At 41.1% G+C, this 229339-nt stretch overlaps 6 protein-coding genes across 17 annotated transcripts in view; 2 read left to right on the top strand and 4 right to left on the bottom strand.

The window, feature by feature from the left end:
• RCL1 (RNA terminal phosphate cyclase like 1) overlaps positions 1–7776 on the bottom strand; it is a 56347-nt gene extending 48571 nt beyond the window's left edge. The window contains exon 1 of the mRNA XM_027105808.1: positions 7476–7776. Coding sequence (XP_026961609.1) covers positions 7476–7611 — 136 coding nt within the window. The 5' untranslated portion in view covers positions 7612–7776. The remainder of the gene's footprint in view (positions 1–7475) is intronic.
• A 16459-nt stretch (positions 7777–24235) lies between these two features.
• Positions 24236–65530, top strand: AK3 (adenylate kinase 3). 5 transcript variants are annotated; one of them, XM_027105813.1, is made up of 5 exons: positions 24236–24387; positions 50916–51035; positions 52220–52392; positions 53034–53152; positions 62570–65530. In XM_027105813.1, exons 2-5 carry the CDS (start codon positions 50975–50977, stop codon positions 62688–62690), a joined length of 474 nt encoding a protein of 157 aa, XP_026961614.1. In that variant the 5' UTR covers positions 24236–24387; positions 50916–50974; the 3' UTR covers positions 62691–65530. The 5 variants fall into 5 exon arrangements, with proteins under 5 accessions (XP_026961614.1, XP_026961611.1, XP_026961613.1 ...); XM_027105810.1 differs by lacking the exon at positions 24236–24387 and adding an exon at positions 37970–38280; XM_027105812.1 differs by lacking the exon at positions 24236–24387 and adding an exon at positions 39246–39322.
• A 2970-nt stretch (positions 65531–68500) lies between these two features.
• Positions 68501–93135, bottom strand: CDC37L1 (cell division cycle 37 like 1, HSP90 cochaperone). Of its 3 annotated transcripts, none has more exons than XM_027105806.1 (7): positions 92829–93135; positions 87235–87516; positions 84236–84329; positions 77258–77373; positions 76773–76895; positions 72873–73037; positions 68501–69099 (listed from the first exon to the last, which is right to left on the bottom strand). In XM_027105806.1, exons 1-7 carry the CDS (start codon positions 92958–92960, stop codon positions 68998–69000), a joined length of 1014 nt encoding a protein of 337 aa, XP_026961607.1. In that variant the 5' UTR covers positions 92961–93135; the 3' UTR covers positions 68501–68997. The 3 variants fall into 3 exon arrangements, with proteins under 3 accessions (XP_026961607.1, XP_026961608.1, XP_026961606.1); XM_027105805.1 differs by having other exon boundaries at positions 68993–69099; positions 72616–73037; positions 92829–93056; XM_027105807.1 differs by lacking the exon at positions 72873–73037 and having other exon boundaries at positions 92829–93053.
• A 53-nt stretch (positions 93136–93188) lies between these two features.
• Positions 93189–154556, top strand: SPATA6L (spermatogenesis associated 6 like). 6 transcript variants are annotated; one of them, XM_027105804.1, is made up of 14 exons: positions 94511–94564; positions 103352–103396; positions 107570–107707; positions 111386–111434; positions 115526–115567; positions 124928–125052; positions 133070–133147; positions 135590–135829; positions 137902–138004; positions 140729–140763; positions 141508–141704; positions 147682–147775; positions 148872–148974; positions 152633–154556. In XM_027105804.1, exons 2-13 carry the CDS (start codon positions 103358–103360, stop codon positions 148959–148961), a joined length of 1230 nt encoding a protein of 409 aa, XP_026961605.1. In that variant the 5' UTR covers positions 94511–94564; positions 103352–103357; the 3' UTR covers positions 148962–148974; positions 152633–154556. The 6 variants fall into 6 exon arrangements, with proteins under 6 accessions (XP_026961603.1, XP_026961604.1, XP_026961605.1 ...); XM_027105802.1 differs by lacking the exons at positions 103352–103396; positions 115526–115567 and adding an exon at positions 93189–93727 and having other exon boundaries at positions 94510–94564; XM_027105800.1 differs by lacking the exon at positions 115526–115567.
• PLPP6 (phospholipid phosphatase 6) lies at positions 103679–107441 on the bottom strand. The gene has a single exon (XM_027105809.1). It carries the CDS (start codon positions 107240–107242, stop codon positions 106367–106369), a length of 876 nt encoding a protein of 291 aa, XP_026961610.1. The 5' UTR covers positions 107243–107441; the 3' UTR covers positions 103679–106366.
• Positions 154557–159220: 4664 nt separating the features above from the next.
• On the bottom strand, positions 159221–221873 carry SLC1A1 (solute carrier family 1 member 1). The gene is made up of 12 exons (XM_027105793.1): positions 221426–221873; positions 197095–197235; positions 181012–181104; positions 179227–179341; positions 177523–177565; positions 176001–176099; positions 173177–173361; positions 171948–172055; positions 169963–170085; positions 169380–169574; positions 163591–163725; positions 159221–161469 (listed from the first exon to the last, which is right to left on the bottom strand). Exons 1-12 carry the CDS (start codon positions 221514–221516, stop codon positions 161223–161225), a joined length of 1575 nt encoding a protein of 524 aa, XP_026961594.1. The 5' UTR covers positions 221517–221873; the 3' UTR covers positions 159221–161222.
• Between the last annotated feature and the right edge of the window lie 7466 nt (positions 221874–229339).

Raw genomic sequence — 229339 nt, 5'->3', positions numbered from 1 at the left:
TTTTTGTGGTACGCGGGCCTCTCACTGTTGTGGCCTCTCCCATTGTGGAGCACAGGCTCCAGACGCGCAGGCTCAGCGGCCATGGCTCACGGGCCCAGCCGCTCCACGGCATGTGGGATCTTCCCGGACCGGGGCACGAACCCATGTCCCCTGCATCGGCAGGTGGACTCTCAACCACTGCGCCACCAGGGAAGCCCTCAAAGAGGAAGTCTTAAAGGCAAGAAAAAACACACTGAACTGAATGAAAATTAAAACATGACATATTAAAATTTGTGGGAGACGGCTAAACCAGTCTTGAGAGGGAAGTTTATTGCACTAAATGCCTACATTAGAAAAGAGAAAAGGTTTCCAATAATCTGTCTCACTCAACTTAGAAAAAGTACAAAATAAATCCAAAGGAAGTGAAGGAAATAATAAAAATAGCAGAAACAGATGAAATTGAAAACAGAAAAATAGAGAAAAATCAGTGAAACAGATGGCTCTTTAAAAAGATAAATAACATGACAAACCTCTAGCAAGACTGAAAAAAAAAAAAGACACAAATCAACATGAGGAAACAGGGAATATCACTACAGATCCTGCAGACATCAAAAGGATAATAAGGGAGTACTATGAACTCTACATATATAAAACAATTTAGATGAAATGAACCACTTCTCCAAAAAACACAAACTACCACAACTCATCAAATGAAATGGATAATTTAAATAGCCCTATCACCATTCAGGAAATTGAAAGCATATTTTTTAAAACTCCCCAAAAAGATATCTCTAGGCCTTTATAGTTTCATTGGAGAATTCTACCAAATGTTTAAAGCACTAAAATCAATTCTACACAATCTCTTTTAGAAGACCGAAAGGAAACTGTTTCCAATTCATTTGAAGCTAGTATTATTATAGTTTAAAATACCAAAACCAGACAAAGACAGTACAAAACAGAAAACTACAAATCAGTATAACTTATGAATATATACCCAAAAATCTTTAACAAAATGTTAGCAAATAAAATCCAGCAATATAGAAAAAGAATTACACACCATGAACAAGTGGGGTTTATTCCAGGAATGCAAGGCTGCTTCAATATTTGAAAATCAATCCATGCAATATACCATATTAACAGACTAAAGAAGAACAATCACATGATCACATCAATTGGCGCAGAAAAAGCATTTGACAAAATACAACACTCATTCACATACACACACACACACACACACACACAAATCTTAGAAAAATAGGAATAGAAGAGAATTTCAACTTGATAAAAAAAATCGAAAAAAATATACAGCTAACATTATACTTTGTGGCAAAACAGTGGACACTTTCTCCTTAGGATAGGGAACAAGGTAAGGAAGCTTGCCCTCATTACATTTATTTAACATAGTCCTAGAAGTCCTACCCACTGCAATAAGGGGGAAATAAAAGGCATAAAGTTCAGAAAAGAAGAAATAAAACTGTTCCTATTTGCAGATGACATGACTGTTTACATAAAAAAATCCCAAAGAATCTAACAACAACAACAGCAAAAACACACACTTAGAACTTTTAAGTAGGGGACTTCCCTGGTGGCACAGTGGTTGAGAATCTGCTTGCCAATGCAGGGGACACAGGTTTGATCCCTGGTCCAGGAAGATCCCACATGCCATGGAGCAACTAAGCCCGTGTGCCACAACTACTGAGCCCATGCGCTACAACTACTGAAGCCTGCGCTCCTAGAGCCCACGCTCCACAACAAGAGAAGCCACCACAATGAGAAGCCCGCACACTGCAACAAAGAGTATCCCCTGCTCGCCACAACTACAGAAAGCCTGCACGCAGCAACAAAGACCCAATGCAGCCCCCCAAAAAATGAACTTGTAAGTAAATTCAGCAAGGTTGCAGGACACAAGACAAACATCCAAAAAAAATGAATTGTATTTCTATATACTACCAATAAACACATGGAGACCAAAATTTAAAATTAGATACCCTTTACAATTGCTCAAAAAAGTGAGACATTTAGGTGTAAATGAACAAAACATGTACAGGACTTATATGCTAAAAACTACACAATGCTGATGAAAGAAAACAAAGATCTAAATAAATGGAGAGATATACTATGTTTATGAATTGGAAGACTCAAATACAGTAAAGATGGTAACTCTCCCTAAGTTATCATATAGGTTTAACACAGCTCCTGTCAAATCCTAACAAGATTTTTTTGTATAGATGAAGACAAGATTATTCTAAACTTTATATGAAAAGGCAAAGGAACTAGAATAGCTAAAACAATCATGAAAAATAAGAATAAAGTTGGAGGGATCAGCCTACCCAAATTCAAAATTTATTATATACATATAGTAATCAAGACAGTTGTGGTACTGACAAAGGGATAGACATATAGATCAGTGGAACAGAACAGAGAATCCAGAAAGAGACCCACACAGTATGCCCAACTGGTTTTTTACAAAGGTGCAAAAGTGATTAAATGGAAGAAAGATAGCCATTTCCACAAAGGGTGCTAGAGCAGTTGGACATCCATAGGCAAAAGGTGCATCCTTGTGGTATAACAAGAAATGTATTTGGTCTTTGTTCCTGGCACAGAGCTCCTAAAACCCCTGAAAGCTCCAGAGCCACAGGAGTCTCTTTTAAGTTATTCATACACAGAGGCCCTTTTGAGCACACCTGACTTTATGCTATGAGTTGACTTAGGGTGGAGCCCCTAGACAGCCTCAGGATGGGGCCAATCACCAGAAAAACCAAATGATTAGAGGATTAGAACTTTCAGTCCTACTCACTGACTTCTGCGGGGGTGGGGGGGGTGTCAAGGTGTGCCTAGAGATTAAGCCCTATAAAAACTCTTGAACAAGGAGAGAACTTCCAGATTGGTTAAAAAAAAAAAAAATCCACATTCTGGGAGAGTAACAAAACCCCGTTCCACAATAACAGAAGCTCCTATTTCAGGACTCTTCTGGACCTGGCCCTATGTACCTCTTCATCTGGCTGTTCATCTGTATCTTTTATAATATCCTTTATTGTAAACTGGTAAATGTAAGTAAATGTTTCCCTGAGCTTCATGAGACATAATTTTAGCAAAATATCAGATCCCAGGAGGCGGTCTGGGAAACCAGAGGTATGAGTGACCTGGACTTACGACTGGGACTTGTGACTGGCACCTGAGGGGGTGGAGGGCAGTCTTGTGGGATTGAGCCCTTAACCTGTGGGATTTGATGCTATCACCACCGAGACAGTGTCAGAATTGAGTTAAATTTGTAGGACACCAGTGAACATCCACTGAGAATTGGAGAATTACTTGGTGTGGTGAGAAAACCCCACACATCTGGTGTCAGAAGTATTGAAAGTAGAGGATAAAAATAGTTTTCCCTTACAATCCTCCTTTTAGAAGATCCAATTTATGAACAGCCAGACTTATCCCCAAAACAATATATCAGTTTGCCAAAAGATATTTTACCTTTAAGGATCTCTATGTGGTATGTTTCCTCGGTATATTTTAAAGGATTCTTTTCATTAAAATTCCACTTACCCCTCCTTTTTCAGAATCTCATCTGCTTAAGACCAAATAACTCCTCTCTCCAGTTTCACAGCGAGGCTTAGTCATGTGACCTACTCAGGGACTTGGGTAGCAGCAGTCCCGTGTCCTAACTGCTAAACCAGGGCTCTTGCCCAAGTCCATCATTTCTGTATTCCCACTTTAAAAAATTATCATTCTTGTGGAATTCTTTCCATATGTACTTCACCTTATCCAGAAAATGTTAACTCAACTGAACCCTGCAAGATACAGCCCTCATGAAACCCAGAAACAGAAGCACTTTGGACAGCTGCTTTATAATCTGAGGAACACTCAAGTCCACCAAGCAGTCAAATGGGAGAACAGGCCTTCCAGGCTGGAGCTGGCTGCCGTCTGTTTCCGGCTCTGTCACTGACTGGATATTCAACTTCACCAGCTATCTTACTTAACGATGTCTTGCCTTTTTTTACCTTCAGTAAAACAGCAACAAAAAAAATTTTATTTCGTCCTCACTGATGGAAAGAGTCTAATGATATAATCCTTCATGTTCCTCAAGAGTGAAGTAAAAATTACACATGTGGCTGCATAATTAATAAAAACCATTCCAGGATCATCTTTCTTTGGGATTCAAATTCTTCTCATTCTTTACAATTCCTCTTTCAAAGTAAGCAGTTTTATTTAAGAGATTAACAAATCTGTCAGAAGTCACAGAGTCTGATCTGTGTCTCATCCCCTTCTGAATCTTTATGCAGTTTTCTTAGTATCTCATGCTGCTATTCCCAACCATTAGGGATACAAGGAAAAGAAAAAGGTTAATAATTAAGTCTAGTAGACCAGGGTTTTTCAACATCAGCACTGATATTTTGGACAGAATACTTCTTTGTGTGGGGAGCTGTCCAGTGCACTGTAGGATGTTTAGTGGCATCCCTGGGCTCCACCCACTAGGTGCCAGGAGCAGCCTCCCAGTTGTGACAACCAAAAATGTCTCCAAACACTGCCAAATATCCCCTGGGGAACAAAACTGCCCCTGGTTAAGAACCACTACATTATACATATAACACACAAATATCTGGAAGCCATCACCTAAAAGGAAACCTTTAGACTGAAAAGAAAACAGAAAAGACATAATTCTCTCTAAATATTTGAAAAGTTTCCATATAGAAGCAGGAAAAGATTTCAAATATCAGAGAATAGAACTATACCAGTGGACAGAAGTTACATAATAATAAAATCAGCTCACATCTATTCTTCCTACACGCTAGGCACTGTTGAGTACACTTTCAAATATTATTTAATCGTCACAATAACCCTCTGAAGTCAGTAGTATTGGCCCCACTTTACAGATGAAAAAACTGAGGCTCAGGAGGTCCAACAGCTAATAGCAAAAGCAGAACCCCATCTCAAACTGAGATCTAACTGAGCTCAAGCTCTTAACTCCCAAGCTACTATGACCATAACAAATGAAGATTTTACCTCCACATAATAAAGAAAATGAAGAACTTTTTGACTTAAAAGCTGTTTCTTTCACCAACAATGATTCCTGCAGCCACCATCTCAATCCTATCCGTTCAGATCAGAAAATCCACAGACCTTTCCTTCATAACCTCAGGGGAAGCCTCTGCTCTAACTCTGCTGAGCCCCTTTACCACTTCCTACTTCAAAGTACTCAGGCTACTCTCTCAGCTCTTCCTTAGAAAGCTCCTCGAGAGTGCGGCAACTAGCTTCTCGCATTTACAACTCTACAAAGCCTTGCACATACTGGGGCTCAATAAACCTTTTCTGAATGACTGTTCCAGAGGTACCACCCCCACCCTCCAAAGCTCACACCAGAGGGGATATTTAAGCAAGCACCTTCAGGAGATATAATTCTTGCACTTGAGCTGAAGATTTTATTGCAAATGCTGAGTTTTTTCCAACTCTCAGAATCTGAGTCAGGAAGAGTCAGAAAGGAATATGACAGATAAGACAGTCCGTTGGCTACATGTCCAATCAAGCTACCACAGACTCGTTTGACTATGATCACATATCATGTGTCAGGGGCTACATGTATTTATGTATATGTGTGCATGTATATACACTTATACTTACACTTGGGTATGTATACAAAGACATATATATGTCTATGAACGCCTGTATATACGTACACCTCAGTTCCCTCTTTAGAAATTAAGCAAATATCTATAGTGTTCCTGAGGCCTTGAATCCAGCCAAGGAAGTCTAAATTAGGAGTCTCTTTTTTCCCCCAGTATATTAATAAGGTAAGGCAAATAAGGCTATACACAGTATTCCTCATAAAATACCAGCACATGTGCCAACCAGTACTACCTTCCCCAGGTACCAGAGTCTGGTATCTTTTCAGGAAAATGCCAAGTGGCCAAGCCCCGTTCATGTGTGTGGCAGTGAAGAGATGCTCATGAACAGTGCACGGGGGAGAAAGGGAAACATCACTAAATTGTATCTTATGGGCACTATATTTCCATTAGAAATTGCAGGTCTCCAGGATAAAGTACTTCTATTTCTCTTTTTTAAAAAAAGCTATTCCCAGTGTTCCACAGAAGTAGAAGCCTGTCTTCTTACCACAACCAGCTAGTGGTGAGTTCTCTAGGCTAATTTAGGGGTGAAGGGGAGAGTTGGCTGGGAAGGCCAGAGAGTAGAGCAGTCAAGCAATTGCTTTGCCCAAGGGCCAGACTCAAAATAAAGGCAAGGAATGTTGAGAGGAAGAGCACCTGGCATAAACCATGCTAGGGGTCCCTCAACTTCTTCAGTGTTTTTGAGCAGTACAGTGAGGGCAGTAACAATCATGCACCAACACAAGCCTTTGTTACTGTCACCTGTTTCCTCTCCATGGTACAGAGGTTCATCTGATTCTTTCCTTCCTAATCTTCTATCTCCATCAATGACATGGCATTTTCCGCTTATGTGCAACCAATCACCATTCAAGAGAAGCAGAAATGTAACCATCCAGAAGGTGCATTCAGACTGATGATGAAATAGGCTGGCCACCTTGTACAGGAGCCAGTGCAAAATTAAACACATCAACAGGGCCCAGAAAGCTTTGAGGACCAACCACAAACCCTCTCCTCCTTCAATTTGCAGATAGGTGTTTCCTTTTTTTTGTTGAACTGATTTTCCCAATTTGGGATAACCAGACAGAAGCTTTTAAATATATGAGTCATTTCAGGGGGCCAGTTGAAACTCGGAGACAATTCAACTTCATATAGGTTTAAATGGGGCCTTATTTTTCATCTATCCACCTTCGCAGGGCAAAAAGAGAGCTTGGAAGCCTATAGTTTAGCACTTGTCACCAATCCTTTACTAAAGTCCAGGCAATTAGGCCCATGATTGTTAAAATTTTATCTCAAAGCTCCTGTCCTGCACAAATCAATCACAGCCACTGCTGAAAAAAAAACACATAATTTTAAAAGATTCTTTAATCCACACCCAAGGAGATGTGTGGGGGCTGCCGAGAACTCATGACGACAGGGACAGCCGGTGGTGTCCAAGGGGGCAGCTGCTTCTGAGACCTGTTTTGGGACGGGACAAAACGAACCAGTGGTACTTTTCTCTCCAAATTTCTTTCCATCTTTACATCTGCCGATTCACCACATTTCGGTCCAACAAACTGTTTTTCTCCATTGCGAGGTTTACAGCGAGAGCAAGAGGGACTCAAGACAAGCGAGGGGGCGATGTCTGGGATATGTTGCAACACGTAAGGCTGAAAAACGTGTAGCTGTTTACTACCAGCTCCCGGGAGACGCCGAGCGCCGAGCGCATAAGAGCTCAGCCCCTGGTGCGCGGCCCCGCCTCCCACACAGCCTCCTGCGCGTTCGTTCGGGTGTGGGGGCGACACGCAATGAGCCCTCCCCAACGCCGCCCCGGAGGCTCCTTGTGCGCCGGCCCCCAGGGCATCAGCTAGGTCTCCCTTCGCGCCCCACGCCCACGCTGCGCGCTGCCCGCCTCGGAGTTACCTCGGAGGCCGGGGTTGTCGTCTCTGGCCCGAATCTTTCGGATTTTGACAGGGCGCCCGCTCAGAGTAGACAGGACCAGACGCTGGCGCAAGAAGTTGCAGCCCGCGTAGCTGAGGGAGTGCGCCTGGGTCGCCATGTGCACGCCCTCTGCAACGGCGCGGGCGGCCGGGGCGAGGCGACTTTGGACGGGCGCGGGTATCGCGACGACGGCGGCGACGGCGACAGCGGCAGTGGCGGCCCGGGCTCCCTCCCGCAGCCCCGCAGCCCCAGGCGCGTCCACGTGGTTTGGAACAGGAAGGGAGAGAGACGATACACCGGGTCAGAGGGGAGTGGGGCGGAGCCGGTGACCGCCTCTCCGCCTCCCGGCCCGGCTGGGGGCGGACCCCGCACCGGGCCACTCCGCTATTGGCTGGTGCAGGATCAGGGCGGTGCCCGGGGCGCACCGCTATAGGCCTACACTGGGGCTAGGCGGTGCCTGGGCCACGCTACCATTGGCCTGCGCTGGAGCTGGGCGGTGCCCGGACCCCGGCAACAGCGCTTGGCTGGAGGAGCGCGGGACGGGGGAGCGGCCTGGGAGCGGAGGCGATGGAGCACGCCTTCCCCACCAGTTTCCGCGGGGTCTTTCCCCGCGTGGGGGCAAGGGGAGGCGGTGGACTGGGTTTGAGTCTCTCCTACATGCCCGGTACTTAGCCACACTACTTACGGCAACCTCTGGGATGTGTATGCTATTAGCTCCCCCGCCTTTTTCTTAATAGAAGAGAAAACAGGATTGGCGCGCTTTACCCTGTTTCAGACACCGTGCTGAGCGCGCAGCCGGCCCTATGCCCTCGCGCCCGCTGTAATCCTGAGAGGTAGTGCCATTCCCGCCCTACACTTGGGGAAAGACTCGAGGAACATTGCAAGGCTGGCAGTGGCAGCATGCACAGGAACCAAAGTCTCCCGACACCAGGCCATTACTTATGAGACACCAAGCTTTGCCCTTTTCACATCAGTGGCTTCCCTTTACAGCCACAGTGCTTTTTGCCAAGTCAGGTCCTCCCATTTTGCATGCCTCAAAATGGATAGTTGTAATAAATTACACACACACACACACACACACACACAGGTCTTCCCTCTTTCCCATCCTCTTCTAATCTTGCACACCAAAAGCTTCCCAAAGATTGGATTATGTCACTCCTCTGCTCAACAACCTTCAAAGATAACGCAGTTATCTATAAAATGATTACAAACTTGGGAGTCCAATACCATAATACGGTTGGTTTGTAGCGATTCTTGGACAATGTCGCCAGATTATGAGTTCCAGAACACATGGGGGAAGAGGGGGTTCTGGAAGGGGTCAGAGCTTGAGTAAGATTAAAGAAGGTGGCTAGCGTTACGTGGGTAAGACTCAGTTATGAGGAACCACTGGAAGGTCTGAACTCCTATAGGGTGACAGGTTATTAGCGGTGTATGCTGAGTTTAACAGAATCAGCCCTGAAGTTCATTGAGGGAGGTGGGTAATCCATGCACATTATTGCCATTTCTTGAGACTTCTTTTAGGAAGTTGACAGTATTGAAAACTCCAGGACCTCTGAGGGCCTCCCTTGAATCCTGCTGTGGAGGATGCCAAAGCAAGGAAAAGAACCATCACACCAGGAGTGTATGTTTTGTATATCATCTCATCTTAATTACTCAACAACCTTAAAAAACAACTAATATCTTCTGTAGCAACCCCTGTCTGTGCCCTGTTCATATCCCTTCAGCTCTTACTATTTTCAGTGCAAACGTGCTTAATTATCCTCCAACAGCACCTAGATCTCTTTGTCTGAGGGTTTTTCCCACCTGTATGGAACTCAGCAGGGCAAAGGTGCTGGGGAATTAATGCCCCGCCCCCCTTCCCCCAGAGTCCTCAACCAATGGCTGATGGGAGTTGATGTATAAATATCCCAGCGCCCTTAAACTTTGAGTGAGATAGCTCTGAGACATAGATTCTACAGCGTTTCCCCAGGGACCTTCAGAGATTTTAATCTTCAGTTGCCTACAGCAGGGGTCCCCAACGCCGGTAGCGGTCCGAGACCCATTACTAACAGGGCCGCACAGCAGGAGGTGAGCGGCAGGCGAGCAAGCAAAGCTTCATCTGCCGCTCCGCGTCGCTCGCATTACCGCCTGCACCATCCCGCCCCCACCATCCCCCGTGGAAAAATTGTCTTCCACGAAACCGGTCCCTGGTGCCAAAAATGTTGGTGAGCGCTGGCCTACAGGGGTTACTTGCTTAAGTACCTTTTACTGGCTTCCTTCCCTTCCCCGTATCCTTCCTAGCTCCCTTCTGATATTTCGTGGGATTAATTCTCAAATAAACTACTTTCACTCAAATTATTGCCTCAGGGTCTTCTTCTGGGCACCTCCAATATAAGTTCTGATTTTTAATATTTGAGAACTGAGGTTTAGAGAGAATAAATGACTTGTTTAAAGTGACATCACTAATAAATGGCAGAACCAGAATAAAAACTTTGTCTGCCTCTCTGTCACTGTCTGTCTGTCTCTGTCATCTCATATCTTTGGAACCCTGAACCTCTAATAAGAAGTCTGGCTACCATGAAGCTGCCATGCCAGAGAGACCACAAAGATTTAGTGCCAGCTGTTCCAGCTGACAGCATCAGCTGCCAGACATGGGAGTGAGGAAGCCTTCAGATGATTCCAGTCCCCAGCCAGCCTCTGACAAGTCTTTGGAGTCACCCTAGCTGACACCATATGGAGCATAGATAAGCTATCCTCACTGAGGCCTGCCCAAATTGAGCTAAATAAATGATTGTTACTATTTTAAGCTATGGGTTCAGGGGTAGTTTGTTACACAGTAATAGATAATGAAACTACATATCCCCGAATCCCCTTCCCTGCATAATTCTGGGTTAGCAAACCACAAGAAACATCTTGCATGAGATTTCAAAGGCAAACGTGAAGTCACAGCCACATTTTTTATGTTTGAAAGGTCACTGCAGGGTACCAGGCTCTCTTGCAGCTCACATAGCTACCTTGTTGGCATGGAGCAGCAGCCAGGCCCAAAGCTCCTCCAGCTTCCACCTGATCCTACTTAGCAACTCCGCTTCCTGGGCCAGCTGTGTATCTACCTCCATGACAAAGGACACCATCTTCTGCTGGTCACTCCCATCACTGGAGTCAGAGGCTTGGAGTCAGTGAGAGACTGATGCAAGTTCCAGCTCATCCTGCTGACTTTGGGCTCTATCACCAGGCGCAAAGACAACAGCCTCATACAGACTGTGAAACCAGCCCTCACAATAGCATAACGTCAGATCCCTACAATAAACCTCTAGTGAGTGGTTCTGCTTTTCTTTCTTTCTTTTTTTTTTTTTTGCGGTACACGGGCCTCTCACTGTTGTAGCCTCTCCCGTTGTGGAGGACAGGGTCCGGACACGCAGGCTCAGCGGCCATGGCTCACGGTCCCAGCCGCTCTGCGGCATGTGGGATCTTCCCAGATCGGGGAATGAATCCACGTCCCCTGCATCGGCAGGCGGACTCTCAACCACTGCACCACCAGGGAAGCCCGGTTCTGCTTTTCTATTTGAACCCTGACTAGTGCACAAGCCATTACTGAAAGCCTACTGAAATTAAGGCTTTATGCTAAACGCTTTACACACATGATCTCATTTGGTCCTCACACCAACTACTTCAAAAGTTGGGTTGTAAGTACATAGGGGTTTATAATACAGTTCTCTCTACTTTTGTTTATTTTCAAAATCATCCATTACAATTTTTTAAATCTGCTCATAGATTTTTCTTTCACACTAAATGATAAATGACATATACCTTGCTTTGTAATCACTTCCACAAATACTTGCACTTTAATAATGATAAAATCGTGCTTGGCTCAGTAGTGGATTTGGGGGCCAGGGTAGAAACAGATTCTTCCCAGTCCATAAAGAAAGTTACTCAACATCACACTTCTACCCACTCTGCTATCTCATCATCTCCTTTATTCAAATGATAATGGTTCAGTGGGCTTTTTCTCACCTCAGCCTGGAACTAATGCTTACACCACTCCAATTTTAGGATGAATGTTTGTGTCCTGTGCTCCTCCTTTGAGCTCCCACAATAACTATTCACAAGTACATTTCTGCATATATATCGTCCTTTTTTAAATTAATTAATTATTTATTTATTTTTGGCTGCATTGGGTCTTTGTTGCTGCACATGGACTTTCTCTAGTTGCGGCGAGCTGGGGCTACTCTGTTGCATTGTGCAGGCTTCTCATTGTGCTGGCTTCTCTTGTTGCACAGCACGGGCTCGATGCACAGGCTTCAGTAGTTGTGGCACGCGGGCTTCAATAGCTGTGGCTTGCAGGCTCTAGAGCGCAGGCTCAGTAGTTGTGGCACACGGGCTTAGCTGCTCTGCGGCATGTGGGATCTTCCCAGACCAGGACTTGAACCCGTGTCACCTGCATTGGCAGGCAGATTCTTAACCACTGTGCCACCAGGGAAGCCCCCATATATATCCCCTTATAACCTCTTGAAACCTGTTTATGTGGCAGCCTACCTAACAATACTTTGTGATCCAGTGAGTGTGAGGACTATGTCCTATCACTTAAAGCAGAAATCGTCTTATCATTGTATGCCCAGTGCTTAGCACTTAGTAGGTGTTTAATAAGTGTGACTATAATTAATTCTAGTTTAGTAAGTGTGACTATAATTAAAACACACATGGCTAGCCTAAATCAATAAACTCAAACTGTCTAAAACAATGGTTCTCAAACTTTATCATGCATCAAAACTGCCTGGAGGGCTTGTTAAAACACATATTGCTAGGCCTCATCCCCAGAGTTTCTTCAGTACATCTGGGGTAGGGCCTGAGATTTTACATTTCTAACAACTTCCCAGGTGATGTTGATGCTTCCGGCCTAAGGATCACACTTTGAGAAGATTTAAAGAAAAGGGGGGGTGGAATTCCCTGGTGGTCCAGTGGTTAGGACTCCACGCTTACACTGCAGGGGGTACAGGTTCGATTCCCTGGTTGGGAACTAAGATCCCACAAGCCATGCAGCCAAAAAAAAAAGACGGCCAAAAAAAAAAGACATACGCTTACATACACAGAATGGGAGTCCCAGAAGGAGAGCAGAGAGAGACAGGGACAGAAAGAATATGTGGGCAAAACTTCCGAAGTTTGATGAAATGCATAAATCTACACATCCAAATAGTTAAAGTCACTACTTTAGAAGTTGAAGTTTTATTAGAAGTGGAGCCTCCAGACGAGAACCCAGTCCTGGCTGACACCTTGATGAGAACTTTGTGAGGCTGTGAAGCACAGAACCCAACTAAATCATGCCTGAACTCCTGACCCACAGGAACTGTGAGATAATTAGTATGCATTCAAGCCACTGAGTTTGTGGTAATTTGTTACACAGCTATGTAAAATTACTACACTGGGGCTTCCCTGGTGGTGCAGTGGTTGAGAATCTGCCTGCTAATGCAGGGGACACGGGTTCAAGCCCTGGTCTGGGAAGATCCCACATGCCGTGGAGCAACTAGGCCTGTGAGCCACAACTACTGAGCCTGCGCGTCTGGAGCCTGTGCTCCGCAACAAGAGAGGCCGTGATAGTGAGAGGCCCCTGCACCGCGATGAAGAGTGGCCCCCGCTTGCCACAACTAGAGAAAGCCCTCGCACAGAAATGAAGACCCAACACAGCAAAAATAAATTAATTAATAAACTCCTACCCCCAACATCTTAAAAAAATAAATAAATAAAAGGTGAGCAGGTGGACCTAGAGACCCCCAGGCCCCTGTCCATCTCCAGAGTCCTACGACTTTAAAAAAAAAAAAATTACTATACTGGTTTTCAAACCCAGGTCTGTCTGGCTTCCAAAGTCTGTGTTCTCTCTCCTATACCTGATTAAACGTCTTGTGAAAGGTGTTAACCGAGGAGTTGATGGAGGTGATAGACTTTCCAAGTTTCAAGAAACACAAGTCATATGGTCCAGCCTCTCTATGACAAACAGATGCCCCTCTCCCAAGGGAACATCAAAGAACACTGGTCCCAAACCTTTTCAGCACCAGGGACTGGTTTCGTGGAAGACAATTTTTCCACGGACTGGGGGTGGAGGGTGGTTTTGGAATGATTCGAGTGCATTACATTTATTGTGCACTTTATTTCTATTATTATTACATTGTAATATATAATGAAATAATTATACAACTCACCATAATGCAGAATCAGTGGGAGCCCTGAGCTTGTTTTCACCTGCCACTTACTGATAGTGTTTTGATATGAGTCTGCAAGCAACTGATTTATTATACTCTCTGTGCAGTCAAACCTCTCTGCTAATGATAATCTGTATTTGCAGCCACTCCCCAGCACTAGCATCACAGCCTCAGCTCCACCTCAGATCATCAGGCATTATATTCTCATAAGGAGCATGCAACCTAGATCCCTCGCAAGCGCAGTTCACAGTAGGGTTCGCGCTCCTATGAGAATCTAATGCGGCCGCTGATCTGACAGGAGGCGGAGCTCAGGTGATAATGCGAGTGATGGGGAGTGGCTGTAAATACAGGTGAAGCTGCGCTCGCTCACCCGCCGCTCACCTCCTGCTGTGCGGTCCGGGTTCCTAACAGGCCACGGACCAGACCAGTCCGTGGCCCAGGGGTTGGGGACCCCTGTCTAAGAAGGTTGGGACATTGAACTATAAGACAACACCCTGAGTCCCATTTATATTTAGATGATGACTAGGGACAACCATAACTAACACTTTTAAAGATGCTTATAATTCTCAGAGACACCCTGATTGTGATATTTAACCTCTGTTTTTCTATAATTGTTAAGAGTTAAAACACTGATAAAAGTTGAAAAAGTTTCTGTGCTTGTTTCAGAGCCTTTGGGAGAGGAGCAGGGTGGGGGACCTCAGTCTTGTTTCACAATCATAAACTCTCTTCATTGACTGTGAGAGTGAAAGAGAAGTGGACGATCGGCAGGTGATAAACAATCACAGCAGAATTTTTAAGGCACCAGCTGCCAATCCTTTTTTTGTGTGTTTGTTTTTGTTTTTGTTTTCTGGCCACATCACGTGGCATGTGGGATCTTAGTTCCCCAACTAGGGATCAAACCCATGCCCCCTGCAGCAGAAGCACGGAGTCTTAACCACTGGACTGCCAGAGAAGTCCCACAAGTTGCCAATCTTGAAGCCATCATATCATAATTATTAAATATTAGGATTTATAACTATGAAACTTCAAATGTTAATTGACGCCTAATACACAAATGTGGCATTGTTACATAAATGATACATTCCTGATTTTCTAGGCCTGTCTTAAGTTCCTATATTTTATTCACTATCTCCATCAAATAACACTCATCACTCAACAAATCACATGTTCCAATATTTGATTCAGAACCATCTAGAAGACATCTTTCACTGTCTTAAAAATGCTTAACGGGCTTCCCTGGTGGCGCAGTGGTTGAGAGTCCGTCTGCCGATGCAGGGGACACGGGTTCGTGCCCCGGTCTGGGAAGATCCCACATGCCGCGGAGCGGCTGTGCCCGTGAGCCATAGCCGCTGAGCCTGCGCGTCCGGAGCCTGTGCTCCGCAACGGGAGAGGCCACAACAGTGAGAGGCCCACGTACCACAAAAAAAAAAAAAGTGCTTAACCATAAAAAGGAGTGTATTGATTCATTAAAAGTTAAAGGGTATCCAAATGTCCATTAACTGATGAATGAATAAACAAAATAGAGTATATCCATCGTGGAATATTATTCAGCCATAAAAAGGAATGAAGCACTAATACATGCTACACCATGGATGAACCTTGAAAACATTATGCCAAGTGAAAGAAGCTATACACATACACACACACACATTTTGTGTAATTCCATTTAAATTAAGTGTCCAAAACAGGCAAATCTATAGAGACAGAAAGTACATTAGATGGAGACAAACATGGTCATTAGAAAATCCAGACTCATGTTCTACCAGTTTGGCAAACCCACTATGAATAAGCCACCTCTTTCCCAGCAGCATCAGCAAATGTGGAGTAGAGCATTCACTGGCCCTGCTTGGATCACATACTCATTTCTGAACTGACCACGGTTGTCTGGAGGAGTATGGTGCTCTGATTGGCCAAATCTGAGTCACATTCTCATCTCCTTTGTACAAAAAGTAGTATCAGTGTCTCTCAAACTACAAGAATGGAGCAAGAGAGAGGAGTGGCTCCCCTAAGGAAAATTAAAGTTCTGTTATCACAAGAGGTAACAGATGATAGATAGGCAAAAACAATACATGACAACTTCACCAAACCCACGCAAAGCCCAAGAGTCTCATTACCTAGAATCTCTTCATGACTTTGTGGAGTTAAAACTTCACAATATGTGGATATTTTCCCAACTCAATTCAATTCCATAAAAATTTATCTAACACCTACTAGAGTACCAAGGTTGGCCATGCCAAGAAATGTAAAAGGATACAGGATAAAGGTCTAAGAATGTAGAGATGAGAAAGACTCAAACCCTGTTTCCAGGATATTCACAGCCTAATCTAGTGATTCTTGACTTTATTGTACAAAAAATTCACCTGAGGCTCTTATTAAAAATGCATACTCCTGGGCCACAATCTAAGATTTTCTGATTTGTTAGGTGTGGGATTGGCTCTAGAAATACGTCTTTAAAAATTCCCAGGTGCTCATGCTGCATGGGGTCCAGGAACTACTACTCTTTGAGATTCCCTGATATGATGGAGAAGAAAGACATGCAAAAAGGAAAATACAAGGCATCTGAGAGTAGCTATACGACCAATATGAATGTCTGAGCGGTACAGAGGAAGTAGTGCCCTTGTTTAGCTTATATCACACATTTTGCACAAGACGGGGTTTTCAATAAAGGAAACTATAGAATTATATCCAGCCTACTGTGAACGTTTCTGATAATGACGAGCCTGGGGATATCTGAGAGATGAGAAGCTAAGAGCTGGCTTCATTCGTTACTTGTAACAATTCTGTATATTTGCTCTCCTGTAATCCCACTGAGCATTTTTAGTGATATTGCAAATGAATTTACCCTTCAGAATTTATCCTACCCTTCAGTACTTTCTTAACTGAAAATCTTCATCCTTATATGTTCCTTTCAAATTGTTTCAACATATAATTTCACCTTTAAAACTAATTTACTATTATCTACTACTAGGGTTCCATTTAGATTGACTCTTCTGATCATAAGTAAGAAGGCACTTTAACCTCGTGAGTAAAAGGTAGGTACCGTCCTTCAATATATTGAAAACCAACTCTGTAGTCTTTTTTATATTAGGAGAGTTTCTGAGATTATAGTTTTATCACTTTAGGATGTTACAGACCTGTAAAATTAAAAGGAAAAAGGAGACCAATTGTGGTCATTTAAAAATGTCCACAAATTCTCAGATACTCCCTTCAATAGGTAGATCCTAATTAACCTTCCTTTTAGTGTGATTGGACTCAGTGACTCACTGACTCACTTCTAGTGAGTAAAATATGGTAGAAGTGACAGTTTGACTTCTAAGACTAGGTCATAAAAGGCACTGCAGCCTTCTGCCTGTTCTTTCTCTTGGATTTCCCGCTGTGAGTGAAGCTAGTTGCCATGCCATTAGGTCACTCCAGCAACCCTGTAGACAGACCATGTGACAAGGAACTGAGGCCTCCAGTCAACAACCATGTGAGTGAACCATACTGAAAGAGGAACATCCAGGCTCAGTCAACCCTTCAGATGACTGCAGCCCCAGCCAATATCTTGACTACTGCCTTGTGACAGATACTGACCCAGAATCACCCAGCTACACGGCTCTCAGATTCCTAACACTCAGAAACCATATGAGATAATAAAGTTTAAACCTGCAAAGTTTTGGAATAATTTGTTATGCAGTAATAGGTAGCTAATACACTGACAAAAAAAGATGCCACCCTTTTATTTTAAAGTAAAGGACATTAAAAAAAAACTACCATCTATTATAACCATCATTTTATAAAATACATGATTAAAATCTTTTAACGTTTTAATGTGTACAATTTTAACATACCAGAGAAAGAACCCTCATGTACTTATCTACCTAATTCAACAATTATTAATTCACAACCAATCTTATTTCATCTAGACCCACATCTATCCATCCATATCAATCTTAAATTATTTCTAAGGAAATTCCAGACAACATAACGTTTCATCTGTAAATATTTCTAAAAGATCCATATCTCTGGAAGATAAGTACCCCCTTTTAAACATAACCAGAGCTTCCCTGGTGGCACAGTGGTTAAGAATCTGCCTGCCAAAGCAGGGGACATGGGTTCGAGCCCTGGTCCAGGAAGATCCCACATGCCATGGAGCAACTAAGCCCGTGTGCCACAACTACTGAACCTGTGCTCTAGAGCCCGTGAATCACAACTATGGAAGCCCGCGTGCCTAGAGCCCATGCTCCGCAACAAGAGAAGCCATTGCAATGAGAAGCCCGCACATTGCAACGAAGAGTAGCCCCCGTTCGCCACAACTAGAGAAAGCCTGCACACAGCAACAAAGACCCAACATAGGCAAAAATAAAATAAATAAATAAATCTACTTAAAAAAACCATAAACAAATACCTTTACAACACCTAAAAGGATAATTTCTTAATATTGTCAAATATCCAGTCACTATTCAAAGGTTTTAAAATTTGTTTAGTTTGTTTGAATCAGTATCAATTGCTTGGTTTCATAGGTCTCTTAATTTAATGGCTCCTCATCTCTCTCTCTCTCTCTCTCTCTCTCTCTCTCCCCTCTTCCTTGCAATTTCTTTGCTGAAGGAACTATTTTGATTGTCTTTCATGTAGAGTTTCCCACAGTCTGGATTTTGTCGATTGCAGCCCTAAGATGTCAGTTGACATGTTCCTCTGTTCACAGTATATATAATTATATATAAATTGATTTTTTTTATCTCAAGTGGGTTTCCTCAGGCTCAGTTTTCTCACTATTGACATTTTGGGCCAAATATTTCTTCACTGTGGGTAGCTGTCTTATGTGGTGTAGAATGTTTAGCAGCAATCCTGGCCTCTAACCACTGGACACCAGTAGCACTCCCTCTCCCAATTGTGACAACCAAAAGCAACCGCCAGATGTTGCTAAATATCTCCTAGGAGTAACTGATATTGGACGACTCAGAAGATTCAGGTTCAAATTTGGAGGGGGCTACGGAACAGCAGGCATACTTTACAGGTAGGATGTGCACTTCTGTCATAAGGCATGTAACGTCTAGATGTCTCTTCTTTTTGCCTGCTGGCAGCCATTGATGAGCACTGCCTACTTACATTAATTCATTAGAGGTTGCAAAATGGTAATATTCAAGTTCAATTATTTATTTTTCATTTATTATCTCAAATATTTCCATAAAGAGAAACTTACTCTCATCCACTATTTGGTTACCTGAGGTGCAGTTCATAGAGGAAAGGTAAGATGTGTGTTTGTTCCTTTTCATTTATCTACCAATTTTCAAAATAATGAGCTCTTCAAAGGAGTCCACTGGGGATTTGGGGGTGTGTGAGCCTTTAGGAGCTCATTAAGTTAAACATATTTGATGTGTTTCAATCCATTGCAGTTAATATTCTTAATAATGTTCAAATTATCCCCTCTCTCCAAGATGTGACTCTTGAACTTGGTTGCTGAGGATCTTTGCATTATTCAAGTGTATCCTGATAACTTCCTTGCTTTCTTGGATGAGATGATGTTCCAGCCTCAACTTGTATATTTTCTGTCTCTAATCTGGAATCAACCATTTCCCCAAGAAACTCTGACTTCTTTTAGTGGGAATCAGAGACCATAATCTGGGCACTCTTTGCTACTTTGTCCTTGTTTCTAGGCTTTTTCAGTAGGCAAAGCAGAGAAACACCTTTTCTTTTTTAAGATAAAATATACTGTGAATTCATAGTGGCACTTCCCATTCAAATTCAGGATTCAACGTATTTAAGTTAACTTCATTGTTCTTACATTTGTATCTCTTTGCTCCCACTGCAAAAAAAACTTGGTTCCCAAGGACCCCAACATAATTACTCATTTGCTTTATCCCACAAAACACTAAACTAGTCTCAGAACAACAATACTAACACCAACAATACAGTTACAGAAAAGAGTTTACAATATTTTTTTGTCCCCAGAGTATACTCCAGGAGGGATGTATAGTGAATTTACTGTGTTTTAAAAGTCTTGAATAGTTCTGTTCTGTGTAGTTGTGCCATCTACTCAATATAGATTTAGGCTTATTTGTTTCATTTTGCTTCCAAGTTTTAGGGATTTAAAAAAAATTTTTAACTTTGTTTCACAATTATATAAAATTTACAAAACATTGTATATATAGAAAAATGTAGCTACTATCTCCATCCTTTCTACCCTGTCCCTTCCCTCCCCCCTATAAAAGACTGATTTTTTAAAAGTTTTTAGTTAATCCTTATTTTGTAAAATATAATTTTATTCCCTCTCCCTTCAGCTTTCTTAGATAAGCAGTACCGTATCACACGGAATTTTCTTCATGTCGGTTTTCAACTGACAAATATATGTTAGAAATCACTCCACAGCAATACATAGAGTTATTTCTCATTTCTCTTTACAACTTCCTTTGTGTGGATGGGCCATTTTATTAAACAATCCACAACAGTTTCCAGGGTTTTGTTATTGCAACACTGCAGCAATTAATAGCTCGTTTGCACTGTTCCTCAATGTCATTATTTCCAGACCATTCTCTTTCCCAGTCCCTCACCTCTGGACCATTCTTCAGTCTAATAATCAGGAGGACTCTGAATTTGACATGCACTAGTCTCTACTCACTTCCCCTGCCCGCTCCTCCCCACTGCCACCTTCCCAAGCTGGTAGCTGCAGGATTGGAAGCCCTCCCATAGTAAAACCCATAAAAGGCACTTTTGCTGCAACAATCCTCTAGGAGATCAAAACCACACAGAGTAGAAGAGCTAGTAGTTAGGTCTGGGACTAGAATAATAAAAAAAGGACAAACCCCTGAATTTTGCCTTCAGGCAGAAGTACTGGAACAATGGGCTTATTGCATAATTCCAGCCCATTGATTTTGGGGACCAAAGCTGTCTAAAACCAGAGAAGGGAAACCAGCTGTAGGGAATTCCAAGAAACATCAATATGTGCGTACTTCTTGGAGGGAGATCTCCAGTGAGTTCTGGGTACATTTAGTAACTTCTGTATTTACGTATGTTTGGTGTGTAAAGGCAAGTGCTCACCCCAAAGATATTCATTCAGAAGTAGATATAGTGAGTCTTTATTTTTTAGTTAAAAAAATGTTTCCTACTTTTTTCCTGATTTATAAAATACTATACATTATCAAAAAAAACGGGAAAACATGAAAAAATATACATAAGTAGAGATTAAATCGTATGTGACAGGTACTCATACAATAAAATCTTTCCACATTCAAGAGACAACAGCATACCTATTAATGGTCATGTTTTATGTAACAAAATTATGGCACAAAATTATTTGTGTCCTTAAACACAGGATTCATAATTTTCAAGTTTTAACTCTCTCCTTTCTGCTAGAATTAAATAATTTATTGTAATTCCTTAATTAATAAACCCGATGACTACTTCATGGCTGACTAAACTGTCAAAGAAGTTTCCCAGTTTGGCTGTTTTCAATGGCCCATAAGAAATACTTATAGTCATTTCAAACTCAACATATCTAAAAACTGAACTCTTCCAGTCAAATCTGAGGTTTTTTTCCAGTCATGGAAAAAAACTTCTTTTTTTTTCCTTTTTTTTAAAAAAAATTAATTAATTTTTGGCTGCGTTGGGTCTTCATTGCTGCACGTGGGCTTTCTCTAGTTGCGGTGAACAGGGGCTACTCTTCGTTGCTGTGCACGGGCTTCTCATTGCGATAGCTTCTCTTGTTGCGGAGCATGGGCTCTAGGTGCACAGGCTTCAGTAGTTGTGGCACGTGGGCTCAGTAGTTGTGGCTCGCGGGCTCTAGAGTGCAGGCTCAGTAGTTGTGGTGTACGGGCTTAGTTGCTCCTCAGCGTGTGGGATCTTCCCAGATTAGAGTTTGAACCCCTGTCCCCTGCATTGGCAGGCAGATTCTTAACCACTGTGCCACCAGGGAAGTCCCATCCTTTTTCTTTTTAAGAGATGAAGTAATGTTATTCTTCTGGTTCACCAGACTTACAGCATCAATGCCTTTCTCTTTTCTTCCCTACATATTCACAAAGATAGAAATTCTCCCTTTATCTCATCGCAAGAAGAAAAAGATTTCCTTTATTCTTTTCTTCTTTTTTAAATTGTATCTTTATTAGAAGATGGGTGTTAGCCAAACCTATTTTAGTTATAATTTCACAACATATGTAAATAAAACTATCATGCTATACACCTTAAACTTGTACAGTGATGTGTGTCAATTATTTCTCAATAAAACTGGGGGAAAAAAGAACTCTCCTTTAAATTGTCTAGAACTCTATCTTGACACCACACTAGGCCTCATCAACGGGAAAATGTTAGTAAGAGGATTCAAGTTAATGTCCATCCAGCTGCCTCCATTATTCCCCCAACACGTCCTTATGTTTTATTGGTCCTTTTTCTGAACTGTGTGATAGTTCCTCATTGTTTATTGACTAAAATCTAAACTATTTGACCTAATGTCATTCATTTTAAAACTATTCACTCTGTGCCAGGCATTGTGCTAGGCAGAAAGGATACAAGGATGCATTTAACAGACAAGATTCCCTGCCCCCTGGTGCTGCATCTAGTGGGGGAGACAGACAATAAACTGCATGACAAGATAAGCATGCAACTTGTGACGGATGCTCTGAAGGAAATGACCAGGGTGCCCAAGAATCACAGGGAGGGTCTACTGATTGGGGGCAGGGGGTTGCTGAAAGAGGAAGTGGGGAGACCAACAAAGAGGCTCCTCCCATGGTCTGGGCAGCAGATGACAATGGTTTGGATTATTGTGGTGGCAGTGGAGAGAGAGGGAAGTGGTCATAGTAGAGATTAAGAAGTAGAAATGATAGGACTTGCTAACAGATTTGATATGAAAGGGAAGGTCTGAATCAAAGATCATGTCTAGCTCTCTGGTTTAAACAATTTGGCAGATGGGAGTACCAGTTCTGAGATGAGGAATATGAAAGAAGAGTGGATTGGGGGATTAAAATAAGGAGTTCCATGTTGCAGCGACTCAACCATCTAAGAAGATGGAGGAACCAGCCCTAGGATCACAATAGTAACAGCCACCGGGCAACAGGCTCCTGTGACCCCATCCCTTAAACCCAGCTCTCCCAGACAGAACCCAATCCTCTGGGCAGCCAGTGGCTGATCCTTATCCCAGCTGGGGACCCAGCCCAGGGTAGCTTTGACAGAGTGGTGAGCTTCTCTTCTACAGCCTCCAGGGCAGGAAGGTGCTTCCCCTGCAGCACCTGCTCCTAACCCTCCCCTGGCTTAAGGGAAGATTTCTCCAAAAGCTCCCACATGCAGCAGGGCCACCCTCTCTAGACTGCTGCGCAACAGAAGGGGAGCTCCTCCCTCCCAACCTTCCAAGGGTAGGATCCCTTCCAGGAGGAAGCATTGCTCTCCACAATTCCCTGTTGATCAGGAGGAAGGTTAGCTTCCTCTCTCTGATCTGGAGGATGTGCTCTCCCTGCTATGAGCAGAGAGCGCCAACGTCAGCCCCTCACGGGTCCACGGCCGTCCTGAGGCTGAGTCCTGGCATCGCTGGCCAGTGTGGATGGGGCCTCCAGCTGGCTGGCCTCCTGCCCTCCTCCAGGCAGCCCTCCCTGGACAACATGAGCCAGATCTGCCTCCCTTGATGCATCACTTGTTGTGTTGTGTGGCCCCTGGAACCTGCCCCCAGCTGCTTACTCTCAACTCAGCCACCAGGGCAAGGCCCTGGACTTCCTGGAGAGAAAGGTTACTGGTAGTGCTGTTGCGTTTACCACTCAGGCTGCCCAGAATCTGTAAAACATGTTCCCTGACACCCAGGGCTCACTCTGGCCAGAGACCATCGGTGCTGTCCACAGCTGGGGCAGACGTGGCTCTCCTGCTTCCAGGGGACAGCTCCCTTGGGCCCAGACATGCCCTTCCTCCCGGTTTGGGGGAGGGGACACTGGACAAAGACAAGAACATCTGCCACCTGACACTCTCCTTCTTGGTGGTCTCCAACCTCCCGGCCACTGGCCCCATCCAAAGGTGGCTGTGGGCCTACCCCTCATCATGAGGACAACCAAACCCACGTGGGGGACCTGGGAGGATGCTCCCGCCTGCTGCTGTGACCAGGAGCCGGCCAGGAAGTCCCAACTTGCTTAGCTCCCCACCTAATGAGTTTTGAGCTTGACAGTTCAAGGAGTACAAAGAAAGAGAAAGGGAAACTGTATCTTCTCTCATTCCTTTTAAGCACTTCCATCTAGTTTATGCTGGGTCACTCAGAACTTGAAAGTTCTTCCCACCGTGTCGAAACTACTGTGATGCCTTTAAATTGTGCCTTCCCAATAAGACTGAGACTGCGCTGAGGGCAGGGGTTTTGCTTCTCTGTCTTTGCGTCTATCACTGTGTCTACTGCTCCCCCCAGCTTTGCAGAGCGCTGGGAAGCCCCTCCCCAGCCATCCTCCCCGCGGAGGGCCTCGTGCAGAAGCCCCTACCCCGCCCCCCTCCCTGCCGAGGGCTTCTGGTGGAAAGCTCCGTGCTGGGAGGAAAACAGCTCAGCCTCTAGCTCTGGCCCTGCCTGATAGTCTTCCCAGGGCCTCACACCAGCCCTATCACTTCTGTGCACGTGGATGCCCCTGGGGGTCGAGAGGGGAGGCTGGAAAGGAGAGCAAGAGTGGGCTATGGGGCCCCTGGCTTCTAGACTGTGAGGCTCACTTCCAACACCTCGGGAGAATCAAGTATTCAGCCCAGGAGGAAGACTCAGGCTTTCAGACGTTGCATTGCAAGGGAAACGACTTTGAAAGGTTAGTCACATAGGCATTTGACAGTCTGTAAAGGAAACGTGGATGACTAACAGAATTACAGGATGGCTCCACCCTCTTACTGAAATGGCTTATTCTTTTGAATGCTTTGGGTAATTTCACAACACTTAGCGCTCGCTGGGAGCAGCTTTCCATCAGGAGGATGGAATAGGGGTAATTAGAATATCCTTCCCTTCTCTTTCATTACCTGCTCAGCTTTCTGTGACCAGCCTCTTTCCACTTGTTTTTCTTGTCTAAGTCTTCATGCCTTCAGAAAGCAATTTATTCATGCAAGTGGGACAATGGTAGACAAACTGGGTAGGAAAAAATAAATTAAATTACTCAGCAGTTTAGTCTTGAATTCCTGTAAAACAAAATTTCCCCGGCGTAAAAGCATGTATGTCGTCACAGCGCCATCTGCTGGTATCTGGAATCGCAGTAGCCGAATATTCGCTTTTTATTTGTGTTGCCTTGACCAGTGCTACCCATTTCACTCATTCATTCGCAGCACATTCATTGTGTGCCTACTTTGTGCCAGGCACTATGCTAGATGCTGGAAGTACAAGAAAGCATGGCCGCTGTTTCGTCTAGTGTGGTCAGGATCCTGGCACAAGTCAGAATCTTCTCAGGAAATTTCTAAATGCAGACTTCTGGGCTCTACCCTGTGAAGATTTTGAGTTGGTGGGACCAAGATAGGTCCCAGGAACCTGAATTTTCAACAAACTTCCCAGGTGATTCTGAAGCAGGGGGTCCACGAATTATATATATAATGATGGAGAAGCAGACAGTGGAATCTAATATTGAACTGTAGCCTGGTAAATGCCACATACTATGGCAGGGTCTACTGGAGGCACAGAGAAAAGATGTCTAATCAGGGATGAGATTGGAGAAGCCTTCCCAAAAGGTAAGACTCTAGATACACAGGAGTTGATGAGGTGAAGAAGGGGAGCAGAGGATCCAGGCAGAGGGTGCAGCATATGCAAAGGCAAAAGGTCATGAAACTTCGTGGGACTGCAGGTAGTGTGGGAAGCTGGTTTGAAGTGTGGCAGAGTGTCAGAAAATGAAAGGCCTGGAATACTAGGCTAACTTTATCCTAAAAGCTCCAGGGAATACAGAAACTTTTTTTTTTTTTTTTTTTTTTGAGGTACGCGGGCCTCTCACTGTCATGGCCTCTCCCATTGCGGAGCATAGGCTCCGGACACGCAGGCTCAGCGGCCGTGGCTCACGGGCCCAGCCGCTCCACGGCATGTTGGACCTTCCCGGACTGGGGCACGAACCCATGTCCCCTGCATCGGCAGGCAGACTCTCAACCACTGCGCCACCAGGGAAGCCCTACAGAAACTTTTTAAGCAGGAGAATGACCTAGCCAGATCTGCATTTTGCAAAAATCCCTCTGGCAGCAAACTCAGGGTGCAGGACTAAAAGCAGGGCGTCCCTTGGGAAAGAAATGGCAGGACTGTGAGTGGAAGCAATGGCAGAGGATGAAGAGGAGGGAGCAGATGGGGAGGAGTTAAGAAGGTACAGACAGTAGAACCTAAAGGCTGACACACGGGGCAGGCAGCAGGTGAGAGGGGTCCAAGGGTTCTGGTCTGGGTGACCAGATGTCATTTCCCAAGACAAGACACACAAAAGGAGGAACAGGGTTGGGGAGGGGCAGGGAAGAGTAGGAGAGACACAAAAGGGAGAGAGGAAATGGACAGTGTCCCTTTCTAATATAATTGTCATTGCCCTCCTCCGCCGTTTACTGTGTGATCTTAATTCTTCCTTAACCCCACTATGCCTTGGTTGTTTCGTCTGTAAAATACAGATCGTATTAGTATCTACCTCATAGGGTTGTTGTGAGGATTAAATGAGTTAATACATGCAAGGTACTTAACAAAAGTGCCCAACACTTAATAAGACTCAGTAGATGTTAGCTATCGTTTTATTACTTTTTATATATTATTCATAATAATGTTTATTGCCAGATTACTAATTGTGGTAACATTGGGTCATTGCTCCCAATGCTTCATTCCCTCCATATTTTAGAATTTTACATCCACGTCCTTTGCTAAAGGACTTTGCACTAGGCTAGAGTACATACCCCTGTTTGGCATCCATGACTTGCTCTGGCCAGTGCAGTATTAGTGACACTGTGACACAAGCAGAGGCTTTAAAGGTGCTTGTGAGGTTTGGCTTGCTCTTTTGTGCTTATGTCATTCACCAACCATGACCTTGTTAGCCACTGGGCCTGGAATGATGAAGACCAGGGAGCAGCCTCAACCCAGAGGGGGCCAAGCCAACCTGTAGACTTGTGAGCAAGAAAACAAATGTTTCTGGTTGTGTGTCACTAAGATATGAGTGTTGTTGTTACACAGCATTATGGTAACAATTGCAAACTAATACACTGATGTGGGAAAACATTCTCTGGCCAAACTTTTACACTGTTTCAGAGACTTTTGTGTCTCTACGCTAGGTTCCTCGCAAGCAGAGGCTGCCTAGGCATCCTAGATCTCTGACAATATACCAGGCCTTTTCAGCCTTTGTCAAGAGTAATCATTTTAGAGGCTTCCCAAGTGGTAGCCACCGAGGGGTTACTTTGGGTGTTTTCATGTCCACAGAAGAGAGGCACTGAGCCGGAAAAGTGGCAGGTGCCCAACCCACTTCTGCTTATACCCTTCCTTCCCCTTGACCAAGCTCAACTCATGGCCCTGACCACAGAATAACCCAACAAAGCTAAATTTAACTGTATGTTTGAAACCTGGGGGTGAGCTCATCTTGACCTCCAACTCTCCTAAGAGCAGCACTGTTCCCAAAGCCATTCTCTGCATAGGTTGGCTACTAGAGTGGGTCTTCTTTCCCTTTGTCAGGAGCTCTTGTATTTGACAATCCATTTGCCCACATGCCATGCAGCAACTAAGCCCGTGCGCCACAACTACTGAGCCTGTGCTCTAGAGCCCGCGAGCCACAACTACTGAAGCCTGTGTGCCTAGAGCCTGTGCTCCACAACAAGAGAAGCCACCACAATGAGAAGCCCGCAAACCACAACGAAGAGTAGCCCCTGCTTGCCACGACTATAGAAAGCCCGCACAGAGCAACGAAGACCCGACACAGCCAAAAATAAAAAAATAAATGAAATAAATTAATTAAAAAAAAAAGAATAAAAAAAAAAACTCCATTTCTCAGCTGTATTTGTCAATCCTCCTTTACTCTAGACAGCAGAGTGGGAAGGGCACTGGGTCAGGAGTTGAAAGACTAGCTCTGCCTGTCTGACATTGAATATTCACTTAAAATGGCTGACTCTCAGTTTTCCATCTGTAAAATGGGGATAATAGAACCAGCCTCTAATTATCACCTAGTTATAAGGACCAAATGAGAAAGTGCTCACAAAACTGTAAAATGAAATATAAGTGATAAGTCCTATCACTAGGAACTTCATTACTGGGGGGTTGGAACAGGAGGAATAATTCAGGAATGGCGCCTCCTTCTGTGTGTCTCAGGAACTGCAACACATGACTGAGGGGCAGCCTTCATCCAGAGTAGGGATTTGGAGCCGCAGGCATTACAGGTTTCCCCTATCTCAGGTTCCCATCATCAGCTGCTTTACAACTTTCCTCCTGGTTTCTTTGTCACCCTCTCCCATCCCTCAATTTGGCTTAGTCTGGGCACAGGATCTTCAGAGCAGCTTAGAATTCTCCGCCACCATATCCAAACCCCAATCTCACTGTGCCCTGAGGCATCACAGTTCTGCTGCTTAGACTAACTTGAATAACTAACTTTTAAAAAGTTATGTTTTAATAAATCTGTTTTATAATAAATATATTTTAGGTGATAGTATCTTAATGTGCTATCTTAAAAGACGTTTGTTTTTAATAGCAATCTTTAAAACCTTGAGTCGAAAATGGGGGTGGTAGGGAATAAAGAGAAAGAGACTTACAATTTCAAATCACAAGCTTTGCCTAAAGAGATAATTTGGAGACAGAGCCTTTGTTTACATAATGATAAAACGTGCCCACATCACTAAGATCCTAAGTAAGAGCCTCACCACCACTCTGGGACAGGCGTGATCTCCATTTTACCGTTGAGAGTGAGGCGCAGAAAGGTCAAGTACTTGCCAAAGTTTACAGAGTTAATGAGTGACTGAGGCAGGACTAGGACCCAGCTCTTCTACTTTGCACTTCATTCTTTGTCACTTCATTCTGTTGTAGAGAGTATTTGATGAGGCAGATATTGCAAATGCTCACTGAAGAGATAGTGATATTTAAAAGAATTGCCTGCAGATTTAAATTTTCCTTTGCTTTATTCTTCTTCTTCTTCTTTATTTTTTTCACAGTACTCATTACTATCCTCTTTCCCTTCCATATACGGGAAGGAAAACTTGAGTATAGAGGTTTTGCTGCGTTCACTGCTGCTACATTCCTAGAACATCAGTAAATGCTAATTGGATTAAAATTAATCTAATTCATGAATAACAAAAGCGTGATGTCATCAATTATACTTCAATAAAGTTTTAAAAAGCTGAAGAAAATCCACTGTCTTTTTTTAAAAATAAATTTATTTATTTATTTATTTTTGGCTGCGTTGGGTCTTTGTTGCTGTGTGCAGGCTTTCTCTGTTTCTCTAGCTGCGGCAAGTGGGGGCTACTCTTGGTTGCAGTGTGTAGGCTTCTCATTGCAGTGGCTTCTCTTGTTGCTGAGCATGGGCTGTAGCCGCGCGGGCTTCAGTAGTTGCGGTTCACAGGCTGTAGAGCACAGGCTCAGTAGTTGTGGCTCATGGGCTTAGTTGCTTCATGGCATGTGGGATCTTCCTGGATCAGGGCTCGAACCCGTGTCCCCTGCATCGGCAGGAGGATTCTTAACCACTGTGCCACCAGGGAAGCCCTGTCTTTTTTTTTTTTTTTTTTTTAAGGTAATATATTAGATGGGATTTGTTGGGTTTTTTTTTTAAGGTGATTTTTTGGGGGTAAAAATTATATATGCTCATTAAAATTTTTTTCAAATGAAACAGAAAAGTAAAAAAAATCAACATGTCACATCTGTTATGATGGCATGCACACACAGAAAAGAGGCCATGTGATGATGCAGTGAGAAAGTGGCCATCTGCAGCCCAGGAAGAGAGCTCTCACCAGACACCAATCCTAATGACACCTAGATCTTGGAATTCCAGCCTTCAGAGCTGTAAGAAAATAAATATTTAAGCCGTTCAGTCTATGGTATTTTGTTACGGCACCCCGGAAGATTAATGCTGGAAGTATGTTTACATTTCTCTTGAGTAAATGCCTAGGAGAGAGACTGCTTGGTTTTTTTGGTAGGTGTGCATTTAACTTTACAAGAAACTGCCAAACTTTTCCAGAGTGGTTGTACCATTTTGTATTCACATCAGCAATGTATGAGAGTTGTAGTTATCCCAAATCCTCTTCAATATTTGGTGTGACCTGGTTTTTAAAATTTTAGCTGTTCTGGTGGTATACACTCGTATCTCATTATGGTTTTATTTTACATTTTCCTGATGACCAGTGATATTAAGCATCTTTTCATATGCCTGTTTTTCAATCATATAGCTTCTTTGATGAAGTATTTGTTCAAATTTTTTGCCCATTTTGTTATCAGGTTGTGTGTTTTGTTATCATTGAGTTGTAAGAGGTCTTTACATATCTTAGATACAAGCCTTTTATTAGATATATATTTTGCAAAGATTTTCTCCTAGTGTACGTTTTTCCTTTACATTCTCTAAACATTGTTTTTCAAAGAGCATAAGTTTTTAATTTTGGTTAAACTCCAGTTTATAATGTTTTTCTTTTATGGTTCATTCTTTTTCTGTCCTATCTAAGAAATCTTTGCCTAAACAAAAGTCACAAAGATTTTCTTTTAGGTTTCTTGTAGAAGTTTTATCATTTTAAACTTTTACATGGAGGTCTATGATCCATTCTGAGTTAATTATGGCATATGGCATGAGGTAAGAATTGAGTTTATGTTTTTCCACGTGGATATCCTATTATTCCAGCAACACTGTTAAAAAGACTATCTTGGGTCTTCCCTGGTGGCGCAGCGGTTGAGAGTCCACCTGCCGATGCAGGGGACACGGGTTCGTGCCCTGGTCTGGGAGGATCCCACGTGCCGCAAAAAAAAAAAAAAAAAAAGACTATCTTTTTCTCCTTTGTCAAAAATGAATTGACCCTATGTATGAGTCTATTTCTGGACTCTATTCTGTTCCATTGATCCATATACCTATCTTTACATCAACACCACACTGTCTTAAATACTGCAGCCTTATAGTAAGTCTTGAAATCAGGTAAAGTTCTCCATTTTTGTTCTTTCTCAAAATTGTATTGGCTAATCTAGGTTCCTTTTATTTCTACAAATTTTAAAATCAGCTTGTTAATTTTTATTTAAAAAACAAACCTGCTGAGATTGTGATTGAGACTATGTTGTATCTATAGATGATTTGGAGAGAACTGAGATTGTAACCAAACAGTGTTTTTTTTGTTTTTATTGGGGGTTTTTTTGCGGTACGCGGGCCTCTCACTGTTGTGGTCTCTCCCGTTGCGGAGCACAGGCTCCGGACGCGCAGGCTCAGCGGCCATGGCTCACGGGCCCAGCCCCTCCGCGGCATGTGGGATCTTCCCGGACCAGGGAACGAACCCGTGTCCCCTGCATTGGCAGGCAGACTCTCAACCACTGCGCCACCAGGGAAGCCCCAAACCGAGTGTTTTGATGCATATACATAGTATGTCTTTCCATTTATTTAGATCTTCTATAATTTTTCTCCGAAATGAGTAGTTTTCAATATTCAGTTCTTGTATTCAATTTCTTAGATTTACCCCCAAATATTTTTTGATGTTATTACAAATGGCATCTTAAAAACTTTTTATTTGCAATTGTGTGTTTCTAGTGTGTAGAGATACCAATGTTGCTTTGTATTTGACTTTGAATCCAGAACACATTAGTTCTAGTAGCTTTTTTTGTAGATTCCTTATGACTTTTTATATACATGCTCATTTGTGAATAAGACAGTTTTATTTCTTCTTCTTCAATCTTCCTTGCTTTAGTGCACTGTCTAGGAGCTCCAGAACACTGTTAAAGAGACACGATGACAGCAGATATCTTGGACTTGTTCCCCACATTTGGGAGAATACATTCACCATTAACTGTGATGTTAGCTTATGTTTTTTATAAATGCCCTTTATCAGATTGAGATGGTTCCCATCTATTCCTAGTTTTCTGAGTTTTTAATCATAAATGGGTGTTGAACTTTATAAAATGATTTTTTGCCTCTATTGAGATAATCATATGGTTTTTCTTTTTAATTTGATAATATGGTGAATTATATTGATTGATTTTTTTAATGGCTATTGAGGTATATTTCACACATCATACAATTCACTCATTTAAAGTGTACACTTCAGTGGTTTTTAATATATTCACAAAGGTGTGCAATCATCACTACACTCCATTTTAGAACATTTTCATACCTCAAAAAGAAACTGTACCTTTTAGTTATTACCACCCTATCTTCCTTGTTCCCCATATTCCCCAGCCCCAAACACTACTAATCTACTTTCTGTCTCTATAGATTTCCCTACTCTGGACTTACATATAAATGGAACTATATAATATATGGCTTCTTTCACTTAGCATAGTGTTTTCAAGATTCATCCATGTTATAGCATGTATCAGTACTTTATTCCTTTTTATGGCCAAATAAAAAGTTTCATTGTATGAATATGTTACATTTCATTTATCCATTCATCCATCGATGAACATGTGAAATGTTTCCACCTTTTGGCTATTATGAACAATGCTGCTATGAACATTCATGTACAAGTTTTTGTGTGGTGGACATATGTTTTCCATTTTCTTGAATGTGTACCTAGGAGTGAAATTGGGTTATATGATAACTCTATGTTTAATTGTTTGAGAATTATCAGGCTGTTTTCCAAAGTGACTGAATCATTTTACATTTCCAACAGCAGTGCATGAAAACTCAGATTTCTCCATATTTTCACCCACACTTGTTGTTATCTGACTTTTAAATGTTAACCTCCTCCTTTCTTTCCAATTTTTCTCTTTCCTTCTGTCCTTCCCTTATTTCCCTACTTCCTCTCTTCCCTTGGACAAATCTGCACAATTTATAATATTATTGGGACTAAAGTATTTCCACCAAGAAACCCATTCCTCTGTGCTTTTAACCCCTAAAAGCCTCTTCACTTAAAATCACCATTGACCTCTACACCCACATTTCTACTACATTTATCTTTGAATTTCTAATTCTAGTGGCCAAGCCTCCATCTGAATGCACTGCACTTCATCAATACTTCTAAGGACCTCAGAGTTTGAGAAGAACCTTAAAAGTTTCCTAGTCTAATTTATTTTGTTTAATGAAGAAAAGGGTGGAGGGAAGACTGAATGAAAAGAAGGTGGGGAAGAAGAGGAGGGAAGCAGAGCAAGGAGAAGAGAAGCAGCACCTAGCATATGCCTGGCATTTTACGTACACGACCCTATTTAAATTTCACAACGACCCCATAGGATTAATATCACCCTCCCCCTATTTCATAAATGAGGCAACTGAAGCTAAGAGAGGTTAATTATTTTGCTCAAGGTGCCTCAGCTTGTGAGAGTCAAATTTAGCTGTGTGCAGCTCCAAATCCTGTGACCCAGAAAACTCTTGAATTTCAAGGAGGAGGACTACCCTCAGGGGCATATGATTACCCTATCCCTGGGTCCTGGGACAGAAATGCCCTGGATGGACCACAACTTCAGAACCGACGAGGCATGATTAGGGGAATAACACAGTGTCTCCTCTCTGGAGGGAAGTCAGTGCTCTGATAGGAGTAGTTTTGTCCTAAAGGACAAGCAATGCCTCAGGCTAGGACAAAACGGTGAGGAAGTATGTTCTATGGCCAAGTTACAGTATTTGTCGCCTGGCAGGAACGACAAAGTGAGCTATGTGAGATGGTATGGAAAATTCCAAGATAAAACTTCAGAACATGCGTTACCTCAGTAGCAAAGGAAGCAACTTAGATTTCTGCAAGGTATTCAAAGAGCAGTAGCAATTTATAAAAATAGACAGAACCAAGTCATTACACAGCCATGTTCGTTTGTTTCATTTTGCCTTTAACTTTTAAGGCTTGCTTTTGGAAACATTAAAAAAAATTAAGTCTTGCTACATACTTAACAAAGTCACTCGTATAAACCAAAGTACAATCAGAGAAGTCTGATCTCCATCTGCCCCATTCCTTCTGCCCCACTTCTTCCTTCCCCTAGAGGTAATCAGTTTTTGTTTGTTTAAATAAAACGAAAATTTTAATTTGTTTTATTTTATTTTTAAGTTTTTTCTCTATTTTTCTAAAACAGAAAGATATATTCATATCTTCTTCCCCCCTCTGGTTAAGTGGTAGTACATAACTTTCAGCTTTGCCTCCTTGCCTTTTTTTCACTGGCAATCATGCCATAGCACTCTACAGAGATATTTCTCATTTGCTTTTACAGCTGCGTAGTATTCCAATATGTGAGTGGATCCTCATTTATTTGACCATTCTGATGGACTTTGGGATTGTTTCCACTCTTTTGCTATTACAAATAGTGTTCATTGAACAACCCTATGTATATATCTTTTTGTATTTTTGCTAGTGTATCTTTAGGTTAGATTCTTAGAAATGGAATTTCTGGATTGACAAGTGCACGTATATGAAATTTTGCTAGATATTGCCAAATTTCTCTCTCCATGGATTGTACCATTTTTGTATTCCCACTAGCAAAATGTGAATGCCTGTTTCCTCACTACCTTGTCAACACATTACGTTGTCAAACTTAGATTTTTGCCAATCTAATAGTTGAGAAATAGTATCTCTCTATAGTTTTAATTTGCATTTCCTTTGTCATAAGTATGATTTAACATCTTTTCATATGGCTCTTTCAAGGGCTGTTAAATAGAGCCCTTTATTTTCATTTCTTTGTGCCTCTTCTTTTCTCTTCCCCTACTTTTGTCTAGATCTTCTCTTTCTTTTTTCTCTAATACCCTTGTTCTGGACAGTTTGAATTCTACTCCCAGAATTCCTTCTCAGAGAAAGCATTTTCTATATTTCACCTAACATTTTTTGAAATTACTAATTCAGTTGTTGAATAGCTATGGGATTCTTGGCAAAACTATCCTCTGATATTTTCATCTACGCATTGTAAATGAAAAATAATCTTTTTTTTTTTTACGCTTAGAAATAATTTTAGTCAGTTCTCAGTCCTATCAGCAGAATCTGACTCATTTAATCACTCCCTCCTTCTTGAAATACATTCCATCGACTTCCAAGATACTGCACTCACCTGTTTTCTTCCTAATTAACTTGCCTCTCCTCTCAGGCTCCTTCAGTGTTTCCTCCTCATCCCAAAATTTTGGCGAACCCCAGAACTCAGATTTCAGACCTCTTCTCCTCTCGTCTAAACTCACTCCCTAAGTGACTTTGTACTAGCTCATGAATTTAAATATATCAACAACTCCCAGATTTTACATCTCCAGCCTGGACCTCTACTATGTAGTCAAAATTTGTACATCTAACTGTTTCCTTATCAATTCCTGTGGATGTCCCAAAGGCATCTCCAACTTAACTTACCCCAAACAACACTGATATTCTCCCCAAACCTGTTTCTCCTACAGTTTTTCCAATCTCAGGTAATGACAGTTCTATTTTTCTAGTAGCTCAAGGAGAAATTCTTTCTCCACTCTCTAATCCACCTACCCCTGGTGGTGGATTAGAGAGTCCTGTGGCTACAACTGGCAGCTCAGCTGGAATGGCTGGACCGACTCAGATCGCTGGCCCTCTCTCCACATGGTCTTCTCTCAGACTTCTTTGGATCTGGCCTCTTCAGGAGTTCTAGAGGGCAAGCCCCAACATACAAGCATTTTTAAAGCTCTTTTTGACTCACACTTTCTGTTGTATTAATGTATTATTTGAGCTCAGTGTCTTTACCACTGGGGCAAGTTCAAGGGTGAAGAACCAGCCCATACAAATGTGTGTGCATGGCCAAATGACTGTGCCAAGCCCAGCTGCCAGCAGATTTCTCAGTTTGGCAGTTACTTATTCATTCCTCATTCATAATCCACAAACTTTAGCAAAGTTGCAGTTAGTTGGCATTTTGTGGGGCCTGGTGATGTGACCACAACACTCAGCTTTTCCTCCCCAGTGATGGGATGATTCCTCAGCTATTTTGTTGGTTTTCTTTCTAAGCCAAATATCCCCAGGATTTTCTTTCAGGTTTCTTTTGCAGCTAAACCCTCAAATGTTCCGAGCTTTGGAGATTAGAAGGACTCTCTATGTACCTAGTTCTCTAGTGTTTTGTAACTTGTACTTGTCCAGACCTTTTCATTCTTTTGTTAGTTCTGTTTCTTAAGTTCTCTGATCCTTTCATTTATGTTCTTTTTCTTTACTTAATCCCTTCCTCTGCTTTCCTTGGGTTATTCTGATGTCTTTTTTCTAACTATATGAGTTGAATGCTTAATTCATTTATTTTCATTCTTTCTTTCTTAGTAATAAATACGTATGAGCTACTTAATTTCTTTCCAAGTACAGCACTGTCTACCTATTAAATCCCCCCATCCACTCACCCAGCTCAGATTCACTGGGGAGCAAGATTTCCCTTACCACCTCACTCTGAAATAATTTCTATCTTTTAAATTGAAAGCAGTTTTGGGCCACTTATTCGACAACTTCTGAGGAGGATGGAACTGTGTTTATTTTCACAGAGCCTTCTCTCTGCCTTAGCATAGTGTCCTTCCACAAAGAAACGATAATAATAGTGGATGACTTTAATGTAATATTGAACACTTACCCTGTAGCTGGCATTACACACATTATTTTAACGACTCCATACTAATCTTCCATGCCCATTTTACAGAGGAAATAGGTAGGAAATTTTTGTTTTGTGTCTCTATTCCTGGAACATGACAAACATTCCACGTTAGGGCCTTTTCCCCTTGACTTTGTCCCTCTCCCTCCACCTTCCCATTCAGTGCTAAGAGCAAATGCCATTTCTTCAAAGCTTTACTGACCACCCAATCTAAGACACCCTCCCTCTACACATTGTATTTTTTTTTAAAAAATATCTTTAGGGTTTCCCTGGTGGCGCAGTGGTTGAGAGTCTGCCTGCTGATGCAGGGGACACGGGTTCGTGCCCCGGTCCGGGAAGATCCCACGTGCCGCGGAGCGGCTGCGCCTGTGAGCCATGGCCGCTGGGCCTGCGCGTCTGGAGCCTGTGCTCCGCAACGGGAGAGGCCACAACAGTGAGAGGCCCGCGTACCGCAAAAAAAAAAAACAAAAACAACTTTATTGGGGTATAATTGCTTTACAATGGTGTGTTAGTTTCTGCTTTATAACAAAGTGAATCAGTTATACATATACATATGTTCCCATATCTCTTCCCTCTTGCGTCTCCCTCCCTCCCACCCTCCCTATCCCACCCCTCCAGGCGGTCACAAAGCACCGAGCCAATATCCCTGTGCCATGCAGCTGCTTCCCACTAGCTATCTACCTTACGTTTGGTAGTGTATATATGTCCATGCCTCTCTCTCGCCCTGTCACAGCTCACCCTTCCCCCTCCCCATATCCTCAAGTCCGTTCTCCAGTAGGTCTGTGTCTTTATTCCTGTCTTACCCCTAGGTTCTTCATGACATTTTTTTCCTTAAATTCCATATATATACACATTGTATTTTATTTTGTTCATAGTACTATCTCAAATTACCTTGCTCATTTATCTGTTTCCTTGTTATGACCTGCTTCCACCACTAGACTTTCAAATCCAAGGAGCAGGAATTTTACTGAATAAATATTTATGGCATCAATGCAAACAGTGGAGCCTGAGGAGGAGCCAGTACTTTTAGGCTCGGCTGCGTAAAAGCAACAGTTCCTTTTGAATCCGAAAGTGTGATCCTGGGAAGTAAGAGACACCCCTCAACAGACCTGTGACTTACAGCACCTCACTCATTTTCAACTGGGATTCCTCTTCTGTGAAATGAGGAGGAAGGCCCTTTTGGTTCATTGCCACCCACTGGGACTCTACCTAGACAAACGTACCTTAACGGCCTGCGTGAGAATGCAAGGGAGCAGGAAAAGTCGCTCAGCAGCAGAGGAGGAGAGGAGAAGGGAGGGGAGGGAACTGCGGGCTTGGGAGGAGGAGAGGGGGACCTCTGACGACCCAGGGAGCCGAGGGGCACGGGTGGTGGCGAGGGGGCAGCAAGTGGGAGCCAAGCGGAGTACGGCGCTGGGGTTGGGAGAGGCCCCGGGCGGGCGCTGTCGATCCCCTGGGACTGGGCAGGACGGGGCGGGGCACTGACAGGTGCGAGGTGTGGATCTGAGGGAAGTGGGGGGCATTCAGAGGTCACGGAGGAGGGCCCCCAGAGGCGGAGGAAAGCAAAGGGTATGCGGGGGGAGCTGGCGGGTGGGGAGGAGGCGCGGAGGGCCGCGGGCTGCGTGGGGCGGCCGAGTCGCTCGCAAGGGTCGCTGCTGGAGTGCCGAGGGGGCGCGGCTTGCGCGGGCCGGGCGGGATCAGGCGCGGGGGATGGGGGGTGGGGGTTCCTGGGTCGCCAGGGGCGGGCGCGGCAGCCCGACGGGGCTTGGGTGGGGCTGGCCTGGAGGCTGTCGCCTCACTTCCGGGAGCGCCTGGGCGTGGAGGCCGTAGCTTTCTTGCAGCGCTGCCAGCCGGCCCCGGCCTGCGGAGCGGGTGAGCGCACAGCCAGGCCGAAGCCCCACTTCCGCGCGGCCCCGGCCTCTCTCGGCGGCCATGGGGGCGTCTGCGCGGCTAGTGCGCGCAGCTATCATGGGAGCGCCGGGCTCCGGCAAGGGCACCGTGTCCTCGCGCATCACCAAACACTTCGAGCTGAAGCACCTCTCCAGCGGGGACCTGCTCCGAGACAATATGCTTCGGGGCACAGGTGGGAGCCCGGGCGGGAGGGGTGGCTGTGCGCTGTCGTCCCGGTGGGGATTTGTGGGCGGAGGGACCGGGGCTCGGGAAGTGGGTCCCAGGAATGCGGGTCCAGGGGTGCGGGCGCAGCATCTCCCAATTGCCGCCCGGGGGGTGGGGGTGGGGAAGTCCTCGAGCTGCTGAGATACTGTTCCCCGAAACCTCTGGCCTCTGTGGATAGCTTCAGGTGGTTTATTGAGGGAAGGCACTAGGAAGTTAGGACACATTCGAAGCTCAAAGATTAAAGAAAACCACATGGCTTTGAGAGGTATGTCCAGCCCCAGTCGCAGCTGCTCCTAAGGGTCCATGATCTGTGTGTGGCTTATTCTCTGCCAGCCCTTGCGCTTGGAGAACTGTTAGCGCTCTCTTTCTTTTCTTTTTTGTTTTATAAATTTATTTATTTATTTTTGGCTCTGTTGGGTCTTCGTTGCTGCGCACTGGTTTTCTCTAGTTGTGGCGAGCTGGACTACTCTTTGTTGCGGTGCTCGGGCTCCTCATTGCAGTGGCTTCTCTTGTGGAGCACCGGCTCTAGGTGAGCGAGCTTCAGTAGTTGCAGCGTGTGGGCTCAGTAGTTGTGGCGAGTGGGCTCTAGAGCGCAGGCTCAGTAGTTGTGGCGCACAGGCTTAGTTGCTCTGCGGGATGTGGGGTCTTCCCGGACCAGGGCTTGAACCCCTGTCCCCTGCATTGGCAGGTGGATTCTTAACCACAGCGCCACCAGGGAAGCCCAGCGCTTTCTTTTTTAACTTTTTGTTTGTTTGTTAAACGCTATGGAATTTTCTGGTTTTGACCTTTCCCCCATAATCTGAAGGCCAATATTATTTACCCTCCTTGCTGTCGCAAAATTGGCTTAGATCTTTAGACAGGAAAGCTGTTCTTGTGCATGGTTATCTGAAAGATTGTTTTGTTTCTCATGCCAAAAAAATTCTTGCAACTCAGCACGAAATCGAGTCACAATGGATGGATTTTATGTAAATTATATCTTAAGAAAGCTGTTTTCCAAAAGTAACAGCAAGGTGAGTTTTTTTTTTCTCTCTCTCAAAAGTGTTAACCTTTACTTTCCAAAACAAAGTCATTTTGGAGCTCCTTTTAAAAATTAGGACTAACCCCTTGCACAAGGTAAAAAAGGATTGGAAACAGTATGGAAGTACATAATATTAAAAGTAAAACTCTCTCTCATTCCCTGCCTCAGTCTCATTCTTCAGAGGGGAGCAGTGTCTCGTGCTTGCTTTTAGAAATCTGTATTTGTGTATAAGCACATACAGGGTATATGTATATCCCATGTTTTATGCAATATGTAATCCTACTAAATATGTGTTCTGCACCAGTGTGTTTTCACTATATCTAGGATATTTTTCCACACGAAAACACAGAAATCCATTTCATTATTTAACATTTGTATAAGTATCTATTTGCTGGATCTGCCATGGTTTATTTAACCGATCCCCTATTGATGGGTTATATAGGTTATTTCTAGGTGGGTTTTTTTTGTTTGTTTCAGAATACTGACATTCAAATGAAAAAACTGTTTTTAGCTTGTCTTGGAGAGTTCTTTGGTTTATCACCTAATCTGGTGAATTACTACTTTTATTTTTCTCCTAACATTGATCTTTAAAAAAATCATAAAGTATTAAACTTCAGAAGGTTAAACTGTTTGGCTCACTTCGTAGTATTCTTGATGCAACAGATTGCATTAGGTAACAATAAACAACCCCCGGTACTGCACCAGCTTGGGGCAAGGTTATTCAAAGTGGGAAGGAGTAAAGAATACTTAAGCGATTCTCTGAAAAATAACTCAGCAGTGAGGCATAATTGCATGTTAGAGAACACCTTCAGTGAAGAGTTAAAGATATGTTAACTTGGGAAAACACAAAACATTGAAAAAAATTAAATTTAAAGCAAATTAAGTAAACTTTTATTTTAAATTAAGAAACAACCCTCTTTGTTTATCCTTAACATCCCATGACAAGCCCGCCATCCTCTTCCTGACTCCACAACATGAAAGGAGAGGCTAGAGGGAGGGAGGAGAGGATCACTGGGAAAGATGTGCAGCCTGTTTTAGATGCCTGCTCTTTCTGGAGTCTCTACAGGCAATTCTTTAACAAAGAAAACAGAAAATGGAGTTGAGGGAGGTGTCATGAGATTGTTATTACAGATGTTCTGCACCTCAGGACTAAGAATATATTCTCAAAAAATATATGTGAATGGATTGGATATTTCCCCCAGGATCATAGCCAAAGGAGACGTGTAACCTTTTATTTAAAAAATACTGCTTAATGTTTTTTGATACCAAGAGTAAAGTATATTTACTATAAAGGAAGGAAAACAATTCATGGGAGTATAAAAAAGAAAATTGAAGTCCTGTATAGTTCTACCACCCAGAGACAATTATAATTAACCCTTTGGTGCTTTTTCTTTTTTTTCTTTCTCCTTATTGTTTCTTTTTTTTTGTTTTTTTAAATGTATATTTATTTATGTTATTTATTATTTTTGTCTGTGTTGGGTCTTAGTTGCGGCACACCGGATCTTCGTTGAGGCATGCAGGATCTTTCGTTGCAGCACAGGCTCTTCCTTGTGGTGCGCGGACTTCTGTCTAGTTGTGGCGTGCGGGTTTTCTCTTCTCTAGTTGCGGTGCGCAGGCTCTAGGGCACGCGAGCTCAGTAGTTGTGGTGTGCAGGCTTAGTTGCCCCGTGGCATGTGGTATCTTATTTCCCTGACCGGGATTGAACCGGTATCCCCTGCATTGGAAGGCAGATTTACCATTGGACCACCAGGGAAGTCCCTCTCTTTTTTTCTCTGTTGCATTTGTATGTCTTTGCAGACTTGTTGTAGTCTAAATAATTGCTTAGATACCTTTTTTCACACTTATGTGAGCATGTTCACACATCACTAAGCAGTCTTTTAGTTTCATCAAGATTGCACAATTGTTAATTGAAACATTTTCCTATTATTATACACTTATGTGGTTAACCATTCTTTGTTATAATTAATACTGTTATGACTATCCTTGTACACGAACATTTGGCAGCATCTCTACTTATTTGCTTCAAATAAATTCCCTAGTGATGAATTTCTATAAATACAGTACCATCAGATATGCTAAGGAAGGATGGTGCCAATTTACTTTCCAACCACCATTTCATGATGATGCTGTATTATATAACCCATGGCTGTATTTTATAGCCAAAGTTTAAAATCATCCCAGCAGATGCGATAAAGACACTGGAAATATGTGGGAACCTGTTGACTGTAGCAAACCTGGAGTAACTGTAGACCACCACTGAACCCTGCAGTCAGGAAACTTGAGCCTGCCCCTTTGTCATTAGTCCAGCCCTCTCATTTAGAGATGAGGAAACCGAGTTCAGGAGAGGTTAAAGAACTTGCTCAATAATAAAATCCAGTCACTGGGAGACAAAAGTGGACACCCAGGTCTCCTTGTATGCCAATTAAATTACTCTCTCCATTATGCAACATTTCCAAAATTGAGGTTCATGAGATAATTTTAGGTAGACAAAAACATTTCTCAAAAATTTTTCTCAAAAATTAAATGCAAATAAAAAATAAAATTTTTTATTTCAAAGTGTATTTGAAAAATGATAACTAGCACACCAACCCTTTAATTTTGTGAACATTATAGCTTATTAAATTAAAAAGCTGGACTTCCCTGGTGGCCCAGTGGTTAAGAATCTGCCTGCCAATGCAGGGAACACAGGTTCGATATCGCTGGTCTGGGAAGATCCCACATGCTGTGGAGCACCTAAGCCTGTGTGCCACAGTACTGAGCTTGCACTCAAGAGCCCGCGAGCCACAACTACTGAGCCCATGTGGTTCAACTACTGAAGCCCACGTGCCTAGAGCCCGCGCTCCGCAACAAGAGAAGCCACCGCAATGAGAAGCCCATACACCGCAACAAAGAGTGGCCCCCACTTGCAGCAACTAGAGGAAGCCTGCACACAGCAATGAAAACCCAATGCAGCCAATAAATAAATAAATAATTTTTTAAAAAAATTAAAAAGCTGAGTCACTTTAAAGAAAATTATACAGTAAATAATAGTTCAGCTATGGCAGAAATTGTAAGGTTGCCATGTGATTGCCCAAAGTTTGAGAAACTGCACTGCAGCTTAGTGCTTCTCAAAGAATCCTGGACTAGATGGCTACCCCTTTTGGATCTCATTTGTTCTCATTTGTAAGTTGGGGAAGTTGAACTCAGTAGGTAATCCTCAAAGCCTCTGTCAGCTCCCAAGTTTCTGTATGTCTAACAAAACTTCTATTATGTACACACAGGCAGCATAGATGTGCCTAATTAGAATGATATTGACAGAGCAAATTATTTTTGTAATGGCAAAAATTTTGATTTGTGTTGAAAATAGGCAATACATTTACATGGTTTTGAATTCCAAAAAATTTAAAAGGACATTTAGTGAAAAGATCCTTTCAGAGCTATTTCATGCACATACAACCCAGAGTTTACCTATTCTTCCCTCTGTTCTTTTTTTCTTTTTTACACAAGTGATAGTAAACTGTAAGTACAGTTTTCTACCTTTAACAATATTGCTTTCTGTGAGGATTGCTCCATTTCTTTTTTTCTAACAAGGTAAGTTAGGCCTTTCTAAAATTCCATGGCTAGAATCCAGGATAGGGACTTCCCTGGTTAAGTGGGTAAGAATCAGCCTGCCAGTGCAGGGGACATGGGTTCAAGCCCTGGTCCAGGAAGATCCCACATGCCGCGGAGCAACTAAGCCTGTGTGCCGCAACTACTGAGCTTGTGCTCTAGAGCCCACGAGCCACAACTACTGAAGCCCACGAGCCTAGAGCCCATGCTCTGCAACAGGAGAAGCCACCGCAATGAGAAACTCACACACTGCAACAAAGAGTAGCCCCTGCTCGCCACAACTAGAGAAAGTCCATGCGCAGCAGCAGAGACCCAATGCAGCCAAAAATAAATAAATATTTATTTATTTATTTATTGGGGGAAAAAAAAAGAATCCAGGATAATCCAGGCAGCTCATCTCTCTAGCTATCCATTCATTCATCCATCCATGGATTTGTCAAGCACCCAATGTGTGCTGGGTACTGGAGATACAGAGACAAATATATTTCACTGCAGGTGCTCACAGTTGGAACATGGGCAGGCCGATGGCCATAAGTCTACTCAGGCTGCCATAACAGAATAGCACAGACTGGGTGACTTAAAACAATAGAAATTTATTTTCTCATAGTTCTGGAGGCTAGAAGTCCAAGATCAAAGTGACAGCAGGATTGGTTTCTGGTGTAGCCTTTCTTCTGGCTTGCAAATGGCCACCTTCTCACTGGGTCCTCATGTGGTCTTTCCTCTTCCTCTTCTTGTAAGGACACCAGTCATATTAAATTAAAGTTCCCCTTTATGACCTCATTTAACCTTAATTACCTCCTTAAAGGCCCCATTTCTAAATACAGCCACATTGGGGGGTCAGGGCTTCAACATACGGATTTTAAGGGACACAATGCAGTCCATACCAACATGTAAACAGGTGGTTTCAGCAGTGTGATAAGTGCTGAAACAGCGATAAGCCTGTGACATTATGGAAGTCCAGAGGAGGAACTTTTGTTTGCCTCGGAGGTTGAGGGACACCTCATCATGAAGGACCCTTTAAGATGTATCTTGAAAGGTGAGTGAGAGCTTATCAGGCAACAGAGAGGAGAAAGAGGCGTGTGCAAAGACTAGGAGGACCCAGAGTATGTGGAGCTCCTTGCTGGGGCCATAGTTTGATGGTTGGGTAGAAATGGTGGGGAGGTAGGTGGGGGAGAGATAAGATGAGGCCAGACCCACTTGGACTTCTATACAGTTCTTGAGTTGACATTCTATCCTGAAGCACAGTGGGAAGGGGAGGAACATAGACCTGGAATGGGAATTCTTTCTAGGTGCTTCACTGAGGAGGAGTCAGATTGAGTGATGGTTGGAGGGAGGACCAGAGTCAAGGGATGTTTTGATTTTCAGTATAATTCTTGTGAAATATCCTATGCATGAAAGTATTATAATTTCTTTGATGGTTAGAAGAAGAATAAAATGAACACCCATTTACCCACCATCAGACAGAAAACCAGTACTTTTGGGGTCCCCATATGTGCCTACCCATCACATTTCCTTCCTGCCCCCCCAGAGGTAACCACTATGTTGACTCAGTCTTTATTATTTGAGAAAGTTTTTTTTTTTTTTTTAAGCCCGTGATTGGGTGTAAAGCTATCATTTGACTCATTCCTGTTGTTTTCCTAGTTTTATTTCAACATGTTTTTAAAGTAAAGTTTTATGTACATTATAATATAACAATGCTAAAAAGCACTTGTTTTTTTTTTTTTTTTTTTTGCGGTACGCGGGCCTCACCGCCGCGGCCCCTCCCGCTGCGGAGCGCAGGCCCAGCGGCCATGGCTCATGGGCCCAGCTGCTCCGCAGCACGTGGGATCCTCCGGGACCAGGGCACGAACCCACACCCCCTGCATCGGCAGGCGGACTCCCAACCACCGCGCCACCAGGGAAGCGCTGACAGCACTTTTGGCAGGAACTAGATTAATTCTCTGTAGCCCTTTCTCTTGGCATATATAAAAGAGAACTGTATTTACAGGTTGGTCAGGCCCTCTTTTGTACTTCATAGCTGCTCAAACAATACGTTGTTTCCAGTTAGTTCGGACATGAGGTGTGGTTGGTTTGAGTAGTCTTATAAGAATGACCAGATGTTAAAAGGAGATATAGAATTAAAAATGGTTTTTTTGTATTAATGTATCTGTGTTTTAGAATTTCTGATTATTATCCTTAAAATCAAAAGCTGGTTTTAACCCTTCCTATTCCCTTTTAAGCTTCCTTTTCTGTTTTTATTTGTGAATAACTTTATAGAAAATCAGTGTATTTTGAATGATTTACTTTTAAACTAGCTTTTTGTGTTTTGTAGGTGTGGAAGCTCCCGAATTTGTTAACTTTTTGAATAAAAAAGGAAATGTTTTTTTTTTAATGTGGAGTCTATTTAGATACAACATTAAATTATAGGCAATCAAGGGAATAAAAATTTACTAAATGTCCAAAGAATATGCTAGACAAAAGTCCTTGCGTAATTTTAAGAGGGAGTAAAAACTTGAAATGTAATAAACAAACTGCTTAGACTATGACGTAGAGAGTTGAATCATTTTTATTTTTCTTTTAAATGGAAGCATTACAGGCTTCAGATTTTGATAACTATTGTGTTTAGTGATATAGAAAGTTATTAGTGATATGAAAATGATTATTAGACTATGCATGGGACTATCTACTAATAAAACAAAATATTTGGAGGTTTTTATATCATCAGTTTTTTTTTTTTTTTTTTGTGGTACGCGGGCTTCTCACTGTTGTGGCCTCTCCCGTTGCAGAGCACAGCCTCCGGATGCGCAGGCCCAGAGGCCATGGCTCATGGGCCCAGCCGCTCCGCGGCATGCGGGATCCTTCTGGACCGGGGCATGAACTCGCATCCCCTGCATTAGCAGGCGGACTCTCAACCACTGTGCCACCAGTGAAGCCCTATATTATCAGTTTTGATGATAATTATTCCTGAGTAGTGTTGGTTTTATGAATGGCTTTTTTTGTTTTGTTTTGTTTTGCTTACCAGGTAATTTTCATCTTTAATTTTTTTTTTTGGCTGTGTTGGGTCTTCATTGCTGTGTGCGGGCTTTCTCTAGTTGTGGCAAATGGGGGCTACTCTTTGTTGCGGTGCGTGGGCTTCTCATTGCAGTGGCTTGTCCAGTTGCAGAGCATGGGCTCTAGGTGTGCGGGCTTCAGTAGTTGCAGCATGCAAGCTCAGTAGTTGTGGCATGCGGGCCCTAGAGCATGCAGGCTTCAGTAGTTGTGGTGTGTGGGCTTAGTTGCTCCACGGCATGTGGGATCTTTCCGGACCAGGGTTTGAACTTGTGTCCCTTGCATTGGCAGGCGGATTCTTAACCACTGTGCCACCAGGGAAGTCCTACTTTTTCTAAAAAAACATCTTTATTGAGATATAATTCACATTACATAAAATTAACCCTCTTAAACTATGAATCAGTGTTTTTTTTCAATTACATTCAGAGTTGTGCAACCATCAGCACAATCAATTTTAAAACATTTTTATCACCCCAGAAAGACACCCTATTCCCATTAGTAGTCACTCTCCATTTTCCCCCAATGCTCCCAGCCCTGGACAACCACTGATCTTCCTTCTGTCTCTCTAGATTTGCCTACTCTGAGCATTTCATATAAATAGTGTGATGTAATACGTGGTTTTTTGTGTCTGGCTTTTTCCACTTATCATATTTTCAAAGTTCATACACTTTGGGACTTCCCAGGTGGTGCAGAATCCACCTGCCAATGCACACGGGTTCGAGCCCTGGTCCAGGAAGATCCCACATGCTGCGGAGCAACAAAGCCCATGTGCCACAACTACTGAGCCTGTGTGCCACAACTACTGAGCCCGCGTGCCACAACTACTTGAGCCCGCGTGCCTAGAGCCTGTGCTCCACAACAAAGAGAAGCCACAGCAATGAGAAGCCCACGCACCGCAATGAAGATTAGTCCCCGCTCGCCACTACTGGAGAAAGCCCGCGCACAGCAACAAAGACTCAACGCAGCAAAAAAAAAAAAAAAAGTTCATACACTTTGCAACATGTATCAGTACTTCACTTCTTTTTATGGCTAAACAATATAATTTTGTATGGATATTCCACATTTTATTTACCCACTTGTCATTTGATGAAGATTTGAGTTGTTTTCGCTTTTTGGCTATTGTGAATAACGTTGCTGTGAACATTAACATACAAGTTTTCGTGTGAACTTACATTTTTATTTCTCTTGGAAAAATATACCTGAGTTGAATTGCTGCGTCATGTAGTAACTCTGTTTAAACCTTTGAAAAACTGCCACACTGTTTTCCAAATTGTCTATACCATTTATAATCCCACAAGCAATATATGAGGGTTTCAATTTCTCAACATTCTTGCCAACATTTGTCTTTTTTGTTGTTGTTGTTATGTCTTTTTGATTATAGCCATCCTGGTGAGTGTGAAGTGATATCTCATTGTGGTTTCCATTTGTTATTTCCCTAATGACTAATGATGTTGAGCATCTTTCCATGTGCTTATTGGCCATTCATATATCTGTTTTTTTGTATTCAGATCCTTTGCCCGTTTAAAAAAATGGATTTCCTTTTTAAATGCTGAGTCATAAGAATTCTTTAGATAGTCTAGATAAAAGTTCCTTATTAGGTATATGATTTACAGGAATGTTCTCACATTCAGTGGATTGGATTTTCACTTTGGTGATGGTGTTCTTTGAAGCATGAAAGTTTTAAATTTTAATGAAGTCCATTTAAGAGTTTTGTAGTTTTAGCTCTTACATTTAGGTCTGTGATATACATATTGAGTTAATTTTTTAATATGGTGTTAGGTAGAGGCCCACCTAACCTAACCTGTTCTTTTGTGTATGGATATTCTGTTTTCCCAGCACCACTTGTTGAGAAGACCATTTCTTCCCCCACTGAATTGGCTTGGTATCCTTGTTGAAAATCAATTGACCGTAAATGTGAGGGGTTATTTCTTGGCTCTCATTTCTGTTCCATGTGTTCACACAAAAACTTATATATGAATATTCATAGCAACATTATGTCTATCCTTATGCCAGTACAAACAGTCTTTTGAAATCCTAAGTGTATGTCCTCCAACTTGGTTCTTCTTTTTCAAGATTGTTTTCAGCTATTCTGGATACCTTGCATTTCCATATGAATTTTACAGTCATTTTGTCAGTTTCTACAAAGACACCAGCTGGAATTTTGATAGGATTGCATTGAATCTGTAGATCATTTTCAAAGAGTCTTGCCATCTTAATATTAACTTTTCTAATCCACGAATATAAGCTATCTTTCCATTTAGTTAGGTCTTCTTTAATCTCTTTCAACAATGTTGTGGTTTTCAGATTACCAGTTTTGTGCTTTTTTAAAAGAGTATATTGCTAAGTTTTTTATTCTTTTTGATACAATTGTAAATGGAATTTTCTTAATTTCATTTTCATATTGTTCATTTTTGTATACTTTTGATCTTGTACCTTGAAACTTTGCTGAACTCATTTATTAGTTCTAATAGTTTTTTAGTAGATTCCTTAGGATTTTCTAAATACAAGATCATGTCACCTGGAAATAGAGATAATTTTACTTCTTCCTTTCTGGATGCCTTTTGTTCTTTTTCTGGACTCATTGCCCTGGCTACAGTCTCTGGTACAGCGTTGAAATGGCAAGAACAGATCATCTTTTCTTAAGGCTATTCTTATACTTAATATAAAATTAGGTACTTTATTAGTTAATCCCATCATCTCAATCCATTTGTTGCCATTAGTTGAGGGCTTGTCCTGAAGAGTGAGAGGGGAGGGGAGGGACCAATACTCTTTTTAGGGACTCAGCCCTGGAGAATTACGATTTTCCTCAATACTGAGTTTGAGCTCTATGTTCCCCAGAGCAGTGGTCAAAACCCTGACAACAGAGAGGTGCACACATTAAGTATGTGGACCTTTCCAAGAGGGTATTTTAGAGAGTCCTGGGCGCTCTCAGAACCCAGGGCCTCTTCCAGATGCCGTTTATAAACCCAAGCAGTACACCTGTCAAATGGCAGCCAATTTCCATGTAGTTAATGTGCTTAGTTAGAAATCTAAAGTTTCATGAATTTGACAATTTAGGATATGTTCTGAAGTCAGTATGTCAGTCCATACCAAAAATTATGAAAACAGTCATAAACTTAAAAAAAAAATTTTATTGGATTATGGTTGCTTCACAACGTTGTGTTAGTTTCTGCTATACAGCAAAGTGAATCAGTTATATGTATACATATATCTCCTCTTTTTTAGATTTCCTTCCCATTTAGGTCACCACAGAGCTCTGAGTAGAGTTCCCTGTGCTATACAGTAGGTTCTCATTAGTTATCTATTTTATACATAGTAGTGTATATATGTCAATCCCAATCTCCCAATTCATCCCACCCCCCTCCCCCCTTGGTATCCATGAAAACAGTCATAAACTTTGACTGTTTAATCTCTGAATCCTGAGAATTTATCCATCAGAAATAACTCAGAAGCACCCCCCCAAAAAAAGAAAAAAAAAGTGTTAAGATCTTTAAAAGCGGAAGTGGTAGGGAAAAATCAAGACTAATTTAAAAATTTAAATGTCTAACAGTATATATTGCCATGATAGAGTATTTTTTAATTTTTTTTTTTTAGAGTTCTTTTTTTTTTGATGACTTTTTTTTTCGCTGCGTTGGGTCTTCATTGCTGCACGTGGGCTTTCTCTAGTTGTGGCGAACAGGGGCTACTCTTCGTTGCTGTGCTCATGCTTCTCATTGTGGTGGCTTCTGTTGTTGCGGAGCATGGGCTCTAGGTTGTGCAGGTTTCAGTAGTTGCGGCACGCAGGCTTCAGTAGTTGTGGCTCGCGGGCTCTAGTGTGCAGGCTCAGTAGTTGTGGCGCACGAGCTTAGTTGCTCCGCGGCATGTGGGATCTTCCCGGACCAGGGCTCGAACCCGTCTCCCTTGCATTGGCAGGCGGATTCTTAACCACTGTGCCACCAGGGAAGTCCAAAAGAGTATATTTTTATCAAACATAGATATATACTGATGGAGTATTAGTTACCAAAAATGACTAAATGACTATATAAAATCACTGAAAAATATTTACAAAATGATGCTAAGTGAAAAAAGAGCACAAAACTATAAGTACACAGGTTTGTTTGTTTTTTTTTTCTTTGTTGGTAAGCGGGCCTCTCACTGTTGTGGCCTCTCCCGTTGCGGAGCACAGGCTCCAGACGCGCAGGCTCAGCGGCCATGGCTCACGGGCCCAACCGCTCTGTGGCATGTGGGATCTTCCCGGACCGGAGCACGAACCCGTGTCCCCTGCATCGGCAGGCGGACTCTCAACCACTGCACCACCAGGGAAGCCCAGTACACAGGTTGTTACAGTGGCATGAAAAATTCTGAATGTGTGTAAATAGTTTGGTAAGAGATGATGAGGAAATGAAAATACTGTTGTGTAAGAATGACATACAATTATACGTAATATATAAAAGTTGTTCATAAATTCTTTGCATGTATTTCATTAATAAAAATATAACATGATCACAGTGCTGATCTGGTCAAAAACTGAATTGTGACAGCAGCATCTCTTAGAGGATTAGAAAAATCTCTATAGTAACATGATTGCCGGCACTTAAACTGAGCCACTTAAAAATAATGACTACTTCAGTTTCTTATTTAAAAAGAAAATAATTTCAGTTAGTATATATATTTTTTACCCATAGAAAATTTAGAAAAACACAGAAAAGTGAAAATATGTTAAAAAAAAGAAAAGATAACAATTCTGTCACAGAGATGACTACTGCTAACATATTGGTTTATAGCTTTCCATTATTTTTATGTAATAGAGATTTTGAAATAGGCGTAGATTATTTTGTAATCTCTGTTTTTATCACAAAAGTTGATGATGCACATTTTCAAATGAGTGTGTTATCCAGGGGGCATCTTTAGGTAACCAATTTCCTAGAGGACTAGAATGGGGTAGAATAGATGCACTTGCTGACTTTTCTTTTTTCCCGCCTCTGCTATAGAAATTGGTGTGTTAGCCAAGACTTTCATTGACCAAGGGAAGCTCATCCCAGACGATGTCATGACTCGGTTGGTCCTTCATGAGCTGAAAAATCTCACCCAATGTAGCTGGCTATTGGATGGTAAGTGGAATATTGAGAATATTTCAACTGCCCAAAAGGATGCGTGCAGACAGGAGAGTGAGGATTTCATGCACTACAGACATGGATGGTGGGCAGGGGGCCTGAGTGCTGCCACTCCCCACCCTGGGGCCTTGGGGGCCAGTCATCTTCTCTGGCCTGCTTTTTTTAAATGCAAAGAGGGAAGTGGACTGCATGATTTCTAAGCTCCTTCAGATATGACTTTTTGTTCCTTCCCCGCTTTTTGAGAATATTTAGGATAAGGGAGGATCACAAAAGGAAGAAGGAAGACTGGAGAGTAACTTAAAATCAGCTGTAAACATTCCCCAGCCAGAGGTGTGGCGGGATCCTTGAGGATATGTTGATTTTTAGTTTCTAGAGAGAGGTGTTTATTATAAGGAATTCGCTTACACAGTTATGGAGGTGGACAAGTCCTAAGATCTTCAAAGCAAGTCAGGAACCTGGAGACCCAGGAGAGCCGGTGGTGTCATGGTGTAGTTCCAGTCTGAAGGCAGATGAGACCCAGGAAGAGGTGATGTTTGAGTTTGAGTTCAAAGGCAGGAAAAAGCCATGTCCCAATTGCAAGGCAGTCAGGCAGGAGGAATTCCCCTTAATCTTCTGGTGAGGCCAGCAACTTTATTCTATCCAGGCATATCTACATTAGGGATAACAATCTGCTTTACTCAGTCAACTGATTTAAGTGTTAATCTCACCCCAAAAGACACCCTCACAGACACACCCAAAATACTGTTTGACCAAATATCTGAGCAACCTGTGGTCTGGACAAGTTGACACATAAAATTAACTATCACGGCTGCCCTACAACTACAACAAGGTTGTCATCAGCCTTCCTGGTGTTATTGCTTTTGTTCAGATTGCTCAATATTAACTAATTTTCTTCCTTCTCCCCTTTCTCCCCATGGCTCTTTCTTCCTTTGTTCATTTTTTTTTTTTTTTTTTTTTTTGCGGTACGCGGGCCTCTCACTGTTGTGGCCTCTCCCATTGTGGAGCACAGGCTCCGGACGCGCAGGCTCAGCGGCCATGGCTCACGGGCCTAGCCACTCCACGGCATGTGGGATCTTCTAGACCGGGGCACGAACCCGTGTCCCCTGCATCAGCAGGCAGACTCTTAACCACTGCACCACCAGGGAAGCCCCCTTTGTTCATTTTTAATTTACTTTGTAAAGGTTTTCCAAGGACACTTCCACAGGCAGAAGCCCTGGATAGAGCTTATCAGATAGACACAGTGATTAATCTGAACGTGCCCTTTGAGGTCATCAAGCAACGCCTCACTGCTCGCTGGATCCATCCAGGCAGTGGCCGTGTCTACAACATGGAATTCAACCCTCCCAAAACCATGGTGAGTATTAAGGGGGGAACTGACTTGGCCTTACGCATAGCCAACTGTCTCCAGTCCTCTTGCACTCACAGGTGACCTTGGATACCTTTGGATGACCAGAACTCCTGAGGGCATGTTCTCAGGTTACTTGGTATAGTCAACTGGTCTAGTCCAGTCAGCTTGGTAGTAAAGGCATCCCCAGGAGCAATGGGGGTTTGTTATTCCTTCAAAAGCATGTATTGATTTCCTACTCTGTGTCAGGGAGTGTGTTAGAAATTGGGGCAGTAGGGATTAATGACACCTTGGGTTATTTAGGGCTTGCAGTTGAGATTCCCAGTCTGTAGCTGAATCTTTTTGTATATATATGTTTTTAATGTAATATATATAATAATATATAACATTAATATATAATATAAAATTATCTAGAGGCTGCTTAGAAAACCTTTTGCTCTAAAGAGAAGGTGATTGACACTGTGGAAATGATCGTGGGTCTCATGGCTCTGTGTCGCAATGACCTGGATTTGGATTTGATTCCATTTATTTAAAAACACATTTTTGTTTGCTGCTTGCATAGATGTCTGTTTAAAAATCAGTTAACTACCTATAAAAATATCCTTCAAAAATATGATATTTGATGCCAGCATCTTCTAACTCCCATTTAGGGCATTGATGATCTGACTGGGGAGCCTCTCATTCAGCGTGAGGATGATAGACCAGAGACGGTTGTCAAGAGACTGAAGGCTTACGAAGCCCAAACAGAGCCCGTCCTGGAATACTACCGGTGAGTTGGTCACTTTTCACAACTTCTCTTGTATGATGAATCACTAAATCATTTTCTGATTATCCATGCTTTATAGCCAAAATGCTAAAATACCAGAAGATCCAACTCAAATTGGCTTAAATAATAAAGGAAATGTTAAAATGTTGTATACTTTGATAAATTGTCTATCAAAACAAAAGCTTAAGCTTAAAAGAAAGTTTTTTGCTTTCATTTGCTTTCATTGTAATAGCTGTGGAAATCAATAAAATAGACTCTTAGCAAAAAAGTAAATAAAATAAAAAAAATAAAGGAAATGTATTTGCTGTGTAACAGAGAAGTCCAGAAGGTAGTTTGGGCTTCATTTGCCCCTAGGTTTGATCAGAATTTTGCTCTTCTCTCTGTTTTGTATTGGCTCTGTCTTTAGGCTTCCTGCATAGTTATACATGGTTGCCAGGAACAGCCACAGCATTCTCTTTATGAAAGGCTGAGGGGTCGCCTTCCCCCCAGTGAACAAAAGCCTTAGATTGAACCAACTGGAACAGCCACTGTGGTCAGGGAATGCTTTGTATTCTAGGCCTAGGTTACTGCCCATTCCTGAACCAGTTACTGGGATGGGAGAGATTACACTCATTGGTCCACACCCAGAGCAGGGAGTGGGTCAGTCTCACCCAAACTCTGTTATCTAGTGGAGGGCAGGGCTGGAATGAATGCTGGGGAGGCAAACCTAATGGTGCCCACTCCCTGTGACAATAGAGGACACTACAGCACAGAAGACTCTCAAAGGACATAAACCTCAGATCATTTATTTGCCAAACAGTCTTTAGAAGTTTATATTCAAACATAGTTTTGTTAACTCTTAAGGGAAGTCATATCCCACCACAAATATGGGAACTCTACTGAATTAATAATTGACTCAGGCTAAGAAATAATTCCGTTTCTTTACTCAGCCTTCCCCTCTCCTAACAGAGGGTTGATTACATTCACTTTCCTTTCATTCATTCACTTACTGAAAAATGACTCAGCATTAGGACATGACAGTGCTGTGGTTAGAGCACAGACTCTGGAGCCAGAGTGCCTAAGTTCAAATCCCAGCTCACCATTTATTAACTTGACCTTAACCTCTTGTTTAACCTCTGCTTTCTCCACTGTAAAAGGGGGATGAGACTAAAGGGTTGAAAGATGGAGTTAATATGTGTAACTCTTAGAATTGTGTCTGACACACATTAAGCACTATATGATTATTAGCTATTATTATTGTTGTTGTAATGGGGTAACTATGCAGTGAATTCTGAAGCAGTAGTCTCCAAATTATTTTAATAGTTATTTCTGGAGAGTGAAATTACAAGGGAGTAGCTGTTACTATAATTTTGTGATTGATTATATAAAGAGCCTGGCTCTGCAGATTACCAGCTGTGTGGCCCTGGGCAAGGTGTTTCAACTTCTGTGCCACAAATTCTTCATTTGTAAAATCAGAGCAGTATTAAATAGTACCCACTTCTTAGGGTTGTTAAGGGAGTGAAGTGAGAGAGCCCCTGTGAAGACTTACAGCAGTCCTGGCACTGTTAAATCACTCAGTGGTAATGATTATAATTTACTCGGTTGACACTGTGCTAGCTAGGCCCCTGGTCCACACAGATAATTAGACCCAGTCCCTGCCAGCCCCAAAGAAACTCACCTTCTTTATGAGGCAAAGTGCTGGGTAAACAATATTCATCATACAATGTGATACGTGCTTATGTGAATCAGAGACCTAATTCACCCTAGCTTAAGCAAAAGGGAAATTTATTGGTCATGTAACTAAAGGGTCCAAAGGTAGATAGTTTGGGTCCAGGTGTTCAAACAGTGTCATCAGGCCTTAGTCACTCCACTTCCTTATGTTGGCTTCAATCTCAGGTGGGCTCTCCCTGTGTGAGGCCCTCAACGTTCCAGCTTACCTCCTACCAGTTTACCCCAGCAGAAAAGAGAGCCTCTTTGCCTGCAAAAGTCCTGGAGTTAGCACTAAGTAGCTCTGATCATGTCCATACTTGAGTCTGGGAAGTAGGGACAGTACCATCTGAATCTCACAGACTGAGTTTGGTGAAAAGGCTGTTTCCCTAAAAGGCATTTGTTATTCGTTCAAAAGTAACCAGAAGAAGGGAGGACACATTGTTGCTGAGCAGATAACAACACTGTGAGGCTATTAACAGAGGTAATAACAGAATGCAGTGGAAATACAGTGGCTGTAGGGATTAGTTCTGTAAAATGTGGGGAGGGAATTTGGGGAAGACTGTAGAGATGAAGCGTATGGCCCGGGTCCCTATCTCAGGAGGTAACCTAGTCTTTCTCGGCTTCTGGCTTTTGCTACCTCTTGCCATCAATCAAAGCATTTCCGTCTAAGCTCCTGCACATAAAACTAGGACTAGACTTAACCAACAATTAAAAGTGGTATTTGCAGCAGCCTTAGAGTCTGCATTGTTATTTTAAAATACCGACAGTTGTATTGTTGCTCTTAAAACTTCTCAGCTGTGGGACATCTGATAGTGTAATTAAGTCTGCGTTTACAAGCGATATGATGCTTTTACTTTTTAGAGGAACAATAGCTGAAGCTGGCTCCATTTTATTACGTAGAAATTAAGGTGACACATATTCGTCCAAGGTACACAGCTTTAGGACTGAATAGGTGCCTATAGTTGTTCCTTCAGTAATTAACCCACTTCTGACATTGGCTTGACTTTAAGGTGGCTCTTCAAGAGGCTTACAACAGTTAAGAAGCTTGTTCTCTTGAAAGTTTTACAAGATGTCTGTGCATTTAGAAGCAGGAGGGCTTTAGCAGATGTTTCTTACCAAGAAAATAGTGGGAATTATTTAACTTAGTCTTAACTGGCAAATCTTATGAGGTATCCAGAAAGGAATGCTTTTGTTCCCAGTGAAACATCTTAAAATCTAGTGAAGGGCTTCCCTGGTGGCACGGTGGTTGGGAGTCCGCCTGCCAATGCGGGGGGCGCGGGTTCGTGCCCTGGTCCGGGAGGATACCACGTGCCGCGGAGTGGCTGGGCCTGTGAGCCATGGCCGCTGGGCCTGCGCGTCCAGGGCCTGTGCTCCACAGCAGGAGAGGCCGCAGCGGTGAGAGGCCCGCGTACCGCCAAAAAAAAGAAAAAAAAAAAAAATCTAGTGAAAAGGTTGCAGAAGTATGACAGATCCTGTTTTTAGAAAGTAATAAACCAGAGTTCTTCATTTGCTCTTCTGCAGCCTTTAAGCCAGTGTGTATATGAGTATCTGGAGGAGGACAGTAAATAAGAGGAATGCCAGAATCTCTGGCAGGAATCTGTTTTGAAAAGCAGCCCCTGGATTCTGATACTTCTCACCACTGAACCCTCAGGAAACTGGAGTGAATAGACTTTGGATGCTGGCATGGTAACAAGCCAGAGAAATCTGCCTGGGGAGAAATGGAGAAACCCAATAGGAAACAATAAAAACAACGTTTTAAAATTCCCTTTTCCCTAAAATGCAGAAGGAGAGCATAGAGAAAAAATAAACCAAGTGAAAGAAGGAAGGATAATCAAGTATTAGAAAGCTGTCATGCAAAGGGGTAAGAAGACAGAGAAAGCCAAGGATGTTCTGGTGTTTGGCAGGACCTGTGTTTGGAAACCTACTACCATTTTGATGATTTGGGTTATTGCTTTACATCCCTAACACATAGTTTTATCAGTAAAATAAGGAAACTTGAGCTTTAAAGAGGATTAAGTGAATTATTAGCACTTAGCACATGCTCAAAAAATGATAGGTGCATCTTAAAAGTGACCGTTTGTGTTAGCCAGAGCGCACAACTGAAACCAAAATCTAGGTTTTCCAACACCCAGCCAAGTGCCTTTCTCTTTTGATCACACAGACCTATACTTATTGACACCCTTAAATCTACACTATCATCTTTTAAGAATCATTTTGAAAAGCTCATTAGGAAAACTCAGACCTGTGGGGGTTTTTTCTTTCATTTTTTAAAAAGTGAAGTATAATTGACTTACAATATTATATTAGTTTCAGATGTACAACATAGTGCTTCAATATTTTTTTTATTAGAAAATGATCACAATAAGTCTAGTTACTGTCACCATACAGTTATTACAATATTATTGACTATATTCCCTATGATGTATATCACATCCCCATGACATTTATTTTATAACCAGAAGTTTCTACCTCTTAATATCCCACACCTATTTCCCTTATTCCCCTGTATCCCTCCCCTCTGGCAACCAGCAATTTATTTTCTGTATGTGGGTCTGTTTTTCTTTTGTTACGTTTGTTCATTTGTTTTGTTTTTTAGATTCTACAAGTGAAATCATACAGTATTTATATTTCTCTGACTTACTTCACTTAGCTTAATACCCTCTAGGTGCATCTATGTTTTTGCAAATGGCAAGATTTCATTCTTTTTTATGGCTGAATAATATTCCATTTTATATACATACTACATCTTCTTTATGCATTCTCCCAACACTTAGGTTGTTTCCATATCTTAGGTATTATAAATAATGCTACAATGAACATGGAGGTGCATATAGCTTTTTGAGTTAGTGTTTTTGTTTTCTTTGGATAAATGCCCAAAAGTAGAATTGCTGGATCATATTGTAGTTCTATTTTTAATTTTCTGAGGAACCTCCATACTGTTTTTCACAGTGGCTGAGCCAATTTCCATTTCCATCAACAGTGCATGATGGTTCCCTTTTATCCACATCCTCACCAACACTTGTTATTTGTTGTTTTTTTGATAAAAGCCATTTTGATAGGTGCGAGATGATATCTCATTTTGCTTTTGATTTGCATTTCCCTGATGATTAGTGATGATGAACATCTTTTCATGTGTCTGTTGGCCATCTGTATGTCTTCTTTGGAAAAATGTCTGTTCAGGTCCTCTGCCCATTTTTTTAATCAGATTGTTTATTTTTTTGATGTTGAGTTGTGTAAGTTCTTTGTATATTTTGGAATTAACCCCTTATCAGATAAATTATTTCCAAATATCTTCTCCCATTCAGTAGGCTGCCTTTTCGTTTTGTCGATAGTTTCCTTGGCTGTGCAAACCCTTTTTAGTTTGATGTAGCCCCATTTGTTTATTTTTGCTTTTGCTTCCCTTGCCTGAGGAGACAGATCCAAAAAAATATATTGCTAAAACTGATTTCAAAGAGCATACTCCCTCTGTTTTCTTCTAGGAGTTTTATGGCTTCAGGTCTTACATTTAAGTCTTTAATCCTTCTTGATTTTGTGTAAATGGTGTGAGAGAGTAATCCAGTTTGATTCTTTTCCATGTAGCTGTCCAGCTTTTCCAACACCATTTACTGAAGAGGCTGCCTTCTCCCCATTGTATATTCTTGCCTGCTTTGTCATAGATTAATTGACCATACAAGTGCAGGTTTATTTCTGGGCTGTTTATTCAGTTCAATTGATTTATATATATGGTTTTGTGCTAGTATCATACCGTTTTGATTACTGTAGCTTTGTATTATAGTCTGAAGTCAGGGAGCATGATGCCTCCAGCTCTGTTCTTCCTCAAGATTGTTTCAGCTATTCAGGGTCTTTTGTGTAACCATGCAAATTTTAGAACTATTTGTTCTAGTGCTATGAAAAATGACGTTGGTATTTTGATAGGGATTACACTGAATCTGTATATTGCCTTGTGTAGTATGGTCATTTTAACAATATTGTTCCAATCCATGAACATGGTATATTTTTCTATTTTTTTGGGGTCTTCTTCAGTGCCTTATAGTTTTCTGAGTACAGATCTTTTACCTCCTTGGTTAGATTTATTCCCAGGGTTTTTTGTTTTTGTTTTAATGCAATTGTTAGTGGGATTTTCTTAATTTCTCTGATAGTTTATCAGTGTATAAAAATGCAGCAGAATTCTATAAAAAGAGGGAGAGGACTCAAATCAATAAAATTAGAAATGAAAAAGGAGAAGTTACAACAGACACCGCAGAAATACAGAGCATCATAAGAGACTATTACAAGCAACTCGATGCCAATAAAATGGACAACCTGGAAGAAATGGACAAATTCTTAGAAAGGTATAACTTTTCAAGACTGAACCAGGAAGAAATAGAAAATATGAACAGACCAATCACAAGTAATGAAATTGAAACTGTGATTAAAAATCTTCCAACAAACAAAAGTCCAGGACCAGATGGCTTCACAGGTGAATTCTATCAAACATTTAGAGAAGAGCTAACACCCATCCTTCTCAAAATCTTCCAAAAAATTGCAGAGGAAGGAACACTCCCAAACTCATTCTATGAGGCCACCATCACCCTGATACCAATATCAGACAAAGATACTATAAAAATAGCAAGTTACAGACCAATATCACTGATGAATATAGATGCAAAAATCCTCAACAAAATACTAGCAAACAGAATCCAACAACACATGAAAAGGATCATACACCATGATCAAGTGGGATTTATCCCAGGGATGCAAGGATTCTTCAATATACACAAATCAATCAGTGTGATACACCATATTAACAAATTGAAGAATAAAAACCATATGATCATCTCAATAGATGCAGAAAGAGCTTTTGACAAAATTCAACACTCATTTATGATAAAAACTCTCCAGAAAGTGGGGATAGAGGAAACCTACCTCAACATAATAAAGGCCATATATGACAAACCTGCAGCAAACATCATTCTCAATGGTGAAAAACTGGAAGCATTTCCACTAAGATCAGGAACAAGCCAAGGATGTCCACTCTCACCACTATTATTCAACATAGTTTTGGAAGTCCTAGCCACGGCAATCAGAGAAGAAAAAGAAATAAAAGGAATACAAATTGGAAAAGAAGAAGTAGAACTATCACTGTTTGCAGATGACATGATACTATACATAGAGAATCCTAAAGATGCCACCAGAAAACTACCAGAGCTAATCAATGACTCTGGTAAAGTTGCAGGATACAAAATTATTGCACAGAAATATCTTGCATTCCTATACACTAACAACGAAAGATCAGAAAGAGAAATTAAGGAAACAGTCCCATTCACCACTGCAACAAAAAGAATAAAATACCTAGGAATAAACCTACCTAAGGAGGTAAAAGACCTGTACTCAGAAAACTATAAGACACTGATGAAAGAAATCAAAGATGACACAAACAGATGGAGAGATATACCATGTTCTTGGATTGGAAGAATCAATATTGTGAAAATGACCATACTACCCAAAGCAATCTACAGATTCAATGCAATCCCTATCAAATTACCAGTGGCATTTTTTACAGAACTAGAACAAAAAAATCTTAAAATTTGTATGGAGACACAAAAGATCCTGAATAGCCAAAGCAGTCTTGAGGGAAAAAAACAGAGCTGGAGGAATCAGAGTCCCTGACTTCAGACTATCTACAAAGCTACAGTAATCAAGACAATATGGTACTGGCACAAAAACAGAAATATAGATCAATGGAAGAGGATAGAAAGCCCAGAGAAAAACCCACGCACCTGTGGTCAACTAATGTATGACAGAGGAGGCAAAGATATACAATGGAGAAAAGACAGTCTCTTCAGTAATTGGTGCTGGGAAAACTGGACAGCTACATATAAAAGAATGAAATTAGAACACTCCCTAACACCATACACAAAAACAAACTCAAAATGGATTAGGGACCTAAATGTAAGACCGGACACTATAAAACTCTTAGAGGAAAACATAGGAAGAACACTCTTTGACATAAATCACAGCAAGATCTTTTTTTAATTCACCTCCGAAAGTAATGGAAATAAAAACAAAAATAAACAAATGGGACCTAATGAAACTTAAAAGCTTTTGCAAAGCAAAGGAAACTACAAACAAGACAAAAAGACAACCCTCAGAATGGGAGAAAATATTTGCAAACAAATCAATGGACAAAGGATTAATCTCCAAAATATATAAACAGCTCATGCAGCTCAATATTAAAAAAAACAAACAACCCAATCAAAAAATGGGCAGAGACCTAAATAGACATTTCTCCAAAGAAGAGATACAGATAGCCAAGAAGCACATGAAAAGCTGCTCAACATCACTAATTATTAGAGACATGCAAATCTAAACTACAGTGAGGTATCACCTCACACCAGTTAGAATGGGCATCATCAGAAAATCTACAAACAACTAATGCTGGAGAGGGTGTGGAGAAAAGGGAACCCTCTTGCACTGTTGGTAGGAATGTAAATTGATACAGCCACTATGGAGAACAGTATGGAGGTTCTTTAAAAAACTAAAAACAGAATTACCATATGACCCAGCAATCCCACTACTGGGCATATACCCAGAGAAAACCATAATTCAAAAGACACATGCACCCCAATGTTCATTGCAGCACTGTTTACAATAGCCAGGTCATAGAAGCAACCTCAATGCTCATCGACAGACGAATGGATAAAGAAGATGTGATACATATATACAATGGAATATTACTCAGCCATAAAAAGGAATGAAATTGGGTCATTTGTAGAGACACGGATGGATCTAGAGACTGTCATACAGAGTGAAGTAAGTCAGAAAGAGAAAAACAAATATCGTATATTAATGCATATATATGGAACCTAGAAAAATGGTACAGATGAACCAGTTTGCAGGGCAGAAATAGAGACACAGATGTAGAGAACAAACGTATGGACACCAAGGGGGGAAAGTGGTGGGGGTGGGGGTGGGATGAATTGGGAGATTGGGATTGACATGTATACACTAATACATATAAAATAGATAACTAATAACCTGCTGTATAAAAGAATAAAGTAAAATTTAAATATTAAAAAAATGCAACAATTCTATATATTAATTTTGTATCCTACAACTTTACTGAATTCATTTATTAGCTCTAACAGTTTTTTGGTGGTATCTTTAGGATTTTCTATATATAGAATCACATCATCTGCAAAATGAGTTTTAGTTCTTTCCAATTTGGATTCCTTTCCCCCCCCCCCCGCCCTTGTCTGATTGCTGTGGCTAGGACTTCCAATACTATGTTAAATAAAAACGGTGAGAGTGGGCATCCTTGTTTTGTTTCTGATCTTAGAGGAAATGCTTTCAGCTTTTCACCATTGAGTATGATGTTGGCTGTAGGTTTGTCATATATGGCCTTAATTACATTGAGGTATGTTCCCTCCATACCCATTTTGTTGAGAGTTTTTATCATAAATGGGTGTTTAATTTTGTCCAAAGCTATTCTGTATCTATTGAGACAATCGTATGATTTTTATTCTTCAATTTGTTAATGTGGTGTATCACGTTGATTTGTAGGTATTGAACCAGACTTGCATCCTGGGATAAATCCCACTTCATCATGGCATATGATCCTTACTGTTGAATTTGGTTTGTTAATACTTTGTTGAGGATTTTTGCATCTGTGTTCATCAGTGATATTGGCCCGTGATTTTGTTTTTTTATGCTGTCAGACCTGTCTTTTTTTTGTTTGTTTTTCATCCTTAGGAAAAAAGGGGTGTTGGAAACATTCTCCGGAACAGAAACCAACAAGATCTGGCCATGTGTATATGCTTTCCTACAAACAAAAGTTCCACAAATAAACCAGAATGCATCAGTTACTCCTTGAGGAAAAGTGCATATAACTAGTAAGATGAGCAGAAGATCCTTGTCTGTGCATTTAGAAGTTCATTGTCCTAAGACTCTGGCATGTATAAATTCTTTGAAAATTGTGTTTTATTTCTTTTGATTTTATTCTGGAAATTAAGGATGTGCCAAATGAGTCAGATGTGAAGATTCATCTTTTGAAATGTCTATTGTGTTTTATCCAGTTATCTTCTATGGATGCACAATTAAAAAACATCAGAGATGTCTCAACTTTTGAAAATTACTGAGCATAATTAAAAGAGCAGTTGGTAATAATCTAAGTTTTGTTCAGAAGAGGAGTGGTTGATAAAGTTTCCTTATTTTTCTTGAAAAGTAAAAAAAAAAAATTCCATGTCACTTGTGCAAAGTGTCTTATCAGAGGCTTTTGTGTAGACTGATGCTAAAAAAGAGATCTCTAGCACTGTGGTACAGTTTTGTGGGACACTGTGTCTACAGAATTCCAGAAAAAAAGCAACGGGATTTACAGATTAGTTGCAGAATGCAAATTCACTGCTGCCTTTTATTGACCTAAAACAAACAGACTGCCAGATATTTCTCCAGCAACATCGAGGTCAGCAGATAATTGCATTTTGGGGTCTGCAACCATGGTGAGCCATGTGCAAGTCCTCCTCACAGCAAGGGAAGGAGAATGCTTTTATAGAGGGAAAAGGAAGCTGGGAGGGCTATAGTAAACAGAGTCCGTGGCTTTTCATTGGCTGAGTCCTTGCCAGGAAAGGAGAGTGTGTCTTCTTCTGTTGGGCTCTACTATCTTCACAAGTCATGAGAGCTCCCCCTTCTGGTCTCCTGACTCTAATTGAGGTGTCTATTATTTTTTTATACTTTACACTAGCAAACTTATAGTAGCCATATATGCTATATTTTGTTGTTAAACATACTTTCAGTTTACTCCAGATTTTCGATTTGCTATAAAAGTATCAATTAGCATATAGGAAAATATATTTTTCTATGACTTATTTTCTTTTGAAAATAGTTGTGTACTGAGGGATATGATTTGTTAGAAATTGACAGCATAAGTTCTTGCAAAAGCACCAAAGTTGAATTTTCAATAGAATATGTAATTAAACTCTTATGTTTTCAGGTGTTACTCAGGTTAAGAAATGTGTATTTAGGATCTACTTGCCAGTTTCTCTTTTTGATCCAAATGTATGATCTGCCTTGATGAGTAACAAAGAGAAAGAAAGAAAAGAGACAGACAGAAAGAAAGAAGCATAAGAGAAAACCCATGGCACTACGTAAAATAAGCATACTTTTTCATTAGGAAATCAATCATGTTTGCCTGGGGAAAATTCCCTTGACATAAATAACAATCATGATTAGTAAAGGTGTAGCAATTAAAAGGATTTACATGACATGTTAAAAAAAAAAACAGGAAACTGATTGATTTTGCTTGGAAGAGTTCTTTATTCCTAATCAAAGAAGTTGACAGCTACTAGTGTTAACTGCTATCCTACCTTAATGGGGAAGAATTCTGCCGGTGAATGTAATCTGAGCAGCCATTTTAAAACAAAAATGATTTGATTCCTTAGTGGGGCAACGGGATGCGTGCTTACACGGTGGCCTCTTAGGAAGAGCAGGGCAATGAGAGGTGAAGGAGAAATCCGACAATATCTTCAATCTCTTACTTGGTGCTAGATGAAATGAAACAAGTCATCGTATAAACAATTATTAACTGCCTTTGAAAATTTGGCCCGTTTTATGCTAGGCACTGAAAATACAAATGCCAGCAAGCGATTCTTACATATCTTGTGGGGAAAAAAAACTTACTTTTCTTAGATTTTTAAAAATTCAATATTGATCTTTCAAAAGTGTACCAAGGCTTTAAAGTATTATGGTAAACATTTCATCCTTCACGAAACTTCCTTTAATGCCTTATTTGAATGTTAATATTATGTGCATTCTAAAAATGTTGGGAACTACTAAACTTATGAATTATCAAACATACATTAATATCAGTGTATTAGAATTAAATGAAAGTTTAGAACTGTGGATATTACATTGTCTTTGGTAATTCACAGGGCCCACTCTATCTCACCTTCCCTTCTGCTGCCCTGATGTCTCATTTGCTTCTGAATTAGTGTCTGCTTTCTAAATAATAATTGTCTTAAAACAGTACTATTTTAGATACATAGGCTGGTTTCATTTTACACTTTATCTCCTGCCATAATACTGCAGCCATACTGGCCTTCTTGACACCTTCAGGAGATTTAGAAATCAAAAAGAGGGATAGAAGAACATAGCTATGAAAATTAAGACCCTTCTTCCTGTGATCATTCCCTCCCCACTCCCAAAACAACCCAAAGTTTTGCACATACATCCATTACTTTGGGAGACGCCCACACTATTAAAAAAAGAATTTGTTTTCTGCTATAATAACTATCATTATGATTTATGTGTCACATGAAAATATGTCTGGAGTTGAATGCCATTGCCAGAAGCTATTATGCCTTAGTTAAAACTAATAAGACTTCAACCCATTACCTTATTTTCTAGAGTACCACAAGTTATTTTGGTACACATTTCATAAGCAGAATGTGCTGTGGGAAATGCAAAGTGGCGGTTAGTACCATCCAGAAATCTTATTTAATTCCATTTGAAATAGTTCAGATTTCTAAACCCTACCCCACAGCTGCTTCCCCTCCAGCTATTTACAATGGTATTTGAGCAAAATATTTTGGACATTCATACTTTGTGACAAAACTTACCTATGTTAACAATAAATCATGGTAATTACAGACCTCAGATTATATTAAATTTCTGTAATACTGTAACCAACAACAATAAATTTGTATTTTAAAACATGTTTATAAGTTGTCTTTTCATTAACAGAAGAAAATATTCCAAGACACCGGTAAACTGCAGAAACAGCCTTCCTATCTTTGCAATTCAAGATTCTGATTTTAGAAGTTATAAAAATTTTAAACACAGAATAGTCTAGCTGTGTTTAAAGCTTCTGGTGAAAGCCCATATGTTTTGCAGAGTCCACACCCAGCTCTAGCTTTTTTTTTTTTCTTTAGCTCACTAATGATCACGTTTTTCCATATAGCATTGAGTAAAAAGTTAAACTGTCGTGCAGGTCAAATTGCACGACGAAATGTAAATCAGTCTGGTGGTGTCATATTTTACCAAAGGACTCTTAAGTGTTTGAATAGTAAATAGCATGACAAATCATGCCATTTAAAGAAACAAGTGAAATATGTGAGAATCTTTAAAAATCATTTTCATACTTAGAAAACATCAAACCTTAAATCTAATTCTTCAAGCCTTATGAGAATGGTTTCAACTTCATTATTAGATGGTAAGCAATTCATAATCAACTTTTATTCATCTTTGTATCCTCCCCCCCAGTTAGCTTACATAGTAAGCAAGCAAATAAATACTTACTGGATGAGTCAGCTTCTTAGAAGACCTGTGAAATAGTACGTACATGTCCATTACAGATGGGAAATGAATGCATAGACTTTCAAAATGCATATGATATAGCAGCAATGAAATGAAAAGCCTGGCCCTCAGCTGAGACAAGTACGTTTCTGTCCCAATCAATTTAAGAACTGAAATACATGACTGACTTTGAGAACAGTAAACTGACATCTTTTTATTTTTCTCTGAAACTATGCCAAGATTAACTTCAGGATCACTTTGCCTAAACCCACAATGTCTTCATCCTGTAAGAGAATCTACTTAACTAAACTATATCCATGTTCTTTGGGCATCATCTAATTAGTTCACTTTTAAAAGGGTAATAGGAATGCCAGGCGGACAGAAGTCCCGATTTTCCTAGAGAGAAGTTACAGGAAATTGTGAGCTTTTAGGCAATATTTGAAAGAGCCCACTAATGGTACAATTGGATGAGAATGTTACTCGTCTTTCTCTCCTAGAGAATAATCTTAAATCAGTATTATTTCCACCACCATTAATAAAATGACACTGAGTTAACAGGGAATAGTGAAAACTATTTTTTAAAAATCTTAAAAAAATCTTTTATTGGAAGATTAATTTTATCAAATGAAATAATCTCTGATGGACACTTTGATGTCAAAGGTGTTTCACTTATTTGTTTGGACTTTCCATGGTTTGTATAGTTTGGAGAAAATTGTCTAACGTGAAATATAAATTATTCCTTTGCTTAGTATACTCTTATTATTTAAGAAACAGAAGACATTTCTCCTAATAGGAGTTAGTTCTTAGTAGTAAAGCAAAATAAAGAAAAATAAAAAGGATATCAATTTATTGTTCTGAGTACTATAGTACTGCTAAATTGTAAGTTATTGCAAATTATGGCATCAGTCAGTAGTTCCCAAAATAAATCCAATCACTTTCACACTGATACAACACTTCCCTTTGAAAGTAAAAGAATACACATAGCCAAATTTTAAATAGTTCTTCTGTTTTAGAAAACAAAAGCCAAAAAATCCTTCCGGAATAGTTTACTCGGTTGATAATTTCTCTCCTTCCAGTCTTCAGTTTTTAATACCTCTAACCTAAGGCAAAATGAAATTCAAAACAATTTTAAAGCTTACAGGCAAATCCTGGGGAAAAGTGAGAAGAATGAAAAGTAATGGTTCAAGTTACATTTCTGTGAAACTGGGGATTTTATTCCTATGTTCATTCTCCATTTGATAGGAAAAAGCAAGAGCTTGCTCCAAAACAGAAAACAACAACAAAAAAACTTCTATAACTAGGTCATTGGTTAAAAAAAATTCAGGCTGATGAATACTACCATATAAATTAGTCAAACATTTTATTATAGAGTATGTATTTATATCAAAAGCACAAAAACAGCTTTATTCTTAAAACCAGGAAGATTGTGATGTTACATACGTAGATTCAATAATTCCAGTCCATTTCTATGGGTACTAAGTGCCTTATCACCTCAGATTAGTTAAAACAAGGTGCAAATGAGGCCAAGATAACAGGTCTGATCACCATGTGGGTCCCTTGGCGTTACCTGGCTTCTCAAATTGAGACGCGTAGTCCAAATCCCATTTAGTCATCTTCTAAATGTTTGCTACTAGTCTCAATGGGACTGAGCCAAAGACTACATTGGTTTCAAATCAAAGCTCATGTTCCTATAAGTCAGAAGGTTAATCCTCAAATAATAAGGACAGAATAATTAACATTGTCATCTCATTCCAAATAAAATGAATAATCAAATATCCTGGCATATTTAAAGTGAATTATATAGGAAGTAGTAAAGCTCAGAAGCATTCCATGGTAACTGAGCTAAAGAGAGGAATGACAAATGTAGTAAAAGCCATCATTACCAGTAAGGATCACCAAATTCTTAGAAATATGTAGTTAGCTCCAAAAGATTTCTCTTGCCTTTTTAAAAAAGTCTTTGGGCCATATCAGAGTAAAACAAACAATAAGCACAATTTTAAAAATCAGATTATTTTTCCCTATTTGTTCTTACAGGCCATTAGTATTCTTTTAAAACTTGCTCCCTGAGAGATCCCAGACTATGTCAAATAAAGAAATTAAGAGTGAGATTGAAGTTCCTCTCAGTAAAAAAAAAAAAAAAAAATCTGTATTAGCTTTATCACTTTTTATATCACTATATAACCCTAATATTAAAATGTCAACAGGGTAAAATCAACTACTAAGGAATATAGTTCTGAGAATACTTGGGGATAAATTTAGTATCTATATAAAATTGATATTATAGTCAAGGATTTAACTGATGGTGCCGAAAAAACAAATGTAATATTATTTTAAGGAGAAATATTTTGTTTTAATTTGTACCACCCCACTTACTTAGTAAAGTAGATTATCAACTACTGATTTATTGCTTTTAATATGATGAAACACCAGATTTGACAGCTAAATTAGCAATAGGATACAAGTACATTTTTATCTTTAATCATTTTTGTAGAGTAGGACATGTACATATCCATATAAAAAGACTGTAGCAGATGCCTCCTAGAATCAACCAGTTCTTGTAAACATTGCATTTGTGCAGATTTTCATACTTTGATTCCAAAATTGAGAACAATAAGATTAAAGGCAAATTTAGTAGCTAAAAAAACCAAAATAATGTCCAGTTTGACTTCTTGCAACATGTGGTACCACTCCTCTCTTCAGAAAAAAAAAAAACAAAAAAACCTAGCAGCACATGAAAAAAATTTTACAAAACGTTTCAGTACTCTTTGTTTTCCCTCCCATCAAAAACCGAACAAAAATAAAGTGCAGCACCCATAAAAGTGTCAAGAAAATAGCCAAGTTCTTCCTTTCTTGTAACAAAATAGCACTTGGCTTCAGCAGTCTTAACCAAATTATACAGTGTCCATCATTTTGGGTTCATCATCATCTTTATGTACCACTGAGTTTAAACTGCAGAGAGCTGTATTGATAGAATACTGAAGATAATCTGGATTCTGAAAAGAAAAAAGAATGAATGAATGATAATCAGTTTTATGCCAGTATATGCAGTTGCATATTCAGTTTTGCATTCTCTATTTCTCTGCAGTATAGCAGAACAGGAAAAAAGATGGACTTTGAAGTCAGACTTGGGTTGAAACCCAAGAAGATAAAGAAAAAAATTAAATAGATTATTACCACTTAATCCAAAGAGATGTGATAAAGAGAGAATGATGTATGTGAAAAATAGAAATGTAATAAACACTACCTTTTTCCTCTGTTTAACAAAACTCTATAATTTTAATTATTTAATCATATAAGACTATATCTTCCATATGATTATATGTACATAGCTACTGATAATTTAAAAGATAAACATGGCTTTAAGCCAGCAATGTATTATATGTATTACGAAGATTACTAATTATAACAGTAAATACTAAAATTACAAAAGCACTTGAATAAGGAAAAAATATATTTACTAACTAAATATTATAGCTATCTTCAGAGTCTATTTTGGTTTCTCAAAGGTTAAAACAAACCCAAGTGAGAAATTGTTAATCTTTTGAAAGGTACTTAGACTCGTATTTAAAAAGTTGAAAACAAAAGAACAGTTTAATTTAGGTTTTGTTTATTTTTTAAACAGCAGAACTCAAAAACATTCTAATTTGTTCATTTCTAAAACTAGGAACAGAAAACTTTATTCAATAAATGCAAAAATAAACCCACTATTATTACAGCATCATGAACAGAGACCTAAGCCCTTAAGACCTAGGACTTTAGGAAATTCTTCCCCAAGAATTCAGTTTTATCAGTTGTTCTGAATATCTGCTCATACTTAGAGTTTTATTATGTATCACCTACTTTCATCTGTTTATCTTATTTAATAAACATCAATGAGGAAAACAGTCCACACAGGGCATAGATATCTTAAACCTCCCCATACCAAAGGGAGGCAGGGTTTTCAAAAGGTCTCCTTAATAAAGTACAATACTTTGTGATTCTTTTATTGTAAAAATCAAAAAGTAAGCCAGAAGTTAGTTGGATTATTCTCAATCAGGTTTTTATGAAGGAAGTGGCACAAATAACTGACTGAGGTCTGGAACACTAAAATAACTTTGGACCTCAGTTCTAACCCTGCCTCTTCCACTTAGTATAATGCCATCCTCAAAGAGAAAATAATTCATCAAAATTTAATAACATTAAAAGCTAGTATACAGGATAAGCCTAAGGTAACTGTTACTTATATCTCTGTCCAAGAGGCCTTGGTTTAGTTCTCTCAAAGCTAATGATAATGGTATTTGGCTTATTTCACGAGACTGCTGTCAATTAAAAAAAGATTAAAAGCTAAAGTGTTATCCAAATTTAAGTTTTATAAAAAATTATTAATAATCTTGTTACATTATCCCATTCTCCAAAGAAACAGAGTGCTAAGATCTTTTCTGACCATCCAGGCCCAATTCCAAAGGCCTTCAGAACAGAGCTTACAATTACTCTCTATTAGGACTAGGCTCCAGATTTTCATGGAGAATTTTGAGTATTAGAACTGGCTAAAGAGATTCTCTAGAATTCATCTACCCACCTCCTTAAGAACTGAAGACATCATCATGAGGAGACTTAAAAAAACAAAAAGCAATCAATATACCTAACCTAATGTACACTTAAATTCCACTGATTACCCTATATTCTCATCTAATAACATACTCAAAACATTTCTTGTCCCAGAGACCAGTTCCTCCCAAGAGCACACAACTGAGTGTCTTGTCCTATTTCTAGCATATGATTCAACAATATTCTATGATGTAGGTCAGTGGTCCCCAACCTTTTTGGCACCAGGGACCGGTTTTGTGGAAGACAATTTTTCTACTGGCCCGGGGTAGGGGTGGGGGGATGGTTCAGGCGGTAATACAAGCAACGGGGAGCAGCAGATGAAGCTTCGCTTGCCCGCCGCTCACCTCCTGCTGTGCGGCCCGGTTCCTAACAGGCCACGGACCGGTACCAGTCAACGGCCCGGGAGTTGAGGACCCCTGATGTAGGAGAATGAATGAGCAATGGAGTAGAACAGAAATCCAGGATTAGCATATTAGCTCCATCACTTACTGTATTGACTTCAGGTAGATTACTTAACCTCCAGGAGGTTCAGTTTATTCATCCATAAAATGAATGAAAATGTGTCACAGCATTTTTGAGAAGATTAAATGAGACACCATGTAAAAGTGTTTTGCAATTTATAAACTGATATAATAAAAATGGGATGTTATTGTTATGGTTAAGCTCTTCTTCCAAATCTCTCAGTTGACAACTTAGTCCCTCAGGTTGTCTCTCATCTTATCCTATCTATCATCTTATCCTTCTCTCAAATAACAGTGTTTCTGTGGATCTAGCTGAAATCTTATCTTTTCCCTCTTACGTTTAGAATCAACAACATCCTTCAAAAGTCTTTTCCTCTGCATTCATTATGTAACACCTTAGTTTTAGGAGGTTTATATGTTGAACTTACAGAGACTTAGTCATAAAATTCCTTTGGAAAGACTGCGTCCCTATGGGCTATTTCTCACAGAACTGAAGAGAAAATTTTCATTTTATTTAAACAGCATTAAGAGGTAATGTGTAGGATAAATTGAGAGAGAATATTGCTTACATGTCTAACTAAGGGTTAACATTACTAATTATTTAAAAATCGGACCTTAATTATTTCTATCCTTGAAAATAATATTTTTGGCTGAGTTGAATGTGATCAATTGCTTTCCTTAAATTGTCCCTTTGGCCTACAATACATATAACCAGAATAGTGAAATTATAGATACATAAGGTCAAGATATTGAAAATCTCAATTTCTACCACTCTGAGCACAGGCTCCGGACACGTAGGCTCAGCGGCCATGGCTCACGGGCCCAGCCGCTCCACGGCATGTGGGATCTTCCCGAACCGGGGCACAAACCGGCGGACTCTCAGCCACTGCACCACCAGGGAAGCCCCACACTGCCTTTTGAGTGAGACTTCCCTTTCACTGTGTAGGCAACAGGCTAAACTGGCTAAAGCTGTTCCTAAAATCTTAGGGCCTGAAAATGAGAAATGAGAGATGACTGGTTCAATTTAAATGCTACTAGAACCAAAATGGGCAGTAACTTTTAATAACTTAAAACAGTAATCCTAAGTAGAATCAGGCAGACCTGTGGTCCAACCTCCTCTTTGACATAAATTCTTTCACACTAGTGACATGGTTTTAGCTTATTGTAATAGCAGATTTCCAAGGGGCTCAAAGAGTTGGCCAATATTACCATAAAGAACAGCTTAGCATAAGTTACATTAATTTGTAGTAAAATGTTACATCTGGTAGGCAACACCAACATTCAAAAGGATAATACTACTAAACTCATGCAACAGATCATCTTGGTTGCTACTTGGACATATGCTTTGAAGCTAATTCATCTCAATAAATCTTAACAGTATAGTTCTACTTAGAATGGAGATGTTCCTCAGGAGCCATCTTGAGAAGTTTATGATTGAGATGATCAATCGGTAACACTTGCCCTTAAGAATGCTTAGGTGGTCCTCATCCCTTCTGTATTTAAAGGAGTGGAATTTGGTATCTCTCTAAATACCTAAGAGATGAACAAGATTTAATGCTAAAACATGGCATGAGATGAAACTCAGAGTTATCTTTTGAGGCAAGAATATTTAAAATGACCACACATATATAATGTATAAGAAGAAAGAGAAGTTCAAAAGAACAAAAATTATGTAAACTAATACATTTATAAAATAAATATTTACTTTTCCAACTTACCTGTGGTAAGGATTCTAATAAACCTATAGATCCAACACCAGAATGGGGAACATTATTCTGAACTGTCATAGGTTGGAAACTTGGTGATTGAGAATAAAGTCTTACTCTTGACTTGAAAGCTTCAAGTTCATTTTTGAATGCTTCAAAATAACCTTCTTCCTCTGCCTAGAAAACACAAAAAATAAAGACTGTGTTTTTCAAGACTTCCAGACCAGAGTAAACTCTAGCAAGCATATATTAGGCCTGAAGTGGAAGAAGTAAAGATGAGGTGAATAGTTTCAACGTAGAAACCACCAAGATCTCTGTCAGATTTCTGAAAACTGCCTGTTTCATATGAATATTAAAGATTGGTTTGTTCCATTTCCCTCTGCTTCAGCAAAATAAAACAAACTAATAAGAAACAACCCGTCTTTACACATACACACTAATAAAATGAAAGAAGGTAGGCTTCCCCTGTATTTCTCTTGATTTATCTATATTCTTGACAGGATCCAAAATAGTCCTCATTTAACCTCTCATTTTCTCCTCTCCTCTTCCCACTGCCAAGCAACAGCCAAGGGATATTCTTTAAACCTTCTAATTCTCTACCAATTAATGAGGGAACACTATTATTGTTATTAGTAATTCTCTGACCCTAAAATCCCTATTTGTAAAAGCCATGAAAGCCAATTAAACTCAACATTCAACTTCGTTATGAAAATACCTTAGTGTTTTAGTTAAGGAAGTACCTTCTTTTCAAGATTATGGAAAGAAAAAAGTACGATGAGTTATGTTGAGGGAAGGGAATTCTCTCCCAAGGTGTATATAATATAAAGCAAAATTCTTAACGCAAAACATCCTTTTGGCAGTAGCCTCCAATTATAAACGTTTCCTTTGCAGATTAAAAAATGACACAGAGCACATCCTACACAATAGATCACAGAATTTAAGTTCAAGTGGTGGAAGAGATTTTGTCGAAGTCTCATTCCTGAACATCAATGGGCCCATTCGTCTGCAGTGCGATTTTTTTCTTTAATGTAGTTTACGTTGTGTAACTGGATTAAAACCTATGGATTAGTTACTAGCATCAATATCTATACAAATAATGCAGACAATGTTCTGTGCTGCCATTCTGTCTTTTTAAGAATTTAGGAATCATTTCTTTAATTATAGCATTTCACTTTAGTCAATATATGGTACTCGTGTGGACACATGCAATGTTAGCCTTCATATCCAAAAGTAGTCCTTCTGAAATGGTTATGTAGCAAACCATTAAAGGAATCAAGTGACACAACTGCTGACCTTACTTCATGCCTAAGGCCTAGGGATTTAGATCTAGAGAGACTTGATTGATTTTTGTTTTATTAAGCAACCTATGGGTCACTTGCTCAGTTTCTCTATGTTAATTTTCTCGTTTGTAAAAAAGAAATAAAAATCCTTATAAAATGTTATGAGGATTTAATGAGTTAATCCATGTAAAGTGCCTAGAATAATACCTGGCACAAAGCAAGCACCTCATGAAAGTTATTCCTTAATTTAAAAGAAATTATTAAGAGCACAATGTTAAGATCTAAGACTGCATAGCTGTTCAGTTCTATTTTGTCAAAGTAAATTTCAAGGATACATATAGTTTGACTATGTTCCGTTATCTTACTAAGCACTAGTTCAAACATATCCATTAATGTAAGATGAAAAAAGAAAGTATGATTTTTTTTTTTTTTAATGCCTATGTGTCAAGTGAAAATTTAGAATAGTCATCAGAAGCCTAACTAAAATACCAACTCAATCGTTTACTCATTAAGGGCTTCCCTGGTAGTGTAGTGGTTAAGAATCTGCCAGCCAATGCAAGGGACACGGGTTCGAGCCCTGGTCTGGGAAGATCCCACATGCCGTGGAGCAACTAAGCCTGGGTGCCACAACTACTGAGCCTGCGTGCTGCAGTTACTGAAGCCTGTGCACCTAGAGCCTGTACTCTGCAACAAGAGAAGCCACCGCAATGAGAAGCCCGCGCACCACAACGAAGAGTAGCCCCTGCTCACTGCGACTAGAGAAAGCCCGCGCACAGCGACAAAGACCCAACACAGCCAAAAATAAATAAATAAATAAGTTTATTTTTTTAAAAAATTGTTTACTCATTAAAACTACCGTCTTGGGAAAATTTTGTATTTTAACAGTAGAAGTAGAAGGTAGGACTGCTGCCATACTACTTTTTTTTATTTTAAAAACACAATGTTTTTCTCTATAAAAGGAAATATGTTGACTGTAGTATATGAAAAAGAAAATGGAAATCACTTATACTTCTACGACGCAGGTATAATCAAAATTAAACTTTCGGTATATTTCCTTCTAACTTCTAACTGTGTATGCTAAAATGTATCATATATGCAAAAAAGAGCATGTAAAATATTTACGTACAATTTATTGGGCAAAAATCCCACTATGTACCCACAAAAATTAGGAAATAGATCATTACTAGTATCTTAGAGATGAGTTTCAAAGAGCATTCCATCTCTCTCTGAGGTTACCATTATTGTAACTTGTCCTAATCACTCCTTTGCCTCTTCAGTTTTACTGCTTAAAATTTATGTATCATCAAAAATATATTTAGTTCTGCTTGTTTTTGAACTTTATAAAAAATATAAAATTAAAAAAATGATACCAGATATATCATTCTAAGACTTGGTTTTTTTTTGCTTTCTTGTCTTTTTATCCATGCCAATGCTGATTAGTATATTACCAAATGAATATACCACAATTTATTCATTCTACTGTTAACAGACATTTGGGTTGTTCCCAGACTTTTTGCTATTATGAACAATTCTATTAAGCACATACATGAGTGTCTCTAGGGCAGCAGTTCTCAAACTTTATAGTCAAAGGACTCCCTCATACTCTTGAAAATTATTGAGGAACCTAAAGAGTTCCTGTTTATGCGGGCTATATCTATCAATACTTATGTGTTAGAAATTAAAACTGAGGAATTAAATATATATTAACTGAAATATAATAACAAACTCATTACATGTTAACATTTATAACATACTTTTTTTAAAAAAAACTATTTTCAAAACAAACAATTTAGTGAGAAGTCTGGCTTAACAGAAGATAGCTGTATTCACACATCTGCTTCTGTATCAATCTATGCTGTACACTGATGAGAGAATGAGAGTGAAAATGGCAAATAACATCTTAGTATTATTATGAAAATAGTTTTGACTCAGGACTAATGGAAAGGGTCTTGAAAACCCTCAAGTGTCCCTGGACCACATGTTGAGACATTTTTCTCTAGGGTATATACCTTGGAGAATTTCTCGCTGTAAGCACTTGTCTTGTTCAACTTTACAAGGAAATTTTCCAAAGAGGTTATACCAATTTATACTCCTAGAGTCAGTGCATGTGAATTCTTATTGCTCTACTTCTTGTACAACTTTTAAATTATAGTAATAATTTAAATTAGTAAATTTAGTGAGTGTGAAATGTTATTTAATCTTTCTAGACATACCTATTTTTCTTTAATATAGCTGACTTCATCCTGTATATATAAACATGTATCACTTCTTTTGACTTTATAGCAAAGCATTTTCTCAGGTTAAAAACTTTTCATAAATATAATTTTGATGGCTGCATAATATTCTGTGTACTACAGATTTTTTTTAACCATTCCTCTAATTTTCCTGAATACATACATTCATGTGAATGGCTCTCAATTTCACATACATGCTGTATAGTGTAGCTTCTTATATAGCTCCTTTAAATCTATATTAGCATGAAAACAACAATATAATTTTTCTTTTCCTTATAAAATCTACAGAATTTAGCCTGTGGCATCCTGGTTGGATGGCTTCCATTGATGTGTATGGACAAAAGAGGTCTCAGCTAAAACCTAGCCTTCCCATTTAACAATACCAAATAGCTACTTACTTTGGCTTTCTGGAAAAATAAGCGAAAACATCCTCTTGGATCCACATTACAGTTTTTGGCCATTTCCATAATAAACTGCATTACAACTGCTTGATGTGCTATTTGTTCCATCAGAGCCCCTTTCTGAAAGTAACAGATTAAAATTATAAGAAATATATTTAATATTGTGATTACTATTTGGATTTTTAAAATATGATTTTTAAATAGGTTAAAAAAGAAAAAGGTTTATAGTATCAATACATGGGAACAAGAGAGGTGAGGGGGCAGGCAGGCAGGGAAAGCACATTGGAAACAAGTTTCCCTATGCTAACTGAAATAACTAAAAAAAATTCCAACAGTAAGCTCAAGTAGATGTGAAAACAAAACAAAATTATAATTTCATTTAATGACCTTCCTACTTTCATTTAAAGTAACGGAAAAAACAAAAGAAAAAAGTAAATCAGAATTCCACTAATGTTCCCAGAAATTCAAGTTTCACATGATACCTGTTCAGCTTCTAGATGAAAACACCATAAAATAAGATATTTAGCAGTTTCTTCACATACAAGGTATGGATGGTCAGACAAAAATCTCTGACTATCATCCCATCGACTTAACATACCTGTAAAAAAAAGAATTAAACTATGAATGTCAAATACTTTCCTCTTGTAAGCAAAGAAATGGTATTTTAAAATGATTCTCTTTAAAGACAACTCACATTACCATAGCAGTATGTTATGGTAAAAGAGCAAATGAAGAGCAATAAGAAAGCAATACCCAGCATATTGGAAATAGCTTTCAAAATTCATAGCAAACTTTATTTCAAATAATGTCAGGCTAAAGTAGGGTGATTGGTTTAAAGCCGTAAGTTCTACATCTGGGGAATGCCCGAAGTCCCAGGCAAATAGAGACTCCTGGTCATTCTAGGCTAAAGTAAGTACAGATAATTTCAGGAGATTCAATATTATTTATTCAGAGAATACAAATTTTTCTGTTAGAAAGATGCATAAGAAAGCAAAACCTCAAGAAACTACACTGAGCAAACAAAGACTTAATAAAAGATTCAGAAAAACTACATTTCTTCTAATTTATTAAAATATGTCTAAGATAATGTGGTAAAATGTCAACAGCATGGGAAACCAATCCAGTAAGTGTTATAATAGTAAATATACTCTAACCATTTTAGTGATGTTAACCATTTAGTCATGATGACTGTTTATACATAGAAAACAAAATCTTTTTAAAATTAGTTAAGCATATTTGAAAATAGCTGCCATTTTGCTTCAGAATACCAAACCAGTCCAAATACTACTAAAGGTGTACTGTCATCTTTACCCAAATTAGTTAAGAAATTTGGTCAAAAAGTTGATACCACCCAAGTAATTAACAGAACCAGCAAAGTGTTGAGCTTTATTTAGACTCGTCCAAGAAAGTTACTGAGTCATCATGGAAATTTTATAAGGCTATCTCAATAGTCTGGCAATAAATCTTTCCTCTAGACACAAAATGAACTTCTGAAGTTCCACATCAGAACACAAGTAAAAACAAAACTGAGGACAAATGTCTTTCTGAGAAATACACAGCAACACATGGAAATTAAATAAAAATAATGATTTTTTTTCCTCATTTAAAAAATTGGAAAAAAGCATTTTAGCATTTTCTCATAAAGAGTTTTACAAGCTTTAGAGAGTTATTTCCCCAACACTTTGGATACAGTGACTAGGTCATTTTAAATTTTGAGAAACAATGATTATTTAAGTTACTTTAAACTACTTCTCAAATTATATAAAGAATCTAATTAATAATTTCTGTGGTCAGAGCTAAAGAAAGCATAATTCTATTTCTTATACCTGAAGCCATAAAATAAATCCTATAAAGCAATTTTGCCTTAGCTTTGTTAAACTTCTGAAGAGGGAATATTTTTAACTCTATCAACCATTCAGAGAGATCACTGCTTCTCCGTTTACTTCTCCATGGGCAGCATTGTGACTTACTCAGGCACCAAATTCCTACCCATTCTGGTTTCTTTTGCAGGAAAGATATATACGAAAGGGTTAGTGACACTTGTAGGGGCCGTGAAGAAGGGTGTCACTAAACGTTAAAGGTTTTAAACTACTTAATAACTGAGACAAAATTAACACTTGAGGATGACCATAGCTTTTCTTTATCTGAAAAATAATTGTCAATACTTGATTTCAAAAATGCATACTAAATTATTATGAAATTGAGAAGTTACATTACAGGTAGTCCATTAAGACCTCTGTGGGAAGAGTGTGGAATTTTATGAACAAAATATATCAAGAGAATCAATGGCTTAGTGGAACAGAACATACCAGAAAGTACACATATTACTTTGGAATTTATAAAGAAACTTAAAATCAAATGGAGAGTAACACAATCTAACATGATGACTCTAGGACTAAACTGCCTAGGTTCAAGTATTGGCCTTACCACACCTTGGGCAAGTTCTATTATACCTCTATGCCTACGTTTCCCCATGTGTAAAAGAGGGCTAAAAACAGCAAATAACTCATAGGATTTTTGTGAGGACTAAAGGAGTTAATACATATAAAGCACTTAAAACAGTACCTGACAGAAAGTAAACACCTGATAAATACTAGGTATTATTAACACAATATGAACAATTCATTCATTCATTCATTCATCCATCAAATATTAAGCTAATCCTTTTTTTTTTTTTTTTTTTGCGGTACACGGGCCTCTCACTGTTGTGGCCTCTCCTGTTGCGGAGCACAGGCTCCAGACGCGCAGGCTCAGTGGCCATGGCTCACGTGCCTAGCTGCTCCACAGCATGTGGGATCTTCCCGGACCGGGGCACAAACCCGTGTCCCCTGCATCGGCAGGCAGACTCTCAACCACTGCGCCACCAGGGAAGCCCTAAGCTAATCTTTTGGTTAAGGATAATCTAGTCATTTAAACTAGCCAACCAACTTCTCTGAATGCTTGAAAAACCTTACTTTGACAAATTAAAATATTTTAATTATGTATCTTCACCCATATATATTTTTCTGGTGAATGTCTAAATCCCAATCCACCCTTTAGCTCTCAATATTCCATCTGATTCCTAAAATGGTCCCCAAATACACTTCATTATTTATTTCCCTTTCCTTTTTTCATTATACTGATAGAATGATAAGATTTCAATCCTTTGAATTATACTAAGTATCTTAATTTGTCAATATACCAAAAACCTCCCAACTAGGTTGTGAACTTCTTAATGAATGATATATGACCTATTTTTCAATATATCCTGAGCTCCAGATCTCCTGTATTCCCAATCACCTACCACCAGACAGCTACTTCTACCTACATGCCTGCACATAAACTCATCTTATTTGAAAATGAACCCATTCTTCTCTCCCTGCCCATCTACATTGCTTCCTAGGTTCCATGTCACCCAATCAGGTATTTCAGAGATTCTTCTGACATTTCCATTCCTCCCACATCAAACTTATCACTAAGTCCTGTGGTTATGCTATTGCAATCTGTTAATATGGTGAATCACATTAATGAGTCTTCTAATGTTAAGCCATCCTTGAATTCTTAGGATAAACTCTTTAAAAATATTTTTTTCAGATTATAAAAATAAAGTATATTCATTGTGAAGAATTCGAAAAATCCAGAAAATAAAAACCACCTGCAATGCTTACAAGAGGTAATCAATGTTAACATTCTGATGTATTTTTCCCTCTGGCTTATTTTTTAATGACTTTTAGAGAAACAAAATTAGAATCATATCATACATATTAATTTCCTACTCATTTCACTTCACATTCTAAGAGTACTTTTATTAAATGTTTTTCAAAAATAGGATACTGATGTGTTTTTGAAAAGCAATATGTAAGTGATTACATTGAAGAGACTGAATATCCACCTACAGCACAACTGATTCTAACATAGTATCTATGCAAATATTTACAGCTTTTAACAAAATCTCCAGTGGCAACATCCCACACAGATTCAAAAAAATGCTGAATCACAGCTAACTTTGGTTGGAAGTGAACAGATGATGTGCCATGAAAAACTGTGTTAGATCACCAAAAATCAGCTCTGATCATCATAAAGACAGTGATGTCAAAGATGCATATGACTTTGAAGAAAACTGTTCTGTGAAGTTTAAAAGAAAACAGACTTTATTTCTAAACTGGTATTTTATATTTATAAAACATGAATTAACTAAATTAATAAGTAAACATAAATATGGGGGAAAAAATCAGTACTTCACAATATTCCATGACATGGTTGTACCATTAATCATTAGATGGTAAATTCCATCTAATTACAAGGGGTAATAAAAGCAATATAAGAAAGACAGTCAAAAAATATCAAAAGATACCATAAGGGAAACTTAGGAGGAAGTCTGAAGAATATACATACGCATGAGACCACAAAGTAGTACAGTGTCAAGCCTTTGCAGCCCTTCACAACCTCCCATGTTCTAGGCCCATGTCTTCCAAGAGTCTGGAATGCAAACCAAGTTTGGAAAGCCTCCAGCAAGAAGCTCTAATCACAGCTGCTATTCCAAATGCGTTTACTTCAAAGGATTATATGAATGTAGTCATTATTCTGACAAATGCCTTTTTTTCCTCTATTACAACAAGCACACAACTCCAGAAACATCTGCTTCCACCCAGGTGGGACAATTATTAAACTTTCACTGTCTTGCCTCAGGTCTCTCCATCAACTCTGTGCCATAATTTAGTCCGCAGAGACTTTGACTATCTCATCATCCCACATGACTGCAAACTGGTCTACTGCACTCTGATGGAACTTGGTGAGCAAGAAGGAGCAGGTATCCCATTTGTCTCGGTATGATACAAACAAACATGCCAGAAAGTGGGAAATAAAAACACAGGAAAATTTTGGGAGCCTACTTACTACCTTAGTAACATTTCTGGGGATCCAATGGGCTGTGGCAAGTAGGATATCTTGCCCAAAGCGAAAAGTCAAGTGTATTTCCACTAAGAAACAGGCACAATGTGAATCTGGGAATGGCTGTCAGGTCTGGTTGGCTTTGAAGACAGTAAGGCTCTGGTTAGTATTAAAGGATGAGACATGGAAGCCCACTCATGCAATGGCAAAACAACTGTTTATTAGTCACATATTTCCACAGCCATCTGATTGATTGTACAATATTTTATAAACTAAGGAGTCATGGTGGTATATTTGAGATTATGCAGAGATTCAACAGCATGGGATCTCTTCATCAAGGGTATTCCAGGTTAGCCACTGAATACCTAATTTACCAGTAGCAGAAACCAGTGCTGAAACCTCAATATTGAAGAGGCCAGCCAACCATCAAGCTGGAAGGACCAGCCAACCATCAAGTAATAGGTTGATAATCTTGGTCCCGTTTCATTTTGGAGGGACCAGTGGTTCCTCACTTGAACAAGACCATTTGAGATCTGGTATTGCCCTCCCTCTTTGCCATGCTTCTACCAGTAATGCATCTGTGGTCTTACTAAATGAGTTGTTCCCCATACCACATTATTTCTTGACCCCAAAACTCAATTTACAGCAAAAGAAATGAAGACAACAGGCTCACGAAATTCACTGGTCTTATGAACATTACTACACAGAAGCAGTAGGTTTTATAGGATAGTGAAATGTTTTATTGAAGACCCACATAATTATAGTGCCAGGTGGGTTACTACACCTAGTGAGGTAGGGATATTTTCCCAAATAAAATTCTTTCTGACCACAGCACTCAGTTTATAGAAAAAGTGAGGGAACTATTTTACATGCACTAGGTTTCCCATGGCTCCAAAGCAACTGGCCTACAGAATGCGAGCTGTGTGAAAGCACCTTGAGGGATGCTATTCTACCAGATGCATCATGCTCTGAAAGAGTAATCAGTACATGGTACTCCTTTTCCTACAGAACGCGCAGGCCTGGGAAATAAGGGCTGTAGGTGGGAGCTGCAACTCACATTATCACAACTAAGATGCATTTACAAAATTTTTGCTTTTTATTCTTATAATTCAGGGGTCTGCTTATTTAAAGATTTTAACATCTACCCAAGGGATGACTGTATATCCATTTTTTCTATTATAAATAATACTGGAATGATAATATTTGCAAAAATAAACTTCGCTTACTTCTTCAGACACTATTCTTGAATTAAACAGAATACGTAACTTATTTCACTTTTTAAAAATAAAAAGTATGAGGGCTTCCCTGGTGGTGCAGTGGTTAAGAATCTGCCTGCCAATGCAGGGGACACAGGTTCATGCCCTAGTCCGGGAAGATCCCACATGCCATGGAGCAACTAAGCCCGTGTACCACAACTACTGAACCTGTGCTCTAGAGCCCGCGAGCCACAACTACTGAAGACCGTGCGCCTAGAGCCCATGCTCCTCAACAAGAGAAGCCACTGCAACGAGAAGCCCACACACCGCAACGAAGAGTAGCCCCCGCTCGCCACAACTAGAGAAAGCCCGCACGCAGCAACGAAGACCCAACATAGCCAAAAATAAATAAATTTATTTAAAAATAAAAAGTATGAGAAAAATGAATAAATTTTATGAATAAACTTTATGAAATAATTCTATGAATAAACTGCAAAAAAAGGAAAAAAATCTAAAGTAGTATCCGTTATACTGACATAAGGATGAATGAAATTCTAAATACTTTGGGAGAGAAACACCAATAGGAAAAAGGTCTCAAAATGTCATTTAAATAGCTTATTAACATACTCCAAATAAAAACTATGTTTACTAAATTGACACATATATACTTCCCAGTAGCATTTTCACTCCAGCAGTATTGTCACCGCTTATAATTCTTAGAACATAGCATACTGTTTCCCGACTCTGCCTTTGGACATGCTGTTGCCTTGCCTCCCTTATCTACATGGAGAACTCTTACACGTTCCTTATAATCTAACTCAGACGTTTCTCCTCTGGGAAGCTTTCACTAAAATCAACCCCCATCCCACTGCTTTTCCCCAACAGAGAAAACTATTTTTCAGTTCTTTGTATATGTATTTCTATTACTTACTATTTATTATAAATTATATTCTATTACTTATTATTTATCTGAATAACAGTTGAAGGATCTACATAAATTGTATAGCATCATATCCAAAACCTGAAAAAAATGAATGCTAATCTTACAACCATAAAATAATCAGATACAAAGGAAGCAAAGATGAAAAAAGACAAAAGCAAAGACTAGTTGGGAAATAATCTAGGTGGTAAAAAGACCATGTTTTAGAGGGTAGGATTATATAATAATAGATTGAATTTTGCTTTTCTTCACAATTCAGTTTACTCTGTCACTCTATTTTTTTACGACCAAAAAAAAGTCTAAAACAAGAGCTATACAACTGTGCCAGAAGCAGCTATGCAACTGGAGTTTGTCACTCGTCTTCTTTTTGGTCCCCATTTTATAAATCCACCTTTTGTACACATATTTATGATACCAAACATTACAAAAGAAGGAAACTCAAGTAGTAGACTTACCAAAATGTCTGATTTTCTGCTCATGTTTCTGCATAAATGATTTTGATTTATCTTCATCTTCTGTTTCTTTTCTTTTATCCTGATTAATAAAACTCTAAGGAAAAAATTTTGAAGTTAAAATCAGATTTTATATTCTAATTGGATTTTCTTTCTCACTTATTGAATGCCTAGCAATCCTTCGCATACACACTATAAAAAGGTGATGTAGTAAACTCATATTACATCATTAAATTCATCTGTAAAACTCTGTTAAAAATTAAAATTTTCTTGGGCTTCCCTGGTGGCGCAGTGGTTGAGAGTCCGCCTGCCAATGCAGGGGACACGGGTTCGTGCCCCGGTCTGGGAAGATCCCACATGCCGCGAAGCGGCTGGGCCCGTGAGCCATGGCCGCTGAGCCTGCGCATCTGGAGCCTGTGCTCCGCAGCGGGAGAGGCCACAACAGTGAGAGGCCCACGTACCGCAAAAAAAAAAAAAAAAAAAAAAAAAAAAAATTAAAATTTTCCTGTAATGAAGTTTCATTAGTCTTATTTAAAGTGATATATATGTAGAAAATTATACAATTATTTTAGAAATCAACAGAGAAAAACAAATGAATTAACTCTTCTGTAAAACTGAATTTCCCTATCAAAGGCAGGTATAGAAAGATCCTTTACATGCATAATTTATGTTTTGCATTATTCATTTCCATCAAATATTTGCAGCTCTACTGTCATCTTTGGAGTTCTTGCTGGAAACAAACTCAGAAATTCAAAGCATATAGAGTATAGTTACAACAAAATTTTTGATAAGACATAAACCTAAAACAGACCTTTGCTGTAAACTTTTTTTAGGAGAGGCTAAACAGTTCGATTCTGAAATCAAGTACAAATTTCTATTAAGGAAGTGCTTCTTTTCAGTTAAATAAGTCATAAAACAGACGAAGATGAAGTTTTTATCTGGCCAGAAAAACTGGCAGAACAATTTCTCAGAACATTATGTGATCACGTTTAAACCTTGAGATCATCACTGCCAAAAATGAAAATTGAAAACTAGCTCTCTGACAGTTTACAATCAGGAAACACACAAGTTTACATATTTCAAAATAAAAGCATTTTTTTCTTTATATATTCTCCATCTAGACCAGCACTGTCCAATAGAAATATAATCCAAGCCAGAAATGTAATTTAAAGTTTCCTATCAGCCACACTAAAAAGCAAAAGAAACAGATGAAATTAATAACATATCTATTTAACCCAACATATCCAACATATTATCATTTCAACATGTAAGCAACACAAAAAAATTATTAATGGAATATTTTACTTTTTTTGATACTAAGCCATCGGAATCTGGCGTGTATTTTACACTTACAGCACATCTCAATTCGGACTAGCCACATTTCAAGTGCTCAATGGCACATGTGGCTAGTGGCTATCAAGTTGGACAGCGCAGACCTAGACCAGTCCTCTCAAGTCTCAAGCTCCCAGACAAAATCAATGTACGATTTTGAGCAAATGACTGGAACATAAAGAGAGTCCTAATTAATTTGTGGTATAAATGTAAGCTATGTTAGAATCCAACTTTAAAAAAAAACAATTAAAAGAAGAGACAAAAATATTTTCTTTGTGACCACTGTGTTAACAGAAGAGACATTAACTTTATAAACAAAGAAACATTGTTTTGACAATTCCCTCTGGAATAAAAAAACTATTTTAAATAGTTTTGGGGTATAAATGCAAACCAGAAATAAAGTAATACTTAAGATGACACATCCCTTAGAACAACATATACAGAGACAGCGAGTCATTCAGTGAAAGAATTATTCTGTTGAGGGGAAAGAAAAATATATAAATTAGTACAATCACAGAAAAAGTCTAGAAAGATATGACTCATTGTTAACAGTGGTCATCTCTGGGAAATGGAAATGAAGGAAGCCTTTCAATTCTACTTTACAGGTTTACGTTTTTGTTTTTTACAAGAAGCATGTTGTACTCTTACAATTTATCTCCATTAAAGAAAGAAGTACTGATAGGGCTAGTGGTACTAGACATTTACCTGTGTGTATTACTTATTGCTGTAGCAGGACCAGAGCTAGTCCAGGGGAAGGAAATTAAAGGTGCTTCGGGGGGAGTGCTGAGAGTGGATGCCAGAGCAGAAACAAGTAGTGTTCCACACTACGTGTAGAGAATAATGACGGTTAAAGATAAACTGAATGCGGACTTAGACAAGAATAAGCAGTCCATACCTAAGTCTTGAGAGTTAAGTTTAGTACAAATAGAAAGAGTACTACTTTAGACATTAGATGAAAATGACTTTATTTCATTGCCCACTTCTTTTTCAGATACAAAAGTCAAAGAATAAGGCCTATATACGTAATCCAGTGAGAAACAGAAGACCGCTCTTAATAAACTAACTTGGCAAAAGTATTTTACTACTCCTTTCAGCAATAATGCTTGTAACACTAAGACCAGATTACTGTCTGAGGTTTACTAAATACATACTGGTAAATAACAGTGAGAGACTTTGTTTTATTTGATAAAACCAGTAACTATACATTAGTGTTACAAAATTGAAAGCAAGCTGATAAGCATAGCAACATCAGAAAGCACTGGTAACATCTGAACTTTACCACATACCAGACCCCATGCTATCTACTTTTAAGATGTTACCTTATTTAGTTTTCATACCCACTCTTTATAGTTGATGAAACTGAGCCTTAGAGAAGTGACTTGCCCAAGGTCAAAAGCCAGCCTGTGAAAAGTTGAGATTTGAGGCAGTCTGACTCCAGAACCCATGCTTATATTCAGTGTGCTATGCTGTAGCCATATAATTGGATTAAGGACTACCCACATTAGACACTACTGGGGATAACACATTTCTGTAACAATCACTTTTCCTAAACTGTCAACACTGAATACTGTTTATAAGATTCTGTTGCTTTGTTAACAGATATGCACAACTGGTTTGTACAAACACTTCAGTCTTTCCTTCTTTCATTATGGTCCAATAAAAGAGAGTACCTTATTAAAAACATCCTTGCTAATGGCATCCATGTTCCACAGACACATTCTCTCTCTTTGTACTAGAGCCTCTTCTTTCTGCCGCCATTCTTCTTCCCGTTGCCTCAGTTCTGATACTGCTGTTTGTGCTTTGGCATGTTCCTGATCCAAGGACTCAGAGTTATGCAGTGCTAAGCTACCAAGTTTCTGCTGAGCTTCAGCGAGATTCCATTTGCACGCCACAGAGCTCTTCACAAACTCTTTCTGCTTTTGGCAAGCCATTTCAATTCCATGGCTATATATCTGTATTAAAAAACAAAACAAAACAGTATTTTTAAGAAATGAAGAAGGCAACAGAACAGGTATGTTTATGTAGCACAGTTCAAATTTCTATTAGTCACGGATTTCTGTACAATGTTTTTGGTACACAGGTATCCAGCCTTCTGTGTTTGCAGTTAAGAGTTTTATATTATAGACCTTGTTTCATCAACTAGACTCTAAGCTTCGTTGTTAATTTGTGCCTCTCCCCTGACAACTAACAGCAACAAAAAGCCTGGCAACTAGCACAGTGTCCTGCATACAGCGGGACCTCAACAAACATTTGATTTATAGTCTTCATAATCCTGAAACAGAATAATGAGAACAAAAGCTTAAATCTAGTTCATCATCTTATCACTCAACATGGTGAAAAGCAGACCTCTATAGAGCTTTGCTTTGCAAGTTCTTCACTCAAAGAACCTTTTATTTAGAAGTAATCACTTCTTGGTTTCTATTTTCTCTCTGTTATCCCAATCCTTGGTAATCTGAGTTGTTATTATTGGAAATTTCTATTTAAAACTGACTACATCAGATAGATAACCTTTAACTTAATCCTAATCAAAACAGACAAAGTTGTTTAAAAAAAAAAGTCACTGGTACACCCTGGTGACTCTGTTTTTTTTTTTTAACATCTTTACTGAAGTATAATTGCTTTACAATGGTGTGTTAGTTTCTGCTTTATAACAAAGTGAATCAGTTATACATATACATATGTCCCCACATCTCTTCCCTCTTGCGTCTCCCTCCCTCCCACCCCTCTAGGTGGTCACAAAGCACTGAGCTGATCTCCCTGTGCTATGCAGCTGCTTCCCACTAGCTATCTATTTTACGTTTGGTAGTGTATATATGTCCATGCCACTCTCTCACTTTGTCCCAGCTTACCCTTCCCCCTTCCCGTATCCTCAAGTCCATTCTCTAGTAGGTCTGTGTCTTTATTCCCATCTTGCCCCTAGGTTCTTCATGACCATTTTTTTTTTTTAAGATTCCATATATATGTGTTAGCATATGGTATTTGTTTTTCTCTTTCTGACTTACTTCACTCTGTATGACAGATTCTAGGTCCATCTACCTCACTACAAATAACTCAATTTCATTTCTTTTTATGGCTGAGTAATATTCCATTGTATATATGTGCCACATCTTCTTTATCCATTCATCTGCTGATGGACACTTAGGTTGCTTCCATGTCCTGGCTATTGTAAATAAAGCTGCAATGAACATTTTGGTACATGACTCTTTTTGAATTATGGTTTTCTCAGGGTATACGCCCAGTAGTGGGATTGCTGGGTCGTATGGTAGTTCTATTTTTAGTTTTTTAAGGAACCTCCATACTGTTCTCCGTAGTGGCTGTATCAATTTACATTCCCACCAACAGTGCAAGAGGGTTCCTTTTTCTCCACACCCTCTCCAGCATTTACTGTTTGTAGATTTTTTGATGATGGCCATTCTGACAGTGTGAGGTGATACCTCATTGTAGTTTTGATTTGCATTTCTCTAATGATTAGTGATGTTGAGCATTCTTTCATGTGTTTGTTGGCAAACTGTATGTCTTCTTTGGAGAAATGTCTATTTAGGTCTTCTGTCCATTTTTGGATTGGGTTGTTTTCTTTTTGATATTGAGCTACATGAGCGGCTTGTAAATTTTGGAGATTAATCCTTTGTCAGTTGCTTCATTTGCAAATATTTTCTCCCATTCTGAGGGTTGTCTTTTCGTCTTGTTTATGGTTTCCTTTGCTGTGCAAAAGCTTCTAAGTTTTGTTAGGTGGTGACTCTGTTCTACTAAGAATCAACAGTAATTAGTTTTAACATTTATTTTTAAAAATTTTTTAAATAAACTTATTTTATTTATTTATTTTTGGCTGCACTGGGTCTTCGTTGCTGCGTGCAGTCTTTCTCTAGTTGCGGCAAGCGGGGGCTACTCTTCGTTGTGGTGCGCGGGCTTCTCATCACGGTGGCTCCTCTTATTGTAGAGCATGGGTTCTGGGTACACAGGATTCAGTAGTTGTGGCACACGGGCTTAGGTGCTCCGCGGCATGTGGGATCTTCCCAGACCAGGGATCGAACCTGTGTCCCCTGCACTGGCAGGTGGATTCTTAACCACTGTGCCACCAGGGAAGCCCACTTTTAACGTTTGTTGAACCACCACGTGTAAAGCATCGTGACGGATGTTTAATTCCTTATATTCCTCAGTTCTATCAAACAAAAGCTAAAGGCACATTCTTTATGATTTCTTAGCCAAAATGTAGATCAATTTCAAACTAGGTATTCAGAATAATTTTACTCCAATCTATTCCCTTATCTGCATCACTATTCAAGCCCTTGTAATTTCACACTTTAATTATATAAATATACTCTTTCTCATTTCAAGCCATTCTCTACTCTTCTAGACTTGGAGTGATTTCTCCAAGAAACAAATATGATAATTTTACTGATTCTTAGAGTCTTGGGATAAAGCGCAAACTCTGTGGCATGGCATGGTCCCTCATGATCTCACTTCCTATTATCTCTCTAGACTCAGTCCTAGTCACTCTTCTACTTGTTTGCTTATTGTTTACATCCCCTTCCCACCCCTCCACCCCATTCAATGTGACAACTCCCCCATCCCTAAACCTCCTATCTCCATCCCAGATTCCAGCATTTTGTCCCTTCCCTCTTACCCTGTCCCTCTCCACCCAAGTTATGCATATTTCTACAGTGGTGTTTTCACACAATACTGTGCTTATTTGTTTAACTATCAGCTTCTTGAGGGGCTAGAATGCAATAAATCTTAGATGAATAAACGACTCGACTTCTTGGAATAGACTAGTGGTGGTTAGGAATTCTAAGACAAGTAGCATGCAAGGCTTCTTTTTTAGCTAAGTCTTCAGGCAAACTTAGATTTCTATTGGAGGGAATGTGGACACTTGCTATTCAGATGTTTTACTTGTTTAGCAGGTTTGGAGCCCAGATACCACTTGGTCCTAACCAACCAAGTAAGGTATTTATTTTTACTTTTTGCTACCTTAGAATAGGGTTAAGAATAACTGCAGACTAGCTATGCTTAAAAAGGGACTAGGAAGAGGAGAAAAATGAAGCTATATAATTTATTTTGTAAGAAAAGACAAAGAAATACTAAGAAAGGTAAGGACAAATGGAAATATCTTGCATTGTCAAATTATGCGGGAGCAAATTCTCAAATCACCTCTCAAATCAAACACAGAATCTTATTTCTAAATTCTAAAAATGATTTATGTTTATATCCTTCTGCACAGACTACACAGACTATGTTTGGGCATTTGAGTAAACTATCCAACATGTATTGAGATGATTGATTATATTTTAATAAACAAAGATTTGAAAAAAGAACTGTTAGCATTAAGGTCTACTAATGTAACTTTACATAAAAAAAATTCCCAAACAGGATCTCTAAGTTCCAAACTGCATTTAACTGGATCTCAGAACTATATATCACACATGACATTAATATAGCTAGTTTCCCTATATTTGGTAAAATTACACCAAGGCTGTTTTTATAAAGATTATAAAATGTTTATAAACTGAATTAAATATTTTATTCTTTCCAAATATTCCAAAAGAAAAACTTAAGTTCTAAAACTTAAATCCAGCAAGACAAGTAAGTAGGTTTGTTATAAACACATGAACTAATTTAGGATTAGAAATCATTTTGCAAATCTTAGTACCATTCAAAGTTAGTTTCAGACATAAAATTTTACATTACATCACAGGATGGGCAGTACAGTAGGTGGGAAAAAACACTGTACTAGGTGTCAGAAGTGGATTCTAGTTTTAATTCTGCCACTGCCTAGCTACATGGCCTCAGGGAAATCACTTTTAATGTAGGATTTAAGCCTAATCATTTCTAAAATTCCTTTCAGCTAAATAAGCTTATAAATTAATATAAGCTATTTTTAAAATTCAGTTTCTCTTAGGTTACTCTTTAGATTCAACCACAATGCAGTGAAATTCTTGAGACCTTTCTATCCTCTCTATACTCCTTCAAAACTGACAATGGCAGCTGCTGTTCATTCTTTTTCTATCTCTGTAACACATTCATTATGTGCTTATATAACACATTTTGTATATAAAGATGACACCAGTGATCCATAATTAGTGGGTGACTACCAACCTATCAACTCTCATTCTGTCCTCCTAAAAAAATGTCTTGTACTTTCCCAGTGACTGGCTGGCCGAAGTACAGTCTGTGGTTATGAAACAGCATTTTTCTCTGTGCAGCCAACCAACCCTGTGAGCTGGGCATAGGATCGATGACCCTACACTTATTGGCAAACAATTTAAATCACTCATTTTCATTAACAGCTAACAAGATGAGTCTAGAGAAAAACAGTTTTAATTCAGTTAAGCCCTGGGGGATCCCATTTTGCAAGAAGCCTAGAAGGCAAATACCTATAATCCATTTCATTGAACCTATTAGTGTTTAGTCCGTGATCCTGAAATATACTTCGAAAACACTCAGGTTAGGAGAAAAACCGGGACAAGGTGATATGAGTACCTAAGCACTCCCTAAGATAGGACCAAGAAAATCCTAAGTGGCAGTATATCACATTTGGATAAGTTTCAGAGGAAAGAAGGCTGGGCTGAAAACCAGAAGTAGCGGCAGGAATCTGAGGAAGAAGTCTGAAGGAAAAGGCAAACGTGTGCCTATATATTTTTACTGAAGAATCGTGTGAAGCAAAACTAAAATCAGAAACGTAAGGGGAAAATGGCCACGCGAATGGGCGAGATTTACGCCAGCATCAATAGCAAGGTTTACAGAATTTGCTCAGATGTCAAAAGTCAGTGAAATAAACTGGATCTCAAATCTTTATGTCAGGAGCTCAGTGAATTATTGAAACACAACCATTCACTGTTCCCATCAACTGTGCACAAATATTAGTGCCTTCAAAAGAATAAAGTGCTCGGATTAGAGCAGGCACAAGAGGACAAAGGGTCAATGTTATAGAGTGAGCTGTCCCAAATCTGGGTACCGTCAGAAGACGGGTGGAGGGGAGAAACTTCTTCCAAGGGTGAGGAATTAGCCAAGGTGAAAAGGTGTGCGTGGAGGTGAAGGTTGGGGCTATATGGCCAGACCCTCTTCGAAGACCTCAGTAGATGCTACAAAGTGATGGGATGGCTTCAGGCTCCCGACGCCCGAGGTTGGGGGTCGGGAGTCGGGGGCGGGAGAAGGGGGAGGTGGGGGCTCAGAACAGGGCACAGAAGAGGGTCGCAGAGACAGAGGGCTCTGGGGGCCTGGTGACGGCTCCTCTCCATCCCCCCGCAGAACACGGGCCCCGTCTCACCTGGGTGCCGCCTCCGGGCAGCTGCGGGTAGCGAGGAGAACCGGGGGACACGTCCAAGTCACTCTCTTCCTCAGCCTCACCTTCTGCCCGAGGGAGGCTCCAAGGTCCTGGCGGCGGCCACGGCTGCTCCATGTCCGGCTACCCCCGGCCCTACAATCCCCACTGCCAACAGACTTCCCGTGAGCGGAACCTACTGCGCGGAGCCAGCCGCCCCAGCCGGGGGGGCCGTTACCCAGAATCCCTCTGCCGGCGGCGACGCCGACGCACGCCCGGCGCCAGCCTGTGCCGCGCCACCGGCGGACGGCGGAAAAAGACGTACTCCACTTGTTACGTCACTTCCGAATAGGAAGGCGTAGGTCGAGGGAGGTGCGTCCCGGAGTTTGGGAGGCGGGTGTGGGTCTGGAATGGTTTCTTGTTTAAAACTACTTTTTCTGAAGCCTTTCAGTGCTGCCAGTTTACCCTCCAGGCGCTGAGGGTCATGTATTAAATACTTGTCTGGAGTTTCCTACGCAGTAAACGGTGGGTCCTAGGGGCCGGGAGGTGTTCGGACCAAGTGTTGTCGTCCACTGCGTATTGTGTAAAAACTGCAGTTCATTCCTGTACTCGTTACTGATATGTAAACCAGTTTCTGAAGCGGGGGTGAGGGTGGCGGCAGTTGAAGTGGAGAGAAATTTTAAAAACAGAGACAACTTTTCTCTCGTTCTGAGTTACGAGCAACGAGGATTCTGCGAAACTTGGCTGGGAAGAAGAGTATGCCAAAGATAGAGTACTGGAAGGAGCAGGACTTTAAAAAACACAGTACCATATAAACAATGGAATATTACCCAGCCATAAAAAGAAACGAAATTGGGTCATTTGTTGAGACGTGGATGGATCTAGAGACTGTCATACAGAGTGAAGTAAGTCAGAAAGAGAAAAACAAATATCGTATATTAACGCGTATATGTGGAACCTAGAAAAATGGTACAGATGAACCGGTTTGCAGGGCAGAAATTGAGACACAGATGTAGAGAACAAACATATGGACACCAGGGGGGGAAAGTGGTGGTGGGGGGCTGTGGTAGTGTGATGAATTGGGCGTTTGGGATTGACATGTATACAATGATGTGTATAAAATGGATGACTAATAAGAACCTGCTGTGTAAAATAAATAAAGTTCAAAAATTATAAAAAAAATACAGTACCACTAATAGCGGATGTGTAGGAAGGGCTTCAGTGTATTTCTACGTATCTCGTTTAAATCGTAAAGATTTGTGCTCTCATTATCCCGTTTTTTGAGAAGAAGAAATAGACCCCATTATGCCTAAGGTCACACATTTTAAGGGGAAGAGGTAGGATCAGCCCAGGGCGTATGACTTCAAAACGTGCACGTTTAACAATCAGGCATTGCTGCCCTACTCATAATTAGAGACCCAAATAAAAATAACGAGACGCCGTTTTTTCAATCTTTTGAAGTTTGTCGATACCGAGTGTAGGCAAGATGTGAGGAGATGCTGTTAGAATGTCATTTGGGTAATCTTTCGGGTGGGGTAACCTGACAGTATCAGAGGTTTAAGTGCTTTGATTCGGCAATTTAACTACCAGGAAATTATCCAACAGTTATTTTTGCACCAATAACTAGTGATTTATCCGCAAAGGTGTTTATTGCAGCTTTTTTCTTTTTTCTTTTTTTTGTGGCAAGGAACAAAAAGCAGAAAGTATATATAACTGTGCTGATATAGAAATATCTCCAAAATGTGAGTAAAAAAAGGCAACTTACTTTCTTATATGTATATTTATATAGCTATACGTATCTGTTGAGAGACAGTAATCCAGTTTGTGTAAAAACAGTTCTGTGTGTGTGTGTGTACATGTGATAGAAAATTCCTGGAAAGTAAACAAGAATTATTAATGATTACTCCTAGTGGGTAAGGCTGGGGAGGAAAGTTTCTGAGCATCTTTACTTTCTTTTTTTTTTTTTAATTGCCGTACCCCGCAGCATGTGGGATCTTAGTTCCCAGACCAGGGATCGAACACATGCCCCTTGTATTGGAAGTGGGGAGTCATAACCACCGGACTGCCAAGGAAATCACTGAGCATCTTTACTTTCTACTCTTAGTTTTCCTGTATTATGCTGTTCCAGTATTTTCCAGTGACTATACGTTATACCTTAGTAACTAATTACAAATAAAAGTTGAGGAGCACTGTGCCTGAACCTTTTGAGTTTAAGAGTGAAAGCCATAGGAGAAAACATTACAGCAGCTAAAGCAGGAAGGGAGAGGAGCCAAAAACAGCTTTATTCACTTGTGGCTTTTTACTACTTGAAGAACATTTCTCAGAAACTTCCAGTGACTTCCCCTTATATATTATTGGCCAGAACTGGCTTAAATAAATTGATTCATTCCCTGGACCTAAATGCGTTGCCACCCGCACAAAACCGGGATTCCATTGGCAAGGAAGAAGAGCTTATGGCTCTTAGGGAGGCAATCACATTGTCTTCCATAACTGTTTAAGTTCTTCCATAACTGTGCCATCTAGTGCCAGCCTAACTCCTGAGTGTCATTTCTTAACTTCCTCTACCCCCTGCCCAGTTTTCTCTTAGTATGCTCGTTGGCCTCCTTTCAGTTCCTCAAACATATCGATTTCTTTCCTGACTCATGGCCCTTTACATTTGTTGCTCCTTTTGCCTGGGTGTCTTTTCTCTTTGTTCTTTAAAAGTCTTGTTAGTGGTCATGCTTTTCTTTTTAGGTCTTAGATCAACTGTCATACCCTTAAAGAGGCTGACCTGACCACTGGGTCTAAATTAGGTTCTTCTTCCCTCTAACGTGTAACTTTCTATCTCACCCCCCTGGATATTTCCTCCCTAGCATTTATCATACTGTTATTATCTATGTTCACCTATTTATTTTATATCTTACTTCACTAGAATGTAAGGTCCACAAGGGCATAGATTGTTTCTTGTTCACTCTTATGCCTTCATGGTCCAGAACGGTACCTAGCACATAGTAGGTACTCAATAATATGTGTTGAATTGATGAATAGGGAACAAATGAATGGAAACAAGGATAAAAGGAAAGGTGTAGGATTACACACAGACAGAAGAGGGTAAAACGGGAATGGGAAGAGTTATATTTTGGTAGGAGAAGAAAGGGTGGATATAATGACATCAGAAGTAGCCTCATCTTAGCCATGGCCGACTTTGGGGCCTGAATCCTGTGCCCAAGTACAGTGGACACTTTTTACAAGTCTTGGAACTAAGTCATACTCTTTTCTGCTTTCTTATATCGGATAATATAATTCCTTGGAAATTGCTTTGGGTCATAGTTATCCTACTACTCCCATGGACATAGAACTAGCCAGCTGAAATGCAAAGGAGCAAATTAATTTTTCCTGAAGAGAAATTACTTTAAAATGGAAGGATATGCACTGTGTACGTAGTCCAGAATGCCCAAGGGCAGTCCTTGTGGAAGGTTTTGTGTGGTATCATTAAGTAAGTATTGAGCCTACAAAAGCCAGTCAGTCAAAGCAGAAGCCAAAGAGTAACATGAGTTTGACTCATGACCTCTAATATAGTTTGTGAAATAGATTTCATGTGTGGGTCCAGATCCCAAATGACTTCAAGATTGTTAAAAGCTGTTCAACTGCAAGTTAATTCCTTCCCTGGAAGCATTCCTGATACTTGGGGAAAATTCTCAAGAAGTATGTATGCTTAAAGAAATAAGCAAATTGCCAGCTCCTGTTTTGGATATTCATGCAGAGACCACAGTTATTATAATACACTGCTGCTTTTTTGAATTACTTGTAAAGTATTACACACCACAATAATTTTCTTCTGTTATCTGAATTTGAGTTGAATAGATCCACCATATTTTTTCTTTAAATGTACGTAAGACTTTTTTTTTTTTTTTTTTTTGGCTGCATTGGGTCTTTGTTGCTGTGTGCGGGCTTTCTCTAGTTGCAGCGAGCAGGGTCTACTCTTCGTTGCAGTGGGCGGGCTTCTCATTGCGGTGGCTTCTCTTGTTGTGGAGCACGGCACACTGGCTTCAGTAGTTGTGGCTTGCGGGCTCTAGAGCTCAGGCTCAGTAGTTGTGGCACATGGGCTTAGTTGCCCGTAGCATGTGGGATCTTCCCGGACCAGGGATTGAACCCATGTCCCCTGCATTGGCAGGTGGATTCTTAACCACTGCGCCACCAGGGAAGTCCCAAACGTATGTAGGACTTCTGTCAAAGAAATTCATAGTGATGCCACCAAGAATCCTCTTGATGGGCTATCTTAAGACAGAATGAGGTTTACATAAGGATATGATTACTTTTCTTATTTAAGTATGTGTTAAAGATTTTAAAATTGTTATTATAAATATTTTTAAATACACAAAAGTATATTATTATAGTAAACTCCATATGTCCATCACCCAGATCAACAATTATCAAGATTTTGCTACATTTCCTTTATCTATTTCTTTTATTAATTTGCTGGAGTATTTGGAAACAAAATCTTAGGCGTTAGATCATTTCTGCTACATACTTCAATATGCATCTCTAAACAATGTTGATATTTGTCTTCCATAAACACAGGGACATTATCATACCTATCAAAATTAATTAATTTTGATTAATTAATTAATTGCTTGGTGTTATCTAATACCCAAACCATAATCAAATTTCCCTAAGAGTGTTAAATATTCTGTTTAAGTTGGTTTGTCTGAATCAGGGTTCAAACAAAGTCCACATATTATATTTGGTTGTCAGGGCTTGTATCTTTTAATCTAGAACATTTCTCCTCCCCCCCTTCCTTTTTTTTTTTTTTTTTTTTTTTTTAATTTGCAGGGTTTGACTTGTTGCAGGCTAACTGGGTTAGTTGTCCTATAGAATGTTTCACATTCTAGATATGTCTGTTTGCTGTCTTGTGGTGTCATCAACATGTTTCTCTATCCTCTAGGAAGTGAAATTAGCTCTAGAACAACACTGTTCAATAGATGTTTCTGTGATGATGGAAATATTCTACTTGCACTATCCAGTACAGTAGCCACTAGCCATTGTGGCTATTGAGCACTTTACAGGTGACTCGTGTGAGTGAGGAAATGAATTTTAAATTTTATTTAGTTTTAGTTAATTTAAATTTAAATAGCCATATGTGGCTACCTTACTAGATCATGCAGCTCTAGTGGCTCAGGTTAAACTTCAACTTTCTTGGCAAAAGTGCTTCATAGGTGCTTCCTATGAATCACATATGAAGAAGACATGTGATGTCACCTATAGTGATGTTAAGATTGATCAGTGGGTTCATATGGTGACACCCTGATCCCTCTAATATGGAGTTCCCCCAAAGGATATGATTTTAACATTAAGATTTAAAAAAAATATAAACTTCATCTTTATGCAGTTTTTGAGAACCAAGGAAAGAGCCCAAAATAGCTCATTGAGCTCTTTTATACATTTATAGTAAAAGTCAGAAAGGTAAACTTTTTTCATTAGACTCTAAGGAAACTATACTGTTAAAGAACATTTCAGAGAAAGACTTTGAAGAAGGCCAAACATAAAACACAATTAGTTCCTGAGTCTTGAGGCTGGGTCTACACTTAAAAAAAAAAAATCAGTAATCTGCCATTGCTTTAGGGCTGAAATAATCCAGATTGTTTCAGGTACTTGAGGTTCCCCTGCACCGAGGCATTTCTCCCAAATCCTAATGAACAACTCGCTTTGGAAACTCAGTTTGCTGGTGTTATTCACATTTGCTAATGAATAATTCACTGGCACAAAAGATTGTAGGGCCTAACAAATGAGTCTGAGTCCAGACATAAAATAATGGCCTAGAACAGGACTTTGAAGATCTTTCTCACTTATTATTGAATCCAGCTGCCATTGGAGAGACAGCTGGCTCTAATAAGTGGGCATGAATGTGATGGAGAGAAGAGCCCCCCTTTCCATATCTGCTCATTGTCAGGTAACATGGGTGGCCCTTCTTTTTGCTATAGCAGGGAACTGAGGGCAGGACAGTGGTTCCAAAACCTGATTTGACTAACTCTACCCCTTCCAGACTCCAATGAAAACTACAGGCTCTCTTCCCAGAAAAATGCACATATGCACATGCATGAAAGGTTTCCTATCATCTCAGGGCCTTTAGGATCCCTGACACATCCAGGGGTCACAGCATAAGACACCCTGCACTGGAAGCAAAAGTATCAGACACACTTGCGTGGATATTCTCACAGTATGCGGTATACAGGATGGAGCCCCAATGCTGAAGAAGCCAGTTCCTGGTCCTTCCTATCCTCCCAGATTTATCCTTTCTATTATTTTATATTTTCTACTTGTTTTAATTCATTTTCGTTTTTAGACCAAATAATGCAAATACTTTGCAAAACTATTTTAAAAGTATCTAAGGCTATTCAATGAAAAGTAAGTTTTCTCTCTGTGTCTCTACTCCAGGTCCTTTCCCCAGAGGCATCCACCATTAGCAGTTTCTAGTTTCTTCTTTCAGAAATATTCTAAGCATATATGTCTATATCATATTCTCTGTCTCTTCCAAATGGCAGCACAGTTTACACATTTTTGTTCCATGCTTTTTTTTTCTTAGCTCTATATTTTAGAGAGTTTTTACTGCTGGGACTTAGAGCTCTGCTTTATTCTTTTCCCATGCTGCATACTATTCCATCTTGAGGCTTAACCATAATTGATTTAATCTGACCATACTTAATGAACATTTAGATGGTTTCCAGTATTTTTTTAAACTACAAATATTGCTGCAGCATATGTTTTTTGTACTTGTGAAAGTATACCCATATATACCTATTCCTAGCAGTGGAATTCCTGAGTAAAATGAAAAATTTTGATAGATATTAACAAATTGCTCTCCAGAGAAGTTACATGTGATAAACAGAATAATGACCCCCAAAGATATCCATGCCCTAGTACCTGGAACCTGGGGACATGTTACCTTTCATGGCAAAGAGAAATTAACTTGAAGATGGAATTAAGGTTTCTAATCAGCTGACCTTAAAATAGGGAAATTATCCTGGATTATCTGGTGGACTCTATATGGTTACAAAGGTCCTTAAAAGAACCAGAGAGATGGTAGCATGAAAAGGAGTTGGTTCAATGTTGCTGGCTTTGAAGATGAAGGAAGGGAGCTATGAGTCAAGGAATGAAGGCAGACCCCTAGAAGCTGGAAAAGCAAGGAAATGGAAAAGATAAGGAATGCAGCCCTCACATTTTGCTTTTAAAGATCTCTGTTGGATTTCTGATCCACAAAATCAAAAATTATACATTTGTCTTGTTTTAAGCCATTAAGTTTGTGGTAATTTGTTATAGTAGCCATAGAAAATTAATACACTTTATGTATTTACACTCCTACCAACAATGTATGAATGTATTTTCCCACATCCCTGCCATTAGTGATGCCTTTTTTTAATATATTGTCCTCCCCTCATATGAATACTCCTTCCAATGTTATTTGAAAATAAATGTTTACAATTTAGTGTCCTGTATTTTTTTAGATAAAAGGAAAATCTCAGCTATAATTATCTGTAATATTTTGTTCTTTTCTCATTATAATTAACTCTTTTGGAAAATCCCCATCTGGGACATGTGCCATTTTCTTGGCAGTGGCCAGGATGTGAGCAGTATGCGTGACTGATGTGTCATTTCTGCAATGCTGTTGTCACTGCTGATCAGCTTACACTGCAGAAATACTCTGGGACTAAGAGTTGTTTAATGAGATTTGTTTTCTGCCACCTACACAGGTACCTACACAGGTAATAAAGCCAGTGTCTGTAAGTGGTGATAGTCCAATGGCTTTCCTTGACCTCCAGTGGAGGTGGCAGCCTCAATCTTTGCAAGATGGGCCAGAGGCATTGTATATGTAGCAACTTCCGCATCTCCCTGGCAGCTGAGTGCCTCAGGTGACTGGGGTGGGGGAAATTAACAGAGTGTAAATATTTCCTATCAACTCAGTTAATACACCCATGCCCGACTAGCAGAAGTAGCTTCTGCCTGGTCCTTTCTCATTTTGCATATTTAGTTTGCACTGTAGTGGTGGGACCTCCCCTTACCCATGTACATACATTAAACCCTATAGCCTGGCTTGACCATCTCTGAAATTAACATCTATTCAGGATAATTATTGAGCATCTACTCTGCTAGGTATTTAGGACACAAACTCTTAGCCATGCAGAGCTTACAGTTTATAGAGACAGATAGTAATCAACAATCGCAGGAGCAAATGTAAAACTGCTATTGTCACAGTTGCTAAAAAGAGGATATATATGTGTGTGTGTGTGTGTGTGTGTGTAAATAAATAGTAGTGAGATTCTACCTTGTCTGGGAAAGTATAAGAGAGGCTTGGGTGGGATATGTAAATCTGTATACATTTGCTAATCCATACCTACATTGGATGACACCCTAGGTAAAGGATATAGAGGGAGGAAAAGAAAGAACTAGAAACACTGCTTAGCCAGGGAGAGGAGGAAGAATGGCCAGAGAGTTGAAGGGAAACCAGAAAAGGGCTGTGCCCTAGGAGCCAAGCAAGGAGATTCCAGTTATATCAAGGAGAGTTAAGCAAGGAGAGTCCAGTTAAGGCTAGGAAGAGCATAGAATGGGACACTGTGTCTCGGAATCAGTAGGTTGTCTATGTTGCAATGGCAGAGACATGGTAGGGCACACCTGGATTCAAGTGTGGCTCCTTCCCTTTAGATGTGTGGCATTGGACAAAAGACTGTCTGGCTTCAGATTCTGCACCTGTAAATAAGAATAATAATATCTCCCTGAAAGAGTTACTGTGGGGATGAAGTTAATTAGCATATGCAATATCCCTACCATTTTGTAGGTTCTCAATAAAGATTGATTCCTCCCTTCCATTATGTCTGACCACTTATTTATGTTTTGGTTGTCACTATCCTTGATGTCTTAGCATTGGTGTTGATGACGTACTTGTAAGGGTCAAGGCAGGTCCTGTCCCTGTATATAAATGCATTAGTAAGGGTGCCAGCAAGTTGTTGTGAGCTGACAAGTCAGTGCTCTGGTTAGGGAGCCAAGCACCCACTGGTGTGCCTCTTGCTATGCTGACAGACAGATCATCGAGGATTGGATAAGGACATAGTACATCTTCCTTCATCACACTGAGTTTTTCCCTTTCAGGGAAAGGCACTCCAGTTACCAAAATTAATACCTAATTCTTGTCTCAGGACATCTTTCTGCACTCACATTTCTGCAACTGCATAAATCTCCAATGCAAAATATTAGTAATAAATGACTAATTCCAATAAAATTTGTTTTGTTTAGAGACAGCATTGGCCCTCCCAGATTTTTCTGATTGGCTAGAAGCGGCCACTCCCTCCTTTATTCCTTCATTTTTGTCTGTTAAATACAGTGAATGGGAAAAAATGCAATTTCTTCTATTGGTTAAGAACTCTTGCCCTGCCTGCTACCTCTGACGGTTTTTACTGTGTAACCCTGGCTTTGGCAACTATGGTAACTACACATTGGGAGATAATGTAATTCATTGCTTCCCTTAAGTTAACTAAACCCCAGTAAAGAGACTGAAAAATATTTCTATTGGGACTAAAACAGGATACGTAACTTTTAAACCTCTTTAGGAATTGTCCTTGTTTTGTTTTGTTTTGTTTTGTTTTGTGGTACGTGGGCCTCTCACTGTTGTGGCCTCTCCCGCTGCCGCGCAGGCTCAGGGGCCATGGCTCATGGGCCCAGCCGCTCTGCAGCATGTGGGATCCTCCTGGACCGGGGCACGAACCCGCATCCCCTGCATCGGCAGGCGGGCTCTCAACCACTGCGCCACCAGGGAAGCCCTGTCCTTGTATTTTTAATTAGCACACGTTTCATTTCTTATTGACAGTGGGCATGTTTTCTGAACCAAACATGAGGACGTAACATTTCATAAGCATGATTTTTATAAGCATGAGAATACCTTTAGGGACATACTACTATTTTAATTGTAATTGTTACAGAATTTCCAGGGCTTGGGGGTCGTATAGATACTAAAAATGGGCAGGGCTTAAATCGTAACGGAGCTATGATCACATTCGACTTTTAGAATTGACACTGTAAAATAAACATTTTAACATAGTGATTGGGGCCCTAAAGAGAGTGGATGGAAAGCCTGGTGGAAAGGAAGCTAGGGCTCTTAGCATCTCGTGATCCGGCCACCAGGGCATATACACTAGGACATTCTCTCCCGTTAGTGCACAGTCTGGAAGCCAGTGTCGTTCCAAGTGGAGCACAGGAGGCTCACACTCTGGCGGCGCCGGGGGCCTCGCAAGCGTTCCTTGGTGGAAGGTTGCGTGTTTGGAGTGTCCATAGCAACGCGACGCTTCAGCCTTCTGGAAGCCTTGGCTCCAGCTCGCGCAGTATGAGACCCGTACCGGTGGGAGGGACCTGGGTTGGTGGGAGAGTTGATGGGAGTTCAGTGGGGTGGGGAGCTGGGGAAACTACTGGGAACATTTACTCCAAGGATTGAGTTAAACTAAGAAAAATCGGTCCAAGGCTCAGCGCAAAAGGATCTTTTCATTCCAGTCCTTTCGCCCATGTAGGGAACTATGCCTTTGGAGGTGGTGGTGGAACTGCATATCCGGGCGGTAAGAGAGATCGACGAACCTCTCCTCTTTGGCCCAAATCAGACTCTTTCCCCAGGGTTCTAAAATGGTTCTGGGTCGTTTTCACCACCCCTCGCCCCACACACATCATTAATCCTACCTGTGTCCCTAAGATTCTCCACATCGGTCTTTTCTTACTTTCTAACCTTTAGTTCAATTCAACCTCTTCCCACCCCTCCCGCCCCGCCCCCCGCGCCGTCCCGCCCCCAAGCCTGTTTCTTGGCTTTATCTGGAATTTTTCTGTTCTTTTAAAATAACCTTGCATTAAGTCCAAGAAGGATTTTATTTTCTTTTCCGGGATACAGATTTGTGAAGATTAAAAAGCCCCTTTAAATAACCAGGGAAGATTTTAATTTCAGAAAGCCAGGTCACTTCCCTGATAATTTGCCACCTCTATAAACCAATCAAGTATTTTCTAAGATACTTCCCCTACAGATGGCTCTGGCTTGCTAATTCCAAAAGGGATCAATCAACAGCTGTTTAATAATTATCCACTGAATCCTGCTTATGTGAGGTGCTGTGGCAGAGTGACTCCATTGTTCCTGTTTGGGGTCACTTATTCCTTATTTCAGCTTCCATTTTCCAACCCTTCCATGTGTAGTTGGTGACAGACTGTCAGGCAGCTTTGCCTGAAAGCTATAAGGAGCTTCTCTACTGGCCAGGTTTATAAGCAGAACACCAACAGTTTACGGCTGTGGAAAATCTGGTTAGCCTCCATACAAGTGACAGATGCTGTGATTTCATCCTAAGTGCAGCTCTGAAACAAAGATGGAAATCTCCTGGATTTGACCGATTTTGCTGACAGCAAATAGTACCAGACTATATCATTTGTGCTATATCAACTGTGACCTCTCACAATTGTGCAGTAAGATGAAGGAATTCTTGAGACGTTGAGTGATAAATCTGTCTTCCTACTCATTAAGGCAAAAATTAAACAAGTTTTCATCTCACTTCATTCAACATTACTGGTTAATTTTATTTTGATTTTTAAATGGTATTCTTCAGTGTACAGTTAATTAACAGTGGAATCAGGTTTTTTTACTCTACAGTACTTACGATGCTTCAAAAAAATCAGGTGAACTGATCTGTGCTTTAAAAGCCAGCAAACTCAGGCCCCAGCAACCAAGATAGGGAATTCCAGAAAAATAACCAGAAAGGAGGTGAGCCTAATTTTGATCTCCCAGTATTCAGACTTGTAGATGCTGCAAGAGGAAAAACTGCTTCCAAATATCTGGCCTGAATATTGCTGCAATTAAAATAAAGGATCTCTTTAAGTCTAAACAATAAAAGAAACCACTTAGAGTGTCATAGTTTGGCTGATTCAGGAAGTGAAGATGTAGTCTGTGTTCAGGATGTTGTGGAAATGCAAATAATTTTGCTTCATTTTGAAAAGTAGCTATTCCTTTTTCAGTGTTCCTCTCACGCTCAAAGTTCACACTTCTACCCAATCAGAGCCTACCTGTCACAGCCATTCTCTGGATTCTTATGTACATCTCTATATGACAGATCAAATGCCATAATTCTTTCTATTTATAAATGTCAAAATAATTGGTTGTTAAGATTATCTAAAGACACCAGTTCCATAGGTAATTTAAAGGTTCATATTTTCAGGCAGAGCAGCATTTAAAGCACACACCCTCTTCCATCTTTCCTGATCAAAGAATAATGAGCAGAGTCCACCCTGCATTTGGAGGTTTTTGGTCTTGTGATTCGGGGAGGCACCATCGATAAACTGCTTTAATTGTGAGGGTCAATATAAATGGAAATTAGGAGTTATACTTTGTGCCTGGTATAGCAGTAGGCTCCACTTGATGAATTTCAAGTTAAATACTGTTACCTAAAGTGTGCTGTATACAGGGAAATGGAATTCCATATGAAAAATATAATATACAGGGTCATCCTTGTGGTATATATTTGAAAGCTTATGCTGTTGCATTGCAAAGAATCAAGTTATTTTTCCATTTTATTACCTCATTAAAGAAGCATTATTCTTTATTCAGTAGAGATGGTAGGCAGCAGGGCCCATCTTCTTCCATGTTGGTCCACTGACAAAGTATGTAGTGAGCCTACCCCCAGACTCTCAGTTCCTTTGATCTCCTCAGCAGCTTCGCTTTTCTGTCCTCTGTCATGCCATGCTATTTGCTGTCAACAGAATTAAGCATGAGGCCATAGTCCCATCTTTCCTTTTCTATGGGCACTGTCCATATGCCCGCCTTTAAGTGTTTCTTCTTCAGGTAAGTTCTTGGTTTGTTCTCTGAATGCAGAAAAACAATTAGTGGGAAATAAATATCTTTTTAAAGATCTTTTGAGGAGGTAGAGGAAAAGGAGAGAAAGATATGTACTATAATCTCTCTTCTCACTACCTGATGCGCAAAGATATAAGAGACAAAACTAAGAAAGCATACCAAGAAAATTAGGATTAAGAATAAATCTTCCCAACTGTGGTAACAGATCTTCAGAGGATAAATTAGAATAACCTATGTCTTAGACTCTTAAAGTACTGTTTAAAATCTACCTCAGGAAAAGAACTAGGATTAGTATGTGGCTCATCTGCCTGTATATTTACAGAATGAAGGTGATTTGTTTTTTCAAAGTTCAGTTTACAAGTGATATGTTGACTTACAGGATTACACAAAACAAAATTTTCTGATGTCAACTTTTAAAAAGCAGCATTATAATCACCTCAACTTGGTTTCTTTGCAGTTGTTCTGGAGATATAAAAAGTTGTTGAATAGGTATATAATGGGGGGGGTTGCTTTCTATAATATGGCTGTCATCAGTAATGGTCAGCACTGTGCTCTAGCCTAGCAACCCGTCAAGATTGTAGGACACCTGAAATCCCAAAAGGAAGCCTGAAATCCTTAGGGGGGCAAGCAGGATGGCTGCTGGTTTATGTCAGCATCGTCACGTGTAGAAACTTTCAGATCTGGTGCCATAACAAATGAGATGGTGTCATGGTTGGTTCCACAGTACAAAGAGGACTGGAGCATTGTGCGGTGAAAGCCAGCAATAGTCCACGATGCTGTACTGCATGTAGCCCAGAAAAAAGCCAAAAGCCACGTCGGTGACATTGTGCCGCCCCAGCATGACCCTGGAGAGGCCCAAGATGAAGGCCCACAGTACCACGAGCACCCTCAGTGGAATGGCCAGCACTAGGTGGTTCAGGATGAACCGTGAGACCAGGGCGGCCCTGGTGGCATGGCCCGAAGGGAAGGAGTACTTGTCCACCGAAAGGGTGAAAAACATGTCCATCTGGTTGTGGGCCGGGCGGCGCCTGCGGACCAGCCCCTTGATCAGGGCCACCAGCAGCAGGTCCAACAGCAGGGAGAAGAGCAGGTTCATCAGCACCTCTCGCCCGGCCCAGCTGTCGCTCCTGGACAGGCAGTAGAGGGTGCCCAGCAGCCAGGGGATGCCGTGTCCCGAGATCTCCAGCAATTTCATAAGGGGCCGCACGCTGCCCCAGGATGAGCTCTCCCCCGCACACACCCCCAGCTTCTTAGACAGCCACAGGTCGATGGCCAGCAGGGAGCGCAGGGCGATGCCCAGGAAGGACGGGTTCAGGTCCATGCGGTCCTCCTCGGGCAGCGGGGACGGGAGCGCCGGCGAGGAGCCCGCCCCGGCCAGGGGGAACGAGCCGCGGCGGTGCACTGGGCTCTCGGACGCGCGGAGTCGGGCGCAGATGGGGTCGGTGCCCGGCGCGCGGCTGCTGAGCAGGGACTGGAACTCGAACCTGCCGCCGCCGCCGCCGCCATGGGCCGGGCTGCCGCTGCTGCTCGGGGCGCAGGCGGCCAGCGGGCGTCCCTCGGCGTTCCTCCGGGGGCTCGGCATCGCGGCGGGCGGCCCGGACCGCAGGACCCGGCCAGCCTAAGAAGAAGCTTCCCGGCCCTGCAGCCTCTTCCGCTTCCGCACTGCCATCCTGGAGGGGCGGGGGGAGGAGCCAGCGAGAGGACGATTGTGACACCTGGCGGAGACTTGGGAGGAAATTGAATTTCCAGTTTGAGCGAGGAGAGGAGAGGGGAGGGTAGTGCTATGGGAGAGAGGTGAGGGTTACGGTGGTGGGGGAAATTTGATATTGTTTGTGGGAGGTTAGGGGAAATAGACCCTTTACAAAGCAAAACGCAAACCCTGTTCTCTATTTTTTTCTTTGTTTTTAAGATTTCTTGCCCAGGGGTGTGCCTTCCTGGCAAGCAAGATGTGTTCCTTGGGGTTTACCTCCTGAATCAGTACCTGGAGACACACTGCTTTCCTTCCGTGTTCCCTATTATGATTCAGCGGAGCATGAGGTTTGAAAAGGTGATCTTGACTTTCTCATTGCTAAATAGAGAAATTCAAATTCTGTTGTCTGAGGATCATTTAGTGGTTCTTATAAAGAACACAGCTTTTATAAAGTTATTTTGTAAATTTTCTTTAAAAAAGAAATTACATGAAGGCACTTCAGCACAGTGCAGAATCATAGTTGGAGGACTTGCTTTTGCATCCCAGATCTGAGCCAAGTTCTGTCAAATTAGTGCTAAGTACCCTGGTAGATGTTTTCTATTTTTGGAACTCCCATGGCATTTTCTAACTGGAACAGAGAGCATTTTCTGAATGTTCTTGGAAGTGTTAGAGGCAGCTGTGTACATTCTGACAGAGATTATCAATAAACTAGCAGACCTTAGAAAGAAACTTTTTTAGACTCAGAAAAATACCCCAGACTAACCAAATTAGTTAAATCCTGTATCTGAAATCCTGTAACAAAACAAGAAGGCTTTTTAGATTTACTGAGTTTCCTTAGGTCATATCTGGTTTATTTAGCTGCAGTGATAAAAGCTAGATTCCATTCCAGTGAATGTGATCATAATATAAGTAGCCAAAACATTACCAACCCTCTTCCCACTTTCATATTTAATGGAACATTAATTTCATTACTATCCAATCACTGACAATCTCTTGAAGTTTTTGTTTTGGAATTTAGAGATTGAATCAGTTTTAACCTTGATAAGCCTATGATTTTTGTCCCAAAAAATATCACTGAGGTGGTTCTATTGGGGAGAGGATGAGAATTGGAAGGCTTCAGGGTAGGGCCTGTCACTTTTAAAGGTCTGGATGGTGGTGCCCTGAAAATGACCTGTCTATTTCAAACAGAGTAGCAGAGGAGATGAGGATTGATTTCTGAAAGGGCTAGGGCTGTGTGTAATATTTTTATAAATCACAGCCCATTAATTAATTTTTTACATCTTTATTGGAGTATAATTGCTTTATAGCGTTGTGTTAGTTTCTGCTGTATAACAAAGTGAATCAGCTATATGTATACATATATCCCCAGACGCCCTCCCTCCTGAGCCTCCCTCCCACCCTCCCTATCCCACCCCTCTAGGTGGTCACAAAGCACTTGATCTCCCTGTGCTTTGCAGGTGCTTCCCACTAGCTATCTATTTTACATTTGGTAGTGTATATATGTCCATGCCACTCTCTCACTTCGTCCCAGCTTCCCCTTCCCCAGCCCCCACCGTGTCCTTAAGTCCATTCTCTATGTCTGTGTCTTTATTCCTGTCCTGCCACTAGGTTCATCAGTACCCTTTTTTTTTTATGTTTCCCTTGTTTTATTTTTACCTCAATTAATGCACTTTATAGATGTGATAAAATATAAGTATTATGTAAGGAGTGGGGTGAGAACAAACTATAGCCACACAATTCTTAAAACATAGAAACACACATACAATAGGGCAACAACACCAAAAAATTCTCATCTGTTAAGTCAGTTATAATGTGCCTTATTACTTAATATTGATCATTACTTCCTTTGTGTATCATTAAATACACATTTATGGCATCATTTCCAAAGGCTTTGATCCCTTTCCAAATACATTTTAATCCAACCTCCATTGCTATTTGGTTTCTTTTCTTTTTTTTTTTTTTTAACATCTTTATTGGAATATAATTGTTTTACAATGTTGTGTTAGTTTCTGCTATATAACAAAGTGAATCAGCTATATGTATACATATATCCCCATATCCCCTCCCTCTTGCGTCTCCCTCCCACCCTCCCTATCCCACCCCTCTAGGTGGTCACAAAGTACCGAGCTGATCTCCCTGTACTATGTGGCTGCTTCCCACTAACTATCTATTTTACATTTGGTAGTGTACATATGTCCATGCTACTCTCTCATTTCGTCCCAGCTTACCCTTCCCCCTCCCCGTGTCCTCAAGTCCATTCTCTACATCTGCATCTTTATTCCTCTCCTGCCCCTAGATTCATCAGAACCATTTTTATTTTTTTTTTAGATCCCATATATATGCATTAGCATACGGTATTTTTCTCTTTCTGAGCCAGCCTGTTAATTTAAATAGTCTTCCAAACTGGTTGGATAAGAGAGGAATAAATGGATATTACCTTGGAACATACAGTCCGAATCCAAAGGAACCTAGTTCTAACCATTTCAATGTTGGTCATGGTTAAAAAGTGGGTGGTGAAAATCCAGTCTATTTTTTTCCCCCAAGAATTTCCTTATTAGTTTTATCAATTGTAAATTTGCTTTTCTAGAAGACTTTAAAAATCTTTTTATAAGAAGCCCAAGGATGTAAAATTGTAGAAGCTGTAAATCAATCTGTAAATGACCTTGGAGGTCACCTAGTCCAAGCTCCCTGACTTGCAGAAGAGGAGAATGAGTGTCAGAGTCACACTCTAGATGTCACAAAGCTGTGTATTTGAGATTACTAGATATCACAGACCATTTTTCATTTTATAAAGTGCAATTAAATAAATGCTTTATTTTAAATTTTGAAAAGTTGCCTTCTTGTGTGAGCTGTTTGAGTTCATATTCAAGCTTTCTACCAGTTGGCTCTAGCTTTCTTGTATCTTTTCCATTCTCTAGCTGCAAATACTTGCAGGGAGTAGCGAAAACACTTTCTCCTCCTTGGACCTTCTGTATAATTCAGAATTCAATGTTCTAAAGCATTCAGATAAACAAGAAATTACTCATAAAGAGTGTATGAGCCATTGTGTTTGAGCAGTTCATGTTGATCATTTATTCCCCACGATCATCCTTGAGAAAATTCTTAGACATGGATGAAGAGAAGGGATGAGCTAATATTACTGGAATAATTTTGGGAAAATCCCCAGCTCACTCACATTTGCTTGTTAAATCCAAGTCAGTAAGACAGAAATGGATTACAGGGGACAGCCTCCACTTTTGTGGTTAAAGCAGACCTGGTTTTGGATCAAGAGCAGATTTTAATCATGCTAAGGTTAAACACCGTTTAAATCAGAAATTTAATGCCTGAAAACAAACTCTGCTGAAAACTTGTGTTTCTTACAGGGTTCTAGAGTTCAGGGAGAGGGTCATGTTATGCCTTTACCTCAGTCCCCTAGGCCCTTTTATCTCAAGGACAAAATAAACATATTTGGCTGTGGGTAGACAGGTATCACAGTGTTTTTCTTGTGCTTCATGATACACCTAAAACTTATGAGGCTCTCTCTCTTGTTATTTTTGGATTCTGTGGGAGTCTAGCTATGAGTACTTAGCTTTTCTTTTGTGTTGCACATAGAATTTTTATTTATGTTCCTTTTTAGCACGACCAATGGCTTGGGAAGAGAAGTCATTTATTCAGTTAACATGTAATAAGTATCTGTTGTATTCAGGATGTTTTTCTAGGTACTCAAACAAGACTCTTTCAGGTAGATGCCAGATGTGCTTTTAGCAACAAACTGTGGGGCTAGGTCAAGTAGATGACGTTTTGAACATGTGGTAGATTCAGCTAACTTAAATTTTCCTTGTACTTGGTGTTGTGTTACTTCTCATTCATTTATTCTATAGTCATTTGTTGAACTTTTAACCACATACCTGTTAAAGTTACTCCTGTTGAATCTTAAAATATTATATGGCTAGATTTGACATGTGTTAATTATTTGGAAGAATATGATCTAGATTTTCTATAAGTATATATTAATAAAACTTTGAAGATTTATTTTCCCCATTTTTTTTCCTGCAGGTATTTGAAAATGCAATAGATCCTGGAGCTGTAGCAGACATTTTAGAAAGTAGGTACTCCCCCCTTCACCCCCAACAAAAGAGAGAGAGACTATTGTGTATATGTAATTCACAGATATAAAATTCTATTTTCTAAGTTGTGATACTTCCACATTTACCCCATATTTATGTTCAAGATAGCCTGTGTAAAATTTAAATCATGTCATTGATTCAATTACAAACCCTTTTCTAGATATGTATGGCATTTACTGGATGGTATGATTCTGTTTGTTTTATTACAATTAAATGGTTTTTGTATCTTAACAGAGTTGTTTAACCATCACCATAATCAATTTTAGAACATTTTCATCACCATGGAAAGAAACCCTATACCCATTCTTCCTCATCCCTTCCAGCCCTAGGAAACTACTGACTAATCTTTCTGCCTCTATAGATTTGCGTATTCTGGATATTTCATGTATATGGAATTATATAATATGTGGTCATTTATAACTGGATTCTTTCATTTGTTTCATAATGTTTCAAATGTTTCAAATAAACATTTCATAATGTTTTCAAAATTCTTCCTTGCTATAGAATGTGTCAAGATTTCACTTCTTTTTATGTCCAAATAATGTCCCATTTTATGGATAAACCACATTTTGTTTATCCATTCATCAGATGATGGACATCTGGATTATTTTTGCTTTGGTGCTATGATGAATAATGCTGCTATAAATATTTGTGTACAAGTTTTTTTTGTAAACATGTTTTTATTTCTGTTGGGTGTATACCTTGGAGTGGACTTGCTGGGTCATATGGTAACTCAGTTTAATTTTTTGAGGAATTTCCAGATTATACCAAAGGAGTTGTATCATTTTACATTCCTCCAGCAATATATGAGATTTGATTTCTCCACATCCTGGCCAACACTTGTTATTATTTATCCTTTTGATTGGTAGCCATCCTTGTGGATCTGAAGTGGTACCTCGTGGGTTTGATTTGCATTTCCCTGATAGCTAATGATGTTGAGCATTTTTTCATGTGCTTATTGGCCATTTGTATATCTTATTTGGAGAAGTGTCTGTTCGGATCCTCTCCCTATATTATAATTGGGTTTTTATTATTGAGTTGTAAGTTCTTTATATATTATAGATATAACTTTCATATCAGATGTATGATTGACAAATACTTTCTCCCATTCTTTGGACTATCTTTTTGCTTTCTTAATGGTGTTCTCTGAAACACAAACGTTTTTAATTTTGATGAATTATATTTTATCTATTTTTCTTTTGTTACTTCTGCCTTTGATGTCATAACTAAGAAACCATTGTGTAATTCAAGTCAAAGATTTATGTCTATATTTTCTTCTAAGAGTTTTATCATTTTAGCTCTTACATTTAGGTCTATAATACATATTGAGTTGATTTTTGTAAATGGCATGAGCTAAGGGTCCAATTTCATTCTTTTGCATCTGGATATCCAGTTGTCTCAGCACCATTGTTACTAAGAGTAGTTTTCCCCCATTGAACGGTCATGGCACTCTTGTTGAAAATCAATTGACTGTAAATGTGAGGTGTTTTTTTGGGGGTGGGTGGGGGGGTCTCAATTCTATTCCATTGATTCATAAATCTATCATTATTACAGTGCCACACTATTTTGATTATTGTAGCTTCATAGAAAGTTTTAAAATCAGGAAGTGTGAGTCCTCCAACTTAGTTCTTCTTTTTCAAGCCTGTTTTTGTATTTGGGTTCCCTTAGTTTGCCATACGAATTTTAGGATCAGCTTGTCTGTTTCTGCAAAGAAGCCAGCTAGGATGTTGATAGGCAATGATAGATTGCATTGAACCTGTAGATCAGTTTGGAGAATATTGCCATCTAAACAATATTAAGTCTTCCAATTCATGACATGACACGTGGTGAGAATTAATTGAGTGTAAGGAATTTAGAGACTGAGATAGCTTAAGCGCTTTACATTACCATTGGGGTGATGGTTGGAAAAGATATAGTCCTTCTTCCTGTTTGGAAAACCCAAAATTATGGGGTGTCTTGGCTTTTAAGTTTCTTGGCATTTAAAATTCTGTCCTCATGTATTAATGTTTTTCATAAATCTACAAAGGGAGAATTTTTTTATTTTTTTATATATATTTTTTATTGTATATATTTTTTTCAGCTTTATTTGAGGATATAATTGACATACAACATTGTGTAAGTTTAAGGTAACAGCATGTTGATTTGATACTCAGATATTTTGCAAAATGATTATTACAGTAGTGTTACCTTACACCTCTAGCACGTTACATAATTACCATTTCTTTTTTGTGGTGAGAACATTTAAAATCTACTCTCTTAGTAACTTTCAACTACAGTATTAACTATAATCACCATTATTGTCAATATTAAAATGTTTTTCTAATATGTTGTGGAAATTATCTTTACTGATTTTTTGTTATACCATTTGTATTTTAAATTACTTTTAATATTTAAATTTTATTCTTGGCCTTATAGACATTGAACATGGGCTCGCTATTATTTTTCTTTTTTTTTGCGGTACGCGGGCCTCTCACTGTTGTGACCTCTCCCATTGTGGAGCACAGGCTCCGAACGCGCAAGCTCAGCGGCCATGGCTCACGGGCCCAGCCGCTCTGCAGCACGTGGGATCCTCCCGGACCAGGGCACGAAGCCGTGTCCCCTGCATCTGCAGGCGGACTCTCAACCACTGCGCCACCAGGGAAGCCCTCACTATTTTTTTTTTAACATCTTTATTGGAGTATAATTGCTTTACAATGGTGTGTTAGTTTCTGCTTTATAACAAAATGAATCAGCTATACCTATAAATATATCCCCATATCCCCTCCCTCTTGTGTCTCCCTCCCACCCTCCCTATCCCACCCCTCTAGGTGGTCACAAAGCACCGAGCTGCTCTCCCTGTGCTATGTGGCTGCTTCCCACTAGCTATCTATTTTACATTTGGTAGTATATATAAGTCCATGCCACTCTCTCACTTCGTCTCAGCTTACCCTTCCCCCTCCCCATGTCCTCAAGTCCATTCTCTACGTCTGCATCTTTATTCCTGTCCTGCCTCTAGGTTCTTCAGAACATTTTTATTTTTATTTTTTTTAGATTCCATATATATGTGTTAGCATGAGGTATTTGTTTTTCTGACTTACTTCACTCTGTATGGCAGACTCTAGGTCCATTCACCTCACTACAAATACCTCAATTTCATTTCTTTTTATGGCTGAGTAATATTCCATTGTATATATGTGCCACATCTTCTTTATCCATTCTTCTGTCGATGGACACTTAGGTTGCTTCCATGTCCTGGCTATTGTAAATAGAGCTGCAGTGAACATTGTGGTACATGACTCTTGTTGAATTATGGTTTTCCCAGGGTATATGCCCAGTAGTGGGATTGCTGGGTCATATGGTAGTTCTATTTTTAGTTTTTTAAGGAACCTCCATACTGTTCTCCATAGTGGCTGTATCAATTTACATTCCCACCAACAGTGCAAGAGGGTTCCCGTTTCTCCACACCCTCTCCATCATTTGTTGTTTGTAGATTTTTTGATGATGCCCATTCTAACTGGTGTGAGGTGATACCTCATTGTAGTTTTGATTTGCATTTCTCTAATGATTAGTGATGTTGAGCATTCTTTCATGTGTTTGTTGGCAATCTGTATATCTTCTTTGGGCTCACTATTTCTAAATATATTTTGAACTCAGGAAATATAAAAAAATGTTTTATGTCTAATTTATATAGTCATATAGCATACTGTTTTAAGCAAGATAAGCTTTTATAGGTTGATGGATAACAGTTGTATTTTGAATTTTTTAAATGAACAGTAGTGTATTGTTATTTCCGTGATTTATGAATACATCTTTAAGAGAGAAAGTATCATATTTTGTCAATATTTTTCAGGAGACAAAATGCTGTGTTTTTTGTTTGTTTGTTTGTTTTAAATGCTATGTTTATAACTCAGTTATTCTCACCCCATGCCCCCAATTTACTGGGTCTAGAAATACCTGAATCATTGTTGGTATGCCACTTACTATCAGTAGTAGTAATGTAAATGGGGTGTTATGTCAGTTTTAAACTTAGTAATTAATGAAAAACTCTGACAGTATTCTAAAGTATTAATATCTCATTTTTCCTTTTTAGCCTTTCTAACCAGGTTTGAGTTAATACAGCTAGTGCCTCCAGGTAATGTGCCAATAAATGAATTTCTAAATTAGTTTAATTTAATTTTAAAAGGATTTTGGCATGACAAAATGGGGACTGGCATTTAAAAGCTGTGCTTTATATAACACATGCTTTTTACCCCCACCAGTCTGTTGAATTTTGCCCACTTTCAGAAGAGTAACTTTATGGGTTTGAAAAAGCAGTAAGCATAGCTTAAACAGGTTCTTTGACTTTCCATTTTTTCATAATTTTATCTAATAATCATCAAATAATTTTTTCAGTCCTGGCTCAGCTTCTTTCAAGTGTTTGCTTTTGGCTGTGTCGTAATTTGTAGAGTGAGTGAGTGCGAGTGTGTGTTTGTGTGTGTGTGAAACCCAAAGCCATCTTCTCTGTTGATGCTAGAACAGGGTTGGCAAACGACAGCCCCCAGGCCAAATCCAACCTGCAGTCTGTTTTTGTATGGCCTGTGAGTTAAGAATGGCTTCTACATTTTTAAGAATTAAGATTTACTTCATATACTATAAAATTCACCATTTTCAAGTGTACAATTCAATTGTTTTTAGTATGTTCACAAGATTGTGTGACCATCACCCTGTCTGATTTTAGAATTTTTATTACCCTCAAAAGAAACCCTGTACTCATTAGCAGTCACTCCTCATTCCCTCCTCCTTCCAACCCCTGGCCACCACTAATCTACTTACTATCTCTAATTGATTTGCTCATTCTGGACATTTCATGTAAATGGAATCACAATTTGTGCCCTTTTATGTCTGGCTTCTTTCACTTAGCAAAATGTTTTCAAAGTTCATCCTTGTTGAAGCATATATCAGTATTTCCTTCCTTTTTATGACTAAATAATGTTCTTTTATATGAATATGCCGAATTTTGTTTATCCATTCATCAGTTGATAGACATTAGAGTTGTTTCCCCTTCTGGATATTATGAGTAACACTTCTGTGAACATTCATGTACAAGTTGTGTGAATATGTGTTTTCTGTTCTCTTGGGTATGTATTTGGGTATATACCTAGGAATGGAATCGCTGGGTCACATAGTAACTCCATGTTTAACTTTTTTTTTTTTTTTTTTGCGGTACACGGGCCTCTCACTGTTGTGGCCTCTCCCGTTGTGGAGCACAGGCTCCGGATGCGCAGGCCCAGCGGCCATGGCTCACGGGCCCAGCCGCTCCGCAGCATGTGGGATCTTCCCGGACCGGGGCACGAACCTGTGTCCCCTGCATCAGCAGACGGACTCTCAACCACTGTGCCACCAGGGAAGCCCTCCATGTTTAACTTTTTTTTTTTTTTTTCATGTTTGACTTTTTAAGGAACTGCCAAACTGTCTTTGGCTTTTACATTTTTAAATGGTTGGAAAGAAATTTTTTTAAAGGAGAATATTTATTGATACATGAAAATTATATGAAATTCAAATTTCATCGTCTGTGATGTTTTATCAATGCTCATTCATAGAAGTATTGTTTATGGCTGCTTTTGTGCTGGAATGAGAGTTCAGTAGTTGTGACTATATGGCTTGAAAAGCCTAAAATATTTATTCTCTGGCCCTTGCAGGAAAAGTTTGAGACCTCTGTGCTGGAATCATGGGACTTTAGGAGGAAACTGTTCTGTGATGACTTTGTTTTGTGTTATGCAAGAGACCTGAGCTAGTGAGAGCAAGTAGGAACTGCCACCTGGTGACACCACTTCTCAGAGTTTCTCAATGTGGCTGATATTCTGGTGATTTTAGAGTCTGCGTGTATGTGTGTGTGTGCATGTGTGTGTGTGTGTGTGTGTGTGTGAGAGAGAGAGAGAGAGAAAGAGAGAGAGAGAGAGAGAGGATACCTAAAACTCAGAAACATTTCTAATACTCTTCTCATCTTTGCTAACATAAGCTTTGCCCTTTCCCTTCCCAGCTTCACAGTTTTAACTTGTAAAAACCATCCCCAAATGCTGAGGAAACCTTTATTTATATTTTGGTGAACATGTTTCTTGCTATTTCTCTGTGGTTAGAAGAACACATGGGTATGGAATTTTTACATAAATAATGTCACATACATTTTCTTCTCTTACTAACTTACCCAATTATATGTTACTGTTATACTGTAATTTTTAAAAACATATCGAAAAGCATTATTTTTGGTATCATGAAGAATTTCATGAATTTACTTATGTGTTTTTATAGGTCTGTAAAAAGTCTGTAAATAATATTTGGGGTTTTACTTTTTCACTCTACATTGTTACCTGTAGGTAACTTATTTGTCATTTTCAATAGGTATGTATTTTCCATAGTGTTATTACCAATCTTAAATTGATATTGTTGCTCATTAGGATTTCTTTGTCTTTCATATATTTATAACAATTATTTTTTTCTCTTGATATATTTGTAAAGAATACAATTGCTAGATTGAACCATATCTTATAACCTGAGAGTAAACTGATCCCCAGCAAGTTTCCATTATTTCTACTGCATTCAGCACTGTATAGAGTGCCTGTTCCCCATATCCTAGCTAATGCTGGATGCTATCATTTGGATTTTTTGTGCTTATAAAGTGTGTAATAATTCTTTAAAATATATTTCACCATATTTTCCAGTCCCTTCTTTTTAGATATGATTTGTGACAACCTTAACATTTTAAATTTACTTCAGAAATTTTCCATTTTCCCATATTATAATTTGTTTTCTTTCTTTCCTTCTGTATAGTATGACTGTCAGTGTCCTTTGATTACTTGTAGAGTGATGTCTGCATATTAACATTGCATTTTGGTATAAATTCCTGGTATTTTCACCAAAGTTTTAAATCAATTATGCTTAACACATATGTATTTCCCCTGTTTTGTTGCATTATTTTGATATTTTATTGTGTGAAACTTTCTTTTTCTTAAGAAAGCATAGGAGAAGGAAGGTGAGTCTGGCAGATGCCTCAGCTAAAGCAGAGGTGGCTGTGGAGGCTTTTATGAGGATCATGGCCCTGCATACTGTGGCTGCTCTGCAGCAGGTCAAGAACCCCAATGGAGTGGAGTGGACCCAGGAGTCTATAGTTCTTTCTTCTGCTGCTTGGTTTGTTGGCAGAGGCATGTCCTGAAAACAGATAAGAACCCCACTCTCGGTGGGTCTAGGGATGGACACACTTGTTGTTGTCAGTGCTTTCTTAGGTAGGCAGAACAGAGGGAAGATCAGAGATGCCTCCTACCTGCTTTTCAGAAATTCTCTCTCACTGAATGTTTTTTAGCCTAAAAGTAACAGGCTAAAATCAGGGCATTGAGTTTTCTTCCATAAGTTTTTTTTTTTTTTTTTTTTGCGGTACGTGGGCCTCTCACTGTTGTGGCCTCTCCCGTTGCGGAGCACAGGCTCCGGACACGCAGGCTCAGTGGCCATGGCTCACGGGCCCAGCCGCTACACTGCATGTGGGATCCTCCCGGACTGGGGCACGAACCCATGTCCCCTGCATCGGCAGGCGGACTCTTAACCATTGCGCCACCAGGGAAGCCCCATTCCATAAGTTTTTTATTTGACCCAATTTTACGTTCAAATGTATGTCACTGTTAACTGGCAAGTTATATTTTAGTATGCTAACAAAATAGAAGCAGGACCATTTTGATCTTATTTAATTTTTCGTGAGTTAAAAAGATTATCCAATATCTATAATAAATATTCTCATTGTAAAAATTGTAAATAACAAAATAATACAAAACAAAAAGTAAAAATTCACATTCATCAACAACCTCTGACAATAATTACAATTAACAATTTGTTGTATATCTTTCTTAGGCCTTTTATAATGCATTTATTATGTATAATGCATTTAGTATATTCAACCAATTCTAAAATATATAGACATATACACAAACACACACTCACATATATATACATAAATATTAAATATGTCTAATATTTAGTATATGTATATTTAATGTATATATGTATATATATAGGTTGAATGTATATTTCCTGCAACTTTTTAAAATTTGGTATATTTTTGACTGCCAGTTTTTTTTTTTACTTGACTGGAAATCCATCTGTGAGAAGGTTGCAAGAATGGTTCAAAATTGTGATGACTGGAGAATATTGAAGCTGGGTGCATGCTTACAGGTTATAACTCAGAAGTTAATCAGATACAAAGTGGGGGCTTTATTGTACTTGTCTTCCTTTTGTCTACAATCCTTCAGTTTCAGATTGTAATTTTAGTGGAATTAAACTTGAATTGCTTGATATAGTTAATTTTGTTTAGCTTCAGATGCATTACAGATTGATCCATTAATTTGTCCAACATATGTTTATTGAAGGTGTACTTAGAAAATGCCCTACACTGTGCCATTTCCTGGTGGTATGCCAGTGGCATCAGGTACAGAGTGGTGATGGTGAGCCGCCTTGATCTGCTGGTTCTTGATACTAGCTAATTAAGTAAAAATGATTTGCTTAAAGTCTCAAGTGGACTGTGCTGTGGGGTCCCATGGGCCACATTTAGGTTCTCAGGGAACAATTCTTCTTTGGCCGAATTGTTACCTTTTCATTTTGTTGTAGATATTACTGTATTTGATATTGTTTCATAGCACTTTCAAACACACTTACTATAATCAAAAGACATATTATGACCATTAAGTTTGTGATACAGGTACCTCAGATTTGCATACAACTTTACTTCTAAAGAATGAAGAGATCCAATGATTTGGCTTAGAAGTAATAAAGACTCCTCTGGGTCTTCAGTTTACAAAGATGGGAAAAAGCAAATAGACACAGGAGGGCAGCATAATTCTGTTTGACAGTGAGCTTGGTGCTTTTTTTTTTTATTGACCTCTTACACAGAAACTTCTACTTTGGGATAAGTCATGTATATTCAGTCCAGCTGTAAAATGCTCAGTCCAGCTGTAAAATGCTCTGTTTTAGTGGGCACCCATTCCGTGAATCAGAGCTTGATTTTTTTTTTAATTAATTTATTTTTGGCTGCGTTGGGTCTTCGTTGCTGCTTGCAGGCGTTCTTTAGTTGCGGTGAGTGGGGGCTACTCTTTGTTGTGGTGCACGGGCTTCTCATTGCGGTAGCTTCTCTTCTTGCAGAGCACGGGCTCTAGGCACGCGGGCTCAGTAATTGTGGCTCACGGGCTTAGTTGCTCCGCAGCATATGGAATCTTCCCGGACCAGGGCTCGAACCTGTGTCCCCTGCATTGGCAGGTGGATTCTTAATGACTGCACTACCAGGGAAGCCCCAGAGCTTGATTTTATACTTCATAGTGATGTTTACTAGGCATCAAGCAAGGAAAGAACTCCTGCCTCAGATGATCTGGTTTTGAATTCCTGCTTTGCCATTTGGCATCATGACAAGTGTCTTCAACTCTCAGAGCCTCATTTATCTGTAAAGAAGGAATCAAGTGAGACTACATATGGGGAAGCAAGCTGTCAATTCTGATATGCTCTCTAAATATTAGATATTTCTAGAAGCAGTATCGTTATTAAAATTATTATTTCTCTTAAAGTCTCATTTGTTTCCTTTTTCAGGGAGAAGTTTTTCACTAATGGCATTGACGATGTCCCTGTCTGTGCCGTTAGCCTATTAAGAACACCAAGCTCTTTCAGGCATTTTACTTGGCTTATGAGACTTGCTCAGCCTGTGCACATGTTTATTTATTATTTATAACCTAGGCTTTTGCTGTAACATCCCCTTGGTGTGCTGACATTTTCACACTGGGTGGTATTTTGGATCTTTAGAAAATGACCAAACCAGAGAGATAGAATTGAGAAGCTTCACAACCTTCTGTTTCTCTAAGCCTATTTCAGTTTCTTTTTTATTCCAGTGATTCCAGATCTTTTTTATTCCAGTGATACAGCAGATAACTCACTTCCAATTCTCGGACCTCTCATTTTTATCGTAATTCTTGCTAAATGTAGGAATAGTAAGTAATAGCTATCATTTTGGATGCAGTGACAAGAACTAGCCAAAAAACATATGAAAGGAAAAAGGAAAAGCCCACTGTGTAGAGCATCATACCAGGTGTTTGTTCCCAATAGGAACATATGATCAAAAACACACGATGTTTGTGCAGACCAGCGTAGTGTGGGGAGCACTGCTGAGCTGGTATCACAGATCATTGAATGTATGATGCTAATTAAGTTAAGAATCTCAAGGTGAGATTATCCTGGATTTAGAGTGAGCCCTAAATCCAGTACCTTTTTTTAAATATATGTATACATTTATTTATTTAATTTTTTGCTGTGTTGGTTCTTTGTTGCTGCATGCGGGCTTTCTTTAGTTGCGGCAAGCTAGGGCTACTGTTCGTTACGGTGCGCGGGTTTCTCATTGAGGTGTTTTCTCTTGTTGTGGAGCACAGGCTCTAGGCGGGCTTCAGTAGTTGCAGCATGCGGGCTCAGTAGTTGTGGCTTGCAGGCTGTAGAGCGCAGGCTCAGTAGTTGTGGCACACAGGCTTAGTTGCTCTGTGGCATGTGGGATCTTCCCGGACCAGGGATTGAACCTACGTCCCCTGCATTGACAGGCAGATTCTTAACCACTGCGCCACCAGGGAGGTCCAAAGACGGACAAATCTTTAAGGTAGAGATGACCTCGGTGTGTTTGAGGGACAGCAAGAAGGGCAGGAGGGATGCTATGGAATGACCAAGGAGGAGAGTGATAATAAAGGAAGTAGGAGAGGTGATTAGAGGCCTGACTATACAGAGTCTTAAAGGCTAGGATAAGATGCTTAGATTTTATTCTAATATGATGGCAAGCCTATTGGAAGGTTTAACCACGTGAAAGTCACAATCTGATGTAACCTCACAGTGTGTAGGGAATAGATTTGAGTTCAGGAAGAATGGAAGCAGGGAGACCAGCTAGGAGGTCATGGCAGCAGTCCAGGAGAGAGGAGGGTGGGGGCTTGGACCATGATGGTAACTGTAATAATAGAGAGAAGGGAACAAAATTTAGATTTATTTTGGAGATATAGTCAACAGAACTTGCTAATGGATTGATGTAAGGAGTGAGAGTGGAATCAAGGATAAATCCTAGATTTTTGGTTTGAGTAACTAGTACTGGTTCCTCTGATGGGAAGGTAGAGGAGAGCTGATTTGTGGAAAAAAGTCAAGAGTTCTATTTTGGACCTGTTATTTTGGAGATACTATAAGACACTTAAGGTGAAACTTGAATAGAATTTCAGCAGGATGGGGAGGAAGAAAGGATGTTTTGTAAGAAATAGCATAAGCTGAGGAAGTGCAGAGCAGACGAGGGAAAGACACATCATCAGTCCTTTGTGGCTGGAGCATGTCTGAGAAGGGAAGAAGAGAAAGAAATATGATGAAAAATGTAGAACACATTCTTTTTGCACTTTGATCCTTGTTAGAATCCAAACATTCATATTAAATGGAATAAGTAGGAAGAAATTAATCCATCATATTATTTGATGTAAGGTCAGTTATTTTCTACAGTTGATGCACCAAAATATACCCTCATCAGAATTCTTCAGACAAATAAAATAGGAGTCACAAAACAGTAAAGTTGAGACAGGCTGGGACCTGGGACCCTTTGCTACAATGCCTGCACCTGGACACATCTATCCTCCAGCAACGAAATACAAAGAAACTATATGGGACTAAAAATAACTGCGTGCATGGGCAGTTGGGGCAAATTCTGGACAAAAGATACAAAGAGACCAAAAAACCCACCTGCCACTTCTGAAGAGACTGGAGCAAAAACAGGGTGTCGGGGAGCAAATGCAGGGTCCTGAGCATGCCGCCTGCACTCAATACACCCCACTGGAGGGGTGGGCAAAACACCTAAGCCACCCTCTGGCCTGATCCCTGGACACACCCCTACCCTCACCCCCTTATAAGGAACCAGCTCGTCTGGCGTCTGGGACCGAGCACGCAAGGGAAACATTTGTTTTTGCTCCCACCTGAGGTCGCAGGGACCCCAATAAAGCCTTGCCTGAGTTTCTTATCTGGCCTCTAGTCAATTGCTATTGATTAGGGAAGGCCAGGAACCCTGGTCAGTATCAAAGCTACCTCACTGACTACAGTTAATTTTTTGGTGGTGCTCTGTACAGGGGCCACTCTTGGTCCAAACCACTTGTATAGCACCTGTTTTGTAGAAGGCACCTTCTCCATCATTTAGCTCAGTGATTCTTTTTTTTTTTTTTTTTTTTTTTTTACGGTACACGGGCCTCTCACTGTTGTGGCCTCTCCCGCTGCGGAGCACAGGCTCCGGACGCGCAGGCTCAGCGGCCATGGCTCACGGGCCCAGCCGCTCCGCGGCATGTGGGATCTTCCCGGACCGGGGCACGAACCCGTGTCCCCTGCATCGGCAGGTGGACTCTCAACCACTGCGCCACCAGGGAAGCCCTAGCTCAGTGATTCTTAATCATATTACACCCAAGATGATCTTTTGGTAATGAGTATTTCATACTATCTCTTTTACCATACTGAAATAATATTCACAGTTAATATAACCAATTATATAGGTCACTGCAAAAAATATATAGTATTCCAGCCATAATATAAAGGAGAAATACAAAGGAAAATGATTTAAAATAAAATGACATATATACTAATATGTAGATGTTGAGCAAAATGTAATATTTGGATGTGATATGATTTTCAAAATGCCAAAAGGGTCTTGGTAAATATCCAAACAAAGCAAAGTACAGTTGTTCCTTAATTTACCTGGTACCTGTATTCCTGAAAATTCAGTGTATTTTTAAGTTGTACAAAAAAATGCTTTGTGTTTATATGTAACAGTTAGATTCCAGGCTCAGATAACTATAAAAAGTTTTCTTGCCTGAAAGAATGTCTGGTAGGGTGTTAAAAAGTCGTGCAGGAGTGTCTTGAGCATTGCAGGATACCTTGAACTTTGGTTCCTGCCTGTGAAATTTCTCCACAAATTTCCAAAATGTCCCTGGGTTTGTTACCAGTACTGCTGAGAACCACAGCTCTGGCTGTTCTCTGAGCCATTGGGATGCTGACATTCCTACATCACAGAACACATGGAACCCTAGTCTACACTGTAACCTTTGAGTGAACAGGGCATTGTCTGCCTGTTCTATCCCTAGGACCTGACCCACGGTATGTCCTTACAAAACATTTGTCTCCTTAGAAAACATTTGTCAATGTTGGATGGAAAGAGATGGAAGGAAAGATTTTCCCTTTTGTTCTGTTTTGTGGAGCAACCCTTTAGGTAGTCTTTTTCTCTGCAGTGACTTGGGAAGGCTTTAAAAAATTATGCATGAGACAAAAAGTAGTAGAAGTCGTTGCCTCTTGAATAACAGGTGCTGTGATCAAAATGTCTATTTTTATCTGAGTGCCATCTCTGCCATCACTTGTCTAAGCTGTTATTTTGTTGAACTCAGGGTTGTAGATACATCATTTTCAGAACATAAATCTGCTTATGCCTTTTTTCCTTTGTTTCTAGCGTGGGAAGAGTTGGCCTATTATGAAGAAAACACGAGGGACTTTCTCTTCCCTGTACCCAGGCTGACACCTTCGTACCCTGGGCTGTGTAGGGAGGTGCTCATGAAGACAGTTGAAGGTTTTCCGGTAAGTGATCTGTGCCCAGCTGGGCTTCTGTTGGGAGAGGAATTCTCGAGACCTGAACATTTTATTCCTGACAGAACCAGTTTGTGGGCAGATCACTTCATCTTGGTTAGTGCCCCTGATGTTCTCTTCAGCAGCCCTGATTAGATGCCCCACTCAAAATAATAAATGATACTGATTCCCACTATTGATTTGAGATGTGGGAGTCTTTTTTTTTTTCATTAAATACATTCATTTTGGCTTTCTTCCCACATCGAAATACTCAAAGTAACTGACATTACTGTGGATTGCCCTGGTTCCTGTAGGAGTACCATATTTTAGCACCATTTATAAGAATACAGATCAAGGCATTTTTCATTATATAAAAGGTCTTAAGTACAAAAAAATTATTTTAAAGTTCAAAATTAAGCTCAACCACCCCTGGTTACTGGGGAAAAGATTGCCGAGACTGTGGTTATCTCCAACCCCGTATCCTTTCCTTGGATTACCCATGTTTTGGCGAGTTCACCCCTGTGCCACAACTACACCCAAGAAATCAACAAGAATGAGATAAAGCTGTGGTCAGTGTTCTCCCTCACTATTAATGAGCATTCAAAATATGGAAATATACAGATGGCCATAAAGGCCTGGGAACAGAGATATACGTAATAAATGGCTTGTTGATATGACTTTTCACTACAATTGTCTATTATCTCCAGGCTTAACGACCACTCTGTATAGTTCAATTATACTTACTAACCCATTCCACCATTCCCAGTAATAAATTTCAATTTACCATGAAAAAAAAAAGCAAATGGCACAGCTCACCTTCACCCTCCCAAATGTGGCCAGGTCTCAGGCTGTGGGACCTCACACACTTAAAGACGTCACTTTGTGACTGCAGGCCAGTGAGCAGGCACATTCATACACACGCATACATCCCTTCTGGTCATGGCCAAGCCTACCTTGCTCCTACTGCTACTGCTACCAAGGGTGGGAGCAGCCAAACCAGTTTAGTTTTGTGCTTCTCATGGCTCCAAGTTATTAACTGGATCACACAGGTATTAATCATCAGCTGCCCATGTCTTTTTGTTTTTGGCCTCTCACTGTTGTGGCCTCTCCCATTGCGGAGCACAGGCTCCGGACGCGCAGGCTCAGTGGCCATGGCTCACGGGCCCAGCCGCTCTGCGGCATGTGGGATCTTTCCGGACCGGGGCACAAACCCGTGTCCCCTGCATCGGCAGGCGGACTCTCAACCACTGTGCCACCAGGGAAGCCCCTGCCCATGTCTTAATTCACTGCCTAACTCAGCACTGGCTCCCTGATCTCTCCAGCCACTCAGAAGAGATCACCAAGGTTTTCCGAAAGAGTTAAGCATTACATAGTCTTCTTCTGTTAAATAGGGAACTTAAACTTTAGAAAAAGGAATTTGCAGAATCCACGCACCGAAGTCTTCCACTGGTTCAGATTTTTATCCTTGTATAACGTAAGCCATGGAGGTCTGTCAGGCATGAGATGTGGGAGTCTTATCTAACCATTCTAAGTCACTGCCATATTCACACCATCACATAGTTATAAAAACATTGCTTCTTTCACCTCTTTTAATTTAAAATTTTTTTATTGAAATATAGTTGATTTACAATGTTGTGTTTCTGGTGTATAGCAAAGTGATTCAGTTATATATATAATATATATATAATTATTCAGTTTTATATATATTATATATAATATGTTATTATTTATATATATTATATATAATAATGTGTTATTATTTATATATATATATTTTCAGATTCTTTTCCATTATGGTTTATTACAGGATTTTTTTTGAATTAATTAATTTTATTTATTATCTGCTCGGTTGGGTCTTTGCTGCCACGCATAGGCTTTCTCTACTTGTGGCGAGCGGGGCCACTCTTCATGGCGGTGTGTGTGCTTCTCATTGCGGTGGCTTCTCTTGTTGCAGAGCATGGGCTCTAGGCACACAGGCTTCGGTAGTTGTGGCACGTGGGCTCAGTAGTTGTGGCTCGCGGGCTCTAGAACACAGGCTCAGTAGTTGTGGCACATGGGCTTAGTTGCTCTGTGGCATGTGGGATCTTCCCGGACCAGGGCTCGAACCCGTGTCCCCTGCATTGGCAGGTGGTCTTAACCACTGTGCCACCAGGGAAGTCCCTATTACAGGATATTGAATATAGTTCCCTGTTCTATATATAGTAGGACCTTGTTGTTTATCTATTCTATATGTAGCAGTTTGTATCTGCTAATCTCAAACTCCTAATTTATCCCTCCCCCACCCCCTTTCCCCTCTGGTAACCATAAATTTGTTTTCTGTGTCTGTTTTTTCATCTCCTCTTAATGCAGACTAACTGAAAGATTTAATATCAGTTTATTTAATCATAGCTATTGTTTTAGTAATAATAATAGTAAAATAGAGTAGTGATATTAATAATGCTACCTCTCATTTATTTTGTGCTTGGGTTTTTTCATGTGATATCTTATTTTCCTCATAACAGTCTTTAAGTCAGCCAAGGCAGATATTATGGTCTCTACTTAATGGAGGGGAAACTGTCAGAGGTTCACAGACTGATATTATTGAAGGATCTTAAAAGATACAGCAGTTATTTAGTTGATTATCTAACTGTTTGGGGGGCATTATCTGAACCCAAATTCAAAATATTCATTTTTTTTGTTGTTGGGTTTTTTTTTTGTTTTTTTGTTTTTTGCGGTACGCGGGCCTCTCACTGTTGTGGCCTCTCCCATTGCGGAGCACAGGCTCCGGACGCGCAGGCTCAGCGGCCATGGCGCACGGGCCCAGCCGCTCCGCGGCATGTGGGATCTTCCCGGACCGGGGCATGAACCCGTGTCCCATGCATCGGCAGGCGGACTCTCAACCATTGCGCCACCAGGGAAGCCCCAAAATATTCATTTTGATGTTATCTGGGATGATTTTTAACACTGCGGAAACTCTGACAATTTTCTTTACTTTTATGTCACTTGGATGACCTCTGTTTTAAGGGCCACATCCTTGTGAATTATAAAAAGCATACTTAATACTCAACTTTTCTGTTACTGCCCCATGAATCACCATTATTAAAATTTAATAAAGTGTTATTGTCTCCATTTTGTTGAGAGTACTGTGTAGAATACATAACATGCAGGACCCCTGTTTCTAGGATGTTTATGATGACAGGACTTCTAGTTCTAATACTTCAAACAGCAAGCATTCATCAAAAGTTCTCCTAATCTGAATTCCTAATGAGCATAACTTTAAGTCCTCCAATAATCTTTGAAGGTTTGGTGAATATAACTGACATCATTTTTTTTTCTCAGAGATGTTCTTTGTGTATCACTTATACCCATGGTACTTGTGAGATGCTCGTCTTTATTATGTTGAGTTATTGGGATTTTCCTCTTCAGAAGCAAAAAGGGATAAAAACTAGTGAGAATTAGGTGGGAGATACTCTTTATATTAACTTTGGTTTGCCCAAGTTTTCTATTAAATAAAATCTATCTACATACACTGGGCTGGTATCCAGCTAAGTATCAAGACAAGAAGAAACACACTTTCTCATATTTTCCCAAATGTTATCTTTGTTTAACTTTATGGGCATAAGTAGGGAGAAGAACCTACAGAAGTTGTGTTTGTAGTTATTCATAAATGCAGGTAATCATAAGTGAAAGAGCTTTAAAACTGCAGGGAAACATCTTCATGCATTAGAGGTAAAGTATCAATTCTTACAATGAAGTTAATGAAAGTATATTTTAAACAATTTGTAAAAAGATACAGGAGCTCAATTTCTCTATGTTCTATAAAGCAAAATAAAACCAATTGCTGAAGCTTTACTAATAGCTGACATTCATTGCATGCTCGCTAGATGCCAGGCACTGTGCTGAGCTCCTTACATGGATGATCTTGTTCAATCCTCCTTAACCCTGCAAGGTGGCTACTGTTATTTTTCTCATCTTAGGCATGGGGAAGCTGGCATGGAGAATTTATCAAAGGTACTCAGAGTCACAGACCTGGTGAGCAATGGAGCAGGGATTCTCATGCTGGCCTGTCGGGCTTCGAAGTTTGCACTCGGTCACTGCATGATGCTAATTCTCTCATGTTTATTTCAGCCCAGGGTCCAATTTCTTTTCATTAATGTTGTAGGATATGAGAATAAATGACATATGCGTGTCAGGCAAATCATTCACTTCATTTATTTTCTCTTCTTAGTTCATTAAGAATTAGATTTATTTCCTCCAATAAAATGTGACTTTTTCTTTGTACTTCCATATTTTATTTCATTTCACTTGTTATGCTAACAGCCTTTTTTGCCTCCTTTTCCTGCTGAGGTCAAGAATTCTGAGGAGGGGAATATAATCTGTTTTTTTGTTAGGTAAAGGCTGAATTTGTAAATTAAGTGGCAACAATATTTTTTTAATTATTAATTTTTAGTTAATAATTTCCATTTTTCTTTAGTGCAGTGATTCTAGGAAAATCCTACTGTTAAATACATTTATTGACCTAACCATCATCACCACCATCCCGTTGCTGAGGGGATTGCACAAGATAGAGCCTGTAAATTTCAGCTGTAAACTGTTATGCTAAAATCAGTACTTCTATGAAAAATACCTTCCTCCGTATTGTCTGGAAGTCACTGCCAGGAGTGGAGGTCAAATAGGTGAACAAGATGGTGTTACAGGCTGTGGATTCCTTACTGGTAGGGGACCCTCCTCCTCTTCTCTAGGCAAAGTGGAGCTGCATGTATAGCGGTTACATGTGGACTCAGGTGGTCTGGGTTCAAGCCCAGTTTTGTCACTGAATGACTGTGTGATTTTGGGTAAATTACTTAATCTCCATGTAGCTTAGTTTCTTCATCTGTAAAATGGGACTGGTAATAGTTCTTCCCTTATAGGGTTATTAGGAGAGTTAAATGAGGTAATGTATGCATAGTCTTTAGCATAATATCTGGTATATAGTTAAGTGCACAATAATGTGAGCTGTTATATTTTATTAAACTGTCATTCAAGGGTTAATACTACTTCTCCATGAGGCATTAAGAAGACTACACCAGTCTGTGGCTTAAGAGATAACTTGTTCAGGCTCAGGCAGCTGGGCCGCTGGGGACCTGGGGCTTCGCGCACCCATGAGGTTTTGGATTTCCACCAGTGGTGCTGTGGACCCCGAAATTCCCCTTCCCCCACCCTCTTCTTCATGTGGGCAGTCTTGATAACTGGAGGTGAGGCTGTGCCGGCCATGTTATTGTGCATTCTTTATGGAACACCACCTCCCTGCCGCCCCCCACCCCGCCCCAATTATTCAACTCTGTGCAGCAACTGGGCTCTTGTGTTTATAAGCCCAGAAATCTTGAGTCACCAGTCCGGGCCTAACACTGTTATGGGCGTACTGTGCATTCTAGAGGCAAAAAAAAAAAAAAAAAAAAAGAGGAGGGGGAGCTGAGGAGGTAGGTTGTGCCTGTGAGGACCTGTTCTGTAGACAAGATGAATGTACAGGACTGAATGTGCATCGGAATGAATGAATGCACAGGAATCGCGCTGACTAGTTCACCCATGAAGCCCCCTGAGAGGTAGCATGAGGTAATGGAAAGAGGATGGTTTTTGCTGTCCAACAGTTTCAACTCTTGGCTCTACTAATCCCCAGCTGTGTGACATTGGACAGACTAACCTCTTCAAGCCTGTTCCCTCACATTTAAAGTGGGATATAATTGTCTACTACACAGGTTGTATGAGGATTAAATGAGATCGCACATGTGAAAGCCTCTAGGAGCACGGTACCTGTCTAAACATGCAGTGCATGTTGGTTCCTTTTCCCTCTGGGGCTTCGGCCGATGCAAATTCTTCCTGCAGGTACTTGGAGTATGTTATATAAGTGAAATGAGCTGTTAGCAACTGGAGGGAGAAGTCACTATGGGTGTGCCTGGAGGGGAGAGGGTTAGGCCAGGCTTCAAGAGACAGGTAGGATTTGGATGGGCAACAAGAAGGAAGGTAAAGTGCCCCCAGAACAAAGGGGTACCTGGCCAGGCGGTGTTCTCTGGGGGAGAGGAGAGCAAAGGGTCATGTTCAGAGGGGCTGCAGGTGACTGGATGGGGTCAATTGGAGACAGTGTAATTCAGCTCCAAGTCCTATCCCTGTTTTGACATTTACAAGACATGTGACCTTGGGAAAATTGCTTAATATCTCTTTCTACCTCAGTTTTTTTTAAAGAAAAATAATTGTATTTTTTAAATATACAGTAAAATTGACTTTTTTTGATACACAGTTCTATGAATTTAACACATGTATAGATTTGTGAAACCACCATCATAATCAGGATACAGAACAGTTCCATCACTCCCCAAATCTGCCTCATGCTGTCTCTTTATAGACACATCCTCTGCCATAATCCACTAATCTGTTCTCCGTCATTAAAACTTTGTTTCCTCTTGAGAATGTCACATAAATGGAATCACATAGTCTGTAACGACTCAAGACTGGCTTCTTTCACGTAGAACAATGTTTTTAAGATTCATCCATGTAGTTGTGTGTATCAGTAACTTGTTCCTTGTTATTACTGAGTAGATTCCATTATATAGATATACCATAGTTTATTCACCTATGAAGAACATTAGAGTTGTTTCAGGTTTTTGTCCAGTTCTCAGTTTTATCATTTATAAAGTGGGTTGACGTTAATAACTGTGCTTTCCTTATAGCACTATGAGAATTAAGTAGGATAGGGTATATGTATGTGTATGTATATATATATGTGTATGTATGTATATATATATATGTATGTATCACCATGTTTTAGATAGGATGGTACCCAGCAGAAAAAGAAGTATTGATCAATGAAACAAAATGAAGAGTTTGGAAATGAGTATAAATATTTTGTATGAGATATAAAGCATGTTTTCAAAGCAGGTAGGTAGGGAAGGAGAACTTCTATCCATCCCTCCCCCTAGGTAATCTCATTCAGTTCCATGGTCCAGTGTTTTAAATAGAGTAGCTAACTGCGGGGACACAAGTTGCAATGCCTGGATTCAATTACCAGCTCTGCCAGTACTAGCTGGACAAGTTCCTTAAATTCTTTGTACCTTAGCTCACACATCTACAAAGTGGAGATACTACTGGGACCAACCTCACAGGGTTGTTGTGAGGGTTAGATGAGTTAATATATGCAAAGCCCTTTGGTTGGGCTCTGGCACATAATATGTAGTATTATATGTGTTTAGCTATTCTTATTATGTATGTATTTTATTTTCAGCTTTGTTGGTGTATAATTGACAAAACTTGTATATATTTAAGGTATACACCTTTATTTTTGTATATATATTGTAAAATAATTGCCACAATCAAGCTAATTTTTTTTTTTTTTTGGCCGTGCTGTGTGTCTTGTGGGATCTTAGTTCCCTGACCAGGGATGGAACCTGGGCCCTGACAGTGAAAGTGCCAAGTCCTAACCACTGGACTGCCAAGGAATTCCCACAATCAAGCTAATTAACATATCCATCATTTAACATTGTAAACTGTTGTTTCTTTTCTTTTTTGTGGTGAAAATACTTAACATCCACCCATTTAGAAGATTTCAAATATAAAATATAGTATTGTTAACTGTTGTCACATTGATGTACATTTCACTTCTAGAATATGTTCATCTTGCCTAACTGAAACTTTGTATCCTCTAACATCTCCCCATTTCCCCCATCCTCCAGCTCCTGGCAACCAGCTTTCTATTAGCTGTTTCTATGAGTTTGTTTCAGATTGCACATATAAGTGAGACATGCAGTATTTGCCTTTCTGTGTCTGGTTTATTTCACTTCATATAGGGTCCTCTGGTTTCTTCTATGTTGTCACAAATGGCAGGATCTTCTTCTTTTGAAAGGCTGAATAATATTTCACTGTATATATATTCGTTATGTATGTATTTTAGATAATGTGTGTAGATTATGCCAACTACAGAAAAGAGCATTTAGGTTCTCGGATGATTTCAAGTTAGGATAGGATGAGCAAAGACCCTCTTTCCATTTTATTTGTTTCTTTTATGCTGTTTTATTTTCAGGGCATTGCTCCCAAAATAGAGTTTTCTACGAGGACAGCCATCAGAGAACGTGTGTTTCTGCATAGACACAGATTTCTTGTAAGTATAATCGAGAATCCAGTGATAGAAATGTTAGAAATTTTCTCCACAAATTTAAAGAATTTCAGCCTAAACTCGGTTTACCAAGTTTAGATGCAACTGGACAAACAGAAACCTGCAAACTTATTACTAGGTTTGAATTTCCATAGTTAAACTGTTTGTTCAGCCTGTCACATTAGAGTGAGTATGTTTGGCATGTATTCATCATGGCATAATTGGTGGAACAGAATGATCCAGAAGCTACGATCACAAGCTTGATGTGTTGTTTAGTTAGCTTTTGCTGTTGTTGTTCCATGACTTTTACTCTTGATTTTATCAACAGTAGTGTTTCCTTCTTTCCTGTGCTGAGGCTGAAGCTCAGAGTTGTATTTGTGGGCCACCTTTGGTAACAGTGAGGGTCTTGGGGCATCCATGAGCACTACCTTCATTTTACTCTCTTGTTCAGCCCTAATTTCCCCTTCACCCTGATTTCTTTCTGTTTTTGTTTTACCTTATTGTCCATAATTTTGCAACCGTGTCAAATCGTTTCTAAAATGATATAGAGAGTTAATGAATATGGTTTGTAGACCTCACCTGGAGTCCTAGAAAATGCCTTGAAAATGTGGGCTTTGGGTTAAGAGGTACTGAATGAGAAGGGTCACTAATCTGTGCAAGTCCATCGGTCCCCTGGGCACCATAACTCATAAATGGGAAGCCAGTGGTTAATTTTCAGGAAGGCAATAGCTGCTTTTTAGTCTCTCCTTATTTACCCACTGTTTTCTCCAATCTGTTTAAGTGTGCACAGTGATCTTTCAGTTTATTATTCTTTTTCTTCTACTCCACCATTTTAATCTTGTTTTAATCTCCTAATATAGGTCTTCCTATATTAACTTTTTTAAGTGTTAACTTTTAAAAATAATAGCTTTCATTGTTTTCCTATAACAAAAGTATCCCAGTTATTTTATACAATTAGAAAATACAGATAAGAAAAAGGACAAAATAAAAATAACCTGTTATTCTTACTATCTAGAGATGAGCATGACTACTTTTTTGAATATATTCTTCTGTACACACACACACATACACATATTGTTTTAATTTTAGAAGATTAGGACCATACTACAATAATATGATATTATTTCATATCATATTTTCACTTTGAATGTCATGAACGTGTTCTCATGTCCTTAAGTATGCTTAAGCCAGGCAATTTTTCATGGCTTCATACCATGCCATTGTACAGAAGTACCATAATTTTTGGCAATTCATTTTTCTGTTGTTGGGTACTAAGCTGATATATTAGTCAGGGTCCAGTCTGGAAAACAAACCATACCTGTTACTTTAACAGAAAGATTTAATGTAAAAAAAAAAAAGAGGGCTAAACGAGGGTTGGAGGACTGAAAGGAAAAGGGGAACAGTGAAGTGATGGAGATAGTAACTACAGGAAGCAGCTTCCACCTCTAGCGTTGGGGGACCAAAGGGAAGAGGTTGGATCATCAACAACATAGAAATTGGAGGAAGAAACCCCATAGAAAGGGCACCCAGACATGTGGGGAGGGGCTGCTCTCCTGGGTGTTTCCTCATGATTTCAGAGGGGAGACTCTGATGAGCTGGGACTCAGATCTCTAAGGAGGGACACTGCTCATTGCTGCTGTCCCAGGAGCTTGGAGGAAGGATCCTGTGGGGCTAGACTCAAATCTCTGAGCAAGGGGCTCTCTGGCCACCTGGTGCTGTGAGGCTAGTTTTGGATTATGATAGTAAAAAACTATAAACTGGAGCCATTTGCTGCTGTCAAGGTGAAGAATGGTTGCTGGGGTGATGCTGACAAGAACAGAACGCAAAACTGGAAGTCCCCAGTCCCTTCCTCCTCCTCCTCTAGTCTTACGGTCTCCCTCTAGCGCCCTCTAGTGGTGGAGCCTAACAAAACAGCTGGAAAAACCGAAGGGGGTTTGCAGAGTGCCAGGTCCAGTATCATAAAGCTGAGTGTAGAAAGGTGGGTTTGGAGCTGAAAGGAAAGTGCTTACTCACCAATATAGTTGGTTTCTAATTTTTGAAGTGTTCTAAGAATTTCTGTAGCTATACATATAGCCATAATTATTTCCTTATAATAAATTCCTTGAAGTGAAATTGCTGGACCCAAGTTTATGCCAAATTCTCTCTCTCTCTCTCTCTCTCACTATATTTCTACATCTGTCAATCTTCTGTCTATGGTGGGGGGGGGGGGGGGGTATCTGATACTTTCCAACTTTCTCATAATGCAAATAAATCTCACTGCTAATAGTTGAAATATACTAGTGATACTAACCTGACCTGAAGAAAAATTTTAAAATGCCCTTCCTTAAGTTCATGTTTTATAAATCTGAGATGTTCAGTCTTCTACCTTAGTTAAAGTTCAATTAAACACAGTTATATTCTGATTGAGTTTTCTTCTTTAAAAATATTGTTTCTTTTTTGGGTTTTCAGGAAGAAAGATGTGAGTCACGAAGGCCTTTATCCACATCAAATGGACCAAAATTCCCCTTAAGTAGTATAAAGATGAAACCAAGGGAGAGTAATCTCGACAGACTGCCCCAAGGCATGCAGTCCCGGCCGCCCTCTCCATATTTCACCAGGCGTTTCTTTCAGGACCAGCCAGCTCAACTGAATCTTGGAGATAGTTTCAAAATACCTGGAGAAAGCAAACCTCCATTTGTAGTAAGACATGTGAGCCTAAAATTATTTTTCACAGTCCTTTGGAATGGTGAGGGTGTGAATGAGGGTGGAATAAAGGAAGGTTGGACCATGAAAACAAATGAGTAAGTAAATAAATAGAGGAAACTCCAGTTGAATGACAGCTATGATTAAATTATGTTCACTTCCTAGAGTCATTGTCAGGAAAGATGTCTTATGCAGAAGACTTGCTTAGTAAATGTCTGCCATCCCTATTTTTAATTTCTGAAAATTATTAATAGAGAGTGTTATCTACATATGATAACCTGCCACTGTCCAGAAAAATCAATGAACTGTCAGTGGTAGAAGATGCATATCAAAGGCTGGCATATACTCTGTACCAATCTGAAACCAAAGCCTCATCTGTTTTAAGAAAACTGGTTTGAGTTTTCTTAGTGAGGTCGTTGCTTAATGGCCACACTTTTAAGAGCAGGAAACATATGTCTGCAGGAAGATGCAATGATGTGCCACAGTCAAAGCCCTTAATTAAAGTTATTTTAGATTTAGCCCTCAGGAAATAGTAGGCAAATTCAATCACACTTGTTCTCATAGTCTCAAGATTTTTTGACTACTATAAAAGTAAAGGAAAATGTGGAAGAGTTCAAGACAAAAATTGCCCACAGGTTCACCAGAATAATAAAATCATTGTTTAATTTGATACATTTTCTTTTGCCTTTTTTTGGTATTCATAATGCCTTATTTTTTCCCACAAAGTTGTAATTATACTGTATATACAGATTTGTTTCTTGATATTTACAGTTAATATTACATTAAAAACACTTCCAGTATTAGTTCATATTTTTCATGAATACCATTCCACATTCTAGTTCATGACTTATTCTTCAGAATGTTAACTATTGATATTATTGTCAAGTTGATAATTTGACTTGATGATGTTTGTGCATTAGACACAAGAAATGAAGCATGGTAAATCTCAAAGGCAAGGTGCTTTTGAGATGACTGGATATAGAGTTGGTTTGTAGGTAGAACAGAGACGTTGTTTGGCTAGAAAGTACAGGATAGCTGTTTTCTTCATGGTGACCTGGGTAAAAATGTCTGGCAAAATCCAGCAATCACTCTTTAAACGTGGCTTCATACAAATATTGCTGAATTGAGTTTACTGAGTCTGATTTATATCATTTGACATAAATTTTTATAAAATACAACTTTAGTGTATGCCATTATGGGCTAAATAAACTTAAAATCTTGGAAGGTTTCTTAGGGAATTAAAACTTGCTTGATACTTTTATTTAACAAATTCTTATACAGTCTTTACTAATGTGCCAAGCTCTTTCCTAAGTGCTTTTTTATTTAGCCAGATTTCCTGATATCTGAAGTTTAAGTAGCAGCATTAAAATGTAGAGGACCTGATGTTGTCAAGATTGTAAATTCTAATCAAAGTATTTCTTGAAGTAGATTGAAGAGTAATATTATAACATGCTTTCTTGAAATTTAAAAAAAAAAAAACAGAAATAAACAATGTTACAAAGAAACTGCAGCAACTCTATGTCGTACATATTCTGGAAGAGTCTCTATTTCAAGTATTTTGGCATGTTGTCCAGTGTAGGAAAATACGGTTACCTTAAGTAAAATAATACAGTCACCACTATTCTTTTTTTTCAAGAATATAGACACTCAGACTGGAAGGGGATGTGGAAGGCTGAAATGTCGCCTTGTGAAAATCCCTTGTCTTCAGGGAGGACCACACCTAGGCCAGTACTGCTCAGACTGTTTAGGAACATGAAACTCTGTCTGGTTCTAAAAGAATGTGAAGTAAATGTCACTTGCTGTTTTCTGGGCTGGAGCCTTACCAGTGGTTAGAATATGAGTTGTGCCTAGTGCTAGGCCATGTCTTCGTGTTCTAACCTCAGTGAAGGTAGGGACAGACAGGTTTCCCTATTGGGTATAACATTTTATATACTTGGAGACTGTGATTTAATCTGTTCCCAACCTCTTTTCTCACCTGCATGACTGTGACTGAGGGGGAGAAAGGCATTACAGGTAATGAGGAGAGGGTAATACAAGCTACAGTGGGTTCAAGTCTCATTCCTTTCCTTTCCTTTCAGGTGGACAGTGCAAAGCCCTTTGGTGAGAACAGTTCAGAGCATCATTCCCAGAAGTCTAGAAGAAAATCTGACTTTTCAAACTTTCCATTTCCAGTGAGAAGAGGTACTTGAGTTTCTTGTTATTCCTATACAGTTTCCCCATGGGAACGAATGCATTCTACCTACCTCTAAGTCTTCTTCATTCTGAGGAATCACATGTTTCTTTGGAAATTCAGGGCCTAATTCTCAGGTGCCCTCCCACTGTGGAGTTTCCAGGGAGGGAGTTCCCATGAGCAGAGTCAGCTGAGAAGCTGTTTCAGAGTTCCCCTAGCTGTTGAAGGAGACTGCTCTGAGTAGTGTGACCACTGAGCGTGCTCTAGCTGTGGTTGTTCCCTGGCTGGGCTGGAAAAGCAGGGAGCATCTTGTCCTGGTGGAATCTTCTTGCTAAGGCACCACTGATAGCTAACATACAGGACTCTCCGTTTCTCTGGATAGGAAGCAGCAGGGGATTGTTGGAGATCAGGAGATGCAACACTTACTTTACAAGATTCCATGTCAGCAAAGGAGGAGAGGCAATTTGTCTGAAGCAGTGAGGTTAAGGCAGGGGATCTCAAATGTTTAGATTTCAGTACCCTTTTGCATTAAGTATTATTGAAGACCCCAATGAACTTTGTGTATGCAGATGATATCTATCAATATTTAGTGTTAGAAATTAAAACTGAGAAATTTGTAAAATACAAGAATATACAAGCACACATTCCATTAACCATCAGAGTGGTGACATCATGACATATCATGTAGCTTTTGGAAAACTCCATTATACAGTTGTGAGAGAAAGAGAGTGAAAAAGAGATTAATATTAATAGGAGAACAGTTTTGATCTTGCAGAGCTCCTGAAAGGTCTTAGAGACCCATGGGGAGGCCCCTGGATCACACACTGAGAGGCACTGGGTTAAGGCCTCCCTGGGAGGCCTTTACTTTATGATTGAAATACATGAACCATGTCAATACTGAAGGTCAGGGCAGTGAATTTCAACCATTCCTGAATTAATAAAAATTCTTAGGCTAGAAAGGGATGGTGGTGGCCCATTCTCTTGACTCTTGGTGAGACTGGACCTGTACCATCCCTGACAACAGGGTTTCCTATGTTAGGCTGAAAGGTTTATACTTTTAAGGGGCTGCACATTCTCTTGTGGTAACTCAAACCAGTGTCCTTGAATCACTGTGACTGTTCTACAGCAGCAAACCAAGGACAGAAGACAGGGTTTGAAGCAGAAAGTGCTTCATCACCTCTGACATTTAAGTCCTTTGGATTGAAAATCACCCATGTAGCCCATAAAAGCAGCACTGTCTTCCCCATTACTGTGAAATCAAACAACAGGAAATGTCCTTTCCCAGGGAGGACAGTTGGGCTTAATGCTAGCTCAATTACAGCGGGACTCATATATCACATTGGTCTCAGCCTTTGTCTTTCTTAATCCTGGCAGGTGGAGAACTAAGGTTCCAGAGAGGTTACAGAGTGTGTACAGGTCACACACCAAGTTTTTGGCATACTTACATTTAGAGAAGAAGTTCAGACCTCGGGGCTCAGATCCTTGGAATCCCTGTAGCTTCCAAGCCAGACTTTTCCTTAGGCCACCTGTCAGCTCATTCATTCAGGCCTAAGGTAGAATAAAGCAGTGCTTCTCAAACTTCAGTGTGCATTTGAATCACCTGGGGATCTTGTTAAAGTGCAGATTCTGATTCCCTAAGGCTGGGGTGGGGCCTGGAATCCCTCTTTTCTAACAAGCTTCCAGGTGATACCGATGCAGCTGGTCCATGGACTACACTTTGAGAAGCTAGGAAACAAGGGCAAACTCCCCGTGAAAGGGAGTGTTCAAAAATCAGTAGCAAGGGGGTTCCTAGGCAACAGGGCAGATTTATGGTTATAGCTGAAAAGGGGCTTAGCATTACCAATTCCCTGCTCAGCTGGGAGTTGGGTGGAAGAGAGCTTCTAGGACAAGATGCCCACACACCTATGTGCATGCCCAGAGGATATGACAATTAGCATGCTTTAAAAAAATCCCTTTTTATATCTTCCTTCTTTTTGCCAGTGGCATTGGGGAATCAGCAGACCCCTGTCACTGCCTAAGCCCCAGTCATGCTGGGGGAAGCCACGGTGGCCTTAGCATAGTCTTGCAAATACTCATTTCAAAAGCATTTTTTTTTCAACCTGGAAAAATCCCATTTATTCTTGGTTTTATCTGTGTGTATTACGTCTAGTAATTCTTACCATTCTCTGGCATTAGGTCTATTTACTTATTATGATTACTTGGGTAATCATAATGATTTACACTTTTGCTGTGTTGTTTTTCCAAGCTCTTATGTATTCATTTTTGTATCTACCTTGGACAAGTACACTCAGGAGTTTCTGCATAAGTAGGATTTTATGTAAACCAAATATAAAGGGAATGCCAGAAGAGGCAGAGGGTATGAATTTTACATTGAGCCAAATGGCTTTCTTTTAGGCCCTGGGCACCTGGGCAAATAAGAGTTTTCCAGGCTGCCCAAGGGCTACTGAAGTTATTGCTTCACTTTAGACTCCCATTTACTCTTCCTGTATCCATACATGCTGTCATTAATATAACCTCATTGTTGACCTCAAGAGGACAGTAAAACTAATAGATAAATTGCTGTGACTTCAGGAAGACTTAAAGGTGATGGTATAATTTACAAGGGAGCATTTAAGTTCTCTGATAATTCATTCATTGTGTAATATTTTTGTACTGCTGTGGAATAAGTGTAACAGCAGCTTTAGGGGTAACTGGTAATAATGAGTCATTGAAACACCTGTTCCTCTTTCTTCTAGCTTCTTCTCTTGACAGCCTTGCAGCTAACGTAAAGGTAATTTTAGAAGTAGCATTTGTAAACTGATTTATTTCCAGCTGTCTAATGTCAATTATTGTGCTTCCTCCCATGAGTGGTGGAAAGTATATTTCTAGCTAATGCTGCTTATGGAATTCCTGTAGTTTAACTTGAGTTGCTTTGCTTTAGTTGGTTTATTCCCCTCACATAAACTCTTTTCATTTGTAGGATGAATCACCAGTGAGGGTGTATGTAGGCCCAATATCTACTCTATCAGTAGGGATTTTCATTACTTTTTCTCTAGTCGAGTACCTTTTTATATGCGATGGTAAATCAGTTGTTCTTAAAGTTTGATTGGTTTATTCAGGTGAAGGTGCAGACTTCCATGTTACAACATGAGAATGGATATATGCAAAGAAAATGGAGTACACTGAGCTTCCTTTGCCATAGCAGTTAAATATTTCGTCTAAAAAATTATGTCTTTCCCGAACCCAATAATCTCCAATCCTCACAAACCAAAGCTCAGAGCATGAGTTGATTTTGGCTTGTGAATATATGCCAAATGTACAGAATTTTGGTTATCTTTCCTTGCCCTTGACTGCTGAGCGTTTTGTCTCTAGTCTTCTCTATTCCCACCCCTCTTTTATTTGCAGGAGATCCCTGCGGCAGGTATTCTATCATCTTGCCCCCAGTTCTCTTCCCTGTCCCACCCGGCCCCCAGCTCTAAATTAAGCAAACCAAAGCAAAAACTACAACTAACGATTAATGCACATTGTCACTCAGGTTATCAAAGAGCCAGATGAACGGATTGTTTTAAGGAATGAATCACCATTATCGTTAGATTTAAGTAAGTTTGAAAAGCCCTCGGCCAGTTACAGTCATCAAGGGGATGCCGATGTCCACTGGGAAACTTCATTTGCCACCTCCCAACACTCCAGAACTCCCAGCCCTCTTCTGGATCAGCCCCTTCTCCGAGAAAGGTCAGCAGCAAGCACCCATCTCTTTGCTAGAAGAGTGCCTTGTGGTCTGGCAGGAGTAAAGTCAGGTCACTTCATCAGTTTGCTTCCTTAGGAATATTCAGCTGGGGACACCTTGATATGAAAAATTATTATTCCTTGAAAAATAATCCCAAAAGTAAGAATTGAGACTTTTCTCTTACCCTGGAAAGCATATCTCAGAATGCTTGTTGAAAATGGGACAGACAGCTAACTTGGCATAGGTACTATTTATCTATCCATTATTATTTGTCATAAATTTTAGAACTCAAGCTTTTGGTTTCACCAGTATAAAAGAACTCACTATCGAAAGTTTAGAAATTATAGAAAAATGAAAAGGAGTGAAAAAAAAAATCACCTATAGTCCTGCCACCCAAAGACAAGCATGATTAATATGTGGGTGTATTTTCTTTCTCTTTTTCTAGACATGGTTTGTTGGCTTGTTTATATTATTGTCACACACACACACACACAAACCCACAATTGCCTATGTCTGGAGGGCAGGCCAGAGATTGAGAGCAGGAAACTTTATTTTCCAAACTGCACTCCCAGCTGATGTGACTAACCATCCGGTTTGCCCCAGACTGTCCTGATTTTAACCCTGACAATCCTGCATTCTGGGAAACTTCTTGGTCCCAGGCAAACCAGGACAGTTGGTCACAACTCCAGTGAAGTAGCACAAAAGATAATAGTTTTAAGATAGTTGTTTTGAATGAAAGATAGGCCAGTCTTGGGCTTCCCTGGTGGTGCAGTGGTTGAGAGTCCGCCTGCCGATGCAGGGGACACAGGTTCGTGCCCCGGTCCGGGAAGATCCCACATGCCGCGGAGTGGCTGGGCCCGTGAGCCATGGCCGCTGAGCCTGCGCGTCTGGAGCCTGTGCTCCGCAATGGGAGAGGCCACAACAGTAAGAGGCCCACATACTGAAAAAAAAAAAAAAAAAAAAAGATAGGCCGGCCTGCTTTTCCCTGCATTGTTAGTGATGAGAATAAGAAATCTCCACATAAAAATAATACAGTTGCTAACAAAGAGACTTGTAGTAAATATCCCAGAACAAAAGTGGCACTGAAATTTTAGTAGGAATTATAAGAAAGTGACAATGCATTCTTAGACATTTTTCAGAAATGATAGAATACCTTTATATTAAAATGGACTTGAGGAAACCAAGTAAAATATTTTGATAAAATCTACTAAGTAATGGTGAGTCCTTGATTAGTTACTGTATTGGAAGAAAATAACACAACATAGATTTTTAAAAATTGGCCTTGGCTCCCAGAGACAGGTGGTGAGAGACACATTTACACCCGTCTCTGGGCCTGGTCTCCCTTCTCTTCTGGCTTCTTCTCTTTCTACCAGCCTGCAGCTTAACAGGTGGACAGAGCAGGTAGGGGGTTACCCCAGATGTAAAGACTTAGAATTTATTTTAAACAGAGAAGGGGAGGAACCTTCAACTGGTGGTAGTCAGGACACTTGAGCTCTGCTCAACCTGTCTCCAAGTGCTGTGTGATCTCACACAAGTACTCAGCCTTTTAGACCTTAGTTTCCTCATCTGTAAAAGGGGTTTAGTGATCAAAGATCCATCCTCTTGCAGCCCAAAGTGCTTCTTTGCAGCCAGAACTGGAAGAAGCTCATGGATTTTGCCCATGTGCCTTGTTTTCGTACATCACCCAAACTCCTTATAATCAGCATAGCAAGCTTTTCTGAGGGACTGAATTGAGCATCCATTTATTGATAACCTATTATGTGCAGTGTATGTGATCGTGACACATCCTGGCTTCCCAGTGGCTCACACACTAGACGGGGTGGCAGGCATACCCCCATGTCACTAAATTTGAGATGGATTATGATGTGCACTTAACAGAAGTATAATCGAAATGTAGGGGAAAGGCAGAGCAAGAGGAGGTTAATTCCATTAGGAAGGAGATCTAGGAAGGCCTCGTTTCTTTTTAAATAACTTTGTTAGATGGTTTATGCATTCATTCAACCAGTCTTTCCTGAGTATCTTTATGCAGCAGGACAGTAATTCTCAACTCTGGCTCACTGAAGAATTGCCTCATATTGAGTCAGAATCCTTGAGATTAGTACTGGGTGTGTGGAGGGGAATGTAGTATCTCTGTGATTAAAAGTGTGCCTCACCAATTATACCTCAATTTAAAAAAAAGACACATGAAGAATCAGTTACCAATTCATGGCACTTAGTAGACATTCAATAAATACTTGCTGACACAAGGGAAAAAAACAGTGCCTCAGAAGGAAAACAGGATTGATAGTCAACCTGCTAGTCCTGGAATAGAAATGCTAACATTTAAGACATTTCTTCTGATCTCTGAGAACTTGCAGAGGATGTTAAAAAAAAAAATGTACACAGAGAGTTTTCTACAAGGCAGAACTTTGAGAACAGTACAGACCAAATGCTATCAGAGTATAAAGGAGAAGGAAAGTACTCTGGAATGTTTTATGGAGGAGGTGGCATTTTCATGGGGGCCCAGAGGGGAGGGGATTGGATTGTGATAGTTAATGGAGGAGAGGGATGGGAGGTGAGAAGGCAGCGGGTGCTGTCAGGTTCTAAAAGTTAGAGCAGGCTTGGGGAGAAGTGGGTGCCAAGGCTGAGGGTCTGACGGGGACTGTGGAAACCAAGCTAAGGAATTTGGGCTCAGTTGGAAGGCAGTGGGGAGCTTTTGCAAGTCATTCACAGGAATTAGCACAGTTGACTGTAGAATGATGACTCTGGCTGCAGACCAGAGTTTTAATCATTTATCTCTGATGAGTCAGCAAATTCTCTGTCCAAAGTCACTCTAAACTGATAAGTTTGGAACTAATCAAACTATGAATTTGTAAATAAGGTGACAAAGTATAACATGGTCACACAAAGGCTATCTGGTTTGCCCAAGACTGTCCTGGTTATAGCTGAAAGTCCTGCACTGTGGGAAACCTCTTAGTTCCAGGCATCCAGGAGAGCTTGTCACCTTAACCTCCAGGGAAGTGGCACTGAAGATAATAATTTTAAGGCAGCTGTTTTGAGTAAAGGATATCCCTTTGTATCCTTGGGGTAGAATCCATTCCCCATTGACCTCAGTGTAGCCCCTGTGGAAGAATCCATTCCCCGTTGACCTCACAGAGGTAGCCCTTGGAACACTAGGTGTTACTGTTATCGAACCAGGTTCGTTTGCCCTATGCACAACAAGCCAAATGCTGAGGTGCAGCGAAAGTTTATTCACAACGCAGCCAAGTAAGGAGATGGGAGAACAAGTCTCAGCTCCACCTCCCCAAAGGCAAGGGGCTTGAGATATTTATGGGATAAAGAAGCAGGGTGGTCTTAGGCATGAGGAAATGTGATTGGAGGTAGAGAAAAGGTGAAGTAATCGGTACTTTGCCCAGGCATATCTGGGTTACATCCTTCTTCATGGGATGCATGTTCAAAAATGGAGGTACTTAGCATGATCTGAGGGTGGAGTTTTTGGCCCTCTGAAGTCAAAAAATTGTTCATCAGATAACTGTGCAGACACAGTTTTAGGGTTAGTTATCCCAACCAGTCTTAGCCAGCTTGAACTAGACAGGATCCAACTCCATGTTCTTGTAAAACAACTTAAGCCCACCATTACTATAGTGACCTGTGATGTCAGAGGCTTTATCTATAGGGATGGTTAAGAAGTCTTGTGATATATTACCCTAGGCTATGTGAAGCTTGGAGGGTATGCAAATAAAGAAAGGAAAAAAGAATAAAAACAACTAAAGCAAGCTTAATCAGTAAAGGCAGTTTGTAAGAAGAGGGGTTTTTAACAAGCTGCTTCCTTATCTTCTGTAAGTCAAGGTCAAGAATTTCTGGTAGTCAACCATAAGGGGCGTAGTTTCACTACCAGTGCTTAGGCTCTGCCTCACTCACCGTTCTTTTCACATGAGCCACTGGGACCAGTCTCCCTCTGCTCAGATCACAGAAGTGCATGAGAAATACCTTTTGAGTTTCTGCTGACTTAATACTGAAATCAGCAAGGGCCAAGTTTGCAAGGATGAGATGCGAGGCAAGTTTTGGAGTGAGAATCAGCCCAAGGTTTTAATGGAGGAAGTGGAAAACCCTTTTAACTAGCAGCATGGGAAATGGTAGTCCCAAACGTGGGAGAAACACTCTCAAGCCGGTTCCCTAGCTCCAGTGTCCGGATAGAGTCACATCCCTTCAGCATCCATCCTCAGTTCAGCATCCATCCGCAGTTGTCCCACTGCACAAGGAGGCAGAGCACTGCTCTTGCCTGTTGACTCATCATTCTCAGAGGTCTTCAAATATAGTGTTGATTGTATATAGTAATAAGGGTAACAAGTGTACGGATAATTCTGGCACTGGTTACTCAAGACCAATGAAAAAGCATTTGCAGTGTCCATTTGGTGGCTATTTTTAAATGCCAATTTTATTTATAGCTTCAAAATATTTCTATTCCTTCATCTTAAAAATTCTTAGAGGAGTGTAGAAATGATGTACCTGGCCTTTTCTTAAACATGGGCAGTGCTTTTAATGGTTCGTTCATTTGCTGTGAGTCATTTTCCTGGGTTGGTAATGGATTTGTGTAGATCCAGTCATTCTCTTGGTCTTGTCTCCCTGGAAACCAGAGGGTACATGCTTGTTACAGGGAGCCAGGATGGGTGGCCTGGATGTGGGTCCCAAACCAAGCAGAGGGGCAACTGAACAGGGACTCATTAGTGTGGTGGCCATAACAACAACTGGATTGATTCTCACATGTTTCTGTCATTTCCAGTGTTTACTGTATATTAGTTAAAGAGAACGATTTTATCCAAATTGCTAAAAGTTTTAGGCATTTTAAGAAAACAATATCTGTGCTTTTCATAATCAAACTGCAAATTCTGCCTCAACTTAAGAATTGGTACTCACTTCCCTCCCCAAAATGAATGAATGAATGGATGAATTCAGTCACTCAAGAAATATGTATTAAATTCCTACTGTGGTATTCAAAGCCCTGAGATGAGCTATTAGCCCAAGAGGCTCAGTCCCAATTTCAGTCTAGGAGGAGAGACAGACATTAACCAAATAATGACAAAATGTCCACTGGGGGAAGTGCTATGAATGAGAGGTGAATGGATTCCAAGTGCATGAAATAGGGAAGCCGGCTCCCTCTACAGCAGGGGTCCCCAACCCCCCCGGGCCACGGACCGGTACCAGTCCATGGCCTGTTAGGAACCGGGCCGCACAGCAGGAGGTGAGTGGCGGGCGAGCAAGCGAAGCTTCATCTGCCGCTCCCCGTCGCTCGCATTACCGCTTGAACTCCCCCCCACCCAACCCCGGTGCCAAAAAGTGTCTTCCACAAATCCGGTCCCTGGTGCCAAAAAGGTTGGGGACCACTGCTCTACAGGAAGGGGCTCAGGAAGGATCTTCCTGAGAAATCAGTAACTGAATTGAGCTCTGAAGGTGGGTAGGACTCAACATGAGCGGGGATGGGGCTTGGGGGTGGCAGCATTCTACCCGAGGGAGCAGTGCTGGCAAGTGCCTATGGAAGGGAGAAAATGCAGCCTGTTTGAGGAACTGAAAGACACTGAAAGATCTGTGGTTAAGTTTGGGTCTGGGTGGCCTAAAGTAAATGACACATAAAAAACCCCTGGTAGAAAAGTTGGGATTAAATTTTGTATTAAAAATTTTGGGGTTACATGTTTTAAAAGTAAAAGCAGGATTTGTTCTTTAGAGAAATATCTAAAATACACAGTAAATTCCAAAGAAGAAAAGAGTCACACACCCTGACACACACCACTTTTAACATCTTGGTTGTTTTTATTCCCAGTGCTTTTCCTATATCTTAATATAGGCTTAATAAAGACATTGAAACCATGCTATGCACACTGTTTTGCATGTTGCTGCTTTTTTTTCTCACCTTTAAGTTATAAATATCGACCCTTATTGTTATGCACTCTAAGTGTCCTTTTTATCAGCTGCATAATACTCCACCCTGTTTACTCTGTTGAGCAGGTTCCACCCTGCGTCCCAGTCCATGTGGAAGAAGATCCACGAAAGGGTCTGCAGTCGTCTGACGTCCCACAGATCTCAGCAACACCTAAACAAGGTCAGGGCTTCTGATGGAATTAGATCTTTGCTGACAAAATAATATGGGGACTGGGTCTCACAGTCTAGCAGGGGAGACAGACATTAATCAAGTAACCACAGAAATAAATGTAAAATTGTGATGCTCATCAAGGAGGTTACATGGTATCCTGAGAGTGTATGAAAAGGAGTATTGGACTTGGTTGGCAATCAGGGCAGGCTTCCCTGAGGAAGAGACAGTGGAGCTTCAATCTGAGTGATGAGTAGTAGCTACGAGTGATGAGTAGCAGCTACTTTGGAGAACAGCACACATCAAGCAGACGTCCTACAGCAAGAGGGAGCGTTGTCCTGTCAAAGAACTTAGAGAAGACAGTGTAACTGGCCCGAAGCACATTTCCTTCTGCTCTGGACAGGAATCCCTGTCCAGGGAAGAATCTAGGGACGTGTGTGGTCTGCATGAGCTCACAACATGGCAAAAAGTTTTCCTCAAAGTGAATAAGGTGTTTTTCACTGTTTGACTTTTATGGGGGTGAGGGGAGTGTTTCTGATCCATAGATAGATAAACCCAGCACTTTGTCTACTGCAGATGTACAGCCATTAACTGTGACCTGTCACCAGTTCAAAAAAATTCAAATGGAAGGTTGACAGTGCCCCCTCTGGTTGGATTTAACTATACCATGTAGTTGAATTGGTCATCTTGACTTATTTAAATGCTGGCATTTAAATGAATTATTTAAATGAATATTGATTCCCCTAATCACCAGGGTCGTGGATTACTTTACGGTCTGTCTGCACAGTCATTTGCTTTGCTTTGTTAATTCGTAGTTTTTTCAAGTAAGGGAATCCCTTTAAAATGTAAAAAGAAGAAAAGGAAGAAAGGGAAGAGGGAGGGGGCTTGGGAGAGAAGAAGGAAGAGGAAAGAAAGAAAGAGCGATAAAGGGAAGGAGGGAGGGGGAAAAAAGGAATAGTATCTGTATACACACATGTATCATGAACACAATATATACGGCATATATGGGATTCATAGACCTCTTAAATGCAAAACTACACATCCAGATATCCTTGATCTGTATTACATTATGAGTAATGCAATTGCTGGATTTGTTTTTGTTATATAGGAAGACTCCATCTCTGAAGTAAAGAATATCCTTGAAAGACCAAACTACCCTCTGAAGAAATATCCGGTGCATAAACAGAGATATTTTTAAACTGCTGTCCTGTGTAAGTAAGCAGCTTAAGTGCTTCTTGTTGATTTGCTCAAATAATTTCAGCTTCCTGCTACCATATAAAGTACCTAGAAAATGTGGCGGACAGGAGTCAAGGAGGAGATAAGAGCCACATTCTTCCTTCAGACAGCACATATGCGGGTCTGCCAGCAGTCTTGCCTCTTGTATGCTCCCCCTACCCCCTTACCTAATGGTCCCTCTTTCAGCTCCTCAAACACAGGCTCCTTCCGGCTGTGGGGCCTTTGCATGTGCTCTCTGACTGGAATACTTCTTCCTGACCCTGTATGGGTCACTCTCTTTACCTTTCGGGTCTCACGACTTTCCATGACACCCCCTCCTGCTCTGAGGTACACCTTTTTAGCCCTCTGCAGTTTTCTTTCATACAGTATGACACAGTTTGTTGTTATATTTTTATGTGGGTTGATTGCTTAAAGGTCTGCTCCTTCTACTTGAATGACACCTTCCCGAGGTCAGGGACTCTGCCGTCCTGCTCACTATTTTACAGCCGGAATTACAGTGGGATCCCATTTAACTTAGGTGAACTGAACCACACATGCCAGGTGTGTGCCCTGAACAAGAGCCTTCCTTCCCTCCACCACCCTGTTGCCACCCTTGCATCAGATGACCTTCCACTGCGGTTGGTGCTCAGTAAATATTTTTTTGTGGGAGGCTGTTGAACGAGGTGATGAGGCAACTCTTGAATTCAGGTGTGTGGTAAGAAGTTTGACATTTTCAGGGCTGTCGTCATTTCTCAGGTTTTCTCTTCTTTCCCTTCCTACCCAGGCCCAGCATAAGAATAGCTCTTCCTTTTTAAGTGCTTCCTGAGTGCCAGGAACTGGCCCGAATACTTCACTTGTATTAAATGAACTAATATTTAATTATCACAACAACTCTGTGAAGTAGGTACTATCACCAGTTCCATTTCACAGGGAAACTGAGGCAAGGGGAGGTTAAGTGCCTTGCTCAAGGTAACATGGCTAGTGAATGGCTCAGCTGCCGTCTGAAGCCAGGTGATCTGGCTTTTAACCATTACATTCCATTGTTCTCCAAAACTGGAGTGTGTGATAGGAGAACCCTGGGGAGAAAGAGCAGAGCCCTTTGGAACCTAAGCAGAATCGGTGGACATTGCCCTTGAACATCCCCCAGAGAGTCCTATGGTATTGTATCATGTAGTCCCTCATTCTAGCAACATCAAGATAATTAACGAATCTTTTTAAACAATAAAGGAGTGTGGGATGATGTGCTAGGTTTTCACTGTCCTCAGGCTCCTGAAATTCTGGTTTGAGGGTCATTCATGCTTTAGGGCACACATCGCCTTGCCCAGGGCTGGCCAGGATTTCCCGCCTTCAGCACAGAGGAATGTGGAGGACAGCTCAGTAATTTCCCACTTTGCAGGCTTCTACCTTAGAACGTTCTGCTTGGTAGATTAAGGGATGGCTTCTGGGCCACATAATCTCCGGTTGCCAAAATAGTCATCTAGGCAGTTATTAGGTGTTTATACGGAACACAGCCCACTTAATTACCACTTAGGGAACGTGGCCCATGTAATTACCAAATGCCAAATTGTGTTGAATTTCAACATGGCTAACATCAAGTTACATAAAGCCCTGAACCGGCAGATATGTGGACCCTGACGTGAGGAGATAGAAGGTAAGAAAAAAACATCCGTCTTAGTAAATAGGTTTCCTTTGTAACATGAGTTCCTACTCAGTGGTTTGGAATATGCTCATAGGCCTTCTATGAAAGCTCTCCATACCATTCTCTTCCTGTCCCAATTCGGGTCATGGATTCCTGGTGAGGCAGGGGTCCTGGAGGACTGTCAGTGAAAGTTTTCATGGTTGTAAAGAACCCAGGTGACTTTGACTCATCTTAAGCAAACAGGGCATTTAGTAGAATGAAGCTGTCTCAGTGAATCCAGGGAAGATCCAAACAAGCAAGGTCAAGCAGCTAAAACGGGACCGTCATGCCTATGGGCTGGGTAGACAGCAACAGAGAGGAGCATTCGGCAGAAGACCCAGTGAGTTTCCACTCCATGTCCCCTGCCCTGCTTTTCTCAAGGACTCTCCTGCTTACAGCACCAGTGCTTGTCCTTCCCTTCTGCACTTCTGCTCTTTCACTGTTCATCATCTTTCCCTTTCCTGGTTTTCTGGTGACCTCAAGATCCAGGGGAAATGAAAAAGTAGATTCTTAGCACTTAGGGATTAAGTTAGGGATGCTTGGACCAGAAACAATGAGTCCAATTGTCTGACCAGGGAATGTGTGGAAGAGATGGGTGGAAGGGGTTGGAATACATCTGTTTCTCCTTACTCAGGATGGTTTGGGCCTTGATACTTTTGGTGTAAAACAGATGATCCTTTGTATACTTTAAGATGGTGAATTTTAGGTTATATGAATTATATGAATATATGAGCAGATGGCACCAGTTCTGGCCCACCGACCCTCCCACCCCTGTGAGCAGCTCCCGTGATCCCAGCTGCTGCCGCCATGGCCAGCCTGCAGCGGGAGCTGGTCCACTTGTAATGCTCCCAACTTGAGGAAGGGCAAAGAACCCAGGCCCAGACGTCCTCAGACACAGACAAGAACTGTAGCACAAAACCTTTTCTAAAATTAAAGAATAGCAAAAAGGAAATAAACCAAGAAAAGGAAAGAAAAAGGACAACAGTGAATTAAAATGCCGGTTTCTGATTCTGTCACAGCTCCCTAGGCCTCCAGCTCCAAAGGGAGGGGCTGCTGTGGCTTCCAACCTTACCGTCTCTGCTGGGCAGGCAGGAGCCATTTTACTTCCTCCCACGGGGCCCCTTCACCTCCCTTACAACCAAAGCAAAAAGCAAACCAGCCTACAGATGCCAAGCTCCAATCTCGAGGCCCTCCCTCTCTGATTTGCTCACCAGCTTCGGAGGGATTTGTCATTTGATGGTTTGTGGTGATTGACACATGGATAATGACACACCTCCCTTCATCCCAGGGGCTCCTGGTCCTGTCAGAGTCTAACAGACAGACCACACAGGCAGTGGCCATACACCCAAATCACATGGCAGATTCCTGGGTCAGCAATCCTCAATGAGCATTAGAATCACCTGGGGGTGCTGAAAAATACTGATGCCCAGGTCACACTCTGGACCAACTTAATTGGAATCTCTGTGGGTGGTGCCTGGCATCGGTATTTCTATAAAGGTTCTTCAGGAGATTCTAATGCACATTTAGCACCGAGAATCTCTGCAGTAGGCTGCAAATGTCTTGAGAATGGGGGACTCAGAACACCCCCAAATCCTATACTGACCCCCTCCACTCTGAAAAATAATTGTTCCATGGAATAGAATTGATTTGGTCATGTTTAACAGTTCAGCTCAATAACACCTAGCAGTTTCTGCACATTTACTATGTGCCAAGGACTGTACTAGCTCCTCAGAGTAACACTAAGAGGTAGATACTCTGCTTGTCATCATCCTGATAGTATACAAAGAGGCCAGGTAACTTGCCCAAGGTCACACAAGTGTTTGTCTTGCTAACCTAACATTGCCTCATTCCTACACGTAGAGCTACATGCCAAGATTTGGATAGAGGGAAACCATCTTCTTCTCCTTGGTTGTGTTTATTGATGGCCTTTTTCTCGGTACCACATGTAGTGTATGAAGTGTCTTCACATTTCACAGGGGAGACTGAATGAAAGCTGGAGGAGCATCATGAAGAGCTCAGTCATCAAGCCAACTGAACAACAATTTTTGTCCCGTGTATCAAAGCACCAGTGTCTAACCCCCGTTAACTCAAACCTGTACCCACCCAGTCTTTTGTACCCAGGTAAGAGCCATTGATTAAAGTGTCTGCTCTTTGGGGCTCAAGTTTTCTTGTCAAGCTGGAAAATTTGTGTTTTAGTTTGCTTGTATGCTTGTTTTGAGCTTGAAAACGAAAATAATAGTTGGGTGGCAGGTGCTTTTTCATTTGGAAAGCGCTTCTTAAAATTCTGATGAAGATGTCAAGATGCCTTTTCAGGTGTTCCTCATTTTGGGCAGTGGATGTGTTCTTGAAAAGTTCTTTTCTTTCCCTCCTTCCTCATTTTTTTCTCCTTCCCGCTTGTCCTCACCCCTCCCCCACCTCTACCTGTTTCCCTTCCCTTCCCTTCCTTTTCCTTCCCGTTCCTTCCTGTCCCTTCCTGTTCCTTCCCTTTCCTCTTACATTTTCCATAAGCTCGAGGAAGCTGCTATCTAGAGGAATAAACTGATATATCCTCTAGAAAAAGACTGTCACCTGATTTTCCATTTTTGGTAAATCTGTTTTTTTGTGGTTGTTTGCTTTTTAGTGTTAGGCTTGATTTACATGATATCAACTGAAAACCTAGGAAGAGGGAGCATTACTTCTGGAGAATTCAGGTCTTGCTTTAAAGGTTTAATTTCCATGCTACATTTGTAAGAGGAGGCTAATTTCTTTTGTTTGTTGTTTAAAACACTCCTTCTGTCACCTACCCCTCCTTTTTTCCAACAATTCTTAAATAAATTTATATGAGGAACAAAACCTTCAAATATTTTTCTGAAATAAATAACTACACTAAGTTTGGCAGAAATGACTGTCAAAACCAGATTTAAAATTAGTAGAAGGGTGCCTTTATGAAATGGTTACCCAGTTTGAGGATCAAGAAGAGGATGGGGGTGGATTGAAGTGGACATTTGTCTTCATGGGTCTACAGACCCAGAGAAGAGAGGGCTTGAAAATGGAAACCTTTGTCTTTCCTTCATGCTATATCCTGAGCATTTTCCTCTACCATGCCCTAAAACCCTTTCAGTTTTTACAAGATTCAGTGAGAATCAAGTTTCCTTTTCTCATTATTACCACAGGAATTGGTTCATTAGGTAAATTAAGAAAACAAAATTTAAAATTAAAGGAGAAAAAAAGTCCAAAAGCCAAAATAAAACAAAATTCATTTATCCCTTCTCAGAATTTCAGCCTAATAAAGGTATATATCACAACAAGTATTCCACCTTTGAAAGACAGACAATATGCTTAAATTACACCTGCTTGTATGTTCTCAGTGTGTCTGAAACTATAGTTGTCAGTTTGTTATTTTGAGGTCTAAGTAGTCATCAATAATAAAAAATACTGTATTACATTAAGACTATGGTAGAGTTCTCAGAAAAGGGCCACTTAGGAAGGATATAAGCAGCTGAAGGAAATCAGTTCTAATGAATTGGTATCCGGTGGCAGTTATTGTTCAGATACCCACTGTGACACTCATTGTCCTTTTTTTCTTTTTTTATGGTTTGAGCATAACTCCTTAATTCAACTTAGGGATAAGATCTTAAATGCCCATTCTTATTTAAAGTCTTTTTTTTTTCTTTCGCAAATCAATCTGCCTTTTGCTCACTTTCTAATCTGCTAACTCTATTGTTTAAGTTATTCCTATTTTATCTTTTTATTTCTCAAGGAGTTATTTCAGTTTTGAGGACTTACATTGGGGCCAGGATTGCAGCAGGATTTTTCTTTTGGAATATATAAAAATGTGAATAATTTTGTGACTTATTGGGGATTACTTTGGGAAGATCTGTGTCATTAAACATAATAAATATCCCCACCTGTCTTGCTTCAGTTTATTACTGTTTTCTTGACTTTCACAGCGGCAGATCTATCAAAGCCTGGACCGTATTTTACAAATGTATTTTACAGGGTCTGGGTTTACAGAGGCTCCTGGGAAAATCTCCTTGGTGGAGCCTGGGCCCTCCAAGCAAAAGCCACCATACAGTAAGACCATTTCCCTATTGTCACCGGACTGACCCAAAGTTAGCTGAAGCCTATAGACCCTGAATTATAAATAAGATTTTAAAAATGAGAGTGTACATGATATGTTTAACATAAGAGAAGTTGGTCGGTTTTAAATGCATAATTGGGGAGGACTGATGGATTATGTATGCAAGTTCACCTAGCCCCTGAATGCCTGGCCGCTCTTACTAATAGTCATGGCTGTTCTTGATTAGTTCCATTAAAGGAGTCCTCTGACCTCTCTGAGGGCAGCCCGAGGAAAGGACGTGCTCTCTAGTCCATGTGTGACCAGTGAACCTGCTAGTACTGCTTGATGGGACTGCTGTCCTTCCCTGAATGGGGGCCCCATCCCAGCACTCCTGGGGGATGTGCAGGTCTTGGAGAGAACTCCGTCCCCTCTTCCCATGGAGTGGGAACCCTGCTGACAGTGAGCGGAGCTGCAATCTTACTGCTCCTTGGTCTGCTCCCCCGGCCCCTCCACATGGGGCCTAGGAGAAGCAGTAGTTACTTCGATCATCAGAGGAAAGAGCCTGTGCTTGGTTTCACCTTCAGAACTAGGGAATTTGGCAAAAGCAGGGTCATACCTAGGACAGGCGCTTTACCCTGGTGCAAATGGATGGCTGGCTTGTCGGAGCTTCTTCAGCAGTCCGAAATTTCCCCCTTGGGCTTCTGTATTTTTAGAGTGATCCTGCAGCACCCCCGTAAGTATATTTTTATATTCATAAATGTATATTTATGTACTTTTCTTTCTCTTATCTTTATTTTAAAAGTACCCTGTAGCCCATAGTATAATATCAACCCTCCTCATCATTCACCATGAGAATCACCTGCCAGGGCTCATTTATTTGGTCTCTGTGGTGACCACAGCTTTGCCTCTCCAAGACGCTGTGGGCAGAAGGAATACAGTATATTCTGTGGCAGGGTTTGTTTTGTGTGTCATCTCAATTCCAGGAGCTCTGAGATGACAGCACTGAGGGCCACCATGCCTGCCCAGAGATGGTGTGGGGAACTGGGGGCTGCTAGGCGGCTCAGGTACCAGGATTAGGATTTTCAAATGAAGAGGAAGAAGGGAGACCTCTGGCAGGGCGGAGTTCGCTCTAAGGTAGGAGAGCTGAAACATATGTGATGGGTCTTTGGTTTTTGACTGGCTGGAGCTGCTTTTGGCTCAGCCAAGGTATGTCACTGCACGTCTTGCTCAGCCTGGGTGGGGTGTGGAGTGGTTTATTCTAGGTCCTTCCACAGAGGAGGCCAGGACAAGGGCAACGTCCAGGGACTTGGGAGAGCTACAGTCTGTTTTGTTTTGTTTTTTTTGCGGTATGTGGGCCTCTCACCGTCGTGGCCTCTCCCGCTGTGGAGCCCAGGCTCCAGACACAAAGGCTCAGCGGCCATGGCTCACGGGCCCAGCCGCTCCGCGGCATGTGGGATCTTCCCCGACCGGGGCACGAACCCGCATCCCCTGCATCAGCAGGCGGACTCTCAACCACTGTGCCACCAGGGAAGCCCCGAGCTACAGTCTTTTAAAGACCTTACCAACTAACTCTGGGAGACCTGGAATCCCAGGAGAGAAATGGAGTAAAGGTCTTTTTCCTTCTTCCTGCCGCCTCTTTTTCTCTCTTTTATTCCTGTATTTACTGCCTCAGTTTGCCAGGTGCTGTATCAGGTGCTTCCCAAGGGCATTAGTAGGCGGTGTTAAGGTTGAGGGCCCTGGAGTGAGAGCACCTGGCTTTGAATCCTGGTTTTGCCATTTACTGGCTGAGTGACTTGAGCAAATAACATAACCTTTTTTTGTGCCTCAGTGTCCGTCTATGTGAGATGGAGTCAATGGTACCATCTATTTCATAATGTTGTTGTCATAAGCAAATGAGTTAATGCATTTAAAGCCCTTCAAATCAGTGCCTGGCACGAAACAGGCACTCAGTAAGTGTTAGCTGTTATTATGCTCATCTCATTTAATTATTGAGGAAAGCATTCCCCTCCCCCCATCCCCCCCTTTTTTTTTTTGCTGAGGACACTTAGGCTCAGAAAAGCTGAGTGTCCGAGCCAATTTCCAAACCCTGGTCTGTCCTGTCTCCAAACCTCATGACCTTTCTGCTACTTTCTGCCACCCCTTGGTTGTCACTTGATTGTCCCTGAGGCTGGTGCATGCTGGATAATTCAACCTCAAGGGTTTGAAAAAAATGAATTCAGAGTCCTTCAGTAAAGTGACAGGGCAACTAAGGTCTCTTGACAGGAGTTGGGACGAGGTTAACCACTTCTTGCTTAGGCCAACAAGAGATGCTTTCTGCTCTCATTTCCTGTCATTGGAGTATTATGTTTGTAAACAGCATTTTTAGGAAACCACCCCCCCTTCCCCCACCCCAAAATCAACATCCCTGTTCCTTTTCCTCCAGGAACTGGCACTTATTTAGACTGATATCTTGAACTGAGGTAAATATCACACCTATTTTAGTGGGACGACTTCTAGGAAAGACTGTAATAGGTGTCATTGCTGGAAGTGCTGGATTCATGGTGAGAACTCCTTGTTGTGAAAGCTCGTTTGTCCTTGCATGAGGGGAGTTCAACATGGCGAATGATGACATCCTTTGTTCATTGAGTCATATGGTCCCAGCCCTGACGATTAACTGAACTGGTTCTGTAGCCTTGCTTGCAATCACTGTTTTTTTTTTTAACATCTTTATTGGAGTATAACTGCTTTACAATAGTGTGTTAGTTTCTGCTTTATAACAAAGTGAGTCAGTTATACATATGTCTCCATATCTCTTCCCTCTTGCAGCTTCCTCCCTCCCACCCTCCCTATCCCACCCCTCTAGATGGTCACAAAGCACCGAGCTGATCTCCCGGTGCTATGTGGCTGCTTCCCACTAGCTAGCTATTTTACATTTGGTAGTGTATATATGTCCATGCCACTCTCTCACTTTGTCCCAGCTTACCCTTCCCCCTCCCCGTATCCTCCTCAAGTCCATTCTCCAGTAGGTCTGCATCTTTATTCCCGTCTTGCCCCTAGGTTCTTCATGACTTTTTTTTTTTTTTTAGATTCCGTATATATGTGTTAGCATATGGTATTTGTTTTTCTCTTTCTGACTTACATCACTCTGTATGACAGATTCCAGGTCCATCCACCTCACTACAAATAACTCAATTTCGTTTCTTTTTATGGCTGGGTAATATTCCATTGTATATATGTGCCACATCTTCTTTATCATTCATCTGTCGATGGACACTTAGGTTGCTTCCATGTCCTGGCTGTTGTAAATAGAGCTGCACTGAACATTTTGGTACATGACTCTTGTTGAATTATGGTTTTCTCAGGGTATGTGCCCAGTAGTGGGATTGCTGGGTCATATGGTAGTTCTATTTTTAGTTTTTTAAGGAACCTCCATGTTCTCCATAGTGGCTGTATCAATTTACATTCCCACCAACAGTGCAAGAGGGTTCCCTTTTCTCCACACCCTCTCCAGCCTTTGTTGTTTGTATATTTTTTGATGATGGTCATTCTGACTGGTGTGAGAAAAAAAAAAACAGAGCTGGAGGAATCAGGCTCCTGGACTTCAGACTATACTACAAAGCTACAATAATCAAGACAGTATGGTACTGGCACAAAAACAGAAATATAGATCATGGAACAGGACAGAAAGCCCAGAGATAAACCCACACACATATGGTCACCTTATCTTTGATAAAGAAGGCAGAAATATACAGTGGAGAAAAGACAGCCTCTTTAATAAGTGATACTGGGAAAACTGGACAGCTACATGTAAAAGAATGAAATTAGAACACTCCCTAACACCATACACAAAAATAAACTCAAAATGGATTAAAGACCTAAATGTAAGGCCAGACACCATCAAACTCTTAGAGGAAAACATAGGCAGAACACTCTATGACATAAATCACAACAAGATCCTTTTTGACCCACCTCCTAGAGAAATGGAAATAAAAACAAAAATAAACAAATGGGACCTAATGAAACGTAAAAGCTTTTGCACAGCAAAGGAAAACATAAACAAGACGAAAAGACAACCCTCAGAATGGGAGAAAATATTTGTAAACGAAGCAACTGACAAAGGATTAATCTCCAAAATTTACAAGCAGCTCATGCAGCTCAATATGAAAAAAACAAACGACCCAATCCAAAAATGGGCAGAAGACCTAAAAAGACATTTCTCCAAAGAAGATATACAGATTGCCAACAAACACATGAGAGAATGCTCAACATCATTAATCATTAGAGAAATGCAAATCAAAACTACAATGAGATATCAGTTTGTTTTTAGTAATACTACGTGCTCAGTATTGTAATGTGCCCTGGGGGGTATGGGACGAGATATGCTAAGGAGTGTAAGATACAACCTGTGCCTCCTGCAGTCTCTGGAATTACTAGGGCAATGAGATGTTTCACGTGTGACTATCAACTGACCAGGTCTCTCCCTTCCCACACCCATCGGAGTGCATGAGATAAAAGAACAGATTAGGGAAGGAAAAGGCAGAGAAGAAAGAATGATGGAAATGTTTATTGAGACTGAAATGGAACATTGTTCTCTTTTATGAGTTAACAGCACAGTGTGTTAAGAGGCTGGTTACAAACTCACTCCAAAATAAGGATGACCTGCAGTTCACGAATGGCTCTGTCAACTCCAGTGCCTCAAATCAGAGCAGGCTGCCAAGGGGGTAGAACCATTCAGCCCAAGATAAATTACTGATTCAACTGTATTTATATTTACTTCCTAAACAACAACACAATATTTGCATGTTAAAATTCACATTGAATCATGGGTCCATAATTTATGTGTACATGACCATTTGGTATCATCCTCTTGTAGATTTCAGGTGCAGGTGGTCAATACTGAGCATTTTGTTTTACTATTCCATGATCTTTGGCACAGTTTCTGGTTTCTTAAATATAAAAGCACAGGCTTAAATTGGCTACGCAATACTGCAGAAACAGGACTATTTTGGATCTCGGTGTAAACACAAGTATATGGTAAGCATTATTTACAGGATGAGAGCCGAGCACAGACTTCAATACGCTGTCTTCACAAATGAGCAGAAGAATGACAGGCAACGGATTTCAATGAGCAGGGGCCAAGATTACTAGACTACTAGTTAGTTAGAACAAACTTCCCTGGAGGAGGACACAAGTTTCATACAACGGGAGAATTTCCCTGAACCACTGATACCAATGTCTCATGTTGTGGGATTTACTCTGCAAGAATCTAGGGTAGGGACAGTGCTTTTCTGGCCAATGTGGCTTGTTCAGTCCATCAAACCCATATTAAAATACAACTTAGCTGGTAGCTTGCCATTGTTGTTTGGGCCTGGTGGGTAGGAAAGGGCAAAGTACTGTCTTTTTAAGCAGGTATAATTGACTTTGGAAGAATTATAGTTGGATAATATAATTATTATATTAAACACATCCAGTTGGATAAAAACACATCCAACCTTATATGAGTGACAACTTTGTATATAGTCTTATATAGAGCTGATATGGATTCCCTCCCAGAAGTAGAATCTGGAAGTTGTAAATGAGTGGGCCATGCCACCTCAGAGTATCACCAGAATAACATCTCTGCTTTGGGGCTGATACACAAACGTGAAACGATCAAACAACATGATTTCTCATTCTTATGCTTATGAGAGAGGGGTTCTGATTAAGCCCCAAAGCAGATCTGGATTGAAATTGTAGTTATTATTCAAGTACAAGGAGAGCTCTGTATTTCACGTTGACAGTTCAATTGTGATCTCTGTCTGGCAAACTATATGAAAATAATAAATATATACATATTTATATATATATATATATATATATATATATATATCTAGCTCTATACTGAACACTGGGTTAATAGTTACCAGCGTCCCAATACAGTACATTGAAAAAAAGAACCCTTCTCTCTTCTCCCCAGACCTCACATACATCTTAAAACTGTTACTGCAGAACCATGCTGGTCTGTTTTCTTTCAGAGTAGTTTCTTTGAAATTGGCCTGAGATGAGTTCAAAGTGGACAATTTGACACATTAACTTGCGCGGGGGCGGGGTGTTTAGATGCATTATAATCTATAAAAATGTGAGAGGTCAAAGGAAATCCATGGCAATAAAGCCTGAGTAATGACAGAATTTTTTTTTAAAAAAACCAAAACACTGGTCTGTGCATGAGAAAGCAGTTTCTCTTTCACATCTATTGATATTACCTAATTAAAAGAGTTACTACTTTAAATACTTCCTAACTCTGTCTCCCACAGGATTTAAAAATTCCAGATAATACAGCTTTCCTTTCAATCAATTTTCTCTCATCTTACCCCACCCCCAAATCCCAGAACTTGGAGAGCAAAACCTGTGAATCCAAATATAGAAAATAATCCAGAGGTCTGTATATCAAATCAAATGTACAGTTGGCTGTTAGTGTTTTTCTTTTCCTTACTTAATGTTTGAATTTGCTAAGAGATGACTCTCCTGGAGAGGTCCTTCACCACTCCCAGTTTTCCAAAGCCATGGCCCTAGAACTGTGAGGTCTGGGTGAATGAGATGGTGTCGGACTTGTCGACGGCAAAGCCTCCGTTGACATAGGACTTCTTGGTGTCCAAGTCTTCACTGTCGAGTGTCGTGGATTCCAAGGCAAAGGGGTTCACGATGTTGACCTCAGATGAAACATCCATCTGCTCCAGCTCCTTCTTAGAGAGCTTCTCCACGATGCCAGTCCCGAATGCATCGCCGAGGACATTCACCATGGTCCTGAACCGATCCCTGGGGAGGACAGAGGAAGTCAGACAGAAGGCCCGGATTTCATTTTCCTTCAAGTTGGAGATGGGAAAGGACCCAAGGAATTCAATTACAAATTAAGCAAAGCACGAAGTGCTGTCCCCAGGGCTGGCTGACCAGAGGCTCTCCACTTCACAGGCCTGGGCCAGAGGTGGTTTGTAAAGGCACAGAATGAGCACACAGGCTGCCCTGGGTCCCCGTCAGTCACAGTGAATCTCCTGAATTCAGCACTGAGCTCCCTAAATTCCCTCCTCTCCTCCCAAAGAAATGTGAACACCGTCTTCACAGATATTTGGGGGGAGCTGAGGGAGGGTCAGGATTCATTAGTCTTTCACCCAACCTCTTTCTTATGGGCATTTCTGAGCCTTCTTTTGGCTAAGATGAGAGAACTTGGATGTTTTGTGGGTGGTGTGTGTGTCCCCGGTGTGCTCCTTTCTTTCCCACACAAGGTCACTCCATGAGCAAGCCAACAGGGACACCACTGAGCATAGGGTCAAAACCCCAGCCAGCCTGGGAATAGCTCACTCCTTGTGGCACTCTCAGCCAGTGGTACCCCCCAGACAGCCCAGAGGAGAGGCTGGTGGCAGGAAGCCGAGTAGGTAAAGGAGGCATCCTGGATGCTGGAGCACTGTTGCTAGGAAATGTGTACATGAATACTGTGAAAGCTACACCTGCAGGACAGAAAACGCTTACGCACGTGCTTACACACGTCCATTCTGGGTGCCCTCCTGCTATTTAGAACATGGATTGAACTAGACCCTGGTGTGGACCAGCTAGTGTCTTCTTGTCCGTGGATCAGGTCAGGCCTTTGACTTCTCTGGATGTCTTGGAAGTGAAGGTCACTTGTGTTTCAGGAAGAACCAGGGAAAGGAGAGAAGTGCAAATCCACCATCACCACTAGAAAGAAAAATTGAAGCACCTGCCTCAATGGTAGGGTATCTTGGCAAGAAAGGTGCCACCTCAGTTGGGCCTTGAAGAACCAGCTAGCTGCTGAGGGGGCCCCATAGCAGCTTCCCAAGTGCAGAAGCTTCTGCCTTCTGGAATGTAATGGTATCTTCAAAGCCACATGGAATGTTTCTGCTTCCCTTTCTACTATTTCAGCTGCTACTTGCAAACTACATAGCACTGTACTCCCCAGTAAAGCTGGCTGGTTCTGAGTGAAGGCTCAATATGGAGCAAACTATCCCCTGATGGCCAGGGGACAGAGCCACACCCAGATGCTGGAAGACCACTGCACAGAGTGGGTATCAAGGTTAAAGCCAGGAACCAGGCTCATTCTAACTTTAACCTTGGGGGGGTCACAAAAGGCATGTTCTTACCCAGATGTTCTGCTGTGTTCCTTAGGTAGGTGTGTGCATGTGTGTGTCTGTTGTTAGAGAGAGAGAGAATGAATTGTTGGTTCAGGCCTGAATGGTCCAACTCATTCTAATCATAACAATTAAACTTGCTGTTAATTGAATACATACTGCCAGCCAGACACTGTTCTGGACACTCCTCTCATTTTAGCTCACTCAGTCCTTATACCAACCCCATGAACTAGACAGAATCTTTCCCATCTCATAGGTAATGCAGCTGGCCCCCAGAGAGGTTAAGGAACTTGCTCAAGGTCAAAGAGCCAGTAAGACACTGAATCAGGATTCAAATCCAAATTAGTCTTATCCCAAAGCCTTTGCTTGTGCTACTGCCCTGATGGTGCTGACGATCTTGGGAAGGTAGGCTGACGTTGAACCAGGTGGTTCTGAACCTATGATGCTGGGATAGGCTAGGGTGGCCTATTGGGTTTGGAATGTCTGGGGCCTTGCCCAGCTTCTTCACCTTATTATTTTATGTTTATCTCATCCCACACCCAGCTCCTAACCTTGAGCATTACCAGGTATAATGAGTTAACGGAGATCACAAGCTTTATAAAATCACTGCTTGCAGTTATGAGGAGTTAGTTTTTAAGCATGTTATCAGACGGCCTGGTCAGAGGGAAATTAAAGCAGCAACAGATGGCTCATTAGGCAATCTGAGGGGAGAATGATGACAGACTGCATGGCTAGATTATGCATGGCTAGGAAGCCTGCCTTCCCATCCGCCAGAGGCAGTGTGTTTATCCCAACTCACAGGAGCCAGTCGACAGCGATGATGAGGGTGACATCCTCAGCGGGCAGGCCCACGGCACTCAGCACGATCACCATGGTCACCAGGCCGGCCTGGGGCACACCGGCAGCTCCGATGCTGGCAGCTGTGGCCGTGACACTGTAGACAAAACACACCAACACAAAAGGAGTCAGACACCCATTTCTCCCTTCAAGGGCCCTGGTCCAAAATGGTTAGTCCTGTTGGCTGTTACTGCTCTGTCCCTAGACTGGCCAGTCAGAATCTGTTCTCTGCTGGGCACAAGCTCTGCCTCATTAGACAGCTGTGGAAGACTGAGAAGAGCATGATCTTTTTCCGGGGGGAGATATGGCAAGTCATTCTAACATGAGGAAGTGGAGAGGAACTGCGTGAGTGGCACACAAAAAATGAGCTAGAGAGACACTTACCAGGAAGGCAAGAGTTTACCAATCGAGGTGTTAATGGAGGGCTTTATCCACCCATCCATGTAGCCATCCATCCTAAACAAGTGCCAAGTACCTCTCCACCTGCTTTCTTCCTCCCTTCCTCCATCTATTCACCCAGGCAATCATTTATTGAGCATCTAATGTGTGCCAGGAATTTACACTGCCTTGAAGGATGGTGAAGGGGTAGGGATGGGGGTGGATGGGCAAGGGTATTCCAGGTGAAGGCAAAGGAATGAGGCACTGGCCAAACAGGTTTCAATGTACTTTCTTTTACATCACAAGTCTCTTGACCTCTCTGGGAGCTGCCCTTTAGGGCACTGAGTTGAGAAATAGCTGTGACTCCTGTCCAAGGTGCAAGTGTTTATTCCCGACTGCTCCTTTTTGCTAGTGGATGCACTTTGTGCAAAAGGAAGAAAGATCTGGAATCCAGGAGAGGCAGCCAAATGAACTTCGTTACCTTGTATTTAAAAAGATCCCTCTTGCGCAGATCAAATGTGGCAATAGGGATTTTTCTCTTTGGAATGTGCAGTTTTTCATCAGCAACATCTTCCTGATTTAAATCTGGTCATTTTGGAGAAAACAAGGGTTTGCCCTGCCCTGAAATGTCCCTGGATTTGAATGAGCTTGAGGGGACCCCTATATTTTCTGGATACACCTTCTCATCCTTGGGCCAAGGATGCCATTGGATTTAAAGCTGAAGATGGAGACACTGTCAATTTAAACTAGAAGAATCCCTGATTCGATCTACAAATCTATACTCTGTGGGCTAAAAAAGCCTCAGAGTTCTCACCAAGCTGATTCTACTGTTCATTCATCTGCCTAGTGATGTGTCACAGGTGGTCTCTGAGGGCACGCTCAAACACAGGCCAGAGTTCTTTGACAAGTGTGGTTTCCTTCAGTGGCTGTGACCACCAACTTACAGTTAATTAGAGATTTCTGGGGCTGTCCCAATTCCTCTAAAAGTTTCAGGCTTGCATAATCCTTTAGATCTGTTCTGACTTAAGTAGTCTTTGGAAAACCTAAGTTTATGTCAGTGGTCGAAAACATTTAAAGTGAATGCATCAGTGGGTTTTCTTTGTCAGAAGTGATTTGTGTCCATACCCACTGATCCCTCTTGGAAGACCCAACACATCACAGTTAACCATGTCCCTATGGATTGAGGCTGGGCTTGAAACTCAAAATCCATTTAGTCAAAGAAAACTCTGCCCTTGAGCCTTGACCTTGCTGATTAAACTTCAGCCATTTGCCTGGCTTAGGTCTGAAACTTGGAACTATAAATCTTCAGATGGGGGTAAAAATATAAAAAACCTACTTCTTCTTCTTGAACATACCCCACTTTGACTTAAGAGGGTTTCACAGAAGAAAACACAATAATCATTGGTAGAAAGTTCTTTCCTAGCACTGAGATCTAGTTTTAGGTCAGGCCATTTAAAACTCAGCTCTCCATACAGGTTGGGGACTGAGTCGTGAGCTAGAGTGAGCACAGGTTTTAGAGGCAGACAGATCCAGCTCTGCCGTTTTACTAACGGTGTGTCCTTAGGCAAGTTACTTCTCTGAGTCTCAATTTCTTGCCTGTAAGATGGGGAGAATATGTCTGCTTTGCAGGGCTGCTGTTAAGATTAGATGAGGTATTATATGTAAGGCATCAAGTATAGCACCTGGATGTAGTAGATGCTTAAAACTGATGCCATTTTGCTACGTCAGCAGCTGTTACAACTACTACTGCTGCTAGTATTACTATTAAAATTATCATAAAAACATCTACTGTTACTACTGCTGCTACTTTTTCCCTCTACGCTCTTTCTAGGCCCCAAATCCCATAATTATCTTTTGTTATAAGAAACTTTATCCCATTTTCAATCAGTTGTAACCTTTGATAAGTGAATATTTTGATAAAACCACAAAAGGGAATGTTTTAGGTGGATGGTTTCTTTGATGTCCAGTCCAAAAGGACCACAGAAAGAGATAAACTATGGATCCAAAAATCTCTGTAACCATCAACCACATGAGCCACAACTGTAACTTGTAAAATTGAAAAAAAAAAAACCGCTTATTACTTGATTCTCTCCCAGGTAGAGCCAGAGGATTTTTTAAGTCAATGATTACTCTGGGCCTCACAGTTGTTGTTACTTGCTCTGGGCCAGTAGTTATCAGCAAGTATGATTTAAGAATACACCAGAGGGGCTTCCTTGGTGGCACAGTGGTTAAGAATCCACCTGCCAATGCGGGGGACACGGGTTTGAGCCCTGGTCCAGGAAGATCCCACATGCCACGGAGCAACTAAGCCTCTGTGCCACAACTACTGAGCCTGCATTCTGGAGCCCATGCTCTGAAACAAAAGAAGCCACCGCAATGAGAAGCCTGTGCAGCACAACGAAGAGTAGCCCCCGCTCGCCGCAACTAGAGAAAGCCCACGTGTGGCAACGAAGACCCAATGCAGCCAAAATAAATAAAATAAATAAATTAAAAAAAAGAAAAAAGAATACACCAGAGCAGGGAGAGAGGTTTTTCATGTGAATTGATTATTTAGTCTCTAGGCCCAAAGTTTATTTCTCTAGCAGTGAGGTTAAAAAAAAAAAAAAAAAGGGTTAGAAACATCTAGGAAACTTATGACTGAGGCAGAGGAAGGGAATTCATCCCCCAAATGGCAAATACCCAAAAGAACTGGTACCTCATACAACCACTCCTTGGAAATAAGTTAAGCACAGACTGGGTTCCACAGGCTGTGGTGAGGGAGGTGGGAAAAGGCACTTGTTACTTGTAAAAGTAACAACTGCTGGAACCACAGTGGTTGTGGAACTTTCTCAGGCATGATTCAGGGTTTCACTTTTAACATACTTGCTGCTACTCAAATTACAGAATTTTACCCATGCTCCTTGGGGTCTAGCTTCCATAGCCACTAATACATTTTACAGATCACGAGGCACTGGTATAGCTTCCTGGCTGATGTGCCAAATGGTCTAGTTTGTACTTGTCTTCAGTTAATTTCAAGCAAACTGCAGTACATACTTTATGATTTAGGGTTGGGAAGATTTAAAAATTTATTGCATTAGAATGCTGCAAGAACTTACTTTATGCCTGGGATTTATGCCTATGTCAAGTGCTGAGGATGCAAGAGTGAATTAGCTCTGAAAGGTTCGGATTCAACTGTGTGTAGGCCTAGGGACCAGGTTTAGTCTTAAACTTCTACTCTAAACTGAAGTCTCAGGATTAACTCTAATCCCAACCCACTACTTCAAAGCAGCACTGTCCAGTAGAGTTTTCCACTATGATGGCATCTATTTCTACAATGACAGAACCTTCGCTGTCTGCTTTGTCCAATTTGTGTGTGTGGCTAATGGCTACGATATTGAACAGTGCTATTCCAGAGAAACATCTCTGGCAAAACTCACTAATGAGGACTTCCCTGGTGGCGCAATGGTTAAGAATCCGCCTGCCAATGCAGGGGACATGGGTTCGAGCCCTGGTCCAGGAAGATCCCACATTCCGTGGAGCAACTAAGCCTGTGCACCACAACTACTGAGCCCGCGCGCCACAACTACTGAAGCCCACACACCTAGAGCCTGTGCTCCGCAACAAGAGAAGCCACTGCAATGAGAAGCCCGTGCACCACAACGAAGAGTAGCCTCCACTCGCCGCAACTAGAGAAAGCCTGCGTGCAGCAACGAAGACCCAACGCAGCCAAAAATAAATAAATAAATTTTAAAAAAATTCGCTAATGACATTTTCACCATCTACTTGAGCAGACAATTTCAGTCTTCATTTGACTACAATTCTGTGCAAGATTTTACTCGTTGACCATTTCATCCTTGAAAATCTCTCTTCTCTGGGTTTCCATGACACCATGGTTTCATGGCTCTCTTACTACCTTTCTATTCCTCCTCATTCTCCTGTTGGGTTTTCCCCTTTCTGCCTGCCTCTAATATTAGGCTTTTCTAGGGCTCAGTCCTTCGTCTTTTTCTCTTCTCTACAAACTCTCCCTACGTAATGTCATCCATTCCCAACATTTACTGAGTGCTCAGGATGTAGGCACTGTTCTAAGCATTTTATATGCATCATCTGACTTAATTATCACTAGCATAAAATGTAGGTACTATTATTATCCTCATTTTACAAGTGAGAAACAGAAGCTTAGAGAATTCGAGTAACTTGGTCAAGGTCACAGCCAATCATGGTCAAACATACATAACTGACTCACGACCCACATGCTTGATGAGCACCATCAAGCTGATGACTCTGACTTCTGTATCTGCAGTTGTGACCACATTTCTCACCGCATATTTCCACCTGCATGTCTTAAAGGCATTTCAAATTCAATGTGTCAAAAAGTGTAATCTCTTTACCTTCCCACCTATACTTGCTTCTCTTATACTAGTCCCTGTTCTGGTAAGCACCATCCATCAATCCAGAACCATCCACCAATCCTGGGGGTCATCTTAGCCTTCCTCTGTCCCTCACTCTGAATCCAGTAAATGCCTCTTGAATTCATTAGCTCTTCTCCATCCCCCGTGTCAGTACCTTAATGTAGGCCTTTTCATACCTTACTTGCAATAGTCTTCTAACTGGTCTTCTAGCTTATGGTTCCTGCCCCCACTGGGGCCATCCACCATATTACCAGTTACCTCTCTAAAATGCAAATCTGTCCATAATATGAAAGACTGTCTAAGACCCTTCCATGAGCTCCTCACACAAAGCCCTTCAGGATATGATCCCTGCCTTCACATTGTACTCTTTATGTCAACCATACCAAATAATCTGTACTCTGTAACTAGGCCATAGTTACATCAAGACCCCTGTTAATGTTATTCCTTTTTCCAAAATGCTTTTAGCTTCCTTCCTTCTACTACTAAATTCTTATTCCTCTTCTAAGACTTAGCTAAACGTTCCCTTCTTCCAGGAAGCCTTTCCTCGCCTTCCCAGGTAGAGCCAACCCTTTCTTCTTCAGTTCCCTTTGTGCCCCCTCAACTCAGACCTCTATTATAGCCTTTACCATACCACTCAGCACTTATTTAGATATCTTCATACCTTACCTTTCTACCAGGAACCCCTTGAAAACAGGGACTGGTCCTTATTCCACCTTGAGTCCTTGGTACCTACTCTGTGCCTAGCACCTAGTGGGTGCACTGGACTGAGAACACAGGGATGCCTTTGGCTATCCAGACCTGAAGCAGTTTTATGTACCACGATCCCACTACTTGTAATACAGTTGTGCTTAATCTTGGGAAGGGACTTTGTAGACCAAGAAAATCAACCTATCACTGGACCATCCTTGATCTCCCTTCACAGATGATTTTCACTTGAGGCAATTCCAGTAACAGAAATGAAAAGGAGTGTGACTTCATGCCCCACCTGATAGTGACAATCTGCCCAATGCTCAAGTCCAAGTCATTTAACTGTGCAATAAACACAGCTGCCACTGCTTCATAGAGTGCAGTCCCATCCATGTTGATTGTAGCACCAACGGGTAACACAAATCTAGTGATCCTCTTGTCCACCCGGTTCTTCTCTTCAGCACAGCGGAAAGTGACTGGCAGTGTTGCTGAACTGTGTGATAAAAGAGAAAGGAACTGATGGTCTAGGAATGCTGGTCCTCGATCCCTGCCTGAAGAGATACCTCTGTTCCAAAAACTAAACCGAGATCTCAAAGCATGATGGCACTTTTGGCAGGTCCAGGAATCAGAAGGCGCTGTGCTTGCCACTGCCCCCAGCTACACTCTAACCCCTTCCGGGCTGCAGGCTCTGCCAAGAGGGCAGGAAATATCCAGTAGGTGAGGGAATATGTTTAAGGACATGGGCAGAGACTATGGACGTCATTTCTCAAATTAAAGGCAGCTACAAAACCCACCAGCTGCAGCCAGTGCTTCATCAGGTGAGGTGAGAGTTGCTAAGGCTTGGTTCACAGACTTCTTCCAGACACCCCTCTTCTATTTACCTGGAGGAGATCATGACAGCTGTCAGAAGAGCCTGGGCCATTCCCATGGCGAATCGGAAAGGGTTCTTTCGTACAATTAGAAAATATAGCAGTGGGAGAATTACAATGGAGTGGATTGCAAGCCTGTAAACAGGAGAGAAACAGGTTCATAGATGATATCATCTTTTCATACTACTTCTTTTTTTCAAACAGCAGTTTTACTCATGATATATCATTCAACTTTCATAATGACCCAATGAGAATATGAAAAAGAGGACAGGAATATATGTCTCCAGTGCACATATGAGGAAGAAGAGACTCAGCAAATCAAATATCTTGTCAAAGTTAATGGCTAAGCCAGTAGCTGAGCCCATGTTTAGGAGCTCACAGAACAAGTTGTGCCATGCTGCTGAGCCCTGTACCTACGCTTCCTGCTATACGTGCTAACGTGCTTTCACTTCCTTCTGCTGTTGAATTCTTATTCCTCCTCTAAGACTCAGCAAAACTTGCCCCTCCTCTGGGAAGCCTTCCTTCACCTTCCCAGGTCAAGCTGACCTTTCCCTCCTTGGTGACTCTGTGGCCAATAGTATTATAGCCCTTATTCACAGCACTCAGCCTGGGCCATGCCACTGTCTGGCTGGATGGCACCCACCACCTAAGAGGAGAATCAGGGTGCAATAAGGAGGAAGTAATCCCTGCTTTTCCACAGTCATACTTCAGGACTGACCCTCTTTTCTTTGTCATTCCTACCTTCCAAACTATTCCTTGCCAGGGGGCTTAAGAAATGAGACTGATTTAGCAGATGCCATGTAAGTGGGAGCTTAGAGTTTACAGATCAGTTATGTGAAGCTGAAATAATAATAAATGGTCATGGAAAATACAGATCCTGGAGGTCAGGAAAGAGGATCTTATAGACAGAAAGCCTGTGGCTTAGAATTATGAGAAACTTAATTTCTTCGTTTATGACTTCGTTTTCTGTTAGAAACCTAGATAGGTCAATAGAGCAGAAACCAGCAGAACCCCATTATGAAACAGCTCAGCATAATAAACCTCAGCCACACCATGACCCGGACACAGCCCCTGGCCTCCAGTAAGGTGGATGGTCCCACCGCCATTACTACTGGGGCCCTGGGATTTGATTCTGGCTTGCTTCTCCATTGACCAGCAGGGCTATGCTTTTGGTACACACAGATTAAGAACCAAATGCTGTGCAGTGGAAAGTCCCCAGTGCATCTGAGTTCCAATAGGTGAGCTGATTGCTCCAGTTGGGTGTTTGGGGGCAAGGACCTATGGGAGTCAAGTTGATGATGTTTAGTCATTCCCTTGGTCCACATTTCTTAGCACATGTGACGTATCCTGCCCCCGGCTAGATATCTGGGCACACCACTCATAACCTATCCCACCACATCTCCCCTCAAGAACCAATAAGTGGGCTACAATGAATATGCACACAACCTGTCTCCTACTGCCCTCCTGCTTTGCACAGTTCTTACCAATCTAAAGGTTCTCCTAGCACCCTCTCCAATGATGCAGGCTGTGACTGTGCCTACCAGCACCACCAACAGGAGTGGAACCAACCAGCCATCCCACTCCTACTTGCTCCAGTCTGACTTAATTTAGGCCCTGCTTAATTTCTTTCAGACTCGGGGTACGTGGGGCCTGTTCTTATTGGTTTGGTTGGTTTACATCCTTGAAGAAGTTAAGGCCAGGAGCAGACCAAGAGAAGCCACCAGTGGGGTTTTCTCTTGTTTTAAGACAACTAATAAAGGCAGTGACAAAGCATGGTCCAGGCTGTTCTGCCAAGATCTGGAAATTAGCACAGTGTGATCCACCTCCAGTTCAGCCGTTAAAGGGCAGCCCTCCTCCCTGCTGCTCTCTTATCTCTGAACCCCATCTTTCCCTGCACGTGGGAGAGAAGCCAATTTTAACCAACTGAAACCCAGGCTCTCAGCAGAAATCCACTGGCTCAAATGATGTTTCTGTTTCTTCCCTCGAGTCTGACATACCCACTCAGGACGGTGGCCATGTAAAGGCCCAGCTTGCGGAATATTTCCCAGTCTTCGACTTCTATGATCTTCCCGGCAATCAGGAACAAAATACCAACCGGCATGTAGCTAGAAAGTAAACATAAGAAAGACTCACTTCTGTCATCAAGTATTTTCTCAGGGTGGGAATGCTGGGGAAGAAACAAGCCAGGGCATGCACCTGGGCTTGGCACGTGCCCTCAGCTGGGAGTCCACAGTGAAGCTAAGGTCTCATTTTCAGCCCTGCTGGACCACATTGGCACCAGGTTTCAGCACCCCTGTGCACCTTAACTTCTACCCACCTAAGCTACTGTAAGGGGTGCACTTGGTTAGAAGGTGTGGCTAAATTGGTACATACCCCATGCCTTGCTTCTGGTACACAAACACCCTGCCTACTGTCACATCTGCAGATCTCTCCTTAGCTTGACCGTCCAAATATGGCCACTAGGCTCTTTCTGGACATGGTTGTCTTGTTTCCCAGGTAGTGGTATCAGCAACAGAGCAGTAGAACTAGTCGTGCAACTCGTCATAATAGCTCTGTTTGTGGAGCTGTCATTACGTGCTTTGTGTTGGGTTAAGAATTTTACATGCACCATTTCACTTAATGTACTTCTCCCAGCTCTAGCGGCAGACGTTATTATCCTTTTTTACATATGATGAAGCTGAGGTTCAGCAGGATTAAGTGACTGAAATGTCACTGTCAATGTCTATACTTTGAACCAACTTGCTATGAGATAAGCGGGGCAGAGGTCTCCTAGGAAAGGTGGACTTTTTGGCATCTCTAGGGACAGGGCAGATACTCAGGTGGTGCCACTGCTATGCTCACCAATGGCAGCTTTTATTTGGATGCGTTAGGGCCCATGTCGTACCAACTGTAAATATTCTGAATATCCCTTCTGCCTGGGGCCTGGGAAGGAAAGCACCTTGTGTTCTGATGTGCAGGAAACTCTTTCAAATCACTCCTTTAAGAGTTATTTCTTACATAAATGTTGCGTGGTTGCAAGATGATCAAGGACTTTGGTAGAAAAGACAATAGCTGACATCTAGACTTTTGTTAGTGACCTAAGTCCTAAGTAATACATGGAATTATTTAATACTCCAGTGTCTGGATACCCTCTTCTAAGGTGAGGTCAACTGAGAAACATAAATCTCTTCAGGCTAATTTTGAAGGGTCAGGGGAAGCAAGATGGCATTAACCGGCATGTGCTCACCACATAATGATTTGAACGATTTTCATGGTTGCATCACTCAGAGCATTGAAGAAATCCACCAGAATCTGTCCCCTTTCTCCCATTTTTCCAATGACAATTCCAAAGACGAGGCAAAAGACAATCAAGCCCAGGACATTTATGCCGTCTGAATACATGCCTATGACTTTGTATTCCTTTGTTCTGTTCTGTGGATCAAAACCAAGAAAATACATTGATGCATGAGTACAATCTTGTTAGAATGCATAGACCCTGAAACAGAAAGATATGACAGCCAAACAAACCAGTGGCTCTAGCAAGAACTCTGGATCAACAACTCTGGGAAACATAATTAAAAACACAAACACCTACGCGTGGGTCAAATTTTACTGCCCCCCACCCTCTGCCACTGAAGTTTAAAGTGTGTCTTTTTTCCCTTCTTTCAACAAATCGTATTTGAATATTTCTTTTGAAGATTTCTTATTCTGGGGTGTTTTAAATTTTTAATAAGAACTTTAGAATCAAGGCACTTTTCAGGGTTATTTTAACTACTAGTTACATTTGGAGTCCGCATAAAAAAGATACAGATTAATAATGCAGGAAGCTCAAAATATTTACCAGTGTGGACATTTTTAGGACACTTTACTATCTGTTTTATCCTGATAATGAACACAGGAATATTCTTTTCTGCCTCTAATCCTGGATGACCAATAGGATTTTAGAGACATAAAAATTAACCAGACATATACTACTGTGAACCATGTCTTTGTTTTATGCTGGGTAAGAAGAGCATGAGATATACCGAGAGATAACTCAATCTGCGTTGTGCAGCTGAGATTTACTGAGAGATTTCACAGGGAGATAACGTATTCTGAGTGGTGCAAACCAGGTTTACAAAGAATTACGTGGACGAGCCACTGGGGTACCGATTATTTCTTACTTATGATCTGACATGATCAAACATATTTATTGAGCAGTTAGTGTGCTAACTGCATTGGCTACAGCATAAAGTCTTAAAATGCAGCTGGACAGACAAGACTAACTGTGAGAAACAGGAGCCAATGATAGCAAGGTGGTGTGTAATTAGCTGCACAGCCAAGCTATGAGTTACAGACATCATATGGAGACTGGGGACATGAATGAGGGCTGTGAGGTTAGGGAAAGCTAGGCCTGAGCAGTAGGCAGCCAGGAGATGAAAGCACAGTCCAGAAAAATGTAAGGAAGGCAGAAGTCATCACGCACCAGGTCCCTGTACCCTGCTTGAATAATTCCTACTCATCCTTGATGGACCCCACACTAATTTAAACCTCCCTGCTGAATGCCCCAGAGTACCCTATTCTTCCCTGTTTTAATATTCATCACTCTTCACATGAGGGCATATGTCACATCTGTCTTTTCTCTACTGTAATCCCAATGCCCAGCAGGGCTTGGCTCATGGAGGGTGCTCAGAAAATCTTTATGGAACCATATCAAAAAGCAGGAATAGAAACTAATTGAGGAGGTGGATCTGGATAGAATAGATTGGGCTCACCAAGAAATAAGCTGGGAAACCAGGGAGGAGCTAGGTCATGGAGGGCTTTCTGTAGGAAGAAAGAGGGAGCTAACTGTGGCCTACTTAACCTGAACTCTTAAGTCTACTGAGTATTTCTTTTCTCCTTAAATCTTTCCTTTCTGTGTGAAGGCACAGTACCTTCAGGAGCGATCTACAGGGCTACAGATATACTACTTTAGGCCCACACGATCTAATCTCCAATGCTGAAATCCCCAAAGTTCTCAAAGCCTGTTGATTTCATTGATAAATTTATGGCAAACTCTTGGTGGCAAAACCTATCCCGAACTGAGATGAGGCTACATATAGCCTATTTTTCTTACTTGGTAGAACATTCACAAGTTAGTTGCAGAAATACTGATGTGCTTGATTCTAGAATGTTATTGTCAATTCCACTTAAGGATGTTGTATAACATATAGTACATACACCACCTGGACCTTCTAAAGTGAAAAGCTCTGAACTCAGTATCAAATATGGGCAAAGAGTTTCAGATAAGGAACTGTAGGCCTACAGTTTAAGTAGTCTTGCAAATCTAACATAGTTCCCAGAGGTGCCCAACTCAAGTCTGGGTGGCAGAGATACAGAAGTGAGAGGGCTCATTCTTTTCTCTGCGTGGTTCAGTTGCTTCTCATTATTCTCAGAAGTTACACTCTATAAAGTGGCTGCGAACACTGAATTAGTGAATATTGAATCAATGTTCCTAGGGGAAATATAGGATTAGGTTTCTGGGAATCAACAGTCACAACATTTTTGCCAAATAATCAACATAAAACCTTGTTTTCTCTGTGTTTCAGTTCAAAGACACCTTATTTAATATATATTATTTAGTTGTTAACATTGAACTCACAGCCAACACACTTTAACTCATGTCTGAATTAAACTTACCTAACACATGTATTTTCCCATATGGCATATCAGCCTGCCTGCCTTTGGGAAAACTAACTAGACAGCACTGCAGCATGATGCTTGGGGGACATTTCAAACGGCGAAATCACCAAGACAGAGTACAAAAATGTGAAAAATGTGGCATAAACACACCGCAAAAAGGACACTTATTTACCGTGTAAGAGCTGAACCAAGAAGGCTGAGCGTAGCCTTGTTCAGCCTCAGCGGGGAACATGTGCATTGGGCAACTTAAAACTTTCACCACTCTTTGTGTGTCTGTGAATGTGAGTAGGTGAATTCACAAACGCGGGATCTGCGAACAATGAGGATCTACTTATTTCCATCTCCTGCTCACTCATGGCTCGGCCCCTGCCTACCAGGGAAGGGAGCAAACAACAGGATGGAAATGGTACCTTGGAAATAGCAGTTGTCATGATGGCTGTGACAGACACCTCCGTCCTGTTTGTCCCTGGCTCATCGGGACGTCTCACTTCTTCACGTGTGGTTTTGTACTGCACGTTGGAGGGGAAAAAAGGTCAAAGAAACAAACAAAAAGATTTTTTTTTTTAAGCTTCTGAGGCTAAAGGAGTATTACTTTGACCAGACAAGTGTCACTGAAAGGTTCCACCTCCGAGGCCTCTGTTGGCTTCAGGTTTGGACGGTACCTCCCATGAGGCTTTGGAAGCAAAAATGGAATTGAGAAATCCAACCTCCTGACCTCCACAGCCACCATTCAATGGTGTCAAAATGCTCTCTAACTTCTGTAATAAGGGACCAGTTAATGGAGCAATAATGTGAAAGAAAGCATGGGTTTTATTTGTAGTTGCTTTACCAGACAGACTCTATAGGAATCCTATGAATCATTTTTGTTTCTGTTTATTTATTTATTCATTTATTATTTTTAATCTGGAAAAACAAAACCTCATCATTTGGATAAATGTAGTCACCATGACTTTAACAAACATCAAGAACTATATGGTTGTTCCAAAGTCAATAGTCCCTTTAGGGCTATTACGTGAGTGAGATTTCTGTTGAATTTCTTCAGCCCTGTTTGATTCTGCTGGACTTCAGCAGAGATGTTTAAGAAAGAGCTAGTATATCATCACGCCAGGCATAAATGTCACTCCTACGAGGCTCTGCCAACACCAGGAACCTTACAAATGACCACTGTGGCTGAATTGCAAAGGCACCCCCTAAATAGAGGTGGTTCTGTACCTCTTGGAGGTCGGCAGGGAGCAATGTAATTGCCATTTTTATTGGTCTACACAGAGGTCTGTGTTCCTGTAATTATGTAAATGAATTCAGCAGCTTGTGATAGACTCAGCTGTCTTAAAGTGCATAGATAAACAAGAGAAAAAGCCTTAAAGGAAATGGAGTGAAGAGATTGTTAAACTTCCTAAAGGAAAAAAATCTTGGCTTTGTTATATTGCTCTGTAGAGTGCCAGCAATGGGCATGTAAAGATGAAAGAAAAGACCAAATGCCAGGAACACTAACCACCCATGTGGGTCAGATACTGATTTCCCACCATGGGAAGGAAAGGAAAGAAGCGGTGGAGGGCTACTTTTCTAACTGCATTATATCTGTAGATAGTCTAAGTTTCTTCACAAATATAATGTGGTTCTCCAAAAATAGGTACTAGAAGCCACATTTTAAAACACTCATTATTTGACAGGTTCCTGACTTGCTCCAGTTGAGCCCTTTTGGAAGAAAGAAAAAAAAGCCTAAGGGAAAACGGAGGAGCTACAACAGGCATGTCACTGTGCCTGGAAATACTAGGGTTACGAAATAGGTTACCTGATATTCCTCCATTCACAGGTGCATTTCCTGTCATTTTTGACGGGCTAATTCCATTTCTTGGGTCATAGCAGGAAAAAAATCTTAATTGGCAAGAGGGAAGAGGGGAGCAACTTGAGGGCAAAAGTCATTATTCTTACCTGCTGAAAACAGGCTTGGACGAGGTTCTCAGGGAACATATTCCTGTTGGAGATAGGACAAGCAGTATTACATTAAGGCAAAAGTGTTTTGTTTCGTTTTTGCGGTACGCTGGCCTCTCACTGTTGTGGCCTCTCCCGTTGCGGAGCACAGGCTCCGGACGCGTAGGCTCAGCGGCCATGGCTCACGGGCCCAGCCGCTCTGCAGCATGTGGGACCTTCCCGGACCGGGGCACGAACCCGTGTCCCCTGCATCAGCAGGCGGACTCTCAACCACTGCACCACCAGGGAAGCCCAAGGCAAAAGTGTTTTGTTTTGTTTTTTTGGGGTTTTTTTGTCATACCCAATACTTTGATGGAAATGATTATGCGATAGAATTAGTACTCTGGTTTCTCTTCTGGCCTCTCCTTTACATAATACTTCCTTGTATTAAGACTTATTTTTCCCTGCTGAGCTTCAACCAGGGATAGATAGAAAGCTCTCCTAACCACCTGTCATGCTTAACTGATTCACCGAGTAGCTGACATGCCTGCTGTCCTTGGTGAAATTCACACTGGCAGGTAGACATGCACAGTTAAGAGACTTCTTTAATATTTTCCACATTTCTGTTTTCATTGATAATGAGAGTCCACTGCACTTGTTCCCAAATTCTTTATGCCAGTTGCAAATAATCATTATTGAATTAAAAATTATGTAAATCAATGCATTATAAGTGTGAAAAGGAAGGAGCAGTTTCCGTAAAAACTAAGCTGGGGGCTTCCCTGGTGGCGCAGTGGTTGAGAGTCCGCCTGCCGATGAAGGGGACACGGGTTCGTGCCCCGGTCTGGGAGGATCCCACATGCCGCGGAGCGGCTAGGCCTGTGAGCCATGGCCGCTGGGCCTGTGCGTCCAGAGTCTGTGCTCCGCCAATGGGAGAGGCCACAGCAGTGAGAGGCCCACGTGCTGCAAAAAAAAAAAAACTAAGCTGGAATGCCTGGAAACTCAATCGAGGCAAGTGAGTAAAACTTCTGTGGTTGCATTAGGTAAGGAAAGACAATTGAAATAAAAAACAACCGGAAGAACTCGGCACTCAGCTTTCTTTGCTATTTCTAAGGGTTTTGTTTCTCCACTTCATGGAAACTGAATCTGGAAATTGCAGATGATGCGTTTATAAAGGCAGCCTAGGCAACAGGAATATGAAAAATCAACTGACACACTCTAAAAGAAGACCTTGGCCCGACATAAAAAAATTGGCAAATAAATGCATTTAAGTTTTAAGTGTAAACAAAATATGTAATGCATATTTACGATTCTCTGCTTTAAATGCTGTTTTTTTTTTTAATTAACTGACCAATCTCCAGCCCTGATTGCTTCAGATAAGAGGGTTTCTCCTGTACAATTAAAAAATGTATTTCTTCAAGTATGCTTCAGAACTGACCACCTAACACAGCCCGGCATCTTAACGCAACAAGTATACTTTAGGCATCTCTGTCCATCCTAAACCCTGACAGAGAACGCTGTTCCTTCCATTCCCTCTCGGAACCATGACGTGGTAAGCATGACTGGCTGTGTAATTTGCAGGGTCCAGGGCAAAATGAACATGTATAATATTCAAAAATTATTAAAAATTTCAAGACAGCAACAGCAGAGCATTAAACCAAGTATGGGGCCCTGTGCGACCACATAGGTCGCATGCCTATGAAGCCACCCTGCTGGCCAGACACTCACCTGATCAGGTCTAACATGGCATCCACTGAACTGACTTCAGGGCTGCTGCCTGTCCTGTCAATTTCATTCACTTTCTGGGTGACACCAGGCTTGATGCTCACCACCAGCACGATACCTATGACCAAAGATAGCACCCACAGAGCATTAAGAACCTCCCAGGGCACCTGACACCCCTCGTGGATCCATTTTAGAAGCAATAGGCCTGGTGGTACTGGGCAATACTGGGATGGGGACCCTGAGGTCCAGCCAAAACGACAAGCCTCAGTGGGGACCTCAGCAGTTGCCTTTATTACTTTTCCAACTAAATGAAGCAGAAAGAACTCTTCATGTGTGTTTTTAAAAAATGAAGGGGCTGCATTCCAGAACTGCTTCTGGAAACACCTGCTGACGAGAATCCTCTTTTTTTCTTTTCTTTAGCTTATGAGATCAGCCTAGGCAGGGGTTAGGGTGACAATAATTCATTTTCCAACTCAGGGCACTCACCCAACATCTTTCTGTAACTTTTACCCACAGTTGCTGCTTATTTTTCTGAGGCTCATACAGAATAAGCCTTATCTTCCTTTCATATCACAAGCCTTCAAATATCTGGAAAGCTGTTGTGTAACCCACAAAAGGATGTGGGTTAGGAAGTGTTGTTCCGTGTGACTCTTAGGGGGTGGAATGAGGACAGGAGTTCCAAGGAGAGATAGTTCTTCTCATTGTAAAGAAGAAATGTCTAAACAGAGAGCATCTGAAAGCCCCATTTTGGCCTCTGGAGGTAATGGGTTCCTCTTGAGGTGTTCAAGCAGAGGTGGGAGGTTTTAGGAAAGACCAGGTTGTTTGACTGGAGGGGAGTGAAGGAGAAAAGGCCCCATGCCCTTTATCACTCTTCCCAAGGAGAAATGCTAGTCCAAGGGGGCGGGACTTAAGGATGCTGAATGGGTCAGTTTTGCTAATGGGAGGAGTCACTGGGCAATAGAGGGGCAATGAATGGGTGTGGTCCACGCTTCCGTCTCAGGGTTGCAGAAAATAGATAAGCCCAGCTTTGTTCTTTGCGTTGGCCTCCCTCAGGAATCTCATGAGGAGATGTAGCTTTGAGTTAAGGCGGGGTTCAGGCCCTCCTAAGTCCCCTGGACTAATACCCCTAAAATGTCACCACATCTTCATCACCTTTTATCAGTTCATTAAAGCAGAGCTGCAAGGGTCAAACTGGCTGCAACATCTGAGTACACTCCTCTCTTCCCACTCCGGGCATCCTTCTTAAGATGTTACGCTAGGTCCCGAAGGATGGACCATACTTTTTTCACAAAAGAGTGCCAAAGGTGTAAGAGCAACCATATTCCCTCATTAGAACATTCTCCCTCTTTCAAGTAGAATTTATACTTGGCAAGACTCTGTTAGCTCTGGCTACTACATGAAATTTGAAATGTAATGAAATGCTGTCTTTCTGGAAATACTTTATAATTATACTCAAAGCCACTATTATAGACTAATTATCAAGTTTAAAGATTATATTAGCTCTTGGCTTCATTTCTTTCTACCTGATAAGGTAGATATGGCACAGAACTGTCACCCTCTTTCTGTTTCTTACTAGAGACACTAATAAGCAGTACCACGGCTGAAATTCAGTCAGTATTATATTGTTCATATAAAATGTGCTGTGCTGACTTCAAGCCAAAAAGCTTCATAGTAGTTTGACAATTGTACTTTCTGATTTTAAAAAAGTGTGCATTTTTAAAAGCCAACTACTTTTAACTGGAAAGTCACAATTATACAGAAAAATAAGGATCCAGAAATAAATTTTACCTAAAATTACAGCAATGACAGTGGTACAGAAATAATACACGACAGCACGTAGACCGATTTTTCCAGATATGTTGGAATCCAGTGCAGCAACACCTGAAAAGGGGGGAGAAATCAAATTATATTACTCAAAAAAATTTCCAGGACTGGTGGTGATTCAATCCTCAAGGTGTGAAAAAAAGAGGTGAGAGCTGTGTCTGCATCTGCTAGGCCTATCTCACACATTTTGTTTGAATAACTGCAATGGGCAAAAGAACCACTTCAACATTCCAAATGCAGAATTAAGAGACAGAAGCCTAGTGGGAGGCAAGTTCCCCTCTGGCTAATCCCCACTGCTTTAGCCCATAGTGAGTGCTGTGTCTTTGGCTGCTCTTGGGGGCGGGTCATGAGACAGTAAAAGGAGTCCCCCCTTCTGCATCCGCTCTAAGACCTTTATCAAGATTTGTACATTCTATCACTCAACATTCTTTTGGGATTCAGTATCAAGGAAAAGTTTACCTTGAAGAACTGAGAAAGTTCTTTCATCACATAGTAAAAACCATGTAACTCATGATTGTTTCCCTTTCTGCCTTTTTTTGTCAGGAATCTCAGAGTCAACTAAAAAAATAACTTTTACATGTGATTATAATATATATGTTCATTGTAATTATCTGAAGAAAAGAAAAAACATAAAGATGAAAACAAAAATCATTTCATGTCATCAGCTGTAGTCAATATTCTGGTGAATTTTATCCCCATATTTTTTTCTCAATTTTTTGTAAACATGGCTGAGATAATTTGATAGTTTTTAATCCTTTCTCTTCTAAATACTGTATTATAAGCATCTTTTCTTATTGTTACAAATTCACCCCGCAGATAATTTTAAAGGCTACATAATCTTCTGTCATGTGGCTGTACCACAGGTATTTAATCATCTACTTAATGATGGATCTTTAGACAATCTCAGGGCCAAATTCAATAATAAATCACAGTAATTTCATTATCCATCCTGGCTAGCAAATTTCCTTCTTTTCATGATTTTTAAATTGCTTTTATGTTTACAACCTTATTCTGTATGGCTTTGATTGTGAGACTCCTTACAATCCCAGTTGGAGTTGGGATATAAATAAAAATTTCCGAGGGCACAGGTAATCAAAGAGACTTAGGACCACATTGTTAGATCTAGTTTCAGATGGTCTTTGGCTGCCAGTAAAATGACTGAATGTTACCTGACTTGAAATGGTTGTGTAGAGTGCCAAGGATAGCTGTAGAGGTGGAAGGCACACATCCCTCCTTGCTAGAAACCTCTGTGTTCCATCAAAGATGCTCATATAAATGGAATCAAATGATGCATCTCTCTAACTGGACTGCTTCTACGTGGGACACGAGGCAGGTTCAGAAGCGACCAAGTCATCTTTCAGCAAACCGTCATTTGAAGGTTTCAGACTACCCTGTCCGACTTCCAAAATGAGAATCACATTTTGAATCAAACCATCACCACAGAAAGTGATTTTTGAGTCTTCAACACACGAGTTGTTCCATAACTGTTTGCAAAACCTGAAGTACAGGGTAGCAGGAAAAACGAAGAGGTTGTCATGAGACAACCCGGAGGAAAAGGTCGTAAACCTGCAGGCTATCAGCAAGCACAAGTAGCTTTTATATTCACTCCTCATGCTATAAAAGGCCTATCCATTTTTTTTAAGTGACTAGGGGATTATGCTCCTCAAATATAATCGTACATAGTTGACGTACAGGAAAAATCTGTAAGGAAGCTATGATGATGATGATGACAGAAAAAGTCATCTCTCACTCTAAACACGCCATTCCTCTGGCTGTTGATTGCTCCTTATGAAGTTAATATTTTGAGAGAAGGGGCTCTGGCCTCTAGCAGTCACCCCAGGATGTTGTTAAGGGCTCATTAACCAACCTCCGGAGCAAGATTGTGCAGTTACCATATGATGGGTATACTGCAGCAGTCACATACTAGAATAACCTGGATGATAGATCCTATTCTCTTTCTTTGGGAAAAAGAATGTGGTAGGCTGAGCAGACTTTCTTTTCCTAATGTTAAGACAATTAAAAACAATAATTCTACAAGAAACAATAACAAAAAAAAATTAAGAGACACTGAAGGCTGCAACTCAGAAACCAATGAACTATCTCATATTTAGCTTTGGTCTCTTAAAAAAGAGCAAACAATAATGCAAATATATAAGCTTGCTAAGTGTATTATTTGATTATAAAATGTTCCTATTCCATTTTTGAGCTCCATACATTATTTTGATAAACAATTATAATTATTATTCATAACAATAATGGTGGGTTAAAAAAAAGAAAATCACCAACTTAACAGCACTCCAAGTAACCGGTACAAACACCTGTATCCCTGATCTAACAGAAGATGTATTTTCAGATATATTGTCCTTTGTCAGACATCCAATTTAAGCATCTCCCAGTCCCTAAGGCGCTGACAAGTGACAGGCTCACAGGGTGGCTGCAGAACTGCTCTCAGGTATGTGTTTCATGCCCCCCCCGCCCCGCTCAGGATTTTCTTCCAGCAGTGAAACGAATTAAAGCTATGTGGGTAATTGTTTCCAGCATATATGGATATGTCTTAATTTGTCTTAATGATTTGGTCATGGGCTGGTGCCTCTGCTTTTATTCCAGATCCCAGCTGGCAATAAAAGGCTTCATAATAATGAGATTCTTGGTGGAAATATTTTAAACAAATACAGCCTCCAAAGCAGTCAGCCAGCTCCTCTCTGCTGGAGTACAGCAACTCTCTTGTAGTTACTTTCAGGAAGAGCTTTGTTCCCCATTTCTCAAATCTACCTAGGTCCTACAGTTCTCTTGGATATATCAGAAGTGTATTCAAATCAACAGTCATACTTCCCCACCTCTCTAGAGTTACCACTCTAACTTTCTAGCCACCACTGATTGGGGGCAGCATTCGCACTCAAATCCAGGTTCTCAACAATTTTTAACAGTGTTGAGGATGAGGGGTGGGTGACTGCCATAAAGGGAGGGAACGTATGCAGGGAAACAGCCTAATATTTGAAAACCTTTATAACAGGAACATTACTGAACTTAACATGAATATAAAATGTCTGGATGGGTGGTCTAAACACCCCACCTGCCAGTAATAATGATAATAAAAATGAAAATGTTAATAGACACTGTGTATTGAGCAATGACAGCATGTTAAGTGCATCATCTCCTTTTATGCTTACTGTATAACCCCGTGAGCTAGGCCTTATTACTCCCATTTTACAGAGAAGGCTGTGGCTCAGAAAGGCTAAGTGACATGCCAAGGTCCTACAGCTGGTGAGGGGTGGAGCTGGATCCCAACCCAGGTTTGACCCCAAGGGCCAGATCTTAACCACTATGTCATACTGGGTCTATCCACGTGCTACAAAATTCTAGACCAGCACTGCCCGTAGAACTTCCTGTGATGATAGAAATGTTCTTGGTTTGTGCTGTCCATTGCAGTAGCCCCAGCTACACATGGCTAGTGAGCACTTGCAATGTGGCTAGTGTGACTGAGGAACTGATTTTAAATTCTGCTTAATTTTAATCACAATATAAATAGCCAGATGTGGCTAATGGCTACCATACTGGACATCAGCATAATCTCTAGACCTTACCAGAATGTCCAGCATTTAGTGGGTGCTCAGCAATGTTGAATGAATAAACTCAGGCTTAAATATGTTACAAAATTCAGTGCAGGGCTTCCCTGGTGGCACAGTGGTTAAGAATCCGCCTGCCAATGCAGGGGACACAGGCTCAAGCCCTGGTCCGGAAAGACCCCCATATGCTGCGGAGCAACTAAGCCTGTGCGCCACAACTACTGAGCCCGTGTGCCACAACTACTGAAGCCCATGCGCCTAGAGCCCGTGCTCCACAACAAGAGAAGCCATTGCAATGAGAAACCCGCGCACCGCAACAAAGAGTAGCCCCCGCTCGCCGCAACTAGAGAAAGCCTGCGTGCAGAAACGAAGACCCAATGCAGCCAAAAATAAATAAATAAATAAATGTATTAAAAAAAGAAATTCAGTGCAACCTGTACCTTGATAGCACAGGGGCGGTGGAGAGGATAATGGTAAACCTGATCAGCCATCATCTCTTGGTGTGCTTTTCCATCACCATGCTGACCATAGTGCTCTAAGGCCAGAGGCTTATTCTTTTCTGGATCCTCTGTGTATTAAATAAGATGCTTTACGAATTTTGTACTCGATGCTTTCCATGTGACAGAAAAAACTGCACTTCTTATTGGTATTCCTCTCCTTACAAAGGGAGCCCATTTCAAAGATCCACTCCTGTGTAAGAGATTAGGAACTTGGCAGGTCATCTTAAAAACCACTCATACAGGGCAGTTTGGTATGGTTCCCAGAGCGGCCAACAAAAATACTTTTCACCCATAACAGACCTCCATGTGAGAACATATTTAGCATCTTAGTGTTTTTCTTTTTTTTTCATTATTGTGTGCTCCACCCCACTCGCCCCTCCTCCAGTCTTAGATATTTTTTTCCTCATAGCCATCCCATGAAATTTTAATAGCACAAACTGTTCATCTGTTCACGTACTAAATGTATATAAGTGCTCTTTACATGAGAAGAGTAAGTCCCCCCTCCACCCTAGGAACCAGCTTTTGCTGCCTTGAGGCCATATTGCTCCTGTTGAGAACGTGTGGTCTAGCTCAATGGATGTTGTCCTGCAAATGGTAACTTAATCCAGACCTTGGACTCCGAAGACAGGGCTTTTCAAGTGCTCTCTTACATGTAGCTGGTGGCTACTGCAATGGACAGCAAAAATAGAGAACAATTCCATCATCACAGGAAGGTCTACTGGGCAGCACTGGACTAGATTTTGTAGCACATGCATGGGGCTAGTATGAGACAGTGGTTGAGAATATGGCCCCCTTGATAAAGGAGAATGGGGAGCTATTTATGAGTACAGAGTTTCAGTTTGCAAGATGAAGAGTTCTGGAGATGAGTGGTGGTGATGGTTATGCAACAATGTGAATGTACTTAATGCCACTGAATTATACACTAAAAAATGGTTAAGATGGTAAATTTTAGGACTTCGCTAGCGGTCCAGTGGTTAAGACTCTGCGCTTCCAAAGCAGGGGGTGCAGGTTCGATCCCTGGTCGAGGAACTAAGATGCCATATGCCACAGGACATGGCCAAAAAAAAAAAAAAAAAAAAGGTAAATTTTATGTTATGTGTACTTTAACCACAATTAAAAATAATTTTAAAAATTTAAAACTCTTACAGGTGAAACATCACCATAGCATGGTGGGTTTTACTCTAAAGAGCCTCCTGGATTCCTGGCTTTCAGGCCACGCCTCATGCCTGGTGAAGTCTAGAGGACCGCCTCTCCTTACGGTCCACTCCCAAAACTCAATTCTTCTGGAAGCTAACACCTGCCCTTTAGCAACTGACAAATGAGAGGGAACTGTGCACTAATACACTGCAAAGCAGGTGCGACAGGATCTGCACAGAAATCAAAGGTAAGTGTTTGAAAGTTTATAGCAATTGAACAGAATTTTATGTCTGTTGAATGTAATAATAAAAAGTCGGGCAAGTGTTTTGTGTGTCTTTGTTTTTTATATCTTCTTCCTAGTAATTCATTTCTATTATAGTTTACAAAGATTACTGATCCATGCAGATTGGAAATTTAAAAAACTGGATCTTTCCCACCCACTTTAAAAACTGGATGCTCTGTAAAGCACTGGTGCAGAGACCTGGTACCATGGGCTTTCAGAGGAGCCAGAGGTGTCACCAGGCTGAGGTGACCAGAAGCAACTCGCAGCAGGCAGCATCAAGATGTGCCGGATTCTGACAGAGATTCTTTGCTTGGCCACACTTTAGTCAGGCTTCTGAACCTTCTCTTAGGCCCATCTGTGTACTTCCTTGCAAAATACAGTTTTAGCAAGAACCCTGCTAAGTCAGTTTAGCCAGAACCCCCTACCCTTGATATCTGATCATCCTAGACATCTGATCAGGTCTCTTAATCCTCTACCATCTCCCAGATGATGTCTGATTACTCTGGCCTGTCTTCAACATCAATCTTATTGGGTCAGTTTAGCCAGAATCCCCCTTACCCCTGATGTTTTCTCTTAATAATTATCCATCCCGTGCCCCCCACCCCCGTTGCTCCTTGGCTATAAATTCCCATTTCCATGCTCTATTCAGAGTTGAGCCCAGTCTCTCTTCTCCACTGCAAAATCTCATTGTAGTGGTCCCTACACTTGTCTTTATGGTTCTAGGTCAAGTCTGCCTTACCATCTTTAACAAGTATCACCGAATTTCTTTTCTTTAACAAGTCCAGTTACCAGTGAGTCCAGGATTGTCCTTTAAAAACAGGGATAGTTTTAAGGCTGAGCTGTGGCCTAGAAACAGAGGTAGTCCTTGGAATTTAGGGGCACCTGCTAGCTCTTTAAGAAACCACACTTGTTTTTTCACCTCCGGAGGAGGCTTGGATGAGCTGGGGTGCTGGCTCCTGACCAAAGCAGTAACAATCTACTAGAATTTTTTTATGAAAACACTGCAAAGGAAGCGTGGGCTAAACAATAGTATGTTTTAAAGATAAACAACTGAGGGCAAAAGACTCCTCTGAGAGCTCTCTGATTAAGCTACCACCCACCTGAGAACAAAATTTCATGATGATCTCTCCCCACCTTGCCATTAAGGTATCAGAATTAACTGTTACTGGAAGATTTTTGGGTCTGGCATCTGATGGTGCTTCACAATTGTGAATGGACACATCATTCAAGAAACTCATTGCACTGGGGCATCCTCTTATCCAGAGGACTCCTGTCTCTCCATCACCAGCAGAGAGGCCACCGGCACATGGAGAAACAAGTATGGGCTTCGGTGGGACCCCCTGGGATCACATCTATAAAATGGAGGGTGTTTTTTTTTTTAATAAATTTATTTATTTTTGGTTGCGTTGGGTCTTTGTTGCTGTGCGCGGGCTTTCTCTAGTTGCGGCGAGTGGGGGTTACTCTTCGTTGCGTTGCGCAGGCTCCTTGTGGTGGCTTCTCTTGTTGTGGAGCACGGGCTCTAGGCACGTGGGCTTCAGTAGTTGCGGCACGCAGGCTCAGTAGTTGTGGCTCGTGGGCTCTAGAGTGCAGGCTCAGTAGTTGTGGCACCCGGGCTTAGTTCCTCCGCAGCATGTGGGGTCTTCCCGGACCAGGGCTCGAACCCGTGTCCCCTGCATTGGCAGGCGGATTTTTAACCACTGCACCACCAGGGAAGTCCCTAAAATGGAGGTTTTAAATGCCTCTACCTCGTAAAGTGTAATTGTGAGGAGCAAAGTGAACAACCCCATCTTGTACAGCCGTTTTAAGGGTCAGAAACAGTACCTATAGCATGCCTAGAACTTAAATTTTACTCAGTCAATAGCCTCCGTTATTATTGAATGAAATGATCAATATGAAATGTGTCACTGGGCACATGGAAGGCACTACACAAGTGTTAACTCGTTCGTTCCCTCACTCCTACCATAATCCTTCTGTATTCCTTCATCACATGGCCACTAAAGAGATCTTTTTAAAACATAAATCAGGCCATTTCACATGCAGGTATAAGCCTCTCGTTGCACTTAAGGTAAAATAGAAAACCTATGTATGGCTGCCTGCCCCCAGGCACCTCTTCCCAGGCTCTGGTGCCCAGGCAGCAGAAGGTTCCAGAATGGAGCCCGAGACTCTGCGTCAGTCCTAGGTGCTGCCCTTATGATCTGTGTAATCTTGGAAAATTGGCTGAATCTCTCTTCAATCTCCTGTTTCCTCATCTCTGAAGACAGAGAGGTAAGGTCCTACTTACTTTCATTGGGTTGCTATGAGGATAAAGAAGTAAGTTCATTCCCCAGAGAAAACAAGGCTGGCTATGCTCTCACTTTGTTGATTCAGGGGGGCCTGGATTAATACTCCTGGGATGTTAAAAGGGGGAAAGAGAAAAGGCAGAGGGGAGCATGCAAAATATATTTCTGTGCACACTTCACCTATGACATCTATTTTCCTTAGAGACATTAATAAAAAGAACTGCCTTGAAATAGGTTCTATCACCTCCCAGACTATTCTTTGAAGTTAAAAAAAAAAAAATGGTCCCCAGCAAATGAACTAAAGGCTCTCACTTGCAGCCTTTGTCAGCAGGTCCACATTTGATGTTCAAAACATCTGTCAAGAAGCAATGGGCTGGTCTCCTGGTTCTTCAGCAATCCAGGTGCTGTTTTAACTTTTTTTTTTTTTTTAATATCATAGAGGACAGTGGTATTTGTAGTTGGGCCAATTTTTCAGAAGATTGAATGAGCTTTTATAGGAGGCTTCTTGTTCAATAAGCATTAAACACACCTCAGAGGATCTAAGGAGCTCAGCCGCTCTCTTCAAAGTCCGTGCTTTGACATCAGGATAACTAACAACTCAGTGAGACTTTTTTGGCTTTCTACCGCAAGCTAATTATTACCGAGCTCTCTCTTTGCTTCTCCTTACCTTACAAAGCTGGTAGCTCAGGCATCTGGGTAGAGGCTGTTTGTATGCTGAGGAACTTAACACTGCTGGCAGAGCAAGCCTTTTCCTATTATTTTCATTTCCAGAATGAACGCATTGTGTGAACTCACCTGTGTGGGCTTGATTCTAATATTGACCCTGTAGCTTCTGATGCCAACGTTGGGACTGTCTAGAAACCTCTGATAGTATCAGACAAAAAAGAGTAAGTTAAGAAATTATATAGCTCTTCCAGGGCACTATGACATAGTATTATCATTATCCCTATTTTACAGTTGAGGACGCGTTAAGTAAATTGTTCAAGGTTTCACAGCTAGTAAATGGCAGAGCCAGGATGCAAACCCAGGCAGTCTGGCTCTTAACCAGTAGACTCTCCTGTTCCTCTGTGATTGATACTGACAAAGATTCTTTGCTTGACCACACTTTAGTCAGGCTCCTGAACCTTCTCCTAGGCCTAACTGTGGACTTCACTGTAAAATCTAGTTTTAGCAAGAACCCTGCTAAATCAGTTTAACCAGAACCCCCATACCTCAATATCTGATCACTCTCCATATCTAATCAGGTTCCTCATTCTCCACCACCCCTCAGGGGATATCTGATTAACCTGGCCTGTCTCCAGCAAGAATCCTGTTAGAGGTCAGTTTAGGCAGAATCCCGCTTACCTCCGACGTTTCCTCACAGTAACCTTCCATCCACTGTTCTCACTACTCAGTTTCTTGGCTATCAACTCCCAGTGGCTCATGTTGTATTCATTTGGAGTTGAACCCACTCTCTTTCCTCCACTGCAAAATCCCATTGCAGTGGTACCTCTACCTACCATGATGGAATAAAGTCTGCCTTACCATCTTGGACTGTCACTGAATTTTCTTTTAAACAATACTTCCTCGCTTGTTCAGGGTGTTCCTTTGGAGATAATGACACAGGTGGGAGTCACTGCTCTAACTTGCTTCGTGTGACCTCCCAGGAAGGCGCACAAATCACATGAAGCCATGCCCTCAGCCTTCCATTCTCATGCCTCCTCCCCAGGTTTGCAGCATTCCAGTCCAAGTCTCACTGTCCTCCCAAGATGCCATGCCTTCTGCTATTTTCTTCTGCCTGGAATGCCTGCCTCACTTCATCTGATTCCTATCTCTTCTTCAAAACTCCACCCAATGTCCCTTCCCCGTCCTCATTCCCACAAAGCACTTATCACACAGCATTGCAATGTAGTTTCCCTTTCTTGAGGGACAGGACTTCTCTTTATATCTTGTATGCCCAGCACAGAGCCTGGGACATTGAAGATGAAATGAATGAATGAATGAATGTCGTTTCCCAGATCCATGTACTCCACAAAGGAGGTTCCTTAGAATCCTCGCACGATTTCTCACTCATTTTTTCTATTTTTTTAACAGGAGAAAAGTATACACATTTATTTAACACAAGTTTTACAGGACATGGAAGCCCTCATAAAGAATGAAGTCCCAAAGAAATGGCAAAACCTACTTGCTTTCACATTAGGTTGACAAAGAGAGGCAATTGAGGCAATTGTGGAAAAGTGACTCAAGTATATGAGGCTCACTCCTTTTTTTTTTTTTTTTAAGAAACAAAACCAGGTTAACTCAGTTGAACAGAGCTGTGAACCAGTCTAGCAGCACTGGTTTAGGCAAAAGGAAAGCTCATTCAGGGTGGACTCTCTGGGTTTCACTATGTCAGAGACTGAAGCAGGGAATACTCTTCCTGCTTTTCTCTTTATTACTGTGGCCAGTGGCACATTCATTATGGGAACTCCATTCCTTATGTATACAATGTACCCCTTCCTTCTTTGGAGAAAACACGTTGTAGAAACCCAGTTAATATAATAAGTCCTCTGGCTTCAATAACTGTGTTCTAACACAACAAAAGTTTCTTGTTGGTCTTAGGGGAGTGTTTAATTCATGTGTGCAAAGCTCTTTAGGCCATCTTATTTTCTTGGTTCCCAAACAAATCTGGGAAAAGAGAAAGGAGGCACTTCTTGAAATGCAGGCAGAGTCCAGTGGTTCCAGATGGTGCAAATGAGGTAAGATGTTCATTCTCAGCCTGTGTGATTTTGAGCTCCAGCAGTAAGTTTTAAATTTATAATCCATCTTGAAGTGGCAATTTTCGTAGAGACTAAACTATATAAAAAAGCCACCAATGTTTCAAGAAAAGCATGCATACTTTCCCCCATAGATGAAGCTGATATTGGATGCTCTTAGTTACCTAATAGCAAGCTGTACAGCCAAGTGATATGTGAGTCTTCAACTCTTATACCTTCTGGCCAACACGGGGACTCATGGACTTGCGTGGCTAGCAGAAGACCTGGGATCCATGACCAGGTGGATGGTAGGAACTTCAGCCTCTCACAGGGTTAGTTTGTTTTCACACAGTTAACCAGTGTTTTCTGAATTAAACTGAACCTGTTTCAGGGAGGCATATGCCATGATTCTTTCCACTGGAGGGTGTGGGACAGCTTCCTGGTACGCAGCTGATTATGAGTAAATGAATATGTATCCTTAAAAAAAATGCCCTCCCCAGCCTAGACGATCCCAGTATGTCACCACCTGCAAAGTCTGAATTTAAAAATAGGGATCTTGGGCTTCCCTGGTGGCACAGTGGTTAAGAATCCGCCTGCCAGTGCAGGAGACACTGGTTCAAGCCCTAGTCTGGGAAGATCCCACATGCTGCAGAGCAGCTAAGCCTGTGCGCCACAATTACTGAGCCTGTGCTCTAGAGCCTGCGAGCCACAACTACTGAGCCCACGCGCCTAGAGCCTGTGCTCCGCAACAAGAGAAGCCACCGCAGTAAGCCTGTGCACTGCAACGAAGAGTAGCCCCCGCTCACCGCAACTAGAGAAAGCCCTTGCGTGCCAACAAAGACCTAACACAGACAAAAATAAATTTTAAAAAATATTAAACAAAAATAAAAATAGGAGTCTCCAAATACCTTGATACTTCACTTTATCTGCTCCATCCTTCATTCTTGTGTGTCTTCACTTCTTATGAGTAGTATTTGCTTGGTGTGTTGGTTTGTCACTCAGATTCCATCCCAATTAGACTGTATCTTGAGAGTTAGAATCTAGTCTTAAATTTATCTCGCCAGAGGTCAGCTGCCAGCTGGTCTCCTATGATTTTTGTAAATAAACATTTTATTGGCAACGCAGCCAGGCCCAATCATTTACATATTACTGACTGCTGCCCTTCTGTGATAACCAGTTGGATAGTTGGGTAGGGACAGTATGGCTCAAAAGCCTAAAATATTCACTGTCTGGCCCTTTACAATAAAAGCTTCCAGATCCCTGCTTGAAAGGAAACCTACTCACACATATATTCTAATAAATACTGTTTATATCTAAGCCTTAATAAATACTGGCTGTTGCTTCATAAATACTGTTTAAATCAAAGCCTTCGTTAAACCAGTAATGGAAAACCTTTGCCCCTGGAGGTGAGATCAAATGGTTGTCATTGCAGCTTCTGCATCAGGGGAGTAAGACAGCATTCTGGAAAGATGCTCAGGGAATTTCTTGGAGCAGGCGCCAAGGAGCTGCTCCATTCCTGTGCTGGAGGCTCCAGTCATTATAATTTGTATATTAAAGAAAATGTGACCTGAATTTAAACTCACTGGCTGATAAGAATGGGCCAGGATTTTCCAGAGCCACAATTCTCAGGCATGGCCAAAAGCCATTTCCCCTGCTATTTCCCTGGTGGTGTGATATAAATACAGCTTACAGACCCTAATGTTAACAGAGCCTAAGCACTGATATTCTGCACATGGCACGAGTGTGTCCCTCAGGATGTAAATTAAGGGTAGGATTCTGTTGGTGCCCACACTATCCGCCTCTGAAAATGCCTTGAGATTATGTCTATTGTGCCTCCTCTCTCTCTTTTCTTTTTAATTAATTTATTTTATTTTATTTTTTAGTTTTGGCTGCATTGCATCTTCGTTGCTGTGTGCCGGCTTTCTCTAGTTGCAGCAAGCGGGGGGCTACTCTTCTTTGCTGTGTGCAGGCTTCTCATTGCGGTGGTTTCTCTTGTTGGGGAGCACAGGCTCTAGGTGCATGGGCTTCGGTAGTTGTGGCACATGGGCTCAGTAGTTGTGGTTTGCGGGCTCTAGAGCACAGGCTCAGTAGTTGTGGTGCACTGGCTTAGTTGCTCCGTGGCATGTGGGATCTTCCTGGACCAGGGCTCGAACCCATGTCCCCTGCATTGGCAGGTGGATTCTTAACCACTGTGCCACCAGAGAAGTCCTTCTTTTTTCTGTTTTAAAGCAAATTCCAGACATTATGTCATTTCATCCCTACATAATTCCACACACTTTTGATAAAAGAGCATTTTCTTACGTAACTAAATGCCATTATCACCGCTAACAAAATTATCAACAATTTCTTGATACCATCTCATAACCATTGTATATTCAAATTTCCCTGATTAATGTGACATCTGATCCTCATCATCACATAAAGAGATATTCTTCCTGTTAAAACAGCTATAAAGTAAGTAGTTTTACATCAGCAGAGGCTTTGATGGCAGAGGATTTTTTCCTACGTGTTATGCCAGATTATGCATAAGCACAGATCATTAGTCTTAGGTCTCAGTTTTGCTTGTCTCTACCACTAATTTATGTATCCTTAGGGCACTCACTCAACTCTCTCCCACTTCCAACATGTATTCTCCTTTGTCCTAATAAATGTATAAAATAAGCTCTTGACCTGCTGGATTTATAAAGGCTTTCAAAACTTGAAAACTGTTCTTCCTGTGTATTTTCCATAGCCATCTTCTGCTTTACTCTCCTGGTTCTGTGCTGGGTGGGGAGGCTGAGGACCACTGCAGGGTTTGGGGGAAGGACCACACACCAGGTGAAGGTGGTGCTGAGCTGCAGGAACAGGGAGCAGAGCTGGGGAGGAGAGTGGGAGGGAAACTACCAGAGGGAAGGCTGGAGGAGCACAGAGCAGAATCCATCCTACTTTCTTCCTCTGGAAGGAAGGAAGGAAGGGAGGGAGGGAGGGAGAGAGGGAGGGAAGGAGGGAGGGAGGGAGGGAAGGGAGAGAGAGAGAGGAAGGAAGGGAAGGAAGAAAGAAAATACAAAACAAAACTAACGTGTGTTTGCCTTGAAAATGCAAAGAAAGCTCAGTGAATCACTTTTTCTTAGTATCAGGATCTAATCATTGTTAGCCATTTGGTTTTGATCCCGACTCTTAAAATGTATATACATTTTAATAAAATTTGGATTGTACACAATATCTTGTTTAATTTGTTTTATCCTTCTACTTTATATTGTATCAGGAACATTTCCACCTTCATTAACTATGTTTCCAAAACAAAGTGTTTAATAGTTGCATAGAATCCTAACTTACAGGTATAACATACATTTAGACAGCTTATAATTTATCACCATTATTAAAAAAATGTTACCATGAACATCCTTGTACCTAAATCTTTGAACATATCTCTGGTTATTTCTTTGCGCTAAATTCATCAAAGTAGAAATACTACGTGGAAAGGTCAGAACGTGCTCCAAACTGCCCCCAGAAAGTTTGTTCCAATTATACAGTAACTGAAAGTGAATGAATGAGCCCATTTCCCCATAACCTTGCCTTCATATTGTTATTATTTTTTCCTTTTAATCTGACAATTTAAAACACAAATATAGCATCATCATTTCCATTCTGCTTTGTTCATGTCCCTTGAATCTTTGATCATTTTATCACTTTATGTCAAAAGAATGGGTAGTTGTTCTGCTTTCTAACTCCTGTTTAACTGCTGGGGATTTGGTGAAGGAAAATTGTAGAAATTTCCAGACCTGTGCTACACCTTCAAAAAGCAGCTAGGCTATGTGAATGGAATGCTCAGGGTTGCAAGGCTGAGCTAGCACCCAAAACAGCCAGACTGCAAAAATCTCACTAGTTATTGAATACCAAGAGCAGTATATATTTTCAAACATCCTAAAACTAGTCTATAGACGTAAGTATCAATCACTAAGTAGTTTATGAACTTCGTGCAATCGCATGTAAAATACAGTATATATGTACAATTGTGAACACTTTTCTTGAGAGAGAGTCCAAAGCTTTCATCATGTTCTCAAAGGAGCCTAAGAAGAGATTAAGACTCTTCAATATGGAGAAAATTCTAAGGGGTTGTAATGGCAGTGTCTACAGGGAAAGGCAGGTAATGTAAATGAGTGAAGTAGATGAGGTATTAGGCAATAGGGAGTGGTGGGGACTGTGGCATCCTCAAATGCATTTGCTCCAAGTAAACAGAGTAGCTGTTTCTCAGCTCCAAACCACTGTTGGTGTGTGGGAACATGGCTCCAATGTTTCCTGATCTTATTTTTTTTTTCAGAGGAAGCCAGAAATCTGGATACTTACATGAAGTCTTCCAAATTTTAAATGCTTACAATCACTTCTACAAATAAACAAACATTATATGGTACAAATGACTGGTCTGCTGATTTGGCCCTCTGGCTGCAGGGCCTAAAAGAAGCCAGTCATTTCAAAACATAATTATACTCTCTTTAGGTTTGTAATAGGCCAAGAACACCAACACCCAAGGGACTCTAGTCTGATTGGAGTTTGGCACTTCAAAAGGTCAATGGCCAAATCCACAGCTCAAGCAATGCATTGCTGAACACAGAAGATCCTGACACCCACCCTCCCTTAACCCAGCCAATGTCCAGTACTCTACATAGATCAGTCCTAGGTCTCTTTAGTGGCAGCAGAGAAAAATGTTCTAGAAGAGGCCATGTCGAGAACTCTAATTGCCTGGTTGTATAAAACCATGATTTTCAAGCTGGCAACACTAGTGATTGCCACATTTTACCTACTGCCAGAATGAAGATAAGGACAAGAAACTATGGAATGCACAGAGAAGCTTACCATACCCAGACAAATGACATTTTTGTAAGCCAAATTAATCTCTATCTACATCAAGGCGCTTGTTCTTTAAAGAGACCCTGCAATATAATGATCTATAAGGAAAAAATCATTTCCAAATTCAACTGCATCACAAGTTCAGATTTAAGAAAACCAGGTTTTTAAAATATGGTGCCAAGCCATCATTAAACCTTTTCCACAGCATGTGACTGCTGGTCCCCTGGGCAAATTTCCAAGGCAAGTATGTAGCAAGTTCTGAGTTCTGTGGAGAAGTGGATGTGAGTGAGAAGAGGGGACAGAGGACTCTGCAGGCTGCCGCTGACAGGGTAGGGGGCAGGATACAGCTGAGAAACAAACGAGTAAACTACTGAAAACATGATCAAGACTGACAACCACATTTTCCCTGAGGACACTGGCTGACATCTCATTGACCAAATATGCCTTTTTTTTTCCTTCCTCATAAGACATTATACGGCTGGTCAAATGAAGATCTGAGCTGCGGTGGACAGTGCTACAGGCAGAGCAATGCCACAAAGCAATGCCACTTTGTGAATAATGAAATATTTCACTCAAGCAAATATACACTTTCCAAGTGAGGGGTGTTTTGTGTGTCTGTGTTTGTGTGTGTGTGTGATGCATCAAGTGCATTTTGACTTTTTCCATAATAAGAAAAGAACAACTCAGGTGATGGGATGGCTCCTTAAATAATCATGGAGAATGTCAGTTTTCTCAAGGTACCTGTAATCATGCTGGATAGAATTAATGGTAAAACGATGAGTTTCAGCATTCTCATTAGAATTTCTCCAGGAAAGGAAAAGTAGAATTTCTCCAGGTTGGAGAGCTTGCTGTATTCTCGAACCAAAACGCCTATGGCAATCCCTAAGAAAAACAAGAATTGGAAAGAAGAAAGGAACAACATTGAGTTCTTCTGTATAAATTTCTACGGAAAAATACCACCCCCAGTGCAAATTTTAGTGGCAAGAAAAACAATTTTGATGATCTCCCATGAGTCTGTAAATGTTAAGACTTAAAAAACAAATCACATTTTAAAAGGTAAAGAGTACAAGTACACGTTATTCAGCAAATTTGGAAAAAGTATAGTTCGTGTGAAAGCTTTTGTTTTCATTTCTTTTCTTCCCCTTCAATTATATTTATTATCATGACAAAACATCTAAGAATACTGTGAGAAGGAAAAAAAAGTTCATCTTCGTCAACCCAATATAACTATTGTTTTTACACACCACTTTTATTCTGTCTACCTATAGATATTTTACATATTTTATAGTTTACATATCAGTTTGTATTTTTCTCATATTCTTTTAATAATAATTTTAGAAATACTCTTCTCTTTTTTAATTGAAGTATAGTTGATTTACAATGTTGTGTTAGTTTCAGGTGTACAGCACAGTGATTCAGTTATATATATATATATATATATATATATATATATGTATATATTCTTTTTCAGATTCTTTTTTTCCCTTATACATTATTAGAAGACATTGAGTATAGTTCCCTGTGCTATACCGTAGGTCATTGTTGGTTATCTATTTTATATATAGCAAGGAAATGTTCCATATCAAGAAACATACATTCTCTGAAAGCTTGCCTTAATGTTAATATGAACTTCTTCACTTGTGATGACTCTGACAACTAAAAATCACAAATTCTATCAATAAATATTTCTTCTTTATCCTCTTCCAAATGGTTCTAATAACATCTAATTGGCTTACTCCCCCCCATCCCCAGGAATCCTCACTCCCTACTACCTTTTATTAACCGAGAAAGAAATTGGGTTGGGATGACTCACACATCTTTTTTTTCTTCATCAACCTCTGATGGATGACATGCTAATTGGGAGTAAAATGACTAGAGGACAGGAAGATTCAAGGAGGATATCACTGGATATGTTAATTCACAAATTCAAATAACTAGTATGTGAAAACTTAGAGTTATTTGGGTACAGTTAAGAATGCTAGGGCAAATGAAAAGAGATGTGAATTATAATCAATACTAGAGTTTTCATTTCAATTCTGGTATACTTCTCATGCCCACTAGTAGACCAAATAGATGAACCACATAAGATACATTTGTGTAGTAACCTTATCTTTAGCTTCCTTTTATTTTCCTGCATTAGCAGGTGGATTCTTAACCACTGCGCCACCAGGGAAGCCTTGGATATGGGTTTTTATGGGAGACATAAAAGTCACCAAGAGGAATCATTCAAAAGCAATCAAAGGTGACAAGCACAATGAATAGGTTACTATATTTAGTAATGAAAGCTTGACAGAAAGCTTTTTTGTGGCTCAAGGGCTTAGTTGCTCCGTGGCATGTGGGATCTTCCCCGACCAGGGCTTGAACCCATGTCGCCTGCATTGGCAGGCGGATTCTTAACCACTGCACACCACCAGGGAAGTCCACCATTCTTAATTATAGAGTTGAAATATATTTTAATGATTTTTCACAGTTTACAGCAAAGGTTGTAAATGTCCAAGGCCAGAAGTCCGGGCAGAAGTGCGAGAAACAGGCCTGAGGGGCCTGTGGTGGTCCTGACAGCTCCAGCCAAGCAGTGTCACATGGAAGTGAGGGTCCAGGGTGGCCTCATCTTCTGAATTTTTTACAGAGAAACTAAGAATCTGGGTCACTGTGTGAAACCACTCAATTTTTAAATGTTAATGAAAGCTTAAAAACAATTGTTAAGCTCTGTGAGGTCACACTAAATACTTCTGCAAGCCAACTTCCTGTTGAGCTGTCATCTTTTATTCTGGTTTTCCCACTGAAGACAGTATAGGAACATGATAAAACACAAGAGGGAAAGCTGCTGTGTTCAAAAGAAAGCAAACACCACAGGGACCAGGAAATGATCATGATGACCTCATACAGCCTCCCATGTTCTTGAGTGAATCCTGCAAGTGTTATCTAACTTCTTGCACGTAACACAGGAAGAGAGGCCAAAGAGAGGATGCTGCCCCTGCCATCAAGAGCCTACATTCTAGAAGGCAGGACAGGACATGCACAATAATGATAGTCAGAAGCGCTTGCGAGTCTACAGAGGACGCCACCCCAGAGTTTGTAGGAATTCAAGACTTTCTTGAAATTCCCATTAGGCTAGATTAAGAAAGGGAGAGGTTCCGATGCACCTTCCATAATAGAATAGGAATTCAAAAGGCAGGTATTATTGAAGAAGAAGGAAAGTGGGAGAAACAGCCAAAGACAGAGGAGTCAGGGGAAGAAGAAACACTCATCAAGTGCCTCTGTCCTAAGCACCTTTACAGTCATCTAACCTAACAAGCCTTTATTCTACAATGTACAGTTGTCCCTGCATTACTTTAACCACAGGGGAGTGATTCCAGGAGCCCCTGCATATACCAAAATCCAAGGATGCTCAAGTACCTTATATAAAATCATGTAGCACAATGAATACATACAAGAAAGGTTAGAAAACTTGCCCATGGTCACATGGCCAGCCTTGAGACCAGGTCTGTCAGACCCCAAAGTGCAGCTCCTCCCATGAAGAGGTTACAAGGATGTGTTTGGCCAGTGGTTTGGCTGGTGCTCGAGGCGTGGTTTAGAGAACTGAGACAGAAACCTAAGTTGGGGCACACCATGAAAGGCCTAGAATGCCAGCGAGGAGAATTTATACTTCCCTAAGCGTAGGTCCCTTCCGATAACTGGGTCGTTATGCAGATTAAACAAGAGAAACCATGTGTTACACTATAACGTAATATACCAAGATTAGCTATTAGTAGAGATAATGAGAAGCCATTGAACATGTTTGCATGGGGGTGAGCCTGGATTGGAGATAAAGCTGGCTGAGGTATGTAGGGGCTGAGATACGTAGGAAACTGTCCAAATGTTCAGGCCATTCAGGGTAGGTGTACAGTGGTGTCTTTAGAAGGATGCCTGGGGTGAAGGGCTCAGCTCTGAAGTCAGACACATCTGATTTGGAACCTGGCTCTTTTGTGGAATCGCAAGTCACTTCCTTTTTCCTTGTGGCAACTCCAAAGAGGAACCAGGCTAGCCCTAGTACCAGAGTGGTTCTCTAAAAGGATCTGGAACTGAAGGCCAGTCACAGGGACGTGGCTTGAATTCAGAAAAAAAGATTTTTAGGTGGCTGAAGAGAAGTGACTTTCCTAACAACTTGCTCAAGTAATCTTTCAGTTCAGGGAAAACACCTGACTGGAAGGAGGGAGGAGGATCTAATTCCTTGCCCCATACTGAAAATGTACAGGACAGAAGCAATCAGAATGCTGTGCTTCCTGCACGCACTGCCTGGCCTTCCAGGAAGGGCAGGAGATTCTGACAGTAGCAGCCTGGTGGGAGAGGGGGAGAGGATGCTCAATGTGGGTCCAAGAGTCCATTCTGGCTGAAAAGATAACTCTTTGCCAAGAGGATGCTAGGACCCAGAGAAAGAATTCTAAGACTGCAACATCCTACGAGTAAAACCGGATGGATGTCTGGAGGAACCTAGACAGGCTGAGTAAGCTCTCCATCTCCCCACCTCTGGACATTCCCCTCCACACTGATACTGGTGTTTGCCAAGGAGTTTGTATTCTGACCTATTCATGGGCTGTCCACTCTCCCAGGGTAATCCTATCTGCTCTTATAGATTCAGTTTCCACTTCTATCTCCTGCCTCATTCTGTCTCCCAAGTTCCAGGTCTTCAGGCAATCTCTACCTAGATATATATAACTCAACATGGGACCCAACATACTAAAAATAAACCTATCTTTCCTTCTCCCAGAAGACTTCTGACTTTTCCTCCTGGGTTAGCTGGTGGTTTTAAAATAGGTCCACACATTATTTGACACTCTTCCCATCAGGAGATGGAGTCTCTGTCCCCTTCCCTTAAACCTGGGTAGGTCTTTGTAATGACCTTAATAAAGAAAATACAGCAGAAATGAGCCTGCATGGAGTCTGAGGCTAGCTTAGAAAAGGGGTGGCTTTTGATGGTTTCTCTTCTTGGGACACTCACTTTGAAGACCTGAGGTACCATGTAAAAAGTCCAGCTACCCTGAAGCTGCCCTGCTGGAGAGACCACATGGGAGAGCGAGTGAGTGAGTGAGTGAGTGAGTGACAGAGAGAGAGAACAGCTGTCTGAGTCTTCCAGGCAGTAAACACGTGAGTGATGGCCCTTCAGTTGACTCCAGCCCAGCCACCATATCCCTGCATTCACAAAAGTGACCACAAGTAAGAATTGTTTAGCTGAGCCCAAATAATTCTCAGAACCACGAGGGATAATAATATGATTGCTATTTTAATCCACTAACTTTGGAAGTAATTAGTTACACAGAAATAGATACCTGGGAGTTCCCTGGTGGTGCAGTGGCTAAGACTCCGAGCTCCCAATGCAGGGGGCCCGGGTTCGATCCCTGGTCAGAGAACTAGGTCCCACATGCATGCTGCAACTAAGAGTTCACATTCCACAACCAAGTAGGCTCCCTGCTGCAACTAAGATCCAGTGCAACCAAATTAATTAATTGGCTTATTAATTTTAAAAAAGAAATAGATACCTGGAAGAGTTCCCTATCTTCCTAAATTGTGTTGTCACTGCAGACATTTTTTGAGGGCTGTGTAGACTATGGTCAGGTACTGTTCTAAGCATAATTAACTCTGACTGATCTTCACAACTCTGTGAGGTGACTTCATTTTCAGGTGAGAGACTGAGGCACAAGGAAGTAAAGTAGCTTGCCCAAGGTCCACAGGAAATAAGTGACACAGCTAAGATACCGAAGCAGTCTGGGTCTAAAGTGGTACACTTTGGGGACATTCTAGACAACTCTGCATCCCATCCCAGGCCCACATCGAACAGCCACCAAGTTCTGCTGATTCTACTGTCTAAACAATCTGTCTCTCTCCCTTCCATCCTCACTGCCACCACCTTGGTTCAGGTCGGGCTCATTTCTCACCAAGACTATTTCATCAACTTCCTAACACTCTCTCTGCTTCTTGTCTTGTCTCTTCCAATGCATCCTCCAAATCAAAGCCAGAACGATCTTTCCGAGATGCAAATCTGGCTGAGTTACTTTCCTGCTTAAAGCCCTTTCAATGGTTTCCCATCACGGGGTGGCATGCAAGCTCCTTGGTCCGCCCTACCCCCAGCCCCACCCCAGTGCCCAGGTCTCTGAGCCTGTGCACATAGGCCCTCTGCTTTCCGACTTTACTTGTTTACCATTTCAGCAACTTCAAAACTCAGCTCAAGGGACTTCCCTGGTGGCGCAGTGGTTAAAAATCCACCTGCCAATGCAGGGGACACAGGTTCGAGCCCTGGTCTGTGAAGATCCCACATGCTGCAGAGCAACTAAGCCCGTGCACCACAACTACTGAGCCTGCGCTCTAGAGCCTGTGAGCCACAACTACTGAGCCCATGTGCCACAACTACTGAGCCAGTGTGCCAAAACTACTGAAGCTGGCGTGGCTAGAGTCCGTGCTCCGCAACAAGAGAAGCCACCGCAGAGAAGCCGGCGCACCGCAACGAAGAGTGGCCCCCATTCGCAGTAACTAGAGAAAGCCCTCATGCAACAAAGACCTAACGCAGCCAAAAATAAATAAATTTATTTAAAAAGACAAAAACAAAAACACCTCAGCTCAAGGGTGTTTGGAAACCTTCCCAACCTCCTCCATGTGACGTGTGTCCAGGTAACAAGGCAGGCCCTGGCTGGCCCTGCAGGTGTGGAGTTAAGAAGATCCCTTATCTTCCACACCCCAAAATACCAAAAACAATTAGATCAGATATCCTCCGTAGGAGGGCAGCATCAGTCCACTGGAGGCTTCGCTCTTCACAGGAATGAAAAGACACCAGAAAGAAGGAATTCCTCACACCATTTAAACATAGAACACCTCCTGAAACACTGGGCCTGTCTGTACCAGCCAGACTCTTAAGGTGTATGTGTATGTTTAAGTGTATTTATCATACAGTAAGACTGAACTTTAATGCACAGTCTTATGATTTTTAACATGTGTTAAAATTCTTACAACCACCGTCAAAATTAGGATATGAACAGAGAATAGTTCTATCACCCCTAAGAACTCCCTTATGCTATACCTTTACAGTGATACACACACACACACCCTGTCCCTAACCTCTGGCAACCTCTGATTTGTTCTCCTCCACTATGTTTTTTTCTTTTTGAGAATGCCTTGTACATAGAATCATACTCTAAGTAGCCTTTTAATACTGGTTACTTTCACTAAGTATGATGCACTTGAGATTCATCCATGTTTTCTGCATATCAATAATATGTTCCTTCTTCTTGATGAATGGATCACCTCATATAGGTGGACAGTATTTATCTTTTCATTCACTGAAGGACATCTGGGTTGCTTCCTGTTTTGGGTGATTATGACTAGAGCTGCTATAAACATCTGTGTATAAGTTTTTGTGTGAACATAAGTTTTTCTCTTTCTAGGGTATACACCCAGGAGTAGGATTGCTGGGTCATATGGTAAGTGTATATTTAACTTCTAAGAACTGTTTTTTAGAGTGGTTGTACCATTTTACATCCCCACCAGCAAGGTTTAAGAGGACCAGTTGTTCCACATCTTCATCAGCACTCAGTACTGGATTTTTTTATTTTAGTCATTCTAATAAGCATGTAGTGGCATCTTGTGTTTTTTCGTAATTTATCCTTGTTTTATTGAGATTTAATTGACATACAGCACTATATAAGTTTAAGGTGCACAGCACAGCGATTTGACTTACATACATTGAGATGATGACCACAAGACGTTTACTGAACATCCAGCATCTCACATAGATACAAAATTAAATAAACAAAAAAAAATTTTTCCTTGTCTCATTGTGGTTTTAATTTACATTTCCCTAATGGCTAATAATGCTGAACATCTTTTTGTGTGTTTACTTGACAACCTCTTTGGTGAAGTGACTTTTAAAAGTTGGATTATTTGTTTTCTCACTATTGAGTTTTGAAAGTTCTTATTATGTTTTGGATACAAGTGCAGACATGTTGGCTATGTGATCTGCAATTATTTTTTCCTAGTATGTAAGATTCTTCAGTCTTTTTCCCCCCACCCAGCTTTATTGAAATATAACTGACAATTAAAAATTGCATACATTTAAGGTGTACAACTTTATGATTTGTTGTGTTCATTCTCTTAACAGTGTCTTTCATAGAACAAAGGTTCTTTTTTTTTTATAAAGTCTAATTTATCAATTTTTTCTTTTATGAATTCTATTTGGTCATAATATCTAAGAACTCTTTGCCTAAGTCTAGGTCACAAAGACTGAAAATTTTCTTTTTTACTCTTCTTCTAGATCTATGATCCGTTTTGAGTTAATTTTGTATAAAATATGATGTTTAGGTAGAGGTTCTTTTTTTTTTTTTTTTTTTGCATATGAATGTCTAGCTGTTCCAATACCATTTGCTGAAAAGACTTACTTTCTTCTTTGAACGGCTTTTGCATCTTTGTCAAAAATCTGGAATCTCTATTCTATTTTATTGACTTATGTGCCTATCCCTTCACCAGTATTACAAAGTCTTGATTACTGTCATCTGTGATTCTTCCAACTTTCTTCTTCTTTTTCCAAATTGTTATTCCTTTGCCTTTCCATATAAAGTTTAGAATCAGTTTGTCTGATACATCTACAAAAAATACTTCCAGGATTTTGACTAGAATTGCATTAAAACTATAAGCCAATTTCAGAAGAACTGCCATCATCATTATGATGTATCTTCCAATCTATGAACAGGTATGACTGTTTATTTAGGTCTGGAATTTCTTTCATCAGTGTTCTGTAATTTTCAACTATAGATCCTATTCATACATCTTGTTAGATATATACCTGATCTTTTACTTTTTGGAGCAATTTTAAATAATATTTTTAAATTTCCATTTCCAATCTTACATTGTTAGTATATAGAAATAACAAATGCTTTTTTGGGAATTAATCTTGTATCTTGCAACCTTGCTAAATCACTTACCAGTTTTAGGAGTTATGCTGTAGATTCCTTGGGATTTTCTATGTAGAAAACCGTGCCATCTGTGAACAGGGTAAGTTTTATTTCTCTCCAATCTATGTTCATTATTTCTTTTTCTTGCTGTATTGCACTGGATCAGGCTTCCAGTAAGATACTGAATAGAAGTGGTAAGAGTGGACATCCTTGCATTATTCCTGATTTTAAGGGGAGAGCATTCAGACTTTCATCACTAAATATGACACTAGCAATAGGCTGGGTTTTTGGGGTTTGGGGGGTTGTTTTTTTAAAATTCTTAAGAGTTTAAAGCAAAAATTCAATTGTGGTCCTTGCTTAATTTTCCTTCCCCTCCCTCAGGCTTTAAAGTAGTTTCTGTCTTAATTATTTTCAAAGTATGTGTTTATTATCTAAACAACTTCAAATGTTTCTGTAATGCTATGAATTCAATAAAGCTTAGCAATGAGTATACACCAAGTGCATTCAGGAAACAGTTCAGGAGCACAACAGATAAAAGGCAAAACATTTGCTGTAACTGCCACCCAATGTCCATTGTCTCTGCTGTTAATAGCATATCTCCCAACTCTCAATCTGTTTCAGGTCCAGCTCAAGTTATAACTAATTCAGAAGTTAGGGGAAGAGGGTGGGATGAAGGAGTGACTTTGGCCTGGCCCATCAGATAATCTCGTTTCCTTAGTACCAAGACTGATTATGGAATGGTCATTGACCCAATTAGGACTGAGTGAAACTCAGGCCAAGGCTCCAGAGTCTTGTTTGAACAGAGAGACATTTTCTCTTTTCTGCTGGGTATGAAGCAGGGATATGGAAACCTTGAACTGTGCTGGCAGCTATCTCACCACCAGTGGGAGTGTCTTACCTGAGAGTGAAAATAACACAAGAGTGCAGAGACTATACGTAAAGAGAGAATAGGACAGAATGATATTTTTGAACCCCTGAATTCAGCTGTACTTGAAACCACTCACCATTTCTGAGCTCTTAAATTCTCTGAGCCATAAATTCTATGCCGACCCCCCACATTTCTGGCTTAAGCCTGTTCAACTGGGATTTTCTGTCACTTCCAATTAGAAGAGTGGGGAGAGCGAAAGTGTCACTGATATTCTGGGTGCCCTCTCGATCAACCACGCTGGCCCTCTTTGCATGAAAGAAAAGCTGGTTGATGTGAGGGCAAGGCCTTCTAGCTGTGGAAGCCATGGGGATGGGCCTGTGGGATAGGGCAAGGTAGGAGAATGGTCATGCTGGTACATGGTTACAGACGATACAGGAGTCATTATACCACTTACTTCTCAAAATGCCCATAGCAGAGGCCTCCAGTATTACCAGACACCATCAGACTAACTTCTCTACCATCATTCGTAGAACTTGATAATGGTGTCCCAAGAAAACCTCTTAGCATGGCATTCAATGCCATGTGGCTCTGTGCCCGTTATTCTCCCTTTGCCCTTTAGATTTACCTTCTGTCCTTTTCTGCCCCGCTTTGTGTCCTGGGAGAGTGATCTCTACCAATTATGTAACCTGGGGTTCCTTGCCCTCTGGCTTTAGCTGGGTTTAGCCAAGGAGAAGCACTAACTGTGGATCTTAGGACAGAGAGAGAAAAGTTGGGGTATATGTTGTCTTCATTCCTTCCCTGTCCTGCCATGGTTCTGGCAGTGGCTATGTTCCTCTGTGGCCATACAGGTCCTATCAAGCAGCTACTCTGTTGCAGCCCAGCCCCCAATGGACTGTGATAACACTGTCCCCCTTCCCTTGACCATTCTGGCATAGGAGAGTTAACAGCTTCCCACAGTTACTAGCCCTGGGTGCCTCACCATCCCTTAACCCCACCTAACTCTGTAAGTAGTCCCTTGATTACAGTCTGTTCAGTTATATACTTTTGAGTGAGTGGATCATCTGTTTTCTGTCAGGTCTGCCCTAGCTGATATAGGCCCTCACATCTTCATCATCATTGATCTTATCATGTCTGGTCACAATAAACTCCTTGCTGTTTCTTAAAGATGCTCCTTGCTTTTGTGCGCTTGTTCGCAGATCCCCCTCCAAGGAAAACCCTTTGTCACTATCTTTGCCTAGTGAAGTGCTAATCACCCCTCAAAACAGAGTCACCTCCTCCAGAAAGCCTTTCCCAGGGTCTCTCCCCAGGTGAGATGAGTCTCTTCTCTGAGTCCTTCAGAGCTTCATCTTCATCTATTGTCCCCTCTAAAAGACCTCTATCTCAGCCCCTCCCTTCATCGCAAGTTCCCAAGGCATAAGCATTGTATGCTCACTTTTGTACCCCCGTAATGTCCCAGGCACCAGTGCCTGACACTCCATGGATGTTTGGCCAATACCTGCTGCATTGAAGTGAACCATTTTGCTATTTAATGCATATGCCCAGGAAACCACTGTATTTTCTATTCGTTACTCATCAAATCTGATTACAAAAGGCAGGAGAAAATAGCTGAGATAGGTTACCATTAGCAGAGCGTGAAAACTGGGCTATAGGAATGTGGGTACAATTCTGCCACGTTGTCCCAGAGCCATCAAACCCAGAGAGGCATCATAAATATGGCCTCTCCAGTGATGGACAATGGGTATAGTAATGTACCCATTAAAAGTTAGGTGCCTGGTTCCTACACCTTGGGACTTCTCCCAGGCTTCTGGAGCCCCTGGAGTCCAAAGAGTCCCTTGGGTTCAAGTGAGGATAAGGTTGGTTAGAGGACCAACCCACAGGAATCCAGTCTCTACAGCAAGCATTCAACTGGCTTAGAGGCCCAGCTTGTTCTAAGCTAGGAACAACCAGACTGTCTCTCCCCCCTAAAGATGGGTCAGTCCCACATATGTGTGTTTGGGTTATTTCCTGAGATACCTATCTATGACTTGACTTGTGGATTCTAAAATCTCCCGTTTCCTACCTGTGGTTGACTTTCTTTATTCTACTTTTTTTTTTCCCTCTTAAAATGGTTCACATCTGCTAAACTCATGGGTCATTCTACCGATCAGGTTATTTTATACATTCCTGTGAAAGATCTTCATCTACCTTGTGGCCATACTCCACTCTTTCCCCTCCTTGGTACCCAGGCAAATATTTGGTCTCCAAGTCTCTGAAGGAATGACAAGTCTCCTCACTCAGACGTACACAGTTTGGAGAGGCCCTGGAATCCTCTGCTTGAAGGACACACCTTTTCTTCGGGTTTAACACCAGATTATCCGGGAACCCTACCTCTTTACAGTAACCAGTTTTACAACTCCCATAAACACCTTCTTGGTTCATTACACAATCTTAGGAAGGCTTCTTTCCATGTGTAAAAGAAATCTGACCATCTACCCCACAGTGGGGTTTAGTCAGGGGCAATTTGAGAGCAGGAAAGAGATGGACCTCTGCGAGAGAGAAGGGAGCCAGTCATCCTGGATTTTCTAGACCTGTCACAAGCCTGGAATTCCCATCTTGATGAACCCTGCATCCAGAGTGCTAAGTCTAAGTAACTGGGACTCCCCAACTTTCTCAGCCCATTCCTCACCTCTGCCTCAAAATTGTGTCACCTGCTTATTCTTACCATGTTCCTGCCTGCCAACTGTTTATCCCTCTCTTCTCCTAACTTCTATGGAGCCATAACTCTGACCTCTCCTTCCCCACTCCCAGAAGGACTGCAGAAATATTTACTTTCATCTTCAAATGAGTTAAGGTGTATTTGAAGAACTGTATAATATTTCCTAAATTAAAATGAACGTGGTACCCAGTGTTGAAAGTTTGGGTCAGGGATTTCTGTCTCTAAATACCTCAGATGCTTCTCTTAACCCTAACTGAAAGAAAAAAGGCAAAGACAGACCAGCTTGTTTATTACCTCTGAAAGGAAAGAACACTCATGTATAGAATATTAAACATGTCATATAGCTAAAAAGGGCCAGATGTCTTTTCACAGGGATGAGAGTTGGGCCCTAGAAAACACACGAAGATAACATTGTATATTAGTGTCTTCAAGGAATAACATTGTAACCAGGACTCAAGTTTTACAATTTGCATGACTCCCTTTTTTCTTTGTTTATGGGAAACAATAACAAACATTTATAAGACACTTTATAGTTTTATAAAGTACCTCCACATGTTTAGCTCATTTGATAAAAACAATGGATTAGATTTAAGGTCTAGAGATAAGTATAAATGCATTTAAGATGACTGGCAGAGACCAAAAAAAGAAAAAAAAAAGAAACAAACATGGTGAGTATAATCTTTTCACAGTAATACTAGAGGATTTCGTTTATTCTTGGAATCTTGGAATGTTTTACGTTTGTGAGGATCTTCAGCCTCCTTTCTCAGTATTGCCCTCATGAACAGATGTTCCAGGGCATGGGGAGAGGCTGTAAAAGGGGAGAAAGAGAGAGAATCTAAGCAAAAAGTCACAGCTGCAAACCTCACTGCAAAATTCACTGTGATCTACCAACACTTTCCCCTAGAACACAGAGCCCTGAACGGGATTCAAAAAGCCTTTAAAAACTCAGCGATGAGCACTGCAGGATCTTGATCTTGGATTCAATAAATCCAGTCTTCGATGGTTACTTACTTGCAATTTAAAAAGCAGCCAAGGGGGCTTCCCTGGTGGCACAGTGGTTGAGAATCCACCTGCCAATGCAGGGGACATGTATTCAAGCCCTGGTCCAGGAAGATCCTGCATGCCGCGGAGCAATTAAGCCCGTGCACCACAACTACTGAGCCTGCGCACCTAGAGCCCGTGCTCCGCAACAAGAGAAGCCACCGCAATGAGAAGCTCATGCACCACAACAAAGAGTAGCCCCGCTTGCCGCAACTAGAAAAATCCCACTCACAGCAACACAGACCCAACGCAGCCAAACCTTACCCAATCATTTCCACTTAAACAACAGTAGATGTAAACTTCTAATTTTTTTTTCAAAAAAAAACAAGCTAGTTAGAGATTACTGGCAAATACTTATATTCAATGCAAATGGCAAACCAGTTACAGAGAAGACCTGGGCATGTTTCTCGGGGACTGTGTGTTCTGCACTGGCAACAAACAAGAGCTCAACCTCTGTTACTCTGTGGAACTCAGAATTTCTCCCATGTGATGAAACCTCAGGAAATTCTCTAGGTGTGAGAAAGAAATCAATGAAGCGGAAGCAGAAATGGAGCAAACCTGTTATGTCTCCTGGTTGACAATTAACTTTTGCTAATAAAAAAAGTAAAAACTCATCTTCAGAATCTTTAACAATCAAGTCTAGTGTTTGTCCAAGCTGTTTAAGCTCAAGGTCTACTGGAACAAGCAGCACAGACAGGCTAATTAATCTCTTATCATAGAAATAATCTCCAGACAGGGACAGAAATGGGCAGAATTTGGACAGGGATGTGAAACGATGTGTGGAGGGGGAAAACCTAGAAAAAAATTCACTGAAAGACATGGGAGTTGCCAAATACCACATTCAAAAAGACTCTACCATCCAAGGGTGATTCAGCTCCACGCCATGGCCCAACTTTGGGAAGCCAGATGGATCTTCCAATCTCTCTAATTCTGTCCAGTTTCAGTATTGTATGGAAATATTAGTTAGTCTAATTAGTCCACAGAACTCTCTGGAGATCAGGCTCATTCCTGTGCTGGTTTCCTGAGAAGGTCAGATCTTCCTCAGGGTAGAAAGATGCTCTCCATTCTGAAAGCTCCAGGGTCATGCTGAGCTCACACTAAAATGGCTTCAGAACTGTTAGTGATTAGGCTTGCCCTTCTTCCGGGGCCCCCAAACTAGGAGTAAAGTATATTTCAGATGACTCCAGCTTGGATAAGAGTTCCTCAGGGTCTTCACTCAAAAACCCATGCAACTTACTGGGTAACTAGGGGGTCGATGGGATAGGCTCATCAAGGATTGACCTCTTCTTCAATGAAGAAGGTTCTATAATCAGTCAAAAATATTTGGGAGCATCTCTTATGAAGCAGGTACCAGGTTAGATGCTATGAGTGTGACAGACCCATATAAGACAGCATTTTTTTTTTTTAACCCTCAGGACACTGAGATAAGAAAGAGAAGCTGTAAAAACATAACAATACATATATTAAATAGTTTCATACAATACTGAAATCGGACACAAGATAAAGACCCCTGTACTCATATCATTCTCTCTACCTGGGTTTGTCGTCTTTCCAATCTTCAAGCCCAGAAATCCTACCACACCTGCTCAAGGCCATTCCTGGCCTCCTCCAATTCCCATTTCCACCTGTTTCTCAATTCCCCCTCTTCTTTGAAGGCCCAAGGCGTGTTGTAGCTTTCCTGCAGCATTTACAACACTTACACTCATATTAGTGATTTCTGTGCACATATTGCCTGACAGACTAAGACAAAACACAGACTTCAACTCTGCATCTCTTGCCCGTTAACATCAACACTTGTTCAATTTAAATTAACTGCAAAATGAATAGATTTTCCCAGCAATGGACAATATTTTTCGTCTTACATGCCAGTTCCCTTTGATTAACAGTAGTTGCCTAGAGAAGAGTTTTGAGGATTCTGAGGTCATAGCAAAGCTCCAAGGTAAAGAGTGCCTATAATCAATTCGTGATGTCTGCCACAGGGCAGGATTAGGAGTAGTGGTTCAAATGCAGTACAATTTGGGAAAATAAATTAAGGGTTATATGAGCACAGAGAAGGGAAATCATCTCTGACTGGCAGTCAGAGAAGTCTATATGATAAAAGTGAAAATTAGATCCACCATCAAGGATGGGTAGGATAACAGTGGGTGAAACACATGAGCAAAAGCAGTAGGGCAGGAGAGTATGACACATCCTGGGAAAGCAACTCTTAGACAAGCTCAACTAGAATAAGTTCAAATAGAAGGTTTATATGGGAGATGAATAGGGGAAGGACTAAATACTGTAGAATGTCTCAGGTTGAAGGACATGATAAAGAAAAGCCAAGAGACAGACAAGGGATGGAGTAAGAAGGAGGCTACTAGGCTTTATTTAGCTACTGTACAAGAGTGAAGTCTACAAGAATGCTCTGAACTATCAATTAGGTGTATCAAGGTTCATTAGGAAGTAGCCTTGCTTAATAGTTAAGAACTGCAGTTTTGGAGTCAGTCCTGGGTGCAAATCCCAGCTCTGACTGTGACCTCACGTGACTTAAGCCTTGTAAGTTTCAGTCTCCTTTTCTGTAAAAAAAGTACACTTCTTACCTCATTGTGCTAAGGCTCAAATGGGAAATAATGTGCATAAAAGTCATAATAAGCCCTCAATAAATATTACCTATTAGGCTTGGTTACCCACAGAAAAACATATTTTCAAAGGAGAAAATGTGTCTCCCTCATTGTCTCATAATTTGGGAAATCTTATATGAAACTTGTAAAGTGGTTACGTGGCTCAGAAAACAATTAAGTATATGAAATAGCCACAGAAATAGAACAGAATCAGTTTATTTTCCAGTAATGCTCGGAGATTAGGCTTTTTGTGGTTTGGCATTTCTGGTGATGGTGCATTTTTTTGTTGACTTAATTCTTTACTGAATTATAAGTAACCAGATAACTCTCAAGTGGTAGAAAAATAATTTAATTTTATAATCTCATTTAAGCATTGTTCTCTAAGGATTTCCTCCTTAGCCAAGTAAGTAAGTACAGTTTTAACCCCCTGAGAGCATAGTTGTCTCAATGCAGCTGTAAAAATTAACACACAGTGCAGACCCCCGCTGAGGTCACTTCTGAATAGAAGTTCCAGTCCCAAAGGCCACCACTTTGCTTCAATATGCAGACCTAGCAGAGTCACATGATGCTGGTATCAGGACCCTTCCTGGACACAGGAAAATCTGCTGTGACAACTGTTCTGCTTGTGGACCCTGTTATGGACTCTGACCAACAAGGGCTCTGGGAACAAAGACCTTAGCCTGAGTGTGGAGGGATTGGTGGGAGGGTCTTGTTTCCTCAGTGCTCGTTCTGGGTCTCGTGGTAGAGAACAAGGCACAGAGTCCCCACTCTCCTGGCAGAGCGGGGACCACTGCCCAGAGCTCACACAACTGGGGCTGGGCCTGGGAGAGGAACCACCCAGGACACACAGCATGAAGTGTCTGTGAGCTGGGACAAGGTCTGCCCATCCCAGAAAGTACAGGAGTATTTGCTGGAAAGGAAATATTCTACCTCTGGTAATGGAACAGGCAGTGGGCAGATATTTTTCAAAGGTAGGGTAGTAACATTTCTGGCAATGAGTGAGTCACTGAAACACTTCCTTTCCATTAACAGAGGTGTTACTGTGGAGCGTTCTAATTACAACAGAGCACTCTTTGTCGCAGTTTGGGGCTGTTTTCCTCAGCAACTATAATGAATCAGCTCCTTCTAAATCTATCTGCTGTGCTAAACTACAGCTCCGAAGTGAATTATTGGCTTAATAGTAACTGTCTTCAATGTTGTCTTCTATTAGATGTATGTTTAACATTCAAAATAGGAAAGGCCATTGAAAAGACTTGCTACTTTAACAGACATTGCTGCGGGGGAGTTTAAGTGGGCCACTCAGTTCCGTCTAAGATGAGCTCATTTTCTTCGAGAGTGCTGGAGTCCCCACGGTACTCGTGACCCCAGATCTCCAGCGACATCAACATGGGGGAGATCTGCAGTTCCTCAGGTGAACAGAGCTGCCTGGCACCAGGCCAGCATGTCACTGACTCTCTATATAGGACAGCTATTTTCAGTCTCAGTTCTGCTAAAGGTAATCACAATTTCTCCCAAGTAATTAACATGGAAAGCTTTCTCTCTTAATAAGCAAGTGTTCATATGAGCACGCATATGCTCTCCAACAGCTAATTCCTAATCCCATTTATTTACACCATGTCTGAGCAACCCAAGGTTTTTACTCATCTGAGCTACTATATGAGCTCCACCAAATCCAAATTTGGCATGTGATAATTTTCTACATCTTATGTCGTCGTTTGAAGCTTCCTTTATTTCTTATGCCCACTGCTCAAATTTTTGACAGATGGGTTAAGTTTGATCAGCCAAAAATCAGAATCTTTTCAGTGATTCCCCAACTCTGGTGGGTTCTGATTTGGTTTAAAAACTGAAAGCACCAGGCATAGGCATTCAAAGCCCAAAATTGTTTCCCTAATCCTTCAATATGTGGAACTAGGGACAAGTCAGCTAAAGGATGGCTTCTCAAAGGTACTTAATTAAGCAGATACATGCAAGATATATATACATGTATAGAAACAACGTAAGTTTATTAGACCTCACATTACTGTTGTGATGAATAATTTAAGGCTGACATAGAACATTACCCTGGTAACAGTCCCACACACAATTTACATTTTTACACCCCAAGTCACAGATGTAGAACAAATGACTCAACATCAAGGTCATTTTACCCTCCAGTAATGACTTTTAACCCTTCCTTAGTTCCCTAAGGAAGACTTCCTCTAACTCCCAGCAAGGAACTGAGGAATGACTATACAAGCATAGAGCTAAGGGATTTTAAAGCTAGAAGGAACTTCAGGGACTTTCTGACCCAGGGTCAACAAGTATGCAGCACACAGGCCACTATTTCCTGACCTTAAGCCCTTGGCAGACATCAGTAATCAATTTCAGAACTTTTCTTTCTCAACAAACATATCACGCCAGACAGTCCACTACCTATAAATTGGAGTTGGCACATGAATGAAATCTCTTTGATCTTCCAGCTAATCCGAACCTCTCTTCCTTCTGACAAGAAACAAAGATTCACTTTTTTATATAGTGTTTTAGAGTCAGTCTCATTACTTTAAGGTCTCCTTTCATTTTCTAGTGCCTGCTAAGGGTAATCAGAATGCTTTCGCCCTCTAGGGGTCTATAATCTAGTTTTGAAGAAGAAAAGTTTAACATGCTTGATAAGTATATGTAAACTAAGTGTTAATCTGTCTTACTGATGCAGATCAGAGGAGGCTGAAGTAGGCAGAGAAGAATGTATGGTGGAATTCAAGCTTAGCTTTGGGCTCATTTACTCATTCAATAAACAAGGATAACGTCTAACTATCTCTCTGAGTCATAAATGACACAACAATTTAACAAATGTATTGAGCCCACCAGGTATTGTGACAGGTGCTGTGGGTATAGAGAGGGGCAACACAGAATTCCTTCTCTCAAGGGCTCATGGGTCAGTGGGGAAGGCAGGAAATTAGAATACACTCTAACTATACAGTAACAAAAAGCAAGTAGACATTGGTTCTGTACAGTGGGAGAGCGTGATAGTTCTTTTCCAAGCTGCTGCCCCCTCCGGGACTTCCTCTCCTGCCAGACATCACCACCTCCTTCTCCCGAGGACTAAACCTAGCCAAGCCGCATCAGATTAACCTGCTGAACACCTCACAGAGCTGTCCTTTCCTTTCCACTCTCAATGCTGCTGCTCTGCTAAGGCCCCCATCTCTCTCTCTCTCTGCCTGGACCTTAACAGTAATCCCCTAGGGTGATCTGCCCACTTGCAAGATCACCCTTCTCGGACCCATTTTCCACATCCATCTGCCTCAAGGATCTTTTCTAAGCACAGTCCTGCCTATGTCATTGTCCAGTTTTGTCCTCAGGAGCATGTCTGGACTTATCAGCATGGCATTCCAGTCTCTCTAGGATCTGGCCGCCAACCTCCGTGGCAGCCTTGCTTTTTCTCCCCCCATGTCCCTCAATCACACCCTTTGTGCCAGTCACACCAAGCCACTTAGTTACAAGGTAGAAAGGGCAGGCTTTGAAGGTGGAAAGAATAGCAGGGCAGCCTCATGGACAGAGGTGTAAGGGTGGCTCTGAGCCTAGAGTGGAGACCAGTCTGGCTGATCAGTCTGGCAAATCCCACAGGAGCAGTGTTCCTCCAGGGCACACACTGCAATTCCGAGAGTCCTGTGGAGGCATGTTGCAGCCCCTTCTCAGTCTCAGGGGAGAAAGGCGCCAACTACAGCCCAAAGTGCACACTACAGAATCCTCATACCCTATCCTGATGTGGCATACAGCCAGACCACCATGGTCTCCAGGAGGGTCTGCAAGGACCAAATATGACAGGGAGATGGGGAACAAGACAGAGGACAGCAGTCCAAAGGGGGAGGAAGGAAAAGTATAGGAAGACTGGGCATTGCCAGTTGTTATCTGAGTGATCCTGAGCGAGTTCTGCACTGTTCCAAGTCTGTTTCCTCGTCCATATAACGGTGAACAATAAGGCCTACTTTATAGCTGCAATATTTTTTTCATTGCTTTTTCTTAAGTATTTCCTAAGATTTCACTAGCCATGATGGAAATGAGATTAGAAAAGTGTAAAATACATAGCAGAACAAGATCCTAACTTTCTTATACAGAACAATTATAAAATAAATCATTTTTTTTAATTAAAAAAAATACATAGCAGGTTAATTGTACTAGCTTCCTAAACTGGTCTCTCTGCTTCCACACTTGTCTCCGCTGTCTGTGGTCAAAAGAGCAGCCAGCCAGGGAAAGCTGATTAAAAGATAATCAGACCATGTCACTGCTCTGCTCAACACCTTTTAATCGTTTCCCAACTCCCAGTAAAAGTCAAAGTCCTTATAAGAACTCACACCATCCAACTGCCTCTTCCCCCCACCTCCTCACTCCACCCCCATGCTCTTCCTTAAACACATCAGGATCTCCCCAGATATCTGTGCTCCTTCACCTCTTTCCAGTCTCACTTCAATTCTCGCCTTCCCAGCAGGGCCTTCCCATTCTCCCTATTTCAACCTGCAATCCCCCAGCGCCCTCTCTGCTTTGTTACTCTGGAGCACTCTCACCATCTAACATACTCTACATTGTAGTTTACCTATTTTTCCGGTTTACTGTCTGCTTGTCTCCACTTGAACATAAGTCCCATGAGGACAGGGGTTTTTATTTTGTTCACTGTTATGTGCCCTGGTTCTAGAACAGTCCCTGGCACACAGTAGGTGCCCAATATATATTTGTTGAATGAGCGAATGATTTAAGCATCGGTTACTCTACAGGTATATTCCAAGGCTGAGCTGATTAGACGCCCAGCAGCACCAGGCCTGAGACCTGCCAGAGCACGAGTTTCATGATAACAAAATACATTCTGAACACTGAGCTGCAGTCGTCTCCCCGCCCGATCCCCGATCTTCAGGAGCTTCACAGACACGTAGAAACTGAGCAAGAGAGCTTACACCATGACTCAAATTAGCACTGCCAGATACAAGAGCTCCGGCGTAGGAGACGTAAGGCTGGGTAGGGCAAGGGTTATTACTAAGAACATGAAGGAATTGTTCTCGATTTTGGACAATGGAATCTGAATCTGTAAATGACCCCTTTCTTTAGTGCTCCAAAGAAAATTATTCCGGATGAATAAGCTTGCCAGCTCTGTCCTGTAAATAACAACAGCTATTTCCTTTCCTGAAAATCCACAACCTGGAAATCAGATTTTTCAAACGACTGAAATAAAGCACTGAGATAAAGCACAACCTGGACAGAAAGATCAGGCTTTATGTTGTGAACGGGGTGAGGGTTCCATGAGTGCTTTACCAACATTATACACGCTATGATCAGTACTGGCTGACTTGAATCACAACGCTTGGACACAGAATTATCACACACAGATTCTGCTTGCACAGAATTCCCACTGAAAGCACTAAAATTCTTCCCTCATAATTTCTGCCCTGTTAAGTGAAATGAGAATCAGGCTATGGGGCACAAAACAAAATGATTAATCCTTTCCATATCCTTTTAAAACAGTAAATAATTCTCTGGAAGCTGGTGTTCACCTAGACAGAACACGTCATCAAAACACTTGAATCACCTTGGACTCAGAATTCTAGGCTGGACACCAAGCAGAACAGAGAAAGACCACGAGAGACCTTATTTTATAAGAAAATATTAATTTCCTCACAATGAAATTATTCAAATCATCTTAAAATGACATTTATTGAGTACTTGTTATATGCCAGTCACACAACTAGATATTTTCACATTATCTTAAACAACTCTAATAGCAAATGAGGTAATGACCTATATCCCTATTTTCCAGATGAGGAAATTGAGGATTCCAGAGAATCAGAGATTTTGTCTAAATGGTAGAACATGACAGTATCAGAATTCAAATCTAGAACTCTTGACTCCAGGCTCTGTGCTCATACTACTACACTACGGAAGCAGGGAAAAAGCTTGAAAGAATTGTAATAGATGCAATGAAAATTGTTCCTAATCAGATTTTAGTAAAGGCCTCTCACCTGAAAATCCAAGATATTATTTCCAGGACCTTGTAGGGTTTCACAGAAATTAACAAAGATGGTCACTTAACTATTCAATCCCTTTATCTCATGAATAAGAATATGAGGAAGTATTTAGCTTTTAGCATCTCCTTGTCCATGAAAGAAATTAACTTTTACACCTAATAAAGATGACTTTTAATTTCATTTCCCCTCAAATGCTGTCTTCAAAAATCAGAGGCTTTAAGATGGCTGGGAAAAACCTTTGCCCCTCACTTCAAAAATCAAAATATTTTAAAGTGTCAGGGCTGCAGAATTATAGCAGGGACAAAACATTTCAATTTTAATCAGAAGATGATATTCTGTCAGGGTAATAAATAAGTTTAACTGTTTTTTCTTCTTTAAGATCCACATACTGAAAGGTTCAGAAAGGAGGCTACATGAGAGTGCTTGTGACTTCTGTATCAATCAAGACTGTTATAAAAATAAACTTACTATCATGGCCTAAAGGGCTTATGGATGGACTTAGCATCCCTGTTATAAGTTAGCTGCAATTTCACTTCTGGGTTTAAACCAGAATGAGTTAGCACAGACTACACAGACAGAGGTATGATTTTTGCACTCAAGCCCAGTGTTCCAAAGAATGAGGAAAAGAGGAGGACTCTGGGAAGTGCCTTGTGATGGACACATTGAGGGTGGTGTAGGCTTGACTTCTCAGACCAGGAGCTGAAATGCTCAGGGACTGCCCGATGTTGCTCCTTTTGCAAATGTGCTGAAAGACTTCAGTTGAGTGCTTACAATTTTTATATGGTGTTTTTCCTTTCTGGAGCAAAGTATCTGAATCAAGCTCCTGGGGCTTACCCACATTAAAACTGGAGGAAATTGCCCATCTGACACCAAAGGCCACGTCTGCAAAACAGACATGTTATCTCCCGTGACTCTGAAGACGTATTTATGCAACAAGTTCCAAAGGCCAGGGGACAATTTTCAAAATCTTTGCCAAACCAGCCTCCAGTGAATCGGTAAACTCAACACTGGTGTGCCACACTTGGTTAATAGGTGAGTATCTCTGGAAAACCCCACAGCTGAAAAGGCAGGATCATTTCACGCCCATGGGGGATTGGGAGGGAAATGCCAGGCTACCCAAAACCATCCTTAAAAAGGGATTTAACAATTAATTCTGGAATCTTGTCACTAGGAAAACAAACAAGGCCATCTCATCTATTTGGCTGTGGGGAAAAGAAATCACTCTCTCTGAGGCATCTGTTATTTAAAATGTGATGGGGTGGGATAACTCTTCCCTTAAAAACACCCTAACCAGGGACTTCCCTGGTGGCACAGTGGTTAAGACTCCGCCTGCCAATGCAGGTGACACGGGTTCGAGCCCTGGTCCGGGAAGAACCCACATGCCACGGAGCAACTAAGCCTGTGTGCCACAACTACTGAGCCCGTGCGCCACAACTACTGAAGCTCACATGCCTAGAGCCCGTGCTCTGCAACAAGAGAAGCCACCGCAATGAGAAGCCCACGCACCACAATGAAGAGTAGCCCCCGCTCGCCGTAACTAGAGAAAGCCCGCCTGCAGCAATGAAGACCCAACGCAACCAACCAAAACAAAACAAAACAAATGCCCTAAACCATGTGGTTCTTCTTGGGGAAAAGAGTTAAGCAGTCAAGACTTGCTCCTCTACTTCTCTCTTTTCCTCCCACACGTGGCCTCTGCTAAGGTAATTCCAGAATGTTATTTATTTACTAGAAACCTGACTTGACTTTGCATAAGGATCTGGAGGAACAAATCCGACCCTGAGGAATCCATTAACCTCCACAGACGTTTTTTGGGGGGGCGGGGGATTGGGCACCAAGAGGGGGAGCAGGCAACACCAAATATTCTGAGATTCAGAAGCAGCAGCTGGAGAGAAAAGTGCATGAGGCTGGGAGAGGTACAGGCTAACTCTCTCCCCAGCTCCAGTTTCCAAATGGAAGGTGGGGTTTTCAAAGGAGCCTCACCTGCTGGGTGTCCCCACCTGTGCCAACTCTAAGAGGAAAGGAGGCAGTCAGGCGCCAACGCCAAAGAGGAGCATCCCAGGGCCCAAGGTGTAAAACAGACAACCTGGCAGAAATTCAGAGTCTAAATAGGAACAACTCATACCTCTGAGCAATGGATCTGACATTCACCTAGTCCAGTGATTTCTCAGGAATGAATCACTTAAATACACCTTGTTTAAAAACAAGCACATATGACTTAAAAATTACTTTCAATAGAAAACCAATGTGGAGAGCAAGGAAGCTCAGGGAGGCTACCTCGGTAGATTTGCACGGGGGAAAGGGAGAAATCTGATAGCTCTCTTCCCCTTGACATCCTGCGGGCCACAACTACATACTCCTGAATTCAAGCACGAATCTGGCAGGTTTTCCGTGCCTCAGTGCGGGCAGCGGCTAGCCGCGTGGGAAGGCACTTTCCAGGCACTGCCCAGGGTGACCGACCGAAGGTAACATCCACCTCCTCCCTCCCCCCGGGAACCGGACCATCCCTGAGGTTCAGGTGCCTCTTCCAGTCCAATCGGGAACCATCATCCACACTCAATCCCTGTCCGGACAACGCATGGTTCAGGAAAAAAAGGGGGGAGCAGATAGGATTTAAAAAATTAAACCATATTTGCTTCCACACACGGGAAGAACCGAGAGCTCTTGCTTCCCTTTCTCCCTTGCAAGCCCCTTTGACCATTTTGGGTAAAGCAGGAACCCGCAGCTCGCGGAACATCCAAACGGGAGTCCCGGAGGAGCTTTGTTCTTTGCACGCAGAAATCAACACCCTCGAGGATAAGCCCCCGCGTGGTGTCCAAGGCCGAGGGGGAGCCGAGGGACCCGAGCATCGGGTGCGCCAGCGCCATGCCCACCCTCGCGCCCACCCTCGCACCCGCCCGCCCCGCACGCGGCCTGGGCGCTGAGAGGGCGTGAGGGTGCGCGCGTCGTCCACCCGCCACGCAGCTCACCTAGCACCACCGCAGCCACGGTGGAGAGTAGCAGCCAATTATTCCTCAGGAAGCGCTTCCAGTCGCATCCCTTCTTCGCCGGCTTCCCCATGGCTGGCGCCCGGGCTCCGAACCACAGGAGAGGCGGCCGCTCTTGTGCGTGGGGCTCGGCCGTGCGCGCGGGGGCCAGTGGAGCCCGGGGACCGCCGGCGGCTCCGCGGCTCAGTGCAGGAGGGATGCGGCCGCGCTGGGGAGAGGGTGTGCGTTGGCCGCTGCCGCAGCCGCTGTCGCCGCCTCCGCCGCCACCTGAGCTCGCGCGCCGCGCCTGCAGCCCCTGCTAGCTCGGTGGCCGTGCGTGGCGGGCGCGCCCGGCTCCTCCTGCCGCCGCCGCGCTCTGCGGCGCCGCGGCCAACCAGCGAGGAAAGAGGGAGGAGCGGCCGGCCCAGGGAGGAGGGCGGGTGGGTGCGTGCGTGGTGCGCCCGGGGGTCCCGGTGGAGCAGGCGTGGGAGGGCTCCCACGCTGTGGCTGCAGCGGGTACGGCTACTCAGGGACCGCTGCGCTCCTCCCCAGCCTTAGGCTGGAGGCTCTCGCTTTTTTTTTTTTTTTTAATTGGTCAGGCTAGGTTTTCGGATTTATGGTTTCCTCCTCTCCCTAATCCAGAGGGGCGGAGTCGCTGGCCCCTTTGGTTTGGACTTCATTCGGCACACCAGCACGCCTCCTCTTTCTCCATACCAGCCACTGCCAGTGCAGCATCGCAGTGGGGAGAGTCGTGGGGAACTGAGTTCTGTCTTGGGTCCCATTTGCTTCTCCACTGCAGCCTCGGATTGGCCAGCAGCCTGGAAAGCCTCCTAGAAGCCTCTAGGAGGAGGGGGAAAAAAAGAGTGCTGGGGGGGCGGTGAGCAGGACAGGACTTTGTGAACTTTCACACGAGGCCTCAAACTCCCCTGCCCCCACAGGTATTGTTAACTCTCCTCCTTAAGCCGAGGGAGGTGACGCTCCCACAGGATGGTCTGTGGACCCAGGGCTTGGAATGGGCCCTCTTAGAACTTCACTGCCGCTCCTTGCGACCGGCTCCGTGGCCGCGCAAGGCCCCAAAGCTGTGAGACTTGGCAGAATGATTGGGACTGAGAAACCGACCGAGCAGTTCTGAGGAGAAGGTGGGCGGGCCCATCCCTAAGGCCAGATGCTTTGGAAAGGCAGACACAGGAGAGGTGGAGAAACTAGGTAAGTGCAGCTAAGTGAATTTTCTAATTCTCTTCCATTCTTCTACCCAGTTTTTTCACCCTCGCTTATACAAAACTTTTTCCTTCCCTTTTACCACGCCACCACCTCTGCAGCTCCAGTCTGCCTTCTCATTAGCTTTCCTAACGTTAAGTCAGCCCTGCACCTTTTTGCTATTGTAGAGTCTCCTCTGATTGGTGAGGGTGGGGGAATCTCCCAGCTAGATTTTCTGGTGACTAACCCCTCACAATTAGAGCTCCATTCCTTTGGCTTAAATTGACAGAAGTGTCCTTGAAGAGAAAATAAGTTTTATGAACCATGTACACTTTAGTATGAATGAGTTTATCAGCTCCTTTCTAAAAAATAAATTTTGAGAGAATGAAAGCTAGAGGGACACCAATGTCACTGTGTGCCTGGGAAAGATCTGAAGAAATGTCAGAAGAAGGGAAACTATTGAGAAAGAGGGGACAAAGACATCCATCCCACAGTAAAAAAGCTGGAAATACTCAGATGTTCAAGGTGAATAGTGGTAAATATATTATGGAACTGCCACGTAACTGTACATTATGCAGCGTCTATAAAAGAAGTTTATGAAATTTCTAATAGCATAGGATAGCACATGTCATAATATGAGGGAAAACCGGAAGATGAAAATTGTATATATCACGTGATCACAACTATGTAAAACAAACCTAGAGCAAAACCATGTACTTAGAAAAAAGTCTAGAAGGAAACACAAAATTTTAACAGTGGTCATTTTGGGGTGATATTATTACTTGAATCTTTTTGCTTTCTATTTTTCTGTATTTTCTAAAGTGTTTACCATAAGCATACCTGTGCCCATTACAGTGTGGCTAGGGCTGTATTTAAGAAATAAAGAGGTCCTAAAGAGAAAAGCGTGGAAGAATCTAAGCAGACTTTGTACATCACAATTTTTTGAGGTGTATGTAGTGAGATAATTACACCTGGGTTTTGGGAGTAGGATATTTAGGTTTAAATCCCAGCACTACCATTTACCAGCTGGGTTACCTTGGGCAAGTTGCTTAAATTTTTTTGTGTCTCAGTTTCAACATCGGTAAATGGGGGCATTAATAGTATTTATCTCATGAGGGTATTGTAAGAACTGAATACTAGAATGTATGTAAAAGACTTAGAACAGTGTCTGGCATACAAGCGTCATCATGAGTTTTACTTGGGGGTCAACCTGGACAGGCATCTTTTTACTTCTTCTCGTTGCCTGCCTGTCATGAACACACCCTGAGCCACTTCACACCCACAAGAACCCTGGTATACATATATTTTATTATTAATTTTTATTGGAATATAGTTGCTTTACAATGTTGTGTTCGTTTCTGCTGTACAGCAAAGTGAATCAGCTATATGTATATATATATGCCCTCTTTTTTGTATTTCCTTCCCATTTAGGTCACCACAGAGCACTGAGTAGAGTTCCCTCTGCTATACAGTAGGTTCTCATTAGTAATCTATTTTATACATAGTAGTGTATATATGTAAATGCCAACCTCCCAATTCATCCCCCCCCCCTTTCCCCCCCCCCCGTATCCATATGTTTGTTCCCTATGTCTGTGTCTATTTCTGCTTTACAAATAAGTTCATCAGTTCATTTTTCTAGATTCCACATATAAGCAATATTATACGATACTTGTTTTTCTGACTTAACTCTGTATGACAGTCTCTAGGTCCATCCACATCTCTGCAAATTGCACAATTACTAGAACCCTTGTATATTGGTCAATAGTAATTGCCTTTAGAACTACAGTCAGTGGACCCTGAATCTATTGTACTTTCACACCTAAAGCCCATATAGTACATATTCATTTTATGCTTATTTAAATTATGCAATTTTAGGATAGTGCAATATAAAAAGAAAAATAGAATCTAAACATATACACTCATTTTGAAATAATTAAAATCTCCTAAATTAAAAATAAAAGTCAAGAATCGAAGAAGTTCAAAGCATGTGGGCCAAGTGAATTATAAACTATGTTTATGCTATTGCTACATGGCAGGTCCACTTTAGCTGGTAATAAAAGGTAATTAATAAGCAAACACTTATAATACACTTAACATTTGCCAGACACCCTTCTAACCACTTTATACGTAGTAACCACTTTGGTCCTCACAACAACTTAATGAAGTAGGGACTATTGTTACCTCATGGGGCTGCTGGAAGAATCAAGTGAGATATTGTGTATTATTATTATCTTCATTTTACAGCTGAGGAATCTAAGGCAAAAAGAGGTTAAGTAACTTGCTTAAGTTCCCTCCATTAGTAAGAGAAGGATCAAGGATTGAACTAGGTGGTCTTGCTCAAGCTAAATGCACAAACTGCATTAAACCAAAGGTCCTCAACCCTCGGACCACGGACTGGTACCAGTTTATGATACCGGTTCATGGCCTGTTAGGAACTGGGCCGCACAGCAGGAGGTGAGCAGCAGGCAAGTGAGGGAAGCTTCATTTGCATTTACAGCCTCTCCCCATCGCTAGCATTACCGCCTGAGCTCCGCCTCCTGTCAGATCAGCGGTGGCAAACCCTACTGTGAACTGTACATTCGAGGGATCTAGGGATCTAGGTTGCCCGCTCCTTATGAGAATCTAATGCCAGATCACCTGAGGGGGGGCTGAGGCGGTGCTGGGGAGCGGCTGCAAATGCAAATTATCATTAGCAGAGAGGTTTGACTGCACAGCGACCATAATAAATCAATTGCTTGCAGACTCATATCAAAACCCTATCAGTGAGGGGCAAGTGACAAGCTGCATCTGGTGGCAGGCTTTATAGTGGCAAGTTAATTGATGTACTTCAGTTGTACAGCTGCATCTGGTGGCAGGCTTTAAGTCAGAATCCGACACTTATTTTAGTCTACACTTGGCCCACCCATTATTTTATGTACCACTTCTGTCCGTGCCTCTTTCCCACACTGCACACTTGTCTCAGTCACAGTTTTGGTAAGCCCACAAGCTAACCCTAGCCAAAATGAGTAAAAAACAAACATCACTGGAGAGCCTCTTTGAAGAGGGGTAAAGACCCAATGATGAGACAGCAGAAGACTCTAAGACTGCCAACAAAAAGAAAGCTGCATTTTAAAGAAAATACCAAGAGTCCTACTTAAATTACAGGTTCATTGCAACAGGTGATTCACATTCTCCAAGCCCGCTTTGTATAATATGTGGTGACCGGCTCTCCAACGAAGCCAAGAAATCTTCAAAACTGCTTCGTCACATGGAGACCAAGCACCCTGCATTAAAAGACAAGCCTTTGGAGTTTTTCAAAAGAAAGAAACGTGAACACGAAGAACAGAAGCAATTATTGAAGGCCACCACTTCATCAAATGTGTCTGCACCGACAGCATGGTCCTTAGTGGCTAACTGCATTGCTAAAGCTACGAAGCCCTTTACTATTGGTGAAGAGTTGATCCTGCCTGCTGCTAAGGACATTTGTCATGAACTTTTAGGAGAGGCTGCAGTTCAAAAGGTGACACGTGTTCCTCTTTCGGCTAGCACCATAACTAGATGAACTGATGAAATAGCAGAGGATGCTGTGGCACAGTTGTTAGGATTAGTGAGTCACCGTGGTACACAGTCCAGGTTCACGAGTCTACCGATGTTGACAACAAGACAACAATGCTTGTTTTTGTGCGATATATTTTTCAGGAGGACATCTTATGTGCACTTTTGTTGCCAACCAACACCACAGCTGCAGAACTATTCAGTTCTTTGAATGATTACATATCAGGAAAACTGAATTGGTCATTTTGTGTTGGTATATGCACAGACGGAGTAGCTGCTATGACTGGATGGCTTTTTGATTTCACTACTTGGGTCAAAGAGGTCACTTCTGAATGTGAGTCTACGCACTGTGTCATCCATAGAGAAATGCTGGCTAGCCAAAAAATGTCACCTGAACTTAACAGTGTTTTGCAGGATGTGATTAAAATTATCAACGACATTAAAGTACATGCCCTTAACTCACGTCTGTTCGCGCAGCTCTGTGAGGAGATGGACGCAGAGCACACACGTCTTCTCTTATACACAGAAGTGAAATGGCTTTCTAAAGGTAGATCACTGGCCAGAGTTTTTGAGTTACGAGAGCTGCTCCAGAAATTTCTTTTAGATAAACAGTCACCCCTGGCAGCACATTCACATTTCAGTGACACAGAATGTGTCACAAAACTTGCTTACTTGTGTGACATATTCAACCTGCTCAATGAACTCAATCTGTCACTTCAGGGGAGAATGACAGCTGTGTTCAAGACGGCAGATAAAGTGGCTGCATTCAAAGCCAAACTGGAATTACGGGGCCGACGAGTGAACATTAGGATTTTTGACATGTTTCAAACATTAGCAGAGATTTTGAAAGAGACTGAGCCAGGGCCTTCTTTCTCCCAGCTGGTGCATGATCACCTATCTCAGCTTTCAGAAGAGTTTGAGCATTACTTCCCAACCACAAAAGACTGGGAAGGAATGGATCCGCGACCGGTTTGTGAATAAGCCAGGTGAATCGACTTTGTGCTAGAAGAGGATCAACTGCTTGAGATCTCAGATGATGGTGGCCTTAAAAGTATGTTTGAGACAACTTCAAATCTCCATACATTCTGGATTAAAGTCAAGGCGGAGTATCCTGAGATTGCCACAAAAGTCCTGAAACGCCTGCTTCCATTTCCAACATCCTGTCTTTGTGAAGCAGGGTTTTCTGCAGTGACAGCAACCAAAACGAGATTACGGAGTAGACTGGACTTAAGCAACACAGTTCATGTGTCACTGTCTCCCATCACCTCCAGATGGGATCGTCTAGTTGCAGGAAAACAAGCTCAGGGCTCCCACTGATTCTGCATTATGGTGAGTTGTATAATTATTTCATTATATATTACAATGTAATAATAATCGAAATAAAGTGCACAATAAATGTAATGAGCTTGAATCATCCCGAAACCATCCCCCCCCCACTCCACCCCTACCCCAGTCTGTGAAAAAATTGTCTTCCACGAAACTGGTCCCTGGTGCCAAAAAGGTTGGGGACTGCTGCATTAAACCACCACCTCTTATATGAGGATCAAATACAGAATTGTTATGGGAAAACTACTCTTGAGTTACATGAATTTTACTTTATGCAAGATCTTCAAGAATCCCTCCGTTCACATCCAAGAGACACTATGGTGTCCTACAGTGCTGTACTGAAGTGGAAACTGCATACATTTTATGGGGCAGTGGTTGAACTCTAGAATCCTCTCCCCATTGCTGCTACTGGAACTTAATAATTCTATGTTATTTCTCTGCCTAAGACAAGAAATGGTGTAGGAAGCATCACTTTGGGAAGGGGGGAAATTGGAGACCCCTAGTGCTCAAGTTCCATTCTTTCTTACTTTCTTAGCCTGAGATAGTCATGGACACAAATGATCACAAATTCGACGAGAGTGAAGAGGCATCTCCCTTGTAAACTCTACCTGAGGGGATCTTGACCACTCAGCTCCTGGAACAAAAACTTCACTCCCCTGGGATAAGATCTTAAAGCCAAGTAGAAAGAAGTGTTAGAATTTTACCCCCTCCAGTAGATGTTAACACCTCCCTTTTTCCAGGTCCCTCACGTTCCTTATCCTGCTGAAATACACCTTTGGCCAGTTCTTACTAGATTACATTTTGCCAGTGCGCTTGCTTGCTCTTATCCTCCCTCCCTCCCTTCCTTCCTCCTTCCCTCCCTCCCTCCCTTCCTTCCTTTCTTTCTGCCATTTAAGTAACTATGCCATTTCCTTTATTGTTATTGTTCCCCACCCCCCCTTTTAAATTGTTAACTCATGGACTCTCTTGTTAGTAATTAAAGAAAGGAGACTTCGACTTTGCCACACAAGGTTAAATGAGCAGGTGACAACCTGGCCTTATATATTAATTGGGATAGAAATGGAAAGGGGCATTCAGAAACAAAAAGTAAGGCATCAGCTTCTGAGCATCTCTCAAAATAATATGCTGGTTGCATTCTACCACCATAAAACATATGCAGTTGGATGCTTTGTCCTCAGGCTGTGGTAATGGGGAGAAGGAGGTCATGGGTACCAGAGTCTCCTTCAGCATCTACAGCTGTGCAGCCATTCATGACTGATAGATGGTAAGAAGGATGCTGTCAGCATATTCAGATGCCCTTTTTAGCAATCTCTTTTTTATCTTCCAATCTTGATTTGGATTTCTCTTGGAATTAAAAATTACGGAGTAAAAGAACTGTAATTCATTAAATCTTCAAAATAGTTCTCCAAGCAATATTTTATAAAGATGATTTGGCCTGAAGAGACTTACATGTTAGTTAGATATCCTTGAACGCTTGGATTCAACAGAACTTTGCCCCATAGGCTTTATTGCTTACTCTGACAAACTGAAGAGCAATTCCGTTTCATTTTAAAACATGAAAAAAATAAGTTATCTGCTTCGTAGAAGCTGTGTGTCCTTGAACAAGTCATTTAATCTCTCTGAACCTCAATTTTCTCATCTGAAGATATCATTTAAAGTAATACAAATGGTCAATATGTATTTGAAACATATGAAAAATTTTTCAATCTCACTAGTACTCAAAGAAATGAACATTTAAACCAATATTTGTTTACCAGCTGAACAAAGATATTTTAACATAAAATATTTTATTTTATTTTATTTTTTCACATCTTTATTGGAGTATAAATGCTTTACAATGTTGTGTTAGTTTCTGCTGTA

Source organism: Aethalodelphis obliquidens, unplaced genomic scaffold (assembly GCF_003676395.1).
Source record: "Aethalodelphis obliquidens isolate GAN/ISIS:26980383/991018 unplaced genomic scaffold, ASM367639v1 scaffold7, whole genome shotgun sequence".
Lineage (NCBI taxonomy): Eukaryota > Metazoa > Chordata > Mammalia > Artiodactyla > Delphinidae > Aethalodelphis > Aethalodelphis obliquidens.
Note: the sequence above shows the minus strand (reverse complement) of the source record. Positions and strands in the feature narration are given on the sequence as shown.

Bases quoted from the DNA above. Each gene is read 5' to 3' on its own strand.
- AK3 (XM_027105810.1), top strand. From the start codon at position 38,130: ATGGGGGCGTCTGCGCGGCTAGTGCGCGCAGCTATCATGGGAGCGCCG. The intron at 38,281-50,915 runs GTGGGAGCCCGG...CCTCTGCTATAG, and splicing joins CAATATGCTTCGGGGCACAG to AAATTGGTGTGTTAGCCAAG. The intron at 53,153-62,569 runs GTGAGTTGGTCA...TTTCATCCTTAG, and splicing joins CCCGTCCTGGAATACTACCG to GAAAAAAGGGGTGTTGGAAA.
- CDC37L1 (XM_027105805.1), bottom strand. From the start codon at position 92,960: ATGGAGCAGCCGTGGCCGCCGCCAGGACCTTGGAGCCTCCCTCGGGCA. The intron at 87,517-92,828 runs GTGAGACGGGGC...TTTTTAATACAG, and splicing joins TGCCCGGAGGCGGCACCCAG to ATATATAGCCATGGAATTGA. The intron at 84,330-87,234 runs GTACTCTCTTTT...TTTTTTCCTTAG, and splicing joins GCAAGGATGTTTTTAATAAG to AGTTTTATTAATCAGGATAA.
- SPATA6L (XM_027105804.1), top strand. From the start codon at position 103,358: ATGCCTTTGGAGGTGGTGGTGGAACTGCATATCCGGGCG. The intron at 107,708-111,385 runs GTGATCTTGACT...TTTTTCCTGCAG, and splicing joins GGAGCATGAGGTTTGAAAAG to GTATTTGAAAATGCAATAGA. The intron at 125,053-133,069 runs GTAAGTGATCTG...TTTTATTTTCAG, and splicing joins AGACAGTTGAAGGTTTTCCG to GGCATTGCTCCCAAAATAGA.
- PLPP6 (XM_027105809.1), bottom strand. From the start codon at position 107,242: ATGCCGAGCCCCCGGAGGAACGCCGAGGGACGCCCGCTGGCCGCCTGC.
- SLC1A1 (XM_027105793.1), bottom strand. From the start codon at position 221,516: ATGGGGAAGCCGGCGAAGAAGGGATGCGACTGGAAGCGCTTCCTGAGG. The intron at 181,105-197,094 runs GTACCTTGAGAA...CCCCCTTTTCAG, and splicing joins TCTATCCAGCATGATTACAG to GTGTTGCTGCACTGGATTCC. The intron at 163,726-169,379 runs GTGGGGCATGAA...TTTTGTCTACAG, and splicing joins GGGCAGATTGTCACTATCAG to TGTCACGGCCACAGCTGCCA.